The 288,358-nt window shown below is 39.2% G+C and overlaps 1 protein-coding gene across 3 annotated transcripts; it reads right to left on the bottom strand.

Annotated features, from left to right (window-relative positions):
* Positions 1-24,761: 24,761 nt before the first annotated feature.
* Positions 24,762-207,784, bottom strand: Ptchd4 (patched domain containing 4). 3 transcript variants are annotated; one of them, XM_013115140.3, is made up of 4 exons: positions 207,581-207,784; positions 206,648-207,233; positions 144,527-145,007; positions 24,762-33,455 (listed from the first exon to the last, which is right to left on the bottom strand). In XM_013115140.3, the coding sequence occupies exons 1-4, from the start codon at positions 207,583-207,585 to the stop codon at positions 31,822-31,824; spliced, it is 2,706 nt and encodes a 901-aa protein (XP_012970594.1). In that variant the 5' UTR covers positions 207,586-207,784; the 3' UTR covers positions 24,762-31,821. The 3 variants fall into 3 exon arrangements, with proteins under 3 accessions (XP_012970594.1, XP_005072352.1, XP_005072351.1); XM_005072295.4 differs by lacking the exon at positions 207,581-207,784 and having other exon boundaries at positions 206,822-207,257; XM_005072294.4 differs by lacking the exon at positions 207,581-207,784 and having other exon boundaries at positions 206,648-207,257.
* Positions 207,785-288,358: the final 80,574 nt, after the last annotated feature.

The raw sequence follows: 288,358 nt of genomic DNA on the forward strand, positions 1-288,358 counted from the left end.
TTAAACTTTGAAACTTTGCTATTTAAAGTGGAATTGTCATGTGTTATAAATACAGCAACAAACTATGCCAATATGTTAATTAGAAACACATACACACACAGCGGGGTGTAGATATTTAGTGACCAGAGAGAAGTCTTTCGTTTTTCAAGGGCTGAATTAATTGGATCTGGGAAGTGGACCTGAGACAATATGGGGGTGATATCATTTCCAGATACTCAGAGGAAGGAGCCATTTACACAGAGCCTGAGGCTCAGCATTTTCCTTCGATACACAGTGCACACATTGGAATAAGGAGGACTTGATGGTAAGTAGCTCACATAAACATATAATTAAAAATAAAATAAAGTTTTAGAAGTAAATTGTATATTTCATGTACAGTGAACTGTCTCTATCTGTGTATATATACGTATATATTATATATACTATATAAACACATACACACATATATAATACTTTGTAAAAGGAGTTCTTAATTGGTATAGATAATAAGAAACTGGAGTCAGATATAGAGGGAAATGCTGAGAGATCAGCAAGAAGGAGCAAGTCACAGCACACCTTACCTCCTAAGCACCTCAGCAGAGAAGAGTGTCATTTCCTGTTTCTCCCTGCTTATATCCTGTTTCTGTCTAGCTATGCCACTTCCTGTCTGTTTGTATAATCCTCCAGACCTCTATGGTTAATGGCAAGCTCCATTTGCTGACCCCCAGAGAGGCTTTATTTGCGTAAGAAAGGTATCACCACAATATGTTTATACATAATATATAACATACATACATAATATATAACACACATACATAACTACATATATACAATTCATACAGACATACATATAGGGTATTCATAAAGATGAAATGAAATGATTACATATGGAAAGGGGAACAAGAAAGAAAGAAAGAGAGGGAGAGGGAGAGAGGAAGGGAATGAGCAAGTGAGGGAGTTTCTTTTCTCCTGTTTTTTCCTAGACAGGGTCTCACTATATAGCCCTAGCTTTCATGGAACTTACTCTGTAGACCAGGCTGGCCTTGAACTCACAGAGATGTGCTTGCTTCTGCTTCTCTAGTGCTGGGATTAAAAGTGTGCTCCACTATGGCCGGCTGGCATTTTTTTATTTTTATTTTTGTACTCTATTCCTTCCTTTTTCTCCACTAATTACCCTAGTCTGATCAATGGACATTTCTTATAAACTTCAGTCTCTTGCATGATTCCAACCTTTCCTTCTTATTGGATTTTCATGTCTTCACAAACTCAATAATCTCTGGTAATATTTTCCGCTTTATCTACTTGAGGAAACTTACCTTTAAAATTTACACTCCCTACTCAGCAAGTTCCTTCATGGTCCTTTTCCCATTACTGACCTTGAGAGATGCCTCCTCCTTTTCTATCCACTGAATGCCTCTTTCTAATCCTCAAATTCTGGCCTATAGAACATCGATTTCCTTCAGTGGTCATATCAACATGCATATTTCCGATGATAACCCCCAGCTGGCAATTTCTATACATAAGATAATTTACAAATAACTCACAAAGGGGAGTCACAATGATCTGGAAAGGTCACATGTCCATGCTTTTCTGTCATAGTCACCGATAGCGCAATGAGATTGTAACAACAAAGGATCCTGGATTAAGTAGGTTTCAAATGACACTTACTTACAACGAAACTCATTGCTAAATAGTCTCTTCTCTCTGCTAAGAAGACGTGGAGAGTACATGCAGCAAAAAGTACATCACACCCCTGCAGTGTCTTCTTGAATCCCGTCATGGAATAGATGGCCTGGTTTTGTCCCTAGATTCGTAAACACTTAGTTACAAATTGTCACATACGGCATGGACTGCTAGAGGTCGTGGCCTTGGCTATTTGTGGCCAGTAGTTAATTCTCTGTGTCCCTTGGGCCTGATATCCAGATATCATTAAGCCATGACTTTATGCTTGTTCAATGTCAATCCTTCACATTCTCAAGGCTCAGGAGTGTCCGACTTCAGGAGAAATGAATGAATGAATGCTGAGGTGAAAGAGAAATGAAGTGAATGCTGGTTGATTTCCACTGTGGTGCTAAGAGGTCCACAGTGAGCTTCTCTTTCCAGGGAGTCTTTTCTTTAAGGTAGAACACAGGAAAAGTTTAGTTTAGTTTAGTTCCTTCCCACATCCCCAGTCATGTCAAGTACTTTCCTAACTAGGGTAAACCGGAACATTCATGTCTATTGCCCTGCCTTAAGGGTGAAAAATAACTGACTGAAAACTTTGTGAAGATAAAAAGCCCTCCAATCTTTCTAATTTTACCGTAATGTAATATGGATGATTATGGCTGAATAAATTATAACTGTGGAGCTATAGTTAAAATTAATATTTCAAGAATATTCCATTTGGTAACTATTTATCTAGAATAAAAATAATTTTGATTTAAAATTGAACTTATTTATTTGTTTATTATTTTGTGTGTGTATGCAAGTGCATTTTGTACATGTTCTGTGTTTGTGGTGGCCAGAGGACAATTTGGAGGAATTAGTTCCTATCTTCACATATGTGAGTTCTGGGGATCAAATTTAAGTCTTCAGGCTCAGTGCTAAGCCATCTTGATAGCTTTTTGATTCTTTTGGCAGACAAACTATTTCAAATGGGTGAAAATTATTCTAGAAAAATAGAGGGCTTACAGAAATAGAGACAGCCCAATACAAGTGCATGTATACTGGAGAAAACAGTTCTATGCCTACCCATTTGATCAGAAACAATTTATTTTTTGAGAATAATACTAAAATTTGAGAAAAGCAAAAGATTTTCCTTGCTAGACTTCTGTGCTGGGCTCTACCTTTTGTGAATACCCCTGTTGCCTAACAACCACTCTAGGACTTAGTGGTATAAAACAATGTTTGTCTCATGAGTCTCCTGTCTGAGCTTCGGTCCATAACAAAAGCTGTTCTTGTTAACACCATTTAGATGGGTATGTGCTCATGGAAGCATAAAGTTGAAGAAAAGGAAATGAAAACAAAAATTCTGGAATTGTTTCACTCATTACTCAGCATATAAGAACTGAATCTTTAAAGAAATTAAAGAAGATACCAGAAAATGGAAAGATCTCCCATGCTCTTGCATAGGTAGGATCAACATAGAAAAAAATGGCAATCTTGGTGAAAGCAATCTATAGATTCAATACAATCCCCATCAAAATTCCAACACCAATTCTTCACAGACCTTGAAAGAACAATACTCAACTTTATATGAAAAACAAAAGACCCAGGATAGTCAAAACAATCCTGTACAATAAAGGAACTTCTGGAGTCATCACCATCCCTGACTTCAAGCTCTACTATAGAGCTATAGTAATGAAAGCAGCTTGGTATTGGCACAAAACTAGACAGGTAGACCAATGGAATCGAATTGAAGATCCAGCTGATTTTTGACAAAGAAGCTAAAGTTACAAAATGGAAAAAAGAAAGCATCTTTAACAAATGGTTCTGGCACAACTGGATGCAGACATGTAGAAGACTGCAGATAGATCCATATCTATTGGCATGCTCAAAACTTAAGTCCAAAAGAATCAAAGACCTCAACATAAATCCAACCACACTGAAGCTCTTAGAAGAGAAAGTAGGTGGTACCCTTGAACGAATTGGTACAGGAGACTTCTTCCTGAACATAACACCAGTAGCACAGACACTGAAATCGACAATTAATAAATGGGACCTTCTTAAACTGAGAAGCTTCTGTAAGGCAAAGGACACCGTCAACAAGACAAAATGACAGCCCACAGAATGGGAAATGATCTTCACCAACCCCACATCTGATAGAGATCTGATTTCCAAAATATACAAAGAACTCAAGAAGCTAGCCACCAAAAACACCAAACAATCCAATTAAAAAGTAGGACACAGAACTTCCTAGAGAAATCTCAATAGTGGAGTCTAAAATGGCTGAAAGACATTTAAGAAAGGGTTCAACATCTTTACCTATCAGGGAAATGCAACTCAAAACAACTCTGAGATAGCATCTTATACTATCCAGAATGTCCAAAATCAAAACCACCAATGATAGTCTATGCTGGAGGGGATGAGGAGAAAGGGAACCACTCCTCCATTGCTGGTGGGAGTACAAACTTGCCCGTCAACTTTGGAAATCAGTATGGAGGTTTCTCAGGAAATGGGAAACAGTTTACCTCATGATCCAGCAATTCCACTCTTGGGCATATACCCAAATAATGAACATTCATACAACAAGGACATCTGTCCTACTAAGTTCATAGTAGCATTGTTTATAATAGCCAGAACCTGGAAGCAACCTAGGTGCCCCTCAACTGAAGAATGGATGGAGAAAATGTGGTACATTTACATGATGGAGTATTACACAACAAAAAAAAGATGAAATCTTGAAATTCACAGGCAAATGGATGGAACCGGAAGAAACCATTCTGAGTAAGGTAACTCTGTCACAGAAAGACAAGTACGGAGTGTACTCACTGGTGTGTATGGATATTAGACACAGAGCAAAGGACTACCAGCCCACAAACGACTCCCACCAGAGAAACTAGGAAAGAAGGAAGACCCTAAAGAGAGAAATGCATGGTCCCCTAAAGAAGGAGAAAGGGACAAGAACTCCTGGGCAAATTTAGAGCATGGGGGGAGAGGAGAGGGAGGGAGGAAAATGAGAAGGGGAGAAGAAGAGGAGGGAGGAGAACAAGAGGGATCAGGAAGACTGAGACAGGGGAAGAATAGAGGAGAGCAACAAAATAGATACCTTAATAGAGGGAGCCAGTATAGGTTTAAAGAGAAATCTAGCACTAGGGAAATGTCCAGAGATCCACTAGGATGACCCCCAACCAAGAATCTAGGCAGTAGTGGAGAGGCTGCCTTTGATGCCCTTCCCCTATAATGAGATTGATGACTGCCTTAATAGCCATCCTAGAGCTTTCATCTAGTATTTGATGAAAGCAGAAACAAGCACCCACAGCTAAGAACTGAGCCGTAATCCTGGAATTCAGTTGTAGAGAGGTGGGATGAACAAAGGAGCCAAGACCGTGCTGGAGAAACCCACCGAAACAGTTGACCTGACCTAGTGAGAGCACTGGGACCCCGGTTATAAAGCTGGGAAACTAGCATTGGACTGAACCAAGTTCTCTGAATGTGGGTGCCAGGTGGGAGGCCTGGGCAGTCTATGGGACCTCTCACAGTGGAGCCAGTGTTTATCCCTAGAGCACAAATGGACTTCGGGAGCAAATTCCCTGTGGAGGGATACTGTTGTAGCCCAGATATGGGAAAGAGGACCTGGGCCCTCCCCCAACTGATTTGACAGACTTTGATGATCTCCTGTGGAAGGCTTCACTATCCTTGGGGAGTGGGTGGGGGGTGGGTTGGGGGTTCAGTAGGTGGTGTGGGAGAATGGGAGGGCAAAGAACTGGAGGGATTGATATGTAAAATAAGATTGTTTCTAAAAATATTTAAATGAAGAAAAAGAACTGATAAAATATTTCACCATTGATGATATATAATAAAATAACTTAGTTTGTAACTCAGTCACTACCAAAATGTCTACCTTTTTCATCTCCACAAGACAATAAGTACAGGTATTTGGTTTATACCTTCCAGGGACTGAAGAAAGATTGTTCCATACAACTAATGAGCTGCTGAAACTAGGTGTAGTTCCTTATCCCGTAACTGTGGAAATATGAGACAGGACAACAGGTTCAGTAGTTAATATGTGAAGTATTTCTGATTTTCTCAGTAACAAAGCTGGGGTGCACTGAACGGAAAGCAGTGGGCAAATATGAATTTAGGCTAACATGAATTTAGAAATCAGCGTGACTGTGTAGTCTCCATAGTGAACATTTCCTTTATCTAGAATGGAAGGCATAATAGCAGTCATAGTACATATTACATAAGTGTGGGACAAATCTCTAAGAACTTTGCATTGATCATTTTGTGCAAACATCTGAGTATACCATGAGAACATGAACTAAGTCTTTGATGAATGAGTCAATGATGAAGCACAAAGGTAATTGTCTCTCAATGCATATCTGCTGCCTCTAAGCCTTCATACATTTAAGGGCTAAGAAAGCCTAAGCATTGAAGAGAAGTAACTCTCTGAGTCTCAGATTCAATGAATGGTAGATTGGAGATTAAAAAAAACTAAATATTTCAAATCTCAAACACCACATGGTTAATTCTCAAGGCTACATCAGAGCATCAGTATAGATATGTAAAATTTGAAATATAGCAATGAGAAATGAGTAAAAACAGTTTTTTTTAAAATGTGAAGTTTCATTGTAACTTGGTACAAAATAAATAGGTATTTCATATTAATGTTAGTTATGACCTCTGATTCCCTTCTAAAGTGGTTGGGATCTTAGAAAAAGGAGTTACAATGTTCTTTTTCAGGTCTGTGCTTGAGAGAGAACAGGGGCATTCTATAGGGTTTGGGGGCAGTCATGGATACAGCACTGTTCTCCATGAAAAAGCTCTGAAGGAGACCAGAATTGACACGGGGCCCCCCTGGCTAATGGCCTGACAGGAAGCTTAAGACATAACCAGAATGTGTCTTGGTCTTCAGTCTCCTCCAGAAGCAAACCCCAGCATCCATCTCGGTCCTTGTGTTCTTAAACAGAAGTGAGGTGGGTGCGAAGCAAGCAGTGGAGTGCTTGTTTCATCAGGGCAAGCAAGGAACCCAGAATTCACTCTCGGGCAAAGAGAAAGCGTGGGCTGAACAGCCGAAGCAGCCCCAGAGCTGCCAGACACCGGGCACGCAATATCTCTTCTCCCTGTTATTGAGCCCTTGTGGATCCCCAGGGTGGCACGTCCAGGTGAGAAATGTGTTTGCTCAGAATTCTTTTTACCCAGAACCCATATTGCTGTAAGGAGATGTACTGGGTACAGGCATATGTATTGAGGGTTAAGCTCTCTGAGCATGCTCCCTTGGTGGGTAAGTCCTTGAAGTTGGTTTGATCAGATTTAGCTAGATTGACCTCTTCCACCTCCAACTCTACCTCTTCCTCCTCTTCCTCCTCCTCCTCCCCTCCCTCTCCTCCTCCTCTTCCGCCGCCTCTGCCGCCGCCACCATAGCCACCTCCACCATCTCTTCAACCACCTCCCCATACCACCACCACCACCACCACCACCACCACCACCACCACCACCACCACCACCACCACCACCACCACCACCACATATGACCACAACCTACTGTCCTTGCATCCTGCTTTCTGGCCTGTAAGCTGACTCACCTAGACAAGTCATCATCCACTGTATCTCTGTCCTCTCTGGTGGACCCTGAGCTGACTGACCCAGCTGGAGGAGCTACCATCACTTATTCTATGTTCTGTTTGTGGTTCAGGCTCTCTGAGAGCTAGATTCCTTCCTAACATTCTCATCTCCCTTTTTAAACATAACCCAGTCCTACCCTCACTAATTTTTTAATGTAAGTAATTTAAAAAGTTTCTCTGAAGACTATATGTATGTGCTTAGCTTTCCTTCAAAGTAGGCATGAATGAGAACAAGGTGTACAGATATGTAGAAACTAGTTTCCTGTCTTTTGAGTGACAGATGATGGCCTACCAGATTCTATTATAGCCAGAAGAAATTATCCTTATGACCACACAATATTGTCACATTTGAATCGGCACTCACCATGAAAGAGGTTGCTCCTGAGATAACCAGCTCAAGCAAGCAGGCAGTACTCAGTGGATAGCAACATTCAGGCTGGAATCAATGTCAGGGACGGTAGAAGTCTGTCCTGACCAACCCAGACTGGAGTGTATTTCCCAGACCTTCCCTGTAGGAAGAGTCACAGTTTTTGGCCTCTGGGTAAAGAGAACTTCTCCTTTGAACTCTGGAACTGTAGAAAAATTGAATACCTCAATCTCCCCCAGGAACTGAACATTTGACTGACCCTCTGTCAGGCTCCATGAAGGACAATAGCAAACAGGGCAGGCAGGTCTCTCTCCTCACAAGCCTATGAACCCTTTGTATGACATTTTTCTTATTCCTACATCGCTTCTCCACTCACAGAAATGCTCTTTCAACTTTGTATGGACTTCAAATAAATAACCTACTATTTTATTTGTCACCTTTAAAATTATGTCAGTCTTTCTTACCAAAATGCAAAGGACTTTCTACAGAAAATTCACACCTCACTACTTACCACAGAGTCTACCCTACACTACTTGTTAAATTAAAGACTGCCAAACATGGACACCTGAGTGAGAAGACTGAAGTATATTTTGGTGTGCTGGTACCATAAATGGACTTCGAAAAGAATGGAGAGTCTTATAAATGGGCACAGCATTTCTCAACATCCCATAGCCACCTGAAGCTGGGAGAGACTGTAGATGAGCCTCGAGGGAGTTGAAGGACCCTGAGGCCATGTGGAATGTAATGATGACATCTTCATGTCACCAGGTTGGTTACCCTTTGGGAAAAAAATTTCATGTAACACAGGGAAAAGATAAACTTGCATTGGGCTCTAACTTCATAATTTATAATAGCTACTGAATATGCTTTTACTCATGAGGACAGGAAACATCTATATGATATCAGGCAACTTGCCAAATGTCCACAGCTTGCAACAAAATAACGTTATGATGGGGGGTCACCCCAGCATGAAGAACCGTACTAGGAGTCACAGCGTTGGGAAGATTGAGAAGCTCCTCATCTTAGAGGCATGGTTAAAGGATTCTCTCTGCCCTTGAATTCCCCAATGACCTTCCAAACTTCCCAGAGAGTGTGGGGCTTTGGAAACAAAGGCAGAAGAATGGCAGGCTTCTGCATGCAGAGGTGTGGTTCTCATTTGCTCTAGGCATTCAATTTCTGCCTTTGAAGAGAGGGTTCTACAGTGACAAATTCAGAATCCCCGCTTAGCATGCTTCTGCAGTCTTCATGGTAGTGGGATAACGACATGGACTCTCTGGCCCCAGGAATGCCATCAGCTGCCTCTTCAATCACCCATCAGCATGAGAACCGGACAGAGAATGAACAAGTGGTGGATATTTGGTATTTGCTGGCTCAGATCTATTAAGTTCCTCCCCAGTTGCACAGCTACTGTGTCTCAGTTCCGGTTTCCCTAGCTTTGTCTGTTTCTCTGTGTGTATTAATCTAGCCACATCCAATCTTTTCTGATACTGTGTAGTCTTACCGTTTGTCCCAAACTCTTTTGGCACCGGAAGTGGTCAATCTCCTTCATTTCAGTGGCATATAGAAACTATTTTCATCTCTCAGACTGATGCTGTAAGTAACCCCAAATAGCACTGACCTATTTATTTCTTATTAGTATTACAAATGCACTCTCAGCTTGCTCTCTCCTGACTTTGTCTAGTTTTGCTAATCAACGCCTTCTCTGTAGTGCTTCTCCTAAGTGCCCCTCTACACCCAGGTTTCTGGTCACATTCCCTGTTTAATTTCTCAGCCCACTTTATTTGAGTTCTTCCATGCTTGTCTCTTTATGCCTGTTCTTTACATTTTTTTCCTCTCTGAGGCTTAGGAGCGTTACCTGCTTTAGGATAAGTTGTAGATTTCATTTTCCAGTGGTTCAGAACTGACAATGGAGATGTAAAACAGTATTTGACTCTAGGGGGTATGGGTGACACTTCTCTGTAGCAAGATTCATTTCTGTTCATTTACTGATGTTGTCAGTGTTCCAGCTGTCGGAATATATAGAACCTGAGGAATTTGCAGGCCAGGTTTCAGGAACATTATCTAAAATGCTTTTTGAAATCTTGCCGCATGAACACATTCTTTATATATTCATTTCCTGTTCTGTACTGGATGATTTTTTTATTAAAGTGTGATCCTCACAGATCCTTCTGCGATGGGTTCGATACCCACGGATTTTTTTCCCCTTTACTATTTTTATTGTGTGTATGTACATGTTCATGTTCGTGTGTGTGTGTGTGTGTGTGTGTGTGTGTGTGTGTGTGTGTGTGTGTGTGTAGGCCAGAGGTTAATATTAGATGCCCTTTCTTAATCATGCTCAACCATAGCTTTTTGAGACAGGGTTTCTCATCATCTGCTTAGGTAGGCTGGTTGATCAGTTAGATCCGAGACTATCCCTGTCTCATTCTACCTGCAGTAGCGTGGTTCCCGAAGTGAGGCACTGTACCCACTTTTCACTCGCACATATGGGTCTTTACCGATTAAGCCATCTCTCTGGCCCTTCTGTACGACTGCATTCGTTTTCACCATATTAGTGGTAACCTTAAGGATCAGTACTTACTGAGGTCTTCATTGCTCATTGTGCCACCTGCATTCCCCTTTCCTGTGCTGTCTCCCAAGAAGAACATCACACTCGGGCTGAAGCATTAGGACGCAAAATTCCCAGTGTAGTCTGCACAGCAGTCACATCTGGACCACCAGTGTTGTGAGGTGTGAACTGGGAAGCATGAACTAGGGATTCTCTACACATCCAGGGTTTATAATGGCCAACGTTAAAAGCAGAGATAGGAAGCTTAGTTTTTCATCATTACGAGTAATAGCACATACTAACTTGTCCAGTTTTCTTCTATTGTTAGAATGTCTCCCAGCTTGGCATGACACCTGTAATACCTGCAGAAGAATGCTGAGCTTGAGCTAGCTTGTGTTATAAAGTGATACTACTGACAAGTTACACACCAACCCTCCCATCGAGTGTAACACTTCTTTGAAGCCTGTTGTGATATCTAATCTTTTAGCAATGTGAGTTGTGGGACACGTGGATTTTCTAATGCAAATACTTACAACTGACTGACTTTACAAACTATGTTTTTGGAAGTAGCAGATTTTGGAGGAGGTGAAACTTATTTCAAGCTTTATTCTAGTTAGAGGAATAATGCCTTTCTCCTCAGAGGGGGGAAAAAGAAACAAATTTATACTTTTTTGCTGAGTTCTACTAAAGTGGTAATGAATAAGTGGACTCTCATCACTATCAACTTAGAGTATTTGTCTCATTTTCCAGAAGCCTGGTGAGTGGGTTATGTTTGTCAACTTGATGCAAACTAGAGTCACCTGGGAGGGGGAGCCTCAGTTGAGGAAATCCTTCCATCACACTGGACTGTAGGAAAGTTTGTGGTGCAATTTCTTAGGTGATGGTTGATGTGGAAGGGTCTAGCTTAAAGTGGGTGGTGCCAGCCCTTGGCAGTGTGTATAAGAAAGCAGGCTGTGTAAGCCCTGGGGAGCAAGCCAGTAAGCAGCATTCTTCCATGGTCTCTGCTTTAGTCCCAAATGTCCTGGTTTCTTCCTTGAACTTCAGCCCTGGTTTGTCTAGATAATGGTCTATAACCTTTAAATCAGCCTGTCTTTCTTCCCCAAGTTGCTTTGGGTCCTCCTGTTTATAACAGTAACAAAGACCTAACTAGAACACTTGTGGTAGGAGGCTAGTAGGGAACAGGTAAGTCTTCAAGATCAAGGGAGTGAAACTACAAAGATACGTGACCTTAATCTTCGTGTTTTGGAGGATTCTCTGTGTTTTTCTTGTCAGTCTTCTCATTTTTATCAAACAGCTTGTTCCTAGCACACTGACAAGGCAGACTCTTTGGAGAAGAAAACTCTGCTCACATTTTCATTACTAATTAATGATTGCATAAGGGACTCGGCAGTGGCCGTGTTAATGCGCATTACCCAGTTCATACCTTTTTTCATTATTCTTATTCCTTATTCATATATTCTAGGTGTGATGGTTGATAATGACTGCCGATTTGATAGGATTTGAAATTACCATGTAAACACTGGGCACTTCTGGGATGGGATTTCTAGACTGAGTTTCTAGATTGAGTTAATGGAGGTGGCAAGATGTCCTCTAAATATATCAGCATTTCTTGTATTAGGATCCCGGACTGAAGTAAAAAAGGAAGAGAGCTAAGCAGAGTTCACAGATCCCTGCTTCTTAGCACAAGGACACAACGTGACCAGATGTCTCAAGTTCCTCCTATCATGTTTTGTAGCCATGATGGCCTGTGCTTTCCAACTGCGAGGCAAAATAAACATTTCCTTCCTCAAGTTGCTTTCATCAGAGACTTTGCCTCAGTAAGACGGCAAGTAATTAATATACTAAGACACGTAGGTGCTGAAGTATGGGCATTTTTTCTTTTAGGATGTGGAATGGAATAACAAAGGTTTGCTAGATGTGGAGATTTCCCAGAGTTTGGAGGAAGCTTGGTAATGTTTGGGACTTGATGTTAACATTTTGCCCACTTAGAGAGTAGATAAGAAGAGTAACTTTTACATAAACATGATAATGTCGCTCTTTTTTTTTTTTATAATGTCGTTATTCTAATCAGCCTTTAGTTACATGGAAGCTCAGGTTTTAGTGTGTTGCAATAGTAATGAGAAGTGTTTTCATTGTTTCTACAGTAGTGGGGATTTTTAATTTAAAAAATTTTTTTAGAAACACTCTTATTTACATATCAGTCCCCCCATTCCCTTACCCTCCCATCCTCCCATGTTTCCCACCGACCCCCCCAACCCACCCACTCCCCGCTCCTTATGGATAGTGAGATCTTCCACAGGGGATCATCCAAGTCCATTACATCATTTGGGGGAGTGCCCAGGCCCTCCTCTCCGTATTTGGGCTGTAATAGTATCCTCCATCGAGAATGGGCTCCTCAAGTCCATTTGTGGCCTAGGAATAAACCCTGGCTCCACTGTTAGAGGTTTCATAGACTGTCTTGGCCTCCTAGCTGGTACCCATATTCAGAGGGCTTGATTTGGTCCAATTCTGGTTCCCCCATTTTACAATTAGGGTCTGTGTGCTCTCATTAGGTCAGGTCAACTGTTTCTGCGGGTATCTCCAGTGGGGATTTAACAAGCTCTCAATCCAGATATGCTGCCTGTATGCAGTTTTATCTGCAAACCACAGGCAGGAGAGGAGAAAACTTGGACTTAACTTTTGTCACTTTAATAACATGCTTCTTGAGAGAAAGAACCACACGATTCATTTTCTTTGACAAAACTTTAATTAGAAAACCAGACTCCTCTGCTTATAAAAATTATACAAGCTGATAAATTCTGGTAAGTTATAGAGGATATTTGTATGAACATTTTATACCTAATAAAAAAGTTAAAATAATTGACAGCATTCATCAGATTGATTTTCTCTTCACATGGTTTTTCTAGTATAAAAAAGCATTATAGTCATCAACCTTTATATAAACATGTATATACTTATAATAGCTTTCATATCAGGAATATTCATGTTTAAATAGTGCTACCACTGGTGGTAATGAATCCAAGCTGCCACAGCTGAAGCGAAGTTTATGATCAAGGCTGCGTACAGAAACTTTTGAGTCTTTTAGGTCTGGCCAAAATTTTCTTTTAGAGAAAACCTAGCTATAACTCACATAGTGGTGCTCCACCTTAAAAAACATTGCTTATTGCCACTGCTGTTTTACAAGATTCTAGAAGGATCACATTTTCTTCCCTTTCATCACTTTTGTACCAGAAGGATGGTGTGTGCTGTACTGCCTTTGAAAATAGTCTTGGTCCAGCAGAAGAAAAGGAAATTTTATTTTATTTTTCTCTTTAGACTAGTAAGAATAGATAGGCATTCACTATTCAGAATTTTAGTGCTATCTAACACATCACAGTACCATTTAAAAATAACTTGCCTCTTAAAACTTCTGTCCTGGATGGTGTTGGCATCACACTGCCTGACCATGACAAGATGCAAAAATAGCTTGTATATCCAATTAATAAACAAGGATCCAGTATGAAGTAGTCACCTGTAATATCTACTTTTCTGTATTGCATTCTAATTTTTTCAGTATTGCCTTGCAAGGTTGGCCTAGTTTCATACCACCTTAACCCACAGTGCTTCCTAGAGTTACACGTGCTGATTGAGTTCATGGTCCCTTATTTTTATCTGGGAGGCAGCAATGACAAAGCTGTAAAGCGAATAACACAACAACAATGGCTCTACACTGAACAAACAGAAATTAAGCACACTAATAGATGCCATTAAGTGTTCTTTGCAAGCCACTAAAGTTTATTTCATTTATAATAGCTTTTTGATAAGCCTGTGGTTATGTGCATTCGGTATTAGTACCTTGAGGGATGAGGGCAGCACACTGAAGGACACAGTCTCATGTCTTAGACCCAAATCCACCAGAAACCACCCTCAAAGCATTTCAGTTGGTTTTGCTTGTAAGCAGGAGGGTTTTGGGATCAGCTCATTTCCAGATAGATTTAATTGGGTATCATCCACCTAGTTTCCTCTATGTTCCCTAGAAGCTTTGCCTGTAATGATTACAAAGGAGAGAATAGAGGAAGACCCCATGTTTAAAAAAGAGAAAAGGTTTTCAGGTAGAAACATACTTTCTTGGATAGCAGACATCTCCAGTTTTAGATGCAGGGGCAGATGCAAGAAGAAAATGATTGTGGCCTGTCATATTCACCCCCCTCTACAAGCCAATTCCTTATGTAGGACACAAAATGTGTATGTCAGAAATAGCTGATGAATTCAGATCACTTTGCCTTCAAAGTTCAAGCAGGTAAAAATGTAAGTAGCAATTTCAGCAGACGGCAAGGCAGAAATGAAAACAGTAGAAATAAAAGTTATCATGTATCCCAAAACAGTGCTACTTGTAATCATTGATTCACAGGACTTTCCACATGCTGAAAACTGTATATAATTGATAATTCATTTTAAAACAAATAATGCAATGCTGTTTCCTTAACATTAACACTTGTTATTTTGGAGAGACCCTAGCAACTAAGGCATAGAACAAAGAAGCTACAAGAATCTGAGTGGCAACACAGCTATGCTCTACTAGCAGTCTGAGTCAGAATTCCTCCTGATGGAAATTTAACAACAAACTTGGGAATGTTGGGAAAAATGAAGCAGGTTTCATATGAGAGAAAACTTACAAGGAGAGAAGTTTCTCTGTGAGAGAATCAAACAACCAGTACAGTTTGTATGGAAAACATCTGCTCATCCTTACACCCTAGGACTTAAACCAACCACTTTCCCCTTAATTCTTCCAGCCATTAGAAGACTAGTTAACGATCTTATAGACCTGTGTTTTAGTTATGAGCATATGTTTTTAAGACTAACAAATAAACCATTACGTGCACTTGGAAACAGTAGGTACAACCAATACATCATTCATAGGCAGAGGAAGGCAATGCTGTAAGCACTGGATGATGTATTTTACTCGTGCATATGCCAGGCTGGATTCGTGTGCTTGTGTGCATATTCCAAAAATTCCAGAAGGAAATGGCTTACGGTGGGAACTTTTACTTCCTTGTGAAGGAGAATAGCTCTCACCCATGTTTTACTATTGTGGATGCGTGCTAACTTTATCCTGCTTCAGATATATTTATTTTTCTTCCCATTGACGAGCTAGAATGTGAACACAATCCCTATGCGGCCAAGAGACTAAGGTTTTTGTTAATACTTAAGCTATTGAGAAGTATTTAAGGGATGCTTGGCTATAAGCTAATATTACTGGGAAGGAATTCACAGGCAAGGGAACTTTCAAATTCGCTGTGAGGTTGCCCATGCCTGTGCTTGCATCACTCTGGAAGCAGAGCCTCTCTAAGGCATATTTGTTTATCTGTCATTTATGAGAAAACAAAATGAAGTGAGACAGGAAATGAGAAGGTAAGAGGCAGACTGACTGATGTCTCTTCTCCTTCATGAGTCTTTCACTCAGAGTTAAGGTCTGTAGAGTGCTGGGTAGATCCAACACCTTCTTCAAGGTACCTGAAGTGCACTTCCTTTGCAAAATGACGATCAAGGCTCATAGTTCTCAAGCATACAAATTATCATGGATCACCTTTTGTGTTTCATTGCTTATGACCAGTTCCCCTGTGAGCATCTTCCAATAGGTCACAAGCAACTTAATGGTAGATACCACACCCTAGAGTACTCTTCACCCTCTCCAAAACTTACAAGTTCAACGTAGTCATATAATACAAATGCATAAACTCATCTATTAAGAAAAGTAAATAACTCAACTTAAAAATAATTGAGCAATTTAGACATGAAAACATACGTCAACCTGGAAATCAATAGGCAAGACATTCTTTTCTGATAATATTTCATGATTTGTGTCATTGTTTATGCTAATTTAGAGATTATAGGCATGTTTGCATACTTCTTCATCTTTCCTGCAGAATTCTTTCTTTTATTAGGACTTCTACCCAGTCTCTCAATATTTCCCTAATTTCTGATCTTTTTTCTCTAAACTCATTTTTAAATTTCTCATAATATTGGTTACTTCACATGTCAGGGGCTATTAGTGAAGCACAGGTTATAAATACACCCAAACAGACAAATGACAGAGTTAGACATCTACTAGTTGGTTCAAACCATTTGCTTGAGGTCCATCCAAGTGGGTAATTATATTACAGATAAGCCGTGGCGATTAAAATGTGTTCACAAAATTTATTTTTTTATTGTGACAAAATCTTAAGGTTATTGGACTCAAATTGGCTTTATTTACGTCTTCATCAGTTCTTTGGCAAAGCATAGTCTAACAAAACACAAGCTGGTGTTCTTCATGGAGAAACTGGAATGAAGAAGAAAGGGATCTACTTGGTGCCTCTCCACTCCTCATTTCCGTGGGCACCCATGAGCCTCTGCCTATAGAGATCTCATAATCCCCGCAGTGGTAAATTCCAAATTAGAAAAACACCAGTGTATAAAGACACCAGGCCATTTCCTCTATCCCTGTATGAATCCTGCTTTCCCAAAGCAGTTACATTGTTTCATTTCTTGAAGCCACCCTCCCCCAGTCACTGCCATGCTAAGCAGAAGTAACATCAGGTGAGATGGTGACCCCATTTCACATTCTTTGTAGGTTTGCTGTCACACCATAGTAAGGGTCTCATTTTTTCTGGACTATTCTATTTGCTAGTATTTCTTCTTTTGATATAAATTGCCATTTTAGGAACTTTTTGTATCCATATTAACCGACGTATGTATGTATGTATGTATATGTATAGTAATGTCAAGCACATGGATTTATGCCTTACCTATTTTGCATTGTTGATACACTAATTAGTTGGTAGGGTACCCTTGCCTTTAACCTCATCATCTTGTTCAATTACATCCAGCCCTCATTGATACTTGCTTCCAACAAACAGAAAAGCTAGTAATTTCTATTTACTATGGCAAACAAATATTAGCTGGGAATTTTGTGCGAGTTTTAAGTTAGGCTAAACACAGTCATTTGATAGCTCTGGTTTTGGGAAATATTTCATTTAGCTAAAGCAAATAGTTTGCTGTTGCATCATCTTCTAAGTCCTCTGAACAATTGAATACTGCTTTGTCTACAGCACAGAGTTGGGATATTTTAGTACATTCCAGATACTTAACAACCTCATCTTAGGTGGGTTCCCACATTTTCAACTGATGAACAAACAGTTTCTTCCAGTTAATGGTTTTTCTGTTTCTTAAACTTTGACTGTGACCTCATGGTTAAAAAAAACAACCAACAGTTGTATTTTGTTATAATACCTCAATAGCAAATGGACAAAATACTACTGGAACATTTTCAGGGCATCTCTGAAATAACCTGATACAAAATTTACAATTATTTATTGTTTTGGCATGTCCACATTGAAATTTGATGACCTAAGAACAAAATTTCCAAGCATTGCTTTAGTTAGAAGGTTGAAAAAAATGCTCATTTCCTGGTCACAACCACCTTCAGCACACACAATTATTTCTTGTGGGCAATTCTCTCTTTCTCTTTGCTTAAGTTCTCAAAGGAATAATTGACTCCAAGTGTGTTAAAACAAAGATTTCCCAACCATATTATAATTCTATAGCACCTTCCAGAACATGAAAATATCCATTCATATAGTTGGACACCTAGTAATCTTTCATTCATGCCTCCTTTGGTCTGGTCCAACTTGATTTCTATTTAGTTACATTCTTCATCCTGAACGAAAGGGGAAGTCATTCCAGTTACTTAAACTGATGGGCTATTTTGCCTCAAGTAGTCTATTCTGCTGGTTGTATCTACAAAGCATCAGTGCTATTTAGGAAATAACTGGTTTCCACCCTGACCTGGGAATACCTTCTCCCTTGGCTTTCTAATATATACTTATTAATACTCTGGCAACAAGGACAAGCTTTTCTAAGAAGACATGGCCCAGTGGTTGCTAAATGCATGGACACTAGTCTATTAAGATGCTCCATGGTCAAATATATTTGAGAAAGGGATGTTTGTGGTGTGGTGCCAGAGTGCTTCAGGGGAAGCCACTCTTTGCCAGTGTCTAGGACATTTAGGTTTCTGGTAGCAGTTCTTGATGAAGCAGGAGGAGAAAGATTTTCAAATCCTCTGCAGTTTATTGTACTTAACATTTCCTCCTTAGGTTTCTCAATACTTGTGGGTTTTATCTTATATTTAATATTCTACATACAGGCGAAGATTGAATTTTTTGAAGCCTGGGGTGTATGCCTGGAAACTGTGATGGTTAATATTGGCTGTCTGCTGGAATGAATTGGGAGATGGTTTCTTTGCATAAAAAGAATACAATAATATTTGACCTTTGGAACTTCATATAACATTGTTATGGGTACTTCAGCACCTCGGGAAGATTTATGCAAACAAAAAACCTTTACATTGAAGCTACTGTGTGTTCAATCTCCTCCATCCCACATGAAAAATAATATTTTGTCTACTTAGACTAATAGTATTCCTTCTTCATTGTTTCTGGTTCTACTGTCCACCGGACACAGCTTCAGCAAATTAATTAAAATATAAGATACATTGTTAAGCATGAATTTCACATAAGCAAAAAACAGTATTGCATGAGATCTACTGTATCAAGAGTATCCATTGTTATCTAATTTCAGGCTTAAGTCAATTACTGCATATTATCTGACATACCTTATACATTCTGGTTAAACCCTTTATACTAGAACTTCTCTAAAATCATCATGCTTCATACTATAGGCTTTCATTCAAAGTAATGTAAGTTTGATTCCTAATAGAAGACTTGTTGGCAGATTTGTTACAAACACAGCTTCCTTAGTCTCATCCCCAGAGGTATTAACACAGCTCCCCAGATGAGTCTTATCATCATTTCGATGCGACAAGCATTGTCTCAAGTGAGGTGGGCTCCCCTCTGCAGCTTAGACTACCTTCCATCAAGCACTTAGGCCCCATTGTCTTTCAGGTTTATCAACAACATGCCTCACTAAGCTACCACTCTTTTCAAGATTCTACGTCTGTGACATAAAAGCGAATGTAGGTACCACAGGTCAGTCACATCAGCATCAGCTGGGAGTTTTTAGACATGAAAAGTTTCAGGCCTTATTCCAGACCTACCTGAAACCTGAAGGGGAGGTCAAGCACTGAGGTCTGAGTAGTTATCCAGGTGGTCTGGAGCATGGACTGCTTGGAAGCTTCCCTGTTTTAATGGTAAGACTAATGTACTGTCACTGGATTTACCTCTACTAGAATTAACTCTACCTTTGGGTATGCCCTCTGGGATTTAAATTTCTGACTTATAATAATGGATACTACTGATTATTTTGTTGTGTTATTTTTTTGTCACAGGGTCTAGCTATGCCATCAAGAATTTGTGGCATAGCTAGAAATTTGTAATAATCCTGCCTCAGAGCCCTAACTGGTGGAATTGTAGGAATGTATCATCTTCCTTGATTTGTGACTTTGGAAAAGATGTCTTTGTTTAGTGTAATCACTTTGTAATTGTTCATTGGATTGACTTTTTTGACTTGTGGTTTGAGTCACTAGTTTTGAAATTCAGCTGCATATTGGATCACTAGGGACTTGCAAAACACTGACTCTCCGCTGGAGCTACTTACTGCACTGTCTGATATCCAGTCAGGGCACGAAGGACTGAAAAATTTCTCTAGGTCATACTGATCAGCACAAGACTTTGGAAATCACTGGTTTGTATTAATTCAGACATTATTCAAATCATTCATTTGAGTACATGTGTTCACTTCCATCTCCTCTGGCCACTTGGTTGGTGCCTTTAGTGTTTATCCCAATACTGTGAACAAAGGACCTTTTCAAACATTCTGAAGATTGCCTCTCAATGCCAGTTGCAGCCTTCTCTATAACTTTAACTGATATCATTGATAACACTTATTTAAAATTTAAAGGTTAAAATGTCCTCCTCATAACTTCCTTTATTACAGTAACAAAAAATCAATGATGTTGCTGTTTTATTTGGAATACCAGTTACTATGACTAACACTCTAACTATACAAAGGAAGTTGTTAATATTCAAAGGATTTATCTCCATACTTAAAAGTTATGTGCATATATAATATTTCACCGTGCTTTTGAAAAACAGTAAGAGTGAATCTTATGCAAATGATTTAAATAAATGATTGAGGGCTGGAGAGGGCTCAGCTGACAAAGGCGCTTGTAACCAAACCTGATGACCTGTGTTCAGTTCTCTGACCTCTGCACATATGTGGTGACACGAGTATGTGCTTACATACAAAATAAAAAAAATAAATGTGATAAAATTACAAACATGATTGAGAGCATTTTAACCAATTCACTGTCTTAAGTTTTACATGTGGAAGGGGGATGTGGAGGTGAAGGGGTAAACTGTGCAGTTATTTCTCATGATGTCATCTGAATTTGAGCTTCTTTGTACAAACAACTGTTATACAGGTATGCAAGAAAAAATGAGTCTTTGTAGCCTAGCAATGCAGTGCTGGTTACAATGTACTCTTTCTTGAAAAACAATCTGTAGAGTAGGGATAATAATCTCTATTAGGTGATTAATTTGAGTGCATTGTTTGAGCTGTTGTTTCTGGATGATTTGGGATCCAGTTTACTCAGGTCCATGTTTCTGGGCTGCACTTTGAAGGCCACCTGTTACATATGATATGACCAAGTATCTGCTGGCATATAAATGAGCTCTTGGCATAAATCGACTCTTGCCACCACTGCGTACTATGTAACAGAAATGTTAACTTGCTGAGGTTTTGAGTACCGGACTTTAATAGCAAATACAGAAATAAAGAAATGAAGACTGTCATGTTTAAATTGTGGAGGAACATAACTTCAAGTCTAGAAACATCTCTCAGAAAGATGTTTTTCTCTATGAATACATTTATCATTCCAAATGACCCTCTTAAATCCTGATAATCATTTATAGAGTCTTCACAATAGATTCCCACTTTCCATTTCACCTGCACCCACTATGGGAGGTGATGCAACATGTTTCCAGTCCCCACCACTGGACTCTCTGTTCTCCCTCTTCTGGTTCCACACATTGGACTCTTCCTTACTCAGTGCAGATGCTCATGATTCTTTCTTCCGTTTCCTTAAATATCACATATAGAAATTTCCTCTAGCCACCCGATTGGGAGATCCAATCTTGGTATTTTTCTGAGTCATTTTTCAGATGTCAGTTCAGGTATCCCTAATATTAGGTGAGTAAATGGACAAGGTCCAAGCCAGGAGGCCAGTAAGTAAATAAGATCCAGGTCACAAGGAACGGGAAGGAGCTTGCAATCTCTTAAAGATTCATGTATGTCAAGATTTTTCTGATCACTTCTAATTTTTCTTTTTCCAAAAATGACAAAGCAAACTAATAAGCAGATGCCAAACCAAATCTCTTTTCAGATATTTGAAAACTTTTGCATTTGTTTTAATTTTTGTACTGATATTTTTAAAATTATATTTAACTGTCACACTGTGTAAAGTTCTAGGAGGCAGCATTTCAACTTATCAGGAGTGATAATGTGAACTAAAGTTGTTCCTTATTCCTGTGTAACTGGCTATAAGAGAGAATATTCTCAGAAAATAAGAAAAGAGCATAAAATCTAGGTATAGTTCTTCACAGGTTAATTTGACTAAAAAAACACTTTTCATATAGGTCACAAGTGAGAAGCTGCAGGATTCTTTATTTTTAATTTTACCATTGAATATATAATTACTGAAATCCTCTAAGAAGAATGTCCTATGTTGTGACAGCTTCCAAGACTAAAACATGTGGGGAATTTCTGCTTGATGCACACAGAGTATCAGTGAGTAGTCTTTCTGAGAACAGTGTGCTTGCAAACATGCTTACATATCCATCTTCTATTTTGCTAAATTCTGACTTCTCTTCCTGCTAGACATGCTCATTCTTAACCAAAGGAAATGCATTTTAGTTGTTAGAAGGAAAAATAATTTTACTCTAAGAGAAAAAGAAAGTAAATTACAAATGAAAATATTAAATCCCAGATGGTAAAACAGCTAATGAATAAATTAAAAACATTTCCATCAGAGCAACAAGAGCATCCTTGTTTTTGTAAAAAAACTGAGAAATGTCCCAAAATGAGACATTCCAAGGCACATGGCTCTAATTATGAAAATGCTGTTATCGAAGACGAATGCTCAGCAGTGATAGCCTTTGATGTTGGCTGTGTGCTCTAATTTATTTCAGTATTACTTTGTGATTGGTACACTTAAATCTTGTGGATGTGGGCTAGCTATATACTCCTCATGTCATGGACTAGGTATGTACTCCTCCTCATAATGTCATGGGCTAGCTATGTACTCCTTATAATGTCACGGCCACATGAATTAGCAGAACCCAATAGACCAGGAAACTCAGAAATTCAAATTGTTGATTCAAATGACTTAGGAATGAATGCTGACAGCCATGGTTTCATCCAGGTGTGAAGTGTAAGAGATCTCCTTTTCTAACCTGCATGCTGCCTGGGGGCCACTGTCTTATTTATTGTTGGTGTTCTCAAGTGGTGAGAAAAATTGTGAGTTAACGCGTTTTTTTAGACCTTTTGTCACCATAGGAATTCACTACAATGCCAAAAATTTCAGAGAGAATTGGCTCAGATAAGGTAATAAATTTTGGGTAAAATTTATTGGAGCCAACTACACATTGCTTCAGATTTTAAATTAGTGCAATAATTGAGGTTATTTTGGTAATAGATTCCTACTTTACATATTATAGAGATATTTATGGACTTAGGGTTTCACAAAAGTGGCTTGTAAGACTGCCAAGACATGTTAATTTGCTTTGGATAGTGAATTATCTTTATGTAGGGCTAGCTTATGTATACCATAGCATCATTTTAATAAATGATATTCTTTCTTTTTTCTTTTAATTTATTTTGATTTTTACATTCATTGGTGTTTTGCCTGCATATATGTCTGTGTGAGGGTTATGGATCTCCTGAAACTGAAATTACAGACAGTTATGAGTTGCCCTATGGATGCAGGGAATTGAACCCTTGTCATTTGGTAGAGCAGTCAGCGCTCTTAACTACTGAGCCGTATCTCCAGATTCAATAAATAATATTTGTAAACACTTAAAGAATAAAAATATTTAAGAGTGGTGATAAAACCTGTAATCCCAGAATCTGAGAGGTCTGTAAGAGGGGGATTATGAGTTCTAGGCCAGGCCTAGGATATGCACTGAGATACAGGTCATGTGGGGCTACATAGAAAGACCCCATCTCTAATTATAAAACAAGCAAGCAAAAATAACAATAAAAAGAAATCTCCAACAGGGATAAAACCCCTGGCTGTGTATGGTAGCCCATGCTTTTAATCTCAGTACTCTGGAGACAGAGGTAGGGCATCTCTTTTAGTACAATGAGAGTCAGCATCATGAAACAAAACAAAATAAAACAAAACGACAAAAACAAAGCCACACATATATGCATATATATATATATGAATCATTTAAAACGCATTGTTTATGCTATGCTACACTTTGAAGTCAAGAAGGGTTATGTTTGGGAAATTTAACACCCACCTATGAGAACCTTTCCCTAAAAGACAGCAAGCTGAAAGGACTTCCTGAGGCTGGATGCGTAAATTGGGTATTATGTCATTTAGTATCAGCAATAAGACTGAAGGAGAATGAAATCAAGCTAGAAATGATTTGACTTTTATAGTATTTGGTGTGATAAAAAATCTGCAAGAACAATTAACTCTAGGAATTTCATAGTAATGGTATCTTGTATAATTTATGTATTTAAAATACACTAACTGCTCTTGCTACACTATATGGAAGTAGACTTTTGTTGTTGAAGTCAAGGGTGAAGATGGTTAGTAAGTCTGTAATTCTTTGCCTAGTGGTCCTGCAGTTAAAGTAAGTGTGATACATTTGCACAAGTAGTAAACACTTTATTATTATTTTCCTTAAGACTTTTATTTTTAGGCCTCAGACACAGGTTTCTTAAGCCATGTGATCCTGAGAAATTCCACTAAAGTGATTAAATAGATGGACATCCAAAATTTGAAAATATTAAAATGAGTATTTAGAATATAGTTTCTAGTCATTGAGGAATGGGATTCATTTAGTTATTGGATGCATATGTACATATGCAAATCCTGAGAGAATCCTGTTTATTTATTCCTATGATAGTTACAAAACTCTCAGTTTAAAATTATTTGATTTTGCTTACCCAGAATGGAAATGCACATAATTTTTGACCATTGACCAAATTTGGGCAAACTGAAAACACTGGATGACCTGTTAAAGTCATCTTAGTAAGATCTAAGATATGTTTTTGAGCAGTCTGGTATGTTGGAGAAGGTATTGATCCTGAACTACAAATCAGGTCACACATTTTGGTATCAAATTTGTTTCCTTCAAGCTTCTGTAAATAATGTAGCTCTAGGGGTGGAACCCAATTGCAGAATATGGGAACAGAGGTCTTTAATCCATTCATTGGAACTTGGGAGTGATACGTGAAGCTAATTTTCACAAAAAGAATGCAAAGAGCCTATATGTAAAAAGAACATCATATTAGGTCGGGCGGTGGTGGCGCATGCCTTTAATCCCAGCACTCAGGAGGCAGAGGCAGGCAGATCTCTGTGAGTTCGAGGCCGGGCTGGACCAATAGCCTCCAAAACAATACAGAGAAACCTTGTCTCGTAAAACCAAAAAAAAAAAAAAAAGAACATCATATTAAAAAATCCATTCTTATGGTCAACTGGCAGTGGTATTTTGCCATGGTTTGTATTGTTAAGATGTTGGAGCCTTACAGTTTCATGTATGTTATCATTCTACTTTGTTTTGTTGTGAAGACTAACATATCACTGAGCCAGGATGGGAACCAGTGGGTACGTCTTCTGGGAAAGGAAAGCAAATAAAACACTGAGTTTCTACCTTCATGCCTGTGGTTTGTGTAAGTCTGAGGGTTCAGTGGTCCTTTCTAGCAGTTTTCTCCTCACTGATATCATCAGCCAGTGTTTCAGAATCCTACCTGAGGTGAAATAGTGGTTTTCCACTGAGGACAAAACTTAGGATGTAAATGTATCATTTCATTTGTTTCAAATTTGCTTAACATTATTAAAGACATGAATGGCTACTTTTTCCTGTCCACCGAGGAAGGTCACATGGGTTGTTCACTGAAGTTAGCCACAGATATTTGATGACACAGCTGGCTGACCTGATGAGCTGCTATCTCAAAGTTAACCCCAAGCAATAATCATTCTAAATGAATACTCTTTCCAAAGTAATTTTCCTTGTCTGGAATGTCCATGAAGAGATAACTGAACAACTTTCCCAAGTGATGTCATATTGGTGAATACCTACAATAAACGGTACCGACAGGTGAAAGCTACACATAGGGGTGCTCGTTTTGCAGCTAGCTTGGTACAAGTTTACAAAGTAAAAGGGCAATAAATATATTCTATTACCATTTAGTCAAAGGTTGTATGCCATTTTATCTTTAAGTATCCCTGTGAGGTAGCTTAGTGAGATCTCTGCCCTTTTCAAACAGTGATAGATTTCCTACTTAAGAGCAAGGAAGTCTATTGCTGAAGGGATATGCATAATTAATGGGAACATAAGATAAGCCTGCTGCATAAGCTCTGTGCACACCTTTCACAGAACGAAAGGTCGGATTTTTCAGTAACAGACTTTTATGTCAGAGGAGAAAAGAAGCTGGGATATCCTAAATCCATACAGACACAGACGCTATAGATTGTATCAGACTCTTAAAACTACAGCTGCCTATTCTTTTCTTTTTCAAGGTCTCTCACAATGACTGCTAATACTCAGAAATCTACTGACTCTGATGTTGGAAGTGATTTCAATGTCCAGCGGGAGATCATATTCCCTTCTCACAGTTATGTTTCTCAGTGTGCTGTGGACAACCGTTACCAAGAATCCAGGCTAAATCTATTAAGGACTGGAAAGTGACATATTTGTAATCATCTCCACTTATCTTTTACCCATGGTGCTCACTCCTAATATTGTCCAGGATCTCTTCAATGAAATCTTCCAAAAAATTAAAACTCTTATTTCTCCACTGGTTTGAGAGAGCCCTGGAGACAATGAAGTCGCTTTAGTGACTGAGTAACTGTATTAAACAAAGGGAAGGCAAGCATACCAGGTATGCTATAAGCTACACAGCAAACAGGAACATGTAAAAACGAAGGGAAGGAAAGCATATCAGGTATAGGGAAGGAAAGCATATCAGGTATGCCAGTTACGAACGGCTAAAACCAGCCCTAACTTGGATGAACAGTAGTTCAAAACATGGAGCAAGAATCACCAAATGCCTGTGAATAATTCCTACTCCTATATCCTCAACTCTTCTTTTGATTTTTAGAATTTCATAAATAGTTTGACCTATGATAGCTTTCTTAGGAAAAGTCAATTGGGCAAAATAGTAGAGACTACATTCCAATAGTTTATAAAAGTGCAAAATTATCAATGAACTTATTTATAAATATTTTTATTGTAATAAAAATAGCTATCTGGCAAAGGCTCCCAGTGTAGTCCAAGCTCCTATTACCTTGGCAACCTCTTTAAGGATGTAGAAAAGCTAAGATACAGTCAATACAATCTACAGACACTGCAAATACTGGTTCCACATATTTCTTTCTTTGAATTACTTTTCATTTCACAAGAAAAGCGAACAACTTCTTTATTAGCAATAGAGAGGGACTATCATTAAATGCATAAAAATTGGTCAAAATCATTATATGTATTAAAGCATCCTGAAGATGATACTTTTCTCAATGTTTATTTGAAGCCTCTTTCCAGAGTCCTTCAACTTCTTGCTCTCATGTACAAGAGTCTACATATCTGGTCATGCTTAGAAATCCAGAAGCAGGCTCAGTGTCTGAATCTTACAAACAAGAGCACAATCTTCCAGTGGGATATAGTTGCACATAGCTAGGTTTGCTAGCAGTTAAGAACTGGTAGAGTTGAGGCACCATCTGATCCTCTGTGCTATTTTCTAACCTATAAAGTCTAGTGTGTAAGGACTTTAGTGATGCCACTCTTCTCTATCTCAGTTTCTTAGATGTAGCCTTGTCCATCTTTCAGTATCTTCCAGTCTCACCCAGATGTCATCTACCCAAATTCCAAAACATTTGGACACCGAGCACTACCTCTAGATGAACATTGGTCATCTGACACAGAAACGGAAGTATGGCAGCAATCATGTGCAGCACTTGCGTGCTGAACATCAAGCAAAGACCTTTCATTTTGGTCACCATTGCTGCAGTCATTTTTTTAAAGGAAGGCTATAAAAGAAAATGCAATCATTTTTCTGTGAAGGGTACCTGAAGATCATTGCTGAAAAAATGCTAGCATAAGGGCCTGCACCACAGAGATGGTGTGGAGTTTTGTGTTTGGATTTGAGACAGGGAGACTTCAAGGGCATACTAATTCAACCATAGATGTTTTGACTTGATGCCGTAAAACTTTGTCATAACTCTTTGTTGTTGGTTTGTGTTTTTTTTTTTTGTAACAGGAAGGGCAAGAGTTTTGTTGTTTTTAAAAAGAGAATGAAAGTGATCTCTAAATTCTCTTGAAGTAAATGAGAGCTTTTAGTGTCACCTTTCAAAGAATTATCGAAACACTGTGCAAACAGCAGGAAAACTGGTTGAACATAGACTTCCCTCAGGGAAGAGTGAATAACTCACAGAATGCTGCAGTCCCAGGAGACAATGTCACAATGCCATTCTTAAGGTGCCATAGCTTCTGGTTTAGTATGACCTTAGCAAACTCAGAGCATGTAAGCATGTTTAATTATTGGCTAATGCAGTCTGCCTGATCCTTTACGAAACATATCAGACTTAGCCCCTGGGGTTCTCCAGTGATCATCTTAGTACAGGTGGTTGCTGCTGACATTATGAGTAGGGAATTTCCTGATTGCTTCCCTTAGTATGAAGTTTTCTGTGGACTTTAGGTCTTTTGCAACCAAAGTCCTATGAGACATTTATGATAGGGGATATAAGAAGTTTAATAAAATGTGTAACAACCCTGAAAATAGTGTCTTTAATAATCTACATACTATTAGTAACCATGCATGCATTGTGCCATGCATTTGTAACTATTTGGTCATAAAAATATCTGACTGTAATGACAATATTTATAGTCAATGTATAAAAATACACAGAAATTCTGAATAGCAATAGTTAATCCCCAGCTATAGTTGTAAGTCTAGAAGGATTAGCTTGTTATGGTGAAGTGCAATGAATAATTACAATATGGACATAGTTCTTACACTCAAGTTCAACATACAAGAATGGCTATTATAGCATCATAGGAGCTTTGTGTGTCACAATTCTTCCTTTCACATCACAAGATAAAACATGTGAATTTATTTCTGTGTAAATTAAATGGAGACCAATTGGGATAAAGACATTCATGTAATATAGACTTAGATGAGAATAGCTCTCTCATAGTCTATTCACGCACAGCCTCTAAAGAGGTTACTGCAAGAACTCACAGGACAATGTATAAGTAAGTGCACATTCCTTCAACAGACTTACACATGGTGTAGGTTAGCCAATGGAACAGTTAGACAAATCTTGTCTGATATTTTAGGTGAGTACCTCTATGAAGAAAGTGGAACACATATGACACTTTCTGTTTCACATTCTGATGGGGACACAGTCCAGTTTGAACAAGAAAAGGTGTGGGGTTCACAAGCTTTTAAAATCTCCCTTTTTAAGGAAAAATGCATTACAATAAAATGAAATATTCCACAAACCTAAAAGATTTCTTACTGATTTCTTCTAGGATTTGACTTGTCCTTGGTTTGCTAGTAGTTAAATTCCTAACTTGAATGCCGTCAATACTTCACAAATGAACAAAATGAGCATAAACTTGGAAAAATTGAGGGAGGAGCATGCAAGCTACCAGACATGGTTGAAGATGGAGGGTTACCTGCAAGTCATAGTCTCACATTTTATGGTGCATCTTCGTACTCAGGGAAGGAATTTTTGGAAATATTTGCCTCACAGTGAGGTTGGAAAGTTAGAATGATGCTTGGTGAGATCCTTCTGGGCTGGCATTATTTCCTAAGACCAAGTCAAAGCATTTTGGGTGCTCTATTAACTCTTCCAGAACATGTGGCTTCACTGCAGTAAATTATTGCTACAATTTCTTAGAGAGAATCATGTGTTCTGGAGAAGATAACATCTCTTCTAAAATGCCACCACTCTAGACAGTTGGACAATGAAAAGTTCCAATTTGTCATACACATTTAATCCTTGAAGATATTACCTAACATACAGACAAGTCTTTTTCCATGCAAGTGAAGTGGGAGAGATTAAAATTGTTGGTTTGGCAGAATATGTGGCTGTACTCCCATAAATTTGGCAATTGGCAAGATTGCTAATTAGTTTGGCAATCTTTTTGTTTGTTTTTGCATCTGAAGTGGCCTGTCATAATTTTAAAACTCAAACAAGTTAACTTTAAATACATAATAAGTGAAAGAATGAAGTATCTCTGAATATGGCCTGAAATGGAGGGACATGGAACCCTTAGCTTCTAAGTGGTCATTTTTACAAATAGGTGTGAATGAAAACAATCTTCATAAAAGATGAGTAACTGCAAAAGAGGAATTCTGTTCCCCAACTCCATAGACTTCTCAGAAAATTCAACTCCAAATATAAGATCATGGCCCAGAGGTTAACTGTCTGAAAGCCAGTTCTCCCTAGCACAGAAGTTCATGAGATGGAAGACTGGCCTTAACTGTGACATGATTTTATAGATAAATCAAGGAAATCATCAAGCTACAGGCAGTTATGTCTCCTACTTACTTCTATAGTTATTGCACCCACAGTGAGACACTGAAGCACAGTGGCCTTAAGGTAGAATAGAACAAATGCCGTTCAGTGAACTGAAATTCTATTTAAATGGTGTCCATTTTAAAATCTGCATGGTTTACACAGCAGAGCTCTCGCTTGACTAATCTAGCAATATCATTTCCAAACACTGTAGAAGGAATGGAATTTTCTGTGTGTTATAGTCATGTTTTGCCTTTTAAGGCTACTAATATTATTAATGCAGTTAAATTATACAACACAAGCTGGTGGAGAATACCAACTTTCTTCAGGAAAAAGCTTGTTAGCAGATTGTGTAATAATTGGGCTTTTGTTTTATTCTACCTGGAAGTAAATCGCTTCTTAGGTCCCTACTTGGCATGGGAAAGCAATTTTCTAGTAACTTTCTCCAACATGAATAACAATCTTAGTTCATATAAGTACCCAGCAGGCTGGGGCATAGACTTAAACACTAACTCAATGGAAACATTCACCTCATTACTTTTTTTTAATATAAAGACTCCAGTGGCAATTACACATGGTTAGTATGGTCCCTGCAGACAGCTATGCTTGCTGTAGGAGCTTACTTTCTAGGTAACAAGACAAGGACAACTGCAAAAAACTGCATAACGATGCTGCAGCAGCTATGATGACTGCCTTCATAATGATCATGGCCTGGATTAATGCTCCAAAGTTATTCCAAGGAACACACTGTAGTTTATAGAGTTGGCAAGTTCTTCTTATGCTAAGGACTGTTTGACACTGGAATGATGAATGGTTCTGGCCCATTTTACTCTCCAAGTTTCCTGTGTCTCTTCTTTCTCCTGTGTTAATTGATATATATGTGGAATGTTATCTCATTCTCTTTCTCTCTCACACATACACTGTATACCCTTACATATGTATGCAAGTACACTATGCTTTAAGTGCTCATTTGCAGGCGGGAGAGATATCCAAAAGCAGCCATGCTGGCCTTCCAAAACCACAGAAATGTTAAGGGCAATGATAAGCCATCTCAACTAATTTAGGTTTTAAACATTTCTCCACATGCTGGTTAGCTCAAATATCTTTTGATTGTGTGTGTGTGTGTGTGTGTGTGTGTGTGTGTGTGAAGTCATCCCAAAGTTAGAATCTCAGTGACCGACAACATGACATGTAGAATTTAATGGATTCAAATTTCTATTTATTTTATTAATCACACAGTTGAAAATGCTCTTGCTGTCTAGACAGTTGAGTTGATTTTAAGTGACCATTTATATGTTTTGCATCACCTCTAATGAGCTTATATATTTGACTAAAGGTGATTTGACTTTCTAGAGAAAGGCCAGCCTATCTGCAAATGGACACCTCCCTTCACCCAAACACCAATATACTCTAAAGACAAATATAAGTATCTGTATACTTATAAGTACACACAAAATGGGTTGGGTGATCCTTTGGTTTAGACAGGATTATATATATATATACTTCCCATGTGCACATGTTTCCTTTGACTGACCTGTTCAAAAAAACAAGCATGAAAAGTGACAGGCCAATTTAGACATTTTCTATGTCATTCTGCCTATCTGGAGACCACCTACTCTCTCTTTTTCATTTATTCTAAGTATTTCTTTTGGATCTTTAGGTCTTCCAGCCTTCTGCCTTAACCCATTCCTTGGCAAAGCTCTAAGATCAACGTCTGGGAATTTATCTCTCATGGAGAACAAGGTTGCCAAGAATTTTCCCTCTTTTTATTCCCTCCCCGCCAACACAGGAAGCGGACCCTTGGATGTGTTGTGAATAATGCACTCTTGATCTGACTTGCCTTGTTACCACTGGCCAGCCCAAGCAGCTGAGGTCTGAGCTTTACTTGCCCTGCATCATTGTGCAACACTGGAAAAGAAAAAAAAAGTCTCCACCCTCAAACTGTGGTGACGTGATCAGGGTTCTCTTGAATTTCTATGCATTCAATTTCCTCTCTCTCCTTTCGTTTGGCACGTTTCTTTTTCTTGTGGTGCTTTTTGGAAGGAGGGAAAAAGGTTAGGAACACAGGTAAGATAACAAAACAGTGCAGAAGCGTGCAACACCCGCTCAGCAGCAAGCATTTGAACAGTGTGAAGGTCAGGTTTGAAGGCACAAATAGGAGGGGGACCAACCCAATAAGAAAAGAAGTAATGTTTTGCAAAATGGCTGTCCCATGCTCTTGCAGGGAGCGCTTTATACATTGTGTCCTGGTGTGCTCAGTTGCTAATACAAACGTGTAAAGCAGTGGCGCACAGTGGTCAATGGCAAAATTCAAAGTGTAGATAAGGCACAAGATAGAAATGCAATCCATGTCGACATTCCACAGGGTCATTAAGCCCAGAACGCCCAGTTCGATTGAGGTGACACTAAGAATGAGCCAGAAGTTTCCCAGAGGGTGGATCACTAGGATGAAAGTCAGGATCAACACCAGGAGGACCCCAAAGCCTGCGATCAGGACAGGCACAGTGACTGACAAACTGTAATGGTCTGTGAAAACAAAAGAAGGGTTAAACACGATGAACCGGATGCTCTTTGAGAGAGACAGGGGCCTCAGCTTATCCAGAATTTCTATGACCTCCTTCTGGTTGTCCCTGCTAGTCCTAGCCACCAGATACAAGCGAGAAGCGATGATGTTGTTTTCATCCCCCGCCTTAGAGAAAATGATATCATTCCGAAAATGTTGGAATTCTGGCTTTTTTAAAAACGAGCTTTGTAGGACACTGATGAAGTCAGTCTTGTTATTGGCACTGATGTTGCTGACTTTCAGAAACTGATAGTACTGTTCCACCCAGGACACCGTAGTGAACCCACTACAGAGCCTCTGCAGATCCTCCTGGACACTGCTGTTCCAGTACTCAAGGGGTTCATAGACATAGAATCCTATGACGGGACTATAGTTGCTGAAATACTTTTGCTGAACCATGGCATAGGAAACACTTGGGGAGTCGCTGGCTAGTAGGTTGATGATGCTAGCTCCATCACTGATCTGCAAGCACCCCATGAAGGAGAAGGAAGCATAAATGAGATACAGGATGACCACAAATGGCTTCACATAGATATTGGTAATCCATTCATTGTAATGTTCTCGGAGGAAGTGCTGAATGAAATGGTGCTGGTAGGGGTTTGTCTCATGATGTGATGTCTGTTGGTGCCCGTCACTCATTACTGTCTGGAACCACACGGGTTTGCGGTCCAGGTACTCGGCAGAAGGAATCTTACAGCAAAAGATGCTGTGGTATCGATTTTGCTCTAGTTGTCCAGCAAAGACCAGGCAAGAGCCAAAGAAAGAGAAAATATAGAAGTAGTTCAATAGAATAGAGACACACATATTCTGACAGAAGATCTTCACTGCCTCTATGTTTGTGAAGGGGCTGGCACCCATACCAAACGTGATGAAGTACAGGGAGCTGGTCATGGTGTAGGTGACCATCACATCAGAATAGGCATCTGCTACCCTGTCTTTGAAGGGTAAATTCTCTTTGGTTCTCCGCCATCCAGATAGAAGCTCAAATACTCCTTTAGTTCCATGACCTAATGTTAAAAGAAAGAAAAAGAATAGTTGCTTTTATTTCTACCCATAGTTCAAGTGGATTGCCACATAAATTATTGATACTAAATGTACATACTCTATTCTTCGAAGTAGGGTTTTTTCCCTTACTAGCAACTCAGAGGATACATTTGGTCCCTGTTTACACTCGAGTAAAGACTGAGTTTATTGCTATTCTGGGCAAAACATATTCATTATCTATTTTGTTTACCTGAAAAGTTGTAGATGTAATGCTGTATCCATATGATATTTTCTCCCTGCATGCTCAGTCTTCCTACATTGTCAAGAGCAGAAGCTGTTACCTGAATTTTTAATATCAATGTACGAGCTTGGCTAACTCACCGCAGTCCTTTGAAATGGATTCATGTGCTGTTTTATTGAATTGAAAGATGGTATCAAACACTTAAATGGCTACCTTTAAAAATAGTTGTGATAATATGCTCATTATATTCATATTGGTTTTTTCTGCTATTTTTTCTTTCTTATGGGTGCAAGGGTGTTTACACATGCGTGCTGATACACGTGCATATGTGAATTCAAATGATTTCAGGAATGCTTTTGATAGTTCTCCAACCTTATTCTTTTGAGGTAGAATCTCTCAATCAGACCCAGAGCTCACCAATGAGGCATGTCTCACTTGCCAGCTTGTCTTAGGGATCCCATGTCTCCTCGTTCCAATGCTAGACTGCAGGTGGGTCACCATGTTCACCTAGCATATAAGTAGGCCCCAAGAACCTGCACCAAACTCTGGTTCTCTTGCTTGAGCATCAGGCACTTCAACCACTGAGTCATCTTCCCAGATCCCTTCTATGAATTTCAATGTAAATCAAATAAAAATTCATTTTGTGTGCATGTGCATTTGTGGTGAACGTTGGCACAAGATGCCCTGGAACTGGAGTAACAGGTGGTCGTGAGGTATATCATGTGGGCTCTGGGAATCAAACCCAGGTCTTCTGCAAAACTGTGATGTGTTCTTAACTGCAGAGCCATCTCTCCAGCTGCAGGTTTTTTATTCATTAATACTGGATGCACCTGGAAAAGTTTCCTAGGTCAGATAAAAGACCCTGGGCCCAGAGATCTCCACGAATGCTTCTGAGATCCTTAGAAGCTTTTATTTCCATGGTGACTGAACAAACACCTTTCTTTCATGACTGTGGTTGAGGAATACTTCTTTCTAACAAATTTCTGGTCACCCTCTGATATATATGGTATATAAGAATGAACAGGCAAAGGATTTAGTCAACATATATTACCTAGAAATCTGCTCTCTGTTCTTGGCTCTGTCTGGTTACTTACAAGAAAATGAGAGGTTTCAAGAAGAAATTACTTTCTTACTAGCAAAAGAAGAAAGCTGCTATAAAAGCAAGTATATTAGACTGTAATTGTAATTTCCCCTTTTTCCTCCACTTCCTTGAATCTCACCTGTCTATCATCACCAAGAGTATATGCAGTGGTAACTTTCTGCCTGGGTAGAAATCTTCATAGATTATCCTTTCCATTGTAGGCGGAGCAATCCCAAACACAAAGCAGCCATGTGAACTGTCAGAAGCTGTGCTTGGGTTGTTCTCCAAGAAGTGTATTAGACAATGATGACATTGAAGAATACAGAATGACCTAGTTCACAAAAATCTGGATAGTGACCCTTGTGTGTTACCTAGATACTGGAGTTAAGTAAGATCTCCACCCACGATTCAGTTAGCAGTGCTTTAGCGGAAGACACTGCAATTGCTACAGGCTTAGCACAAGTGCTCTGGGCTCATATTGGTGGAAGATTTTGTGACTTGATTCCCAGCATTCATTTCCTTCCTTCCTTTATTTCAGACTTATTTTCTAGAGTGTTTTCAACTATGGTGCTCATATGACACTGTGCTATACAATTTAGTGTAACTGGGACTCATCTAAGGAATCAATTGTAAAACCCAAAGTTGTTTTATCCTAAACAGCACCATAGAGTCACTTGGAAGAGCCACAGGCTTCCTCTGGAATACCTCATGTGATTTTGTTAGATGTGGTTGAGTCTCTTCCTAGAACAGTAATGCATTGCAGGAGAGTGAGCATTTATAACCTCTTTAATGGATAGCCAATGAGTCATGTTTCATAAATTTATTTGATGATAGTGTGTATAAATTTAAGTATGTATGAGGTTATGTATGATTTTCAAAGCATATCAGCTCTCTTTCTGGAGCTGTTAGTAATTAATTATTAATAACTTCTAAAGGGAATTAAGCAGTAGAGTTCTTACCTCAATTATAAAGCCTTTGGTGTCTTTTCTGGGTCTCCTGTCTGGAAAGATGTTATCCTATCAAGTAGAAAGGATTACGAAACTGCAGATGGGCAAAAGGTAGGATTAAAAATATTTTTGGAGGCATCCATCTTTTACTTCCCTAGTACGATCATAAGCTGAACACTGGTGTTGAAAAAATATTGATAAAACAAACAATGATTGTTCATTTGTTTCTTCTGTAAGACTCATTGACTAAGAGGAATTCTTTCTCTCTTACTCTTTGTCAGCGAAATCTGTTATGATAGTGGTTAGAGTCATTGAAATAAAACTTTAATTATAGCACCTTTCTTTAGAAATGAGGGCATTAGTTTTCTTTGTAGTCACTAAGGATGGAAACGCCACACAGTGCTGAGACTAAATTTGGCTTGCCTTTGTTAATGGTCATTTTAATGGAGCACTGAACAACCTATGTAGGGCAGGTTTTTGTTTTTTGTTTTTGTAGTACAAAAGTCTCTATGTGTGGCTCAGTGATGATGGCTGTGTTAGGTTTACCTATTCATTCAGAATAAAAATGTGATCTTTGGACATGGCATGTAGGTAATGGTGTAGGTATTTTATAAGGTTTTCCCGTGACACTTACTCTTCTGACTCTTCTGGTTGTCACACAGTTTGGTCACTTAGCAGTTCAAACTCATTGGCTGCCCCAGAAATGGCTGTTGGTTTATGGTTTCATGAATATGGCTGTGACCAGTCTTACCATCTCAGTTTTGTTCATCTGATTGTCTGTGTCTCTCATTGCTTCCTGTGCTCATTAGTCTGTTTAAGGTCAGCTCAGTCCTCTTTGACAGAAAACCATATCAGACGGTCCCAGTTATACTGACATTTTTATATTTCCTAAAATCTTATCTGAATAATTATTCACTTATTTATGTCTTTAGCCACAAGCCAACTTGCTATGGAACAAAAATTTCTCAGGATAAATTTTATTCTGGTTAGGGTGTATATTCAAAATTAGGAAATGAATTGCATGTCACTTTGTTCTGGAAAGTATTATTTTTGTGCAGAATATACAAGACCATTAAAGACATCTAGAACATATCCATTAACATCTTTTGTTTTTGAGATAGGGTCTCATATAGCAAAAGCTGGCCAGAACTTTCTATATAGCCAAGAACTACTGTGAACTCCAAGCCTCTTTTTCCACCTCTCTAGAGCTCTAACTCACTGCATGAACCTCTAATTAGTGCTGAAGATCAAGCCCAGCTCTTTGTGCATGTTAGGCAAGCATTCTACTCACCAACTTCCATCTCCAGCCCATTTACCTCTGACTATAGATAACCTTCAAACATATTTTATCACAAATTAATTATCATAAATTGTATGTATATATTATATTATGCCAGTATCAATTCTATCCAGAAGAGCTGTGTACTGTTTAATGTTATACAAACAAAATACATCTACCTAGGGCTTTTAAATAAGCCAACACATAAGATGTAAAGGCAAAGAAGAAAATCTTTCTTGACATGTCATTCATCTCAGGCCATTTTGATTCACATGATACTTAGAGAAAGAGATCTCGTGGTCTAATATACCTGCTTTAAAAGTAGGAATATATTCATGCAAAAATAGTGTCACTATGATGAAACCATTAATATTTCTGGAAAAATAATGATGCAGGGACATTCGAGATAAGAATAGGTAAAAGTGATTTGGGGGTAGATACTATTTATACCACCAATCCTTGAGAAAATATTGTCAGTGGAAACAGCCTGAAAAAATTGAGTCCTTGAATATATATCTTAAATACATATATTATATGTTATCATAAAGGCATATGAGTGTATGTACGAGTGTATTACCTCTATGATAATTCAAGAACTCATTCAATTTTTTATGTTTAAACATAAATATTAAAGGTGGTGGTGGTGGTGCATTCCTTTAATCCCAGCACTTGGGAGGCAAGACAGGTGGGTCTTTGTGAGTTCTAGGACAATCTGGTCTACAGCATGAGTTCCAGGACAGGTTCCAAAGTGTCAGAGAAACCCTGTCTCAAAAACAAAAACAAAATACAAACAAAGCAATTAAATTGTTTAAACCAACAGACAGATACTCACTGATGTAAAATACCTATGCAAGCCTAAGCTACACCAAATCCCAGAATAGGGAGGGGAGCTGGGCATGCATTTCTGTCCCTATAGGAGGAGCTATTGACAAATGTTGGGTGCTAGGAGAGGAAAGGTCAGCCTTCCCTGAGAGTATAGCCCTTGGTGACTTGGCTGTGCTCCAGAGGAGGACCACACGGTAACACACACTGATCATGATGAGAGAGAAAACAGGGCACAAAGTTGGGTGGTAAGAAAAGGGGGTGTGAATATGGGAATAGTTGCAAGAGTTAGTATGAACAAAACACATTTTATTAAATTCTCAAAGAAATATTAAGTAATGTAAGTATTACATGGAGAAATGAGTGCTTGGTGAATATTTTGTTTAATGTCAGGATTTATCAATCTTGAAACTACTATAACCTTTGTCTGTATAATTCTTTGCTTTTGGGGCTGTCACATACACTGTAGGAAGTCTAGCTTTATTCCTGTTCTCTACCCATCCGAACTCAACAGCACACCCACGGTCATGGCAATAAAATATTCCTTCAGACATTGATATATATTCCCTAGGAATTAAAGTACCCTTAATTGAGAATTACTGATTTAATTGAAAGAAAAAAAATTACTTACACACATACCTGCTTAATTAATCACCGTTTCCAGATCACAAAATAGGATACATTTCCAGTGAAAAATTGTAAAATATTTGTTTATAATGTATTTTATATCCTACAACACAGAAAACTTCTCTTAACAATTTCGAACATTTATTTTAGTATCATAGTCTGTTTTTACATAAATATACCCATTCACAGAGAACTGGGGTCTTAAAAAAGTTAAATGAGGACTTGAGATTATTTACTCTTGCTGACCTGTTAATCTGTCTAGTGACTTTGTCAACCATAGACAGCCTGTTCTTTTCTGTTTGTTTGTTTATTTTCTTGCTTTTTAAAAACCCTGTGTTTTTTTAAAATTTCAATTAGTCCCTACTCTTGTGCTACATTTCTTAATCATCTGCATACTTAAAAGAAGTTGCAACCTTTGCTTCTGTTTATATAATTGTGTCTTGTTTCTTAATGTTCTACTTACTCTGAAAGTCTTTGGATTTTAAATGTTACCCAAGACAGAGACAGAGACAGAAAGAGTTGTCAACTTGATATGATCTTTGCCTGGTAAGAAACTCTTAAGGAGGAATTATCTAGGCCAGGTGGCCTGTGAGGGATTGCCTTCATTATGCTAATTGATGTAGGAGAACCCACCCACTGTGGATGACAGTGTTCCCTGGGGTTGGGATCCTCTGTTGTAGGAGAGGAGAAAGAGAGGTAAGCACAAGCAAATGCAATTATTCTTTCTCCACTTTTGACTGTGACTAGAATGTGACTAATGTCTTCAAGCTTCTGTCTTGACTTCACCACAATAATGAACTGTGACTTGGAATTTTAGACCAAGAGTCTTTCCTGTTATTAAAGTTACTTTTGCCAGGGTGATTATCACAGAAGCAGGAAACAAAAACTAAGATAATATGTGTTCATGTATGAATGCATGTGTGCATAAAATTGTGTTTATTTTTCTCTCACCAGAGATCGGTTTGTTCATATAGCAAATTATTAATAAGGTAGTGTCAAAATACATTTTATTTAATGCTGGAAAACTTTGATCATGATTTTCTTGAATTATTTTAGTACAAATTTGAAAAACATATTAGGATGAAATAATAAGTAACACACTTGGGCCAACATTGAACAATTGACATTTCCTTTGACAACATTTCATGGAAGAAGAAATGGGGACTCTTATAGTTGAGTGGAAGAGGAACTGGGAGAATCATTTGAGGAGAGAGATGAATGGAAATAACATATTTGTGTTTGCATATTGTGGACACTTGTTTCTAAGTGAAAGCAAAGCAGCACACAGTAATAAAAACTTACTTGTCTGCCAGCACAGATGACTGACCACAAGTTAATATGTTCTTTTATTTGCAGTGGAATGCATGAAAAATTGATCATTTGAATTCTGTTTTTGGTTATATTAGTGAAAGAGTGCTAAAGCAAATATTTCATTTTTTTAAAAAATAGCTGCTTGTGTTGTAATGTAGAATATTCTCCCAAGGTTCATGCATTTGAACACTTCGCCTCTAGCTTGTAGTTGGTGCTTTGGAAGGGCATAGAACCATAACACAGCTTTGCTGGAGGAAGTGAGTCACTGGAGATAGGTCTTTATGTTTGGAAGACTGGTTCTATTTCCTTCTGGTTTTTTGCTACTTGAGTGCAGATGTGATATGACTGGATGCCTCATGGTCCGGTCACCTTACCTTTTCTACCATAATGTACTCTGTTTCATTTTAATCTGTAAGACTCAATGAATCTTTTCTTTGTTAAATTGCTTCTTGCTAGATAGTAACAGCAATGAGAAAAGCAACAAAGACAGCATACAAAGCTGACCTCCATCTTCAATGAGATCAGGAGAAGAACAAGGACTATATGATCCCACCCAAGTCTCAAGTAAACACTCCCCAACGTATCCATGTAGTAAAACATAAAGTGGTTTTGTTCAAATCAATGTTATTCTTTTGTCAATCTAAGACACGTTTTACAGATGCCATTTTTAAAAAATGTTATTTTTATTTTATGTGTGTGAGTGTTCTGCCTGCATGTGCACTCTGTGTGTGCTTGCTGTACAATTGGGCAAGCAGAGGCTGTCAGAGTCCCTGGAACTGGAGCAACAGATGGTTGTGAGCTGTCATGGGGGTGCTGGGAACTGAATCTGGGTCTTCTTCCATAGCAGTCAGTGCTTTTAAACACAGAGCAATATCTCCAGCTATAACATTTGACAATTTTTATCCCAAGATAATCTCTCCAGACACGAGAGTGAAAATAACTTTAGTAGAATTCACTTCAACTTGATACATTCTAGCAAGCACTTCTGTATGTTTATAGATATTCTAATCACCTGTGGAGCTAGAATTCTCTGCATTTGCCTTGGAAAGATCCCCTATGTTGATCTCCCTTCTTTCTTGAACATGTTTGACTCTCAGCAGAGTATGACAACTTTGCACTTAAATGAGAGACACAGAAACTGAGGCTAAAAAACAATGCAACTTACAATGGTATTCTTTAGGAAGACCTTAGCAGTCACTTCTGAGTTGGTTAGCTACTGTACTGGTTTTTGTCGATTTGACTCAAGCCTATTCCTAAATGGGAATATGAGTAACATCTTCAATGGCAAGAGGGAATCTCAGTTGAGAAAATTCTTCTACAGATTGGCCTGTGCTCAAGTACTATCCTGATGAATAATGCTTGATGTGGGAGGGTCTGGTTCACAGGGGAGAGGCGACGCCCTTCGTCCCTTGGTCCTGGATGATAAAAGAAAGCAGGCAAAGCAAGTCATGGGAGCTAGACAGTCAGCTGGGCTCCTTCATGGCTTCTGCTTCAGTTCCTGCCTTCAGTTCTGTCCTGCCTTCCCTCAGTGATGGAGTATGATCTGATAGTTGTAAGATAAAGCCTTTCCTCTCTACTTGCTTTGGTCATGGTATTTTATCAGAGCAGTAGAAAAAATCTAACTATGACAGCTACTTTTTCAATAACTGAGCTTGTAGAAAATCACCTCTAAGCATACATAGAAAATATTATTTTTGTTTTGTATTGAGGTTAGAACTGTAACATCCTGATTTCAAATAAATCAGTGAATGATGAATGAAAGGATAAAATTTCAATTAAAACAGCTAAGCAGCTGAGAAAATGTGGATGGTCCGTTACCATTTTGAGTTATGTGCCACTTGCTATATATTACATGTGACCACATTTACTATTTCTTTTCTTTAGTTGGTGATTTTATTTCAGTTCTTTTAGAGACAGTATCTCTGTATGTGTCCTGCTGGCCTGGAGCTAGCTATGTAGATCAGGATGGCCTCGAACTCATAGAGAACCCCTTGCCTTTGCATCCTGTGTGCAATTCTTAATGTTGTGTTCAGCAGAATCATAATAGCTAAATCTGGTCTAATTTCTAGCTCACTTATCTCTACTGGGCCTTCTACAAGCCTATCCTCTGTTACAAAGTGTGCCAGCCTTTCCAGCACACTCAACTGCAAGTGTCCATTACTGAGCCTGTCTCGTGATTTTGGACAAGAACTTGTCCTTTTCATTTTTGTGTCCAAACTACTTGGAATAGAATAGGCATTTGCTAAACGTCTATGAAACTAAACTGACCAGGTTTAACATCTATTTTGACATATCCTCATTGAAAATAATTACATTATTATAAATTAATATAAATTAAAATCTATTTCAGTTAATATAAAACTGGTTTAGTTATATTTTACTTACATAATTATTTATATACTTTTTAAATTCATGAAATATAGGTTTAATAATACTATATATGATTACCTTAATAATTAGTAGTATTTATTATTGGCTCTTTCATTAATAGCCAACAGTCCTATATTCAGTGCAGTATTTCATGGATAGAAGTGATTTGCCTGAATTTACTTAGCAGGACACCTGCTGGCTGTTGCCTAATAATTTGTGGTAGAGGTGGAGATTGATGACAATGAGGCCCAATTGGAAAATTAACATATATTTCATGAATCTGGCTGACTCAGTAGGATGACAGGAAATGGAATCTGACATGAGGAAACTTCTATGTTGCTTTCTGTTTACTTAAAAGTACAATTGGAAAGCCTCAGGCATAATGTGTCACACTTACATTCCTGACATTTGGGAAGCTGAGGCAGGAGGATCACTATGAGTTTGCCACCATTCTGGGCTCCATAGTGAGTTCTTGGGCTACAGACTGTGACCTTATCTAAAAAACAAAAACAAAAGCAAAACAAAACAACAACAACCCAAACCATTCTAGACTAAGCCAAACAAAAGGGAAATGGGACTATACTCCACTTTAATCTAAGTGGTAGTATTTTAGGTGTTTTGTCACCCCCATGGTATCTAACCTCACCATGGTGATCAATACATATTTATATTTTTATTTATATTTTTCATTAGCTGCCATCTAGAATAAGTAAGTTATCATCAAGTCTCACAAGGTGACTCAGCTCACAAAAGTTGTACAAGGCATTTAAGCTCTTGGTGGTTATATAAACTCAGAAGAAATAGGGTAGAAAGCAGTTTGGCAGACATTCTTTAAGTTGCCATAGCCAGGGACACATGCTGGCTTTAGTTTTGATTGAAGGTCTCTTTTGACATTGTTTTTAAGCAGTAGAAGCAGATTTCTCTTGAAATACCACCACCCTAGCATGAATGATACATGGTGAAATTTGCATGACAATACTAAGAGTAGAGGGAATCAGCACGAATCTGAACAATACTCATTCCATCCACATAAAAGGAGTTAATGGATTTTGTTAACTTCTTAATAAAAAGAAGGAACTTGACAGTATGTGGTCTTCAGAACTATTGAGTATATTCTATATATCTAATGCTTTATATGTATCTTAATATATAGTAGAAAAACAGTCTTATTCTACAGTTCTCATTTAACCATTTTGGACTATTTGTAGTTTTTTTTTGTATAAGCACTGATTAAATACAGAATGTATATATGTATTTTTCATATATGTGTGTGTGTATGTATGTATGTGCATATGTATAGTATATATGTATGTATTATTAATAGTCAAAAGCCCTTTCATACTTAAACTGGTAAAATTATGTAAGTAACATTATTGATGTAGTAATTAGTTGCATAGTCTCCATAGCAGACTAATGAATTTGTCCCAGATCTCCCACTTCCTAGCTTTATGACCTTGTTAATTTTTTTTTTTTGCTTTTTGTTTTAGTTCTCTCATTTGTAAGATGGGATGGCAATAAAGCTTTCCTTGGAGGGCCTTTGTGCACATGTGCTTGGATCCTATTAAACACTTTGCTTCATCCATCGTGCTGCTCTTGATGATAGGCATTAGGAAAGCTCCAAATCCTTGGAGCCGGGATGCAAGGTTGGTTTTTTTTATGTGTTAGTTGTGGGAAGCTGTACTGCCACAGCTGAGCTGGCTGGGAGCCCTGGAACTCAGCTTTCCTCTCCTTGGGTCCTTTATGCTCCCATGGTCTAAAGTTCCTGTAGAAACAGCATCCGTGAAGACTTTGTTCTCTCTGCTAAGGAAGCATGTCATGGAAATTTTCATTTCTTCTCAGTACCTCTATACTTTTCAAGTTATACAAAATAAAAATATATTGATTTTTTTTAGTGCAAAATAGAAGACCTGACAGCTAGGTACTGACAAGCAGGCTTTGGTCTTCCCATAAGCTGGCCTTATGTTCATAGTTGGGCTTAGTGTTGTTCTGTTGACTATAATCTGACAAAACAGCACCAGGCCTGGCTACTCTGGGACTTGATAGATGGAGACCAAATAAATCCCCTCTGTAATCATAAGTGAATACAAACATGACAGTAGTTTTGAAGTACAAAATGGTTCAAAAGCCCCCTAGGAAGAAGGATGAGAGCGGCAGCTGACTCTTTTCTAACTGCAGTTTTAGCTGTGTTCTGTCATTATCCATTCCTAGGTATAAAAACTGTCAAGATATCTGAGTGGGGATTTCCCCTTCTTCTCCTCAGTAACAAACTATGCCCTTTGAGCCCTCTTTCAAATCTTATAATGCTTGCAAAAATAATGAAAGGAGTTCATTCAAACACCTTCTTTCTCAAATGCTCTTGCACCTCAGTGATGCCTGTTTTTCTTGATGCCAGTACCTGAATTTATAAAATTTTCCTGGTATATTTGGTGGTCATTGGCTTGAGTGCATTGATACTTTGTGATGAATCTTATTTTGAGGAAATAAGATATATTAAAGAGGCTTGAGGTAACAGTGGGTTCTGCTCAGAGCCCCAACTCCTTACATTCCCCTCCTTGGATCTTCCTAGGCCTGCTCTGCACCTAGAGTGGACCTGCCCCACCAGCAAGGACCACCCTGAGTCTGCCCACACCTCAGTCTTGCCTCCATCCTCCAGTCTTAACTTCCTCTCCGCCCTCCACCCTCTGCTTGAGGTGAGTGTGGGCTCTGTTTGGGGCCCCAACTCCCTACATTCCCCTCCTTGGATATTCCTGGGCCTGTCCCTCGCCTAGTGTGTTTCAGACCCACCTGCACCCATTGTGAGACCCATTGGAGCACTGGACCTGCATGAATATACTGGAGGAGAACTTTAGACCTGTACTCAGCAGGAGAGAAAGAGACCCTACGTGCACCCACTGGAAGAAGGGATGGGAAGATGACAATATAAAAACACATTCAACAACAGAAAAACCAATATGACACCACCAGATTCTAGGGACTACACCAGCAAGACATGAACATCCCAATGCAGATGAAACAGAAGAGAATGACCTTAAAAACAACCTCATGAAAATGATAGAGTCCCTCAAAGAGGATTTGAGAAAAACCCTTAAAGAAATGGAAGAAAAAACAAACTAGAAAATTCAAGAAATCAGCAAATCTCTTAAAGAAAGCAAGGAAAGCCAAGAAAAAACAATCAAACATATGAAGGAAACAATTCAAACTGTTCAAGACCTGAAATCTTAAATAGAGACAATAAAGAAAACACAGATTGAGGGAAAGCTGGAAACAGAAAATCTGGGTAAACAGTCAGGAACTACAGATGTAAGCATAACCAATAGAATACAAAAGATGTAAGACAGAATCTCAGATACTGAATATAAATTAGATGAAATAGATTCCTTCAGCAAAGAAAATCTTAAATACAAACAAATCCTTAGCACAAAATATCCAGGAAATATGGGACACCATGAAAACACCAAACCTAAGAATAATAGGTATAGAAGATGGTGAAGAAGCCCAGCTCAAAGATGCAGAAAACATATTCAACAAAATCATAGAAGAAAACTTTCCCAACCTAAAGAAAGACATGCCAATGAAGGTACAAGAAGCTTACTGAACACCAAATAGACTGGACCATAAAAAAGTCCCCTCGCTACATAATAACCAAAACAGCAAACATACAGAATAAAGAACAAATATTAAGAGCAGCAAAGGAAAAAGGCTAAGTAACATATAAAGGAAAACCTATCAGAATTATACCTGACTACTCCATGGAAACTCTGAAAGCCAGAAGGTCCTGGATAGATATTCTACAAACACTAAGAGACCACAGATTCTAGCCCAGACTAATATACCCAGCAAAAATCTCAATCAGTATATATGGAGAAAACAAGATATTCCACAACAAAACCAAATTTACACAATACATATCCACAAACCCAGCCCTACACAAAGTTCTGGAAGGTAAACTCCAACCCAAGGAAATTAACTAAACTCACAAAAACATAGGCAATAGATAGTATCACTTTACCAAAAGCCAGAAATAGGTGGAAAACTCACAACAATACCACCACCAAAAAGAATCCAAAACAAACAAGAATCAACAATCAATGGTCTTTAATATCCCTCAATATCAATGGCATTAACTCACCTATAAAAAGACACAGGTTAGCAGAATGGATATGAAGACAGAATCCATCCTTCTGTTGCATACAAGAAACACACCTTACCTTCAAAGACAGATGCTACCTCAGTGTTAAGGGTTGGGAAAAGATTTTCCAATCAAACGGACCTAAGAATCAAGTAGGTGTAGCTATCCTAATATCTAACAAATTGTACTTCAACTAAAATTAATCAAAAGAGACAAAGAAGGTCATTTCATATTCATCATAGGAAAAAATAATCAGGATTAAGTCTCAGTTCTGAACATCTATGCCCCAAATATAAAGGTACCCACATTTGGAAAAGAAGTATTACTAAATCTGAATAACACAAACCTCACACACTTGTAGTGGGAGACTTCAACACCCCACTCTCACCACTAGACAGGACTACCAGACAGAAACTTAACAAAGAAAGGAATTAACAGAAGCTATGACTCAATTGGGTTTAACAGACATCTATAGAACATTCTTTCCAAATACAAAAGAATACACCTTCTTCTCAGTGCCACATGGAACCTTCTCTAAAATTGAACACATACTTGGCAATAAAGCAAACCTCAACAGATACAAAAAAATTGGAATGACCCCCTGTGTCTTTTCGGACCACCAAGGCTTAAAATTAGAAGTCAACAGCAACACAAACTGCAGAAACCCCACAAACTCATGGAAATTGAGCAATGCTCAATTGCATCACTCCTGGGTAAAGCAAATAAAGAAATCAAAGACTTCCTAGAATTCAATGAAAATGAAGGCATAAAATATCCAAACCTATGAGACAGTCTGAAAGCATTTCCAAGAGGAAAGTTCATAGCACTAAGTGCCCACATGAAGAAACTGGAGAATAGTCACACTAGAGAATTAACAGCACAACTGAAAGCGTTAGAATGAAAAGAAGCAAACTCACCCAGGAGGAGTAGATGCCAGAAAACAATCAAATTGAGAGCTGAAATCAATAAAGTAGAAACAAAGAAAACAATACAAAGAATCAATGAAACAGAGAGTTGGTTCTTTGAGAAAATCAGCAATATAGACAAAACTTTATCCATCCCAACCATAAGGCAGAGGAATAATGCAAATTAACAAAATCAGAAACAAAAAGGGGGACATAAACAACAGACACTGGGGAAATTCACATAATCATCATATCATACTTTGAAAACCTGTACTCCACAAAATTGGAAAATTTAAAGGAAATGGACAATTTTCTGGATAGATATCACTTACCAAAATTAAATCAAGAACAGATAAACAATTTAAATTAATCTATAACCCCTAATGAAATAAAAACTCTCATCAAAAGTCTTCCAACCAAGAAAAATCCAGGGTCAGATGGTTTCAGCCCAGAATCCTACAAGAAATTCAAAGAAGAGCTAATACCAATAGTCTTCAAATTGTTCCACACAATAGAAGCAGAATGATCATTGCTAAACTCTTTTTACAAGGCTACAATTACTTTAGTAGCCAAACCACACAAAGACACAAGTAAGATAGGGAACCACAGACCAATATCCCTCATGAACATTGATGAAAAAATACTCAATTAAATACCAGCAAATTGAATCCAAGAACACATTAGAAAACTCATCAACCATGATCAAGTAGGCTTCATCCCAGGGATGCAGGGATGGTACAACATACGAAAATCCATCAATGTAATCCAACATATAAACAATCTGAAAAAGAAAAGCCATATGATCATTTCACTAGATGCGTAAAAAGTTTTTGACAGAATCTAACATCCTTTCATGATAAAAGGTCTTGGAGAGATCAGGGATAGCAAGAACATAGATAAACATAATAAAGACAATATAGAGCAAACCGACAGCCAACATCAAACTAAATGAAGAGAAACCCAAGGCGATTCCCCTAAAATCAGGAACAAGGCAAGATTGTCCACTATCTCCATATCTCTTCAATATTGTACTTGAAGCTTTTGCTAGAGCAATCAGAGAACAAAAGGAGATCAAGGGGATACATACTGGAAAGGAAGAAGTCAAACTTTCCCTATTTGCAGATGATATGATAGTCTACATAAGTGACCTGAAGAATTCCACCAGGGAACTCCTACAGTTAATAAACACCTTCAGGAAAGTGGCAGGTTACAAGATTAACTAAAGATATATGGACAATAAATGTGCTGAGAAAGAAATCATAGAAACATCACCCTTTATAATTGCCACAAACAACATAAAATATCTTGGAGTAACTCTAACCAAACAAGTGAAAGACCTGCATGACAAGAACTTTGAGTCATTAAAAAAAGAAATTAAAGAAGATACCAGAAAATGGAAAGATCTCCCATGCATGCTCTTCGGCAATCTTACCAAAAGCAATCTACAGATTCAATGCCATCCCTATCAAAATCCCAGTACAATTCTTTACAGACCTTGAAAGCCAAATTTTCAACCTTATATGGATAAACAAAAGACCCAGGATAGCCAAAATAACCCTGTACAATAAAGGAACTTCAGAAGGCATCACCATTCCTGACTTCAAACTCTACTATAGAGCTATAGTAATGAAAACAGCTTGGTATTGGCATAAAAATAGAAGGTAGACCATTGGAATTGAATTGAATACCTTTGATATTAACACACACACACCTATGAACAGGTGATCATTGACAAAGAAGCTAAAATTATACAATGTAAAAAAGAAAGCATCTTCACTAAATGGTGCTGGCATAACTGGATGCTAGCATGTAGAAGAATGCAGATAGATCCTTGTCTATTGCCATGCAGTAAACTTAAGACCAAATGAATCAAAGACCTCTACATAAATCCAGCCACACTGAACCTCTTAGAAGATAAAGTGGGAGGTACGCTTGAATGAATTGGTACAGGAGACAGCTTCCTGAACATACCACCAGTAGCACAGACATTGAGATTGACAATTAATAAATACGACCTCCTGAAACTGAGAAGCTTCTGTAAGGCAAAGGACTCAGTCAACAAGACAAAATGACAGCCCACAGAATGGGAAAAGGTATTCACCAAACCCACATCTGACAGAGGGCTTATCTCAAAAACTTACAAAGAACTCAAGAAGTTAGTCTCTAAAACACCAAAAATCCAATTAAAAATGGGGTACATAACTAAATATAGAATTCTCAATAGAGGAGTCTAAAGTGGCTAAGAGACGCTTAAGAAACTGTTCAGCATCCTTAGCCATTAGGGAAATGCAAAACAGAACAACTCTGAGATACCATTTCACGCTTGTCAGAGTGGCTAAAATTAAAAAAAAAACACCAATGATAATTTATGCTGTTGAGGATGTCCACTGCTGGTGGGAATGTCGACTAGTACAGCCCCTTTAAAAATCAGTGTGGAGATTCCTCAGGAAAATGGTAATCAGTCTACCACAAGATCCAGCAATTCTACTCTTATGTATATACCCAAAAGGTGCACATTCATACAATAAAGATGTCTGTTCAACTATGTTCATAGCAGCATTATTTGTAATAGAAAGAACCTGGGAAGCAACCTCGATGCCCCTCAACTGAAAACTGGCTAGAGAAAATGGGGTACATTTACACAATGAAGTACTACTCAGAGGAAAAATACAATGGAATCTTGAAATTTGCAGGCAAATGGATGGCACTAGAAGAAAGCATCCTGCGTGAGGTAACCCAGTCACAAAAATACAAACATGGTACGTACTCACTCATAAATAGATTTTAGATATGGAGCAGGGGATTTCCAGCTTACAATCCCACTGCCAGAGATTCTGGGAAACGGGGAGGATCCTAAAAGAGATATACATTGCACCCAGGAGAAGGGCAATGAGACAGGATCCACTGAGCAGATTGGGAGCATGGAGGGAGGGGAGAGGGAGCTGGGAGAAAGAGAGGGGGAGACAAGGAGGGAAGAGAAGGACATGGGGGAGCAGGAATTTGAGTGCGGGGAAGAACAGAGGAGAGCAGGATGAGAGACACCATAAGAGAGGGAGCCTAGGTTTGAAGAGAGATCTGGCACTAATGAGATTTCCAGAGATCTATAGGGATGGCATCAAGTGGCAATCTAAGCAATAGGGAGAAGCTACCTTAAAAGCCCATCCCCAGTAATGAGATTGATGACTACCTTATATGCCACCCTAGAGCCTTCATCCAGTGGCTGATGGAAGCAGAGGCAGACATCCACAGCTAAACACTGATCTGAACTCCTGGAACCCAGCAACAGAAAGGGAGGAGTGGTGAGCAAAGGGGTTATGACCAGGTGGGTGAAACCCCAAGAGACAGCTGACTTGAATAAGGTGGAGCTCAAGGACCACAGACTGATGGCTGAGATCCCAGCATGGGACCAATCCAGACTTCCTGAATGTGGGTGTCAGTGAGGGTAGTAGATCAGTATTTATCCCTGGCATAGGAATGGCTTGGGGAGCCCATTTCACTTGCAGGGATGCTCTCTCAGCCTGGACACATGGGGGATTGCCTAGGCCCTGTCCTGGATGATATGACAGACTTTGAATATCCCCCATGTAGAGACTCACCCTCCATGAGGAGCAGAGTGGGAATTTGGGGGGGGGGCTGGGGCGGTTGGTGGGAGCGGGGGGGGGAGGGTAGGTAGAGTAAGCTGTAATTGACATGTGAACCAAGCTTGTCTCTAATTTAAATTTAAAAAGAAATATATTACAGATTTATTACTGTTGGTTTATAAGCTGGTTTCTTTGAGTGTAGGCATTGTAATCGGGAACAGTTGGTGAGAGGAAAGCCCGGGATGATTGACATATCCAAATCATACCAAAAGTAAGAGACAGGGCTTGCCCAGGAAGTAATGTTTAAGTTTGATCTCACTGAAAAGAGAATGCAAACTGGGCCTGTGGGGAAGGGGACGGTTTGAGGAGAGCATGAATATCACCTGGACATTATTATGGGAGGACACTGGGTTTCAACTGAACCAAAGACTCAGTGCTTTAGGGAGATAGTGGATGGAGGAGTGTAAAATTATGTAGAAAACCCAAAATCATACAGAGGTTGAGAGGGACAGACTGGTTTTGTGCAAGCTAAACACAGATATACATTTAAAAAAGCCAAGACTCAGGATAAAGGGTTGTTTTCTGTAGGAAATAAGAAAGAACTTAGAGGAATGAAAAATTAAAATAACATTAGCATTTATTGAGTTAATGACTTAATGACTTTTAACGTACAGGAATTGAATAGAAATTTTAAGTTATTCATTCAAAGGTTATTTCCTGAGTTCCTCCCACCACAAAGACACAGGAAAATGCCATTACTTTGAAGTTTAATAACTGTTGTTTGTCCCATCTGAAAATCATATCACATCCATATGTCTGAATTTAACAGTTCATTAATTGCCAGCTTTGGGGATTTTTTTCATTCTATAAAGGGTAAAATGGATGATGACTTAGGATTCCTGGAACACCAAAAGCTACAGAGTGCTTAAGAAATATCTGATCTAATTATTAGAAAATGTATTTGAAATGAAATCTTACTTGGCAAATTTAAATTAGGCACTACCTCAGTTTCTATCACATTTTATTCAAGAGAAAAAATTTTCAGAGTTGCTCATGGGTGCTTGGTAAAAGCATGATGCTTCAGAAGACAATTGTATGTGTGGGAATTCCAGAGTGGGCTTTTTTAAATATTTCCCCTCTTGAAAAATGAGTGTATGGTTGTAATGACCTCTGAATAGCATGGCCTGTTGCCCATCGAAACTCATTTATCCAGGAAGCTCATTCCTGACATAACTCCAGTCATTTGAGTAGCCATTACATTAGTGAACCAGAACTTCCTTTTTGATTTTCCTTTTATGGATGAATTAACTTTATTGGAGAAGGTCTTTGTAAAGTACATTAGAACTATATCCCCTCCTTTGCATGCATCCCTACAAAACACAAAAAAAGGAAAGTAATCCACAGAGGAGTGACACTTCTTCATGCACCAGCAATCAGGATGTAATAGAATCTGGGGACTTACTTCAGGGTTTTGTCCATTTAAGTGCCCTCACTATGATCTACCAGATGTGTGGCTATGGGCAAATGGGTTATTTTGGGTTCTAGAGAAAGCGAAGAGCACTAACTTTTGAAAGGTTGGTGCATTAAGGGGAATATACACATGACTTAGTATAGATTTACCTGGCATATAGCTAGTGCTCATTAAAATATTAGCTGTTGCTGATAAAGGTGTGGCATTGTGTGAGCCACTATGTGCATCTCAGCCAAGGGTGGGCTTCCCTTTCACTACAAAGGCTCTCAGTTTGCTTCTTAGCTACACTTTACTGCGAAGTCAGTTCATAAATAGATGTGTCAGAGAATACTTGGATGCTGGGGGTGGATAGAGGGGCAGGATACTGAAAGAGAAGACTAGAAAGAGGGGCTGGTAGAAACCTGATGCCAGGGAAACTCCCACGAATCTATAAGGATGACCTCAACCAAGGCTCCTAGTAATAGCGGATGTATAGCCTGAACTGGCCATCTCCTGTGACCAGATTGGTGTCTACACCAATTGTCATCAGAGAAGCTTCAACCAGCAACTGATGGAAACAGATGCTAAGACCCACAGCCAAACAGCAGGCTGAGCTCAGGGAATCCTGCTGAAGAGAGGGAGGAAGGATTATAGAAAACAGAGGGGTCAAGAACATCACAACAAAACCTACAGAAACAACTATCTTGCCTCATAGGAACTCACAGAGACTGAACCATCAACCAGGAAGCCTGAATGGGACTGACCTAGGCCCTCTACATATATGAGACAATTGTGTATCTTGGTTTATTTGTGGGACTCCTAACAATGGGACATGGGGATGTTCCTAATGTTTTGGATAGCACTTGGGAACCTATTTCTCATACTGGGTTGCCTTGGCCAGCCTAAATAAAAGGGGGAGGCTTCTAGTCTTACCTCAATTTGATATTCCATGTTTTGTCGATACCCATGGGAATTGGGCCCCTTTCTGAACAGAAACAGAGGAGGAGTGGATTGAAGAGGGGTGGATGGATGGAAAGTGGGGAGGGGGGATAGGAGGAGAGAAGGGAGGGGAAACTGTGGTTGGGCTGTAAAATAATAAATGAATTAAACAGTAAAAGAAAAGAAAGAAGACGCTTTGTGTTAATTTCCAAAGGCAGAAGGTTGAATTTGAACCAGGCCTAAGGAAGGTTTAGATTTTTTTTTCTCAGTTTTGAGTTTTCTTTTTGTCTTTAGAAGTTAGTTGTGGGGATAAACACTGGTTTTTAGTTGGCTGCATTCAACTACTGAGGTATTTTCATGCGTGCTGCTACTCAGAATATGCCCACAGAGCTGTTCTCTGGCAGCAGACAAGCAGCAAGAGAACTTTCCAGACTAACTATTCTTTGACTCACAGAGCAAATGGGGATGACTCCTAGAATGCAGCCTGTGGGTTCAGCAGGTCCTTTAAGAAATTATGGAGTATTGGCATCTGGATGTCCCTCTGCCAACCACAGGTTTCCTTGACAGTTGAAAAGTCCCCTTCTCGGAGGGTCTGGGCCCTGCCCTGGATGACAAGACAGACTTTGGATCTCCCCCCATGGAGGGCCTCACCCTTCCTGGGGAGCAGAGTGGGCATTGGGTGGGGGGGTTGGAGGGCTGGTGGAGGTCGGGGGAGGAGGGGAAGGAGAGGGTGTTGGGACTGACATGTGAAGCAAACTTGTTTCTAATTTAAATAAAAAGAAAAAAAAAAAGAAAAGGCCCCTTCTCAACACAAGTTTTCTGAAGTCCACCAATTGACTTGGCCTTATTGCAATGGAAGTTCATAGGCAGAAGATGTTCGAGAAAATATTTGATGTTAATATTTAAAGATAGAGAATGAAAATAAGGGAGTGGGGCAGGAAGCAGAGTGGAAAGGAGCATCAAGTTCAAATTAGAGTATGCTCTAATTAATTTTTAATCTTTTTTTGTCAAAGTCAATTGACTATAAATGTAAGGACTTACTACTTAAACCTTCATTCCAGAAAATGTATCTGTCTTTGTGTCAGTATCATCATGTTTCAAATAACCACAATTTACAGCATTCTTTTTCAAATGTTTAGTTAACTTTGTAATTATGTGTACATGTAGAATTGTGATGACTCATCGTCGTTATCAACTTGATACTTCTGCAAGGAGGGAACCTCAACTAAGGAATTTCTTCCATCAGATTGGTCTGAGGGCATGATTTTGAGTTATTTTATTGATTGCTATTTGATGTAGGAGGGCCCAGGACGGTGGGTCTGGGCTGTATTATAAAGGGAGCTGAATATGACCCTGAGGGCAAGTCAAGCCAGTAAGCAGCAGTCCTCTGTGATTTCTGCTTTAGGCTTCTGCCCTGAATTCCAGCCTTGGCATCTCTCTATGAGGAAGTGAAAACTGAAAGATGAAATAAACCCTTTCTTCCGTAAGTTTGTCTTGGTTGGTGTTGCATCATAGCAACAGAGAAGAAAACTAGGACAAGGGGTATGCATATGTGAGTACATGTGACAGAGGCGGCCAGAAGAGGGTATCGGTCCTCTGAAGCTGTAGTCATAGGTGGTTGAGACCACGTAACTAGCGTGCTAGGATTCATCAAAGACTCTAACTACTTAGCTATCTCTCCAGCTCCTATCACCTTATTTTATAGTCAGATTTGAAATCTGAAAGCACAATTTCTCTATCTTTCTTCTTTTACTCAACATTGTTTCGGACAGCTGGAGACACTTGCCTTTTTGTATGGAATTTAAGAGTACTTTGTCAGTTCCTCAGCAAAGCCACTGTAGATTCTGGTGAGGACAGCACTGAATTTAGAGACCAAATTCCATACTAACAGTCTTGTTTTCTGGTCTGTAAACACGAAGCATCCTTTCTACTTATTTGTATTTTAATTTCATTCAGCAGAGTTTTTTTCTTTTGGTTTTGGTTTTGACTTTACTTTTTAGAGAGGAAGTAATACATTTCTTTTTGTGAATCTATCCTGGCAAATTTTCTTCTCTTGAATGTCACAATATGTACAAGTATTTTCTTAACCTCTTTTTGGCATTATTTGTTACCTTATGAAATACATTTTAGTGTACTGATACTGTATCCTGAAAACAATGCACTTTTCTATTAGTTTCTAATGTTTTTTCAGAATACTCTTTAAAAAGTTCTGCAAAAATCATGTCACAGTCACATAAAAATAGTTTAAATTCACCATTTTGATTTGGATATAGTTTAGTTTAGTTTCTTGCCTAATGATCCTGGCTAGACCCTGATGGACCCCCATAAGGTAAAAGTAAAATGTTTCTGAACATGCAAGAATGAAAAGATAATACAACACTAAGGACAATAAAATCTGTAAAAATAAACTTGCTAACAGAGGTGCAGCGGATTGAGGTGATTGCAGCATGGTTTCCCCAGATTGCCTCACAGGGATTCACCACAGTCTCAGTTGTGAGCACAATACTGGAAATATGCTTGTGTTTGTGGTGACATGGCTGCAGGCAATGCCAATAAATGTTGCCTAAGACAAGTCAACAGTAGATATTTGGAGTGCTAGTGCTTGTATTTATAGTCTTATGGAAAAATACTAATTTAACCATAGCAAGGCAGAACTTTGAGCAAAGTCCTACATTACTCCTTAGCATATAAATATCAAAGGAGTAACCATGGATCTTATTGTGTTAAAATGTTTGATTTGCATATATATAGGTTTCCAGGACTGGCCATTTTGTTCTGGACAACCAATTGGTGTGCTTTTGCCTGGAAAAGGCCCTAAAAGCACACATACAAGTAACATTTATGGACTAAGCAGGGCACATTTAGGAACATATATGTGCCTACATATACATATGTGCATGCAATAGCAATTATTGAAAAAGGAGGCCATGTATTTAGAGGAGATGGGGGAGGGGTAGATAGGAGGGTTTGGACATAGGAAAGGGAAGGATGAAATGAAATTAAATTATAATCTCAAAAAATTTTAAAGGTAATGTTTGATTTTTAAAATTACTGTTTGAGTTGTCAATTTGACAACTTGATTTCCATATAAAGATGCTAAATGAATTTTGGATTAGGATTAAAACAGAATTTCTGAAATGACCCTAAATATAAATTTTCCATTTTTTACTATGCATTTATAAAAACTGACATTTTCAAAATAGGAGATTATAAAACTAAAACTTGGTCAAATCTGAAAAATATTGACAAGACATTGTATCTTTTAGTATAAAAAAACCCGAATGTTCAAATTTAATTGTTAAAAAAATCACATCCACCTCACTAGCTGTACATTTGCTTTGTCTTTAATAGGTAATAAAATCTATATACCAGCAAATTATTTTAGAATAAATTTGTTTATGATGTTCTTGTTAATAGATGTTTGATTTGCAAGCTTATTGCATATCCCTCTGTATTTAGTATTACCAGAAAGTTCTGTGGGTAATTGATGTGCAGAAAAAAATTAAGAAGCCTGTGGTTGGAAGCAGTGAACATGCCAATTGGTGCTTTGGTCCTGACCTTCAGGGAGCCACAGTGAGGTCTTTTATCAGTAAGTGTGTCTGGATTTCATGCTTTTCCTTATAGATGCCTTTCATCAAATTACAGAAGCTCTCTGCAAACGTTTTATTACATTTATTTACTTACATGATTTTCCATTCACTCATTTGTATAGAGTGTGTGTGTGTGTGTTTGTCTGTGCATGCGCGCATGTGAGCACTTTGCTTGCTATGGCACTCGTGGAGAAGAGAGAACCATTTGTGGGAGTTGGTTTTCTCCTTCTACAATGTGGAATGTGACAGTTTCGTGCTGAGACATCTCACTGGTATAGAAGTCCCCTTCTGTTACTGGTTTGTAGCCTCTTTGTTTTGTTTCCTTTTTAAATCATAAATGGTGGCTGAAATTGCCAAATGCCTTTTGTTTGTGTGAGAGAGTCATGAGCGTTTGGCCTTTATTCTACTGATTATGGTGTATTAATTAATTTAGATGTTAGCATAATCCATGCTAGATACTCTTATGTGTAAAGCCCCCTTGTCACAATATGTAGTACTGTCATATGTTACTTGTTTTCTTTGGCTGGTACTTTGCTGAGGTTTTCAGTTTTTGCATAAATGACATTGGTCTGCAATTTTCTTTCCTGTTGTGCCTTGTCTGGTTTTGGTATCCTGCTAACATTGGTTTCATAGAATGGTTTAAAAGCCTCCTTGGGACAGAGAGAAACCTACGTGGTTAAGAGTAATGGCTGCTGTTTCAGAGGACCTTGGTTGTATTACCAGCATCCACAAGGCAGCGGCTCACACCATCTGTAATTCCAGTTCCAATAGATCTGGAGCCCTCTTCTGGCCTGTGTGGGCACCAGGTATGCATGCGCTACACACACACACACACACACACACACACACACACACACACACACACACATACACACATACACACCAGCAAAACCTACCATACACATAGAGTGAAATAAGAATAAAAAATTTAAATTCTTCCCCTTCATTTCAAAGATCTTAAACAGAGAAACGCTTGAGTTCCAGATAACCTCCTTCATTTTGTTTATAAATTACAGCACATCCAAACTTCCTCATCAGTCGGCACTTAGCAAAGTACCTATGTGATTTGAACCAATTTATTCTCATCGCTAAACAGTATTTATAATACTCCCACATGATTTAAACCAATTTAGCTTTCCCACGAGAGGAGTCAGGTGGGAAAAGGAGAGAGGCTGTGTGGCAGATGTGCAGCAGTAAACGTAGGGACAGAGGCCTGAAGGACACTGGGCATAATGGTCTTTCACAGATGTGATGACCATGCCATACCCCACTTCCTCCTTTTTTATTTTTGGACACTTGCAAAGTGGCCTTCAGATCTGAATTTTCAAACTTTGTCTTCTTTCTCCTCAGCCTACCACTGTCGTTCTTATCTCTCTATGTCCTTTCAAAACTGAACTGAGATAAACGAGCTGAGGTATGAAAATCAATGAGGAAGGTGGTGAGATGACTCAGGATAAAGGGGAGAACTAACTCCAGGAAGTTCTCCTCTGACGCCCACACATTCACTATGTCACAAGTGCTCACTTGTGCACACATGCAATCATTAATAATAATAACAACAGGAATAAATAACAATAAGGCAATTTTAATAAGGAGGAACTGAAGTTAGAGTAGGTGTTGTTTTCTTATCCTGACTATCATTGGCCACTTAGAGCAGTGCTAACACATGGGATTTAGTGATCTTAGACCAAGAACAGCAGGATAACGGTCCTCACAGTCCTCATCAAGCCACGCTGCACGGAAGTTCTCATTTCCATGTTTGATGAGCACAAATTTAAAAAAAGTATCAAGTTGAACAGGCATTTACTTAGCATGATTCACGTTCTGAAAGCCTAGAGAAAAGGGGGTTCTGGTTCTGCTTTGAGAGATAACAGGCTGGGTAGCAGAACATAGCTACTTAAGAAAGCAACAGGCATCTACAACATTTTAAAGCCACATTAATCCACAGGACACAGGCCTTGGCTGTTAATGAACAAGGCACTGTGGGTCGAGTACAGGTGAGATGAAAGCTCACACGGGAAAGGTGGCCTGAAAGAAATAACTGAAACTCGCAGGTGAAGCTGCAGGTTGAGAAAGCTGTGGCCAGGGCTGGGGAGAGGGCTCAGTGGTTCTTAGCTCTTTCTGCTCATGCTGAGGAACAGAGTTTTAGTGTTTTCAGCACTTAGCTCAGTCGGTTCACACAACCTCTAAGTGCAGCTCCAGGAGATCTGACGCCATCTTCTGACTTCGATGAGCAACTACACACACACACACACACACACACACACACACACACACACACACACGCACACACACACACACACAGGCAGCCCTACTTATACACAAATAAACAATAAAATAAATCTTTAAAAACCAGACATGATTGATATTAATGATGAGTTCAGTCTGAAAATTGATTTATCAGCCAGCGTTTTCCTTCTTTTTCAAAGCAGCCAATTTAAAAGCTGCTAATTAATTGTCCTTTGAGTCTACAGAAGTAAATCATATTCTAGTCTTTCTCTTTGTTCCTTTTTCTCTTATGGGACATCGTAGATGTGTCTTGAGCCAATTCCCTTTGCTCATAGGTAAGTGACCTCTGCACACTTGAGAGTACTAAAAAGCAGTTGTTTTCCTTTGTTCCAAATTGCTAAGGAAGAAACATATTCATTCCCTACACTCCAATTAACTTTACAAAATGAACGGCTACCCTCGGGATTCACTAAAAAGAATTTTCCTGGCATTCTTGTAGCTCGGGGTGAGAGGTCTTGTCAGTGCATTTACAAATACCCATAACATTTAAGCACAATGTCCCCACACACAATTTCTGTGCATACCCCAGTTACTCTTATTGGAGCAAGCATTGGGAAAACAGCCAGTCATTACTAGCTCTAGCTTCACATTCCCATCTTCACCCTCTAGCTGATGCCTGTTTGGTGTGAGGCATGGTTTGAAGTTTGGTTCTTTTCAGTCTTGCAGTTTGATTTTTCCTCTCTCTTGGTTTATCCTGCCAGTAGAATAGTTCAAGAGGGAGGATACATTCCAAAACGCAACCCTTAAGTATTTTGTTTCTGCAGTGCAAAAACTAGTACTCAATGTCCTTAGCCACCAGGGAAATGCAAATCAAAACAACTCTGAGATACCATCTTACTTCTGTCAGAATGACTAAAATCAAAAAACATCAATGACAGTTCATGCTGGAGAGGCATAGAGCAAAGGACTACCAGCTTACAATCCACACCACCAGAGAATCTAGGAAACAAGGAGGATCCTAAGAGAGACATACAAGATCTCCTGAGCTAATTGGGAACATGTGGGGAGGGGAGAGGGAATTAGAAGAAAAAGAAGGGGAGAAGAGGAGGGTAGAGGAGAACATGAGAGAGCAGGAAGATCAGGTCAGGGGAAGAATAGAGGAGAGCAAGAAAAGAGATACCATAATAGAAGGAGCCATTATAGGTTTACAGAGATATCTGGCACTAGGGAAATGTCCAGAGATTTGCAAGTTTGACTTCAACTAATAATCTAAGCAATAGTCAAGAGTCTACCTTAAATGTTCTTCTCCAATAATGCAATTGATGACTACCTTAAATGCCATCCTAGATCCTTCATCCAGGAGCTGATGGAAGAAGAAGCAAACATCCACAGCTAAACACTAAGCTGAATTCCTGGAATCCAGTTGCAGAGTGGGAGGCGTGATGAGCAAAGGGGTCAAGGCCAGACTGGAGAAACCCTCAGAATCAGCTGACCTAAACAAGGGGGAGCTCATGGACCCCAGACTGATAGCTGGGAAACCAGCAGAGGACTGGCCTAGATCTCCTGAATGAAGATGTCAGTTTGGAGGTCTCTTTAATCTATGGGGCTTCTGGTAGTGGATCAGTGTTTATCCCTAGTACACAAATGGACTTTGGGAGCCAACTTCACATAGAGGAATAGTCTCTCAGCCTAGACACACAGGGGAGAGCCTAGGTCCTGCTCCAAATGATATGACAGACTTGAAGATCCCCAATGGAAGGCCTCATCGTCCCTGTGGAGCAGAAAGGGAATAAGATAGGGGTACAGTGGGAGTGGGCAGGGGAGGGGGGAGGGAGAGTGAACTGGGATTGACATGTAAAACAAGCTTGTTTCTAATTTAAATAAAAAAGGAAAAAATTGGGTCATTTTCCACCAGGGTGTAATCTCCAAACTTACTAGTCATTCTCAAGGTAAAATTACTCTCCCACTGCTTCCATATTAGCTGCCATTGGATTCAGCATGAATAACGACTTCCTTGTCAATTCTCACTTTGTCTTTGTCTACTTCTAGGTTGTATAGCTCCAGCAGACTGACTCCTACATCACCTCAATAGGCTGAGTGCTTGTCATTTGTCTTTGTTCTCAGTCTCCTTGCCTCTGTACCTGACTGTGTATTGTCTGAAGTTGACAGTCTTGAAACTCTGTTTTCCATGCTCCCATGCAGCTGGTTCAAGGCTGTGTTCTACGGGAGAAGGTTTATAACAGTGCAACTATGGAGAACAGTAAATGGGGAGGAAGTGACTTTCTTCCTTGATGATTTGGGTGGAATTTTGCACCACACCAGTGGCTACGCCCTAGATAGTTGTACGAACATTAACATGGTATCATCGCTAATCATGGTAGCAAATCCAGGACTAGCTGTGACAGTGTGTCCAAAGCTCTTGTAGCAGGTACATACAACTTCATGGCTCCTGATTAGCAGGGACATCAGTCTCATCTCTGGGTACCAACTTTCCCATTTTGAGTTTCTCCAGACTTTCTTCTGCCATTTATCTCCTAGCTCTTACTATATATTTGTACTTAATTCTCTTCAATAATTCAGTGTTGAGATATTAATATTGATCATGTTAGAGATGATATGTATGGGAAGTGTCTCAGACACAGTTATATGTTTCTGCCATTAGGGATATACCAAGAATTTTAGAGCACAACCTCTGGCTGTACTTAAAGTTTCATTGGCATAAGTTTGGAAACTTCTGTCCTGTGAAATTTCAATAAAAGGGAAATATTTTTGTCCAGCAGTGAGTTAAATTTCAGACTCAGCAAGCACAATCTGATAAAAATAATTGTTTCACCAATACATAATAATTAAGTCGGTTCTTCTATGAGACTGTAGGTTTCTTCTCTCCCACTTAGAACAAGTACACTTTTCATTAATGGAGGACCCTGGTGGCACATGTTCCTTGAATTTCTTTCTTGAAACTTCCTACTGGGGTACTGTTTCTTGTCTCTTCTCTACCAAGAAAATAGCTACTCATTCCTTTCACAGAAAGAAGTTCTTCACAGTGCTCAGCTTGCTGCAGTCTGGGTGCCAAGCAGTCTCTTTTCATTTCTCCAAATGGAAGCAATGGTCTGTTCTCTTATGTCAACCCCTTTATACTCTACTGAGAGGTCAAAGACTAGCACACGGTATACCCGGAGGAGGCTTTGCACTCTCGTGATGAGCTGGTACTTAAGTAACTGACTCTCTTGGGGGAAGAGTGTAAATCTGGACCAGATTGGCATTGAAAGAGCAGAAGAAGTATCCCTGGAAAGCTTGTTGTGACGAGCAGTGTGCCCAATGTGGGGAAGCAACAGAGCCTAAATTCTTTACTTACCACTAACCTTCTTTTTTTGGCAAATAGGTTTTCTCTGTGTAGCCCTGGCTATTCTGTGGCTTACCTGTAGACCAGGCTGACCTTGAATTTAGAGATTCGCTTGTCTCTGCCTCCTAAGTACTGGGATTAAAGACATGTACCACCACTGTCCAGGTAACCATTTTTATATTCAAAATTTGATAAATTTTTCCCTTTGAGTTCTTTCTTCAGCCCATTAGCTGCTTTCATTCTTAAAATAATTTTGTAATTTTACATATTTGAGGACTTCGTATGTAAGAACATTAAATCTCATCACTTCTATCTTTCACACATTCTCTCTAACTTCTTCCATGTCCTTCCAAATTTATAATCTTCTTTAATTATTATAATTGCAGGCACACACACTGTATATATACCATCTCCTGACTCCATGTGATTGCGATTAGACAATTTCTGTGGGAGCTTGTTCTTAGGGGAATTTGACTCTCATTTCCTCAGCAGCCATTGGCCATCTGTAGTGCTTCATCTAAAGGTGAGACAATGTGGATTTTTATCTGTCCATATTGACACGTCAACTGGTATTGTCACTATGCTGGTCTTGTTCAGGCAGCCACATCATTGAGAGTCCTGGCCCTCTGGCTCACACAATCTTTTTGCCCCCCTCTTCTGCAATTTCCCCCTGGCAAATAATAGTTCTTTATTCTTTGAAAGTTTTTTTTGGAGCATTTAAACAACGAGCATTCATCATATCCACCCACCATTTCCTCCTTCCAACTCCTCGAGTTCTCTTCATGATTTCCTACTGCCAACTTCATGTCCTTTAAAAACTGCTATTAGTAACTCCCTGAGTCCGATTGCTCATGAGTGCATAGCCATCCATGGTCCCAAAGGACAGTAGCTTAGCCTCCACTAGCTGTCAATCACTCATTTTGATGCCAAAGTCCTTTCAGACTATTGTATAGGAAAGATTATTAGCAGAGATTTTAAAATGTTGGTGTGCTTGAAGAGGATGGGAGCCACAGAGTCTGCTCATTCTAACTTCTCACACTTGCATTTTTATATAGTGCCCAGGAAATTCTGATGCCAGCTGTGTCCTGACTACATATTTTTTTTCTCAAGGCATGGTTTCTCTGTGACTTTGGAGGCTGTCCTGGAACTAACTCTTGTAGACCAGGCTGGTCTCAAACTCAAAGAGATCTGCCTGCCTCTGCCTCCTGAGTGCTGGGATTAAAGGCATGGGCCACCACCACCTGGCCTGACTACATATTGAAACACCCTTTATCTACATTGCTGCTCTGACTGTTTCTGAATATTCCTTATTCACAAGTGCCTGCATGACACTGATTCTCCATCAGTCACCATAACATACTGATACATGTATTCCTATCTACTGTTCTGTCCATGCCGTATCAAAAATATGCCTAATAATGGAGACATTTAATCAATACGATAAATACATTCCAATTTCTGAATGCTGAATATTATACTCATAGAATAGCTTCTGGAAGATAGATTTATTTTTTCTTATTCTCAACACTGTATTCTGTTTCATTCAGTTGACATGTAAAATCTTTTCTTAGCATCTTGCTATAGATAATTTTGTATATCAACTTAACCAGGTCACAGAGTACATAGATACTTGTTAGAATTTTATTTGAATTTTACAAAATCCGAGTAAATCATCAGACTGAGTATACTGTCTTCAGCATAGTTAGGTCTGGTTCAATTTGGTTGAAGCCTAAATAGGAAAAGCTCATAATAAGGAAGAATTTGCCGTCTGTGTAACTGTCAAGGCAGGACTACACTCAGGTTGCTTTCCTGGATCTACAGTTTGTGGAAGACATATTAAAGACGTCTCAACTCTGCAACCATATGTGAGAATTCCTTACAATAAAATACCTATTTCAGGAGCTGGGGAGATGGCTCAGAGGTTAAGAGTACTGGCTGCTCATCCAGAGGTCTTGAGTTTCATTCCCAGCAACCACATGGTGGCTCACAGCCATCTATAGTGGGATCTGATGCCCCCTTCTGGCATAAAGGTGTACATGCAGATAGATCACTCCTATACATAAAATAAATAAAAACTTTAAAAAAACACTTATCTTTCATACAGTTATCCTAATCTATATGTTTAATTGTATACAGTGAATGCAAGCAACAATTTCCACATTCTTTTGGCTCTGTTTCTTTGGGGACTCCTCTGAAGGTAACAAAATAGAAAAAGGAAATGAAGAGGTCTAGGAAGACCATGCACAACGTGCTTGCAATGTCAGCCTGACACTCTGAGTCCAGAGCCCCAGCACCTGCATGCAGTCAGGTGTAATGTGCGTGCCCGTAATTCCAGTGTGGAGGAGGGAGAAAGAGAAGGCTTTCTGTGTTGGGGAAGTCCTGTTATTTGCCTGTGCATTTGTCAATAAAGTACTGTCTGGCCACTAGAAAACCTAGATAGGAGGGACTAGGAGTCGAGGAGGATTCTGGGAAGGGGAAACAAGAGAGTTCGACATGTGACGCCATGGGGGTAGGAAGCCGGGAACTATTCTCCGGTAAGAAACATACTTAGATTAACAATTATGGGGTAAATACTTAAGTCAGAGCTAGCCAGTAAGAAACAAGCAAGGCCAACAGTTTCATAATTATTACAGCCTCCTGTGTGTTTATTTGGGACTGATGCGGCACTAGAACCAGGCTGGCATGGCAGAGCCCAGGCGGCTGGCGGGGGATAAACCAAAGTGGCTAGCAAAGAAAAAGCTTCTCTTAACATTCCTGGAGCTTGCTAACTAGCCACCTTGGTGATATCCAGGTTCAGGGTGAGACCCTGTATCAAAAGCCAAGGTGAATAATGATGAAGTAAGATGCACACTATCTCTGGCCTCCATACACATGCACACACACATACCATAGATCCACATAAACACATACACAGCACACAACAAAAAGAAGAAAGGCAAACTCCCTTAAAAACCATCAGCAGTGGGGCAATGGTGGCGCATGCCTTTAATCCAAGCCCTTGGGAGGCAGAGGCAGGTGGATGTCTGTGAGTTTGAGGCCAGAGTGAGTTCCAGGACAGGCTTTAAAGCTACACAGAGAAACCATGTCTGGGGGAAAAATTCAGCAGAGGGCATGGGTATGATACATTAGTTATCATGAGTTTCTTTTCTCTCTTTAACTTCATCAACTTTATAAATGTTCCTAAAGATACTGCCTGGGTTCTTATTAAAATTCATTTCGTATATGGGACAATAAATATATATCTGCCTCAGGTGATGATTAGCCACATTGAAAGGTCTACAATGGCAATTCCACAGAAAAGAAACATAGTTGAAGGTCATGGATGCTTTTCTGCTTCTCTGTTTAAGCCAGAAAAGGGTTGTCCCAGGCTCCAGATCGCTTGTCAATATGGATTTCAAAGGCTGATGGTAAATCTTTAAGTACTTATGGAAGAAATTGATATATTTTAGCCTGTCGGCACTTTTTACATTATTATATATGTTGATTTATGATGATGTGTAAATTATTAGAGGTACCTTATTGAAGTATAGTCAGAATTTAAGTATATGACCAAGTAGAAAAAAATTCTTCATGGAAATCAACTGACTGTGGGTGGAGAAAGATGAGCTGGCTTTGAAAGTTCTAATCAGCTTTCATGGAAGAGTGAAGGTTACATCAGTTCTGGAGTAAAAGTATGGGCACTTACCAAGCTTCGCAGTTGATAGAAGAGACTGGTACCCAAATCAGAAGATGTTATCTTGCATATTAGAAAATTGCATCCAACAACAAAAGAGTGAGGATACAATCGTAATGTTATTTGTAAATAACTTGTCAGTCAGTTACAGGCTTGGCAATTACCTTGTTGACTAAAACACCAACTGGGCTTTTCCTATTGCCTTTGATTTGTCCTTTATCCACACAAAGAAGGACAAAATGCCAGGGGAGTAGCTGACTGAAAAAGATTAGTAACAGCCTGAAAGAAACCATTGAGTGTGCCACCATGGGAAGGGAGGGAGAGATTTGGAAGCTGGGTGCCTGACGATGTTCTGAAATCCTTCTCTATGAACCTGTAAGGTTTCTGAGCTACATAAGCTGAGGGTTATTCTGGTGCATGTTGAGTGTGAAATTGTGTGATGTGTGTATACGATAGTGTGAATGTTAGTAAAGAGACTGTGTTAGCTTTGGGTCTTCAAGCTGTGGGCATCTATAGCCTATGGCAGGAGTACATTCACAAGGGACTGAAGTCTAGTAGAAGTGGAAGCATCCTCCTCTGTTTTCCTGTGTATGCTATCTAGTTTCATGTCAACCTGACACAAGCTGATGTCATTTGGAAAGAAGAAACCTCAGTTAAGAAAATCTCCCCACCAAATTTGCCTGTGGCCGAGTCTCTAGAGAATTTTCTTGATCAGCGATTGATGTGGGAGGGTCCAGCTCATTTAGTGTGGCACCATCCCTAGGATGGTGGCCCTGGGTGCTAAAAGAAAGCTTGTTTAGTGAGTCCTGAGGAACAAGCCAGTAGGTAACACTCATCCCTGGCCTCTGCCTCATTTATTACCTCTAGATTTTTTTCTTTTACATTCCTGGGTGATGAACTGTGATGTGCAACCATAAGCTAATATAAGCCCTCTCCCCTTTAAGTTGCGTATTGACAATGGTGTCTTATCACAGCTGTAAAAACTTAGGTATAACACTGGGCTCCCCAAGTAGTTAGAAGAGGAGACTAGCGTGTTATGCAGTTCTTCTGGAAGAACCAGGAGGTTAATGGGAAGAGGAGACACAGACTGCAAATGCAAAAACAAACCAGATGAGGTTACACTCCACTTAAAAAAGCATATGTACAAGGGACTTGCACCTCAGGTAATCACAGTGTCTGACAGAAACAACGTAAGGTAAGAAGACCTTTAATTCTTTATATTTAAATTTTTATAAGTATGTGCGCATGCATGCATGTGTGTATGTGTTTGAGCATGGTTTTGTGTGGTTTGTGTGCGTTTATATGTGTGTGTGTGTCGTGTGTGGTATGTGGTGTGTGTGTATGTGTGTGTGCGCACGCGCATCCATAGGTGCCCTTGGAGGTCAGGAGAGGACACTGAGACTTTAGTTCCTTAGGAGGGGACAGCATGACCAGGCTCATGGTTTGGGAGCACATGGCAGAAGATCCCATGTGGTGGTAGAGCAGAGTGTGAGGCTGAAACTAGGGATGGGCCTCATCTGAAAATGACCTACTTTTGACAGCTGGGTCCTCCCTCCTAAAGGTTCCACAGCATCTCAAAATAGTGCTGCCAGCTGGAACACACATTCAAAACATGAGTCTGTCAGGAGCACCTCAGATTCAAACGGTAGCACCATATGCTGGTGAAGTTGGAGGGATAGACAGTTGACCCGCTTTGTAGGAATCCTCACAAACCACCCTTGTCTTCCATGTGGACTTGTCTTCCACATGGACACTGTGGATGCCTCTAGCTGTAGGTGGGTCTATTTTGAGTCAGAGCAAGAAAAAGGCTTCCTCTCCACCACCCACAGGTGACATTTAAGGAGCTATATCTCTCCTAATTGTTCTTTTCCTTTACCTATTATAGAGGAACAGAAATAGGCACTCCTCAATAAAACCTTCCACTCACCTTTATGCACACACACACACATACACACATACCATGCACACACATACATACCCCACACAACACACACACACACACACACACACACACACACACATATACACACACACACACCCCCCCACTCCAGAAGTCAGAAGCACAAAAGCATATTGCTTCCTTGTTCAAGTCTAGTTGATGTTGGCTAATGGGATAGAAGATTGAAGATTTGTAGTGAAAATGACTGTTAGAATGCCTGAAACTTATCTGAAATGAAAAAATTTGTTCTAATAATAATACATTGAAGTAAATAATTAGAAATATAATAAAATCACTTTGTATTACATTGCCCTTGATTGGAACTCCACAATTATTTTAGAGAAAAAAAAACTTCAGAAGATTAAAAAACAAATTCCTACTTTAAATAAAGTCTGGTTGTCTTCTTTTTATCTGGCAGAGATTCCTTCTATGAACAAAGCCACATATAAAGTAAGGTTTGCTGCACAAAAATACATTTTCAATAACTCATTTAATACTAATATTGTCTGTGGTGCCAATTTTAAAGAATATCATGCTATCCAAGACTAAAAGATTTAGCTGTATCTACCCAAATTCTTGTGACATAGAGAAATTAAGTAAATTTCTCAAAGTCATGTTTTGCCTCTAATTTGGAATCTAATGTGTTATCAAAAACCGTACACAGTTCAGGTAGCAAAAGTCAGATAGATGGAGAAATCTCAAGTGAGACAGATAGTGACTCTTACAAACATGGATCATGCATGTACTAAGCAGGCAGGTACAAGATAGCAGAGAAAGCCATAAGTTGCATCAGGCTAGTCCTGAAGTCTTTTCATCCACCTTCTGTATATATGCTGTAGTTCTTTTAGACCATCAAACATCTGGACTCTACTCTCCATATCTTGTTATCAGTTTTCTTAAATAAAGTGAGGCATTTGCTGGAGAAAGGGGATTCAAAGACCTACGTATTTTAAAGTGGGTGCATAGAATGGAATCTTTGTATATATGGAATCTTGGAAGTCTGAAGGAGAATTCTATTTTAGTTTCTTGGAGATGGGTAGGCCTGGAGTCATATCTGGGAAGATAAAAATCTCAATTGAAGATTAGATTAGATTAGTCTGTAGGTAAGCCTGTGGAACATTTTTTTAAAATTAATGATTTGTGTAGGAGAGATTACTCTACTATTGCTGGTGGAATTCCTGGGCAGGTGGTTCTGGTTTCTATAGAAAAACAGCCTGAGAAACTCATGAGGAGCAAGTCATTAAGCAACTTCCTTCATGGTCTCGGCTTCATGTCCTTCCTCTAGGTTCCTGCCTTGAGTCTCTGCTCTGGCTTCCATTGATGATGAACTGTAACTTAAATTATGAAGCAAACATTTTCCTACCAAAGTTGCTTTTATAAGCTATTTCTCTCCCAGTCAATTAACCAATATTGTCAGATATTTAACTCATTATTTAGACCTCATCTCAATTGCTACTTCCTCATACTCTGTGATCACATCATTATAAGAAGTCTCCCCATTCACCAGAAGCTCTGTCTCTATTGTATTCCAGTGTTTTTACTTTGTTTATAGTATTGATAATCATGAAATGTTACCTTATTTATTACTTATTTTTGTCTGAACCATTTTGGTACCAGTGGTCAGGGTTTGGCCTGAGTATTTCCAAGTTCTTGGAACAATTGAAAAAATATTTTCAATTTGTAACTTTCAAGAGTTTCAGATGTTTCAGAGTTAATCCACATTTGCAAAACCAAACTCCCAAAGTGTAAATAACTAAACGTCCAAGTGCCTGAGATCCACTCACAATCTTCTGGGCTCCTCTAAGGGGTTTGGGTCACTCCTCCAGCTCTGCCCTCTGCATCACACACTGCTTGCCTTCTAGGATCCAGCTGGCTCTACTCCACCGCTGCTGCTGTTCGTGGTGGTCCTTCCGTGGCACTGCCATCTCCCAAAATGTTGGTGACCCCTTGCTGCAACAGGGCTGCACTTTCACCAGTAACCTCTCCTGAACCCTCTTCAGGGATTTCAGAGCTGCCACACAGTGCCTCGACTGCTCCTGTGATCCCTTCACACCTTCAAAACCATAACCATCTGGGTAACTCACCACTACGTTTGGCTGCCAGCACCAGGTGCAGCCTTGGACAAGTCTAGAACACAGCTTCTGTGTGTTGACTCTCAAGAAACACTTTCCAGAAGATTATACCTCAACAATGCTGGTTGCTTCTTAATCATTGCTAATTTCTCAGCTTTAGCTGACCAGCACCAACTATCCCAGCAGAGCAAAGGATTCACTTTAGTAGTTCCGGTAATTTGTTAATCGCAGCTTATTCTTCAGTCCTAGCTAACTAGAACCACAAGTACTTAAGAGAAAACACAGGGACTGGTAAAGTCTTGACTTCCCTTTGAAATGTCATAAGCCAGGCTTCCATCATCTGCACTGCTCTTAACATTATCTTCCAAGACAACAGAATAGCTCACCGAGATCTCATCACTCAATGACTCTTTTAGCTCAAAGCTTCAAAGCCCTTCCAAAATCCTCCCCCAAACAACATAGTCAGGTCTGTCCCAACCATACCTCACTCCTGTTACCAACTTGTTTTAGTTAGGGTTACTATCGCTGTGGTGAAACACCATGGCCAAAAGCAACTTGCTCTGAGCAAAGGGTTTATTTCACTCACAGCTCCATATGACAATTCACCATCAAAAACAGTGAGGGAGGGAACTCAAGCAGGACGGGAACCTGGAGGCAGGAGATGATGCAGAGGCTATGGCTTGATGACTAATCAAGAAAATGCTTTATAGCCACATCTTATGGAGGCATTGTCTCCATTGAGGCTCCCTCCTCTCTGATGACTCTAACTTGTGTCAAGTTGATAGAAAACCAGCTAGTGTATGGGAGAGATGACTCAGTGGTTAAGAGCATTTGCTAATTTGCTACACAATCATGAGGACCAGAGTTCAGATCCTGGTACCCATGTAACATATAGCATATCCTTTTTGTTACCAAAGCTCTGATAGTCCAGAAACAAGAAAAATTTCAGGGTTTTCTAGCTTCCAAACTAGGAGAGAAGACATGAGCCTCAGGTATATGGAGAGATTATGTCTCAAAGAAATGGACAAAGTGTGATAGAAGAAGATAGCCCCCCCCACACAGAGAGAGAGAGAGAGAGAGACAGAGACCGAGAGACAGAGAGATATGCACACACACAGACACAGGCACAGGCACAGGCACAGGCACAAATAAATATAAATAAATTAATAAACAAATAAAATTTTCAAAAAGCTTTGCCCACAGAATATATTGTGTATAACCTTAGCACTTTCTTAGTTTGGGACATATCGCCTGTGAAGACCCCCACTGGAATCATATTAGAGAGAATCATTAGAAACACACAAGCCCAGTCAGGCAAGTTAGCCAGGGTGAAGAATTAGCCCACAGATCGAGACACTGACTTTTAGTTAAAATTGGATGCCTTACAGCATGATGGCTACCACCCAAGTGTCAAAGAAAAAGAGAGACAAGAAGACAGGGACCTCCTAAGTACAGCTAAATAGTTTCAACTGATTGTTCCTGAGATTATAGGAAGAGACAGGGAGAATAGATGATCACTGAAGGGTGATTCCATTTACCACACTGTTGGCTTTGGTTGCTGAGACAAGGATGGAAAGTGTCTGCTGGAAAAGCTGATTGGAGACAGTGGTAAAAAAGAACCAGCCAAACTAAATATCATATAACATTTAAAGAAATACTATTGTTAACTCATAACAGACATGTCCTTGATTTAAAACATGCTACTTTGAGACCATACTCTTGTCTTGCTGCCCCCAAGATAAAATTGGCATTATGTTATTATACAAATTAGCATTTTCTTTGTGGGAGGAGTTAGTATGATAAGACAAAATTAAATCTATCTATTTAATTTATATTTATTCTGTTATCCCCGATCAATTTTCCCAGTTTTAGGACGCCCAATTTTTATCTATATTTAAGGCCATATGGACTATGGAAACATTTCCAAGTGTTCTTCATAGCAAGGAGGGATTCTGCTATTATTTGCTGCAACATTAGATGAAAACTTGTTCAACAGATTTTGATAATTTTCTTTCATTGGCTTTGACATGGGCCCTCTCTACCTCCCTGCTTAAAACATGGGTGTGATGGCTATTCATCTGAGCCATTAGGAAAAGGATACCCTTAGTAGTTGTTTATAAACACACTGCTTTCCAGATGTCAGAGGCCATCCCATTTCCATATCTAAACCTTGACATGAGGGAGGAATAGAGTTTTGATTTCAATGAAGTTGCCCAATCTTAACATACAAGTTACAGCTTGATTTTCAGTTACTCTCCCAAAGCTTGTGCGTTTAAAAGCTTGATCCCCCCCCAAAAAAAAGCTTGATCCCTAGGACAGTGGTGTTCAAAAGTGTGTGTGTGTGTGTGTGTGTATGGGGTCTCTAGAGGTGAATGGATCACGAGAGTGCTAACCTTTCTGATGAATTCATTGATGGACCCTTAATGGCTATTGGGGGAACCTAGTTCAAGGAGGCAATTCAGTGTGGATATACATTTCTAGAGGGCATATTTGATCCTGGATGGTCTGTCTGTCTGTCTGTTTTTCCTCCTGTTACTGAATCCATGAGATTAAGTAGTCTCATAATCCCCATTCTATTATTGACATGATGTTTGACTTCCACACAGACATAAGAGTCATTGGGATGACTATGTGCTGACATCTTGGAAAACAGGAGTCAAAATGAACATTTTAATCTTTAATATGATTTTGTTCAGGTGTTTTCTATCAAGGATGGAAAGCAGAATTAACACAATCATTGCTGAGTTCATTTTTTTAAAAAATTTCAAATGGATGTCTGTTTTGAGGTATTCCAGACAGTTATCAGAAGGCACTAGGAAACTTATTTGAAACAAAAACAAAGCAACTTCCTTAATATCTTGCTCGAGCTTGCTTGATTCTCCGACGCCCCCATTCCATTTCTTTTCTGTCTCGTCCCATTTCTCTCCTCACTTCCTTCCATTCAAAATGTCAGTCTTTGCTTTCCCTCCACCGAGACTGCTACCAGCACAGTCAGCTCCCTAGGAGGAGTGAGGACGAGAAAACCCTCAAGGTGGAGGCAGCTGCATTGGTTCATGACTTGGCAAGAGGTTGACTGACTCAGCAAAGCACACTTTCTCTGGTGGATCCAGCCCCTCACAGAACACACGGTTTAGCAGGCAGGGTCTGGGCTGAGTTTCAGTTCCCACTCATCCCCTTGGCCGTGTACCCTGTACAACAAACCCTATGCACATCTTTTCAGCAGGCCAGTCCTTTACCTGCAGGCTTGGCTCATCGACAACAGGGCTGATGCAAGGAAGCAGATGAAGGTGCCCTTGCTCAAGAAACAGACATTTGGACTCATAGCAAGTGTCAGTCTTCTTACTGGCTTCCACGATTAAATATTGACTCTCTTTGTTTCTCTTCGTCTCAAATACATCTCGGAATATCATGGCCCCTTTGTTGATACATATACCACCATTGCTGACATGCTTTTGCTAGTTTCCACTACCCAAGCTAGTCCATTTAGATATTTATTTTACATTGTTGAGCCCTTGTGTGTATTTGATGCTTATTGTATAAAGTTTGTAATCTCCCTAAATCCCAAATATTATGGGTTGGTGCTGAACAGAGACATAGGGATGAGCAGATGCCATGTATAATACGTTGAAAATTAATCAAATTCACAGCCAATCATTAAATATGTTCATTATAGAAAGAACCTTTAAATCAATCTTTCATATTTAAATTTTAAATAAGAAAATATTTGAGAAAGTTCCTCGTATGCTTTAAGGAATCTAGTTTATTTTAATTTTTATATTTGTTTTTAGTTAATGTGTATAGGTATTTTGTTTGTTTGTAGGTATGTACATGCACCATGTATGTGTAGAATAGAGACCATGGTGTCTCTCTAACAAACATGTACAGGCTGTAAGCAATAAGGTGAGTGTCTTAAGTGGCACAGTGCCTGGACCATAATATGAATCTCACTGAGAGAAGATGGTTCCTGGGGATTAATTGTGGGAGCTTCCCACACTAACGAGCACTCCATTGTGCAGTGACTGCAGCCTTACCTGGGTGCTGGTGGAAAAGGTTGCCAGGAATCATGCATTGGAAGCTCCCATTGCTTTTCCCCACCTGTCAGGCCTAATGAACACAAAAGACCACTGCCTTTGAAGGTATTGGAGCTTAACTCACCCTTGTTTTCAAAGGGCAATGTTTTCAAAGACATTTTGACCTTAATATTACAAATACAACTGTGAAGAATCTTCCATAGGATGTTATATGTATAACAAACACACATACACACAAACACACACATATACTCTCTGGTCTTAAACTTTATTTTTTATATCATCACCCTTTATTTGTAATTTATATAGAGAATTCTTGAAACACTCCCTTCTCACTCAACGTTTATTTTGTGAGATGTGTCAAGCATCGCCCAGTGAGTTTCCTCTTGGTGACCCTTGGGACTGCAGTAACCTCCTTGAGCAGAAACCACTCTCACCTCATCTTCTAGGTTCAGGGAAACTCATTTCCAGGGACTTTGATAAAGAGGTAAGATCAGCTACTCACATCCAGAGCTCGCTGTAATTATGCAGTCTCTCTCTTATACAGTATGCTTGCCCTATTGCAATGGGAGAGCCATTGGGGGAAGAATATTTAAGTGGCTCTTCCCTTTCTGTTAGTTTTTTACTCAAGGCAAATGTGAGTGACGAAGGGATAACATGTTGTCACATAGGGTAGCTCCTATGACCTATGAGAAAGACACTGAAAGGACAAAGCACATATTATTTTGTCGACTGTGTTTATCACAAGTTCTAGCTTGCTCCATATGACACTGTCTACATTGGCCGGAGTCCCTTCCCAAAAATTTTATTTGATAGCAAAAGGAAAGTCAATGTTTAAAAAAATCACTTGTATGTAGAAATGGTAGATTCTGAGGTTTGTTTGAAATTTTAATAGTTTTTTTTAAATCTTGGTGCTATAAATAAAATCTCAAAGCTGCTTTATTTCCCTTTCCTCATACAAATAACTGTAGCTGTTGTGAGGTTAGGAAGGATCCCCCTGCCCAGTGATTCTGGTCTTTCTTTCTCTCTTTCTGTATGTCTGTCTGTCTTTCTTCTTCTCTTCCTTCCTTTCATTCTTTCTTTCTCTCTTTGTTTTTCAAGACAAGTTTCCTCTGTGTATCTCTGGCCCTCCTGGAACTCATTATGTAAACAAGCCTGGCCAGGAACTCTGCCTGCCTCTGCCTCTGCCTCTTAAGTGCTGGGGTCAAGGGCCTACACCACCACCACCTGGCCTCGACTCTGGTTTTCTAAATATCGAGTTTTCCAAGCACCCACATCTTGAAAGATTCCCAGTGGTTGAGTTTTAAAGAAAGGATCTCATGCCAGTAAAGAAAGCTCATCTGAGAAACTTTGAAAGGGGTATCCTGTGTCAGAGATGAATGAAAATATCCTCACCAACTTTCGGAAGGAATAGTTTGTGTGGTTGGCACCAACAACTATTTCTCTAAATAGGAGTGTTAGTGAGAGAAGTGAAAAGAATAAAGTTCTTTCTAAACTGCGTGGGAAAGAAAATGCCGGGAGTTGCTTTTAGCATTTTCTTTAGTGTTTGGTGTTTGTGTTAAATCAGATCATTGGGAGCTCAGTATGGTGGCACAAGGCTACCACTCCCAAACTGGGAGGCTGGGGCACAAGCATGAGTACCAGGCCGTCCTGGGTTATGCACTGAGCTCCGGGGCAGCCTGGGTGGGGGCACTTAAAGAAACCCTCTGAAAGATGAGAGCAGTCTGCCTGTATCACTTTCTCATATACTTATACTCTGACAACGTCTCTTTTCCTCTTTGCTTTAGTTCTGCATATAGCTGCATACTATTGAATTATACATAATTTGATAACAAAAGGAAATTCAATGTTTAAAAAAATCACTTGTATATAGAAATGGTAGATTACGAGGCTTGTTCAAAAATTTAATAGATTTTGATTACACATACACATCACATACACGTACACATCACTGCATGTAGCCTAATTTGCTGTAATTCTCCTTTATCGTGTTTCTTCCTTCCCTACCTGGTTGTGAGTTCCATTAGTCATCTTCATCCTATCACATGGCTGACATGGGACTTGGTGTGGGTGATAATTAGTCAAAATGTTGCTGATGCTGGATGAGCGAACTGATGAAGGGTTTGGTCCAGGCAAGCTACATATAGGTACATATGGGACAGTGATGCTACATAGGTGAGTATCATAAGTCATCACAGGTTCATCACATGATGGTGGAAATTTCTAAGATAAAACACGATTTGAGCTGAAGCTAGTTTTTTTATGCTTGGGGTGTGTGAAACATTTTTAAATAGCAGTGCTCTAAATGGGGCTGCATTTAGAATGAAGTATTATTATTAAAGTCACGAGTTTGTACCTAATACTTAATTTTAAGAACTAGATAATTTTAATCGAGATTGCTTTATGTAAGTAACCAATTATGGAATTTTTTTCTTAAAAACAGTAAAAAATGAAAAATTTGGTAGGTAAAGTAATCTACACAGAAATGGAAATTCACATTATACAATGAAAATATTCTTTTGAATGTAGAATTTAAATTCCAGAAGATTTAGCAAAAAAGTAAAGATCTTCTTATAAAAAATTAAAATGGATTACCAAATGTCAAAATCCTTCCTACACTCAGGTGGAAAGTTATTATTTTTAATTTTATACAGTCATAGTTAATAATATCAGAAGAGGGAAGTATGAGACCCAAAAGGATGCTTCTGTGGCAGTACGTGATACTTCTTGTGTCTGAACCTTGCAAATATGTTGAATCCTCTCATTTTTTAAAGAGAAAATAACTCAGGCCCTTTCATCTTTCAGTAGGTAAAAACAGAAACTGAAAAAAAACCTCTGCATTTTAGTTTCTGACACTGTAGTGTCATATATGCCCATGAAAGTGAATTTCCGGAGAGGAACTCCAGGCTTCCATGAGGGCTTTGAATTGTTGCCTGGAAATGGAGTCTGCCATACCCTGATGCTATTGTATGGATGTTCTGTGGATACAGGCTCAGCATGTCTGACTGTGTGTCAGTGTAAGTCACTGTGACAATTCTTTTCTTTGTCAGGTATTTGTTTGCGGTTTATGTCACACACCCCCAGTTTCTGTTTGCTCTTCATTTGACGGTGGGATGCTCTCCTCACTGCCTAGGCAGCTGAGGCTGTGTTGGCAGAAGTAGTGACCCAGAGGCTAGGTCCTCAGATCACCTGCAGCTCTTAGCCTCATTTGTGTGAAGCAGAGCACATCCAGGGAAGTAAGAAACATGCTAGGAGGTTTTCCTCCTAAACGTCTTTTGACTAATCCTTCAAACGCCGTGACCTGTGTTTAACCTGGGTCAATGGCCTTTAATCAGCTGTCAGAAATTAATAAGAGTTTTCTGCAGGAAGAAAAGAAGGAGAAATGGATGGGAGGAGAAGCAGCACATTAGGGTAAAGCATGGAGGGTTTTGGAAAGGCAAAAGAGAGCAGATGATCAAAATGTATTTCTCTGCAACACGGAAATTCATAACAAATCTTAGGCAACTGTGTATATAAGGCATCACGTTTCTGGGCATCCTAAGCACATATCCCCATGGTTTAATACATTAAAGCAGGTACTTTAATGTTTTTGAACATCAATGAAGTATTCCTGAGAGTAATGTATGTTTTGATAGTACACAGCCATTCACTGAAATTTGTATTCCAGATGCTGAATTGGTATTACCTTAACATCTGAGCATTCACATATTCACATCACTAGGGAAAGTCCTATGAATGCCTTTTTTTTATACTTAGAATATCAGTAGCATACAGAAGCTAATGCAGTCAATGAAGTATGTATTAGACATTCTAACGTTTCTTTCAGCTCTTTGTTAGGAAATACATAACATACAACTACACTGAGATTTTATCGTGAATTTCTGTACTGGATTTTTTGGCTTCAATACTTAAAAATATGTAAATGTTTAGGAAAACTGAGCAGCAATTACTTGAGTAGCTCAGGCTGTATTCTATACTGGATCACACCAGTTAAGGGACTCAAGCAAAAGCAAATGAGATTTGATTTCTCCCCTGAATGTAATGATGCCCATTTCCTCCTCTTGGTTCAGTGAAGCATATCTGCAGAGATAACCAGCAATATTTTTTATTAATAGCATCATGTAGGGGCTCAGTAGCTGTCCTAAAACTGTAAATTCCTTACAGAAAGGAATTCCAACCTTTTCCCTTGTCTAATCCCACACAGATCTAGACAGAAATTCTTCATAAATATATCAAAGTTGGTGTTATTATAGGGCTTCCATTGGATACGAAAGTGCTCTTTATAGGAACACTCTTATTTACTTCCTTTTAGTGGGCATATAGGAAATATTTATGTCATGAATAGTATTTCCTACTTCCAGAGAAAAGGATTTCACTCTAAAATATGCAATTAGCAACGTGTTAAATATTCGAACCTTAATGTGCTCATATCCATGATATAGAATGCTGAGAGTCAGAAGCCAGAGATGAGAATTGGGTTAGATGTGAGAGAGAAGGGGTCCTGGGAGGGGTCATGACACAGAATCATGGGTAAGGCAGTGTCTGATTGCAAAAGAGTTGGTGGCATCAGAAGGTGAATTGAAATAATGGAAAACACCACATTATAGACCTTGATCTAGAAGCTACCTACTGGTGTCTCAGGTAACCTCCTAGGCAAGTTTTTTTTTTGGTATTTCAATGGGTCTTCTCTGACTATGCCAAGACATCTACTATCTGTTCTTACCAGGGAAAAATGAACTTGAAGGTACAAAATGTGTGTGTGTGTGTGTGTGTGTGTGTGTGTGTGTGTGTGTGTGTGTACCTGGATACAAGGATAGAGGATTTACACTGGTCTAAGATAGCCCTTAGTTGTGAAATGATTTTAGTCACAATTTAACTGTGTCTGTCACTCTGTAAAGATGTGGTTACCAGATTTTTCTATGTGCATGCTGGAAAGGTTTGGGGAAGGTACAAGACACTACATGCTCATTAAGGAGTAAGTGATGAAGGACTGGACATAGGAGCTGGGGATAAGAAGGATGTGATCATGCTCCAAGTAGCCAAGGTGTTTGCTCTGGAGAGTTCTTGTTACCTGAGCAGGACAGAGAGCTGATGTGCAATATGGAATATTTACCAGGTTATTGGAAATGGCAGCATTCTTACGTCACATGATTTATGAATAGTACTTTCATATATTTGATATAATATAGTGACATTTTCACAGAGTTTGTTAATCAACTATCTCCCCTGAGTGTTCTGCCTTGCAGTCTCTGTTCATCACAAACAAAGAGGGGTTACATCCATGCCCTGAAATCCTTACCAGTCTTGCTTCAATCAGCATACTGTTCCTGGAATTTATTTTAATTATTATTACAGTACATGCAAAAGCCCTTAGAGTTCAGTGAGACCTAAACATGCATTTGACAATTTTGTTTTGACAACTTTCAAGAATTTCTACTTGAAAAAAACATTGTGTTAAGAATTAACAGAGAAGCCAGACATCTTGAATGGTAGTTGAAAGACTAAGAACAAAACACACGAATAAAAGCACACTTGTGGTGGTGATTTCAGGTGGAGAACCTGGCAATTATACAGTCATTACTGTTGGAGAAGCTAGGAATTACTTCCTTTACTTGATTTTAATATGCTTCGTGATTTTAAAACATTTTAAATGTGTGAACAAGCTTAACAATGAAGAAACAATAGGTTCTGTGATGCTATTCTTGGTTGTCAACTTGAGTATATCTGGAATGAACTATAATTTAGAAATGGAGGGCTCACCTGTGAGAGATTTTATGCTTGATTTGAAGTGGGTTAATGCACTTCTAGTCCTGGCCTTTGAGATAGGATGATACAAACCTTTAATCTGGATCTTGGGGTAGGAAGGCATACCTTTAATACATGCCATACCTTCTGCTGGAAGTCTTTGTAAGGAAATAGAAGATAAAAGCTTTTGCTCTATCTGCTTGCCCTTGCCTTGGTAGCTCATCCATTCCTTCATTGGTACTGGAGCCCACTTCTTTGGGATTACAGCATATACAGAAGACAAGCTGAGGCATCCAGCCATGTGGACTGGTTCTTGGGCTTTTTGCTTACAGCTAGCAAATGTTGGATTAGCTGAACTGCAACCTGTAAACCGTTCCAATCAATACCACATCTATAAGTTCCTATCTCTATGTATGTATCTATGTATCTATGTGTCTATGTATCTATGTATCTATGTATCTATCTATGTATCTATGTATCTATCTATTTATCTATCCGTCATCTATCTATCATCTATGACAGAGAGTCATTCCATAAGTTCTGTGACTCTAGAGAACCCTGACTAATACAGATTACTATGCTCATTTATGCCGTGTGTTCTTTGAATAAATTTATATATCCTTCCGTCAGCATTAACTTCTACTAGCATAATGCTGGAGCAACAACAGAAGCTTAATAATAGCCCTCATCTTTTAGGGGAGATAAAAGTTTTCCAATTGGTATGTCATGAATCCTCTCAAATGTTTTCTAAAGGAGACGAAAAAAAGATTCTCATGTACATACTGGACAGTCCAGAACTCCACGTAAGGACATCTGACATATAGACTTCCATTTTCACATAGCATAGAAACTACACCTTGCTGTAATGATTAATACAATTTTATGTACGTCTCTCTCATATTATGTCACAATAAAATTAAAGTGATATCACACCCACACACATCCACACATCCATTACACATCTGTCATAGACTTCCATTACTCTTCTTTCTCAGTTTCCTTTCTCTCTTAAACAATCAATCTTAGTTGAATTTTTTAATGTTTTATCTATATTTCCTATTCTAGAGCTTTGTTCTAGGTTCCTTTTCTTCCTTTTTAGTGAATATTCTCTTACTTTAAGATACTTTCTTTCAGTAGCAATTGTGTGTGTGTGTGTGTGTGCACGATAATTTAGGTTTTTGAGTTTGCCCATATTTGGAAGAGTGTCATACTTGGCTCTGTGTTCATGTGGAGACTCTGCAGAGGCCTATGTCTTCCTCTCTTGCTCTATTTTGTTTTGGAGACAGGGACTCATACTGAACCTAAGCTCACTGATTTGCTAGACTGGCTGGTTTGACAGTCCCCAGAATCTGAGTATCCCTGTGCTTTCAGGAATGAGGATGTTTGTCACCATGTCTGATGATCTGATCTTAGATCTCCATGATCAATTTCAAGTACTTTTCCCACTGAACCATCTTTCCAGTTCGTGATTGCAAATCTTAAACTGAACATTTAAAGGTTAAATTTCAGATTTTCTTTGGAGTTTCCCATTCATATGACCCAAAGACCATCAAAGTCTCTTTGCCAATTGCTATAAGGTACCAGAAGTCCAACATGTCATAATGGGGTTTAATATCTTTCCATCTGATTCTACTTTTCCTGTAACACAGCCATTCACTCTCATGTTCCCTTGGGAAACTTCAAGGATAAAAACCCTTCTTTGTTCCTCTCATTTCTGCACCTCCTCTCCAGATCCTGGTTCCTCATCAAGGTTCTACAAAGGTCAGTGGAACAGGTTAGTAATATGATGACAAGATGCCTCCCTTGTTTCTCATAGGGATATTTTCTTGTTATCCCAAATACATGTCTAATACTGGTATGCTGGAGCTGGGTTAAGCATTTCAGAGACATTTCTCACAAACTATAAAATTCAGTTGTCTGCAGTAGGGCCTGTGTTTGGTGATTTGTTTTAGGACTACCTCATTTGATATACGTTGTTAGTTGGAGACGATATTGTCATCCAGTTCTTCTCTCTTCCACAGCCTCTTTCTATTCTGCAGTCATATAAATGTTTGGGTTTCTATCTAGTGGCTGTGACATCAGGAGTGGAACATGCTAAAGTGAGTGGTTACTAACAATGTCTTAGTTCAGAACACTGATGGACCACAAATACAATAGTATTTAATATCTGCACAATTTTCCTACATTAAACAGTCACTTTGGGATTACTGACTCAGATATAATCAAATAAATAACTTTTCAAACTTTGTGGGATTTATTAGCAATAATAATAATAATAATTTGTTTGATGCATACTTTTGAAACTTTTTTCAGGAGAACGTTTCATGCCCAGATGAAAGAAAAGAATTGGAATTTAAAAATATTCTAAGAGGAAAGATTTATTTGTTTTATGGTGTCAGGGATGTTATGCTGTAGTCATCTCACTTAACTGTTTTAGTCCCATGGCAAGGCAGAAAAACCATCGTAGAAACAGAGAAAGTGGTGTACTGCATGGCATCACAAAGAGGAGAGAGATAAACAGCCAGAGGCACCTGATGAATGTTAGACCCTTCAAAGTCAAAGTGTATCACCTCCTTCAAATAGATATTATTGTTTAAAAAATATGCATACTTTCTGAAGCATTGTCTTTTCCCTAATAGAAATTATGCCTGCATATAACATAAAGTATAACAAAGATCCTTCAAGAAGCCCTAGGCTAGTGTGATCTTGGGAAATAAGCTTTTCCCTGTATATTTGATCTTAGTAAAAGACAAATTTAGGTGACTATAAGCTTATGTCATACTTCAGTTTCTACTAAGGGTTGCTGCTCTTTCCTAGCCCGGAACAGTATTAAACAGTATTTGGGAAAATTATTTGTAGCTACTGTCCATGTGATACTTAAAACTCCATTCCCCTGGTAGCTCATGTGTTTTAAATGAGCTTTTTATTGATTCTCTGAGAATTTCATATCATGCACGACAATCCCACATATCTCCCCATTTCTCTTTATCAGCCCTCTACCCTGCAACCTCTCCTCTAAAGGAAAACAAAAACAAATGATAAAAATAAAAACACAAACAAATAAACAAAAAACAAATCTCACCATAGAAGCTACAGTGTTTCATGGTGTGTCACCCAGGCTGACCCTTTGCCCAAACAGATTTACTTGCAAATGTTCATTGCAATGAGTCACTGGTCTTGTTCAAGGCCTCTGGGATCTGTTACACTGTTGATTCTGGGCCCTTGCTGGGCCTTCTTTTAGATATCCCATTATTGCCCTGTGCCATGGAGAATCCTGAAGTGTTGGTTCTCCAGCTCCAGTCACTTTATGTGCTCCCACAGATCATACATGGGGTAGATGTTGGGGTCGGCCAGCTCAAAGCTCTGGATCTGAGCCTGAGTGGTAGCTGAGTTGGTCAGCCTGGCCACTCTTTAATGCTTGTGTCAGCAGGGCCAGCAGTCCTGCTTTGTCCAGGTGAGGGACAGGACTAGCTCTCCTGCCTGTGGTAGCTAACTAGGAGCACGAGAAGCTTTCCTGTCCTCATGCCTTCGGGCCAGCTCTCCTATGCCATTGCCACCAGGGCCTCCTCTATTGTACTGCCCAGGAGAGGTTCAGGGCCTGCTCTCCCAGAGTGCTGTAGCTGGTGTGAGGTGGGGCCATCTCTTCTGCTTTTGGGGCCAACATTCCCAGGTGCCTTAGGCAGCTAGCGGTGCAGGGTGCTGTGTGTCTTTCCTGTGCCCATGCCATTACAAGGGGCAGGTAGAGCCTAACTTCTAATAGTCCCCCCCAGCTACACTCATTAGTAAATTAATCTGCTGATGTGGTCAGCATCTTCATCACCCAGTCGACGTAGAATAACACAACTTCGGAGAAACACTTCAGAGCATAATAGTGAAACACAATAAAAAAATGTAGAAAACCAAGGATGAATTGTAGTAAAATCACTGAAAAAGAAATACTAAGCTAATGTATGAGAGAAGAATTTTAAAAGTAAAGGAAGAAGGAGATGTTAAATGAAAGTTAAAAGAGAAATACTAAGCACATATTAAAGGAAAAATAATTCGATGACACTTGTTAAATATGTTCAGGGTGAGGACAATTTTGACAGGGCCTTAGGGTATGGGGAGAGCACTGAGACTCTACTACAGACATGAGGAAAATGGGGTGGTTATTGCAAATGAAAAAATAGATGGATGGAAAAATGACAAGAGAGAATCACAAGAATAAAGTACGTTCTGTTCAAGTTGACTCGACAGGAATGTGCTAAAGCTTGATCAGAGTGGTCTCCCAGGTAGGCTATAAGGAAATTTGACAGATATTGAGGGTATAGTATTTTCAGTAAATGAACACAATATAAGTCTTGCTTAGACAGGGCTATGGGAGACAAGAATAGAACTCAAGATTGAGCCTCGTTAAAAGGAGAGCTATAGGGAGGCTGACTCAAGTTTGATCCAAGAACAGGGACTTTTTTCAAGGACACAGGTACAGAATGGAGGTGTGACAAAAATAAGTGAGTTAATCTGTGGCTGAAATAAAAGATGAATAGCAATGAAATTAATGCATTTATGATAAACAAAAACCTGTGCTTGTTTCTGGCCTCTGAGTGTCGTTTATTTTCCTGAGGAGTTTGTGCTAGGATGCACTGGATTAAGTTCAAACCAATACTTCTCAGAAGATCTCATAATGCTGCTTCCTAGAATGGCCTCAGTCATGACAGATGGCTTCATGCAAAGGAAAAGCTGAAGTAAGGTAGTTTTGAGGGGCTCACCTGGGAAGGTGTCAGTGCAGGGCTTGCTGTATTTGGTACAGCTAGGGTTAAGAACATGGGCTTGGTGGACAACTGCTTGATTTGGAACCTAACCCATTTCCTGGATGTGTGTCATTTAACATTTTACCTCATCTCCTTGGCTTTATGTATAAAGCAGGAGCAATATCATCATCCAACATGTAGATTCATTGGGAAGATTAAAATGATGTATATGAAGTTGTAGAATATAGTGGAACAAACTTTTTATGAGTAATAAAAGGAGGTGTAGTGCATCCATAATACACTCTCTACACAGGTTCCAGGCCACATGTACAGAAAAGACTTCTCCATTCCATACTTCATTATTTCATTATGGCCAACGAAGCAGAAGTCTGAGATTATCCTTCCTAATAAGAACCTCACCTGCAGAAATTCTCTGTGACTAAGCAAAGGAGAAGGCATATATTGTGATAATAAGCCAGGTGTGGCAGCTTGAATGTAACTGGCCCCCATAAGCTCATACACAGGGAGTGGCACTATTAGGAGGTGTGGCTTTATTGGAGCCAGTATGGTCTTGTTGGAGGAAACTTGCCACTGGTTTCTATGCTCAAGATGCTCCCAAGCATCACAGATACTTCCTGTTGCCTTCTGATGGTGACAAACATAGCTAACACCATGTCTTCCTACACGCCAGCATGCTCCGTGCCATTATGATAACGAGCTGAACCTCTGAAACTGTAAGTGTGCCACCATATTCAAATGATTTCTTTTATAAAAGTTGCTGTCATTGTGGTATCTCTTCACAGCAACAGAGACAGACGTTGGTACCGTGCACTTGGGTTTTGCTGTGATAGGCCTGGCCATGTTTTTGTTTGGAGGAATTTGGGCTTTGGTACTTTTCGTTTAGGAAAGCAGTGGGATTCTTTAAACACTGCTTAATGGGCAGTAGGAAAAAGGAAGACAGTGGTGCTGAGTGATTTGAACTGTCAGGGGGCTGGCTCAAGAGGTTTCAGAGCAGAAAATTTTAGTATGCTGCCTAGAGAGCATTCTTATGACATTTTGGCAAAGAATGTGACTGCTTTTTGCAGTTGTCTAGAGTCTGCCTGTGGCTAAAGTGAAGATTTTTGGATTAATTCATTTGACAGAGGAAATCTCAAAGCAGTTTAGTATAAGAGCTGATGTGTGGTCATTATTGGTAACTCTAATGAAGATTTATAATGAAAAGGAGCAAGTTGAGCAAATAAAACACAAAACATACAGATCGAGAAAGGGGGCATCAGGAAGTAGAATGGAGCTAAGTGCTGTGTTCAAGTACATGAACAGATTAAGAAATGGAATAAAAGGGGGTGGTCACCTCAGGGCAAGATCCCACCCAGCTAGGTTCCCAACTTGTGGAAAGGAATTAAAGGAAAGCTTAGAGCCAGGTGTGGTGGTTCATGTCTTTAATCCCAGCACTTGGAAGTCAGAGACTGGCAGATCTCTGAGCTTGAGGCCAGCCTGGTCTAGAGATCCAGCTTCAGGACACCCAAGATTAGGCAATGAAAGACAGAAATCTGGTAAAGATGTAATTGAATGAGGTGGGCCGTCTTCCAGCCCCAGCAAGCAGTAGAACTTGGAAGCTTTGGCCAATTGGTGCTGAAGTTAAGGCTAGAAGGAACTTCTGTAGCCCCTAAGATTAAAGAAAGCTGCTGAGGCCAGTCATGAGTCGTTGGGTATCCCAGAATGGAGGCCTAGAGAGGCCATTTCATGAAGCTGTGAAGTTGAAGCCTAGGCTTCTTTAGAAAACCCAAGATGCTAGAGATGCCAGAGCTTTGGGATATCTGCCTAGGAGAGCTGGTAACAGAGAATGGAATCAGCCCAGAAGAAAGAAGTATGTTGTGGTCAACAAAACTGAAGGCAATTGGAGATCCAAAAATCATTTTGACATCAGACATGGAGATGCAGAGTTTGGAGTTTGGCCAGCTGGTTTTTGGTTTTGCTTTGACCCAGTATTTCCTCACTAATCTCCACTTCCCTACATTTTGGCATGATAATGTATATTCTATGTTGTTGTATGTGATCTGCCTTTTGATTTTGATTTTACAGGGGATTACAGTTAAGAGATTGCATGAATCTCAGAACATACTTTGAATTTTGGAATTTTAACCATTGTTGAGACTGTGATAGACTATGGGGACTTCGGAAGTTGGACTAAATATATTTTGCATTATGATATTGTTAATAGCTTATTGAGGGCCAGGGAGTAGAATGTGGTTGTTGGTTTGTAATTGGTCCCCATAAGATCATAGGGTGTGGCACTATTAGGAGGTGTGGCTTTGTTGAAATAGGTATATCCTTGTTGGAGGAAGTGTGTCACTGTTTCCTATGCTCAGGATATTGCCCAGAGAGTCTGTTGGCTTCCTGTTGTCTTCAAGTCAAGTTGTAGTCAACACCATACCTGCCTGCACACAACATGCCCCTGCCATGATAATGGACTGAACTTCTGAAACTTTAATAGAGCCACCACAATTACTTTATGAGTTGCTGTGGCCATGGTGTCTCTTCACAGCAATAGAAACCCTAACTAAGACATGAGGCGAGGTTGATGTCTACAGCAAAATTTTAGGAGTTCAACTAAACACACAATAAATGAAGGCATTTCTCTGCAATGAGCTCTATAGATGTTGTGAATAAGTTCAGATGCATTTTTAAGAATAAGCATAGTAATACAAAATACATCATACATATTCTTAGATTTTTTATTGTCCTCTGGTGTGTAATTAAACATTTCTGCAAGAGAGTTTTGGGATTCACTAAGGCTTTTAAGGGCTGGAATTGTATGAAACAGAGAGGTTGGCTTAGATAATTTTAACCTGGGTTGTTTTTGAACTGAGAATTATGTACTGAACATACTCCATCCTGATCCTGAATCTTAATAAGGAATCAACCAGAAAAATGTGATGCGAAACAAATAGCTTATAGATCCTTTAGTCAGATTAAATTCTTTAAACCTTTGTGTAGTTGAGCATGGCCTGCTAGACAGTCAGGGAAAACAAGAGATGATCAGATACTGTCCTGATAAATCATGGTTTATTGTTAGTATAGTTTTGAAAAACTGGCTGCTGCCAATCATCAATGATGCAAAAGACACTTTATCTAAAATGACAAATATAGTGTTACCTTCTTTCTTTTCAGTTTTTAAAAACAAATTATTACATCACTTTTCTAAATTGTTAGCCATTTATTTTGGTTGCCAGGCACCACAAAACAAACTGCTTATTTGTGACATGTGCCAACTGGTTAACTAGTCATGTTTCAGCTGAGTATTGTCTGCAAACACATAGGATGCTATCTTTACATGCTCTTTGTAGAGCAATAAGGTCATTTGCTCACTTAAAACATTGATGTACATATTATGAACATATACACCCATGTTATCAAACTCCTCCTAAAGGCACTACATTCTATTGCTGTCAACTTTTTGGTTATTAAATCTAGAATGTTATCCTTGATTTTCAGCACATACACTACAAATCTAAATCTAGTGACTTTATGTAGGTGCGCACACACATACTTACATCAGCACATATATACATGACTAAGCATATGAGGAGTTAAGCTTGACTAGCTTGCCCCTTGGTTCTTTTTTCAAAATTCTTCTTAAATGTCTTTCACAAACTCCCTTCATAAAGTGTTTGGGATTGAATTGAAGTGCTGTGGCAGAGCTTCAGAAAGCCTCTCCCTGCAGGATTCTAAATTTATACCTTCATTCACTTCCTCACCCACTCTGATTCTATTATCTTCAGCCCCTGGTGAGGGATATTATTCATATTTGACTGTAAATCCTAATGTCAATTTTGAAGAGAGAGTGTAAATGAAATTTCAAACTTTAGGAGTTTATAAAGCCCTTACTATTATTGGATATGTATTAAATTATTAAATTGTTGAATGTTTCATTCCACTGATGTATAAAGTTAAATAAAATTGTCTTCACAATAGCAAAGTAAATTCAATTGAAAATATGTCATTTGTTTATTCGGTTTTTTCCTTTTTTTGGATTGTGTATTTCATTTCCAGTAAGTTGTTTAGTCACAGATCAAGAAATCAGGTGTCTAAAAAAAGAATTACATCAGAAAAATAAACTGTTATTCCTTTCTGTGTTTCCATATACAAAACATACGTAATTCCATTCTTAGGTTAAAGAAATGAAACTATCAAATCAGTTGGGAATGATATTGTCTGTGCACTGCTTTTCTGCAGCTTTAAGTTGTATGTGGAGAGCTTTCATGGTGAGCATAACTCAGAGAAGGAATTAATACGTTGAGTCTTTTGAAATGAGAGTTATGCCATGAGGCACTGCATTGTCCAGATGCCTGCGTGGACTCTAGAGGGGCATCATCTCTTGGCTCACATTGTGCTTCCTGTCAGCTCTGGTTTAGATCTGTGGCTAACTTACTCATTCTCTTCAGTACACACTGAACTGCATTACGGAAGAGCTCAGACACTGGAACAGCATCACCAGGATTTTACCAGAATCCACAGGCTTGCAAAACTTAGCTCGGTGGCTACTGCTTTAAGCCAGTTCACTGGTGTCTGATCATCAGCTCTTCTAATTCATTCATGTATTCAACAAATGTTTTGACTGGTAATTAGGTGCCAGGCATTGTTTGACACAACAGCGGGGAAGGGGGGAAGGAAGCGTTCTTGCTCTAATCGTTGTTGTTTACTGTTAAGGAATGAGGCAGATGATTAATGAATATAGACAAAGAGTATAATGTTGGGTGTGATAAGAGCAAGGAAAGGAAGAAAGCCAGTGAAGCAGATGAGGATGGTGAAGTGCGTGGGAAGGGGAAACCGCTACTATGACATAATGTGACAGGTGACCTTTAAACAGGGAGGCTAGGGACATTGAGACATGCAAATATGAAAGGGGAAAAATCGTACTAGAAGAATCAGTAAGTAAAAAATCCCCAAGTTAAGAACATGTTTCGGGGAAGCACAGAAACAGCTAGAAATGTTGGCACAGCAGGCACTGAGTTGTCTGCTGCACTACAAAGCTGAGGTCTTGCCTTGAGTGAGAGAAAAGTCCCTAAGTAGTTTGTGCATGGAACTGACCTGATTAGATTTATATAAGGTCATGAAAGGTGAGCTGGAGAGTGTGTAGGGGACAATAAAAGACAAGATAGGAGGCTGCTGCATGACTAAATGAAGGAAGAAAATGACTTAAAAGACAGTTCTGGAGGCAGAAGTGAAGAGAATTAGAAGATTCTGAGTTGGATTTTGGAGATATAGTTCATAATACTTGGCACATATAAAAAGACTGTCTTGGCTGTTGTTTGATACCCTTGTTATTAAAATATCTGAGACTTTATCTGGTTTTTACATTTTATCTCTCTGCCTGCCTGCCTGCCTTTCTGTCTGTTTACCTACCTACCTGAGACTCTTTTTTAGACAAGGCCTTACTATGTAAGCATAGAATGGCCTGAAACTCAGGGTGCTTCTCTCACCTTAACATCCTAAGAGCTGGGATTACAGATGGTCCACTATTCCTAACTGAGACACCTTTGCTTGATATTAAAGTGTTAGGGTTGAGCATGGTGACACACACTGTTAATCTCAGCACTTTGAAGCCAGAAGCAGGTGAATCTCTAGGAGTTTGAGGCCAGCATGGTTTACATAGTGAGTTTCAATGCAGCCAGAGTTATATAATAGAGGGACTGTCTCCAAAAACCAACCAACAAACCACACACACACACACACACACACACACACACCAAAAGAAAACAATCAACTATTCAGTTTATGATAGATAATGTGGTGCTAAGATTATAAACTTGTGAACTTTCAATAATTCCCTCAAACACTGAGAATATACTTTGTAAAGAGAACATGATTATCCCTTGTGAGACAAAGAATATGCCAAAAGTAAGCTTTATGTCTGCCCATAATCATAGATAGAAAAGGCAAATTGAGAATTTGAAAACAAGCCTTTTGGCTTTTCACCTGATATTGTTTTTCATAAGCCCAGTCAAGTTTTCTAAGTAGAAACAAGTATTCCATAATTTCATTCAATCACTCATCATTTCATTAAAAAATTAGTGTATGCACCTTGCACTGTGCTAAGTGTCTGAGACATATTAATTAGCCACAGATCCTGATTACTTTGTATACTACATTAAAGATAAAAAGGTGATAACCAATATAAAGAATGAGTATGACAACATGAGTCTGTGTGGTGGTTTGAATGTAAGTGACCCCATAATCTTAGATGGAGTGGCACTATTAGGAGGTGTGGCTTTGTTGGGCTGGGTATGACCTTGTTGGAGGAAGTGTGTCACCATGGGGGAGGGCTTTGAGGTTTCTTATGCTCAGGATTCTGCCCCATGTATCAGTTGACTTCCTGTTTCCTACAAGATGTGGGATTTTCAACTACAGTACCACATCTGCCTGCACACCACTGAGCTTCCTATCATGATGATAGTAGACTGAACCTCTGAAACCGGAAGCTGTGTCCTCAATGAAATGTTTTCCTTATAAGAGTTGTTGTGGTCATGATGTCTCTTAAGAGCAATGAAATCCCAAACTATGATAGTGTATATTAACATGATGATGGCAGTGGAAATTAAAAACAGATGAAAACAAGTGAAAGCAGAGTAGAATGAAGAGCAATAGCCTAAATAGGTTGTAAGGTTAACTTCCACTTTTAACACAGAGATGGTCCAAACAGGTTTATCGAGATGACTGAATCAAACAGCAGAGCAACTTAGGCAGAGGGAATAGTGTGAAAATTTCTAAGTCTGATGTGCTAAAAAGTTCAAGCAATCCCATGTGGTTTGGTGGTTAAGAGCACATAGTGCTCTTGCCAAGTTGGATTCCTAGCACCTATGTCTGATGACTCGCAACTGCCTGTAACATCATGTGCCCTGGAGGTGGAAACGGCGACTACAAATGTTTTCTGTGAAGGGCTCTCATTACATGGTGGAAATCAATTGCACCATAGATTTTATGTTGCCCTTTCATCTTAGATTCATACATGACCATGGAGAAAATACTAAACAATACCGCAGGAGGAATAAATCGAGCCATTTCCACTGCATCTTGAATGTCATTGCAATTTCACTGACCGTGTAGTGATAGCAACTGACCTGAATATTGAATGTAAATTACTCAGCTGCTCCCAGCATTTTGTTCTATACTTTAGGAAGAAGCATTCGCTCCAGCCAGCTTGGGTTGTATATTACTCATGTATTTCCCCCTCGTGGATGACTTTCTAAAAAAGTTTTCATGAAGAAAGAGAGAAGCAATTTCACAAATGATTTTCCTTTAATTTACAAAGGGTGTTCCCCAGAGTTGTTCAGCTGGATATTTTTCAGGCATTATATTACAAAGCATTAGCCTTTCTAGGTCACTGCGCTGCATCTCAGCCTAAAATTAAAACCATAAATACTTAAAGCCTTTACTTCTACAGCCATTAAAAGCAAGCTATATCGACAGTTCCCTTGGCTACTTTATTGTGCTCATTTGTTTGAGAAACAGCATTTTGAAAAATACAGCTTTGAAGCAGAGACACTGGGAGGATAAGGCAACAGTGTACATGCTGCTGTTTTTCTTTCCTACTTACTCCTTAGTTTCAGGACTGTCCTCATCCTGCGTCTATTCCTGAGGGGGAAGGAACAGGCCACCCCACACTTAGAGGCAAATCAATACTGCACCATGGGAGAGGTTGCAAGGCTGAATCTCCCATAGCACCTTTCCCAGCGCTGCTCCATATCGGATCACTAATAAATATTGACTGCCTGACACTGACTCTAGCATATATTCTCCTGTGGCTGCTGACACAGCCACAAAGCAGACAGTCTTGGAGCAAAGTCTCCCTGGCTTCTTAGCGTACCCCACTGCCAGCCATTTAACACCACTGCCCTTTTATGTGTCCTCTCTTGCAGGAAGTGGCTATCCACAGGAACCACATTTCCCAGAGCCCTTCCTTGCTAGCAGGTCTGTTGATTCCCTATTCCAGTGACAGCTACTTTTGAGAGTTAGAGAGGGAGAAGAAAGAAAGGAAAACCCGTTTGTTCTCTTCCAGAAAGAGGTGGCTGCATATGCACTATGACAGGAGAGATATTTGGAGTGGGGTGGTTGTGTCTTCTTTACTATTGAAGCCTATGGAGACCATTCTAGTTTTCCTAATGGTTGTAAGCCCCTAATTCCTTATTATGGAATTAAGCTCATCCCCCCCCCCAACATAGCCATTCTACTTGTCAGAAACCGTGGCCATGCTAAGATTGGGTAGACAGAAATATCTTGGGTGTCAGAAGGGAGCTATCAGAACCTATCTTGTAATAGGCTGGCCTATAAAAGTCATAAAGTGGCAAAAAACCCTCACATGCCAACACTAAGTGCTTGGGAAAGTGAACTGAGTGGAAGGAAACTTAAGATAGCCTAGTGAACCAGGGTGTTTGACTTTGGAGACTCTCTGACCTTGGAAAAGTCATACGAGTGCACTCTGATCATCTGTAAAGGGAAGTTAAAAACAGAACCTACCTCATAGGAATAGTGTGCTATTTAAGGAACTAATATTTATATATAAAGTATATAGTAAAAGGACTGGGATAGGGTAGTGCTATATGATTTTTAAGTGTTGGTTAATGTATATATATTCATATGTTGGGGACAAGAGACAGAAGTGTCATAGATGACCATTAAATATAAAAAAGGAATAAAGAAATTGTGACACACCAATGTGATAAAATACTGCTTTTCCACTTGAAAAGAATGAAATCCTATCACCCACAATAACATGGGGCTGGAGATTATAATGTTAAGTGAAATAAGCAGGTCACAGAAAGGCAGGCATTCATTCATATGTCAACTCTGCAAAGCCGATCTCATAAGCATTAAGAGCAGAATGATTGTTTCTAAGGGCTGGGAAGAAGGAGAAAGGAATGAGTATGGGGAATCAGTCAATGCACTAACTTACAGTTGGATTTAAATAATAACTTCCAGTATTCTAGACTATTCATGGACAATAATTTATTGTGTGTTTAGGAAACCATAAAAAGAGTTTTGAATGCTTTGTACTGTAGAGGAATGATAAATGTCTGAGGAGATGGTTATCTGGACCCTGACTTAATCATTAGATAATGATTGCATGTATTAAAACATTACACGGAACCCAGTAAATATGTATGTTAAGTATGTTATGTCAGACAATGTAAAATTTGAAAAATAAATAAAATAAAGCGTAGGATAAAACACATACATTGATTGTTCCATTGGTGTTCTTGGACAACTAGACACTAATTGCTATGCTTCACATCCATGAATTGCAGATGATTGACAATCATGTTGATGGTCCACCTAGCAATCATATCAGGAAAACAAAAGTTTCAGGCCTTGAGTTTCTTTTTATCAGGGAAGGCAGCTTCCAAATCCAGGTTCTCTATTTTAGCCCACCTCAAATGAGAGTGACACACTGTTATGCAACTTCTCCACTCTCCTAGTTCATGGGCTTTGACTCTGGGTGACTCACTGCTGCTCATATAAATCCAGGAACACTTTCAAAGGATGAAGCATTTCTACCCTCAAAGATGTTCAAAATAGCATAGTTGAGAATGCAAAGGGATTCCAACCGAGGAGCTGCCGGCACATCCCAGACAATGGCGCCATCCCTGGCACACATTGGTGGCCTCAGAATAACTACCTTGAAAAGGACAGCACCGTTTGGTTGATGCACTTAGAAGGACAAAATTGACAAAACATATTGTCTGAGAATTTCATACATGTGTATATTGTGTTTTAATTAAGCAAATCACTCATTCTCTCCCCTTCAATTAGTCTCCATTCCTCCCAGTACCTTCCCATCCGAACTCCTTGTTATCCTTTAAAAACTTAGTAGCCCACTTGGTGCTGCCTGTGTATGTGTGGGAATCATCTTCTGGAACACAGGTAGCTAGTCTGGGACTGCATTCCTAAAGAAAATTGACTATGTCTCCCCCAGCATCCATCAATTGCCCAAAGGTTATCAGCCTAGGGTGGGGCTTAGTGAATCTCTCCTACAAAATACTTTTCTAGGTTATAATAACTTTTATGTATGTGTAATTGTCCTTTATAATCTCAAGGATTTCAAGTTAAATAACAAAAGTAAACACAATAAGCACACACACACACAGACAGACAGACAGACAGACACACACACACACACACACACACACACACACACACACACACACACTGTTGTGTACCAGCCCAACTTCTAAGGACCGAAATTTCCAGCAGCTGGTCTCTCTGTATTGCTCTTGTCACACTTGCGAAGATTTTAAAGGCATCCCCAAAGTTAGGGACACTCTTAGGTCTCAAACTTCAGGTCTACAAAAATTGGACATTAGAAAGTAGGACTCCTAACTTCTTGGCAAACTAGAGACAGATGTTATCCATTTTTCCTCTCAGACACTGCTCAGTTTTGCAAAAGGAGGAACACTTTTTGCTAATGGACCATGCCATCCAGGAGAAAAGAAAGGGAAAATTATAGATTTGTCTCTTTTTTTCATCTTACATGCAACAGTATTTTCTCTGACTGTTAAGAGTTTCAAAATGCTTTTGAGAAAGTCAGGATGAAAGTCAGGTGATTTGAAAAATGCACTTACAGACTTTTATGTGAACGCACAGCAAAAGCATACACCAGAACACTGACCTTTCTGACAGACAAAGGCCTTTTGTCAGGGTGTGGGAACCCTCATCTTCACTAACAAAGTTTTCTAAGTGGATGTCTTCTGCCCTCCCCATATCAGTATAGTACTACCTAACTTATCTTATTTTTTTATTTTAATTCATTTGGCCTTACTTCTACTGTTTTCTTCTAATGACCCCCAGTAACTAAAAATTATACACAAATATCTATTAAGGACTATTGTCATTAAAATGTATGAAATTTATCAATAACTTACTTTCCCCCCAGTTAAAGAATATTTTATCTTGATGACATTTCACATTTGTATGTCAAAATATCCTAGGCTTTTAGTCAATCTTGGTATTATGAGTGCTGAAGCAAATTTTGTTATTGTTTTATATATCCAGTGCCTATTATTTATCAATAAGTTCATGCAGTTTTCACACCCATATTTTTCTTAATCAGTTAATGTGATGCATTTGAGATTATTCTGTTTTTCAAATTATTATTCATCAGCTATTTTTTGTATTATTTTTATTAAACATTTTTAGTCTGAAAAATGCCATTATTTTATCCACATATGAGAGACTCTTGTTGGCTGTTTAATTCCATGTTGGCAGTTCATTAACTATAATTCTATTCTACTGTCTGTTGTTCAAACATCAATTTAAATCTTGTCACACTTCATGTCTTCTTTGTCCCTACTTGATTTCAGGATGTTCCCTCTGTCTTTCGTGCTTTGTAATTTCAAATATGCTCATAAGTGCTGGGATGCAGACGTCTTTTTATTTATACCACTCAGGAGCTTTTGGAATCCCTCATTCTCTCACCAGTTGTGTCTTTGCCCAGGTTTCTGCTTGGACTGACTGGTCTCTTATCTATACTCTCGCTTCTCTCTGATTACAGGATCTCTGACCCTTCAGTCATCTCCCATCATAATGCATTCATATGGCCTTGTCCCCTTTCAGTGGTTTCATAGAAAGTTAACAGTGTTCCTGCATTCCTGAAAATTCAATTCACATTTAAGAAAATGGAAAACAAGTGAGTTGTCAAAGCAGTGCAGGTGAATAGACCAACAACTTTCTGTTTCTGAGATCATGAAAAGGGGAACTCATGATGAAGTCAGAAGCTGAGGACAGTAGAGTGACTGTGGTTGGCCTCTGTCTCCTCTTGTATATAAGTTGCAGAAGACGCAGTGAAAAAGAGATTGGAATGATAGGGAGGAGATTCAGGTTGCAAGCAGAGAGAAGTATGAGTAGAATGTAGACCTTAGAGTTATCTTTAGGATTTGATAAATGCCTGGCAAGTCTCTGTGGCCCAGTCACAGTAAGGGAAGGCTTGTAACAGACCAAATAGAGAAGATGTTTCTTTCCCATCTCCATCAGTGGCCTCTAAACTCTCAGTGTGCCCTCCAGCTGCCTCCACCTTCTCTCGGCCCAGATCCATTGGTGTGACTGAATCCACAGGTACCTTGGCAGGAAATCAGAGCCACAGGCGGTAAGTCTGTGGGAAGGAGAAGGTGGCTGGGAAATCACTGCACTGATTCTGCTTGAGGAGTCACTATGGATGACTGTGTCCTCTACTCATGGTCACAACTCCGGACAGGCAGCTCTTAGCAGGCAACTTTTATTTTCTTCTCTATGATTCCCAGATCCCTCTTTTGACCCCTCAGAACCAACAGTGCTATAGTATGCCCTGTTTGTGAATCAGTTGTGAGTTCCCACATTCTTCTCATGCTTCCTTAAAATCTACCTCAAAGCCTAGAGATCCTAAGTGATGCCATAAATAACTTACAGTGGTGATAATGATTCTGACAAGCCTCTGAAGGGTTTGAAGGTGGTATGCTGCATGGCATCAATCACAGCATTAAAATCACTGGCTCTTCTGTGGAGACCAGAAGCTGGGTGGGAGGACAACCCAGGAGATTCATTTGGATCTCATGAATCTAGGCTTTCAGGTGAGTAATGACAGAAATATCATTAGTGTGGAGCAATGTAGATGAGAAGTGGGTGACACTGTATTTTGATGAATGGATAGATAGGATGGTCTATATATGTTTAGGAATGAAACTAAGAAATTCAGTTCTAGATGTGGGAGACTCCACAATATACATGGAATATAAAAGACTAGATGAAGCTTAGGGACTCAGGAGGCAGGGGAAGGGCTGTTTTTTTGTGAGTCTAAGTGAATTTTATTGTCAGAAAGTTTTTTTAAATTTTTTATTTTATTTTATTTTCCAGTTTAAATTTAGATGAGAAACAAGGTTGCTTCACAAGTCAGTTCCAGGTCCCTCTCCCTTTCCCTCCCCTCCTCCCGTGCCCTCCCCCCAACCCCCCCCTTATCCCCTCATTCCCCCATGGAGGGTGAGGCCCTCCATGGGGGTGTCCATAGTCTGTCATTTCATATAGGGCAGGGCCTAGACCCTTCCCCAAGAGTTCAGGGTGAGAGTGCACCTCACATTGTTCTATGGGAGTCCAAAGTCCATGTGTATACTTGGGATGGGTACTGATCTGCTGCCCAAGGCTCAATAGATTACCTAGGCCTCCTCACTGACACCCAGATTCAGGGGGTCTTGATCAGTCCCATGCTGGATTCCCAGGCTGATGCCTGGGATTCAAGAGTTAACCTTTGTCTGTTCAGCTGTTTCTGGGGGTTAAACCAGCCCAGTCTTAATCCCTTTGATCATCAGTCCCCCCTCTCTGTTACTGGCTTTCTTGAGTTCAGCTCAGTACTTAACCAAGGGAGTCTGCCTCTTCTTCGATCAGCCACTAACTGAAGTTTCTGTTTCCCAGACTCTCTGGCCATAGGATTGTAGGCTGGCACTCCCCAGATCTATGTCTAAAATCCATATATGAGAGAGTACATGCCATGTTTCTCTTTTTGTGACTGGGTTACCTCACTCAGGATGGTTTCTTCTAGTGTCATCCATTTGCCTGCGAATCTCATGATTCCATTATTTTTTTCTTCTGAATAGTACTCCAATGTGTAGATGTACCACATTTTCTCTATCCACTCTTCGGTTGAGGGACATCTAGGTTGCTTCCAAGTTCTGGCTATTACAAATAAAGCTGCTATGAACATAGTGGAACAGACATCTTAAGTTGGCAAGGTAAAGAAAACAGTAAGAAGAGAATGAGAAGTAGCAGACTGAGTTGAATGAAATAGAAAAGTCAGGAGACTCTGGGTCCCAAATGGGTAAATAAATAAAACAATGCTCAACATGTTAATTGATTGGATCAGGCAAGTTTAGGCTCATTATTGACCTTGTCAATATTGTTGGTGGAATGATGAGAGCAAACCCCCAATCAAAGTAAGTTGAAAAGAGAAAATTGCAAGAAGTTTTGATAAAAACGGGAGTGAACTAAAACAGTGTGGTATTGTAGATGGATGGTGTCAGGCATAATACCCATTTTCAAGTAAGAGCTAAAAGTGGATGGAGTGCAGGGAAATCAAAGTGCATTACTCCAGTGCCTGGTTTGTGTTGACCTGTCTCCTTAGACTTAAAGGGCAGTTGATAAGAAGTAGTCCTGGATGCGGGGTGCCATTTTCCATCACTGTGATGACTTTATAGAACTTGTGTGTTTATCAGTCATAGAGCTACATTACACACTCTTTCAGTTAGCATGACAGTGCTGGGCAGTGTATAGGTTCCATGTCAGTATTAGTTTCACCATCAGAGGACAGAAATATGTTGATGCAGCCATGTGTGTACAAGACCTTCCTCCCGTTCCCCTTCTTCAACTTACTTAATATTTTTTTCTGTGTTGTTTTCACTTTTCTCCTGAACAATTTTTAATATAAGTTTCCTGGGTTAGGGGCATAGAGGAGAAAGTTATTGAGGAAAGCCACTCTAGATAGACTTTTATTAGAAGGACCAAGAAATAATATCTTTCCAGGGGAAATATCCCAAAGGTATGGAAAGAAGAGAACAAATAGTCATTAAAAATAAGTTTGAGATGCTGTTTTAAGAGATTCTGGGATTTTATTTATTCTGAGATTTTGGGGGGGGGAGGATGAGCAGTAAAACAGGTGGATTGAAGAGATCTCATACCGTTTCAAATACTAAAATCAAAGCAAAACGAATTTTTTAGTGTTTTTCCACCATTCTCCTTTGGCACTTTGGTGAAAAATTTTTCAGATGGCAGAGTAATATCTGCATTGATTGGGATGATGGGAAGTCTGGATTTGATATCTCTAAATTATTATGGATGCAATTGCCTTCCATTTCTCTCAGCCACATGATGTCTTCCCAATGTGACTGGTATTCTCAACACTCACCCACGACTAACTAGCACAGAGTACGTATGCAACGTCAGTGCCTCATACATGTGGAGCTGCCCAGGTTTCTATTATTAGAAGAGGTCCCACATATTTTGCTGATGGAAAAGTTTTTCAAGTTTTGATCATGGAGCTTCCAGTCCCTCTGACTTATATTTGGGAATAAATTATATGAATTATGATAGAGTTTTTCCACTCAGGAATTACTCATTGTGTAACTAAAATTGCCTTACCCCAAGCAGGGAAGGGTGAATATTTTTCCTTTTTGATTCTAATCTGGATCTTCTTTATCTCTTTAGATATTCTTATTTTTTTCCTGGTCTAATATTTGATTAGTATTTATTTGCCAGGGAACAAGAATAGAAGAGTCATGTGACAAAGAATGCCAAAGACAATGGATGATGAACCTGAATATTATAATAATCTTGGAAAGTTGCCTAAGAGCAAAAAAATGAAAATGAATTTGAAATATCACATAGCACATAAAAACAATACCAAAGGTTATAGTTACTAGAAAGTTCTGAACTAGAACAGCACTGAATGTCAAAGGAAGATGTTTAGAATAGGATCAAATGGTATGTACTCACTCATATATGGATTTTAGACACGGATCAGTGGAGTGCCAGCCTACAATCTCACTGCCAAACCTTCATCCAGTGACTGGTGGAAGCAGAGGCAGCTAAACACTGAATTGAACTCCTGGAATCCAGTGACAGAAAGGGAGGAGTGGTGAACAAAGGGGTCAAGACCATACTGGTGAAACCCATAGAGACAGCTGACCTGGCAAGGGGGAGTTCTCGGACCCCAGATGGATGGCTATGAGGCCAGTATGGGACTGATCCAGATCCCCTGAATGTTGTGTCAGTGAGGAGGTCTCGGCAATCTTTGGGGCCTTGGGTAGTAGATCAATATTTACCACGGTGTACGAATGAACTTTGGGAGCCCATTCCACATGGAGGGATGCTCTCTGTCTGGACACATGTGGAAGGGCCTAGACCCTGCCCTGGATTAAATGACAGACTCCAGAGATCCCCCCTGTAGGGCCTCACCCTCCCTGGGGAATGGTGTGGGGGTTGGGTGGAGGGATGGGGGAGCTGATGGAGGGGCAAGGGAGGAGGGGAGAGAGAGGGATCTGGGATTGACATGTGAAGCAAGCATGTTTCTAGTTTAAATAAAAATTATATTAAAAAAGACTAGGAATGAAGTAAGATGTCTGAATATGCCATAATCTCACTAGTCAAGAGTGAGGTACAGTAGATCTAACAGGCTAATCATGAGCATGGATTTGAAGAAAGATTAGCATGGACCATACAGAAAATCTTGTAAGAAGGGATTGATGAAATTGAGTGGTTATGGTGGCAAGGTAATTTATATATTTACATTTATTTCCTTGGCAAAACAATTGTGTGTGCACATTTGTGGAGGCCAGAATTTAACCTAGGGTATCTTTCTTCAGTAGCTGTTCCACCTTGACTTCAGCAGCTGTCTATATTTGCTGGGTTTGTTTGTTTGTTTGTTTTTTGAGAAACGATTTCAAATTAGCTTGGAAGTCAACAGCTTGGCTATGCTGGCTGGCATCTCCCTCTCCCTCCGTAGTGCTAGAAGTACAAGGACAGACCATTGCACTGACGTTTTAACAGGAGTTCCGGAGATCAAACACGGATTCTCATGTTTGAAGAAAGCACTTTGCTGGATGAGCTGCCAGCCTCTAACCACATTTCTAAGGACATGTGTGTGGGTGCAAGCTTTCATAGCAGAGTTCCAACAAAGCATAATCAATTGTCTCCCGGCCTGTGATTCTGCAACAGCACCTTGTTTATCTCTCCTGGCTTAGAGACCCAATCTCTTTGTAATTATCTGTGGTTATTCCATTAACATGAAAGATGAACTTCTACAGGAGATTCTCATTCCTTTTCTTCTCAGGGTCTATCAGAGTACCTGGCATTAAGAGATACTCAGAAATAGTATGCACACAGTAACATTGTACAGACTGACAAGATTGTATCTACACACACATACAAACACACACACACACACACTCACACACACACACACACACACATACACACCCTCACACAGATACATGCAAACAAACACCAATGAAAATAAAAAAAGAAAGAAAAAGAAAAAAAGTTTGTAGAAAATGGTTATTCTGAGAGTTTGTAGCAACTTTAGTGCCCTGAGAGAAAAAACAACAACAAAAAAACAAAAACAAAAAAACCCCTGCCAAACTGGAATTAAATAACAGCATCAACAACAAAGTTGTCTTTCATATATGGATAAAATGATGGCATTTCCAGACTAAATAAGTTTAATAAAAATAAATTAATACTAAAACATATCTGATGAATAATTAAAAAAGAAAATGATCTCAAATCTATTATATTAACGGATTAAAACAAACACGGTTCTGAAAGCTGCATGAACTTCTTGATACATACTAAACATTGCATATATAAAACAAAACAAAATTTATTTCACATCTCAAAATATCAAGATTGAGCTAAAAGTCTAGGGAATTTTGACAACCAGCAGTTCATAAGGTCAGGGTATTTGCCGAAAGCTAAATTTCTACATTTCAGAAGAAACTTTATTGAAAGAGCTGTGTACACCTAAGTGCTGGGTCTGTCTTTTGCTGGATCTTCTTTTGAAACTGAATGAACTTTTAGCTAGGAAGCATCCATTTGCACTTCATAGTTTAAAACTTTTATCCTGGTTAGGGTAAAATGAAGCTAACTCTTCATTAGGCATCCCAGAAAGGGTTTACTATTGCACAAAATACTCAAGATATTCTTAAAGGAAAGATTCTTGCATGAACGGAAAGATGGTATTATATTGATTTAGATTAAAATTAGTGCCATCACTGAGAAATTAGAACGAAAGTGTTCAAAACAGAGGACATAAAAGGGATTGTTGAAAATAAGCAAGGCCATGATTATCTTATCTGAAGTGATTTGTATATATTTCATTAAAAAGCAAGTAGTATTGGGTGATACCCTGATGTGATGAATGATTGAAATAATTTCCCAGGCAAACATTGTCTGCTTAGCTTACTAGTTACATAAAATGTTATCTGTCCCAAGCTAGAACCTTCATTTAATTTTGAATGTTGTCTGACAAAATGAAATGCGAGAGCAGATAATCCAGGAAGCTGAATGAGCTTTTGCATATTTCCCCCATCATTTTGTGTACAAATTTAATTTACATCCTAATCAAAATTTAAGAAAAGCTACAGTCTAACTCCATGCTTTTGATTTTTACATAATCTATTCCATTTTATGATGGAGAAATACTTAGTACTTAGAAGTTTACTAATGAGTTGGAATCAGTTGAGAAAAACATGTACAGCTTTTTGTTTATCTGTTTTCCATTGGAATGGTTCCAACTTTTTATTCATGCAACCGATATGTTGGCATGTTCGGTGCACAGTGCAACTTATTGCTAAGGATTTGAAACCAAGTGAATGACTAAGGTACAAATGATGCTTTCAGAGAATCTTTGTTTAGTGAAAGAGTTGGACACGGATACCAAAAGGGCACTAACTAGCTTTAGACTTCCTCATAGTAGTGTAGCATTTGTATGGTAACTTCAACTTTAATGCTTGTTATTTCCAGGTATCTGATAGTACTGTCAGTATTAGCAGTTTTAGTGTGCTACATTGCACTTCCAAAAATTGTTACAGTGGCAGTGTCCTCATACTTGTTTCTAGAACTTTGCTACTCCTTTCTCCAACACGTAGATTGTTTCTTCTCTTCTTGACATTGGATGGGCTGTTATGATGACTTAAAATACAATGCAGAGCTGGGTGTAGTGATGCATGCCTTTAATCTCAGCACTTGAGAGTTAGAGGCAGGAGGATGTCAGACTTTGAGGTCATTCTGGTCTACAGAGTGAGTTCCAGGGCAGTTAGGACTACACAGAGAAACCCTGAACCAGAAAACCCAAACCTAAACCAAAATAAATCATAACAACAGCTGCAATAAAGCCCCAAACGAATAAAGAAAAACCATAAGGGAAGCAACAGTGTGCAATGCCTTATGCCAGATTATTAGAAAATGTAATATAGATTCCATCTGGCTTTCTTTCTCTTGGGTTACACGTGGACCAGCTGTCATGCTGTGAAGAAAAACCCCAGCTCCATGGAAAGGGGAGGTATTTTGGCTGCTTGCCCTGGACATCGTCTTGGCAACAATTGTCCAACATGTGAGTGAGAATGTCTTCACTTGATTTTCATGCTCAGTCTTTGAGCAAGACAGTAGGTCCGATGGCAATTTGATTTTACTAGTTTCTTAGGTTCAGCCTATTGGGAGCTGAAAAAGACCAATTCCACACTGATGTTCAAAATCATATCATGTAAAACAATTGATATTTCAGATAATCTTCTCTAAATTTTAATAGGAAAATCTATCTTTTGTAACAAATTGAGACGTTATAGATCATAATTTTTTTCCTAAGGTAGGTGTAGCAAGTATGTATTAATCAGGCCAGAGTGGCTTATACTGTGGTGACAGGTAAATATAAAAATTGCTGTGATTAGGACTTCTACTTCTGGCAAAGCTATAGTAACAAGGACCAGGTTTCCCATTCTCCTCTTCCTGTGAAGCAGAACCCACCGTGAAAAAAACTCACACGGGAAAACTGTGCAGAAAAATGGTTTTCAGTGTCTAGACACCAGAAAATTTAAGACATTGGTTCTTGGGAAATGGAGAGCAAAAGGTGTGATTCCTATCTTTGTAGCACACTACCCTGAGAGAAATTCCAGACCATATACAGAGGGGAAACTCCAGGGAGAGCCTTGAATATTCTTTGAGGGGTTGCTAAGAGCATGTGAGTATCATGCTGGCTAGCATTTGCAAAATAGAATATTGGAGAATATATAGCTATGTAGAATGGATTCTCAGAATCTATAAAGTATTAATGAGTGGATGTAAGAACATTACCTTTAATTGGGGGGGATTCAAAAGAAATAGAGGAAACTGAGCATTGTTAGGTTCATGAGTAGTGTCTGGTGGTTCTGTAGTTGATGGGTTGTAGTTTAAAGGTGGAGAATGGAGAGCTCTATTAGGGTTGTCCTATTTTTTCAGATTTTGACAGTATGTAAGTGACCAGTGTGTTAGGCAACATTTATAGTTATCTTGGAATGCATGTGGCCTACAGCCACCATGCCAGGGTTCACCTAACAATACTAATGCAAAATCCAAAGAATGAAAGAATTCTGATAAATAAGTGTTCTCTGCCATAATTATAGTAATGAAAAGATAATCTTTGGCATTTAATAAAATATTACATTTGCCATGAGCATAAAATTTAATTACTTGAAACTAAACCCTGCTGAGAATGATGGTGTATTTCTGTAATCTCAACTTTTGGGGGACTGAGGCAGAAGAACTCAAAGTCAACCTGCACTATACAAGGAGACACTTGGCCAGCTTCAATACAAGAGAAGGAGCTTAGTCCTACCTCAACTTGATATGCCATGCTTTGTTGACACCCATGGAAGGCCTGCTCCTTTCTGAACAGAAACAGAGGAGGAGTGGATTTGGGGGAGCAAAGAGGGAGAAGTAGGTAGGAGTAGGGAATTGGAGGAGAGGAAAGGGGGAAAACTGCTGTTGGGATGTAAAAATGAGTACATTTAATTAATTAAAAAACTCAAAATAAAAAGAAAACTTCATAATAGAACTTTCCTGTGATTCAACCGTCTCATTTCAACACTAACAGAAAAGGAAATTAGTATTCAAGAAATGACTGTGCTTCCCTGTTCAAAGCAGCTTTATTCGTAAGTGCCAAGTGGGGAAAGAAATCTAATTGTCTGTGGACAGATGAATAAGGAAAACTTGGTATGCACAGGCAATTGGATATTATTCAGCCTTAAAATATTTGACATGCTTACACATTTGACTGCATGGACAAACATGGAGGACGTCCTTTAAGTCAAACCAGCCATTCACCAAAGGAAATAGTGCATGGCTCCTCTAAAAGCCATTATTTCTAATAGCCAAACTTACAGCTGCTAAGATGAGTGCAGTGGTGAACGAGTAGGCTGTTGCCCCTTGACAGAGATAGAGTTTCATTTATGAGAGAAAGTTGAGAGAATAGGTTCTAGATATTTGTTGTACAATATCATGCCATTGGGTAACAATATCATATACAAACTTACAAACTTATTCTTCAGAGTAGACACACAAGGTCTATCCTCTAGTGTGTCTTATCTGAAGAATAAAGAAACAGAAGAAGCTGCTTTGAGATACGGAGGACCCCGTGTCTGCTGTAGCACAGTAAGTGCAGGCGTTACACATGGTCTTCCATAGCCTCTCATAAGCAGAATATACATCAGTCTTGCCTAAGTGCATTGGTCAGGTTGAATCACATGGATTTGATTGACTATGACAATTAAAGGACTGAGAATGCATGGTAGGCATGTAAGTGTTTGCCACAGATTGGAAATGGTATTCCATGGGTTTTTATTTGTTTCCTTTGGGGAAGAAATATTGATAGACAGTTCTAAATATCTCAAGGACACAGCAATCATCTAACTTTCAGTACCCAGACTAGCACTTTTATACAAAGTAGTTTTATGGTGGAAATGAGTGGTTTAATCATGTCTCAGTTATATCAACACCATAAGCTCTGCATTCTGTGAAATGGTTTATTTGATTGCTTGAGAGCAGCAGTAACTTTTCAATGATTAGCAGAACATACTCTACTCCAAGTTCAATCGGAATCACTTTTTATTTCCCATGCAGTATGTTAATGCTGTGGTTGGGTAGCCTTGTGAAGAATTAACAGCAGCAAATTCAAATATCTCTTGTTGTTTAAATGAAATACCTTCTGGAGGATTGATAACAGCGATTAAATGTTTCTGTTTATAAAAGCATTCCTGTCAGTCAGTAGCTAAGAAAACAATTTTCTTTCGTTACTATTCAGGTTTATCTAATGGAGCACTAATGGGTAAAGTTTTTAAATGAAAATTTGTGCTTTAGAGCAATGTCTATCAATATGCATGTCTTGTAAGCAACTGTCAGTGTTCTGAACATGTGTTAAATTAAGGTGATTTTTAATTGAAACATGTGAGAGCACATCTGAATATAGATTTCATTTCCCATGAAAATTATTTACAAGGCAAAAACACCTTTTGTAGCTGTGCAGGCTTAAACTTGTTGCTTATATGTAGATATTCATACATAAAAGACAACTGTTTCCCTTTGAAGAGATGGGAAAATAAGCACTTTATGCCATTTTTAAAAGACTTATTTCTATTCTTTTTAGTTAGTGGGTGTGGGCATGTGTATGTGGGTGCAGGCACTCATGGAGGTCAGAGTGTGTGGTTCAGTTTTGTTAACTTGATACAAACTTGGGTGAGTTAGAAAGAGGGAACACAACTGTGAAAATGTCTCCATAATGCTTGTCTATAGGGGACATTTTATTGATTAATGATTCCACTAAAGATTTGATTACAGTATTATGGCTATGGTTAGCAACGTAGTATGGCACATAGTAGAGTCACATTGCAGTTTTACTTGAAGGATAATGAATGTAGCTAGTTTGAAGCACAAAAGATTGCACATCTGCTGTAGCACAGCAAGAACAGGTATCACATGTGGGCTTTCATAACCTTACTTATGGCACTGTGGGTGGTGCTTAGCCCACTGTGGGTGGGCCTTAGCCCATTGTGGGTGGTGCTTACCCCATTGTGCTTGGTGCTGTGCCTGGGCAGGTGATCCTAGGCGGTATAAGAAAGGTAGCTAAGGGGCTAGAAAGTTGATTCAGGGGTCAAGAATACTTGTTACTCTTCAGAGGTCTGGGATTCAGTTCTCATCACCCACATGGTGGCTCACAACCATCTGTAACTCCAGTTCCAGGGGCTTTAATGCCTCTGAGCACATATTTCCCACACATCTACGGAAATACACAATACTCATGCCTGCAAAAAATGAATGTAAGTCTGGAGATCAAGCCAGTAATCAGCATTCTTCCACAGTCTCTGTTCCTGCTTCCAGATTTCTGTCCTGCTTGGTTCCTGCTTTGGCTTTCCTTAATAATGGACTTTGATCTGGAAGTATATGCTAAATAAACCCTTTCCTCCCAAGTTATTTTTTGGTTATAGCTTTTGTTTATTTGTTTTGTTTTTAAATCATAGCAACAAAAAGCGAACCAATACAGAGAGGCATTAGGTCTCATATGAAATTGCAGTTGTAGGTGGCTGTTGAGTTGTCTAGCTTGGGGGATGGGAACTGAGCTCGAGTCCTCTGAAAGACCAGTATGTCCTCTTGACCAGGGAGCTGTGTACCTAGCCCCTCATATAAATCTTAAAACAACAAATAGCTTGTTTCTAATGTTAATTTAATGGTTTTAAATATTGATCAAGGATACATGCATATACTTAATAAGAGTCAAGAAATGCTCATTTCTCATTATCTGAATTATACATCAAACTGATAGAAAGGTTTTATACTACTTCATTGGATCATGAGGAAAACAGCATAGACAGGGTCTATGAATGAAATGTAGGCAAACAAGACAAAATCACCTAATATACCCAGCTTCTAAATGTCAAGATTTCAATGGGTATAGAGGGGCTTGGGCTTTGTTTTCATGTGGGAGTGATCTGCTTATAATGATGCATATAAAAGTAGTCTCTGTCTCCTAGAGTATATGTAACTTGAGAGAGTTCAGTTTTAAATTTAATGGTTTGGATATCTAATGTTTATAGGCATCTACCAGAAAATCTGCAAACAAAATTCTTAAATGATTAGTGACCTATCTTGAGGAGTTTTGCTTTCTTTCCTTTTACATTAGATTGAGCCAGGTATGATAGGTCATACAACTAAAGCAGGTGCTGGTATAGCTGAATCTCTGAGTTGGAGGCCAGCTTGAGCAGTGAAGCAAATTCTAGGCCAGTCTGAGCTACAGAGTGAGATCATTGCCTCAAAACAAACAGACAAACAAACAAGATAGTTCCAGCTTGTCATAGATGTATCTGTATGTAAACAAAAAATTCCATTTAAATTCAGTTATTAGCAAAATTAAGGATAGGGACATTTCACAAGGTCTACTCCTAAGTGAAGAGCTATAGGCATCAGTGGTGTCTGAGAGATGGAGAATCAGATTTTTCCCAGGGATTTGCTTCGTGATAGGTTATCTGGTCCCAATCAGCCCTGGCTCATGAGCAATGCTAAATGGATTCAGAAGTGTAGATTTGATTCTATATGTAGACAAACACATATGTAACTATAATAATTAAGGAAGAAGTCATTAATCTGAGAGACACTCCCATATTCTACCATGGGAGGAAAAATGAAGTGAATTTCATGCAAGAAGAATTAAGAATGAAATTCTCAAAAAATTAAATTTAAAAAGTTACTAGACTTGAATACTAAGGTAATTACATTAAAATATATATTGAATGTCACTAGCATGAAAATGGAAAAAGGAACAGAAAAATCATCAAAAGCAGAAAAAGAAATTAAACAGAATTATATAGGTATTAGGAGATTTCATTTTCAAAGAGCCTGAGGAATTTCCAAATGGGTAATTATCATTTTACTTCAAGCCAGTATAAATAAAAATTCAGTAAACTTAAAATCCTCAGGAAGGGAATCGCCAATTGAAGTCGGCACAATGCAATTTCCTACTCTAATCCTCTTTGAAATTACCGATATTAAGAACAAATTAAATGACAAAGAACTTATCCTCAGTGGAATAGGAACAATTTCACAAACCAAACAGTACACTAGGAATGAAATGCTGTCAAGTTGAGACCAAAGCAAATGAAGGTGAGAAAATCGACCCAAACCTCTTTCCAAAACCTGCAGTAGCTCACACTGGTCCCTCAAGAGAAGAACACGGTCTCAACTTGGGGGTGAAGTGCAGGAAGAAGGACAAGCTCCCTTGTGCCCACAGAAATGTCCCCTGCCTGTGAGTTGCTTTTCCTCTGGTTGAAGAAAACCAGTGGAAGGCGGGGAAAAGTAAGAACGAGGGTGATTTCAAAGAGAGCAGATTGGGCCCATATTATGTGTCTTGTTCTCCCACTGGAGTCTCAGGGAAAGAAGAGATTATTTTATTATATAAAATCTATAAACAAAGAAATTGGAGAGCCACTACTGGCAATTGTCATCGAACAGGAATATGTAAAGCTGGGGGATAGGGGTGGTAATGACTGAGTAAATGGAAGGGAGTTTTCAAGAGAAGTGGCTCTTAACCAATGCCTCAGTACCTGCCGCACAAGCGTCACATAAAAACTGAACAGCTCCATGTAAAGATTTTAATTTTTGTTATTTTAATTGCATGTCTCTATATATGTCTCTGTGTAGGTATTTGCTTGTGAGTACAGATGCTTGAAGAGGCAAGAGCTATTGGAATGCCCTGGAGTTGGAGTTCAGGTTGTTGTGAGTTGCCTTTTGTGGGTGCTAGGAACCAAACTTGGGTCTTCTGCAAGAGAAGTTCTTGATCTTGATCTCTGAGCCATCTCTCCAGCCCTGAGGAAAAAAATGTTTTGCCTATTGTTCAGCCAAGTCACCCAAAGAACAGAAATTTTAAAATTTACAGATATGTGGGATCTCACTTACATACAAGTCACTCTCTTTTACTCAGAAATACGAATTAAACAGGAATATCTTTTTAAAAAACATAGTCTGAAGGAAGGCTGGAATTAGAGAGGGCAAGTAAATGATCAGGAACTAGAGAAGCAAGGATAAATCAGAATACAAGAGTTGGAAGAGAGAATCTCAGGCGTTGAAGATTCACTAGGAGAAATAGATTCATCAACCAAAGAAAATCTTTTTTTTAATTTTTATTTTTAAATTTAAATTAGAAACAAGGTTGCTTCACATGTCAATCCCAGGTCCCTCTTCCTTTCCCTCCCCTCCTCCCATGCTCTCCCACCAAGCCCCCTAATATTCCCTCATTTCCCCAGGGAGGGTGAGGCCCTCCATGGGGGTGTTCATAGTCTGTCATTTTATCCAGGGCAGGGCCTAGACCCTCCCCCAAGATTTCAGGGTGAGAGTGCATCTCTCATTGTGGGATGGACACCCAAAGTCCATTTGTATGCCAGGGATAAATACTGATCTACTACCCAAGGCCCAATAGATTGCGTAGGCCTCCTCACTGACACCCACATTCAGGGGGTCTTGATCAGTCCCATGCTGGATTCCCAGCCATCAGTCTGGGATTCAAGAGCTACACCTTGTCAAGTCAGCAAACAGGAATATCTTGCTTCTTACGTAAGAAATGTCTTCTAAACAAGTAGACATGGATCTGGGCCACCGTTACAGCACTGAGAAGAGGGACCTCAGGATATTACCTGAAGGATACTGCTAGAGAGGGAGGAGAGTTCTGAACATTTAGGGTAACCAGTGGAGGGCTCTGAAGAGCAGGAGGTACCAGAAACAATGCCACAGAGGGCAAAAGGGACTCTGCACGGGAAAGAATAGTGATAATGACATAAAAGGAAAGTCAATTACTAAGCCGAGAGGAACACATAAAACAAGGGGGAACTCTAATTACGGTTTAGCCTTTGAAAAAACACATGGACGTGGTAGCATGAACACGAAACACTGATTTTAAAAGATGCAATAAGACAAGAGTAGAGAAACTTGTGTCGTAGAAATGCTGTGAGTATGCTAAGTTGTCACAGAACAGTAGCACAATAGAGGAAGCCATCAATTAACATTATTAAATAGGTCACAAACTGAGAAGAACAGTGTATGGATTCAGTGATGGAATAATGGTGGGCTTGTAAAGGTTTGTAAAAAGGCATACGATAGCAAGTTTCAGGAGCTGGTAAAAGCCACTATAAGAGAGAGAGTAACGTGCTAGTTCAAAAATGTTTTCCAGTGGAGAAGAATTAAGGATGACCTTGAAGAGGAAACAGATTTTCAAAGTCTCTATTTTCTTAATATTTTGCCCAGTCTTTTTCTTTTGTCCATAAAAATTCTAGAAATAATTTTCCCTAACTGTTTTGGGCTTTAGAGCAGAATATTTTTGTTTCAAACATTTTAACTTTTAAAATATGCATTAGAGAAAATATGTCCAAATATCTGAAATATTTCAGTTTTCAATCTACCAAATTTCTCATCTAAGTATCCATCCATCCATCTATGATGTCTGCATAAATAATAAGTGAGAAACACTCAGATTAAGATTCATTAAATGTTAGCAATAATTATTCTAAGAGGCAAGACTTGGAGTTATTTTCAACTCTTTTTGTGTCTGTGAGTTTTGTAATACAATGGTCTCAGTTCTAAAGCATCTGTGGAGACTTGAAATGAGAAGACTATCTTTTAGCAGATTTTGTCGCTGCTTGTTGAATGTTGCTATCTTCGCATCATTCTCTGTGATGATTTCATTACGTGCTTTTAGCACAGCTGTAATCATGCCACTTGTTTCATGATGATAATTTCCTCACTTACTATTTTTCTCCATGTATATCTCATTATATTTTTTATCCTTATGAGTTGTATTTAACACATACAGTTATTTCTATAATTTTATTTGTAATGTGCATTTGAAATGGACACCAATAGGGTGGCCATATTTTTCAATAGTTACTTTACTGTAATGAATTTTCCTCAGGTAGTTGAATCTGTATTTATGATTAAATAACTCATAAGCCTTTAGTAAGTATTGTTGTGGAGGCTAAATTTTGGAGTTATATTTGGGATTTCCTGCATCTCTTGAAACACCCAAACAAATACAGAATTATCAAGGAGAATCTCTCAGTCACGCTTACTTATTGGACTCCGTTTCCACTAACAGTGATGACAATAAGTACAGGTGGAAATAGTGGTGGATGGAGATGTAACTGAAACTCTATGAGAACTGTTAAACATGCAGAGGTAAGGAAGGTGGACACTAATGGGTCCAGGCACTAACACTATGGTGGGCAATTTAGGGATTTGGAATAGGGTCTACAATAGGACTAGGATTTCAAGGATAATTGTACATATAGAACAGCAGTAATGCCTCTATTAGTGTGGAAATGTCTTAGGAGTTCATTGTTATGCTTCCACAGGTTTAGCCAGCCCTAAAGCTAATGGTGAAGCCCAATCCTGGTTACAGTACCTGTAACGTTTAAACAAGGAGACATGGGATGTGCACACCGGGCCTGTTACAGGAGTTAGATACCAACCCAATCTTAAAGTACAGACCAAACTAAAGGAACACTTTGGCCCCTGTTTAAGATTTGAGCACCATTCCTCAGTTTCTTTGAGTCAAATAAGCATCTTCATTTTTGTTTCTTTAAATGAACATAGGTATGCATCAATAACAGTAAAGCCATGATAGGCTATGGACGCTTTCTCTGGACTTTCTTTTCTCAAATGGTTATTGTGAATAAGGCCTGGCAATTTTGAAAAATTGGGAGGATATAGAAGAAAATATAATTAATGGGGGCTCTAATGGATGAGCTGACAACTCAAGAAGTGAAGACAACAGTGGAGAAAAGGAGCATCAGTAATAAGAGACTGCATGGGAGAAATTCCAAGGACAACCATTTCATGTTTGCTAATTTTTCCCAGGAACTAATCTGGAAGGAAAACAAAGGATACATTGGCTTAACATTTCCTCTGGTTCCAGTGGCAGGCAAATGTGAAATGGTTGTCTCTCGTAACAGTCTTTCTGCTCCCTATTCCACAGTGAAGTCAGTAAAAGCAAAATGTACTTGTTGTCTAAAGAGAAAGTATATCTGCTGAGGTGAAATGGCAATTGTACGTGTGGACTCAAAGAAGCAGGGACTGCAGGCAGAAGACCTGTACAATATCGAACCTGCCAAAATCCTAGCATGTATAGAGTAGAGGGTCATGACGCAGCCATCATGTGTAGCTATTGGGTAAGTGATGGCCTGTGAAGGTGGGAGTCAATTTTCTTCAAGAATGTGGCCCCTGAGAGGCTAACAACGCTCCTGTCTGTGATGCTACATCCATCCACATACAGTCACACTAGATGGACTCAGTGGGTTTATAAAAAAGAGTACTTGAAGTGGGAGGGGAAAGTAGTGGGGAGGAATTAGAGCAGAGATAATGGGGACAGATTTGATAAAAAGACATTATATGTTCCTTTTCAAATTCTCAAACAACAAAAAAGTTTCAAAAAGTCAGTTCATCATTATACACACACATGCAAGCTCACACACACACACACACACACACACATGCTCAAGTGCACATGTACATACCCACACCCGAAGCTCTGCACACTCACACACACACGTGCTCAAGTGCACACGTACAACCCACACCCGCAACTCTACATGCACACACACAATGCTCAAGTGCACTCGTACATACCCACATCTGAAACTCTGTTCTTATTACACCATGGTCTTTGTTCTCTACTCGGTTTGTTTCTAGAAATTACAGGGTATTTCTTGTTTCCATCATGTAACCACTAGAAGCACATTTTGTCCCATATTATGGGATAATTGTATAGTTACTGAATAAGTACGTGAATGACTAATCCACTTGGGAAATGTTTTCCATTAAGTCTTCTAACACTAGTGCTTTATCCTGATGTAGGCAGGTGTTTATACAAATGCTAACGTTTTCCTTCCTGGTTTCTTAATCTTTGTATTTATAGCATTTTCCTTTTTTTGCTGCATGGATTTGTCATTTCCTGGCAGTTTCCTAGGTATTTCTGCTACCTAGCTTTGGATCTGTCACTTTTGTCCATTGAATTCACCACCATGAATTCTTCACCACCACGAGTGCTTCATCGTCATAAATTCTGTCTCCTCGCACACACCCAGTAAGCATTACTGTTGCATCGGTATGCCCCCTTTCCTAATTATGTTACTACTTTCACTCTAGTTAAACCAGCAGACTTCCTTGAGCCTTTCTAGTGAGCTGTTCTTAGCTCAGGGATGCCTTTTCCTTTGAAAATTTATAGTGTGTCCCATGCTCCTACTTTTCCCGCACAACTCAGGCTATTTGCACACAAGGCAAATGTCAGGAGAGAGGAGTGTCTTACCGAGACAGGTCCTAAAGGATGTCTTCTGGCTCTCTTCTTTGCTTGCTGCTTTTAGGGCTTCACCTGCCCTGGTCTTCTGGTTGGCAATGCCATTTAAAGAATGTTACGGACCACATCACTCTAAAATCCCTTCGAGTCTTTCCTTTGGTGAAATGCTTCCAGAGGGTACAAATCTTTTCTATGTTATTTGCTCAGTTTCTGAATGGAGATTCTAAGCTCCTGGGAAACCTTCCTTAAGCATAGGTCAGCTAGGAAACATGTTTACTTCGATTTTTCTCTCTTGAGTAAGGCCAAAGGCCCAATTCTATTTTCCCTGAAGATAAGCGTGAGTTCTTTATAGCCTTCACTGCTCTCAACTCCCATATGGGCAGTGAATTCTCCCATGTGGCTAGCCGTCTCTTAAAATATCACTGCATCAATATATTCAGAGATGTTTAGCTTATGTAAACAGATTATTACACATTCACAATTTAAAGAATATATCCCACTTAAATAGGAGAGAATATGAATGAGTAACTTACAAAAGAAAAACAAGTTTGTATTTCTATTAAGAATTTAAAAGCTGTTATATAAATCCCAATAAGACAATAACATTTCTTGTTAAAGCAAAATTCTCAAAAATGTTTATATACCCAAACATGTAAAAGAGAAACTATTCTATTTTATACACAGGAATATTAAGCTTGAAAGGTAAATGCTTCTATTTTTATATACAGGAATATTAAACAAGAAAGAAAGATTCCCCAGGGTCCTTACATTGAACGAAGCTAAACCTATGACTTTTAGTCTTTAAGCATTTGTACACAACTGCACACACACACACACACACACACACACACACACACACACACACATGTAATGGGAAGCTTTTTCCTTGAGAGAAGCCTTCCTGCCAGCCTGGCTCCAGAGCCGCATCAGTCCCAAATAAACACACAGGAGGCTATATTAATTATGAGGCTGTTGGCCTTGCTTGTTTCTTACTGGCTAGCTCTGACTTAAGTAATTACCCCATAATTGTTAATCTAAGTATGTCTCTTACCGGAGAATAGTTTAGTGTTGAATATCCTCATTACACACACACACACACACACACACACACATACACACACACACACACATACACACACACACATACACACACACACACACATACACACACACACACACACACACACACCAAACCAAACGGAATTATGGTTTGTTAGCATGTCAGCATGCCACAGAATTCTTCTACATGATTCATCGTATTGTGACAATGACACTGCATGTTGCTATCTAGAGGTCAATGCATCACTTCTGCTTCAACTGTTTTTAGTTTTATTCTCCCACCTTTAGCCATCTTTTCTCAACAGCTGCTCATCTTGCTTAAAGTCCCAACGCTATTTGCTCATAAAGGGATTCTCCCCAGGAAAATGAATTTGGTAACTGCACTTTTCCAAATCATGTTTGCTTACACTTGTCTCCTGTCAATGCTGATAACTAAATTCCTTTGATAATAGTGGAATATTGTCATGTTCTTTAAATAAAGTTGCTCAAACTAAGTGTAATATTCACATATAATTCTATTTATAATGATAAAATTTCTAAGTGAAAATCCAAAGTAAAAATGACAAGTTTATAAAAAATCGAAAGAACAGAATTTTAACTTCAGATTGGATGCCAATTAGCATCTACCTGTTCTTTCCCATAGCAGAACGAAAGGAATGTAGGTGTCACTACCTCTTCCTCCTCCTTAATTTTGTTAATTGTGAGTATATGTGCATATGTTTGTGTATGCTTTGATATATATGTATGCACACATATGTGTGAATGATGTGCATGCACACCCACAGGCACACACACATGCATATACACTCAGACTCACACATTTAGACAGAGTCACACACACACACACACACACACACACACACACACACACTCCTTTAACAGTCATAATAATAGCATCCAGTTCTGTAGCTCAGCATTGGTGGATTTAGTTTTGTGCTTGAGGCAGTTTTATCATAGCTCCTCATCTGAGCATTATTTTGATTCTTCTTTCTATAGCTGCACTTAAAAAGAAAGTGTTTCCCATTTAGGAGGCAGTCACGTGTCCTCCATTCTGAGATGTCACAGGCACATCCTTAATGCCTGTAAAACAATGGGGGGTGGCACTTCCATTTCCTATTTTCATACTTTTTTTCAGAACTACATTTTGTTATTGTGCTAATGTCTTTGTCTCCAGTTGCTTTCCTATTTTGTCTTTCTTGTGTCATTTTCTCATCAGTCTTTCCATGTTTAAGTGTATCTCCACTCAAGTTTATATCATATGTTGTTGCTTCCAAAGTAGCTCATTTTTCTAATAATTTTTTCTTCTAGTTTTTTGTGTGCTCTGACAGCTTTCCTCTTGCTGTCTCTTCAGTTTTCCTGGTTTCCTTGGTGTCTCTCCTCTTTCTATTTATGTGACCTTGAGGTCATGGTGTTGGTACCCTTTCTAAAGTAGGCTTAGAAGTTTTTTGCTTCCTGGGACGGACGGCTCACTTGCATGTTACTTGTGTTATTTGCTTGTTTTTGTGTGCTACTGTTTCTTTGCTTATCACACGAATGTAGTTTGGTCTCCAGTGACTTGGCGAACATCAAGGGGTAAAGATGGGATTGTCCTTAGTTTAAATTCTGTCTGGCTCACTTAAAACCTCCTGCAGTGGATCTGCGGGCGTCCCTGCTGATTCTGCATCTCCTCACACACAACCGTTGATGGTAGGGGAGTCATTATGACTTCAGGAGGCCGCCCTTAAGTGCTGTGCTCCTCAGATTAGGAGGCAACCCATATTGCCATGCTTCTGATTCTCATTCAGGTTCATCTTTGTTAGTGGAGACTACTTCACTTTCTCTCCAAGTTCTCAAATATTTTACACGTTGTTATGTCATCCCTCCCAAGGTGTGCCTTGGCTCCTCCATTTCATGCCTCTATTAATAAAATGGCTTGTCATAATCATAACATTTACCTAGGAGGAAATCACCAGCCTGACATAAATCCAAGGAGATGGACAAACGTTGATTTCTTTCATTCTCATTCATTTTAATCCAGCATAGTAGATAGTCTTCTTAATTATACTATGGATGTGGCTTTTGGGTTCCTTCATTGGTGAATTAAGAAAGGGCTATTTAAACAGGCTGAGGTAATGTCTCTAGGGAGAAGCATGGCTATTGGTCAAGCTGATATCAAGACCCTGTAAATCATAACCCGACTCATACTATTTCTGGCCTTTTTGTGGTACTAAATATAGTTTCCTAAATCAGCTTATACCCTAATCACTCATAGTTTTCATAGGTGTGAAAGATAAGGGTTTTTTCATCCAGGAAAAACAAGTCATTTTCTTTCTTTTCTCTACCTAGCATAGTATCTAACAAGTGTCCAGCTAGAATTTTTAACAAAAGTATGAACTAACTCATGGTGTAATGTATACTGACCTCTAAAGAAGCATATGTCATCTTGCAGGGCCTCTGATATATGAAGATAAGGAATTTTAATTTCTTTAAAACATCCATGAAGTTATATGTGTTGTATGCATGATAAGTAGGAATTGAATGAGCTCCTGGTGTCTGGGTAACAGGACTGAATTCAGGCAATAGATGCAGAGGAACTTTGTAAGACTGACTACATAGATTTTATTTTTATGGGTGTTTGCAGACACCCATAAAATGGCAAAGCAGACATCAAAACAGAACAAATGAAAGCTGACTAAAGTCAAGGGCATTGTGCTAGTGCTGAGATGGAGGATGGAAAGAATCTTACTGTATTCTAAAGCATGAGAGGGTTTTGTTTGTTTGTCTAGAACAGATGTGAACTTTCATTATATTAAATGAATGTGATTGAAGAAAATTTTTATTATTTCTTTAGAAAGTGAATGCAAAGCTTATGTATGACTCAAAGTGTGCCGCCAAATTTCAGAAGAGAAAGGCTTGGTTTTGAGTAGCTTAAATATTTAATTTTCTTCCTGTTCAGGCAGAGGAGCAATTTAATTTAAAGTAAAAATTTAAAATTTAAAATCAAGGCAATAAAATGTTTTTTTAAGAGTTTTGTTTTTCTGTTAAGGAAGGCATTGGTGCTATTTCAAGAATCAAGAATTGGGGGTAAATAACTAAGATTTTCATGTGAGCACATTTCATGTAAGCACAACTTTAGTAATTTTCTGACTTTAGTTTAATCAGTCAGGCAATCTGAAATAATTGTGCTTATGATCTGAAATAACAATCATATGTTCTGCAATTTTGGATGTAGAAATTCCAAAAGTGGTGAAAACAAATTTATGAGTGAAAATTTTATTTTAATTCTAAAGGTGAATTTCATGCCACATATTTTGTCAAGATTTTCTGAATGACTTTAATATGAACATAAGGTTTCTTCAGTGCTCTGCAACGACAGGCATGCTATGGGATTTTCAAATATATTTGGTCATGATAATAAATTTTCATTGAGTAGTTGTTGTAGTGATGATGATGGTGTGTGTGTGTGTGTGTGTGTATGTGATGTGCATGTGTGTGCGTGTGTGTGCATGCGTGTGTGCATGTGTGCTAGTATAAATGAAGGTATAGGTACATAATATAAGTGTGAAGTCAGAGGTCAACCTTGAGTATCTTCTTAAGTCACTATTCACATTGTTTTATTAAGTAGGTCTCAATGGTCTAGGACTCACTGACTTGGCTAGATTGACTGCCCATCAAGTTGAAGGGATCTGTCTATCTTTGCCACTATTGGAATGGGATTCGAGGTGTGTGTATTGCCCTAAGAGTGCTGGGGATTGAACTCAAATCTTCATGCTGGCCTGACAAGTGTTTCACCGAGTCTCCCCAACATTCGTTTATTTCAAGAAATGACTTTTGCTCACCAATCACATTGTATCTCTTCCCGTGAATCCTCGGAATTATTCTGAGAAGCTAATTTGCTAGGGTCAGACCCTTGCCCTCTACATGCTTAGCTCCCCTCCATACTTCTCCTTTTACCTGTTGTAACTGAAAGCTTTACTATGCCAAGGACTGGTTTTCTATGCCATGAATAAATGCTGGAAATGGGACCACAGCACTGAAGAATATGCTAAAATCTATAAATGATGCGAAGACAAATGTTAAGACACAGATGGAAATTTACATAGTAACGAGCTAGGATCGTCCAGTATTTCAGGCTGGCAATAAAATCGTTTGCAGTAGATACAAGCATATGCATAGATACAAGCCACTGTCTGGAAGCCACTTATTTAATCTTAAAACATTTTAACATTGTTAGTTAAAAATAATAAAAGGAAAAATTCATAATGTAAATATCCATATTCAGTTTTCTCAGAATAAATCATCTGATGGAAGGTGAAGAAACGCATTTTAATTAAATGAAGTTCATGCTGATATAACTATTTATATTGTGTATCCATGCTCAGATGAATTTCTGTTGCTGTAATTTAAGGAAACAAAGGCTGTCATTTTAGTGGGAAGATTTTCATTTATAAGATGTCACTTTTGTAGATGCTGTATCCATAAAGTGTACATTGTGAGGGAAACTTGTGGTGATGTCATCTCATGCAGAGGAGTTTCTTTTTTTCATTTTTAGCTTGTTAGATTTTCAGCATTTACATTATTTCCTTTTTGTATTTTCTATTTTATTTCTGTGTGTATGAGTGTTTTGCCTGTATGAACATATGTGCAGCCTGTGTGTGTGGTACCCTGGAGGCCAGAAGTGTGATTGGATTCCTTGGAGCTGGAATTACAGGAGGTTGTAAGTGCTTGGCATAGATTATGAGAACTGAACCCATGTCTTTCCCTGAACAGCAACAAGTGTTCTTAATTGCTAAAGCATGTCTCCAGCCCCTAAGTTATTTCTTAAAAGAGACAAAAGCCAACTGATGTCATGGTACATTTCAGTTTCTACTGAACTGAGCAAGTGTATGCATATTGGTGTAATAGTTTGGTTTATTATTAGCACTTAATAATGTTAATACAATAGTTTATGTTATCTATACCTATCATAAACTAAGAACCATATATGAGGCTTGGAAGTACGTGGCAGATGGCATGAATTGTGTTTATTATTGAACTTTAATTATTCTATATAATTATCTAGTTTTAATGGTGAGAAGAGACAATGTGCTGGGGACAGATAGTGTAGATGGGACCAGACCTGTGGAATTTGAGACCAGATGCATTTGTTACATCTCTCTGTAGTGATTAAAATTGTCTTGATGATTTAGAACAATTTCCATATATTTTGTGAGAAATAATTTGATTAACACATGCAAAGTATGCATCCTTGGTACCTTGTAAGTGCTCTGATTCTGGAACCATAAAATCTGGCTTGCAGATGTGTCCAATATAGGTGTAGTGTTTATAAAAAAAGTATGACTGCTTTCTTCCAGAGAGTGTATATCTTCTTCAGCAAACAGATCCCCGCTAGCCCCTACTGTCCTGTGAGAGCATGTTGTGCATGTCGATTAGCAGCCGTGAGTCTAAGACACTGGAATTCAGAGCCCTTTGAATAGATTAGTATATCACTGCCCATATCTGTCTGGATCTGCTTTACAAGATGCTGTATGTCTTACTCTCCTGAAGTCACTGGGATTGTTTCCCCTAGTGGGACTAAATGTGGTTTTGTAGATATGGGCTCATCAGACTCTAGCACAGATTAAATCAAATAATTATGATCTTGAAATGAAAGAAGTTAATATGGGGAGAAAAAGGGAGAGAAGAGGGATAAACAACACTAAGGATGATTGAAAAAGTCATAGGGAATCATTTTATTAATCAAATTATATGTATGTGCACATATATGTATATATATATATGCATATATATACATATGGTAAAGTTATGACACTTGGAGTGATAATTCCCCTCCAAGGAGCCATAGACTACCTCACAACAACAAAATAACAACAATCCACTATTCCAGGCATGGTATCCTTTTGAGTTGCTTGTTGTTCAGGAGAGTGTAAGAGATCCCCCAAACAATATAGGGTACAGCATAGCCCTTGGTTGCCTCTCGGAAATCAATGATAAGACTCTATTCCTGAAGATACTATACACTTAAGAAAGGGTACTCAGAGGGATCAAGCTTGAACTGACCTAGAAGTCTCTTCCCTTGAGGATTATCTCTCATAGTATCAGAAGAACCTATGTAAGTTGCAAAGAGAGAAAAATAATGAATATTAAAATGTGCTAATTTAATTCAAAATGTGGACAAAGAATGAGAGGTAACACCAACACTAACATATATGTGTGTGAGAGAAAATGTAAGAAATGCTGCATCAAAACTCATTACATGCTAATTAAAACATTAATAGGAAAATGATAAATAACACATGGAAAATATAAATTAATTATTGTCAAAATTATCTTTTAGCTACTAAGGGAGTTGTCGTCTCTCCTAACTCCCCGGAAAACATTCTCCACATTTAGCTGTGACAATTAACAAGAGAGATAGGGAAATCCTAAGAGCCCAATCTTAGTGGAATGGGAAGTGTATATGTAATATTTATGAAGAAAAGAATCTCAGGAACTAGATTAATGTTAAATCTGGTATGAAAGACATGAATCATTTCTAGATATGAAGGCATTTTAAATGGATAACACAGCCCATTCTCCATGAAGACAGTAAACACAAGGCGTTCATGTAGAGTAGATAGTGAAGGTATGGAGAAGTGCTGAAGGTGACCATTGTAAAAGCCAAGACACCACTGATCACAAGGAGAAGGTTGTGCATAGAATGGCCCTCAGGAGGCTGTTGCAACACTCATAATATTCTATTTCCACTGAGCAGGAGTCTCACATGCAATAAAATATTAACGTTAGCAAAGATATGGTGGATAAGGATTTTATGAATTTCTACCTGGGTAAAAAGTCTTAACTTAGTACTAAATGGAAAAGGAGCTAGAAAATAGGACGTATAAAGAATCACTTCATTTTTGTTTTATATTTCTCTATACTTGCACATTTATCTAAGCATCAATTGACAGACAAAGGCTATATTAATTGACTGTTGGCTCATGTGGTGGTTTTATACTGCTTCTTTGTCTTCTGTATTAGGAATAATAAAAACCCAGAGACAGATATTGGGGTTCAAGATAAACAGCTAGCCACTAGAGAGTTCTCACCTCTACCAATGCTCAGACCGAAGGGGTGATATGCTGAACCTCAGATTGCATCTCCAGACCCACAAAGCCTCAGAATCCTAGACTGCAATATTCTCCATCAAAAACCTCAGACTACTAGAATGCTCTCTGAGACTGCACTGAGCTCCTTATATACTCTCTGGTGCTGGAATTAAAGGTGTGAGCTCTTTTAGGGTGGTCTGGGACTCACAAAGATCCATCTGCCTCTGTCTCTTGAGTGCTGCAATTAAAATTGGGACACCACTGCCCAGCTTCTATATCTAACTAGTGTGGTTGGCTTTGCATTCTGATCTCTAGTGGCTTTAGTAGATCATTAACAATAGTCTTCCTATAACAAATGTGAATTATGTTTTCAGGAAGGCAAAATTGATTTTAAAAACCCTACCATACTGATCCATAACATTATACAGACTGAGAAGGATGTACTTATGTATTTAGTAATATGTGTGTGTGTGTGTGTGTGTGTGTGTAACAGCAGTCAATGCAAAAAGAGGCCATAACTTTGAAAGAGAGCAAGGAGCAAGGAGGAGGATATGGGAGTTTTTTGGATGTAGGAAAGGGAAGGAGGAAATGATGTAATTATAGTATAATCTCAAAAAATAAATAATTAAACAACAACAACAAAAAAGAAACTGTACTGTCTAGAAACAGAAAGTAGTGCTCCTGGCAAACAGAGCTTCATGGAGGGATATATGTCAACCTGGAAAATGGAGACTGGATGGCTTTGTGTAGAGTGAGACACAGACACTCAGTGAGAAGGAAAAGCCTGGAAAGCAATGGCACTAAGAGGCCTTCAGGATGAGGGTGGACAACAAATTAAGAGAAGCCTCTGGTGTCATGTGCCAGGAGTGAGTGCCAGGGCTATTTTTATCTGTGGAAGCACAGGAATCATGGCACAAAACAAGGACAGGCAGCTTCTTTTATATATATATATATATATATATATATATATATATATATATATATATATATATATATATACATCTGGAAACTCTGACTTTAAAGGCAACGTTTTTATATCCAACTACTTTTAGCTTGAACTAAGTATATGGAAGAAAATAGCCACCATTATCTAAAAGTGACCCCTGGGACACAGCGTTCTTCAAGGGATCATCCCCCATTCTTACTTCTTAGAGAGGATGGTTGCTATTAATGACCATCTCAACTTTCACCAAGACTGACGATAAACACCTGAAGTTTCTCAAAGAGCAGATTCATCACAATAGCGGAAACATTTAAGAAATGAAAAAAATAGTCTGCACAGAAGGTTTAGCCTGGAAACTTCAGCTTACTAGGGGAAGTATATACCAGGAATTCTGAAAGGGGATGAATGAATTGTGACTCCAGTCTGGTCCCTCGAAGGAGATACATTGTGCAATGAATTAAAGGTGTTGTGAACTTGAGAAGGTCAGATGACCTGTGTCCATGTGCAGGCCAATGCGTGTAGTCAGGTAGATAATGCAGTCTTCTGTTAGCCCTGCTGATGGTCAGGGTCTCATTTGGTAGTGAGTGGCATCGATTGCCCTTGAAATTTGCTTGACAACACCTAGCATAAGTGAATGGGCTTCTGGGAAATACTTCAAATCCAACAGGCTGCTCAGGTGTTTTTTTCAAAGGCAGGCAATTTTTAAGAGGTTTGGTAGGACATAGACTTCCCTTAGGTGGTATCATTATGCAATTATATATTAAGGGGCTATTTTTTGTATATATAGTCAGAGCCAATGGAAGAACAAAAGAAACGAAGGATGTTGGTAATAGGTTTTCTGTACCCCGATAATAGGTTTCTCCGCTGAGGCAGCAAGCCAAATCAAGCCGAATTAAAAAGTAAAAGACCAGGTTCATTCTGAGCAAAGCAATTCCCGGGTGAGTCCTCCAGCAGCCAGAGATGAGGCAGAGAAAGGGCAGGAGTAAATCACATGACCTAGCTAAAGAAAGGTGCTTATTGTACTCTGTAGTCTTAAGGGTGATGATGTCTCTGCCACAAGCTAGATTTGTCCCCAGTTGTAACACTTTAGGTGGGACTGGGCCACTGGCAGTCTGGGAATTCAAGGCTGAGGCCAGGGTACACTGTGGGTCAAATGGCAGAGCAGCTCTCCATTCCCCCATTACAAAACAACTTCAGAGTATCACACACACCATGTGGCCCTGTTCTACTCACCGAGGATACAAAAATAGTCTCAATCTCTTAATGTGGCCTTTGAAACTCAGCAGGGAAGGTGGAAGCAATCATGTAAACAAGCCTACCAAGAAAGCAGAAAGGGAAGCCAACCAGCCATTCCTGAGTTTGGAGGCTATTTCTTTTTCCAGCCATTAAAAAAAGGAGCTCTGACAACTAGAATAAATTAAGGACCCTGGGAATATCTAGGAAGAAAAAGAAAGCATGTCATGAGACAGGAAATAGCCTTGTGTTTGTGGATATAAAAGTTTAATTTGATCAGAGCAATGAATGCAAAGGTGATTGAACTTAGAAGCTATGCAGAGGCCAACAAAGCTCATTAGCCTCCTTGGATGAACCAGTCCCTGGGCCAGACAGCTCTGAGAGCACAGCAGTGCTGAGCTGGGTAATCACAGCTCCCGGTAACACTGTTGAGATAGGATTGGAGGGATGCAGCAAGATTCTGACTGTGTGCTACGAGCTTGGGTCTTCATTTTTCAGAAGAGCAGTCGAAATTAGAGCGACCAACACAATAAACTGAAATAACACAACCCAGAGAAAACCAGCGTTGGGAGATTATGGGCAGAAGCAATGGGGAAGAACCATAGACATTCTGAAATGGGAAAAAGATCAAACACATTTCATTGGTATGGGAACAACAGAGACAGACTCTCTCCCAGTTTAGTTTCATAGGAAGCCATCCTCATCCATTTAGAGACTGCTTAGCAACATAAAAGAGAGGTTGCCATAGACTGGTCCAGTTCAGCGAGATGGGCAGCTCCCCAGCATGTAGAGAGATTTCCCAGGAAGAGTAAGGATGAATCTGGGAGACAAAGAGGAAGGGATTTTGACAGTATTCTTTGAGACCTTAGATATTTATAAGATGGCCCTGAAGGGACTCTGGCCACTCTGGGCCTGGCAAATGTGGCTCTGGCAGACCTTGGCCTTCTCCCCCATTTCCTCTGGTTTGCTAAAAACCATTCGATTAAATCACTGAAGCTAGCCACCAAGGTCTATTCCCTTATTTGGCCACTTCCTCCTCCTGAGGCTGATTACCAAGGTCCAGTTATCAAAGTGTTGAAGTTCAGCAATCAAAAGCCCCCCTTTGGCTCATATAATTAATAGGCCCAATCAAAACTAAATTCCTAACATGGGCTTTCCCTTTTTACCTTTATAAACTGCCATTTTCCTATGGGCCACATCTGTTTCCTCTTTATCCATTCTTTGTCCTCTTGGCAAATATTCCCATCTCCTTTCCCTTGTTCCCTTCCCCCTTTCCCTCGTCTTCTATCTCCTGTCTTCATCTCTTATTTCCTGTCCTCTGTCCCTCTGGGGCAAATAAATCTCCTTTGTGTTGAGAACTTGGAGTTGGGGTACCCTGAGCTGGTACTGATCAGTTTTAGTTCCCTTGCTGTAGTTTAGGGCCCTGACAAAGCCTACTTAGTAATAAACAATATTTTACACACTGAGCCTTGATGTGAGGTGTATTTCCCACAAGGCGAGGAAAGCCTTGTTGGGTGTTCCATGTAACCAACTGTTTGGAAAGATTACCGGAACACAAGTTCTGGATAGCATTTTTGTCTATTGTCAATTTGGTTAGTGGAGTTATAACACTGACAGTTCTCCACTGTGTCATTATCCTGATCTACAGGCCAGACCCTGGGAAACAGTGAACTAAAGATCATATCATAATCGAGTCTGTTGGCATGCTCTCACTCCATTCTTCTTGGCAATCATGAGCCCTTGTCTCCTGCAAACCTTCAAATGAGGTCCGTTTGAGAGAAGTTTGAGGTATGGAATAAATACCACACCTGTAGAAACACGGCAAAGAAGACAACAGGGAAGGATGTCATCTGGAGCACAGCCATTCAGGCCAGGAGCACATTCAGTCTGGGTCTACATTCCATTATATTATGAAGAACGCAGCATAGAATGGGAAAGAACAACAATGCTCGTGTATGTGTGTGTGTGTGTGTGTGTGTGTGTGTGTGTGTTTATAGTTTCTCCCTTTCTTCTCCCCTCCCTCCCCTTTCCCCTTTTCTTTCCAACTCTCTGTCCTTTTCTTCCCCCTTCTTCCTCCTTTTGGGATACAGGTGATCTGTTTTAAACAAAAGTGAACCCGCAGTCACTTTCCCTTAAACGAATGCAGAAATTGGACAATGTAAAGAACCATTGGAAGCAGGAGGATGTGACTGGGAGTCCTGCTACCTTAGCTCTTGTCAGAGCCTGAGAAGCCTCCAGGGCTCTTCTGAGAGCAGCTGCAGACTGAGAAGGGCTGGAGAAGAGTAGAGAGATACAGGCTCTGATCCTTCGCCCACAAGAGAGCAGAGAGAGGTTTTGAGGGCTTTCCCTCATTATTGAACAGGCATGCCAGGCCTTACTTACACCTAGGCAAATAAGGAGCCGATTTGCATGACAAAACAGCCAGCAGAACACTGTTCTGTACCAAAAGAAGCACCAAAGAAAAGAAAATCCCTAAACCAAACTTTCGTATTTGGAACCTAGAGTTGCCTTAATGCTTTCAAATGAAAGATGAAATGAAAAATTTTGAACGATTTGAACTTTCATTCTCAGAGTTTCATCCCCACCTAGAGAAGCACATATCTGTGAACTAGTGGTACTGATGAAACATCTATCCTAGGTGCAATTTTTCAGAGGTAACCAACAGCCATCTGCTTGGATTTAAGGCCCACTCATCCCTGGTAGTAGGGACCTCTGCTCTCTGTGGTTGGTGCAGTTATGGGCCCTAGAGGAGAACCGACAATTTTCCTAAATTAGTGTCATTCCGGACTGCATCCTAAACACACAGGTAAGTGTAGATATCAGCTATTGTGGACTGTTACTTTAGTTATGTAAAGGTGCGTTACATTTGTTTATGCTATGTTTGTTCTATTATATAAAGATGTGTTGCTTTGCCTACCTAAGGCAGGAGATTAGTAAGTAGCTGAATGACCAGTAGGTCAGTAAAAAGCTGGATTACCAATTTCTAGGTGGTAGAGGGAAAAGCATGGCTGATGGATAGAGAGAATAAGTAGGAGGAGGAATCTAGGCTAGAGAAAGGAGAAAAAGACAGGGAGATGCCAGGGTCCAGCCATCCATCCACAGAGTAGGACATACAGAACGGAAGTTTAAAAGCCCCGAGGCAAAATGTAGATGAAGAGAAACAGGTTAATTCAAGTTATAAGAGTCAGTGGGAGAAGCATTAGATAAGGCCAAGAATTCATAATTAAGAATAAGTCTCCATATCATGATTTGGTTGGTGGCCCAAGAGAAAGCCTATTACAAGCCCTTATGAAGAATGTGATGAAGATCATACAGAAATACACAACTGAAAAAAATCATCAGAGAAAATCTGATTATGGGGTGCCTAGTCCCAACTGATGGACCTATAATACAAACTCTACACCTCTAAGGGAAGAGCACAGAAGAGGGAGTGGTCAGTGTGTAGGAGGCAGATGATCAGTACTTCTATAAATGACAAAGTGTTAAAACCATAAAATCTTAACAAAATGGTTACTTAAACAAGACCTACATAATGACAGTTTTACATGGCAACTTGGATGGGGAAAATCTCACAAGCTCTCCCCCTCCCTCCTGGTGTAGCTGCAGACAACTGATAGCTGCTCTCAAGAAGGAGGGTTAGTCTTCCCCAGGGATGGGGCTCCTCATTGGCTATCCAATAGCAACTGGCCAACTGCACACACTAAATGAACTCAGCAGGTTTTATTTATACATTCATATATATATTACAATAATAAAGCAGAAATCATGTAGGTGGGAGAGAGAGGAGGGGGATGAAAAATGTTGGAGGGGAGAGAAAGTCAGTGGAAATGATGTAAGTAAAGCACTCATGTATGAAATTTTCAAAAATAAACATTAAAACAGAAGTTAACTGTTAAGGACACCAATTATAATCCAAGAATTGTAACGGCATTAGAGTAAATAAACTCAGGATATTCTTTGAGTCGAGAGAGTAAAGGAGGGGAGACGTGATAGAATTTTAGAGGGTGCATTCATCAATTCAGCCAATGTGTTAAAATGAGTCTTCACTACACTTACCATCACAGTTTCTAAATCCTACAAGGGCTGAGCACTTCTGTACTCTCTGTCTCCCAGTTTTGTAATCTTATCTACTTTTATCCAATGAACTGGGTCATTTGTCTTGTTTCTTTCATACCCTGTCCCTTTTGTTATTAAAAATAGCTTTATCTACTAACAGACAGGTCATCCAGACAAAAACTAAACAGAGAAATAATGAATCTAACATAAGAAAAATAGTCAATGTAATCTACCCTATAAACAAACTGAATGAAAAATATCACATGATCATTTCATTAGACACCAAAAAGCCTTTGACAAAAATCCATCACCCCTTTATGATAAAGTTTTGGAGACAATAGGGATACAAAGGGCGTAGCTAAACATAATAAAGGCAACTCACAGCAACCCCATAACCAACATCAAATTAAATGGAGAGAAACTCAAAATAATTCCACTAAAATCAGGAACAAGACACAGCTGTTCACTCTCTTCACATCTATTCAATATATTACTATATATTACTTGAAGGTCTATCTAGGGCAATATTGCAACTAAAAGAGATCAAGGGGATACAAATTGAAAGTGAAAAAGTCAAAGTATTTTTATTCACAGATGGTGAATACATAAACAACCCACCTAAATTCTTCAAGGGAACTCCTACAGTTAGAAAATATCTTCAATGGAGTGACTAGACACAGAATTAACTAAAATAAACCAAAAAACTGTATCCCTCCTATATACAAATGTGAATGGACTGAAAAAGAAATTGGGGAAACAACACCCTTCACAATAGCCAGAAACAATATAAACTATTTTAATGCAACCATAATCAAGCAAGTGAAAGACTCATATGACAAAAACCTCAGGTGTTTGAAGAAAGAAATTGAAGATACCAGAAGATAAAATATATTCCCCATGCTCATGGATTGGTAAGGCCAACATACTAAAAATGGCCATCCTGCCAAAAGCAATCTACAGATTCAGCACAATCCCCATCAAAATTCCAACACAATTTGTTATTGACCTTGAAAGGACAATACCTAACTTCATTTGGAAAAACAAGAATCTCAGGAGAGCAAAAGCAACCCTGTACAATAAAGAACTTCTGGAGGTATCACTATCCCTGAGTTCAAGCTCTACTACAGAGCTATAGTAATAAAAACTACATTCTGTTAGCATAAAAACAGACACATTAATCAACAGAATTGAATCAAAGACCCAGACATAAATTCACATAGCTTTGGACACTTGAATTTTTAGAAAGAAGCCAGAAATATACAATGGAAAAAAGCATCTTCAACAAATGGTGCTGGTCTAACTGGATGTCTGCCTATAGAAAAATCATAACAGAGCCAAATTTATCACACTGTGCTAAACTCAAGTTCAACTGCATCAAAGACCTCAACATAAAACCAGACACACTGAACCTTATAGACAAGAAAGTAGGGAATAACCTTGAACACATTGTTACAGGAGACAACTTCCTACATAGAACACTGATAGCACAGATACTAAGAATAACAATCAATAAATGGGATCTCATGAAACTGAAAAGCTGCTGTAAGGTAAAGGACACTGTTAATAGGACAAAATGACAGCCTACAGAATGGGAAAAGATCTTCACCATCCATATCTGATAGAGGAACAATATTCAAAATATATAAATATATAAAGAACTCAAGAAACCAGGTATCAACAAACCAAATACTCCTACTAAAACTGGGGTATCGCTCTAAGCAGATAATTTTCAATAGAGGGATCTCACATGACTGAAAAACATTTAAATGCTCAACATCATTAGCCTTCAGGGAAGTGCAAATCAAAACAATTCTGGGACTCCATCTTATACCTGTCAAAATGACTAAGATAAAAAACACATGTGACAGTTTATGCTGGTGAGGATGTGGAGCAAGGAGAATGCTCCTCCATTTCTGGTGGAGTGTAAACTTGTACAGTCACAATGTAAGTAAATATGGTGGTTCATCAGAACATTGGGAGTTGATCTACTTCAAGACTCAGCCATAACACTCTTGGGCATAGACTCAAAAGACCCTCCATCCTACCACAAGTTCATTTGCTAAACTGTAGTCATAATGGCTTTGTTCATAATAGCCAGAAACTGGAAACAACCTAGATGTTCCTCAACTGAAGAATGAATTTAGAAAATGTGGTATATTTACACAATGGAATATTAATCAGTTGTTTTAAAAATAATGACATTATGAACTTTTCAGGCAGATGAATGGAACTAAAAGAAATTCATCCTGAGCAAAGCAACCCAGACCAAGAAAGAGAAACATGATGTGTACTCATCTATAAGTGGATTTTAGCTATAAAGTATAATCATGATATGATTCACAGACCCAGAGAGGCTAAATAAAAGAAAGGCATTAAGGAGAATGAATGGATCTCCCCTGGAAGGGGAAATTCAATAGATTATGCTGGTGGACCTGGTTGGATGAAAATGGGAATAGAAGGGATCAGGGAGAGAGACAACTGGAACTGAGGGGTATTTGTGGGATGATTGGAAACCTAGTGCAGTACAAACTTCCTGGAACCTATGAGGGTGATCCTAGAGTAGACACCTAGTAATGAAGAATACAGAGCCTGAACTGGCCATCTTCTGTAACCAGCCAAGGCATCCAGTGGTGAGACTGAGACCCCAACCTAGCTACAAAACCTTCTACATACAACTTGCCCAGCCTGCAAGATGAGCTGGGGCATTGGTGGCTCAGAGCTTGTTGGAATGGCCAACCAATCACTGGTCTAGCTTGAGACCCATGCCACTAGGGAAAGCTCATGCCTGACACCATCTGTAAGACCAGCAACTGGAAGCTGATGACCCAGAGATCTAGGGTAGAACCAAGCATGATTGATCAAAAGAAAAAAAGTCAATGAAATTAATCCCAACGATATGAAATTCTGCTATACTTATAGGCAGGTGCCTAACCCAATTCTTATCAGAGAGGTTTCCTCTGGTAACTGATTGGAGGAGATAGCTAGATCCACAGCTAAACATTAAGCAGGACTTGAAAAATACTGAAGAAGAGCAAGAGGGAGGATTGTAAGAGCCAGAGGGGTTGAAAATACCAGGAGAGCAGGGCCCACTAAATCAACTAAGCAGGACTTACAGGGGCTCACAAAGACTGAAGCAGCAGTCATGGAACATGCATGCATGTTATGATTATATTGCTTTGGGTTTCTGTGGGACTCCTAACAGTGGGAGTGGTGGGTGTCTCTGACTCTTTTGCCTTGCTCTTAGAACCCTTTTCCTCCTTCTGGATTGCCTTGTCCAACTTTGATATGAGGATTTGTGCCTAGTGTTATTGCATCTTGTTACAGTGTGTTCAGTTGATATCCCTGGAAGGCCTATTCTTTTCCAAAGGAAAATGGAGGATGAGCGGAAGGGTTGCTTGAAGGAGAAGATGGAGGAGAAGATGTGGTTGGGATGTATTGTACAAAAGAGGAATAAAAAGAAAGAACAAATTAACTTTTAACCACACAGCTAAACACTGAGCTGAACTCAAGAAATCCAGTGACAGAGAGGGATGACTGATGAACATAGGGGTCAAGACTGGGCTTGTTTAACCCACAGAAACAGCTGACCTGAACAAGGGGGAGCTCTTGGACCCCAGACTGATGGCTGGGAATCCAGCTTGGGACCAACCCAGACACCCTGAATGGGTGTCAGTGAGGAGGCCTAGGCAAACTATGGGGCCTTGGGTAGTAGAGCAGTATTTATCCCTGGCATACAAATGGACTTTGGGTGCCCATCCCACAATGAGGGATGCTCTCTCAGCTTGGACTCTTGGGGGAGGGCCTAGGTCCTGCCCTGGATGAAATGACAGACTATTGATACCCTGCCATGGAGGGCCTCACCCTTCCTGGGGAAAGGAGTGGATATTGGAGGAGGGAGGATGGGGGATTGGTGGGAGGACTTGGGAGGAGGAGAGGCAGAGGGATAGGGAGCTTGAATTGATATGTAAAACAACCTTGTTTCTAATTTAAATTTAAAAATAAAATAATTGCAAAAAAAGTTTGTTTCTTTGTGGAAAAAAGGAGCTCAATTTAATAGTATAATCTGTTACTTCTGGTAAAAGTTTCTTTCAGCAATTTTTGTCATTCACTAATATCCTTTACTTCTGTCTTTCATTGTGTCATCTCAAAGAACAATATAGGATATTGAACTAATATGACACAAATTTTAATTTTATGCTGATTTGTATTGTTAACTATGATATCCTTTAGAATTTTCACTTTAAGTGGGAACAATCCCTGGACTAATCACTCACCTGTACCTATTCTTACTCCCATTTAGGCCACAGCAATCATGGCAAAAACAAATAGCAACATCTCCTTCATAGAAAATTTAAACTCAGAGGTGCACTCAGCTCTATCCTCTGACGGTGACATTTAATAAGCCATGTCTATAGCCAAGGCTTGAATATTAGAGTTTTGTCTTGGTCTAGATGAAAAAAAAAGCTGAATCATAAAAAAGAAATTGCCAGAGAATAAAGAATAGGATAAGAGATAGGAGGAAAGTGAGCAGCATGGAAGGGCATATGCTCAGTGAACAACATGTTTTTGTATTAAAATGTCCTCATTCAGCACAGTGCCGTGCATACTGGGTATACAATGAAGAAGGCTGTTAAGCAGAAAGGGATGGAGATACGGCTCAGTCATAGCAAAAATGCTTGCTATGTAAGTGAAAGTCCTGAGTTTGAATGTCTGTAACCCACTTAAAAGCACAGTGTGGCAGTCTATTGTCCTTTTGCTCCTGTGGAGGGATGCGAGGCAGGAGCAGTAGAATCTCTGGAAGCTGGCAGTACACTTAGCTTGGCATATATAGTGGGCAAAGAAAGGACAACATCAAAACCCGAAGGACAGAGACCCTATTTCAAACAAAGGGAAAGACAAGGAAGACTTAAGAACATATTGGTATACATGTACCACATCCACATAAAAAAATGTGTGTACACAATCACACACAGAGACATAGACATGTGCACATACACACTGAAACAGAGAGAGAGAGAGAGAGAGAGAGAGAGAGAGAGAGAGAGAGAGAGAGAGAGAGAGAGAGAGAGAATAAAGGTAAAAAGCAACCAGCAATTTGGATACACATGTATTTGACACATGTAGGAGTCAAAATGTTTCAGAAAATCAGGTAGACTCATTTCTTAGAGGTACCTCAGCTCTTAGGAGGCAGTCCTCTAGGTCCCCCAAATAAACATAAGATGCACTTTTTTTTGATCTGGACCCCCCAAATGTGAGTGTCAGTGAGAAGGCCTGGGCAACCTATGGGGCCCTGAGCTGTGGATCAGTGTCTATCCCTGGTATACAAACTGTCTTCATGTGCCTATAGCACAAAGAGAGATGCTTTCTCAGCCTGGACTCTTAGGGGAGTGCCTTGACCCTACCAAGAGTAAAATGACAGACTCTAGATATCCCCTATGTGGAAGGATTTGGCAATAGGGTGGGAGGGAGGGGGGAAGGGGAGTGCGGGAAGAGGGGAGGGAGAGGGAACTGGGATTGACATGTAAAACAAGCTATTTAAAATTAAAATAAAAAAATGATAAAAAAGATGCACTTTTTTCTATGCCAATATTCTCTTGTATTAGGGGAAAGGGTATGAAAAACTTAAAAAAATTAATTTTATGTGGGAAATAAACTTTCACTTTTAGAGTGAACTTTACCTGCTAAGGTCTTTATCCCCGCACCCTCCCCCACTGGAGATGAAACAGCAATGACATAAGCCTTACTGTGTTCTCAGCTTGCGGCTTCCAGAGTGTGAATGGCAGTGTGTGCTTTGAAACAGCTCCACAGAAAATCATGTTCTGCTTGGCAGTTATAGCTGCCCATGTCGAAAATGTTTTTCTCGGCATGTCTGACTTGACAGCCAAGTCAACTGTACTTAACAGAGATTGTTGAGGCTGTTTTTGATGGATATGTATTTGAGGACAACCTGGATGTCCAAGTTGGGAGACTTGAAGCACTGTGGCACGTCCATCATTCCACCATGTAGTGAATAAATTGCAGCTCCACTCACTTCCCTGTCTGCGTAATATCCAATCCTGATTTACCAACTGATCCAAGAACTAAAAATAGGAGCACCACAAACTGGACAGTGTGAGGCACGTTTACACATATTTGCAGAATATTTACACAAATTGAATCTTTGAGAACTGGTTCACAGGCTTCTCACTCCGAGTAAAATTGAGTTATTTAAGCAGTATTCTTCATTCCCGTATGTTAACAAATAGTTAGGCAAAAAATAAGGACGAATTCCACAGAGTAGTGGTTCTCAACCTGTGGCTTGTGACCCTTTGGGGGGTGTCAAATGACCCTTTTACAAGTGTTATATATCAGATATCCTGCAAATCAGATATTTACATTATGATTCAAACTGTAACAGAATAACAGTTACGAAGTAGCAACAAAAATAATTTTATGGTTGGGGGTCACCACAACACAAGGGACTATATTAAAGGGTTGTAGCATTAGGAAAGTTGAGAACCACTCCCACAGAGTACGTAAAACCTTAAAGAATCAGGAGCTGACCTATAATTTTAACCGATTTTGTATAACATAAAAGTAATGGGTGTCAGCGAGGAGGCCTAGATAATCTATGGGGCCTTGGGCAGTATTTATCCCTGCCGTACAAATAGACCTTGAGTGCCCTTGACACAATATGGGAGGCTCTCTCAGCCTGGACTCTTGGGGGAGGCCCTAGGCCCTGCCATGGATGAAATGACAGTAACTGGAGATCCACCATGGAGGGCCTCACTCTCCTTGGGGATCGGACTGGAGATTGGGTGGGGGACTGGGGGACCTGGTGGGAAGGGCAGGGGAGAAGGGGAGGGAGAGGAAGCTGGGAATGATATGTGAAACAAGATTGTTTCTAACTTAAATAAAAGAAAAAAGAAATCAAAGATTAAAGTTGTGCACCACCAAAAAAAAAAAAAGTAAGAGTACAACCTATTCAGTGCTGCTTCCCTTATTTGACGCAACCTTCAATGTATTGCTATGCTAGGATCTTCCCTGTCTCCCTTCAAAAAATCTATCAAAACAAGTAATGTTGTAGTTAGCATTAATTGTCAACCTGACATAGTCACCTAGGAAGAACATCTCAATGAGGGACTGTCTACAGTGGTTTGGCTTTTGGCATGCCTGTGAGAAATTGTCTTTATTGTGTTAACATGAGTGACACCAATCTCCAGGTGTGAGTGATTTCTGACAGGCCGTTTGATCATTAATTCTATGTCTGTTTATTACATCTGTTCTTTATCAGATGCTATTTATCATCATGAGAAATAACTGAAAGGGACTAGGTGACTGCATATTTTAGAGGGATTTGCATTCTGGTGAGCAAAAGTAGATAACAACTTTAAAAGCATATACTTATACAATAATGAATTTCAAGAAGAATGCTGAGGCAAGAGGAGAAGGGAAATATTCATGATTTTGATTTTGCATAGAGTAGCAAGAAAGACACTAACTACAAATGTTGTATATGGAGGATGATCTATAGGATGGATATAGGAAAGAGGAAGACCAACAATTGAAGAAGAGGAAACACGAGAATGGGGGTGATGAAATGGAGGAAGAGGAGACAGTAGAAGGAAAAAAGAGGGGGAGGAAAACTCTTAATTGAGAGTAGAGAAGTTGAACTGGCTATAAGCAAAATAAGCAGGTGTGCACTCATCTCTTTCTGTTATTTAATGGGGATGCATCATGGCTAGTGGCCTTAAGCTCCTACTGCTGCGACTTCCTCTTCGTAATGGATTGTAACCTGGAATTGTGAACTAAAATAACTAAGTTGGTTTCTGTCAGAGTATCTCATTATAGCAAATAGGAAAGAACCTACAACAGCGAGGCAATGTCATTACTTATTACAATGGACTCATGCCAAAGCTAGAGAAGAGCAGAGGACAATGTAAGAAAATTAAAATTAAGCAGTATCATATATGGCACATTAATATGTCTAATTCAAAAACAAACATAATTTTAGATAGTTTATTCAGAGAAATCTAAGAGTTAGAAAAAGCACCCATAAGTCAGGGCTCACAAATGCCCACTCTGGGTACTTTAGACAATGGTGATGATGTCACGCTGCATTCCCCAATGAGAAGAATTCATAGGAAAGATGCCATGTAGCACATGACACAAGCATGATAAACAAAGGTAACACTCCTTTCCTAACTCTACTCCCAAAACGGTCAGTTGCTATTTGTAGCTCTGATGACTGCTTCTAGCTGCCTCCTTCAACAAAATTACCCACCTTTGCACCATATTGTGTTTAAAACATTCATCCAAAGAAATTTCTAGACACTGTCTTAAGACAACATTGACAACAGTCCATATTGGGAAATTTATTTTATATAATGATCTTTTGTATACATACAAATGAAAATGAAGAAAGACATCACAGAAGCGCTGCATGTAGCAGTTTCTTGTATTTCCGCTCCCTCTTTTCTTTTCAATGAAATATAAATGATGTCCTTGAGTCATTGCATTGGTTTAATGATCCTCTAATATGTCCTAACCTATTTGAAAAACTTTACAGGCCATTTGATCAATAATTCTATGTACATTTCTTAAGTCTATTCTATGCCAGATGATGTTTATTACCATGGAAAGTAACTGAAATGAACAAGGTGAATGTAAATTTTAGAGGGATTTGCATTCTGGTGAGGGAAAGCAGATAAGTTAAAAAGTATATGCTCAGACACTGATGAATCCCAAGAAGATTGCTGATAGGAAATACTCATGATCTTGCATAGAATAGCAAGGAAGACCCAACCTATGAACATTATGTATGGCTTATAGGACATAGGAAGCAGGAAGACAGAGAAGGGAGGAAGATCAGATGGAGGAAGAGGAGGAGGCAGAAGGAAAAAGGAGGAAAAGGAGTAGAATGAGAAGGAGGAAGAGGAAAGGATGAGACTGGGGAAAGAGAAAGGTGAAGAGAAGGAGGAAGTGGAGGGAGAGATGAGAAGGAAGAAGAGGGACAAAAACAGGAGAAGGAAGAGGAACAGATTGCTGGAACTGGGAGGTCTTTTTGATTAGATGGGAAGCTTTGGGGTGGGGGCAGATTACCATTATTGCTGTACATCTCTCCTAATGGAATACTAAATATGGTGCAAGAGACTCAATTCCCTATTGGGGGCTCATATTCTCATACAGTTCTATACATTATCTGTTCTGACCATTTCCTCATTCCTCCCGAGTTCTTAAAAGACAAACTTCCATTACCAAGATTCCCTACACTCCAAGTCTCTTTTTCAGATATTGCAAGAGCTGTGGTTCTCAACCTGTGGGTCACAACCCTTCTGTGGATCTATCCACCTATTCACAGGTGTTACATAGCAGACATCCTGAATATCCAATATTTACATTATGATTTATAACAGCAGCAAAATTATAGTTATGAAGTATCCATGAATCAATTTTATGGTTGGGGGTCACCACAGCATGAGAAACTGTATTAAAGATTCATAACATGAGAAAGGTTGAGAACCACTGATATAGAGTCTTGCTTTCCTGAAAACTGGCTGCTCCTTGTGTATGCACAGTGCCTCTGAGAATTCCTTTCTGAAGAAGGTTCTAATCTTTGTCCTTGTGCCACTGGGACTGAAGGTCTTCCAGGTACCATTCTTTACCCTCAGGGGTGGTCACAGATTCCATTTTTTAAATTCTGTCTGAAAATCCCACACTTCTGAAGGACAAATTACATATTGTCCAAATTATGCCAAGTGTATTTTGAACTTATTTACAGTATTTTGGTTTTGTTAATGGTTTGTTAGTAACTCAGTGTACCTGTGGCCACTGCAACTGCTCTCAAAGATTTTTGTGATCTTATTTTCCTTGGGATAAAATGCATTGTATGCCAAGACCATTTGTTTCCATGAAGTCTCAATGTTCTAAGTTCCCATACTAAAAGGAGCAGAATGTAGCTATTTTCATTAGAATAATCTCTCCTGAAAAGTGTTAGCATTGGGTACCTCTAGATTCTACTTTATCTTTCTCACATGATTCCAAAAGGATCACATTTTCCAAAGACTGCCAGAATAGTAGCTTGTGTTCCACACCCTCTTCTGAAATGTTTTCCTGCCAAGGATCTCCTCAGGATGTGGAGTTCTACTGTCCCATTCTTGAATCCTGCCTGGCCCTAACTATTGGTGTGCAGCCAAGAGAATATGACGGTTTTAATGTGATGCAAGTTGTGTATGTAGGCCAGATTTACATCTTCTTCACAGCTTTCTTGAAATACATTTTCTAGGATCTGTTTGATCCCATACAAAAAAATCTAACTATTCACAGAACATCATGGTAGTAAGAACACATTTTGCATACTCAGTTCAACAGTCCAAGATGAAGTTATCTTTCAGAGATCCAAGATTCAGTGTCAGTCACATGAACAAGATCAATTTTGCTCTAGCTCAACTCTGTTAATTATAGCCACATACTATGTGGCCCACAAAAAAATTGTGAACATTGAGCTTTTTTATGCTATGAGTGTGGCCCACACAAAATTGTGAACATTGAGATTTTTTATGTAGTGTGTGTGTGTGTGTGTGTGTGTGTATGTGGATATGTAATTCAACTGTGTTTTCTCAAGCATGACTTTGCAGATGACAGCATCATGCCACAATATCACAAGATTTTTATGCTTAATTTTTTTCTGATTAAATTAAACTTCTTTGCCCAGCTACTTGTGGTTGAGACTTAAAATATTCTTGCTCATTCATCAGTTTATTAAAAATCATAAACAACAATGTCAATTGAAGCCTCAGAAGAAAACTTCCATGTGCAGACTCCCATTTTGTCAGCTAATCATCTTTATCTAGTCTTGTTTCTTTTCCTTTTCTGTGGACTGGCTATGGCCTTATATGAAGTGACTTGCCTGGCTCTAGAGACAGAACTTTCTCTGTTCAATGACATCCTTTTTATGATTTCCTTTTTTCTGTTTTACCATGGAATTTTCCCTCTTTTGACCATTTCCTACTATACATAAATTTCCTTACTTTCCATTTAAAACAAATAAGACAAAAATAGTTTGCATTGTTCTTATTCAATGTCTTTACTTTCATTTTCCCACCTCATGGAACATTTTTAATTGAGCCTTTCACCCTCACCATTCCCCAAAGCAGTTCTTGTTAAAGCTGTCTATCCCTGGCCTTCAAATGATGAATCAATGGCCACTTCTCAGCTGTCACTGGACATAAGGCATGAGAAGCTCTTGTATTATTGGTGTCTTTCTCCTTCATGAACATCTTCTTTTCTTACAGCGTACTATTCTTTTTGGAATGCAGGATTTTTCCATTTAATTGCTCATTTTTTTCAGTCTACAAGTATTGGAGTGCTCTAGACTTGAACCAGATAATTTGTTTTGGTCTATAATCATCTTTCTAGTTGACAGCAGATTTTCACACTATCTAATATTATTAATGCCATGAGAAGTCACAAATACCTCCAGCTTCAACTTAAAGACACTATTGTTGAACATGTTTTCCACACAATCTTGTAAACTTAGCCCAAACCACATTTATAAAATAGGATGCCTCATGAATATCTCTAGATTAGCAGATACAAAAGTAAACTTTTGATTATTTTCCCCTCAACATGTCAATTATTTCTCCCAAGACCTTCTTAGCACAGTCAATGGCAACTGCAGCCTATTAATCATGCACTCTGCAAACACTTGACGCCTATTTCTCCTATAGGGCATATCTAGTCTTTCAGGAAACTCTGTCTATTTGACCTTTGGGTACACATTCTAAGATGAATCCATTTTTACCACTGTTATGCTATCATCGCATCCCAGGGACAGCTTCATGATCACTTTTTGCCTTATTCTTGCAAACTGATCTACATAGCATAAATAAACATTCTTTTAAAAATGTGTCAGACTACATATTGTCTCACAATGCTTCAGATAGTGTTCTGTCTCACCTGGATTGAACTCTGAAGAATTATCTGCTCAGTGCCCCAGAGAATCTCTGTGCCCTTCCTAGCCTTCTCTTTAGTCGGCTGCTCATCCTTCCTCCTTCTTCCACTCCTGTCCTCAGTTCCTCTTCTCATTCCCAGAAGCACTTTCATCAATTTCTGGGTGGCTCTTTCTTTTATTTCACTTAGCTTTCTGCTTTAATTTTAGTTTTTTTCTCCCTGACTACCTATGCATTTATCCCACATGCCATTTAATTTCTATATTTTGCATTATTCTCAACACTACGGCAAGGTTTACATTTCTTTATTTTGTTGTCCCATCTGTCTCTTCTCTTGGACCTATGTGTAAAATCCACGAGGGTAAGTTCATGCTTTACTCTATCCAAAGCCTTTGAGTCTATAATCCTAAATACCTTGAGTATAACAGTATTCAATGAATAGCAACTGCTAAGTAAGTGAAGGGAGGCTTTGAGACACATGGAAGCTTGTGCTTATAATCCTTGATCCTAATTGCAAAAGCCAAGCTTCCTGTGTGTGACCTATGTGTGAAGATGACCAACTTGAATCTCAGACTGTGCAGAAAAGTAATAGTGAACCAAGACTACATATCCTCTGGTAACTATCTACGAAAGTCAGAGCATGACACTGTTTTGCGGCATTATCTTAAATTCCCCCTTCTATAGACAGTGTAGGCATGGTAAGCAAATGAAAAGCATTTAAAAATGTAAACAGTGAGTTGAAATTTAACTTGTGGAATCCTCAGTGTTTTATTACTGAATAGAGAAAGGATATCAAGCTTGGATCATTTCAGGAGTTTAAAAATTCCAGTTCTGGATTTGCTGAGTGTTGAGAGACTGTGTACCTACAGCCATCTCTCATAAGCCCAAATATGGAACATGTGACTTGACAAATAAAAGTCTGCTTAAGGTAACATCAAGAAGAAGTATAAAATTGGGAATTGGCTTTAAATAGGAAGGATATTTAGATACATTCTGTGTGCCTCTGAAATGACACATCAAATGGATCAAAAATAAATATTAATGATAAAAGGAAGTCACAAGATTAAAGGTACATCAGATATGCCCTTCTTTGTTTATAAAACAGGCACCAGAATTGGCATAACCAGCTTTGGGAATCAGCTTTGAGGAGGGTGAAAAATTTTGAATTATAGCACACAAATCCTTACAGGAAGATAGAAGACACTGTCATAGATTTTGTAGCATGTTTTCTTTTTTGTCAACTTGACACAAACTTGGGTCATCTTGGAAGAGGAACCTCAGCTGAAAACATTCCTCCATGATTGAGGTGTAGACAAGTCTGTGGGAGCATTTTTAAATTAATTATTAATGTAGGAGGGCCCAGTCAACCCCTGAGCACTACCCTTAGGCAGCTGGTCCTAGGAAGTGTAAGTATGGAAATGGATAAGTGACTTTGTTCTGTGATCTCTGCTTCAGTTCCTCCCTCCAGGATACTGCCTTGACTTCTCTGCATGGTGGAATGTGATGTGAAATTATAAACCAAATAAGCTCTTTCCTCCATAAGTTACGTTTGGCCATGCTTTATCACAGTAGCAGAAAGTAAACTAGGACAGAAATAGTGTTTTACAAACGGTGGTATGCTTCTACCCACACACAGCCTATTTTAGACTGTGTATCTTGGACATTTCATAAACACAATTCACTAAAGCATTTGCATCAACAAACGTTGTGCATGCCACTGACAAATAAGTATTTGACAGATGAAATTTATTTATATTTGCCATCTCATTCTTTTTCAGCACCTTCACAGCCGTGTGTTTTCTGTGACTCACAGCTTTTGCTTATATGATGCGCTGCATGGCTGTGATATTTCCTACAAGTAAGTTAGTCTCTTGTCTCTGTCTCTGTCTCAGTATCTCTCTCTCTCCCTCCCTCCCTCCCTCCCTCCCTCCCTCCCTCCCTCTCTCTCTCTCTCTCTCTCTCTCTCTCTCTCTCTCTCTCTCTCTGTGTGTGTGTGTGTGTGTGTTGGGTTAGAGGCTAGAGGTTAATATAAATCCTGAAACTTGAAAAAGAATACCAAATTCTACCTTCAGTGAATGAGAAAATTAATAATTGTGTAGCATTTTCAAATTGAATACTGAGTAGCCACAACTCTTCATTTTCTATGTATAGAACCAGAACAAACTGATATTACTGAGTGTCCATGTAACACACAGCATAAGCAGAAAGCAGGGAAGGAAACAGAATATTGATCCTGATGGAGCCGAATTCTAAACATGTGCTTGTGGGTCTTTCATTTTCATGCCTTCATAACACAGTGGACACATTCCTCTAAGAACTGGAGCAGCACGGTGAATACACACTGTCTTCTTACAGTCCTTGCCCGCAGTTTCCGGAGTTGGCTTGTGGTTCTAAAGGTCAGCGAACAGGCACAAAGTGTGCGCTATACATCTGAACTTCAGTAGTCTATCCCTACTCTTTTTAATGTTCCTGCTATTAAGAATGAAACACCACTTTGCCCTTGTATAGGCAGTTTTTCACCCTCTTTGTATAGAATGTATAATTCTATCATTTTCTGAAAATTATCTTTCTATTCCATGATTAGGATGCCACTGATTTTGACAAGGCATGAGCAAGCCATGTCTTACTTGTGAGTCTTACTGTATGGTTCTTACAAATCTTATATCATTTTTCAAGTCAATAAGAGACTGGAGTATTTAGAAAAAATTAGATGTAAAAAATTCAGTCTTAGATTCATGTTTATCTCTAGCAGAAAAATATTTTACACAGTATTTTGGAAAAAAGGATATTTTTATTAGCTAATGAATAAGCATTTGTGTTGATACGCAAAATCCTGATGACTCAGTTGCATGAAGCCAAGGACTGTTTCTTTATCATTAAGGAATTCACTGCTCTTTCATACAATGTTACCCACTAACACTTATAGTTATCTGTTGTGTGTTGACTTTTGGCTAGTATCTTTCATTATAGTCTCTTACATTATTTACACATGGTTTTAAGCTAGTGCATCAAAAGTCGTTCTATAGCTTAAGAATTTCTTGACACCTAGGTTTACCAGGTTACCACCCAGGGTTCAATTTCTGAATTTTTACACACACCCTTACACCAATTAGAGCAGAAATTTTGAACACCACAAATAGCACTGCCATCTCCCCTTTATTAATAAGTCATATCCACCCTGTCACTGAGTCCTCATTCATGTCCATTCCCAGAAAATATCCATACACATACACCATATGCATGCATGCACACAAGTGTCATTTTTATACTTAGGACAGCATTTATGTTTCGCTGGGAGAAAATTCATAATCTTAATTAAGGATGATTACTAATTATTTTCTCCAGAGATAAACACATAAAGTAGATGATATATTGGGGTGGCATTAGACAGGGATTTTTTCCAACTAAAAAAATTTACACAGGTAAAGTAATAGAGTATGTTCTGTGCAGAACTAGCAGAGTTTGAGTTTCCTTTAGAAGATCTTTGAGATTAAACCACCTCAGTTGTTCTTAGACTTTTCATTTGTCATCCCTATTAACTATTATGTCACTATTATTGGGGGCACAAAATTCAGTTTGAAATAAGCATTGAGTCTCCTCAGTTTTATATCAGATACTCCCAATCTATTAGCGATGAAGAAACTGAGTGGAGAACTCCTATATTGTATAATTTAAAGACTTCTGATGTCATTAGATTAAAGGGAAGGATGATTTGATTTATTTTTGTATACTGTCCTTTGAAGGCCTCAAAAAGGGTAGACAGACACAAACTCCAAGGAATACTTCCACAATCACACAGACACATGAAAGCAAAACTAAAATGGATTTCCACCGAGATGTCAAGGAAGTACTACCTTGCCCCAAACCATCAAGAATCCGATTATCACAAAGATGGATAGTTACCCATGGCGAAGAAAGGGATTCCCAGCAGGGTGGAGTTGTACTTTCCATCAGTGATGAAGATGATCCCAGCTGCAGTGGCGATGGAAATGCACACGGTGAGCACCCCCAGGAGGCCCAGGAAGGGCTTACTGCGCAAGCAGTCCTTCATGGAGCTGGATAGGGTGGCCGTGGTCAGGATCAGGACGAGGCTCACCAGGACCTTGCTTCTGGCCAGGATGCTGGTCTTATGAAAGTCTCTCCAGAGGCTAAAAGATGCCAGAAAGTACAGTTGGAGGTCTTGGTGCTCATCCTGGAGCTTCCTCATAAGCTTACAGAACTCATTCTCCCACTTCTCCCCTATGAGGTCTTGAGTGGCAGAACCATAGGTCTGGAGGTAGTAGGTGATTTGAATGGCTCTGGCTGACTTGACCCGCTGGTCTTTGCTGTTTGGCACTTCCACTACCCCGCCCAGCTGGTGTCCAATAAAACTGTTCCTCCCATCCTTGAAAATAGAAAGAGGGGAGACTTCAGTTACCAGAAGGATGCACATTCCAAGGAACTATTTCTTATTCTAAGTGAAGAAGCACATGGAAGGCAAAGAGAGGTGCTTGTGATTATGGAATTGATGTGGGTGGAGAGGAGAGTCAGGATCTTATTCTTAACCTTTTGGAACTATGTGGGAAACCCTGCAGGCAAACAGGAATAAAGACGATGGGGAGAGTGTCACAAAGCTACACCAGACTTGCTTCATGCACTGGGGAAAAGGCTCATACATTTGGATTTCCCAAATGCTTCCACTCCTTACATTTTTCTTCTATAGCAATCTGGTCAAATCCTTTAAGAGCAGGTTCAGTTTATGATAGCTGTAAGCAGAGCATGGCACGAGGCTCACCCTAGACCATATGAAAGAGACGGAGTAAATTTTCCTTCAAGTAGATAGTATACCTTCCATCCCCAGAACTCGTGGCCTTAGCCCTGTCCTCGTGAGCCTCCACGGGGTTTCCTGTGCTGTGGGTCAGAAAGGCGTTGCTATGTCCTTGTCCCCTTTTCTGCCCCTTTCTTTCAGATGATGACCAGAATCTGAAAGCTGTTTTTCACCCCTCTAATACTTTGGGCATCCTTACTTTCTCTAAAGCCTCCTTCCCTGCCATATATCTGAGCTATGTGCTAACTTCAACGTCTTGTTTTTTTCTTCTTCCTTCTATCTTCTTGTGTCCTGCTCTACCTGTTTCCGATATTTAGTTTGCCCTGGGTGTTTTCCTTTTAAATTCTAAGAAAATTGTCTTTGAGCTTCAAAAGTTAAAATATAATCATCCTGTATATAAATATGCTAAGTTTTCCAGAATCAATATATGTGCCAACCTATAGACAAGAACATCCTTATTTCCTTACATTCGTGCAATTAAATGAGTGGTTCAGAATAGGATGAGCACCTTTCTAAAAGCTAGTGTGGTACTGAAACACTTCCTGCAGGTGATACCAGCACTTTCTGGGTCAGCACAATCACCCTCCCCACCGCTCACCCGAATCTGTCTTAGACTTATCTCCTTCTATAGATAAATTTGCAAAGGAGGCTGTTAAGATTTTCAGGTAGTATCACCAAATGGTGTCCCAGCTTCAATGCTGGGCTTGAGGAAACATGTACAAGATCATTGATCTAGGAATTGGACAAACACAGCAGTAATTCCTCCTTAAAGCACACTTAGATGACACAGACTTGCCAGTTATTCTCATTCAATGAGGGGGCTCCCTGACAGCCATCACAAAATTTTAATTTATTTGGAAATTTTATTTCTGTCACAGTTGTCTCCACACTTTAGTGGTAATGGTTGATAGAATGTTGAGCCCAAAAGCAGGCTTCAGGATGATTTATAGAGCTGAAAATACATTGTTGGTATTGGGTGAGATGTAGGCATAAAAAGAAAGTTTATGCTACAACTAGTTTGTATGTGAATGGAGTCAGGAAAGATGTGCTCACAAGGTATAAAAGAAACTCCTGAGCAGATTGGGAGCATGGGGAGGTGGGAGGGAGTGGAAAGAGAGCCAAAAACAGAGAGGGGGAGAAGAGGAGGGGAGAGGAGGGCATGGGGGAGAAGGAAGGTTGAGTTGGGGGAAGAATAGAGGAGAGCTGGGTCAGAGATACCATAATAGAGGGAGTCATCCTAGGTTTGAGGGGAGATCTGGCACTAGTGAGATCTCCAGAAATCTATAAGGATGTCACCAACTGGCAAACTAAGCAATAGTGGAAAGACTACTTTAAATGCCCCTCCCTGATAATGATTTTGACGACTATCTTACATACCATTCTAGAACCTCCATCCAGTGGCAGACAGAAACAGAGGCAGACATCCACAGCTAAACACTGAACTGAACTCCTGGAACCCAGTGACAGAGAGGGAGGAGTGATGAGCAAAGGGGTCAAGACTGGGCTAGTGAAACCCAGGAAAACAGCTGACCCTTACAAGAGGGAGATATTGGACTCCAGGCTGAGGGCTGAGAACCCAGCATGGGACTGATCCAGACCCCCTTGATGGGAGATGCCATTCTGTAAATCTGTCTCTTATTGGGTGTTGGGTAAAGCACTGTGGGACTAGGAGTCAAGGAGGATTCTGGGAAAGAGAGGCAGAGGCAGAGACAATGTAGCCTGCCAGAGGAATAAGAGGTCCGGACCCTTTTCTCCAGTAACAGAAATACCTTGATTAACAATTATCGGTTAAATACTTGATTCAGAGCTAGCCAGTAAGAAACCAAGCAAGTGGCCAACAGCTTAATAATTAATATAGCCTCCTGTGTGTTCATTTGGGACTGATGCGGCTCTGGAACCAGGCTGGTGGGAAGACAACACTCTACACTCCCTGAATGTGGGTGTCAGTGAGGAGACCTAGGTAATCCATGGGGCTTTGGGTAGTAGATGAGTATTTATCCCTGGAACACAAATGGACTTTGGGTACCCATCCCATAATGAGGGATGCTCTCTCAATTTGGATACTTGGGGGAGGGCCTGGGCCCTCCTGGAATGAAATGACAAGCTCTAGACGTCTCCCATGGGGAATGGAGTGGGGATTGGGTGGGGGTGGGGGGACTGGTGGAAGGGGTGGGCGTGGAGGGGAGAAAGGGGAGCTGGGACTGACATGGGAAGCAAGCTTGTTTCTAATTTAAATATATAATAAGAAGTGTTTAAAAAAAGAATTGATTCTTAGCAAAGAACAGTTAGTTCTCTCTAGAGAGCAGAACACAGACCACTGTACTGACCATAGGTGTTTGTTTATATGGAACTACCAAGCATCTAGCCAGCACCTGAGATAGTTATCTTGGATTTGTTTAGTCCAGACACCTAGGCATGAGGCACTTATTTGCATTTTGCTTTTAACATGAACAAAAGAAACTCTGATGTTTTAGCATGTATTGCAAACAAGAAAAGTTGGAGATATTCAGAGAATGAAAATTCAACTTTGAGAATGATCAAACATTAAAAGAAAACACTATCAAGTCACTCTGTGTACCTGTTCCTACATGTTAAATAGTTACAACCACATTAAGAAAACAAGGCGCTGGACAGTGGTGGTACATGCCTTTAATCCCAGCTCTCAGGCCGCAGAGGCAGGGGAATCTCTATGAATTGCAGGCCAGCCTGTTCAGCAGAGTTAGTTCCAGAAAAGCCAGGTCTACAAAGAGAAACTCTGTCTTGAAAAAACTAAGAGAAAGAAAGGAAGGAAGGAAGGAAGGAAGGAAGGAAGCCAAACTTGACCAAACCCAATGAACAACTCATTTCTTAACAACAATTTGATTTGTGGGTTCTCCCTTGGTGTATCTACAGCTGCCATGTGATTTTGTAATCTAACTATTTCTTTTGTTTATAAAAACTAAACTTGTGATGGAGAGATGGCTCAGTGGCTATAGAGCCCGGCTACTCTCCCAGAGGAACCTGGTTCAATTCCCAGAACCCAGAAGGTAGCATATGATCATCTGTAATTCCAGTTCCAGGAGATCTGACTCCTCTTTTCACCATCATAGGCACATGACACTCACTTTGTGCACAGAACTACATGTAGCCAAAACACCCATATGAATACAATTTTTTTAAAAAGTAAAAAAATTCAACCTAAAAGCTTAGCTGTATGTTCCCTTTTTAAAATCCACTGAGTCTTGCAAAGGAGGTTGGCAAGCTTTGGGGATAGCAATGTGAATCATGCCTCAGGACTAAGTAATTGCCAACTATAACCAAATTGCTCATTTATTTGGTGCATTTTTATCTAAAAACTGACATAATGTTTTGGTTCAATTTTTCTTTCTGTGGCTTTGAAATTCTATTTAAACGTGTGTGTCTGATCATCTGAGAGAGCCATATCCCCATATCCCCAAAGCTCTGTTTCTTTTTAGGAATGTGCTACTCTGTCTTAGCTCCTTACTGTCATTAAAAGGACCTCTGGGGAACTTTAGCAGCAGTGCAGAGAGTTATGTGTCCCTCAGGTCTCACTTGGAGATTATAGTGGACAAGGGAGGCACTGATTGTATGTCTGGACCAAAGTCAAAATTTTAAAGATGTATAGATTTTTTAAAATAGTTAAACTGTATTGAGTTTGACTAGCTGCTAGCCTTCATTTTGAAGCTGCTTAATTTTCATAAAAATAGCTTATAAGAGATACACCTTCAGTGTATCTTCCCCTGTTATATTTAAGTAAGTAAGAAATAATTACTGGTCCATGTTTAAATCCATTCACCTGTACAATATAAATGAAGTGTTTGGATATTGTGGATCAGAACTCCATTGGATGGTTGCAACATGCACATGCAGTTGGCTCAGCCAACCTATCCACTACAGCCTTTAGAAACCCAATCATGCACATTATGGGAATGAGAACATTCTACTTGAGATAAGAATAGCAAAGAATTTTTTCTTCTTGAATTAAGCAATCATTAGATGCTTCTATATAGAAGGAACTGAGAATGAATGCAGCAAATATTCTGTCTTGTGGAGAACTTTCTGGGAGCCATAGTACACTTGGGTTAATGCAATGAATTTCTCAGACGATCATGCGACTTGAGTTGTACCATGTAACTCATTATAATTGGGGAAAACGTCTATGTAGTTTATTGCCTATGTCATCTTCAGTTTTATTAACAGGAGGAGAAATGAGTATATGAAGTGATGATTATAGGATATAGAAGTCAATTTTTGGCTCTCTTGCTCTATGAAAAGACTACCTACCCAAAGAGTTTGAAGAGACCTTAATGTCAGAAATGCTGTCCTTACAACAATAAGTACAATGTATTGACGTTTTCAGCACTAGGTTAACATGCAAGTAGTCATTTTATTTGCTAGGTAAGAGAACCTAGACATGTAGAAAAGGCATACCTGTTAGTTCCTACTCAAATCTCCTGATGTCAACCCCAGTCCTTTCTAGGACTTACAGCAGAGAAACTAATTTGACTCTTGTATCAAAACTTTATTTTACCTGTGCCCCCCTTCCAACTTTTTCCTCTCCATCTAAGGCAGCCTGTCAGGTAAAGTATTGCCTGTAATTCAACTCAGTCTCTTCATTTCTCATAGCAACTTCTCACACAATTCATGAAATTTCTGTGAGTATATAAATCACTCTTATGTTAACCATAAAGGTATGCATTAATTTTTTAATGGCAGCATGGTGGCATGCTGACTTCAGCGTAGCTCTGTTTCAGCAGTGGGCTGAACTCAGTCATCATGTCAGCAATGCGAGATGACTTCAGGCCTCTGGTTCTATCATAGTCTGATTCTGCTGTTCCCAATGTACTCTCCATGTTACAGGTAGAGCCTACTCAGACAACTGCAAAGGAGACCATATCATCTCTATACCAGAACCCTCTACCAGTTTGTATTTGTACTTGATCTGACCTGCATAGCAATGCATGGCCACAGCTAGATATCTTTTGACCCTGCCTACTGTTCTGTCTCTTCTGGAGCCTTAAACAAAGCATTCTCTGCAGGACATTTGCTAACCCAGTGAACTCACCTTTAGGTGTAAGTTACATTGTATTAGAGAGACTGTTTTGGGTAGCTTGAAACACTGTCCTCTTTCCAATCTCTTTAATTTCTTCTATCATTTCCCCAGCATATATTACTATTCCTCTTTCACTGTGCATCCAGCACATGCAAGATAACAAGTCACTACTAGTGACAGCAGACAGGGAGCCTCAGTGAGTACAAGACAGCCAGAGAAGAAGTATTAGCATGCATTAGGGCTTGTAGGCAAAGGAGGCAGGTTGCTCAAAGAACTAAAGGGAGTGGTGAGATGTGAGGTTAGAGAGGAAAGAGTACTCCATCAGCACTACCTTATTAAGGGGAAAGTTTGGTAGTTCAGTATGAAAACATGGGTGAGTTTATTCAGGAGAAAGACTTACTTGATGTACTTTTTTGAATTCTTGCACTCACGCACTATGGATAAAGATTTCTGGGGTCAGGATGACTCTGAAGCAAAACACTCACTTAGGAAATCCTGCAGGATTTCAGGTTCTGGATGCAGCATGAGAAAAATGCCAGGCAAGGCAGTTTCCAGCAGGTAAATTGTTGTAAGGTGAATCAATAAAATGGCAGGTCACAATGCTGTCTCACAGCCATAAAGCATTGCATCATGGTTTTTGTTTAATAAGAGTGATGCAGAAAAAATATTCCTGGATTATTTAGCTTGTATTGAAAGCTCCTACACTGTAGCCTTAAAATTACAGCCAGTCCACACCTCTACAGTGGAGGGAGAGCTAAACTCAGAGTATAGATCAGAGAAGGTGTCCTCACAGAGATAAGAGAATGTGGTGATATGCATGCTGTAGACAACTGTGCAGAGAAAAAACTACTCAGTGGTGCTGTGACATGATAAGGAAGCAAGCCGAGTATTTGCTTCATTGGATGCTGGGTTAACACCCAGATACTTCTATGACTGTGGAATAATTTGTCAGTGCAGTTCCTGGCCAATGCAATTGTAATACAGATTTTCAATGAGGTAGATGCTGCAAGGATATTATAAACGTTTAGATGGTCAACTGCCTTTTATTACTGAAAAGTAAATTTTCCTGCATACCAAGGAGCTATAATAGTTTAAACAGAATGATGAGGTTTTTGTTTCTTCCTTTGAATAATACTTCCATTGTATTTGTTTCCTAACATTTTCCTTTGTTTCATTCCCCTTATAAAATGTAAATACAAAATAAGATTAAATGAAATCATCACTTATCTTGATTTTCCATCACAGGGTTTCATTTTTGGAATGAATAAGCAAGTAATGAGAAAACAACTTCCTACAAGGTATTTGATTAAAAATAATAAAAAAGTCATTTTCTAGATGAGGACTTTAAAGCATTAAAATATCCCTAAGAGAGAATAAATGTAATTCCTTTTGTCATATCTTAAGCTCAGAAAGTGTGGTATTTCATATTGTTTTTCATAGAGGAAGGTTAAAAAAATAAACACAAGGTTTCTGTGCTGCTTAAATAGAACAAAAACGTTAGCCTAATAGAATATAAAATGATCTTAACCAAGCATGCCATCATATCAGTGGACCACACTTAGTTAGAATGACTTAATCCAAGAAACAACTCAAAGATTTAGGATCTTGCTTGGGGTTTTCCTAGGCAGCTGCTCCATTATTCTATATGGAAAGGTTATAGTGAAGTAGCCTCAAAGCATCAATGAGGCCAAAGGAGAATAAGCAAGCAAAACTAAGGCTACAGCTGTGGTAGCACTGGTGATGGCTTTATTCCTGTTTCTGGCTCCACTGCTACCATTATTGACACAATCGTGCACACTTTGGGCAATCTGTAAATGTGCTTGAGGGAGAGGATGTACAAAATAGTGGCTATGTGAACCAACTTGAGAGGCCGCTTATGATGCTTAGGATCCTGGACAGGGAGTAAGGGTGTCTTAAGCTCATTGGGCTCAACAAGATTTAGTATTGCTTAAGACAACAACTGAAGGCTCTACTTTTAGAGTTCATTTCTATAGTTCATAAAATAAGAATTTTAAGGTCTTGTGAAGGTCAGATATGTTAATACAAGGTATGATTAGTGATCAGATAGGGCTGGGTCTTTTTCTTATTAATATGCAACTCATGGGATATTTATATAATACTGTTTATTAACTTAGTTATTTAAAGTTGCTGTCCACTTCCCAGCAGGTGTCTGAAATGTGCTGTCAAGAATACAGGCACAGGACCAAGTCATAGGAATTTAACGTCTACTGCTGCTACAACAAGCAGGTGACAGGGGCTGTTCCTTCTCCCAGGGAGGCCAAAAAGTTTGGCTTATATTATCTCTGAAGTTCTGATGTAGTCTTCATTAGATGATGTCCTACTTTTTGTTTGTTTAGTTTTTTGTTGTTGTTTTCAACTTGACAGAGCTAGTGTTATTTGGGAAGATGAACCTCAGTTGAGAAAAATGCCACCATCAGATTAGGCTTGGAAGGAAATCGGTAGGACATTTTCTTGATATTGATTAATGTGGGAGGATGCAGCTGAATGAGAGATAATGCCACTGCCAGAAGAAGGCAGACTGAACTAGCCAGTAAGCAGCATCCTCCATGGCCTCTGCATCAGCTCCTGCCTCCAGGTTCCTGCCTGGAGCTCCGTCCTGATCTCATGATGGGCTTCAACTGAGACCGAAATAAACTTCTTCCCAAGTTGCTCTTGGTCATGGTGTTTATCACAGCAATAGAAACCAAATGGTTCCTCACTGGTGAAGACATCAGATGCTACACGGCACGCTAGATCAGTCTGCCTTATTGTGATAAAATGGAAATAAGAACAGGAAAACAACATAACCTGTGCTCATTTCCATAGCAACAGGAGGTGTTATCACTTTCTAAATCTGGACAAAGTCACTTCTTTCCCCTTAAGTAATCTCCAGAGTGAGGCCTTAAATAACAAAAACAAACTTGTCCCCTTTCTCTAAGGTGTATGTAGTCAGTAGTCCACATATAACTGATCAATTTCTTAGATTGTGCAAATCATTTGTTCTTCAAGTCCCTACCAATTCAGCTGTACCAAATATATTTACTTAATACACAATAGCTTGCACAAGCTAAAAATTTTCTGTTATGATAAATGTTCCCATAAACTTATAAACTGAATACAAATAGTTATCACCTGTATTGAATGTGAATTATATTGTTGAGGACAAGAGACAGATACAAGGAGGATAAGGACTCCTTCCTCACAACGGCAATCTCATTTTTGTCCTGGGCCAAACACTAAAGATGTTCTCAGTCCTATCTTGGCGGGAGAGTAGAAGTATCAGAAGAGAGCTCAGGGTGTGTGTGTGTGTGTGTGTGTGTGTGTGTGTGTGTGTGTGTGTGTGTACTTGTGTGTACTAATGATTGGACTTATGGTAAAAAATATACTAAGGAAGTGCACAACTACTGAGTTATAGTAACAGTCCTACTTCTGATATATTATTATTCTTTTCCTCAATAGCACTGCCTATGTGGAGCCATAAGACAGTGTATGGCTAAAATTCTAGTCAAGTTGCCCATCCCTTCTGAGGAACAGCTGTGGTATTTTCACGGTGGAAGTAGGTGATGGCCTGTTTTCTAATTTCAACCCATCTCTTAAGTGATCTTAAGGACTCAACCCTTGAGGAACAAATGCTACAGTAGCCTTGAGGGCATCTGATGGTGGATGTCTGGGATTTGTTGAGCCCCATCGAGGAAAAACTAGTCTTTATTCTTTTGAAATAAAAAATGTATCATGTTCTGGATGGAGACATGCTGCAGAGATTAAAACATTACATAACAGTGTCTCCTGTCTTAACAGTTATTCCAACTAGGCCTGTCAATTAGCTGGCCTTGCAAGACATCACCCCTTGGAAAGGCCAATTCACCTAAAGCCATGCAAAGAAGATGGGAAGTATAATTATCCCCTTGATGAGATAATGTGCTTATCCTTCCCAGAACACCCTCTTAACCTGGTGCAGTCACTTGCAGAACTTCCATCATTAGTTCTATGGTCTGCCAGCTTTTCTGTGTTATTCAGAAAAGCATAAGTTTTTCTTCTGGATTCTGGCAAAGGCCAAAGCATAGTCTTGAGACACTCTGGGCTTTCACATTCCCTTTTCTCTAGAGGCTCCCTTTCCTTCTGCCATTCAAAACTGGCCTAGCTTGTTTGCTGTTCTATTATTAAATCTTCCTGCTTTCTCTCTCCCCCTCTCTATCTCCACATCCCTCCTCATGGTAAATTGCCATATTTACATCTTCCCAGTCCTATTTTTTCATAGTCTAAACATTTTCCAAATCCATTTCTAAAATTTTTATTAATAAGTCTAGGAACCATAGGAAAAATCTCTGCTTTTCCCATAATGATATGAAAATTAATATTTTGTTTCTCTGTAGCTCATATTAGTGGCCTTATTACCCACATCTCCATTAAAAGCATTGTTATTACTTTTAGGTGGGTTATTCACAAAGGAATCATTATAGATGAGTATTTTATATCAAACAGTACATAGTTGTGGCCCTGACCTGTTTTAAGGAAGCTCACTGTCACCTAAATGAGCACTTTCCTGCAATTCCCTGTTCCTAGTGATGCCCCTCCCCTTTGGTAAAAGTTTTGAAAGTCTCACCATTATAATTATTTTTTAATTAAAATATTTCCCCTTAAAATGTTCTGTTTATAACTACAGGCCTTATAAAGAATATTGTGCTTAGGCTATCAGTAGCACATGGTTGAAAAACAGGTCATGCTTGCAACCTACAGGGGAAACCTCAGAACAGAGTTAAAACATTCTTTAAGTAGGGTGAAGATAGGCTCATGTTGTTGAAAACACTATTCACCTTGGATGCATGATCTGAACTGCACCTTCTCTAAAAGCCTGCTAAGCACTAACTTGTACATTTCCAGAACTTTCCATACAAGCTGAAAGAAGAGGGAAGCAGTCAATAGTCCTACCTAGCCTCTGAATCACAATAATGATGAGCCTGGCAAGATATGCCTTATTGTTCAATAGTAGCACTAATATTTTGGTGGTAGCCAACAGCTGTCTAATTGGATTTTAGATCTCCTTAACAGGAAAGAAATCACTCCTGGTACTAGAAACCTAGGCAAATACCTTGGGCTAGTGAGTTCATGGGTTTTAGAGGAGAACTTATAGTCTACTTACTAGACTGGCATAATTCCTAACTGTATTCTAACTACTTACTCTTAAACCCACAGAGAAGTATAGGTTCCACTCCTCATCGAAGAAGCTTCTCATTGCAAACATCAGAGACCAGTCAAAACTCAGAGAGTGGTCAAAACTCAGAGAACAATTGATCATGGGGTGGGGTGCCCAACCCCAATAGATAAATCGACAATACAACCCCTGCACCCAAGGTTTTGGGAACATCACAGAAGAAGGATAGCAAAAAGTGATAAGAGCCAGATGACCAGAAAGTCAGCTGTGAGATTGTGTCTATCAGAAATGACAGGCAATATTCACCTATGATACCTCAACAATATGGTTGCCTGAACAAGACATGAAAAAGGACAACACCAAAAGACATGGTAACAGGAAAGGGGCAATCTTATGAGGCCCTAATTCTCAAACAAAGGCTTACAGGCAATTAATGAGTTCTGAGTTGGGTAGAAGTGGTCTTCCCTGGAGATAAGTCCCCTAATTGGTTATCCAATACCAAGTGGTCAGCATTGACAATATACACATACAAAGCAACAAACTAAAATGGGCTTAATATCAAGTATGTGTATGTATGTATGTATGAATTAAAGAAAAATAGACCGTAAATTTTGAAAGGAAGTAAGGGAGCACATGGGAAGGGCTTGAGGAAGGAAAGGGAATGGGGACAGTGTTGTATTTGTATTTTCATAAGAGTTGTTCAGATGAAAAGCATCATCTAAACAATGGGAAAGTTCAGAAATCAGAAACACTTGAGCATTGCAATATTTGCAATAGACTGGAGTGTAGTAAGCACATTTAGGTATCTATATGCTACACATAGGTGGAAACAAATAAGAAGGCAGACTCATTCATTTGTTCAAATACTCAGTGGGCCCAGGATAAAGTGCTGAATTGAACAGTACAGTTATTTACTTCAGAGACTTTGCGGCTAATAGCTACATAGGGAGAGTGAGACAGGAGTGATAAATAGGTAGAGTATCCATCTATCTATCATCCATCTATCTATCTATCTATCAATCGGTCATCTATCTATCAATCATCCATCACCATCATCTGTCATCTATCTTTCATCTATTTATTATCTATCTTCTATCTATCCATCATCTGTCTGTCTGTCTGTCTGTCTGTCTATAATCTCTCTATTATTTAGATACATACCTGTCTGACATCAGTTAACAAAAAGGGCTAAAAGAACATTCAGAAGGAATCATCTGACATAGGAGGCACTAAGAAGGCTTTTCAGAGGAGTAACAATGAGACTTTTTTCCTGGTCTGTGCACATAGAAAACAAGAGTCTAAGTACATTGTATTTCTGGAACACCCAGAATGTCTGGAATCTGCAATGTGTGGGCTGGGGTAACAATGAGACTGGGACAGATAGTGAGTAGGACAGCCCTCCCCGAAAGCTTTCTTTGACTGCAATATAAAGAGCTGAATTTCTGGAGTACATCATTCATGGGACTGTGTACTGGAGAGGGAGATGACGAAGTGCCATATATATGTACATATGCATATGTCGTCTTCCTCACAGCTTCCTCTAAAGCATCTTACCTAACATTGTGTGAGCTTGAAAAAGATATTTTTAAACATCTTCTGGAATACACACTATTCTGAAAATAAATGTCTCCACACCTGTGTTTTTCCCCCCAAGAACTACCTCTTGTGGAGTGTTAAAGGCATTTTAGAAAACTTTTGCTGCTTAGAAGTGTAGGACTTGTTGGAAATTATAGAGATTTCCCATCATTCCAACACATAAAAATATCTTTATTGTTTCTGGGGAGGTAGATTGCTGGGTAGGAAAAACCAGATAAAGAAGGAAAAATGCATTTTCTCCCTTAGAAGAGTTTATGCTTTTGTTACAGGAATAAAGCACATACATTCGATGACAAAAGAATAAAACATGAGGAACACTGCAGGACTGAAAATCATTAAAGAGTCTAGGTAGGTGCTGGCCCTGCAAAATCACAAACGTGCAGGATTACTCACTGAAAGTGTGAGCACACATATCAGCACTCAAAGAAAAGCCCTGGCTTGTATTTGGTACACATTACAGGTCATTTTTGCTTCTATCTGTAGTGTATTTTATATTATTTTAACAAGTAACCCTTCTTGAACCATCTACAAAAGTAACAGGGAAATGTGTCATTGGGACAGAGCAAAGAGATGAGAGAGATAAATTAGGTGTGACACTTCATCAAGTTTCACATAGAACAGAATGGCAGTGGAGGAGATAGGAGGACCTAGAATCAGCAGTCTCTCGTTCCTAGGATCAAGTTCTAAGCAATGCGCTCATCTGGATCTTCATGACTGATTGTGGATTTGCCCATTGAGGTACAATGAGTACTGCATTCCATTTGAAGTTATGGGCAAGTGTCAGTACCATAGTGAAGGGTAGGGTAAAATTCTAATATGCCTAACCTCTGAGCTGATCTGACCTTGCACTTGAGTAAATAGTGTTTTCTCAGCAGTGAAAATCTCATGAATTTTGTGGCTCAATGTCACCTTTGTATTGACTGAGTTCTGAACACATTCTCATATGACTCTGTTTACCTTTCTTCTTACTCATTTGATTCAATGACAATTTTTTTTGTCAGCAGTTACTATGCTTAAAACATCCTGAAAATGAGTATGACTTGTATATTTTATTGAGTTATCTAAATAGATTTAATTATAAGGGTCTAGAATTATGAAATTAGATTAAACTACTAGGAAATATGACATTGGCTTATGCAATTTAGAAGTAATGTTAGCATTTAGAAAATGCAGTTTTCTAATTTTTATTTTCAATATGCATTCAAAGAGAACTTTTGGGATACTATATATATATATACATATATATATATATATATATACACATACACAAAACTTCTGAATTTAATGGAGATAAGGAATACAGATTGTACCTTTCCTTAGGTAAAAAAAGAAGTAGACACTGTTAGAGAGGATATGGAGTCAAGAATATAGCCTTTATCTGCAGCTGTGACTTAGTTTAGCTGTGCCTTATACCTCTGATAAAACAAAAGTGTCACTCTTGGGTTTTTACCTGGTCAATTCAGACCTCTGTACTTCTCATCTCTTCCTTGGCTCGTCACTGATTTCTCCTTTCTCCTTCCCACCTCTCTCTTTGCCCTCTCTTTAACTATCTCAGAACTTTCCTCCTCATGTTCTTACATTTCCTTTTTTAATCGGTCCTTCTGCTATCTGAAAGTCAAGCAAGGCAAAATTATTGAACTAACTCTGTCACCAAAAATGCTGGATAACGGATGCAACACTTGCTTAAGTCCAATTTATCACCCTTGAATTACCTTTTTCTTGGTAATTCCCCAGAGGACAGGAATAATTTGAAATTACAGTCTGTGATATATGTCCTAATGATATCCCTACAATTGATCATTACTATGACCAATATATTCTGCTTCAATTATGAAAATAATTGAATGCCATTTGATAAAACCAAGGAGGTAAGTATTCTCTTATCTGGCAGCTCCATGTGGGAGTTAAATATTATTTTTCTCAGCATGGGGAATGAGAGTGTAATGACTTAGCTTCACCACTGTATTTTCCTGGGCTGGTGATGTATATTTTAGAAAACAGTCTTAAATGTTATCTGGAAGAAGAATACCTCGACACCTCAGGAAAGTAAACATTACAAAGAAAACATCTAGACATTTGAATTAAAAATACCACTCAAGAGCAAAGCACATGTGGGTTTTTAAATTATATTTTGCTTCATTGCAAAAGATTAACCAGAACTCATTAAAATTTTAAGAAATAATTACTCTTTTTTATCTCTTCAGAGATAAAATAAATCTCTTTCTCTTTTTTTAACGTTAACACTAAAATTAATTTGTATTCCACCTCTAGTCACTTGTCTGAAGTAGCAGAGAAGTGGGTAAATCAAAATAAGTGTGTGGTAAACTGGGGGCTAGGTCAGAAATGCATTAAATTATGCATGATTTCAGTGTACTAACTTTAGTGAAGGTAAAATTTCATGTGATTTTATCGTTTAAAGAAGAATAGTTCACAGAAAAATTCCCTACTTTTTAAACACTTTATATCCTTGTGAGGATTTTCAGCTGGTAATATTCACAGATTACATTTGTCTTTCGATCACACATCCACATATTTACTTAGAAAATATGGTGGCCTTGAAAAATCCAAGTGGTGTTAAGAGAAGTATGAGTAGTGGATAACCCCCAGGTTTTAATACTGTATTCAGCTAGACTTCTATGAGGTAGGAGGAAATATTAAGCTGAACGGTTGCATCAATCTGTGTGAAAGCAGTTCTTGTGAAAATAATAATCAAAACGAGTCCAATTTTTAGCAGACCAAGATGCACTGTGGCCCTGAGAGTTTATTGCCTTCGCTGCATACACTTAGACTGCTTTTCTTCCTAGTAGCACAAAAGTACCCCATCACACCCCCAGACGTGTCGTCCAGATGAAGCCCATCCTAGTTCCCAGAGTTTCGAGCCTACTCTGGGCTCCACATAGCTTCTCTCCATTTGCGTTTTAGTTTTAGCGGCTTAATTTCTTGTAATCCAACAATCAATACTTCTCTTCAGTAAATCACTGTTGTTCTTTTTAAAGGGTAAAAGAATTCTTCTGAAGCCTCTTTTATAAAATTTTAGGAAATGCACTGAGCTCTCTTCCCCATCCTTTAGGAGGAAGACCCATTGTACACATAGAGGTTCTACGACCTGGTTCCAGTGGTGAAGGCAGACCCCTTTGCCCCGCAGGCAATGTTACTGGGAATAGTGGAATGGTTTTAAATTCAAGACTTTTGGGCTGCAATGCTCATTTGGTCATGTGAGGCTACTTGTGCTTCTCTGACTTCACTCACACGCTCTGGTCCTTCTTCAGCTATAAATTGGGATTGTAGGACTCATATGCTTCATCATCAGAGTCAAGTTTGATATCTGAAGAGGGCTGGCATCCTGTATGCTATTTTGTGAAAGCTGTACCAACTGTTACTATCTAATTAGAAAAAGGTGGTTGAGTAATTTACTAATCTTAATAGAATAAATTAAAACAGGCTATGGCTCTTGACCCCCAAAACCACCCATCAGCCTCAGCTTATAATACAAACCAAGAATTTTTTCAGGATTCTTTAAGTAAGGTATATTCAGCTTAAGTGAAGAAAGAAAGATCCAGACCAGGCCTGATGCAAGCCTGGAGATATACAGGACAGTTTTTTAAGGGAAATCTAAAGAAGATAGCTCCAATGTCTCTGTAAGTTACCTCAGGTGATAACCTGGCCAAGAGTTTTCACAATTATGAATGACAATTCATTATCAGAGCAAATCCAACAATGATGATACAACTGAGCTCAGAGCTAGGCCATTTCCCCTCCTTTATGGCAGGCATCCCAGGATCCCTTGGGATTTAGCATCCGAGCTGCCTGTCAGCATCTCCATCTGTTTTATTCCAGGTGCTCAGCAGATGGGCCTTCAAGGTGTGACAGGTTCCATATAGAAGCAGGGTCTGCAGTCTGTGGAATGCTCTGGAAGCCAGAGAGCAAGATGGAAAATCCAAATCTCACTCCACAGTTGTAAGAGGAGAGAGAGGAAACTGTGGTCAGGATACAAAATAAGTAAGTAAATTTAATAAAAATGTATTTATTTAAAAAGAAAAGAAAGAAAGTCCTTCCTACTGGAGGGTTACTGAACTAAGAGCATTAGCCAAGGCATAAAGGAGCCTCCCACGGTTTCCTTCTTTAAGAAAAAAATAACTATATTTCCAGGTGTGGTGGCACACACCTTTAACCCCAGCATTGGGGTGAGGGGAGGTTGGGCAGAGGATTACCGTGGGGTTAAGGCCAACCTGGTATACACAGTGAGTTCCAGGACAGCCAGGACTATGTAGAGAGATCTCGTCTCAAAAAGATAATTATCTTTAATTTCATATATAAGATGGATTATGTTAAAGTCAGAGGAACTGATCAGTTTCTCCTTATGTCTGGAGTGTTGTAATTTGAACACCACTGGATTACTCAGAGAAACACATTTCATCAAGCAAACTTTGATTTTAATGTTTGTTTCCATACAATATTTCACTGTTCTATATAATATGTATATATGTGCCATATATATTGTAAAGTTATGCTTAAGAAGTTAAATAGATAGAGTTTGGTAACTAATTGAATTTGTGAAGAAGAATAAAGCTTGAAGAATAAAACAGGACTGAAAGTGTAGCTCAGTAGCAGAGTCCTGGCTTTGCTTGTGTGAAGCCCTATCTTCAATCCACAGTACACTACAAGAAAAGGAAGAACTTGGAAAGGTCCCATTTTTACTGCTCAGAAAACTGGTAACCACTCAGTGAATGGAAATTTGATATGTTCTGATAACATCTTATGGCTAATAATTCCAGCTATTATTTCAAACATTGCATACCACATAAATAAATAAATGTCTCATTCATATGATCTTTATTTTTGACCTTTCTAAGTCTCTAGCTACTCTGAGATAGCGTTTTGTTGTTGTTTGTTTGTTTCTCCTCTGGATGACCTGGCAAGAACTCTGAGCCGGTTGCTCTGTCTTTAAAGAGACTCTTGGAAAACACCCTGACATGTAACCTGAACAGCAAGCCTCTCATAACTTTGAAAACAAGTGGACTAGTGAGAATTTCCAGACATACAAGAATAACTGAAAGGTTCATGAAAATGTAAGCTGAGATTCAAGTAAAACAATTAGCTCTGTGGGATTTTTACCATTTCTTGGTATTTAAACCAGGTCCTCACATATGTCCTTGAGTTACATCCCAAGCCCAACATTTTTATTTAAATCCCTGAGACAAGTCTCACTATGCAGTACCTATGGCCTCAAACTCATGTTCTTCCTTCATCCGCCTCCAGAGTCCTGGGATTACTGCTATGCATCTGTGTAACTGACTCTAGTGATTATTTGTTAAGAAAAAAACCAAGATATGAGCCTCCGAGGGCATTTTTTTCAGGGATAGTAGCTACTGTGAGAAGACACTACTCATAGTAGTAAGGAGCATAACACTGAGAAAATTCATAATGAAATAATATTGCAACTTGGCATTGTCTCATAGAGAGTCCTCATTCATGAACTATTTAATCTTATAAACAAAGAAGAAATGGAGATGGGTGCCAGCCTGTTGGCTGACATATCCTGCACTATCTCAGAGTAATTTTTTCTTGGCTCTGGGCTGGAAATGCACTTGCATTTTCTAATTTATTAAAAGAAACTTGGATCCTACATTGTTTCTAATTGTTTCTTAACAGGGAATTTTCACCAGGTAGGTTTACATTGTATCGGGTACAGCCTTTTGAGGAGAAGGATTTGCCTTTTAATGAGAAATTTGAATCTCATTATAAGGATGCCCCTCTGTTCTTGAGAGGGCTACTCTTTGCAGAACGAAGGTCCCCCTAGGATCCTGTGCTCAGTGTATAGTAATGACACAGTCAGAAAAAGTCATCTTAGATATTTAAAAAATGTTAGAAGAAAAAGAATATTCAAAGTAGAACACACATTCCTCTGGGTACAATATAAAGAAAAATGTTGGATGTGACTGCACAGATTTCAAGTTTCATGGTCTGGCATCTGAAAAGATGGAGCTATTGATTAACAAATGGTGTTAGATTAGATGTGGTATATGTAAGAATTACTTGTAAATGGGTAGCTTGATTATTTGGGGCCACTTTTTATCTATGGTAGATTTTAAGCAGGAAATGTCTCTCTCTCTCTCTCTCTCGTGTGTGTGTGTGTGTACATATGTGTATGTTTGTTTGTGCTGGGAGGGAATACTCCCAAAATTTGAACTTTTTGACATGCAGACAATTTGAATAGACACAAGCAAAATTAAGCTATGAGAAATTAACAAAAATGAGCTCATGTTTATGCAACAATAGCATATTGTGTGGAGCACAATTTGACAACTTAATACATTTGCTGGAGAGAATAAACTAGATTTTCAAATTGAATCGATATGAGCACTAAAGCTCCAGCATTTCTGAGAAACACAATGATCTAAGTCAGTTTTTTTTTCTCTTTTTGCCTGAGAATTTCTTGTATGGGATAGCAATAAATAACCAATATATTTTAATAAACGTAAGCTGAAACAAATCTATTTCCTTTGGTCTTAGGCTATTTTCTGTATCACCCCTATGACATTTCTAATTATTACATGATAGTTTAAAGATTTTTCTTTCTGTATTTACTGGAAACTCCCTGAAGTCAGAATAAAGGAGTGATGGTTTTGTTTTATAATTGCCTATCATAAAGTATCTTCCCAAGTGCTATTTACTAAACAAAGAGACATGTGTGTCTTATTAGCTGAAAGTATTTCTTTTGCATGGTATATGCTTTTCTAAACAGAAAAGGTAGGTTATGAGCACACATGGAATTTCCAAGTCTGAAAGCTGCTGGCAGTCGTCACTACAAAGCATGTCTCGGAAGGTGCTTTGCAAAACCTCCCTCATCATTATGCAAGTCCCATCGATCTGAGCTTGTGGGTCTGGAATACTGTCATCTGTCACCTTCAGGGAGATCTCAGGAACCTGGAGAAGCACCAGGGCCTTGGAAAAACATGTGACATTTTGCCTTCTATCCATCCTGTGTCACCATCTTGGCAGCCCAGTGCTATCTTCTATGCTCCACTTTTAAGATAAACTATGTGAATGTCTGCTTCCATTCAACAGCAACAACACATATCTCCACAAGCACTGCGTTGGCTGTGCCTCTTCATCAAGTGGTACAGGTCTCTATCTTTTTCTTTGGACTTACAATGGGTTTTGCACACTCTGATTGCAAACCAAACTCTTGCTCCCAGACCTGGACTTCTTCAGTGTGTGTCAGTGAGGGCAGGTGTTAAGACAGAAGAACTTACTGAAAAGTCTACATACTGGCACGTGGAAACTTACAATGCCATGAGACACTAACAAATAAGGGAAAAAGCATGGAGGTTTCCAGCATAAGGGGTCCAGGTAATTAATTTTTATATAAAACTGGTAATTGGAATGATGTCAGGCATATTTGCATGGTTTCTACCTTCTCTCAAAAATCCCTTTGCACAGTATTGTAATTACCTCTCATTTGTCCCTGAAACTTGTGTGGCTAGGTGCTGCTCTCCTTTAAGTAGACTCATTAGGAAACAACATTCCCCAAGAGATCACTGTTAAGAGTATCACTGGACAGGCACACCCAGCTTGGATGCTGCATCTTTCTTTCCCTTGAGCAAGATTGCTCACAGGAGATTCTGTTACTTTGGAAATGGCTACCCACTAAATAGATTTTGAAAAGTCAAACATGATATATCAAGCATCATGGGCACTGAACTTTTAAGGAAACCCTAAAATCCAAAGGAAGTTTGAGTATATTGTAGAGTTCTGGTTTAAATATTCTGGTTTAAATATTCTGGTTTAAATATTCAGGATATTTGCCATTTCAATTATGTGATATATATATTTATACATATATACATGTATTTATAATTCACATATATTTATTATATTATTTATTTATTTCATGCAGATAGATGCATTTGCCTTACCAAGGAAGGCTTTACATATGTCCGTTTATACTTCAATAACGGCATGTGTACATAAAGAGAGATGTCTAAGGACAGCTATGACCAGGTAACTACATATGGTTGACAAAGCTGGTAGATATCATCATGATAGATCAGAATGAGAGGGCATATTTAAAGAATAATGACTGATCATTACTGAGTGCTTCTCCTTTCTTTGGAAAAGCAAAGGTTATATGGGAACAGTTTGGCTAATACTTCTATGAAATGGAGCTAATTGGTGAGAAAATATTAAAAATAAGTTTTGTATTTTAGAATCTTGTAGATTTAGAGTGTTCATATTTAAACTGAACTTGGGAATCTTTTTTTAAATTTATTTTTCAGTTTAAATTTAGGTAAGAAACAAGGTTGCATCACAAGTCAGTTCCAGGTCCCTCTCCCTTTCCCTCCCCTACACCCGTGCCCTCCCCCCAGCCCCCCATTATCCCCTCATTTCCCCAGGGAGGGTGAGGCCCTCCATGGGGGTGTCCATAGTCTGTCATTTCATACATGGCAGGTCCTAGACCCTCCCCCAAGAATTCAGGGTGAGAGTGCACCTCACATTGTTGGATGGGAGTCCAAAGTCTGTGTGTATAATCAGAATGAGTACTGATCTGCTGTCCAAGGCTCAATAGATTACCTAGGCCTCCTCACTGACACCCACATTCAGGGGGTCTTGATCAGTCCCATGCTGGCTTCCCAGGCTGATGCCTAGGATTCAAGAGTGAACCTTTGTCAGGTCAGCTGTTTCTGGGGGTTAAACCAGCCCAGTCTTAATCCCTTTGGTCATCAGTCCTCCCTCTCTATTACTGGCTTTCTTGAGTTCAGCTCAGTACTTAACCGGGGGGGAGTCTGCCTCTTCGTCCATCAGCCACTGAATGAAGTTTTTGCTTCCCAGACTCTCTGGCCATGGGATTGTAGACTGGCACTCCCCAGGTCTATGTCTAAAATCCATGTATGAGAGAGTACATGCCATGTTTCTCCTTTTGTGACTGCGTTACCTCACTCAGGATGGTCACTTCTAGTGTCATCCATTTGCCTGCAAATCTCAAGATTCCATTGTTTTTTTTTTCTGCTGAATAGTACTCCATTGTGTAAATGTACCACATTTTCTCTATCCACTATTCGGTTGAGGGACATCTAGGTTGCTTCCAAGTTCTGGCTATTACAAATAATGCTGCTATGAACATAGTGGACCAGACATCTTTGTTGTATGAATGGGCATCTTTTGGATATATGCCTAAGAGTGGAGTTGCTGGGTCTTGTGGTATGTTTATTCACATTTTTCTGAGGAATCTCCATACTGATTTCCAAAGTGGCTGAACCAGTTGGCACTCCCACCAGCAATGGAGGAGTGTCCCCCCTTTCACCACATCCTCTCCAGCATAAATAGTCATTGGTGTCTTTGATTTTAGCCATTCTGACAGGAGTGAGATGGTATCTCAGAGTTGTTTTGATTTGCATTTCCCGGATGGCTAAGGATGTTGAGCACTTTCTCAAGTGCCTCTCAGCCATTTTAGACTCCTCTATTGAAAATTCTCTATTTAGTTCTGCAGCCCACTTTTTAATTGGGTCCTTTGGCGTTTTGGAGACTTGCTTCTTGAGTTCTTTGTAAATTTTGGAGATCAACCCTCTGTCAGATGTGGGATTAGTGAATACTTTTTCCCATTCTGTGGGCTGCCTTTTTGTCTTGCTGACTGTGTCCTTTGCCTTACAGAAGCTTCTCAGTTTCAGGAGGTCCCATTTATTAATTGTTGATTTCACTGTCTGTGCTAGTGGTGTTATGTTCAGGAAGCTGTCTCCTGTACCAATTCGTTCAAGGGTACCACCCACTTTCTCTTCTAAGAGGTTCAGTGTAGATGGATTTATGTTGAGGTCTTTGATCCATTTGGACTTAAGTTTTGTGCCTGGCGATAAACATGGATTAATCCGCATTCTTCTACATGCCAGCCTCCAGTTATGCCAGCACCATTTGTTGAAGATGGTGTCTTTATTCCATTGTATATTTTTAGCTTCTTTGTCAAAGATCAGATGTTCATACATGTGTGGGTTAATATCCGGGTTTTCAGTTCGATTCCATTGGTTTACCTGTCTATTTTTGTGCCAATACCAAGCTATTTTCAGGACTATAGCTCTGTAATAGAGCTTGAGGTCAGGGATGGTGATGCCTCCGGATGTTGCCTTGTTGAACCGGGTTGTTTTGGCTATCCTGGGTCTTTTGTTTCTCCATACAAAATTGATTATTGTTCTTTCAAGGTCTGTGAAGAATTGTGCTGGGATTTTAATGGGGATTGCATTGAATCTGTAGATTGCTTTTGGCAGGATTGCCATTTTTACTACATTGATCCTACCTATCCAAGAGCATGGGAGATCTTTCCATTTTCTGGGGGCTTCTTTAATTTCTTTCTTTAAAGATTCAAAGTTCTTACGATACAGGTCTTTCACTTGTTTGGTTAGCATTACCCCAAGGTATTTTATGTTGTTTGTGGCAATTGTAAAGGGTGATGTTTCTCTGATTTCTTTCTTAGCCCTTTTATCATCTGTATATAGTAGGGCTACTGATTTTCTTGAGTTGATCTTGTAGCCTGCCACTTTGCTGAAGGTGTTAATCAGCTGTAAGAGTTCCCTGGTAGAGTTCTGTGGGTCATTGATGTAAACTATCATATCATTTGCAAACAGTGAAAGTTTGACCTCTTCCTTCCCAATTTGTATCCTCTTGATCCCCATTTGTTGTTGTGTGGCAATGGCTAGAACTTCAAGTACCATGTTGAAAAGGTATGGAGAAAGTGGACAGCCTTGTTTTGTTACACAGAACCATTTCAGAACTGCAGCCCAGAAAGTGCTGAGGTGGGAGAAAGTGTGTTTCTCTGAGTTATGGCCTTTCTGTTTAGGTGCAGTTGTGTTCATTTACACCTGAACCACACTGGAACTTTTCTTCATCTGTCAGGAGCTCCATTACCTCAGACCTGACTGCCAGAGGCAGCATCCCTTATCAGAACAGATTCTCCTTGTCGTCAATGAAAATGTTTCACTTACTACTTAACCATGACACTCTTCAAATGATGATTAAGAGATGAACTGTCTTGAACAGTGAATAATAATAAAATTCTAGTCAATGGTATCTGAGAATGAGCTTCCTTAACATGGATCGCAGAGAACTGTTCCCTCTAGAGCCCTTAGCCCTTACAAGGAATCTGAATTTATAAACCACTCCAAAAGAAAAAGGAGAGGAATTTCTCATGAAATTCTAACTCCACCATCACAATGCTCTGTGATTCTTACACATTAAAATACATTTCAAGTACAAAATGTATATTATTTTACTTGTCTTCCTTATTTCATATTCTTTTCCTACATTGTCTCTGTAGGATCATCATATTGCAGAAAAATGTATTCAGGCATCATGACTCATACATATAGGGCTTAAATGATAGGACATGAATGCATACCAACAGTTCAAACTCTTTCATCTATGACAGAAAATTGTGAAGAAGAGGTGGGTCACTGTGAATTGGGAAGTTAGTATGTTGCAGAATGTACATATTTCTAATATAGTGGTCTTCAGAAAGTGCCTGTAAGGGACAGAATACAACTCAGTGGCAGAAGGCTTCCCTAACATGATCAAAATCCTGAATTTTATCCACTGCATAACAAAGCATGTTTTCTGGACTGTCAGCCTTAATATAAACTGGGAACCTAATATGATATTAAATTCACTAACTTTCAGGTCTCTGAATCAGAAATTCAGGGGATGAGACATAGTGAAAATTAGTTTATTAAGCTGTCAGATGAGTTTGAGGTAACAAAGATCCTGTCCTTGACAAAACCGTATTTAAACTTCTAAACAATTTTTAAAGTAGGCCCTTCTCTTTGGTCTTCTATGTTAATGCATACATTTGTAGGAATTTTACAAATATCCTGCATATAAGTTTTGAATAATGCTTCAAAGTCAGTTGGTTCAGAATGCCCCATCCTCAACATATGATCATCTAGATACCTGGCTGGGTTCCTCATTCTCTACCATCTCTCAAGGTAATGTCTGATTGATATGAAACTTACTTACCAGGTAGGTTTAATTAGTTCCCCTGATAGTTCTTCTTTGTGATTTTTACCCAGAAATTCTTTCTTTTGTTTCTTGGCTTGTGAATCCCTACTTTACTGTGTGATACTTAGAACTGACTTCAGTCTTTCTTATCTTACTAATCACCACTATGCTGTGGTCTCTATAATGTTCATGACATGGGTGAAACAGTCTGCCCCATCATCCTTAGGCATTGTCATTGAATAATTGTGTCTTTAGCAGATATCCACTCAAGTCTGCTCTAGGATATCTTTCTCCAGTCCTTGCAATGTCAGCTTAGTGTTATTGAGTAAAAGTTGATATGGACAACATGACAAATAATTGGCTTTGATTCCTGAGACATTAAAAACACATGTGTGAGTAGAGAGATGGCAAGGGAAGGTAATTAAAGAAACACAGTGTATAGGAGGAAGAGATTATTCAAATACTTCAGACTGATGGTTATGGAAGTATGATAGACATTTTAATTGTAAACTGGTCTCAGTGTGGAACTGTCAACTTGGATTGACAATATGGAAAGAGCATTTTATGGGAAAGGGCCTAGATCAGTTGGCCTGCAGTCTTGTGTAAAGGGGATTGTCTTCACTGCCTTAACTGAAGTGAGAAGATCCAGCCCAACATAGATAATATGTGGGATTGGGCCCAGCACTACAGAAGAGTAGAAAAAGTGAACTGATTGTTAGGCATGAGTGGATTAATTTCTCTCTCTGCTCTTGACTGTAGACGTTACTAGCTGGCTCAAGTTCTTACCTTGTCCTCCGTGCAGCTAGACTGTACCCTGGATTTGTGAGCCAAAATAACCCCACACTCTTCTAAACCACTTTAGTCAGGGCATTTGACAGTACAACAGGAAGTGAAAGTAGGGCATGCAGGTAGGTGAAAATATGTAGTTAATGAAGTTGGGGACCAGTTGAATTTTGAGCAAGACTTCAGGACCCAGGGGTCCTTTTAGTCATAAAGGACACATGTACATAGATGCCTGTCTTCACCTCTTTTTAAAAAATCTCATTTTGATCAAGCTTGGGCTTAGTCAGAAATGGCATTGTGACCTTTAGAATGGGAAATTTAGGAATCTGAAAAAGAAAATGTTGTCGTGAAACTGTGTAACAGAAAATGGAAGGCCAAAGGTTGGTAATGTCTTGAAAACATTGTTCACATTGTGCAAACACAAGCAGTTCCACCGAGGGAGAAGGAGAGAAAGTAGGACAACCTCTTGAACCTATTGACCCATGGAGTCTCCAGTGAACTTAACTCTTAACAAGGAGTCCAAAGAACAGACAGACACACATTTAAATAACACTGTAAGTCTATAAGAACAGTGTCCAAAGGCTAAGCTTAAGACAAGTAGTCACTTCCTAAAAATATAAAAAAGTTGCTCATTGTTGTTCAGGCTTATTTTGTGTTGTTTTTCCTTGCTTGGTACAAGAGTACAGATGACAAAAATCTCAGGGATTTAACTAGGAATACAATTCCTGGTGGCTGAGCAAATACAAAACTAAAGATGAAAACCATGTTTTAAGTTTTCTATTCTTTGTCTTTCAATAACACTAGATGTGAGACTGGAGAGTATTTCAGTTGGTAAGCTTTTTACCATTCATTCATGAAGACCTTCATTCAACTCCCACACCACATGTAAAAAATCCCAGAGCTGAGGAAGTAGAGGTACACAGATCCTAGGGGCTCATGGCCCAGCCATCCCAGTCTACTTGGCAAGCTCTAGGATAAAGAGAAATCCTGCTTCAAAAAACAAGGTGAATAGTTCTTTAGTAATGATACCTGAGGTTGACCTCTGGTCTCCACATGCATGTTCACACACGTGTAAGTACATTCATGCAACCCTTATACACATGAGCACACAAAAAATATGAGGGGTGAAAAATAAATGCTATTGAAACTGAGAATAAGTCAGAAGATGATAGAAGCGTTGGGTAAAGCATGGCTTTAAGTTATAGACATCTTCTAACCTGGGTTAATTGCCCACCTACTATTCTAAGACTCTGAGAAAACACTGAGTTATTCATTCACAGCAATGCTAATGAAGCAACAGAGGACAAACAGTATACCAGGAGCTAAGAGACAACCAGGTTTAACTTCAGATTTATAAAAGAAGGAAATGAATTTCTTGCATCTGTCTGTAAAGATTGATTTTGTTGTGACTTTGAAATACCAGGGAAGGGTTGTCGATAACTTAAAATGAGAAGTAAGCATAAATGAAAATATTGCTTGATCTGTGGTTTTTACTTTGCTTTGTTTTAAATAGGATCAAAGGTTGATATGCCATAGAATTATGAAGGATCCAGCATATCTGGGCTTCTTTAAGCCACATCTGAAAATGGCTTTTATGGAAAGTGACAGGACTGTTCTCCCATGCATGAGAACATAACCTGGTAGAGCAAATGTCCTAGTTGGTTTTTATTATCAACTTGATAAATATGGAGCCACCAGGGAAGAAGGAACCTCCTTTTAAGAAATGTCCAGATCAGATGTGCCTACAGGTATGTTGGGGGCACAGTCATGGCTGCTAATTGATGTATAATGGCCTAGGTTACTGTCAGTAATACTGTTCTCAGTCCTGGATTACATAATGTAAGAAAATTTGCTAGAAGAGATAGAGACAGACATACACACATGCATGCACACCACACACACACACACACACACGAGAGAGAGAGAGAGAGAGAGCGAGCGAGCGAGCGAGCGAGACAGAGAGAGAGAGAGAGAGAGAGAGAGAGAGAGAGAGAGAGAGCCAAAAAGCAAGGAACATAAAGGCTCATAAACATTAGAAAAATAGGTTTTGAGATTATAAGTCAATGAAAAAAATCACCAGCGCAAAGCAGAAAGATTAGTTAAAGCTAAACAAGTCAATACGGATAAAGAACACAAAGTTGATTCAGTGACATATCATAGAATCCCACTCACACAATTGATCGAGGATGCACGGGTGCAGTCACAGCAATCACATTATTTAGAAATGTATGATTAGTAAGGAAAAGCCATAGAGGAAAAAAAGAGAAAGTTATCATGGAAGGTGTATGCTATTATTGTGTCTAGGGAGGAGGAAATGGGGTACGGCATGGCAAACACAGGAGGGATGCTGAGCTCCTAGCAGAGGCTTGGCGTTTTCATGAGTGATTTTGCCTTTTCATCTGTAAAGTATTTTGAAGAAGAATTTCACAATTATATTTCCCACACAAGGGAGCACAGTATTTGGGACATTTTTTTCCTGCCCTTCTGACCACTTGTCATTTTCCACATCCTTGGGGTTAGTTGCCCCTCCCCCACATGTAAAGCCCTTTCCTCATTATGCTCATTTCTCCATCCCTGTCCCTTGTGTTTCACTATCCCTTTCCCTTAGCATGCTTCTTCCCCAATGATTCCTTTCCAATTTCCTACATTTTACAAGTATTCCATGTAAACACACAAGTCTAAAGAATTGTTGCTAAGATCCATGTATGGTTGAGAACCTGAGACAGTTGTCTTTCTGGGTCTGGGTTTCCTCAGTAGGCATAATATTTTCCTGTTCCATCCATTTACCTGCAAGTTCCATATTTCATTTTTCTTTACAGCTGAATAAAATTACATTGTACACAGGTACCATATTTTCATTATCTGTCTACCAGTTAATGGGCATCTAGGCTATTTGCAAGTTCTAGCTCTTGTGAACAGAATAGTTGGGAACAAGAATGAGCTGTGTCTCTGTAGTAGAGTCCTTGGGACTATGTCCAGGAGTGGTAGAGCTGAGTAATATAGTAGATCTTTTCCTAGTATCTGAGGAACCTCCACATTGATTTCCATAATGTCTGCACCAGTTATCTCTCCTACCTACAGTGCACAAGGGTGCTCCATTCCCCACATCCTTGCCATCATGTATTCTTTGTTTCCTCAATCTTACACACTTTGACTGGGGTAGGATGAAATCTGAAGGTAGTTTTACTTTACATTTTCTTTTTTCTTTTTTGGTTTTACGAGACAGGGTTTCTCTGTATTGTTTTGGAGGCTGTTGGTCCAGCCTGGCCTCGAACTCACAGAGATCCACCTGTCTCTGCCTCCCGAGTGCTGGGATTGAAGGCGTGCGCCACCACCACCCGGCTAGTTTTACTTTACATTTTCTTTCTTTCTTTTTTTTTTGATGGCTAATGATGGTGAACTCTTTTTTAAAACATTCGTTAGAAACTTGTATTTTTTTTGAGAATCCTCACTTTAGTTGCTCAGCCCACTTTTTAATTTGGGTGTTTGTTTCCTTAGTGTTTAGATTTGGAATCTTTATATACTCCAGACAATAATCCTCTGTCAGATGTATGATTGGTGGAGAGTTTTTCCCATTCTGTAGGCTGCCTCTTCAGTCCTTTAACAATTTCTTCTGTAGTACAGAAGTTTTGTGATTTTCATGAAGTCCAACTTCTTTATCGTATATTTCCTGAGCAACTAGAGTCCTATTCAGAAAGCCTTTATTCCGTTTATGTCCTCACATGTACTCCCTACTCTTCCTCCATCAATTTAGGAGCTTTGATCTATTTTAAGTTGATTTGTGTGTAGAGTGAGAATGAAGAACCAAGTTTTATTTTCCTATATTTGGATATCTAGGCTATCTGGGGTCTTTTGTGTTTCTATATGGATTTTCAAATAGTCTTTTTTTTCAGTTGGAATTATGATGAGTATTGCAGTGAATCTGCAAATTGTCTTTTTACTCTACTAACTTACCAACCTCATATGTACAGGGGATCTCTCCATCTTCTGGTGTCTTATTTAGCTTTATTTTTGCCAGTGTTTTACAGTATTCATTGCATACATCTTTAGCTTCTTTGTTGAGTTTATTCCACGGTATTGCATTTATTTGGAGGCTAATGTTCTCTCTTCTTCTTCTCATTCTATCTTTGGTGTATAGGTAGGCTACTGACTCTGATATGTTAAATTTGTAACCTGCCATTTGGCAGAAGTGTTTATCAACTCTAGGAGTTTCCTTGTAAAGTCATTAGGATCTCTCGTGTAGAGGATTGTATCATCTGCAAACACGGATGTTTTGATTTCTTGCTTTTCTATCTGAATGCTTTTTATTTCCTTCTCTTATTGCTCTAGCTAGGATTCCACTACTATACTGAGTAGGAATGGTGAAAGTTGACAAACTTGTCTTGTCCTCAATCATAGCAGGAATGCTGCAAATTTTTGTTCATTTAACAACTTAGTGGCTATTGGTTTGTCACAGATATCCAAGTATCCTTTAAGCTGCACATATCTTTTAATACATTCTTATGTATATATTGTATTACACAATTAAAATATAAGAGTGAACATTTCATGATATGCAAATATGAAGAAAAAGCACTGGGAATGAAAAACTTGGGTTTCTGTACAATGTGCTTGTTTATGCCATGACATAAGATTAGGTATGTTTTTTTTCCAGAGGCATTTTCAACAGTTCTCTCCTCAAAATTACTGAATACTCTAATGAGTATTTCATCATTTTTGTCACATGAAAGTATGGCATATATTGACATGTATATCAGCTCTGAAGCCAATAAGAAAATGAAATGGGTTTGGGCTTGACTAGAACCTCAGACTGTCTTCAAATCCACTACTTATCTGGGCTGGACTTGAACTCCTGATCCTTTTCTATTTTCTGTACATTCTAAGTGCTAGGATTCACAGATGTAAGCATCCACATGTGGCCTGCTTCTCAAATTTGTCCATACAGAAGAATAATCTAAGTCCTGCAGAACTTCAGATTCTGGTTTTTGCTGAGTTTTGGATATGGCTTAGTTATGTGTTTCTACTACACTACAGGTGATTCTGAAGCTATGGGCATCACTTTTCCTCCTCCACCCTTCTCTGTGTGTTTGAGTGAGAGAGTGTGTGTGTTTGTGTGTGTGCAAGAGTGTGTGTGTACACAAGAATATGAATATGCATGTGCAATATCTGTGTGTGTGTGTGTGTGTGTGTATGAAACACCCATATATATGTGGGTAAGAGTAGGACATCACTTGTCCTATTCTGTCATTTTCTACCTTATTTCCCAGACAGGTAATAAGCTAACAATTCTCCATTATCCTCTTCTCTCTGCTACTTATATTGCTGTTTTGCAGGAATGTTCACAGCCATGTTTAGTTTCTGTTTTCCATGGGTTCTGAGATCTGAACTCAAATTCTCATGCTTGCACAGCAATTACCCACTAAGTCATCTCTTCAGACTCAGTGGATGTCACATTAAGTAATACAATATAGATGATGGTTAAGGCCCTGTATGATCTAAAAACTTAATGATGATATGATTCTAATTCTTATTTCAGGGACATAGTGTATCAGTTTCATAATTTCGAAGCCATGCCATGCTTCCACCCAGTTCCATAAGGAACATTTGTCAATCTTCTTCATTTACATTCATATTTACTTTTTTTTACTTACATTCCTTTGACCTTAACAGTGAATGTAGTCCTGTGATAATGGGTCATTTTTTTTTGTTTTTTTTTTGTTTTTTATGAGACAGGGTTTCTCTGTATTGTTTTGGAGGCTATCGGTCCAGCCCAGCCTCGAACTCACAGAGATCCGCCTGCCTCTGCCTCCCAAGTGCTGGGATTAAAGGCGTGCGCCACCACCGCCTGGCTTAATGGGTCCTGTTAAGTACCCATCTTGAAGTTTTTTCTTTTATAAGTAAAGTAGCAAAAAGCATATTCTGGCATCCCATTTTTGTTGAGGCAGTTTCCTGTTCCCTTCAGTGATACTCAGCGGCAAGGCTGATTTATATCAGAGAAATCAAGGGAAGAAAAAAATGGTTGCGTTTTGGTGACTCCTGAGTGAAGGTAACAGGTAGTTAAGGGAACTCAGAAATGTCTTTAAAACCGTGTATTTAGGGATTAGTTATAGCTGAGTGCTAGAGTGCAATCCCTAACACCACCACAAAACATCAAAATTACCTCCTTGTTGCATATAAAAGTGTATGATATCAATTGTAAATATTAGCTTTTACTAGAATCCACACGTGTAATGTTTATGTTCTGGCTAGTTTTATGTCAACTTGGCACAAGTCAGAGTCATTTGGGAAGAGGGAAAATATCAACTAGGAAAATGTCCCTCCTGGATTGCGTAGGAAGCAATTTTTCTATTGATAATTGATGTTGAAGGGTTAAACTCATTGTCAGCTGTGCTACTCCTGGGCTGGTGGTCCTGTGTACTATAAGAGAGTAGTCTGAGCAAGCCATGAGGAGAAAGTCTTGAGAAGCAAGCTAGCAAGGAATTATCTTCCATGGCCTTTGCATCAGTTCCTGCTACCAGGTTCCGTTCTTGATGTTGTTTTTATGAATGAGGGGCTGTGAGACTGAGTAAGCTCTTCCCTGACAAGTTGTTTTTGTTTGTGGTGTCTTTTTTCATAGCAACAGAAACACTAAAGAAGGTAACTTATTTACTTATAAATCACCAACTTGTATGGATTATAGTGAGATAAGTTTTATTTTAAAAGTAATTCCTATGAAACAGCAGTAACAGTTCAACTTGGTGAAAAAGAAAACTGGTTCATAGGATGGGATATATAAAGGAACTGGTGTCCAAACAGGATATACCTAATTAGACTCAAAGTCTAATTTTTCATGATGGTATGTCAACTTTGTTATTGCCTGCTCTGTTTTATTCCCCCCCCCCCACATTTATCTCCCATGATGTGAGGGTTAATTTTCATGTCAACTTGGTTAGAGTTAAAATCACCATGGCAACCAACTTGTGTTTTTGTGAGGGTGTTTTCAGAAACCTTTTGCACAGCAGAGAGTATTCACTCTGAATGCGAGCATCACCATTCCGTGAGCAGGGGTCCCAGAATGAGTAAAAAGAAAAAGACAAGCTGAGCATCATCCTTCATGTTTCCCAGCTTCCTGATTATATATGCAACTGCCTCACCTATCGTTGCCATGCATTATTTACTCTCATGGAGTGTACTCTCAAACTATGAGTGACACTAAACTATTCCTCCTCCCGAAGTGGCTGTGTGTCAGATATTTTGTCACAACCACAAGAAAAGATACTGATGTCTTCCAAAGTGTCAGTTAAATAAAGTAATCGTGGTAAGGAGATGCTGCACACTCAACTATGGGATATGCTAACGTCTCTCTCCAGCACCAGTTTAAATACAAGACACCTACACAAATATCCATATCACAACACTCCCTATTAAATGGATTAACTGATACCCTCTCTGTCTTTATCATAGATTATTGACAGTCAAAGCTGCATATAATTTACCTCTCTGCTTCCAAAAATGTCCCTGGTGTTTTGAATCATCATATCAGCTGTCTATGATTGAATGATGGGGGAAAATCCATTTCTAATGAAGAGGTTATGCTGTTTCTGAGTCTTATATAATATCCAGAAAAGATATCTGAATTTTAAGTTCAAATCCAAACCCTGATCTATTTGTAGTGGATTTCTACATGCGAGTAAAATTGACTCCATTACACCTCCACCAGGCAGTGTGCATAAAGGAGAAATTCACAGGCATGGAGTCAGTTTTGTGTTTTAACCTCTCCTTCCTAGATTTGTGCCCTTTAAGAACCCCCTGAAACCGTTGTTATTCGATCTATAAAGTGGTAATTCTGCAATATAATGCAGTGTGACAGAGCAGGGAATAGAGTGCACTTCCATGTAAAATGATGTAAAGTTCCCTCTTACTGGAGAAAGACATCCCCTAACCCTGCAGTTCTCTTTTAAAATGATTCCTTTAGAAAGACTGAAAGATACTGCAGAATATCAGTTCAGCACTCTGGACAGAGAGAGGGACTGGACTGTTCACAAAGGCCCTTCCCAACCAACTCTCTGACCCAATTTGTTTTTCTTGAGGTTGTTTGCGGAACTGATCTTTGAGACAGCCTGTCCGGAAACTGCATTGCAGTTTCTTCCTTCTACCCTGCAAATGTATTCTGTGTTTTCCAGGTCTCGCTTAATTCAAAACATTAGGTAGACATCTGACACCGAGGGATCTTAATAAATGTATCAATCAACAAAGTGCCTAATTAGAAACAACTGACAAGGAAATGCAACACTTCCATCAGATACCTGACATTTCTGACTGGCTTAATTTTTACCATAAATAGTAGCTAGTACGAAATAGACCCACACAGAAGATTAGAATGACACATGCCAGTGGTCATGTGTCTAGCTCCTCACCAGACATGCCGAACACATACGTTGATTTTCTACCACTTACAGGACAGAAAGTAATAGTAGCTGTGCAGACTAGTTTTATGCCAACTTGACACAAGCTAGAATCAGTTCAAGAGATGGAAGCTTGACTGAGAGAATGACTCCACCAGCTTGGCAAGCCTGTAGGCAAGCCTGTGGTAGATTTTCTCAATTGGTGACTTATATGGGAGGTCCCAGATCACTGTGTGTGTGTGTGTGTGTGTGTGTGTGGTGTCACCCTGGTCTAGTTGTCCTAGTGTTATAAGAAAGCAGACTGAGCAATCCAAGAAGGAGCAAGTCAGTAAGCAGCATCCCTTCTGGCTTCTTCTTTAGTTCCTGCCTCCTGGTTTCTGTCTTGGATTCCTGCTTTCACTTTCCGAGATTATGGGCTACAAGCTGTAGGATGAAACGAACTCTCCCTTCTCCAGGTCACATGTTTTATCATATCTCTATAAACCCTAAGAAAGTGACTAAGTTGATATTACAGGAAAACAAATACAAGGGTGATGCTAGAGAAACAAAGTCTCATTAGAAAAGACCCAGAGATAAGCGTATTAGAGGCATTCATGGCTAGGAAGGTATGAATGGAGCTTCAACACAGGAACACACAAAGGCCCAGAAATACTTCTCTACATTCATTCTATAATTTTCCATAGGATTTGTGACCAAATTCATACTTCCTGGTGTGAACTGTTCTTTTTTTTTTTTTACAGCCACAGTATTAACAGTGTCTTAATGTCAACTGAGAGACAAACTCATATGATAAACACCATTCATTCTTCACAAGAGTATTTAATTATTCATTTTATGATGAGAAGTGGCATTTCTTAAATATTTTCATAACTTGGAACAATTTTCATTGACTTGGACCATTAAGACTCTACTTTCCCATTTATTTCATTTCATTCTCTAATGACCCCTCATGCGCACAGAGGTAGAAACACCCTTGATCCAAAATCTACAGTAAAACTAAGTCCAACATCTGAGATGCATGAAGCAAAGCTTCAGAGGTTTATGGAAGGAAGTGCAGGAGAAGGGAATAGAGTGGGGTACTTGTTTTCTTAACCAGGTCTTACAGGGCCCAGCAGAAGTCTTGTTGTAGAGACCATTCCCCTTGGTAGCTGAATGCTAATATTCTATGTAGTTTCATTAATATTTTAATTTCTGTGCTTATATCTCTAGGCAATTTCAAGATAGGAACATTTATTTGTATATAAAGAAGAAAAAATTGACATTTTTCTACCCAAACATTTCAACACATCACCATGAGATTACTTTCATATCATTCTGTTGTGTTCTTCTTCATACTCATCCTTTTATGGTTAACAAATGACTTCTTAACTGTAAACAAGAATGGAATAATAGCCTACATTTGTCAAATAGTTTTCATAGAATAGGGTTTTTCTCTTAAAACTGCTTTTCTCTTTGCATTTTAAAATAAAATATAATTACATTACCTTCTTTCCTCCCTCCAATGCCTCCAGTCCTCTCCTCTGCCCTTTGCCATTTTCAAATTGATAGCCTCTTTTTACTTTAATAAATATTATTACATACATGACTGGTATGGGAGAATTAGTCTCTACCAGGGATAAGCCCCATGGCTGACTAGTCAACACAAAGTAGTCAGTCTTATGCAGATTTTTTTGTGGTTTTTGTTGTTAAGTTAGTTATAGAATGCGCATTTTAAAGAGAGAAAGAAAACCCAGACAGACACAGAAACCAGATTTGTGACTGGCAATACACAACACCTAATAGACATAATTCAGAGTTACTCATAAGAATACAAATATTATGTTTCTTAAAAAGGGGATATTCGACATTTTGAAACCAACACTTATTTTTTCTTTTAAAAATATAAAGCAAGTTCAGCAAAGAATAGTCTATATATAAAATCAGTCCCTCCCTCCCCTTAAAATAAGTCTTAATGTGAGAAAGCCATATGTTTTGCCTAGCTGAGAGATGATTGATAGCATTAAAAAACTGAAACCTGTGTGTCTCAGTTTTATCAACCCCTATATTCATTGTGCTTAAAAATGTCTTCTACTGAAATGAATAACATACACAATACTCAGGTTCAAGTCTCCAGATGTGCTTTTTATGCATTCCAAATGATACCTAAAAATCCTCTCAGAACAAGTCATATTAGCTAAAGTGGCATTAGACGTCAGTGCAACAGTATTGCAAAAATTAGAAGTTGTGGTTTTTAAGCAATGCTTTTGAACAAAATTGCTGTCTTCATGTTCCTACATCATACCTTTAAAAGACTACACAACACCCCACAGTACAGTATATACGGCATTCCTTATAGATATACAGCTGAGTTTCCCTTGACCTGTTATTATACCCTTCCAATCTCTGCTACAGTGTTTTACTATAAGTTGTCAACTCTGAATACCATCCCTGCATCCATCATATGGGAAAAGGAGGATGTACAGATTCCACCCCCTGGCTCCAGTCAGCCCTGCATCCAAATCATGCAGAGGAGACAGCTGCATGTCATATTTCTAGAAATATCTTTTGGGGGGTGATAAATTTCACTAACAACCTCAGGAGCTAGAAATTTTCTTTATGCCTGATTTCTTATCACAGTACAAGTTTACTCCCTCCTCTAGCTCAAAAGAAATGATCCCATGTAAAATGTTTAGGCTGTAAAGATTCTAAAACATCAAGTTTTCATTAGTAGGTCACTGGAGATAGACCCTTGAAGGATGTATCTAGTTTCCAGGTCTTGTATCCACCACCACAAGCTCAGAATGCAATCCTTGGTCTGTGTGTCTCCACGGATGAGGATTTTGTCCATTAATTAGTGAAGCTTAAAGAGTACTGTTTGCCTTGTACAGCCACTTTGGAAATCAGTATGGAGATTCCTTAGGAAAATGGGACTCAGTCTACCACAAGACCCAGCAATTCTACTCTTAGGCATATACCCACAGGATCTCTATTCACACAACAAGGATGTCTGTTCCACTGTGTTCATAGCAGCATTATATGTAACAGCAACCTAGATGCCCCACAACTGAAGAGTGGATAGAGAAAATGTGGTACATTTACACAATGGTGTACTACTCATTGGGAAAAAAACCAATGGAATCTTGAAATTTGCAGGCAAAAGGATGGCACTAGAAGAAACCATCCTGAGTGAGATAACCCAGTCACAAAAAAGACAAACATAGTATGTACTCACTCATATATGGATTTTAGATATGGATCAGGGGAGTGTCAGCCTACAATCCCATGGCGAGTGAGTCTGGGAAACAGGGAGGTTCCCAAGAGAGATGCATGATACCCCAGAGAAGTGGAATGAGCCAAGATCTCCTGAGCAGATTGGAAACATTGGGAGAGGGGAGAGGGAACCAGGAAAAAGAGAGGGGGATAAGAGGAGGGGAGAAGAAGGCATGGGGGAGCATGAAAGTTGAGTCGAGGTAAGAATAGAGGAGAGCAGGATGAGAGATACCATAATAGATAGTCATTATAGGCTTGATGAGAGAGCAGATACTAGTGAGATCTCCACTAAGCAATAGTGGAGAGACTACATTAATAGTCTTGATGCTAAGGTTGATGACTACCTTATATGCCATCCTGGAACCTTCATCCAGTGACTGATGGAAGCAGAGACAGATACCCATAGCGAAACAGTTAACTGAACTCCTGGAACCCAGTGAAAGAGATGGAGGAGTGATGAGCAAAGGGGTCAAAACCATGCTGGTGAAACCCACAAAACAGCTGACTGGATAAGGGGGAGTTCTTGAACCCCAGACTGATGGCTGAGAGGTCAACAGGGAACTGATCCAGACTCCATGAGTGTAGCATCAGGGAGGAGGCCACAGAAATCACTGGGGCCTTGGGTAGTAAATCAGTGTTTAACGTGTGTATGAATGAACTTTTGTAGCTCATTCCAAATAGAGGGATCCTCTCTCAGCCTGGACACATGAGGAAGGGCCTAGGTCCTGCCCTGGATGAAATGACAGACTCTGGAGATCCCTCCAAGGAGGGCCTCACCTCCCTGGGGAATGATATGGGGATTGGGTAGGGGGCTGGGTGAGGGAATGGTGGAGGGACAAGGGAGGAGGGGTGGGAGAGGGAGCTGGGATTGACATGTGAAGCATTCATGTTTCTAATTTAAATAAAAACATATATTGAGGAAAAAAGTAGTGTTTGTATCAAATACATCTTCCTTTCCTTCATAGTTTGTGTTGGTTTGATTTTTGTTAACTTAATATGAGTTAGTGTCATCTGGAAAGAAGGAGCCTCACTGAAGAGAATACACTCACCAGATTGCTTCTAGGAGAGTCCGTGATGGTGTTCATTTGATTAGCAATGCTATGGGAGGGTCCAGCACACTGTGGGTAGTGCTGTCTCTGAGCTTGTGCTGCTGTAATGAATAGGAAAGTTGGCTGAGCAAGCCATGGAGTTCAAGACAGTAATCAGCATTCTTGCATGGTCTCCACTCTGGCTTCTGACTCCAGGTTTCTCCCTTGAGTTCCTGCCCTGATTTCCCTTCATGATACACTAGAGATTCTACAAGAAAATAATTTTTTTGTTCCCCAAGTTAATTTTGGCCATGGGATTTATCATAGCATTTTGAAATCTCATTGAGACAGGGTATGTAATCGGTAACGTTAAAAGGGAGATTATCACTACAATGTATACTGAATGAAAATCTATATTTATCATGCTTAAAGTGTGGGACCACTTTGTTCTCTCCTATCCTGAGTGAATGCCAGACAATCCAGGACTACATAGCAGGACCTTGCTTTTTAAAAAGAAAAGCAAGAAAGCTACATACTTATTGGTTGACAGGTTCTGGTTGACATGACTAAGGAATCCTCATGAACTCACAATTTGTTTGAATAAGACATTTTAAAAAACATTGAAAATACAAACTTGAAGAGTTAAGTAGTCAATTTCCCAAATAAAATGATTTCAGGAAATAAACATGTTATCAGAAAGCATAAATCAGAACATAATCCTAAAAACTGACCTTTTGTGAACTATCTTAATTTAGAATGTCTTAAATATCTGCTCTTTCTGATTAACCATTTTTCATTTTGTATTCTGAGGTCACTGACTCCCAAATATTTACCTGGCCTAAAATCCCAATTCCTCATTCATTTCTTTGTGAGATGATTCTTTATAGAATGATGTGAAATTTTTAAAAAGTATTATTTTATGTATGGGAGTGTTTGGCCTATATGCAGACCTGTGCATCCTGTGTGTACAGTGTTCATGGAGGCCAGAAGAGGGTGTTGAACACCCTATAACTGGACTTACAGACAGTTATGAGCCTCCCTATGGGTGCTGGGAACTGAACCAGGGTCTTTTGGACGAAGAGCTAGTTCTGTAAGTCTCTGAGCCATCTCTCCAGCCCTTCCTTATAGAATAAATTAACTCGAGGTGTGAAGAGCTTTGATTGAAACCCTCTTTGCTTCCAGGTCCCTTAGAATTCTGACAGATTAAACTGCTAAACTGTGTCCCCTGCTCTTGAATTCATTTTAAATCAAACATATATGTAATTAATAAGATGTACTGATCCTTTTAACCTTTTATTATTAGCCTTCATGAGAAGTATTGCCAGATGTTTCACTGTACTGACTACATTTTAAACTCTAGGGACATTTGTTTCAGTCTTCTCCAGAAATTTCTAATTGTATTCCATGTGTATTTCTAAATTTATCTCTCCCATATATTTCTCATTTGTTCTGACATTTGAGGGGTCTATAGCTTATTTGTTACGCAAGATAGTATCTGGTTTATGATAAAACCTGTTAACTTTCAAATGAGATAAAATTCAAATATATTCACAATAAGATGGAACAGCATTCAGATTAAATGCCCTTCTTCGGGGTGCACTAAAAGCAGCCTTGTATTTAAGAGTTTTCACTTTTTCAGGTTACCTCTAACTTCTAAAGGAGAGAACAGTGTGCGTATGTCTTAAAGGCCCCTGAGCATCCACTACCACATACTGAATATTGCTTGATGTACTGGAGATTTCCTATCAGGGCCTGAATGGCAAGCTTCATGACTCATGGGTCTCATGACCAGAATGCTTTTCCTTCTTTGTTCTTCTAATTGAAGAACGAGTTTAACAATTGAACGGAATGGAAGAGTTTGTGTGTTGAACTGCTCCCTCTTCCTTCTGACTGGCTGTAAGGACAGCAGTGTTATTTACTTGTTTATTTATTTATTCATTCATTTATTTCTGATAGACAGTAGTTGTACAAACTACACCTGTACAGTTTTCAGTTGAGAATTTTAAGTTTTTATAGATGTATCCATATAGATGTTCTGGGGCAGGGGTATCTCCCTAGAGACAATAAAACTTATTGTCACCTGGAAGTTTGAATTGCCTCCATCGCATATTACTTTGACTATGTGTAGAACTTTGCTACCTTTTGTTTTTCTCCGCATTTACTCTCAGGAGAACTAACCACAAAAACAAAAAGCCTGGCCAAAGAAATGTTTGCTTTGATTTTTCTATCACATGGTGTCACCATTCAAATAGGTTAGGTTAAAAAATGCAGGTTTCTTAAGTTTATTTATGAAAAATTCTCATTTGCAGCACAGGTCAATGACCCTAGCTAAAACCGAGTGACAGCTGACTGAATGTTTTGATCTCGCTGAAAGAGTATATTGAAATTCTAATATTTATGTATATTTGTGGAGATAGGGTCCTTGGGAGGTGATTAGGTCACGGGGGGGGGATTCTCACCCCATCCACTGTGTGAGGACACACAGAGAGAAAGACCAGTTCACAGACCAAGAAGTAGACTATCATGGGATGGGAATCTGTGTACACTGACCTTGGACTTTTCAATGTCCAGAACTGTGAGAGACAAATGCTTCTTGTTTAAACCACTTTCTCTACTGATGACTTCGTTAAAGCAGCCTAAAGAGATGAAGACTGGAGCAAACACATATGTTAACACACAGACAGACCTTGTCATGTGTAGATGTGTCTCATTATTATGGAAAATGGGTCTTCTGGTGAGAGCAGAACCTCTTTTCAAAGGGGAAAAAATAAAAGTTTTAAGACAATTCATTACCTAAAAGCCTGATAATGAACATCCAAAACAGACTGTCAGAGAAGCCGAGCAATTTCTAGAGTAACATGAAACCCAAGACAAGCTTAAAACAGATAGAAAGATAATTTGGACTGAAACAGATTATGCAATAAAAGCCAAATGTGAAAACAGAAACTCCAAGGAGAAACATCTATTGCCAAGCAGCCAATCAACTGCCGTGTTTCCGACAGACTACACTGGGACAGATGGTTCCGGCTTCCAGCATCACCTTCTGGTTCCCTAGGAAAATATTTTTTAGAGAGGTCAAAATATTTCCTTTGAAAAATGAACTTCATGCAAGAGTGGCACAGTGTGATAACATCTAAAACACGTATGAAGGGTGACTGCTGTTTAGCTGGGTTTTGGGAGTCTCTCCCAGGATAGCCTATGCTACCCATGTTGGCAAATTGGCAAAAATTAACTTAGTAAGTAGCATTTTTTATGGCTTCTAAGTCTGTGGAGGAAAGCCTCTGTGATTTAGTACAGCCTTCCCTGTTTGCTGCTGGTGACTAGGTTTGCAATATTACCTTGAGGATTTAGCATCTCTACTAGCTGTTTCCAATTCTCAGACTCTCCAGTGTAAGGAAGAGGAATCATTTACCATCCAGGAAGCACCAGCTGTGTCATCTTCCCAGCGCTCAGCTTCCCCCACTAGTAGGATTTACAATTGAAATCAGCTTTCACTCTACACAGGAGTACAACGTTGACAAGTGAACTAGCCTAGAGAGTCTTTCTTCAGGAGGAAAAGACACATCTCTGACTATTTCTCAGTGGCTTTCGCTGGAAATCCCAGAAATTCTGCAGAGATTGGTGTCTGGCCTCTTGCCAAGTAGACTAAATCCTCCTTTTATGGTCGGTATATACCCTCCAAGATGATGCAGGCGAAATGCGAGATTTAGGTTAGGGACCAGAACCTCTTTCCTGATGGCCTGTGTTATGGAAGGATGGAGTCCAAGTGAATGAAGTCCCTGGGGGTTCACTAGATGAGAATAGAGGGGCTCCGTGGGGGGCTATTTCATACCTCGGAGAACATTGGCAACATCTTCAGATTTGTTTTTGCCTGTCCTGCATGGGGGCAGAAAGGAAACCCTGTCAGTATCTGATGGGAGGAGGCAGAGGCCCTGCTGGATCTCCCTCAGAGGAAGACCATTTCCAATCATCATACAGGCTAAGAAGCCCTGGCCAGAATAAAGAGCTCACACAATTTAGAGTTCACTTAAATAAAGGCGTGCTTAATGTTCTTAATGCAAACAACTATTTGAAGACTTTCTGTGGCTCCTTCTTTCACCTAACAAAGCCTCACAAAGTAAAACTACCCTCCTCTGTTTGTCTATGGAGGATAAAAGGGCTGCTTTACCAGCCAGCTAAGGATGCTATAAAAATTGCTTCTCCAAAATGCTTTCCTTGTGTTTTTCTCAATTCCAATGTTTGTTTTTGGAAGCAGTTCAAATCCCCCTTCATCCTAAAAGCCTTAGTGAATAGTAACGATCCCCTTTCCTCTAAACTCTCCATTAGTAGGACAGCAGTGTCTACATCCGTTAGCTGGCATTTATTGCACTGTAGACTCGATTTATCATGTGGCAGGTCATTTAACCTGTAAAGTTCTTGTTGGTTAGGTTACTACTTCATATTGGTTTGGAAACACACATGCCATCCTTGTCTTATACAAAGGAAGGGGTCCATATCTGTCTGTCTACAATATCTTCAAATATGATAGATACCTGCAGGTTAGAGAACTTTAGTTGTCAATTTTTCTGAGTGTCAGAAAGATGTGCTTGCAAAGCCACTTCCAGTATATTCTTGTTTACAATGGCTTATATACTACAAAGCCACAGTAGACTCTGATTTCTGGCCTTCATAAAATGAGAAATCAGCATGACTTATGAGAGTAAGCAGTATTATTTGAGGTCATTCTATATCATTAATGGAAAAAGGAACAATAAAATATCGTAATAAAGAGAAATAGTTTTATAATAGTGAAGGGCCATGTTATTAGTCAGGTTTATGAGTTCTGTAGATGAGTACTCCAAGGAAGGTGGCAGAAATTCTATCAATTAGATGGGGTGCACATAAATTTCACTTAATAAAACTGACTAAATTACTTTTGGAAAAAGGGCTATAGGGAACATAGTTTTATTAGTTCTTGGGGTGAGAGGATTTGATGATCTGGTAAATACTTTTCAGCTTCTTATTGGAGTTTCCTATGAAAACCATTAGGAATAGCTAGAAATAGTTATGAATAGTCCAAAGAAAACCTGAGAGACTGAGGTGGTAGCCCAGTCAGTAATGACAAAAGTAAGTAGGATCACTGGCTCCATCCACTTTAAATGAACTTGGATAAATTATTTAACTCTCTGTATCTCAGTTTCTCATTGTTAGAAATGAGACTATAATGGTGACAGAGAGCTATGTTGGTTCCTTTGTGTTTATCTAGAGCAGGACCTGAAACAAATGGCAAGGAGTACTTGGCTCATATGAGCACCCACTGGCCTTGCATAGTAAATCTAATTCCATGGGTATTCATCATGCATGACTTGCTGGATACGTCTGCTTTTAAAACATTTAATGAAAGACATTTCACTATCTATAGTTTTATTGTGTTTGCATTAAAGAAAACAGAGTATTGAGTTGCTGAGACATGTTAAAAAAAGAATTGAATCATATGATTGTCAGGTAAAGAATGTCTGTTTCCCCACTTGTGATGATTGACTATTTACTCGCAACACTGTATACAAAGAATCCATGTGCCAACCTGACTACACCTACAGTTTATTTCTTAACACACAGGTTCAGAGACATGATTTGTAAATATTAAATATCTGAAAAATACATCACAAAATCTTGCAGTTAATAAAATGTGTTATTTTGTGTAGAAAATTTTTACCCATTCTGTTCTAAATAGATGTTGATGTGACCTTTTATTAAAAGTGTAAAAATGATTCATTTTTTGAGTGGGAATAAAATGATGATTTACCATTCAAGTGGACATTAAAAATGTTTTTGAAACCAGATATTGCATAAAACAAGCTAGAAATTAACTTGTTATGGTCTGTCTTTTTACCAAAATGCATAAACTTAAAGCTTCATCATTTCTCCATCTTCACCATGAATGCGTCACAATTTATAAAAGACATCTTATATACATGCTTAAGTTTTGGTAATTAAATAATGCCATGGTTATTTTAGCAGTCATTAAATACTCTGGGGGAAAGCCAGAGACTGGATGATTTGTGTGTGTGTGGGGGGGTGCTCATGGAAAGTTCCACTCTGAAACAATCTTCTAGCCAGGCCCTGTGGATGATTAATATCCTTTGGGTTTTTTTACCTTCATAATACTTTGTGCATACCCATAACAATGTTCTGGTTGTACTCATTTTCCTATCTATAAAATTATTGGGATTTTTTATGCTGACTTCATAACCTTCAGAGAAACTGATCACAGCAAAATATCTCCCTGCTTACAGGGAACAGCTTTCCACTGGCCTCAATTTTAATTAATGCATTTTGAAAGAAAAACATTCATCACCAATGGAAATAAGCCTCTCTGGAAGACATTTCCTAACAGCAATACCCTTTTACAAAGACCAATTTGATTATAAAGCTCTTGAGGAAGCTGAAGCTGCATCAGCTTTGTGTTCCTCAGAGTTCTGGGTCATTCTGGATTAACCTCTAATGCAGGAGCACCTGGACTGAGTTTCTAAACTCCCACTAGATATTGTATACCAGGCAAAAGCCTGTAACTTTTGACTATAACCAGACACTAGCACCTAATGCAGAATATCTAATATCTAACAGTGTAAGTATAGAATGCACATTTTGTCAGAAAAGCTATTCATTGAAATAAATGCAGTAATGAGAATATTCAGAGCAGGGAAACTCCTTGGATCTCTATAAAGACAACATACCACATGCCTTAGCAGACTTATCATGCCCCACTTAAAGGCTTCCTCCGTAAACATCAAAAATAAGGGTGAGTAAGAGGCCAAGACTCAGTCCATGTGTAATACACTGTCTAGGTAGTGAAGGGAATGATGAGAAAATATGATTACATTTTCAGCATCACAAGTAGAGAATGGTCCAACAAAGAAATGCATTGTTTACAGGAAATAGATTGCTCCAGCAATCATTATGTCACATGTCGGAAGCCAAACTCACAAAGACAAGCCTCATGTTATCCCTCAAATGGGGAGTTTAGAAAAAAAGAAATGAAAGCAAGAAGTATTTATTAACGATATGGAGGTGGCAACATGGGGGTGGGGGTTGTAGAATGAGAGAGGGTATTATGGGGGTGAATATCACCAAATCATGTGACATGCATAAAACCTCTATTAATATAGATTTCTAGGGGAAAAACCCATGCCTATGACCAGGGTTCTTCTTTACCAGAGAAAGAATAACTAGATACACCTTGTTTTAAATAAATGAGAAATTAGTTCCTTCTAGAGGGATACTGCCTAGTGAGACAACAATGGGAGACTTTTATATATTCCAGGGCTTACAGATAAAGCATGGTGAATCTATATTTAATGCAATGTTGTAGTTGTTGTTTCTTCAGAGTAATCAAAGCTACTTAACATTTTGAGAGAGCAGTCTACAGAAGAGAAATTAATTCTAATTTTTATATGGTTCTGAAAAATATAATATGGATAAAGATACAAGTACTTATCATGAAGGCAGCAGTTATAAGCAGTTGAGGTGAACACTACATCACTCATCCCTTGACTCCATGTATCAGACAATTTAAAACTGTTATTTAAAAATAATAGGAGAGTAAGGATATGATTTGTGAGTTTAAAAGTGATTGGAAAGTCTTCCTTGTGACCCAAGGAAAGCTATTAGATTGTATGGCTCCTATGTAGCTGAACTATCTTAAATATTCATTACATTTAAATGAACTTTGTTTTCTTTAGTTAGATGTCCTGTGAATGCTGTCTTAAGATGGGTTGACCTGCCACTATGAGCCTCCTGATGAAGCCAGGGCACCTCTAATGCATGGAGAAAAGAATTGTGTAATTACTTTCACAGGTGAAGAGGGAAAAAGAAAAGATGTACAAGATCCAGGCTAGCTGAGACTACATGAGATCTTGTTTCATAACTAGGATGACCTAACCTTCTGCTCTTCTTGCCCTCACCTCCCAAGTGCTAGGGTTACACATGCTTATTCATGGGGTGCTGGGATTGCACCCAAGGCTTAGTGTATACTAGGCAAGGTTGTCACCAACTGAGCTCTGCCCTAGTCTCATTTAAATTCTTAATATGAATTTAAATGGCCTGTCCTTGAGGTTCTGACAGGATATGCCCTCAGCTTTAGCCACTAAGAGGAGTTCCTGTGTACATTCACTTTTAAAAGGGCCCTGTTCACCTCCCCCCCTCTCTTTGATTCTCTGCCTGTCTTTCTGTCTCTCCTTCTCTCTCCCTCCCCCTCTATCTACCTCTCTCTTCTTTTCTGTCACTCCTGTTCCCATAGGCTGATTTCTCTTCTCCCCTCCCCCTTTTCCCACTCACTTTACCCCAGAAAAAACCCCCTCCATCCAAGGTCTGTTGCATGGTGTTTTTCTCTTGCGTGCCACTTTTTAAAAATCACAACACCATACTCAAAGTGGCAATTAAAACTGCCAAGAGTTAATCCATGCAACCTTTCACTGGAGAAACATTTCTTTATCACCTATTAAGTGTCTAGTTAAAGCATAGGTTAACAATGGGTAGTATTTATGAATTCATTTCCAAATGACAGACACCTGCCACCTTAGGTTGTGTATGATGTTGATTATCTTCATGTGAGTTGGGGAGCTAGTAGTAATTAAATAAAAATCAAAGGTCTGCTTCAAGTTCTAATATTACTCTTGTAAACTCTTAAGAGCTTGAGCAGTGGATCAGTGTCTATCCCTGGAATACAAACAGTCATTGTGTGCCCATAGCACAAAGAGGGATGCTCTCTCAGCCTGGACTCTTAGGGGAATGCCTGGACCCTACCTGAAGTGAAATGACAGACTTTAGATATCCCCTATGTGGAAGGAATTGGCAATAGGTTGGGAGGCTGGGGGGGGAAGGGGAGTGCGGGAGGAGGGGAGGGAGAGGGAACTGGGATAGACATGTAAAACAAGCTATTTAAAATTAAAATAAAAAATGATAAAAAGAAAAAAAAAGAGTTATCACATCTATGTATAACACCATGACAGTAAGTATTTACCATACAATTACAGTTTAATCTACTTATACAAATCAATTAAGTAAGTGTGTCTTTCAATGTGCAGATGATGCATTTTCCCAGTGATGAGCAATTCAGGACATCTTTGGTGCATAACAAATTGATTAAGATGTTCTATTTTGTTCAGTAAGTTTCAGATTAGGTAAGTACAGAAGAGCGCAGAGTAGCTTCCATTAGCCACACAGATGCCATGCAGGCAGCTTACCTAGGAGGGGAGAGGTATCACTAAGGTTTGGACATTCATTCCCCTATTTGAAACTCCAAGATGGACATAAAGCTTAGTTTCTGTAGGAGAATCATGGGCTCTCACTAATTCTTCTTAGCCTTTCATTTTGCCTGCTAACAAGCTGAGCGAATGTCACCCCTTTTTAGGTCTAAGTTTCCCACTCTGATTGTGACCTGAAATCATTTAAGTGTGTGAAGACACCAGTTCTCGGCTCCTCTCCCCTGAATTTCCACTTAATGGAGCTGAGGAGAGGCCATGGGCCTCAGTTACCTGGAAAGCTTCACAAGGATTTCTGTGGAGAATCATTGACTTTCACCAACTGAAAGGTAGTGAAAACTAGTTCTTGGTGTGATAAGCTGTAAGGTATTCTTAGAGGCTTAATCTTCTATGTAGTCCTTAAAAATGTTACAGAATTTCAAGCTGGTCCACTTAATATCTGTCCAAGGTATCTCCTGGGATAATGCTACTCAGGAGTCTATCGTCCTATATTTATATTTTATGTGCCCAAATTGTTACATTTACAAAAGCAGCTTTCTAAATTCTATAAAAAAGGTACTCTATCTAAAGCTCCTATCAATGAGCCAGGAGATTTTGCTTCCTTCCTCATGCCTATTAAAGAATTTTTAAAAACCCTAGAAGTGTTCTTTGGTGAGGTAGTAGCATGACCAGCTGAACTTTTGTGTAATCAAGAAAATGATTTGAATATGTTTACAAAATAAAATGGGCCAAACATAGGTATCTACCCTATGATAACCACTATGTATTTTATTGCTAAAAGTAGAGTTTTAAAAATTAGCATGAACCCAAGAAGTTAGCCACCAAAAACACCAAAAAATCAAATTAAAAAGTTGGATACAGAACTAAATAGAGAAGTCTCAATAGAGGAATCTAAAATGGCTGAAAGACACGCAAGGAAGTGCTCAACACTCTTAGCTATCAGGGAAATGCAATCAAAACAACTCTGAGATACCATCTTACACCAGCCAGAATGGCTAAAATCAAAAAAGGTCATTGACAGTCTATTCTGGAGAGGATGTGGAGAAAGAGGAACACTCCTCCATTGCTAGTGGGAGTGCAAACTTGTGTAGCCATTTTGGAAATCAGTATGACAGTTTCTCAGGAAAATGGGAATCAGTCTACCTCAAGATCCAGCAATTCTTTTCTTGGGCATATACCAAAAGAATGCACATTCATATAACAAGGACATATGTTCACAGCAGCAGTGTTGTTTGCAATAGCAAGAACCTGGAAGCAACCTAGATGCCCCTCAACCAAAGAACAGATGGAGAAAATGTGGTACATTTACACAATGGAGTATTACTCAGAGGAAAAAACAATGGAATCTTGAAATTTACAGGCAAATGGAACTGGAAGAAAACATCCTGAGTGAAGCAACCCAATCACAGAAAGATAAACAGGGTATGTACTCACTCATATATGGATATTAGACATAGAGCAAAGGATTACCAGTCTACAATCCACACCACTAGAGAAACTAGGAGACAAGGAGGACCCCAAGAGAAGAATGCATGATTCCCCAAAGAAGGGGAGGATGACAAGAATTGCTAGGTAAATTGGGAGCACAGGGCAAAGGGGAAGGGGTAGGAAGGTGGGAAGAGGAGAGGGGGAGAAGGGGGAAAGAGAACAGGAGGACTGAGACAGGGGAGGATTAGGGGAGGGCAAGAAAGAGATGCATTGATAGAGGGAGCCAGTATAGGTTTGGAGAGAGGTCTGTTACAGGGGAAATGTTAGGGGATTCACAGGGATGACCCCAACTGAGAATCTAGGCAGTGGTGGAGAGGCTGCCTTTGATGCCCTTCCCCTATAATGAGATTGATGATCACCTTGGTTGCCATTCCTAGAGCCTTCATCCAGTAGCTAATCTAAGCAGAAGTAGGCAGCCATAGCTAATCCCTGAGCCATACTCCTGGAATCCAGCTGCAGAGAGGGAGGAGGGAAGAACAAAGGAGCCAAGACAGTGCTGGAGAAATCTGTAGAAGCAGTTAACCTGACCTAGTGAGAGCACAGAGACCCCGGTCATAAAGCTAGGGAACTAGCATTGGACTGAACCAACCCCTCTGAATGTGGGTGTCAGCTAGGAAGCCAGGGCAGTCTATGGACCTTTAACAGTGGAGTCAGTGTTTATCCTTAGAGCACAAATGGGCTTTGGGATCCCATTCCCTACGGAGGGATACTATTGCACCCCAGTTAAGGGAAGGAGGACCTGGGCCCACCCCAAATGATGTGAAGGACTTTGATGGGGAGTGTTTGTGGGTGGGTCAGGGGTTGGTGGGAGAACATGGGAAGATGGGAGGGCGAGGGAATGGGGGGTTGATATGTAAATATGATTGTTTCTAAAGTAAAAATATATTTTAAAAGATTAGCTTGGTGAGTGGGGATGGTGAATGACTTTTCATTTGACCCCTTGATATTCCTGTGATATTAATTCATATTAATAAAAACATTAAAGATGACAAAGAAACTAGTAGGTGCTAGAAATTAGAATGCAAGTTGGGCATCAGTATAGAATTCATTTTTTTTTACACAGAAAAGCTTAAGGATAAAGAAGTTAAGTAATGCACACAAAATCACAAAATTTAAAAGTGGAATTGAACATGAATTTGTTCAATTCTTATTTATTTCCTTCATTATTTTAAAAACTATACTGGGTGTCTGGTTATGGTGGTGCATGCCCATGATTTCTATAAACATGGAGATAGGAGGATCAGAAGTTCAAGGTCATCCTTCATTCCATTATGAGTTCAAGGATAGTCTGGACTATGAGACCCCAACTCAAACAAACAAAAAAAATTAAGAGAAAGGGTCGAGTAATAATTGTTATTATAACAATTATGATTAGTTATTACTTACTATTTCAATCTCTGAAGACAAAGGATACACCTTAATAAAGCAGTGGCTACTCTGGAGTACGTTGTCAGATTGCTAAGGAATTCCAACAACCTTAAGGCCAGGTTACTGAGCCTAAGGAAAGTTAGGAAGTGAATAGCACTTAATATTGTAGCTATTAAGTACGAAAATATTCTACCATGGGATTGCCTGAGTAACATGCCATCATTGTATAATGAAAACTAACTCTGAGCGTATAAAACTTAAACATATTTAGGGAAAGATACTCAGAGAAGACTTTTTTAAATGTATGTTTCTATTTTCACAGCCTAGAAGAAATCCACTTCTTTAGAAACAATCCCCAAGATTAAAAAAAAAGGTTGAAAAGAGTGAATTGAAAACAAGTTACTAATACTGGCTTTGTGTGCTATTCCCTGAGAGAGGGTGTCCTATCTGTGAAAGGGGGTCACTGAACTAGTTCAGACCCTGAGCTTCTCTTGGGTGCCAGGGAGCTCTAACAAGGTGTCTGTCCCCAGGAGCACATCCTCTGCCCTCACAACCCTCTCCTTGTGGCTTGTTATGCAGGCTATGCCTCATCTACCCAAGTCTGTGTGCTAGAAGAACACTCTATACATCTAATTTGTATGAGAAGCTGAGTGATGGGAAGAGAGAAATGACAAGCTGGGCTTTTGCCATGTGGAATGGGTACCAGAAGAGAGCTGCACATGGAATGTTAGGATGGTATTGGAAAAGAATGGTCAAGACTATCAGGCAACCCAAATCAGCACTCAACAAGAGTCCTAGTTAAAAAATACACATGTATTGACTTCATTTTATGAAATATTTTTATATATGTAAGACCGTCTTCATTATTATGGAGCAGCTACAAATATGAGTAAGATAAAGCTACTAACTTTAAGACACTTATAGTTCTGAGGAAAGGAAGACATATTTTAAAGTATATATATATATATATATACATGTATATATATGTGCGCGCGCGCGTGTGTGTGTGTGTGTGTGTATGTGTATGACTATTGTTGCAAAGATGTTCAGAGCCTGTATCATCTTTGTTTTTAAGTAAAAGAAGTCATTCATAGACTGGGGACCCAGCCTCTTACAGAGGTTTGTGTTTAGTGAGTATTGCCCATCTAAAAATTTCATGTATATATACGTATCATATATTTTGCATTACTCAAACTTTCTTTTAAATCATTTTCATCTTCTCATAATAAAAATATACAATAAAAGGTATTTGACTAAGTGGAATCTTCACTTGGTAGAGTCCCTCAGAATTAGTAGACCAATAAATGGAATGATTTTCCTGAGGCCAGAAAATGTAAATGAGATACTTTGAATTACTTAAGTTTCACTTGCTCACTTCCCCACCTGAATAAAACTCTAGTACTTTCAGAGGTTTATATGTGCATTTCTGGACATTTTTAGAATATCTTTTATGCATTTTTCAGCTAGACTTTCCTTGGCTTCCTTTCTAGTACCCTAGACAGTTGGTGATCACCAAGCATTGGAATTGGGGCTAGGAAAATTTCAGTTCCTTGGCTTAGACTCAGCTCTACCATTAGAACTAATGGGAAGCCCCAGATTGTTCTACTCCCTTGCAAGAGATAAACCAAGCAGGTCCTGTTCCTGTTCTCATGGCACAGCCTTCAAACCATTTCATGGGGAAGAAAGTGTTGGTGCTGGAAACCCAGTACCTAGTTTTCAAAGGTGTTTCTAAGAATTCAGATGATATGGCACTTACTGCCTATACCTACTATCTTTTCGTATAAAGTTTAATCAGTTGTCTTGTATTTTTGTTTGCTAAACTTGGCAATTCTATCTAATGTTCTATACATGCAATTCTCTCTATAGCCTCTCCTTAGCTGAAGCCATATACAAAGCAAAGTCTCTCTCTCTCTCTCTCTCTCTCTCTCTCTCTCTCTCTCTCTCTCTCTCTCTCTCTCTCTCTCTCCTCTCTCTCTCTCGTTATGGCAGTCCTTCCTTCTCCAAATCTAAAATTACGTTGTTTATTTTTGTGTGTCTTGCAATCATCCAGCAATGTCATTTTTAATGTGTTTCAGGTGGTACCTCTCCTCAGAGCTTACCTATAGCTGCAGGATATTATCTTGACCTGAGTGAGGTTTTCCCTATTTTATTATAACCTTCCCGGAGGGCTTATCTTAGCAACTTCCATTTTGTTGGCTAGATCCTTCCAGGCAAATTGATTTATATAAAGAGGTCTCCTAACCCTATTAGTTCACTAGGCACATACAGAGTCACTTTAAACTCATAATGCAAATTAGACAGAGATGAGAATTCCCTAAAGTACATAAAAGTGCTTTATGTATCTAAATATCTTAGCAATGTTCCAAGGGGGGGGAATGGCTTGGGGGCTTAGCATTTCAGAGACATGTCATTTTGATACTGTAAAAGATGGTCCAAACAAAAGAAATCATTTGAGTAAAGTAAAAAAACAGAAATACTTGCTGGGTTTTCTTTCTTGCTGTGTATGATTTGATATGATCTGATACTACAAGTGAGGTTGGAGGCTTCACTAAGAGTTCTCAGTAGTCATGGCTGGGAGTTGATGGCTTCTTCCATAGCAGAAGCTGTATTTAATGTTGCTTAAGGGAAAATACATTTGGGAGAGGCATCTAGCCCTGTTGCATAGGCTAGTTTGTCTGAGAAGTTATTAATGCAAAAGCAGAGACAGAAGTACAGTAGGCAAAAGGGAATGAAGGCCAAAGGTGGAAGCAACGATTATGAAAATGAAAAGAAGCAGGAGAAGGAGACATTGGTCCCCAACCTTGGTGTTCTATTATAGACACTAGAGGGGATTTTTAAGATCACAATGCCCTGACCACTGTCAGATGATTAGCTCATTATCTCAAGAGATGAAGCCCATACATAGAATTTTAAAAGCTGTTTCAACATCCCCTATACTCAAACAAGATTCCAAGTTCTAGAACTGTGGTTCGGACACTTGGGACTTGCTGTCCTCTACCGCTAGAGTTTCACCAAAATCAGAACAAGATCTGCAAGTCTGGATTTGTAGCAAGTTCCCAAGTGATGTTAATGCTGTTGGCTCATGGTATGTGCTTTGAAATCAGATAATCGGTTATAAATAAATAGGTGGGAGGCAAGCAGGAGAGTTAATCACGCAAGGCTGGGTCCCTGAGTTTGGGTACATGGCAGATTTGAGAACACCATGATAAGGGGCACGCATAGGAAAATACAGCAGCTCTTTGGGTGGATGAGATTCTGAGAGAATAGAGAATGAAAAAGACTTGTTTGATGAATGAAAGTCATATATATGAAAAACAGAAAGGAAAGTGAACCATGAGGGTGCAGAGTGCCATAGTATCACAGCAGACAGGAATAGATGAGGGCAGGGGGAGGTTAAGTTTGGCTCTATTGAGACAGTCATAAAAATAAAAACCCAAGGTCCTTTCTGACCTAGGTGCATAGAGTCCTAGGTATCCCTTTTTATCTTTTTATATTTCTTATCCTCATTCAAAGGTCACATTCGGGTGATGAGCTTATGGGCAGCTCTGGAATGGCTGTGTGTAAAACACAAGAGTTCTATTATACCTCATTTACTTCGTAGGCAACAGTGAGGACCACTGTAAGGGAGAGATGCTGTGAACTTCTAGAGATGAAATCAAGAGGGCTGTTTCTTTTGATAATTGCTTCTCAAGAAAGCCACTTAGCAAATTCAACAGGCCTTCATGACAAGACAGTGCTTGTCAGGAATTTACACTGGACCCAGCACTGTCCTCAGGAAGTAGCTATGCCCTTTCTTCTCTGAGTATGCTTCTTAGAAGAAAAATATTTAGCATCTTTTGTGAGCTTGCTAAACATGTGATATTAACTCACACTGGATTTCTGAAGCAGAAGATGCATCTTTACCAATATTCCCAAGTGATAACTGTAATATATGAAGCACTTATAAAGGTATACCAAAAGGCCTATGCTATTATGAGGAAACTGAATTATAAATAAACTAAAAATAAACTCCAAGTGAAAGAGTTAATGAAGGTAGAGAGAAGACAAACGTACCTAGATAAGCTGGTCCACAGAACTTGATCTCAAGAAATTATTATTATGTCCCTAATGCCTTCGTGGCAGGTATAACCTCCAACCATAGTGCCTTTTGTTTAGTGCTTCTAAAGTATCATGATCTCCTAATCCAAAGTTCGTCTCTACCATCCAAGTCACCCTCTTCTTATAAACTCTTTCCCTCTTTATAGTTCAGCTCACGACCATTTCTTCAGAAAGTAGGTTTTAACATCACAAGACTTGATACCTACTCTTACAATGTCATGTATTTTTCACCCATGGGAATCTGCAATTATGAATTATATGCATATTTTTTGTCTCTCTCAGGCAGCCAGTGCTACATCTGATTTACTCCCCTCTGAACTCACAGTGGGCAACGCAGTGCCTGACACTGTGACACAATATTTTACCTGAGTGAATGTGTATTTGAATGACTTTGAATTTTATCTGCATGATGTAATGTGTAGCTCACGACTTCAGTATGATCAATACCAACAGCCAGAACTGAGCTGGTCATTTAAAGATCCTGCCACTCAAAGGGTGGTATAAACTTTGATGCTAAACTCTGAACATTCAGTGAGCCCTGCATCTGTCACAGATACCCAGACCTGCATCAAGGGCTTTCTGAAGCTCTGAGAATGCTTGAAACACATTTCTGGCTCTCCAGGACTCAGAGCCTACAGTCTTCACTTAGAATCTATGAAAGATAAATCCAGGATCCCTGGTCAGCACCAAAATCTATGATGCTTATTTCCTTGTATAAAATGGCACTCTGTGTTTACAGAGTGTACACGCAACTTCCTGTGCATTTTCTTATTCTTCTTTTTTATTTCTATGCTTTAAACAATCTCTAGAATGCTTACAGCAGCTAACACACTGTAAGTGCCATATAAATAGTTAACGCACATGAGCTATTTAGGGAATAATAAAAAGAAAAAATGTGTATAGGTATGCAATGAGTTACTATCTAAGGTTTTCCATTGGTGGTTGGTAAAATCTCCAGCTTCTGAGCTCAGAGACCTCATGCTGCCTGCAGCTTTTGTGACAGCAGGGGTGAGTTAGATGATCATAGGTAGATGGGTCCTCTCTCTTTTAGGATAAAGCCTGAGCGGAAACACTGGCTGCTCCCTTCCATAGCATTCATGTAAACACAAACTTTTTCTTTTTTTGAGTACAGCTTGTTAGGTACAGCTCAGCACGACAATGAGTCTTGATTTCATTGAGGAACTCTGAAAACTCACAGATTGCCATGCCACATTAAAGGGCACATTCCCCAGATTGCTATGTTTCACCTCCCTCGGGTATTCTCGATGCAAGTGTGGTACCTATGTGTTGTGTTCTTTGATGCTGTGAACGTACTTAGGACACAAGAGTTCAATGTTGAGGCAGCTATTCAGTACCCATAAAACAGCTTGAGAAAAATGCTACTTTTTAAAAGGGCTCAATATAATTTCAATATTTTCAGGGTTTGCTGAATGCCCATAATTAGTTTTAAGCTTCACCATGTGACTGAGCCACCCATACATGATTGGGGACAGAACTTTTCAATGTAGAAGAGTTACCTGATAATTTGCCACATGTTTCCTTGATGTTCCCCTTCAAAAACCTATTTTCTGCTAATATTTCTGCTTTAAAACGAATACATGATGGTCTAAGCTCAAGTCATGGCTTAAAATATTGAGGCCCACCTTAGAGCTAAGATAGGGGCATCTCAAACTCTGGAGTGCATTTAGAGAAGACACTGAAGTGTGATTCATGAACTTTTTTAGGGGGGACAATCTAGTAGTTTCAGACGTCACTTCAAAAATGTTTATGTTGAGCACATCCAAGTACATCTGAACATAGCTGAAATAGGTCTGCACACAAGCTGATCATTTAGTTCTAAAACTCATTTAAAATCAGTGTAGCCCAATCATGTTGCAACAGCCAGTGGATGAAGAATTCCAAATGCTACCAAACGCATTGGAAGGAATTGCTGTATTAAAGTTGAAATGATGAAAGAAAACTCATTACAGTGTATCATGCCTTCAAGCAGGTGAAGAGGCAAAGGAGTGCTTTTAAGGGGGCATCTGAAGGCATTAGGCCCTTCATGCACATCTAGTACATCACTCTGACTTCCATCCCTGCCTCTATTCCCAGCCGCTGGTGTCCTGCAGCCTCAAGGAACTCCTCAGATCAGCAAAGAGTAGAAAAATGAGAAGAAGAGTGTGGGAAATTAATCTTCTATCCCTCGCTGCCCTTCTATCTATTCATTCATTTATTAAGCGCTTCGTTTAAAATGTCATATTAAGCAAGGTGACCCAGACTTAGAAATACAAGAATTACAATGTCTTTCACAAGCAGATATTTTTAAGAGTGTGTGAGTATGTTTCAGACTATAAAACTAGATTGGAGACTGTGAGAGGGAAGAGGGCTATGGGGAGGCAGCAACAAACACATGTGACAGAGTAGAAAGGAATCTACTGGAGGTGTTAAGAGCCCAGGAAGGCAGATGGAGTGCAGAGGAGCAAAAGCAACAGAAGAATCAACATAAATAGACTTCTCTTGAAGTGCATCGATAAAATCTAGTACTTTGCATGCTTATTAAAATATTTGTGAAAATGTGCAGTATGTTAAAACTGCAATGGGCATAAGTGCATATGAATATTTAATTTGGTTTAAGGCAGTTTTTTGCTGCAGTCAGCGAGCAGGAGGTAGGCCCATACTGAGAATGTTTGACCACAATCTGTGTATTCACAGATTACTGAATAAATAAATTCCTGGTAGATAGGAGTCAGGTAGTTAGGAATAGGTGATCAGTGTTTTTCAATACCATCATTCAAATCTACTGCAAACCCATATTATAAGACATAATATGTGTAGGAATGTTGGCTAACACAAATAAGAGAACTTTGCTAGGTGACAAGAATTCCTGTGATTTCTTGGCTTAGCTCTGTCAATTTCCCATACACACACACACACACAAAATCTGACACCAGAATAGATGAGATCAATAAGTCACTAACATGTGTTCAAAGAATTAACACTAGAATCAAGGTCTCCTGAATATTTCTCTTTAAAGTGCATTGAATTAGCTCGTGTTATCTCATCAACACCCCCCACCTCCTTGGTGCTAGAGCAAGCCAGAAAAGCATTCTTGACACATGAGCCCCTAGCTCAAAACCTTGGGTAACTTTCCGAATTCTCACATTTAGCAGATCCTAGAGCCAAATACCTCTTTGTTCTTAGCTGAGGGGAGATGATACAAAAGGTGAAATCATGTGCCAATGAGTAATTTGCTAAATTTGTAGCAGCTGCCATGTTAGGTACATTGCTGGAGTTTGCCCTGACTGGAGTGTCACCCTGCCATCTTTCTATAAGCCGATCACTGCCAGCAAGCAAGGGGAGTGACCTGAAAATAACTGGGGAAGTATGGCTGCGCTCCTTCCTTCCTTCCTTCCTTCCTTCCTTCCTTCCTTCCTTCCTTCCTTCCTTCCTTCCTTCCTTCCTTCCCCCTTCCTCTTTCCTTTGTCAGAAAGTCTGTTGTTCATTGTTAAAGAGAACAGTGCAGAGAACAATAAGACCCATAGTGTGTTGTAATTAGGCTTTGGAGCTACACAGGCTTGGGCTTAAGTCTAATATGTGCATTAGCTTGGAGATCACAAGGAAATCAGTGAAGCACCTTGGTTTTTCCCTATAAAATGGGAGTACAATTTATATAAATTTAACGGTACACTGTGAAGATAACATCAGGAAACCTTTAGGACACAAAGAGAATATTTAATATGGCTGGAACTTTTCTCCCTTATTGGGAGGCAGAATTAGAAAGGTAGCTTAAATAACAGTATCTGAAAGTGATCTATTTTAGCATGATTCTGTTTTAGAATGAATTAAGGGTAGAAGCAAAGATGCTGACCATAGCTTTTCAAGTTGGCTCAAGTCCCCCTTCCATTGAAGACCTTCCAAAAAATGGATAATGGGCTTAACAAGCACTGTCTTTTATTGACAATCAGGAATGTGTATCTTTGCTCCTATTTATAAGTGTGGCATATTGATGTATAAATGGATTTTAAAATGTGTCCATATGGGTGGAAGTTAGTGTAATTTAATGAGAGGGACAGGCTGTAGAGAAAGCCAATGTGAACTTACTCTTTTTGAGTAGCTGGGAAGTTCCTGAGATTTAGAACCCCCTGTATCTGCTTTATCTGGACTACCTCTACTTTTACTGTAAGTAACTGGGCCGGCATGAGAATTGCCACTTCCACTGTAGAAAAGTGAGATTATGATGACTTGTCTAAGAAACAGGGAAACATTATCTGTAACCTCCCAAGTTGTGTAAATGATGATGAAAACATTTATTACACTCTAGAACAGCTCATAAATACATATCCTTGGTATCCATTTGATCTTTAAAAAACAGAATTGTTAAACAGTATTCAAGAATTTTACTTAAAAATTCAGTCTAGCCACATTGTATTGCTTTACCTAATGTCTATATTTGACTGCTCTATATGTGCATGTATTGAAGGTAAGAGTCTTTCACTTATGAGGTTAAAACACTTTAGAGACATTTGTAAAAAAAAGTAATATTTGAAAATGGAAGCATGTCACAAAGGTTGATAATAATTTTGTGACATCGAATGAATGAATTGATTACTAAACTAGTCAATAAGCATTCACTGTAAATGTAGTCTATAGATGTAGTTAAGGTTGGGGAGGAGAGAAGGATTGCTCAAAGGAAATAATACATGACCCTTGTGCTCATCTGAGCCTACACCATAGAGATCAGAATAAAATAAAGATTAAAGAATTCATATTACATAGTGTGTTTCTGATTTTACAGACTTTTATGTGTTTTCAAAGCCTGGATCAATTTGATTACCCCTGTAGTATTCTAGGCCAAGTGCTGCTTTTTTCATGTTGGGTATCTCCCAGGTGGATTTTTCCATTTTGGCCAATTTATGTGACCCCATTTGTCTGAATCTCGTTCTTAGGATTCTTATGTCCACCAGATCTAAACCTTTCTGAGTTCAGGCCAAGCCGGCCATTTTAAAACTTTGATCATCACAACTCAGGTTTTGACGACTTCTCTCTGTCAGTCACTGTTTACCTAGTTCTATTCCATCTTGAGCCCTCACCGATTTCCCCTTTGAAGCCAAGTGATTGACAGTTCCTATTCACACTGTCCAGCTGCTACTGTTTATCTTGACATTTCCCTAAACTTGTGATTCCTTCCTACTGTTGGATTTTCCCAGCACAGAAGTTTTTAATGTTGGACAGGAGTAGGAATATTGATGAAAGGCAGCAAAACAGAATGAAATAAGGAGATGTTTACGTGGGAAATTTCTTCTCTCGTCTTTAAAGACAATAGTGATTGGGCTTTTGAGTACCAGCATCATGGAGATACACCTTGAGACACATTGCCATGAGGGAACTAAAATATTTGAAAACAATACAGAATCAAGAAGAAGGTCATCTCACTTTGCTCTCTGCCAGAGAGTTCTGCTCCTGTGCTCCCATGGAGGCTCTTGTGGCAAAATTCTAGGCTTCTGTGCTCCTTACAGAACAGGGGTTTATACTGTGTGAGTACCTGTGAGATTATTTCTAGCCTTGAGAGGGTTTGTTGTTCTTAGAATACCCCAAAAGTCTCATTTACTCCAAGATAGCTTAAAGACATACCCCCCATGGCCCATTGAAGCCATAAACACTGACTCAAACCAGGACAGTTGAGGATACAGCTAAATGAGAACACCAGTCCATATGTGACAGTTCTGTCCCTTCTATGAGTAATAGACTAATCCCATTACTCAATAAACTTGTAATGAGTTACTCTTTTTCTTTATGACTACTCATAGAGTCCTGCCTATATGTCCATCAACCATCCATTCAGTCAGTCAGCAGTCAATCATAAAGTGTAGAGGTAGGTGTTGGCGCAGGAGTGCACACAATTGCAGAGTCTATGCTTGCAAGTTACTTTTGTCTTGGTGAACAAAAATGCTGACATCCACTTCCTTGAAACTCACTGGAAGTAAGACCATTTGTCTTGCCATCGTTACATCTCATGTGTCTAAAAGACTGCACAGCAAGTCACGCGGGCTCAACTAAAAAGTATTAGATGAATAAAAAGAATACCACCGAGATTGGTATTGCAAATATCAAGGTGATATTGCCACACAAACAAAATGTCCACAGCTGCTAACTGGATGAAACTTTTCCACTTGGAGAGTATTGTTGAATAAAGCAATTGAGATGCAACTAATTAGACATATTAATGACCTGCAAACTTGACTCGATAGGGAAAACAAACTGAAGTGTGACTATGATGCAGCTCAAATCTTTCTTTACATATTGGCACCAGAAGGAACTGGGTTAGGACAATAGGTGAGAAAGTCTACCTCTCCACCACATCCTTTCCTTGGCAAGCAGTGATGGTGATGGCAAGGAGTGGTGAAATGAAAAGCATGCTGCCCAACCAGTCTCCATCACGCACCATCGTTAGCACAAAGCAGGCAATCCCTTCACCTAGTGTAAGCTAATGACTCATCTTTCTGCTGTCCTTAGACCTCAGGGGCTGCTCAGCTTGGTAAAGCTGAGACAAGGTAAGCCTCTGGATCCCTGCAAACAAAGTACCATGCTCAAAGGAGGCCAGGCAAGGTGTTCCTACCTGTACTGAATTGTTGCTTAACTCAGAGACAAGCATTTTCTCTTAAAAGTCCTGAGGAAGTTATATGCAGTTTTTATACTGGTGACTCTATCAAATAAATAAATGGGCATTGTGATATTCTGTAGTGGTCTTTCCGGTTCCATTACTTCCATAGATACACACATACAGCCCCACATACATCATTTTCTTCTTGGGAAACACCTGTCTTGGGAGTTCTTGGAGACATAGCTCCTGAGCACCAATAGGGTCAAGCACACCAATGGTGCAGTGAGTCTTTTGGAAGTCACATTTGTCCCCGACTCTTCAGTTACCTGCAGACTGCATGCCTCATTGGCTGCAGCATCTCAGTCCGAACAGTGTAGAATGAATTTAGGAATCTCATTGAGTGTCAAAATTTGACTTGACAGTCCAAACAGTATGGTAATTTAATGTTGAAATGCCTTGTACTTTCTGCTGATTGTGAACTTTCTACTTTACTTTTGTTAAGTGGCAGCTATAATGAATCTTCTTTGGGTCTGGGATACTTGATGGGATAGGAATGACATACTAAGCAAATTGATGCATCAGTTAAGCACACATCCCTGCTCTGATTCATAGAAAACCCCTACTTCTTTTGATATGCAGACGCACACGCACGCACACACACACACATACACATACACAGAGACACACACAATTCCTGGAATCCCTGCCACATTCATAACCCACAGACATAACCACAGGGCAGCAAAATTCCATGACCACCCCTGTAAAAAAAATCAAGCCAGGCTGAAGATGCGAAAAGGTGAATATGATGCCAGGTGAATGTGTAATCAGTAATAAGAAATACATTGAGCCCCATTATGAAAAGAAATCCCCCAATTGTTCAGGACACTCCCTCCCCCTTCCATCCACGGATTTATTAACCCTGAACAAAGATGTAACTGCAGGGTCTCAAAAAACTTTTTTCTTTGTCTTTTCTTTTTCTTTTTTTCTTTTTTTAGTGTTTGATTTGGCTTTGAATTTCTTATCTAGTTGTACGGTTCATCGCACATTTTCTTTGCTCAGTCGCCCATCATTTCCCCTCCACCCCTCCAGAAATGAAAGAAGCCATCGCTTCTGAACGTTAAGGATGAGACCTCTGCATTTTCTTTGCTTGTTTAGGGCAAGAAATGAAGTGCCGCCTCTTTAAGTGGCAGAAGCATGCAGGAGGAGCATACCTTTAATTTAGTGTTGGGATACCTTACTTGCACCCTGGCTGTTGTCTTATTGGAGACGGCAGCCTGCCTGAGATCCTCTAGCACTGAAATAATATCATCCAGCACGCATTTCTTATCCTGATTTCTCAATACACACAGATGGGAAAAAGTATAATTATAGCCCTTGTGGTTCACCTTCATTTCCAGCACGGCTCGGTGGGTCTGCAGGATCCCCTCAGCCTGGAGCAAAATATTGTCCCCGGGTGAGGAGAGGAGGATCACCCTGCCATACCTCCCAGGGGTGTGTAAGTCCGAATAGAGCTGGCTTTTGGACTGGTCCAGGGGGAAAAGGCTGCTGGCTAGGCTGCGCTCGATCTTGGCCAGGCTGTGGCTGGGAGCAACCAGGCGCTCCAGGTCGCCCTCGATCTGGAAGCGGTTGAGCGCGCTGAGGCCGAAGGTGATGGTCAGGACTGCCGGCACGGTGAGGAAAAAGACCGGGTGCCGGCTCACGCACAAGCCCAGCCTGTGGCAGAATGACTGGAGCCCTCTGCGAAGCACCTGCCGCAGCATCCTCCTCCCGATCCAGCTCGCAGGCGCTCCCGGCCGTCTTAAAAAGCACATGTGACATGTGTAAGCGCTGGGGCTACCTCCTCTCTCCCCCATCCCATTTCCCCCAGGGATCAGCCCCCTCCCCCGCCCGCCACCGCCTCCTCCCCGCCCCCTCCCCGCGCACACCCCGCAACCGCTCCGCCCGGTCTTCCCCCGGCCCCACCTCCATGCGCTCTTACTACTCTTTCAAACACTGCAGCAAGTTGCAGCAAGGCCGGGCAAGTCTCAAGTCTCGGGAGCGCGCGTGGGGGACCGGACGGCGGGAGCTGCGGGGGCTGGCAGGGCCCACCCGGGGTCCCCGGCCTCCCCGCGCCCTGGCCGGCGCGCGCTCGCGCTGCCTCTCACCGCATGAGCCGCGTCCCCTCGTTCTAGCCCTTCTTCATGTCGCTGCTGCAGTCCCCCCGGCCTCCCTCGTTGGAGGTGGCGGTTCTGCGCGGAGCGTCCCACAGATGTGGATTTCCTTTCTGTCCCGATGGGGTTCGGTGTCTAACTGGGACCATGTGCCTCGCGGTGTTGTAAGAAGCAGACATGTGCCCCGTGGCGCGGAGGGAGGGCGGGAGTAGAAGAGGGGGGTGGTGGTGGCAGCAGGGAAGCTTTTCTGTTTTTAAGATGCTGACAGTTATTTTTAGAGTTTTGTTTTCCTTCTCTTCTCGGCTGGAGTGAATGGAAGTGGTAAAGGGTGAAGGCACTGCTGGCCCGTGGAAGCAGGGGCCATCAGAATCATGGGGGTGGGGGGAGGTGGAGTTCCACGCCTCCTCCAGAGGGCAGATTGCAAGCTCCTCTTAGAGCCCTGTGCCCTCGAATTCTGTCTTTTGTTCAAAGAAAAGGGAACAGAGAGGATGATGCTGCATTTTTAACATTCCACAAAACATGCAAGGGCTTTCCTCGCAACACTTTCCAGGCTGCCTTGCAGAGGCCTGCCAGAGACCCCATCCATGCCAGTGCTCTGGGCTCTAGACATCTTCATCATCGCTATGTAGGTTGGGGAAGAGGCATTTACCAATGGAAGTGTGTGTGTGTGGGGGGCTTCTCCCTAAGTATTACACCAAAGTTCTGTAAGTGTGAGGGTTCAGGACCTAAAGTTCTTAGTGCTGATCTTTTCCCCAAGTCCTCTTTGCCTCATTACAGCCACTTCAGAACTTTTAGTTTAGGATAATTTTCTTCTATCAGCCTAATTTCAGAAGCAGAACTTTCAGAGACTCAGGGGGCAGTTTCGCCTGAAGAAAGAGAGCTAGGTGGGCAGGGGCAACAGACTGCAGATCTTGCAGAAAACACTAAGTCTCCATCATAGAGAAAGGAAGCTTGCCCGATGCTGTCCTCAGTGTTCCTAAGTGTGAAGACCAGGAACTCACACCAGCAGACCAGATCAATTTCAAATTTGGAATTTTAAACCTGCTGGGGTATTCATAAGTTCCTCTTGTGGGGGAAAAACAAAACAAAACAAACAAGCAAGATGGAAAAATCCTGAGAACAAGTTGTGCAGCTTGATTGTGAGCTGATTTTCCCAGTTTGGAATGACTTCCTTAGTAAAGAGAGTATCTCAATGGATCCCTTTTGCTCACTCTCTTAGTAACAACCAGAGACCCATTTTCCATTAGCCGCTTAGAGGGGCACACATCTCAGCACACAAACAAGCTGATGTGCTCATTTTCCAAAGAGATATTTTATATATTCAGTTTTCTTTATTAGAAGTGATCCCTCAGCTAAGGCAGCAAATAAAACGGCCTGGTCTAGGAGAAAGGATAAATAGGACTGTGTAAATAAGATCGTAGAAAAATTCCAGACTTACAAAACTGAACGTGATCCTGATGATTTGTTAGGGAAATAGTTTCTGTAATCATCTTGGTGTTTCACCAGCCAGCCCAAGCTACAAGCTTCTTCACATCTAAGGCCTTCGCAATTTTCCTGGAAGGTCATTCTACTGTTAGACTGCCACACTTTGTGTGGAGCTGAATTCAGTGCCTTTGCACTCTCCCTAAAAAGGAAGACTTTTTTTTTGTTTCCAACCATCAGATTTTAATACCAATTATAATGTGTACCATTAGTGTTACATGATCTGAAACTTTTGGGTATTCAGCAAAAACAAAAGGTATTTGTATCAGGGTTGGAGAGAAGGCTCATCAATTAAGAGCACATATTATGGCAAAGGACATGGGTTTGATTCTTAGAGCTCACCTGGTGGCTCACAACCATCAGTAACTCCAGGTCCAGGGAACCAGTGTCCTCTTCTGACCTCCACAGCAATAGGCATGCATGTGGCAGGAAAAACACTCATATACACATAAAATAAATGAATCTTTAATGATTTTCTTCTCTCTCTTTATTATATTAAAGATACTTAGTCATATTCTTTGCATGCAATTTTCTAAGAAACTGTCTTGAAAAAAACACAACAATAAGATTTGGGAATGTACTCTGTTGAATAAGTTACCTATTCTATCTTGTGAACAAGGACCTTAGACAGTCAGGAGATCAGTGGTTTTCCAGGCGACACCCAGAGTTGTTACTGAAGTTGGAACTGATATCTGGGTATTTTCTTCCTCAGTGCATCATGTTCCCCCTGGTACCAACAGTAGACATCCACCCCACTTCTCATAATATACAATACATAGTTATTCTGTCCTAGATTTCTCTTTGCACTTACTTCATTTCCTTGCCTAATAGATTCATTATAATTTTGGTGGAAAGTATTACAGTATGTAATTGACTAAAAATTAAGTATAATAGCTTGCTAAAATGAATGACTGTTATAAATACATATCATGTGGAATACATGGAAGTATATTAATTCACTGTTAAATGAAAACTATATACAGTATGAAGTCACCTGAAAAGATAAAGGCATATATGCGCAAATGAAAGATAAAGGTGGCATTAAAATGTCTCTATTTATAATTTGATGATGAGACCGATGGTGACAATAAATATGGCTTGAACTTAGACACTTTAGATTGTAGAAAATTTTACAAAGTATATGAAGTCAACTTTAACTATCATCCAATTTTTCCATTATTAAAATGTTAGTATAGTATAGTCAATATAGTTATTACTTTAATTTCTAAATCATCTTTTTTTTCTGTCCCAGGATTTCCATCAGCAAATCCACATAATATTTAGTGATTGTGTTTCCTTTCATTTCTTTTAGTTGGGAGAGTGTCTCAGATAGTCCTTGCTTTTGATTGATCTACTTGAAACTTTTGAGGAGAATTCATGTGGTCCTTTTAGATTTTTTTCCCTGATGGGAGCTATGGGATATTTCTCTCATGAAAGATGCAGTTTAATGAAGGACAAACACAGTGGTAAAGTGATGCTTTTGTATCACATCAAGGTTGTGTTCTATAAATATGACTCTTAATGTGAGCTCAAATGCTTGCCTGGGATCCTGTTTACTAGCTTTCTTCATTGTGAAATTAACCATAGTCCAATATTTTTGAGAGGAAATTGTTACCTGCAGCTACTGTAGAGTAGTGTGGAGAGCTAGCACTACCTTTTTCCTCCTCAGAGTTGGATATGCAAATCATTTGAAATTCTTCTATGCAGGATGCTGATATATATATATATATACACATATATATCTTTATAATTATAGACTGTTTGATTACTAAAATTATTCTGAATTTAGCATTTGACACTTTCAGGACACACCCTCCAATGTCCTTTTGACATACCCTATTGTTATAGGATGCCATTTTTCTCTCTTAAAAAAGCATTCACTAAAAAAAAAGCATTCATTCCTTTATAATCTTACAGGATGCTCCAGGCTCATCTTGTGTCTTCCATGACTGGTTCTAGAATTAGCCACGTTTTCTAGAAGTCTTGAGTGTTTTTATTTGGATTGTGTTGTATTGAGAATTACATTGGAAACACATATTTGGCTGTTTGCTTGCTGACTGGCACTCTTTTTACCCCCTCTCATAGACAGAGATGGATATATGTATATACATAGTCTACATACATGTTCTTTGTTACTATGTTAAACTAATACAGTTTGTGTTCACACAAAAACATTTACATTGATGCCCCTGCCATAGAATAGTGCTACACAGACTGCTGCAGTCCATCTCTCTTGCTAACGTGTAACCTGAGTTCCACAATGAAAAACCTGGCTTTTGAGGTGACTTTCAAGTTTGTCTATGAAAAAAATGTATCAATTTTTGTTAGAAATAAAAACAGCTAAAATGAAGAAGGAAGAGCATAGTTTCTGCTACTTTTGATACTTGTGAGAACCTACTGTTAAATATTACCAGAGATTCATTAGAAGAGACAAATTATATGCTAAGAAAGAAAGAAATTAGAAATAATCACTCTTCACCAAAATATCAGTGGATATCAACCACATGATAATTCTAATGGGAGGTTCTTTGTTTCTGCAGGGTCCTGCCAACTAGAAAGCTGCAAATAAACACACAGACACCATATTAATTATGAATCTGTTGGCCAGTGACTTGGGCTTCTTATTGGGTAGGTCTGTCTTAATTATTAGCCCATATCTACTAACCTATGTATTTCTACATGGTCTTCTGTTACTGGAGAATGCCTGACTCGGGTCCTGTCTTCCGAGGCTCACATGACGACTCCTTTCTGCCTACACTTCCCAAAATTCTCCTAGTCTGATAGCCCTACCTATCCTTCCTGCCTGACCAATAGCCAAACAGTGCTTCATTCATTAACCAATAAGAGAAACATATGCACAGTATACATCCCCATCATAGAATTCTTTCAAACATGGCTTTAAAAAGCTTAACAGAAAGCTAAGTGCAGCTGTATTTAGGGATGTATAGGTAACAGCACAATAATAATGTTTAATTCACATAGCCTTCATTTCTTAGTGTGTTGGTCAAAATCAGTTTTCATGGCTTTGAACCAATTAGAATTTATCTGGTGGTTCTTTTGTAGAAAGGGCCTCAGGAGGATAAGGAGTGTATCCACAGTTAACTAAGGAGATGTTGAGTGAGACAGACCGTCTACTCTCAGACCCTCACTCTCCTTATTTGTAAACCTGGAATGCGTTAACACACGCAGTCAGGGTTGACCCTCATTGGAACTCTGCGAGTCTGACGAGCCGATTGCAACTACAGTAGCAACTATAACAAGGCTCCAAATCCCATCAGATACAAAAAAAATCTATACGGTGCTCAAAGTTAATATTTATAGTGGATATTCCTGGTTGGCAGGGGAAGGGAGAAGGCAGGGTTTGGTTCTGGGTTCATTAACTTTCAACCAGTGACATTCAAGGTCATTCCTGAGGTTGTTTCTTAGCCAAGTGAGTGAAAGGGAAAAAAGCACATCAGAGAGGTGTGATGGCTTGGGCAGAGAGTGGCAGTCATCTTCTTTTGGTACTTAATCATTGGTGGGATGCTTAAGATGCAGTGTAGCAGTGGGGTCTCAAAAGGGGCAATGAAGGCAAGGACCAAGCAACACATTCTCCCACCACATTCCTACATTCTCTGGCCTTGTCCACCCCGACTCCCTGCTGTGTGCTCAGCACAACATGTGACTCCCTTCTGACCTTTCACCCAGGACTTACTTATCCAGTGCCCTGTGAGCGAGGCTAGGCATGCGTTTCATGAAGCCATTTTCTAGCCTTCAGTGGTGATTTCAAGGAGTGTTCATTCCCAAGGTTAGCAGTACCTATTATTTGGGCTTGTTATATCCCAGAGATCTTCACCAGACATATATGTACTTTAGAGTCAATTCCAATCTTCAGGATTTTGGATTGTTTCCTGCTGCAGCTGGCTAAATTAACAAGGATATTCAACATCTCCTGAACATAGGAAGGTAGTGCAAAGAACGACAGCTGCAGAACTAGTTGATTCAGAGATTCAAAGGCAGTATAAGCAACCCAGGTCCTCTCCCTCATCGGGGTTGGCATTTTGCACTGGTATTGCACAAAGGCAAGACATGCAGACAAAACAAGATTCAGTGGAAGAAGAAACTGCTTCAGCCTTCAAAGAGTAAAGAGGCCTTTCCCAGAAAACTCCCGGTGGAGTTCTTAGTAAGCCTTATTTCCCACGCCTATGTATGAATGAATCACTAGCGATAGGAATGATAACAGTGTAATTGGCTTAGGCCAACCTGGACTCTTACTGGGCTGGGAATGGGGCCAGCTCCATCACTGAGCTTGTTGTCATGTGTGAATTTTATCTTAGATGTGTTTTGTTTGACAGCAACTTTTCTCTATGAAGAAGCATGGTATGGTGCAGATGTTTGGATATTTGGCAGGTAAGAGTAACCTCTGAGTAGATTTTTCTGCACGAAGCAGGTTTGTATAAGAGATCCTGCTTTCTGAACTGAAAGTATATTAAAGGAAGAAGTGATCTCTTATTTTAGTTTTCCCCTTGTCAGTTTTGCAAAGTTTTATAATTGGATAGAAAGAAAATCTATATAAATAACAAGCAAACATATTATTCTCTTAGAAAACGCAACTCTCATAATCACTTGAGATAGAACTTACTGATATACAGAGCCTCACAAATGTCTTTGTTATAAGTTTGGATAGGATTTGAAGCTGGGAGGAGGCTCAGGGCAGGGGGAGTGGAGGGGGGTGTAAGAGCACTCGCTGTAGACCTGAATTCAAATCTACATAACATGTGGATATGGTAACAAATGTCTGTAAGCCCAGAGGGGGCTGGAGAAGGGCAGATCCTGATAGCTCATGCTATGTGTTTAAAATGTGAACTAAACACCATTTTCATTCTAATAGCAAATATTCAGCTAGATACTATTAAATGAGGAAAGACCATACTGACCCATGAGTTACAAGTGCCAAAACAAGCTCTTTATGTCATGACCTGTATTTTCATCTCCTAAACTAGTACTTTTTAAAGGTAGAAAATGGATAGTGTTATGGAAAAATAACAATCAAGATGCATTTTCTCCTTATGATCACCATCCAGTCCTGCTTTAACACCATATCACCTTGGCCAAACCCTTTCATGCAGATAAATTTACGATTTGTGTCTGTATATAAAGCAGTGGGCTTGAGTTAGATGCTTATTAACATTCCTTCAGCTTTGACTTCATGACAGTCTTGAGTTTGACTTCTTACATCTATTTATTGGATTTCCAGTATGCTAACAAACAGTTACTGCTGGTTCCTGCTTGAATCTCAGCCTACCTTTTTATTTCTTGGTGACGTGCGCATTTGTATCATAACAAAGGATTGAGAGTGGCCCAGAATGAAAAAATACAAACTTTGGTGTTTCTCTGCAAATGATAAAGGCTGGGAAACTACTTGAAATATAGCCACAAGAAGAATAGCTAGGCTGAAGATTAAATTCGGCTGCCTAATCATATCACAGTGTGGAATCCTCTTGGATCAACTCATAAAGGCTACCTGCGTCTGTGCTCACTGTAGGCTTTCAGCTACTTAAATAGACACCGTCAAATTTGGAAAGAAGAAAACACATCTTAAAAAGTGTCTTGAATTTATTTTTGTGTTTTCTTTTTAAATCCAAATGAAATACAAATCAATCAATTTGGGACTCAAAATAGCTTATTTTCTATATTTTTTCTTCCTTCCTTCTTTATGACAGGAATTCACTTTTCTTTCCTGGAGATCTGCTTAACACAACTTCATTTAAATTGCTCTAAAATATATTTCATTCTTCTGGATGAACTCATGAGTTTTGCATGTTTTCTTCATAAACTTGAGCTAATATTCAGACCATGCTATACTGGGTGATGAACTAGATTTTCAGTGGTACTCAACATGCCCAGAGATGCTTGCTCCCTCGAGTTGCCCTTGAATGTGCCATCCTGACCACGAAAAATAGCATTTTCCAGTTGAAAAGTCTGTTCGCCACTTGAACCCTGAAAAGTAAAGTTGGCAAAGCCATTGCTTATATTGAAGTAAGCATAGGATTCCTATTAAACAGGTATGCTGTTACTATAGACATGTTGTTTTTTAAACAAAGTTCCATATTGTTATTGCCTTATGAACTATCAACATTTATGTTCATATTTCTGTAAACAGAGCACTTAAGTAGGAGAGCTATGGTTGTATACAACCTTGTTTATTATGGAGAAAGAGTCAATGTAAACAGTGAGAGGGGGACTTGAAGAGAGGAGGTGGAATAGATGGAGGGGTCTGACCCAGTGGGGAAGAACATTTGAACACTTACATTGTTTGAGATAAAAGCATGTGACTAATATTAAGACATCCTGGATTTTTCAACATTTCTTTATTTATTTTATTTACCACAAATCGTACTATTATTACTTAACACTTGTGGGGAGTGTTCCTGCTGTTCAACCCTCCCCTTACTTGGAATATCACTGATTACCTTTCCACTTGACACTGCTACATATTGTTAAAAAGGTGAAATTCACTGTTAATCTTAAAGTGTCAGATGAAAGAACTATTTGTCCTATCATGATTTTTAATGAATTTAAAATTGTATATGCATTTAATGCAAGACATCTGAGAATATATAATTATATAATTTGCCCCCTCCCTTTTCCCCTTCCAACTCTCGCATTTTGTAGTGTGTGTGTGTGTGTGTGTGTGTGTGTGTGTGTTTACCTGTGTGTAGTCTGCTGTGTGTGCAAGAAGTGGGCATCAGATTCCCTGGAGGAGGAGTTACTCTGGTTATGAGCTGCCCTACAAGAGGAGTCAAACTTGGGTTCTTTAGGAAGAGCAGCAAGCCATGTTAAATATAACCATCTCTCCAGTATCTTATCTGTAATGTTTACCTTGCCCTTTCTGATGGTTTTATCCCTCTAAAATGTGTAAATAGAGAAGAAAAGGAAGACCTTGATTACTGATTCAAGTGAACCTCTACAAAATCTGTGGCTTTGCTTCAAATAGAGTTTTCTTACTGGGAAAAACAGATTTCTTCAGAAATAGTAGATGCTAAATGACATCAGACAGCAAACAAATTCAGACTCAGTTTGGCATTCAAACATTTGGCTTTCAGCCTGTCAAACAAACAGAAGAATTATAAAATGACCTTTGGGAGATATCTAGCCTTTTAGTTAGGAAAAACAACGCAAGCAACCTCAACTCATATTCAAGTGGAAACATTTTTTAAAATGAACATCACACAATTGTTTGTATGTAAGTATAGAATACTTCTCCAGAAAACATGGGCTAAGACTCTGGATATTTAGTCATCTTGTTGACATGGGTAAAATCAATAGTTGCATGCAAAAAATTGTAGTGGAATTTCTTTCTGTCCAGCTCATCTTTAGCAAAAGGATTTTCCTTTACCAAACTGATTTAAAATTTATTGTGGTTTTTATTGTACTTCAGTAATCTATGCCTACGTAGCCAGGAAAGGGAAAGGATTGTGACTTATAAAACACATTTGCACTCCAAATTGTAAAAAGAAATCTGCAATACACCTACCCAAATAGGTAGGAGAGCCTCTGAGGTGATAGGCAGCAAGAGACTTAGTAACACTGGCTTAGGCTTAATGGAGTCCAGGCTGAGAGTGCATCTCTCATTGTTGGATGGGCACCTACAGTCCATTTGTATGCCAGGGATAATACTGATCTACTACCCAAGGCCCAATAGACTGCCTAGGCCTCCTCACTGACACCCACATTCAGGGGGTCTTAATCAGTCCCATGCTTTCCACACAGCCATCAGTCTGGGATTCAAGAGCTAACCTTGAGCAGGTCAGCTGTTTCTGCGGGTTAAACCAGCCCAGTCTTAACCCCTTTGCTCATCAGTCCTCCCTCTCTGTTACTGGGTTCCTCGAGTTCAGCTCAGTGTTTAGCTGTGGGAGTCTGCCTTTGCTTCCATCAGCCATTGGATGAAGCTTCTGTTCCCCAGACTCTCTGGCCATGGGATTGTAGGCTGGCACTCCCTAGATCTATGTCTAAAATCCATATATGAGAGAGTACATGCCATGTTTCTCTTTTTGTGACTGGGTTACCTCACTCAGGATGGTTTCTTCTAGTGCCATCCATTGGCCTGCAAATTTCAGGATTCCAGTGTTTTTTTTTCTGCTGAATAGTACTCCATTGTGTAAATGTACCACATTTTCGCTTGCTGTCCCCACAAAATGCCATCAATTTTTTAGAACTAATTTTAATTACATGTCTCTTTTCAATATAACATATGTGCACTGTGAAATCATCAAAGTGCACGTAACCATATCCAATAATGCTAAAAATAGCTATCACAGTTTTTCATAATTTTATGCAGAATGGAGTTCTTTCCTTCATTCAACCATGCCCTTATTATATATATATATATGCATATATATATATATTCGGCTTAGTTCCAAATTTCTACTGCTGTTGATGTTGCAGATTAGACAAACACTGTTAAGAAGTGTAAGCCTACATTTAGTTTCCTAGGAGGGATAGAAACAATATATTTGGGTTACATTTTGATGTTTTATTTTTGTTTTTCAGCTTTTGAAACATGCTGTTAATTTTTGTTTCAGAATATCTCATGAAGATATTTTTCTTGCAGAAAAAAAGTTGTATTTTTGTTTTAAAGCACAGGTAGTATAGATACTGGGTAAATTTGGGGATATTATATGTTTTTGTATAATGAGACAAAGCAAAAAATTTCCATGCACTGCTTTATTATGTAAAATAATGGGTCTCATTATGCCATTTTAATAATATAGTAGGCCTCTATCTTTTACTACATAGAGGGTTCTTCTTGGTCTTCTTTTCCTACTCCTCTACAGTATTCCCCTTCTCAGCTCTAACGATTTTCCTTCCTCCTCTCAGTAGCCTCTTTTCTGCTTTTATGCCACATGGATCATGTTATCTGTCCCCCATGGACTCTTTTCATGTCATAGTCTCCTTTCATAAACTTTCAATTATTAAACTTTTATATATATATACATATATATATATTTGGATGGCATGTTATAATCACACAATCTCTACAAAGAAGGCAACACTATGAAACAATTAAGTTTGTGGAAATTTGCTACAGTGATGCTTAAAAACACATTTGGGGGTTCAGATTTAGTGTTCTGCTTTACCCAGTTGATAGCTAATGTTCATCTGTTTCTCTTGAGTTAGGTTTTGTCTAGGAAATATCCTTTGACACATTGTTTAAGTCCAATGTGCAAAGCCTGAGTTTCTTCAGTACATTGACATCAGAAGACATTGACATAGTCTATTTGATACCTGTGCTGATATTTGACTTGTAACATGAGATTACATACTTCCAATTGGAGGTTATGTGGAAGTTTTTTAGTTGCATGGTTAACTGGATTATGAAACACAAAAATCTCTAGACACTTTACCCACGGCCAGGAAATTCCCACTGAAGCTGCGTTTTAGCTCAGAACAGTAGTTTAAGCCATTGTCAACTTGTGTAAGAATGAAGGTTACATAATTGTTTTCACTTTCACTAGCACAAGTAGTGTACAGCATTTACCACTATATGATTCAAACAAGAATTATTTTTGTGGGGGTGATTACTAAAATGTATTATAAAGTAAGTATTAGTCTTTCTTGGTTCGCATGAAGGAGCATAGCCAAGTCCATAGGGAAAATGACTCACACCTAGTATCAAACTCTTTTAGTCTTTGATTATAGTGGTTGAGAATAATTCTTCACAGAACATCTATCCTGGGGACTGAGCTCAAGCTTACCCAATGGTTGAGCCCTTAGAACTTTTGCTATTGACATTACTGACTCAATAAAAGCAAACATTCATAGACTTTTCTACCTAGTAACTGCTGATGTCTAAAAAGGTGAGTAATTCAGGTTTTAAACATCTCAAAGTTCTGTAAACTTTGTAAACTCATAAACAGAAAAGCCTTTGACATTTCACATATATTCTTACTACCATTACTTAGAACACATTTCATTGGATTCCATTTCAGGCAGCATGGAATTAGTGTTTTCTCAGCTCACTTTTGGTTTACACAGATGTTGGCAAGAGTCAATGGTTCAGTCATGCCAAGCTCCCCACCGACCTCTCCAACAATAAATAATTGGCATATGCAGGTAACATCTTACTTCACAAGAGCCTAGGAAAACCACTATGATCGTTTGCCTCATTCTTAAACTGACGACTGAGATTACTTCCAGTCTTTTCAACTCTGAGAAATTGATCTTGCCAAGAAATTGAGAATAATTGGTGTGCTCTTTACTGGGGCAGGTTATTTCTCTCGCTCTCAGCATTTCTTAATTGCCTATAGATCTTTGCGTAGGGTTGAGGCTTCATAGTCTTTCTGCCTGTTTGCATATCTGTGGATGTTGTCCTTGTTAGTCTCATGTTTAGGTAGTCATATTGAAGAGACTACATATGTAGTGTCAGCCATTTCTAGGAGACAAAATCTCAAGACAAACTCCCTAATCCTCTGGGTCTTAAAATTGGTTTTCCAGTACTAAATGATCAGCCATGAAAATGCACACGAAACTGGCATTATATAGACCGAACAGGTTGCATTCAGGAGTGTGTGTAAACAACAATTAAAGAAAAAATAGACAATGAATTTGAAAGAGAAAAGGTGATATACATGGAACAGTTTGGTTGGAAGAAAGAAAAATGAGAAATGATACAATTATAATTTCAAAAAATAGCAGAAATAATTTTGAAAGTTGATAATCTTGCCAGACAGTGGTGGCACACACCTTTAATCCCAGTACTAGGGAGTCAGAGGCAGGTGAATCTCTGTGAGTTAGAGGCCAGCCTGGTCTACAAAGAGAGTTCCAGGACAGTCTCCAAAACTCTACAGAGAAACCCTGTCTCAAATAACCAAAAAAAAAAAAAAAAAAAAAAGAAAGAAAGGAAAGAAAGGAAGAAAGCTGATATTTTCCCCTTTGATTGTATTTTTCAGCTGCCACAATCATATGACTCACAAGTCCACACAGGGAAACAGATTACCTAGTGGCTGCAGTGAACTTCTGAGGAATTTAGCTGTGGTCTCATTTCTGCCTCTTATTTTATGAAGAGAGTCTTTTGAGAAGAGATAGTAAACTGAAAATTCTTGCTTGCCCTGATCATTGTTTTGCAGGGATGTGATGAGAGCTTAATTTGGAATTGTCCATATTTTATTCCTTTACCACTTTGGTATATTGATTTAAAAAGGTACTTTGCAATCTAAGTTGACAGTGAATGAATCCACACTTTGTTGCACCGTACCACTACAAAATGTAGAGTCTACTGTTTTCTCTCTGTTTGTCGTGACCTAAAACAATAGAAAATATGATGGAGTGTTATTCATGGCAATAAGGATGCTGTGGAACTACAGCAGTGTTCAGCTGTGATATAAGCAGCAGTGCCAAGCAGCCAGAGTGCCAAGGAAGGACTGTGTCACAACTGTTCAATGATGTTGTGACACTGAATAGCTATGGGTAGTGTGCAAAATACTAGTATGGTTGTACTCCAATGCATCCTTAATTATGAATGTCTACAGCTGAATTTCATGCCAATTTTCACATGGCATACTTTAAAATTTTCCCTTTATCAATTTACAAAATTTTAGCTCATAATTTATATAAAACTAGCATGCTGAATGTAGTCTGTCAGTTCTGTGTTGAAGGTCTATTTCTAAATTAGGTAAAAATGAACGTACTCCTTTTTTTGTTAGGGATTATTTTTCATTTGGTGTTTTTTCCTTATACTCTTCAGTGGGAAATGGCATGGCAGAATTGATATTTGGGTTTGAAAAGGAAAAGGCTTTGGTGTGTTTCCACACCAACACAAATGAACTAAGAATTCTGTGTCTGCTATGAGCAGAGATCAGCAAAATCATATAAATGAAAAGTGACATTTGTATTTTTGCCATTGGTTTTTCTTATTTTAATCTTAAGTGAGTTTCAGATTAATAAAATGAGAGAATGTCTGTGGAGAAAAAAATAACACCTGTCAAAAGGAATAAATTGTTTCCACCATATGTTCTTCTTTTTTAAAGGCCCAAAACAATTTTAAATTTATTAATTTATATCTTAATATCCTTTACATCATGATTTATAGCCTAATATTTGACTTTTATAGCAAATAATATATAAAATTATTTTGAATCATTGATCATGAATCACTAGACAATTGAGAAAAAATGATATAATGTTTTTAATTAAATTATTTATTTTATATCCAGACCATAGATTCCCCTTCCTCCTCTCCTCCAATTCCCTTCCCACCTTCCCTCTGCACTCCACCAACAATCCAATCTTCCTCTGTTTCTTGTTTCTGTACAGAAAGGGCTAGGCCTTCCATGGGCGTCAACAAAACCTAGCACATCAAGTTGCAGTAAGACTACACGCCTCCCCTTGTATTTAGATTGCACAAGGTAACCCAGTATGAGGAATAGATTTGCAAAAGCCAGTGACAGAGACAGACACATCTCCTGCCTACACTGTTAGGAGTTTCATAAGTTGGCCAAACTATACAATTGTCACATATATGCAGAGGGCCTAGGTAGGTACCATGTAGACTCTTGGTTGTCAGTTCAGACTCTGCGAGCTCCGAAGAGCCCAGGTTAGTTGTTTCTGTGGGTTTTCTTGTGATGTCATTCACACCTCTGACTCCTACGATCCTTCCCTCTCTTTAGCAGGATGCCCCCAGCTTGACCTAATGTTTGGCTGTGGGTCTTTGCAACTGTTTCCATCAGTTACTGGATGAAGGCTGTGTGATGACAATAGGGCTACGCAACAATCTATGAATATAGCAGAATATTGTTAGGCATCGTCACACTGACTTTTTTTTGCTATTTATTTAATGTTTGGTTCTATCCTAGGTCTCTGGGCCATCCAGTCTCTGGGTCGTAGCACCCTAGCACTCCAGGCAGTATCAGGGTGGGCTTCCTCTCCTGGCATGGTTCTCAAGCTGGAGCAGTCATTGATTATCTACTTCCACCATCTCTGAGCAACAAGAACATTCCAAAGGCAGGACAAACGATAGGTCAAAGGTTCAAAGGTTGTGTGGCTGGTTGATGTTTCAGTCTCTCCACTGAAATCTTGCCTGGTTGGTCACAGGAGATGACTGGGTCAGGTTATATATCCAGTGTTGTTAAGAGTCTTGGCTGGGGTCATCCTTGTAGATTTTTGTGAGTTTCCCTTGCACTAGGTTTCTCTCTGACTCCCAAATGCACCCCTATTCCAGTCATCTCTCAGTATTTTCTCCCTCTATTCACCCTGAACCTGACTCAGGAGCAAATGGGGATGGAAACACTCACTATGCAATCTTTATGGCTGTTTTTTTATTCAGTGTTCTTTTTAATGGTCTATATTCATTGTACATTGTATTAGGTCTCACAGGGACACTTTGGTATTAATATGCATAAATAATGTACTTTGAGCAGACTCCATCCATGTATTCCTTTCTCCATTTTCTTCTATGTAATATATACAAACTTGATTTTATGTTTCTATATACAATCCAGGATTTTTTGCTGTCTCACAAATGTTAAAATTTTATTTATAATTTTGTTGTTCTGTCCATTGTATTATTTTGTTTTTCTGTGAGGCAGGGCCTCCTTCTATTGGCTATGCTGGCCTTGACCTGGACACATAGGATCCTCCGCTGAAGCCTCCCAACCGACTGAAACAAGTCCATGCTGCTACATCTACTTGAAATGTTATTTTCTAAAAGGCAAAAATAAAAAGTTTCCCCGTTGCATTATAAATCTTCAGCTATTACACTGTTGAAATTAAATATTACTGCAGCATTTGTTCAAAACAGACTTAAAACTGAGGTAGCACAGTGCGCCATTTGAAACACTGAAATGGCAAACATGATAGATCTGCCAATTCTCCCATTAAACACCCACGACTCCCATCCTTCCTGTACCTGAGTGTTGTGGAATATTTGTTTAACTATGCAAAGATGTGTTGCATTTGTTTATGTTGCAGAATATTTGTTTAACTATTCAAGGATGTGTTGCATTTGTTTAATTATATTAAGAGGTGTTGCTGTTTTACCTTACCTGCCTATGGCACCTGATTGATCTAATAAGAAGCTGATTGGCCAATAGTGAGGGAGGAGGTATGGGTGGAACGTCCAGGTAGGGAAAGTAAGGACGAGGAAGAATTTAGAATCAGGGAATAAAGAAAAAGAGATGTTGGGGATACCAAGACACAGAGGAAGCAGAAAAGTAGGACATACAGAATGAAAGAAAGGTAAAAAGCCCCCAGACAAAATGTAGATGAATAGAAGCAAGTTAAATTAAGTTTAAAAAGTCAGTGGAACATGCCTAAGTTAAAGCCCAGCTTTCATAATTAATAAGTCTTTGTGTGTTTATTTGGGAGCTGGTTGATGGCCCAAAGAAAATGCCAAGTATATTCACCTCTTTCTATCATTATGTCATACAGTACTGGTTGAGGACAGGGCTAAGCTGAAACCAGGATAACTCCAAGATGGAATTTAATGTCAGACTCTTGTGACCTTCTCTTATTATTTATTCCATGAGTCTATTCAACACAAACGCCAAGAATGTAATGTTTTGTGTTTCCTACTTTTTTACAGTCTAACACAAGAAATACAGTTCAAATCAGTAACTGTGTTTCTTAGTAATTAAAAAATAAATTTGATAAACCAAGTTGTCTATTAGTAAAACAATAACAGTGTTAATGGTGTTGGTCACAGTAATGACTGCTTATGGGAACCTTCTTAAGTGTTAAGAACTTTGTATACACTATGCCATTTAATTAATAGTTACAGAATTCCTAGGTGCCAATATTACTAATTAATACTAATTTATTAGGTGAATGATTTGAGGCTCCAAGATGATAAATGACTCTCTTAAGGTCTTATAGCCACTAGGTGGCAGAGTCTGGATCCAAATCCAGATGTATTTTATTCCCAAAACCACAATGCTGATGGGACAAATGAAAAATCCATAACTATCTAAAAAGAATTAGCTTGCTATGATTAGTAACTACAGTTGATTTCATAACCCAGGTATTATGAGCTGGTCAATCAAGACAAGGTGCCCCAAATGGAAGCACAAATGAAAGGTACTGGGTCAATTACAAGAAGACCTGCCCAGCACACAGGAAGGGAGGCATTTCTGTGGTGATATTTTTGTTTCTACCCATTAGGAAAGTCTTACATTTAATTAATGAATAATTTATTTATAATGAACTGCATCCATTTTAAAGTGAAAAAAAGACAAGGTCAATGATAACATATATGCATCCACATTCTCAGTGGAATGGTTCTATGGTGAATCTGGGCAGTTAAATTTCAGATTAGGGATACAATAAATACATCATATTGACATATTAAACAAACACCTTCTTAGTAGTACTATGAACTTTGTTTTATAGTATACAATTACCTACCTAAATTGAAAAACTAACCAACAATTCCTTTTTTATTCTGAAGTCAAATTTTGGAGTGGACATGTCACATTATAGGACCATCAGCAAGGGAAATATTGGTAGATCTGATAAAACACAAAAGAAAACTTTCAGTTTTTTAAGGTCACATTTCATGTGTTCTTTTAGGAAAGAGGTTCCTTAACCAGTATTATTTTTCATCCCTGAGCAATTTAGTTGTTCAAAACATATGTTAATTTCAGATAAATGCATTTTATGAAAATCCCCAACTCTGAAATAAGTGTGACTTACAGTTTGTGGTGCTTCTTTTTTCATAAAAAGTTGGCATGTTGTTATTTGTTTAATGGGTATTAATCAATGGCTAAACCTGGCTGTGGGATAGATGAAGCACAATCAGCATATGAGATGAATGCTCTTATGTTTGAGTGGCTTTAGAAACGTGAATATGCAGTTATTGAAGGTGAGTTGTCATTTACAAGCTATGCTTTGAAAAAAACTGTAAAATCCAGTAAATCCTCCAAGAATACCACTTAATGTTGGACGGACTAAAAGATTGTGCTTTCAGCTCAAGAGGGAATCTCACAAAGATGAAATTACCTCTTTTCTCTCAATGCAGAAGCTTTGCCCAGATCTCTGGATCAGAGAAATATGAGTGATTAGCACAGTGATGGGTGAAACAAGCTCATTTTTGTTGAGGACAGAAGGATGTCATGTCACAGTGCATTGAGTAAAAGCAACACCACCAGAAATCCCCAAACATGATCAATAATTCAATACCATGACAGCAGAATCATTTACAGCAACTTTTATTCCAATGCAGACATGGTTTTAAGGACACAATGAATATTGCTGGTTTCATGATTTGCATGATTTGCACGATTTGCTCTCAAGGTCTCAGGAGTATAGTCACAGAACTCAAAACTTGAACTTACTAACACCTGAAGTCGATCCAGACTCAACATGGTTCTTCTACCATCAATACATAGCATGTAAGAGGGAGCTGGAACACAGTGCAACAGTGAAGAGTGCTTCTTTTCCAAAAGACCTGAGTTCCACACCCAACACTCATGCCAGGCTGCTCATGAGAATTGCAATTCCAGCTCCAGGGAATATGGTGCCCTCTACTGGCCTCCTTCTGCACTGCATGCACATACCCATTATTAAACACAGACACACACAAAGCAAAAAAAAAAATTATTGAAAAACCATGGTGTTGTGCAATTCATACCTGCAGTATTATTGCAAAAATTCTTATCACTTACTAGATTATGGCCTTAATTTGACATTTTAGACTAAAACAATGAGTCCTTTTGTCTAATAAGCTGCTGTATAGCTCTCCAGGATCTCCTGGACTGGAAACTGCAGCATACTCGCCTCACCACCCCTGGAGGACGGAGCTACTAGGAACCTGCTGAGAGAGCCCGCCTATGCCCTCCCCCACTCAGGGCAGAAGGCAGAGTGCAGAGTTCAAAGGGCAGAGCTCCCATCCACCGGTAGAGGGAATGTGTGAGACACATCTGCACCCACCGTGAGACCCCCCTCAGTGAATTGGACCTGCTTGCACCCATCAGAAGAGAACGTTGGACACATATGCACCAGGAAAGGAAGAGACCCCCCCACCTGTACCCACTGAAAGAAGGAATAGGAAGATGACAATTCAAGAACAAATTCAACAACAGAAGAAACAATATGATGCCACCAGAGTCTAGGGACTCTACACCAGCAAGATCTGAACATCACAACACAGATGAAACAGAAGAGAATGGCCAAAAAACAATTTCATGAAGATGATAGAGACCCTAAAACAAGAAATGAGAAAATCTTTTAAAGAAATGGACGAAAAGACAAACAAAAACTACAAGAAACAATTCAAACAGTACAAGGTTTGAAAGTCCCCTCACTGCATAATAATCAAGACCTCAAATATACAGAATAAAGAAAGAATATTAAGAGCAGCTAAGGAAAAAGGTCAAGTAACATATAAAGGCAAACCTATAAGAATCATACCTGACTTCTCCATGGACACTCTGGAAGCCAGAAGGTCCTATATAGATATTCTACCAACACTAAGAGACCACAGATGCCATCCTAGACTACTATACCCACCAAAGCTTTCAATCATTATAGATGCAGACAGCAAGATATTCCACGACAAACCCAGATTTAAACAATACATATCCACAAATCCAGCCCTACAGAAAATACTGGAAGGAAAACTTCCATCTAAGGAAGGTAACTATGCTCACAAAAACATACACAATAGATAATCCAACTTTACCAAAAGACAAAAGAAAAAGGGGGTAAAGCCACAAACAATTACACCAACAACAACAAATCAAAAACAAACAAGAACTAACACTTAATGGTCCTTAATTTCCCTCAATATAAATGGTCTTAATTTGCCTATACAAAGACACAAGCTAACAGAATGGATACGAAGAAAGAATCCATCCTTCAGCTGCATGCAAGAAACACACCTCAACTTACTTCAGAGACAAACATTACCTCAGAGTAAAGGGTTGGGATAAGATTTCCCAATAAAATGGTCCCAAGAAAAAAGCAGGGGTAGCTATCCTAATATCTAACAAATTAGATTTTAAAATAAAATCAATCAGAAGAAATGAAGGAGGGCACTTCATACTCATCACAGGAGAAATCCACCAAGAAGAAGTTTCAATTTTGAACATCTATGCCCCAAATACAAAGGCACCCACGTTCATAAAACATTCCATCCAAACAGAAAAGAATATACTTTCTTCTCAGCGCCACATGGGACCTTCTCTAAAGTCAACCACATACTTGTCAACATAGCAAATCTCAACAGGTACAAAAAAATTGGAATAACCCCAGTATCTTATCAGACCACCATGCTTTAAAGTTAGAATTCAACAACAACACAAATTGAAGAAAACCTACAAACTCATGGAAATTGAACAATGTGCAATTGCACCATTCCTAGGTCATGAAAGAAATAAAGAAAGAAATTAAAGACTTCCTAGAATTCAATGAAAATGAAGACACAACATATCCAAACTTATGGGACACTTTGACAGCAGTACTAAGAGGAAAGTTGATAGTACTAAGTGCACATATGAAAAAACTGGAGAATAGTCACACTGGAGAATTAACAGCACAACTGAAAGCCCTAGAAAAAAAAGAAGCAAACTTACCCAGGAGTAGACACCAGGAAGTAATCAAATTTAGGGCTGAAATCAATAACGTGGAAACAAAGAAAACAATTCAAAGAATCAATGTAACAAAAAGTTGGTTCTTTGAGAAAATCAACAAGATAGACAAACCTCTGTCCAAACTAACTAAAAGGCAGAGAGAGAACATGCAAATTAACAAAATCAGGAATGAAAAGGGGGACATAAGAAGGGACACTGAAGAAATACAGAGAATCTTCAGTACATATTTGAAAAACTGTACTTCACAAAAATTCAAAAATTTAAAGAAATGGATAATTTTCTGGATAGATATCACTTACCAAAATTCAATCAAGAGCAGATAAGCAATCTAAACAGACCTATAACCCCCAATTAAATAGAAAGAGTCATCAAAAGTCTCCCAACCAAAAAAAGCTCAGATCCAGATGGCTTCAGTGCAGAATTCTACCAGAAAATTAAAGAAGAGCTAATTCCAATACTCCTCAAAGTCTTCCACACAATAGAAGCAGGAGGTTCTTGCCAAACTCTTTTTACAAAGCTACAATTACCTAGATACCCAAGCCACACGAAGACACAACTAAGAAAGAGAACTACAGACTAATGTTCCTCGTGAACATTGATGGAAAAATACTCAATAAAATACTGGCAAATCAAATCCAAGAAGACATCAGAAAAATCATCCACCATGATCAAGTAGACTTCATCACAGGGATGCATGGATGGTTCAACATATGAAAATCTATCAATGTAATTGGAAAGGAAGAAGTCAAACTTTCACTATTTGCAGATGATATGATAGTTTACATAAGTGACCCTAAAAACTCTACAAGGGAACTCCTACAGCTGATAAACACCTTCAGCAATGTGGCAGGATACAAGGCTAACTCAAAATAATCAGTAGCCTTATTATATACAGATGATAAATGGGCTGAGAAAGAAATCAGAGAAACATCACCCTTTACAATATCCCCAACATAACATAAAATATTTGGGGATAATGCTAACCAAATAAGGGAAAGACTTGTACAGCACGAACATTGAGTCTTTAAAGAAAGAAATTAAAGAAGATACCAGAAAATGGAAAGATCTCCCATGCTTTTGAATTGGTAGGATTAACATAGTAAAAATGGCAATCTTGCCAATACCAATCTACAGATTCAAGGCAATCCCCATCAAACTACTGGCATAATTCTTCACATACTTTGAAAGAATAATACTCAACTTTATATGGGAAAACAAAAGACCCAGAATAGCCGAAACAACTTTGTTCAACAAAGAAACTTCCGGAGGCATCACCATTCCTGACTTCAAGCTCTATTACAGAACTATTGTCCTGAAAACAGCTTAGTATTGGCACAAAAATAGACAGGTAAACCAAATGAAATCTAACTGAAAACCCTGGTACTAACCCACATACCTAGGAACACTTGATTTTTGATAAAGAAGCTAAAATTATACATTGTAAAAAAGACAGCATCTTCAACAAATTGTGCTGGCATAACTGGATGCTGGCATATAGAAGACTGCAGATAGTTCCATGTCTATCATCATGCACAAAACTTAGGTCCAAATGGATCAAAGACATCAACATAAATCTAGCCACACTGAAACTCTTAGAAGAGAAAGTGGGAGGTATCTTTGAAAAATTGATACAGGAAACCCATTCCTGAACATAATACCAGTAGCACAGACATTGAGATCAACAATTGATAAATGGAACCTCCTGAAACTTAGAAGCTTCTTTAAGGCAAATGGCACAGTCAACAAGACAAAACGGCAGCCCACAGAATGGGAAAAGATATTCATTAATCCCACATCTGACATATGGCTGATTTCCAAAATTTACAAAGAACTCAAGAAGCAAGTCTCCAAAACACCAAAGGATCCAATTAAAAAGTGGGCTGCACTACAATCCCATGGCCGGAGATTCAGGGAAACAGAACCTTCATTCAGTGGCTGATGGAGGCAGAGGCAGACTCCCATGGCTAAGCACTGAGCTGAACTCAAGAAAGCCAGTAACAGAGAGGGAGGACTGATGACCAAAGGGATTAAGACTGGGCTGGTTTAACCCCCAGAAACAGCTGACCTGACAAGGGTTAACTCTTGAATCCCAGGCATCAGCCTGGGAATCTAGCATGGGGCTGATCAAGACCCCCTGAATGGGGGTGTTAGTGAGGAGGCCTAGGCAATCTACTGGGCCTTTGGTAGTTAACCAGTATTTATTCCTGGCATACAAATGGACATTGGGTGCCCATCCTACAATGAGAGATGCACTCTCACCCTGGACTCTTGGGGGAGGTTCTAGACCCTGTCCTGGATGAAATGACAGACTATGGACACCCCCATGGAAAAACTCACCCTCCCTGGGGAAAGGAGGGGGTATTGAGTGGGTGGTGGGAGGGGGTGGGAGGAGGGGAGGGAAAGGGAGAGGGACGTGAGATTGACATGGGAAGAAACCTCGTTTCTAATTTGAATTTAAATTTAAAAATAAAAATTTTTAACATAAAAAGTGGGCTACAAAACTAAATTGAGAATTCTCAATAGAGGTGTTTAAAATGGCTGAGAGACACTTGAGAAAGTGCTCAACATCCTTAGCAATCAGTGAAAGCAAATCAAAAGAACTCTGAGATACCATCTCACTCCTGTCAGAATGGCTAAAATAAAAAACACCAATGACAATTTATGCTGGAGAGGACATGGAGAGAGGAGAACACTCATCCACTGCTCATGGGAGTGCCAACTCGTACAGCTACTTTGGAAATCAGTATAGGGATTTCTCAGAAAAATTGGTACCAGTCTACCACAAGATCCAGCAACTCCACTCTTAGACATATACCCAAAATATGCACATTCATACAACAAGGACATCTGTTCCACTATGTTCATAGCAGCATTATTTATAATAGTCTGAACCTGGAAGCAACCTAGATGTCCATCAACTAAAGAGTAGATAGAGTAAATGTGGTACAGTTACACAACTGAGTGGAAAAAAATAATGGAATCTTGAAATTTGTAGGCAAATGGATGGCACTAGAAGAAACCATCCTGAGTGAAGAAACCCAGTCACAAAAAGACAAGCATGGTATGTACTCACTCATATATAGACTATAGTCCTGAAACAGAGGAATGTCAGCCAGAAAGTATGGGAAACAGGGATGATCCTAAGAGAGGTATGCATGGTAACCCAGAGAAGGGGAACAGGACAGAATCTTCTGAGGGGATTGGAAGCAGGGGGTGGGGTGGGGGGTGAAGAAGCTGAGATAAAGAGAGGGGGTGAAGAGGAGGGGAGAGGAGGACATGGAGGAGCAGCAAAGTTAAGTAGGGGGAAAAGGAGAGAAGAATGAGAGATACCATAATAGAAGGAGCCATTATAGGTTTGAAGAGAGGTCTGGTACTAGTGAGATGTCCAGAGGCCTACAAGGATGACACCAACTGGCAATCTAACAAATAGTGGAGAGGCTACCTTAAATATAATGTGATTGACGACTTCCTTGTGTGCCATCCTAGAGCCTTCATCCAGTGGCTAAAGGAAGCAGAGGCAGACACTCACAGCTAAACACTGAACTGAACTCCTGGAACCCAGTTGCAGAGAGGGAGGAGTGATGAGCAAAGGGGTCAAGACTGGGCTGGTTTAACCCACAGAAACAGCTGACCTGAACAAGGGGGTGCTCATGGATCCCAGACTGATAGCTGAGAGGCCAGCATGGGACTGATCTAGACCCCCTGAATGTGAGGCGGCCTCAGCATCCTTTGGGGCCTCAGGCAATAAATCACCATTTAGCCCTGTCATCCAGATGGACTTTGGGAGCCCATTCCACGTGGAGGGATGCTGTCTCCACCTGGACACATGGGGGAGAGCATAAGTCCTGCCCCAGATCATATGACAGACTTTAGAGATCCCCCATGAAGTGCCTCACCCTCCTTGGAGAATGGAGTAGGGATTCGGGGAGGGGTTGGGGGAGGGTTGAAGCAGGCGGGATAGGAGGGGAGGGAGAGGGAGCTAGGATTGACATGTGAAGCAAACTTGTTTCTAATTTAAATTAAATTTAAAAATAGCATAAAAATCAGCTATATAATTCATTATACTCAGAAAATAATGAGGGGCAATGGCATAAAAAATAAAATTAAAATAATGAACTGTGGTTAAAGAACCACTGGCTATGAGTCACAGACCTGGTACTCAGTCATGTATAATTATGCATTGATTGTGATTTTTTTGATTGTCTAATAGCTGATGTAAAATTAGATTAATAATGCATTAAGTAGCCTTGGGATAAAAATTAGTGGTTGGGCAATCCCTTTAGCTAAATAAAATGGCTAAAATTGGAGCATCAAACAGGTGTGCTTGGCTGAGGCTGACAGCTATACCAGGAGGTTAGAACTGCATGAGGCTATACTCCTATGGAAGTTTTACAAGGAGGTAAGAACAATAGGGACTATTAGGGACTCCTCTACCCTGGTGGTTGACGGGGCTTTAATAATGCCACCAGGGTAAGTTTGCATATGCATGTTGTTGCCTTTGGGTTTGAATTTCAAGAATGCTTTTGCTCTCCACTCTCTCCAGTTTCTGGTGTCCTGGTGGAATTGTTGTTCCTCTTTCTGTTTTGGGAGCTGGGTTGGACACAGGAGAAGCCGGGGATGCCACTGACAGCAGCTGTCCCTGGGCACAACAGATTTCCCTGGCATGCTTCATTTAATGAAAATAGTTTTTTGGCACTAGCATAAAACCTTTCATTCTTGTGTCTTAAATTATTTCAAAAACATTAATTCTTGCAGAATTCCTGCAAGGCACATATTATAGACTCACAGATTCGTAGAGGCTTGGAGAGAAAAGAAACGAAAGATATCATCTGCCTCAAACCCCTTCATTCTTCAGATGAAAAATCTAAATCTCAAAGGAGAAGTGACTTGTCCTTTTCAAAGAGTACAAGTTGAGTCAGTTAGATTAATCATCCCAAGCCACACAGTTATATTTTAATTACTATAAGTTTCATTTCTTAGCTTGGATTCATATAATTTCCTTCCTTCCTTAATGAGTGGGAGGGCATAGAATGGTAGTTGTTGACTCTCTCTCTCTCTCTCTCTCTCTCTCTCTCTCTGTCTCTGTCTCTCTCTCCCTTCCTCCCTCCCTCTCTTTCTCTCTCTCTGGAACTCTGGAACTATAAATCATTGCTTTCTTAAGTTGCCTTTGGTCATAGTAATATCAGAGCAAGAGAGAAGTACCTTGTGTAGATACTATCAAGCTGATAAAGCAATTGTATGGTTATTTAGTTTCAAGGATGGAAAAATAAAGAAATGAACTGTTCCTTCCATTTAAAATATTAAACCCAGTCTCATCACATACCCTCTCACCCCTTTCCATCTGTCTGTTTTAAGGATACTTAGGAGGAAGATGAAAGCTCATCCGTCACAAGGAGAATAACAATACCTGAGTCTGTATGATGGCGATTTCACCAAGGGAGCTTTCCATCCATTTAGAAGAGGAAGAGAGAATGGCACTTATGCTGATGAAATGCATCTTACTGACCATCTCGTCAGTTAGAGGCATTTCCAAATACTTGAGTTCTTATAAGCCACAAGCAAGTGTTTTGTGCCCACATCACTTTACCACAAAATTAGTGTAATAATAAACATTATTGTATTGCATATGATATATGCAATATCTATTGTATAATGAATTCATAATAATATATAATGGTAGGGCAAACAGGAGTTGATATGAGAGCACATCAAAAAAGATATTCACTCGAAGTTGAAAGCTGGGGAAGGTGAGGAAACTAATTCAAATTGAGCCTATGAAAAACATAATTGTTTACAAAAATAGATAGAAAGGGAAAGAACATTCCAGAGTAAAATTTGTTTTAGCTGAAGCATCATATCCTTTGTAGGATTATGGGTCCTATAAAAGCCTAAAACAAGGAAATGAAGGTATGAGTCATTGCTAGTGACAATGGGAAGAGTCTGCTTGAGGGCACTTATTTAGAAGACTGTAGAAATCTTCTATTGGTTTGATGGATGGAATAAGAAAAATAGGGGGAAGTAGCATTACATCACAGACAAAATGAGCAGATATTGAGATCAATTTGAAGACAGGAAGGTTGATGAAGTCTTCACTGTGCACTATGTAATGTAATCAAATAAGAACAGCAAGGGCAGAACTCTAGAAGACATTGGGAACTACATGAATCAAAAATTGGCTTTCTTTCTCTACATATTGCAGATTGTCTTTTCAAATCTTTCCTTCTAAGAGATATAACTAAATCTAGAAGTTTAGCTCTCAAAAAAAATCCCAGTGAAAGAATTATGCTTTATAGTCTGTGGAGCTGTTAGGGTAATAACACAAATGTGAATAGGGGATCATATCAACAACATTTTAATTAGAAAGGTAAATATTGCTTCTCCTATACATCATAGTAAGTTGTAGTAAAAACTGACTTTAGAGGTTTCTATTGATATATATAATATCACAGGTGTATCTCCAAACAATTATATTGAGTGTGTGAAGCCAAAAGCCCCCAAATGCAAAAGAAAGCATAGCTACTATTCCACATGCATATGCAACCATGGAAAAGCAAACTAAGGAATCTGCATTGGTCATTGATTCGAGATTGGGACAGGATAGGGACTATTAAGAACTAAGAATCACAAGGAACTTTTTCATGGACATGCTCATTACCTTAACACAGGGGCTTATGCTTGCTAGACAAGCTAAATCTTGATGTGTTTATAATTTCAGAAGGGTATACATATCAAAAGTTATCAAATCACATACACACACACACACACACACACCCTGAAACACACAACTAAAAAAGAAAGCAATATGGATGGTAGAAAATTTATTGTGCCTAGAATGTTTAGTAGTTTTGGAAGTGCACCTTTGGATACCAGCTAAGGATGTCTGACTCTCCAGCACAGATCTCTCTTCTTCATTCTGAACAGAAAGATTACCTAGTAATGATGGCTAGAGAAGATCACAACTGTTCCATCTCAGTAAAGCACAGAGTTCTGGAATGCAATGATAGAACATCAAAGGCTATGCAATTGCTAGTGTTAATTGCCTGATTGTTGAAGTAGACCATATAGCCCCACAAAAGGGGAATGAAAATACGGTACATTTCACACACTAGAAAAAAATGAAGTTATATGTTGTACAAGATTTTAGGGATTCAAAGATAAATAGGATGTGGTATCTTCTCCCTAGAAACTTGAGACAGAGCAATTTGACTGATACATATGTAGGAAGATAGACAAATCAGTAATAGATATCTGAAATCTCACGAGAGTGTTATGGTAAGAATAAGGTAGAGTGCAAAGAGGAAAGGAACTCATCTACCACCCGAAGAGAAGGCCTTAAAGAAGAAATATTTCAGCAGTGACAGGAGTGTAGAGGTTGACTATTAAAGAATTGTGCATGAGACAGCCATATAAAAGAACACAGTGTACCTGATGATGTCATGAAATTAATTTTGCCCAGTGGCAAGGGCAAGCATGGGAAAATAAATCGAAGTCAGTTTGGATCATCTATTGCTATGTTAAAAGGAACTGATGAAAAAGCCACTTGGGGAGGACAAGGTTTATTCCTGTTTGTAACTTTCAGGCTACACTCCATAACTGTAGGAAGTCAGGGCAGGGACTCAAAGCAAGAATTTGGAGGAGGGAACTGAAGCAAAGGCCATGGAAATTTGCTGCTTACTGACTGGCTTGCTTTTATGGCTTTCTTGGCCTGCTTTTTTGTAGCTTCTATGACACCAGCTCAGCAGTGGTGGCACCACTGACATTGTGCTGGACCCTCCCACATCAATAATTTATTAAGAAAATGAATTATAGTCTTTCCTATAGGCTAATTATGTAGGGATAGTTTTTCAATTGAGTGTACATCTTCTAAATGACTATAGCTCTGTAAACTTGACATAAAACTTACCTGCACATCCATACTGGGAATGCCTTGGAGAACCTAAACATAACAAAAGCATAAGGACTTTTACTTATTCAAGTGTATAATAAATTATGAAACTAGCATTAATATATATTGTACCAGATTAGTAGAAGCTAATTAATACATTACATAATCAATACAAAAAGAGGTCTATTAAATAGTTGACATTTTAAAAGTTGTTTTTAATTTTTTATTGACAATAACTGAATACATTTATTAGATATGGTATATTTTGATATATGAATAGTTACTAATAATCAGATTACAATTATTGACCTATCCATCATGTCAGATATTTATACTTTCAGAGGACCTTGTATCTGAGCAACCAAGACTACCATCCAGTTTCACAATTGAAAGCTTCCATTACAAGAACCAAATATTTGAGAAAACTAGAAAAATTATTCATGAATGTAACTGTTAAGATGGAAAAATACATTTTCATTGTTGATATGAGAATAATTCCTGTCATATATGACAAATACAGTTAATAATTTTATGTGATCTTACTCTAACTGTTATGGATATCTTCTTTGAAAATCAATATTATTTCACCTTACAAACAAGGAATTTGAAACTACAGATATTTCATTCACAGAGGCATAAGTAGTAGATTTGGAAAACAGTAATGAATTCAACCAAAACGAACATATTAGGCTCATTTCTCTACAATGAGTAAATAGTTAGTGAAAAGAGTAGCAATAGAATAGAAATATTCTAAGGTGCTGTTGTGTGGCAAGAATTTTCCTTGAGAGATGAGACACATATCTTCTCACCCGAGATAGGCAGCTCACTATAGACCACAGTATGGATACTGTTAGGGTCCATGAGAAGTTCATAAAAGACCACCTGTCATGCCTGCAATAAACATGAACATTTATTAATAAAAACTGCCAACAAGTTGGGGTGGCACTTGGCGACAGCCTAAGAGGCTGACAGGGCCCCCTTTTAAGCTGGGTTGGGGGAATTCCAGAGAGGAGGGATTAGTCTGGGGGCTGACTGGTGGGAGATTAGTCTTGGAGATGATTGGTTGGTGGCTATAGCGATTAGGGACTTTCCAGCTTAGGGAGAAAACTATCTTTAGCTGTCAGGAGACTGTGGTCATCTGTTGAGCCAAAAGATGGTAAAGCAAGGGGGTGCCTGTTGACTTGTTGCCCCCGAGTTGTGGTTTTACCTGAGAGCTGAAACAGTTCTGCTCCAGCCATAGGCAGTAAACCAAAACTAAGACCTGGGACCCGGTAGGGGCTATTAGAAATCTGTCATGGCTCTGGTCTGCCTCCCTGGCCCTTTCAGATACCACCAAAGTCTAACTTTGATGAACCAATGAGTTTTATTGGGGTTACTTACAGGCATGTGGGTGAGGGTTACTTAGAGGAGAAGAAATGACTCAGAGGCAGTCATCAAAGCTCCTCCCACCCCTGTCTGCCCCAACTCCATCCAGCATGGGTGACAGTTCTTAAAAGTTCTGAAACCCAGAGCACTTTGTACAGCCTGTCTCAGATGAACAGGTTGGAGAATGTCCTTTCTGAGTGACTCCATTGGCCTAAGCTCCTTCTAGGCATAGATAGCATCTGGCGTCAGCATTTACCTTGCAGCTTGGCTTATCTGGGAGCCCTTTTTGCTGCTTGTCTTGCCTGAGAGTGATTCTCCACAGTCTTTATTGTTCATTTTTGGAAGGGAAAGGGTATAATGGATCTGGTCAGTTTCAGGAACTTCCTCAAGCTATTTTGAGTTGTTTACCTTCTGTTTTAATGAGTTCCTGGCAACACCAGGGTGGAATGTTCAATCTCAGAGAAAACTGTTATACAACAGATACAACCCAATCTGCATCTGTAAAGTCTACCTTTGGATTGCTTCATTTAAGCAAGTTCCACTGACTGTCTCCTCTTTGTCTAGTATCTTGGCAATAAATAGGACATATCCCTGTCCTCTAGGAAATCTTAAAAGCGCTGTTATGAACAGAGGGACTTGATATAGTTGAGTTGTGATGGGGGAAAATAAGAGAGGTTTTAAATTATACGAGTTAAGTTCTTCCATCTGTGAACACTAATAGGTCACCTTTCTGGATATCTAAGGAATCACATAGACAAGCCACAAAGCAGGGAGAGGGTAATGTGTGCTTCAGAAGAAGATATTAGAGAACTAAGACTAGCTTAGTTACTTTAGTCATTGAGTTCCTGTACAGAATCCAGCAGGTCTTATAGCATCAGTAAGGATGATCCATACTCCCCCTTTGTGACAGTTATGATCACCTAAGCTGATATTCTCAGACATGGGAAAACCTCTGAAGATACGTTAGGTAGCACCAACTTCACATTTCACAATACCAAGTACTAATGTGGTGCTGGAAACACAGCAGCTAATCAAGGTGTCACATTAGCTTCATTGACAACAAAGGCAGCTAAATGGATGGAGGGAAGTACTTGGGTTACGTGACTGTGAAATTATTATTTCCAGTGTAGTAATTGAGCTATGGTGGCCCTAAGTACTGCTAGCTAGTTCTAGTAGAAGGTGTTCTTTCCAACATGATTCCTTTCTGATTCTTGTTAACTCTGGAAGTTCTTGGCCTTATTGGAGTGAAAAACAAAACTGCTCAGTAAAAAAAACAGTGTTGGGCCTTGTGCTGTTTTTGAAGATTTAAATAGATGAGCAGAGTCCTTACAACTATCAAACTCAGAACAAGGAAATTTCAAGCTCCCCTGTAATTTTCTTGTTAAAGTGAATCTGTATTTTTCCTCATATGGAGCTGGTATGACAGAGAATCTCATTTCTCTTCCTTTTGTTTGAGAAGCTTCTTCCTTCCTGGTAGTAATGAGGTTGGCATCACTAACACAAACCTGATCCAGATTTCCAGTATGCCTTTGGAGAGGGCTCAGAGCCACGGGGTCTCCACTAGTGGCTGCCAGCACACAGTCTCCCCGTCCTTAAAGAGATCCCTGCTTCCTGTGAGATTAGTTGTTAGCTTAGCTGGACATGTGGTATGGGACCTCTGTATGAAGCAGACCTGAAAACTTCCAAAATCTCTAATTTTCTGGAGGTTGGTAAAATCAGTATTTCTTGCATCATAGGGGTAACACAAAGCTGCTTGTTGCTTCTGTAGTGGACGCCCTGTGTGCAGGCTATCAATACCACAGAAACACTGGGCTTCGTTTCTACTGGGTAAGTATAGCATGAAGTCTAAATGCTCTGTGTGCAGGCTATCGATACCACAGAAACATTGGGCTTCATTTCTACAGGGTAAGTATAGCATGAAGTTGTACGAGAAGCAGGCTAACTGAGAAGGAAAGCCACTGGGTGGACATGTAGAAATAAATCGTCAACCTCTCCTACCCATCTCAGAACCCCTACAATAACTCATGTTTAGCATGCTTTCTGTTGTGTAATAAAACAATGAACTTACAGGTTCACAGAAAAGGGAAATAATGCTGATGCTAGGCTTAGGACAGAGTATCTGTAGCTAAGGTTTATCATTATCTCACCGCACGTCTGAGACAAACCCTCTGCCTCTCTGAGTTCCTAAGCCTGAGCTCTCAATCTTCCCAAGGCTGTGACCACTTGATACAGTTCCTCCTCCTATGGTGACCCCCAAGCATAAAATTATTTCATTGGTACTTCATAGCTGTAATTTTGCTACTGTTATGAATCATAGTGTATATCTGATATGCAGGACATCTAATATGTAATCCCTAAGTGGTTGTGCCTCCAGGTTGAGAAGCACTGTTCTAGGCCACACTGAATTAGGTACTCACATGCACAACTTAAACTGTAGTTTATTATGGACAGATTTAATATATCCCAGATTATTTATGGACATGCTTTGTCCTGCTATTAACCTCATTAGAACCCACTACAAGCAATGTCTGTCCTTAGTTAATGATGCTCAACAGTGTGGGATGGGTAGGTGCATTTCAATAGCAAGTTAAATCCAGATAAAACTTCTGTTATTGGGAATAAACATAACCAAGATGAAATATAACTAAAGCCAATACTGTTAGATGCAATCACAAACAAGCTACAACTTCTACCCTGAGGTGACAACGTGGAGGAGGGGAAAACTAAGACAGATGAGACTGCTGGTGTTTTTGGAATCAGATACAGTTGCTTGGAGACCCCTAGCTATGAGTAAAAAGATGCCAATGTGTAGATATTATAAAGTGCCTAATCTATAAAGGAAAATCGACCTAACCACAAATGAGTGAGGAATGGAAGCCACACAAGAGCTTTGCTTCTTTCTCTGTCAAAAGGATCTCTTTCTAATAGGTGTTATCCACCTTCCAAGGAACAAGCACTGCTCCAAGATAATCAAAATTATAGACATCTAAATTATTCTGTGCCATGTTGTCATACCACGAGAGAGACGAAAGGGTCTATTTGGTTCACCTCAAAATTGAGAGTCAAAAGACTATGACCCTAAATCCATCATTAAACAAAGTTTGCAACAGCCAGAAGAAATAATGCCACAGAGAATAAGCTTGGTGACAGAAGGCAGAGTTTCCCTGCCATTGGATAAGTCCTGACTTTCAGCCAACACTAAAGCCATGTGTGCCTCTCTCCTTATTCTGTTTCCTGGCAGCTGACTAGTTACCAACGTGTGCACATGCTTTTCCTAATATTGTGAATTGTGACTATCTCACTTGAAAATTGATAGGCCTGATTTAAAGTTCAAGAGCAGAATGACCTCACTGTCAAGAGGAAATGATATTTCATCTACCTAAAATGATTTAGCATACTATTTCATTAGATTAAAATAATTACAACGGTAAAATAAATAATCAAAATATTTTGATAGTAATGAAAATAATTATAATGGAGTAAATGTTCCTCTAAGTGATAGAGAACATTACTTTGGGTAAAAGAATCAAAAGAGAGAAAGCAAGAACAAAAGCAAATAAACTGAATATTATATAAGTGATGTTTTTAAGAGGCATAGACCTTGTAGATAGTTACTAACTTTAAAATACAGATGGGAGCCTTCAGGATGATTCAGTGGGTGAGCATACTTACCTCTGAGTCTCATGACTTTAAATAAGCCAGTCACATGATGGAAGGAGAGTGTTGACTCCTGCAGGTTCCTTATGACCTCCACACACATGCTATGGAGCAACGCATCCAAATACGCAAGTAAGTCAGTAAGCAGGTAAGTAAATAAATAGACAGAATTTTAAAAATGCACAATGGAAAGTGATAGGCAAAACTTATTTTTAAAGGAAGCGCTCATTGGTGTAATTAATATATGCCAATTAAAAAGAAAAAAATGTCAAGGCAGCATTAATAAAACAGGGTTTGACATAAAAGTTATTTATTCGATAAAGAGGACTATTTTATTGTGGCACAAACACAAAGCCCATTTTACGACAGACAGCAGTCAGGAGCTATTATTCTCCTGGTGGCATGAGTTTACAGGATCCAAAGCAAACGTGGTGAACCACAAGGGGACGGGCAGATGAAGACATCAGGTGACAGAAGACGCCAGCACATCCTCCCAGGAGCTTTCAGATCAAGTGCATCTAGCAGCTGCACAAACAACCCGGGTTCACACAGGAGGCCTTTTGTCATCCTTCACAAGTGTTCAGTGGAACTATTGCTTCTCTCTTTTTTCTCTGCTCAGATAAATCTTGGGTTTGCCACAAATGGACAATTCCTGTTCATATTACTTTACCAAGCAGCCAATGCAACCAACACAGTGTCCAATCACCATCAAATTCCCGTCTGATTTCGGGGATATTCTTTCTCTCATAGGAAATGCTGTGGGCAGACTAGGAAAGGGACAGCTACCTCTCTCTTTTGTCTCCATGTTCCTTTACTTCTTTGCCCCTTTTGTAGAGTTGGGTCCTGCTCTACAACACTAATCTTCAAAGAATTATGATTTAAGTTCCTTTGGATACGTACCTAATAGGAAATTGTTGGATCAGGTGGCAGTCATTTTGTTTTAAATTTCTGAGAAACCTGTATAGTGTTTACAATTACGCTGTTCCAATTCATGTTGCTTACAGTAGAGATTTATATTGTCCACTTTCTTGTCTGAGTTCTCTCTCTCTCTCTCTCTCTCTCTCTCTCTCTCTCTCTCTCTCTCTCTCTCTCTCTCTTTCTCTGTCATTAACTGGTCAGTCCAAGTCTGCTTCTGCACTGGCATGATCTTTAGAACTTCATCCACTAGGGATGTGCCCAGGGGAAAAAAACAGTCATCTTGGATTCCTTAATGGGCAGTGAGAACAGGTAGATCTCCTCCAGGCACTTAATCTTCATGTCCTTAATCTGGCTGCCCAACTTGGTGATGGGGATTCACTCCTTGTCTTCACCTTTACCTCTTCCAGTCCAGCAGTCCCAACCAAGAACTAGACCATTGCTGAATCCTCCGTGGAAGCAACCATATTGCCTCATAATCCTTCCTTCTACTGTCCCTGGGTCATCCTCCATTTGGTGTTTTCCTGAGGGAGGTGGAGAGGAGGAGGAGGAGGGAAAAAGAAAGGAGAAGGAGGAGGTAGAGGAGGAGGAGGAAGAAGAGGAGGAAGAAAAAAAGGAGGAGGGGGAAAAGAAGAAGCAGCATAAAGTAGAAATTTTATTTGTTAATAAATGTAAAGGAACCACTTGATCTCATGGATAATTTTTAAAAAGCTACTTCCTGCTTTGGTAATTGGAGAAAAATGAAACTGAGATTATGAATAACTTGTGAGTCCAGTTCACAAAACTACCTTCCAGGTCAGAGGCTACAGCTCAATGATGGGAACTTAGAAAAATTCTCTTCTGAAGGGTAATGGAATAACTCACATGTGTGCTGCTGTCATGCTCTTTATTCTTCTGGTGGCTCTAATTCTACCTCTGTAGTTTCTAGCTCTCCTTTATTTCAGTTCTGTGTTTCAATTTTCTCTGCTTCTCTGTTCCCCCAGCCTAAATACATTTTTTAGAGGAGGCTTGAAGCAATAATTTAAAAAATTATAAGAGTTACATCTCATTGGTCAAAAGCACAATCCTTTGGGTGAGCAATAAGGTCAGAGCCCTTTTACCATGGCAATACACAGTTTCAAGGTTTATGGTGCAAGACTGTGACCAGAGGCCTGGGGCAGAGTCCAATGAGACAAGCTGTGACACATAGTTCTATTACCAGCTAGACTTGGCAAGTGAGGAATTGGCATGATATTTTGGTTGCTTTATGTGACTAACCTTGGTTAGACATCTGTGGCTCTGACCTTGTGCATGAAAGTAAAGTTTTAAACTTACGATCCATTTGCAAAAAACCTTAGGTCTAGTTTAAACTTGCCCTGAGGTGAAAATGAGCTAGTTGTGTGAGTTTTGTCTTAGACTGAGGATGAACTGCTATTTTCTTGTGTTAGTTTGAATGAAAATAACAGGGCAGGATTTAGTGTCTTATAGTCTCATGGAACAATAAATCTAGTTATGAAGCATGTCCTAGTATATTTTTTATATATCAAAATTATCCAGTTAATGAGGTGTCACCTTCCTAATCATCCACAGGCATATGTGTATCCAGTAGATAGAATATTTTCATGAGACAAACACACAAGCAGTGGGGAAAACACCCAAAGCCATTCTTAGGGAAAAATGAAGTGACGTGAGAGAAATTACAGAAGAGACAAACTGTTACCTACATCCAGTGGGTCCACGGCTGTACCAAGTGGGGATTCCTATCAGAGAATCACTCATCTGATAGGCCGGCCTGTTGAACACTAGCTGTCACCTGCTGTATATTCCCATGGCCTCCAACATGAGATTAGTTATTGTTACAGGGGAAACTGAAACTCTCATTGGAAACTATGATGTTGTGTTGTTTTCTGGAGACTGGAATCTGTTAGGGTCAAAGCAATGCTTTCTTGTTGACTCAGTTGTTTCATGTCTGCAAAGGCTTATTTCTTTGCACAAAGGATGCCCAATAATATCTATTTTGATATTGTTGGAAGCATCCAAAAATGGGGCAAAATTAACTTTATGCTGCTAGGGAAATTTGGGGTTCCCATTTGAGTTCTTAATCTCATCAATGTAAAATTTAGGAATGGACTAAATAGGAGCAATATCATTAGAGTTCGAGAAGAAAACAACAGGGTAGATATCATAGAATGAGGGGGATGGGGAGAAGAACATGTGGAAACCATGAGAAATCCAAGAGTGTTGAGAAGTCATGCTTAGGCTTTTGACTAATTTCTGAAAAAGACAAAGTTAAAGAAAAGTGCCAGTCCATGGACCTGAGTTCAGAGTATAGGCTTCTAAATTTTCTTGTCTCAGAACATAATGGGACAACAAGAACACATTGTTAAGAAATAGAAATAGGGACAGTTTACTGAGAGATGGAAAGCACTTCTGAGAATAGCAGTGGGCTAGTGAACTGAAGGGACAGAGCCCCAAAAGCTGTGGGCCATGAAGACATGATCCTTTATAGGACGTTTTCACAGAACTTTTTACATTTGTACATCACAGGGCTTTTTTCACACCTGTTCCTGATACCAGGGAAGCTGGGCTCCTCTCTTGGGGTTCATAGTCTCATCAATAAAAGAATTTAAGAATGGACTCAAGGGAAATCCAAGAATACATTTTTTTATTTAGAAGAAACACCCCAGGGCAGGTAATCTGATAATTTCTACAGCTTCCCAGGAGGAGAAAAGGAAGCACCATGCCATTTGAGTTGAGGTAAAATGGTGGGCAACCACGTGATGGCAGTCAGCCCCATGTTGGGGAGGTGAGATTTAGAGAAATAGTGGAGAAAATCCCAGATGATAGGATAAAGGATTCATAGCCTCTGAGCAGCATCTGGCAGGGGACCGAGAGAGGAAAAAGAAAAGGTAGTACGTGTTGAGGACTCAAAATTTGGGCAGACCCAAAGGGTTCTCATAGTGACTTGTAGTGACTGTGCTAGAGTCTGGGAATTCTGGAGAGGAAAAATGCAATACCTCTTTAAGGTTAGTTATTCCTCATACCTCTTTACCCTTCGCTTAAAGTGAAACTTGCCTTTCTCAGCAGCATCATTGCTACTCAGAGTTACATTTCATTCTTTTGGCTAAGAGGCAATCACTTTTTCCTAATAGGCCTTAGGTGGTATGCCACTTTGTTCATCAGAGGAAGCTCAACTGAAGAAATTCTGATCTTCCTCTGTGAACTGGCCTTTTACAGATTGGTCTTGATGCTGAAGTCTGCAGTCCCTTGCTCCTGCCCCAGTCCCATTGTTCATGAGTGTTTAAAATCCAGAGCAGTCAAAGACACCAGGAGAATACTGTCCACAGAATCAACTAAACAAGACTCATATGGGCTCACAGAGACCCGAAGAGGCAATCATGGATCCTGCGTGGGTCAGCACTAGGTCCTCTGCTCACCTGTAGTTTTTTATTTTATTACTTTAATTTTAAATAGCTTGCCTCACATGTCAATCACAGTTCCCTCTCCCTCCCTCCTCCTGCACCATCCCCCCCCCCAGCCTCCCACCCTATCGCCACTTCCTTCCACATAGGGGATATCTAGAGTCTGTTGTTTTACTCAAGGCAGGGTCCAGGCATTCCTCTAAGTGTCCAGGCTGAGAGAGCATCCCTTTTTGTATTATGGACACACAAAGTCCATTTGTATGCCAGGGATAAACACTGATCTACTGCCCAGGGCCCCATAGTTTGCCCATACTCTCACACTCAGAGGGTCTGGATCACTCCCATGCTGGCCTCCCAGCTGTCGGTCTGGGATCCAAGAGCTCCCCCTTGTTCAGATCAGCTGTCTCTGCTGGTTTTGCCATCCCATTCTTTGTTTACTGTGGGTGTTTCCCTCTGCTTCCATCAGTTACTGGATGAAGGTTCTAGGATGGCTATATACATTCGAGGTGGTCTCTCCATTATTGCTTAGCTTGCCAGTTGGTGTCATCTCTTTAGATCACTAGAGGTCTCACTGGTGCCAGATCTGTTTTCTAACCTATGACTTCGTAGGGTTTGTATGGAACTCATAAGAATGTGAGGGGTGTGTCTCAACTATTTTGTCCACTATCAGGATCCGTTACCTCCTACTGGGTTGCCTCATCCAGCCTTGATATAAGGGCTTGTGCCTAGTCTTATCATACCTTGTTATGCCATGCTGGTTAATATCACTGTAGTGCTGTTGTTTTCTGAAGGGAAATAGAAGAGAAGTGGATCTGGCAAAGATGGTACATGAAAGGGAGGCTGTGGACAGAATTTATTGTTTAAAAGAAGAATAAATAAAAAGAAAAGAAAGGACTGCCTTGCCCCTCTACCCTCTGGTAGCGCAGTGAGTGCCAGGGGGCTCTTCCAGCCAACCTCTCCCTCTTTGAGTCCCCTGACATGCAGAGGCTGCCAGAACCCTATGGCCAGTGAATCCTGCAGAGGGATCTGGAGGCAGCCCAAAGCAGCCAGCATGAGCTGCCTTACTGCCTTGCCCCTCCACCCTCTGGTAGAGCAGGCAAGCAAGCAAGTGTGCATAGAGCAAGCACATCTAGGAGAGAGGAAAGGATAGACCACTGAACCCACACCTGTACCCACTGGAAGAAGAGATGGGAAGATGAAAGTATAAGGACACATCGAAAGTCTTATATGACACCACCAGAGTCTAGAGACTCTGACACCACTAAGACCTGAACATCCCAATGCAGAGGAAACAGAAGAGAATGAATGATCTTAAAAATGACTTTATGAGACCAATGGAATCGAATTGAAAAGCCAGATATTAACCCACACAGGTATGAGCATCTGATCTTTGACAAAGAAGCTAAAAATATACAATGGAATAAAAAAAGCATCTTCAACAAATGGTGCTAGCATAACTGGAGGCTGACATGTAGAAGAATGTGGATCGATCCATGTTTATCGCCATGCACAAAACTTAAGTCCAAATGGATCAAAGACCTCAACATAAATCCAGCCACACTGAACCTCTTAGAAGAGAAAGTGGGTGGTACCCTTGAACAAATTGGTACAGGAGACAGCTTCCTGAACATAACACCAGTAGCACAGACAGTGAGATCAACAATTAATAAATGGGACCTACTGAAACTGAGAAGCTTCTGTAAGGCAAAGGACACAGTCAGCAAGACAAAAAGGCAGCCCACAGAATGGGAAAAAATATTCACTAATCCCACATCTGACAGAGGGTTGATCTCCAAAATTTACAAAGAACTCAAGAAGGAAGTTTCCAAAACATCAAAGGACCCAATTAAAAAGTGGGCTGCAGAACTAAATAGAGAATTTTCAATAGAGGAGTCTAAAATTGCTGAGAGCCACTTGAGAAAGTGCTCAACATCCTTAGCCATCCGGGAAATGCAAATCAAAACAACTCTGAGATACCATCTCACTCCTGTCAAAATGGCTAAAATCAAAAATACCAAAGACAATTTATGCTGGAGAGGATATGGTGAAAGGGGAACAGTCCTCCATTGCTGGGGGGGAGTGCCAACTGGTTCAGGCACTTTGGAAATCAGTATGGAGATTCCTCAGAAAAATGGGAATAAACCTACCACAAGACCCAGCAACTCCACTCTTAGGCATATATCCAAAAGATGCCCATTCATACAACAAAGATGTTCATAGCAGCATTATTTGTAATAGCCAGAACCTGGAAGCAACCTAGATGTCCCTCAACCGAAGAGTGGGTAGAGAAAATGTGGTACATTTACACAATGGAGTACAATTCAGCAGAAAAAAAAACAGTGGAATCCTGAGATTCGCAGGCAAATGGATGACACTAGAAGAAACCATCCTGAGTGAGGTAACCCAGTCACAAAAAGAGAAACATGGCATGTACTCTCTCATATATGGATTTTAGACATAGATCTGGGGAGTGCCAGCCTACAATCCCATGGCCAGAGAGTCTGGGAAACAGAAACTTCATTCAATGGCTGATGGAAGAAGAGGCAGACTCCCTCGGTTAAGTATTGAGCTGAACTCAAGAAAGCCAGTAACAGAGAGGGAGGACTGATGACCAAAAGGATTAAGACTGGGCTGGTTTAACCCCAAGAAACAGCTGACCAGACAAAGGTTAACTCTTGAATCCTAGGCATCAGCCTGGGAAGCCAGCATGGGACTGATCAAGACCCCCTGAATGTGGGTGTCAGTGAGGAGGCCTAGGTAATCTATTGAGCCTTGGGCAGCAGATCAGTACCCATCCCGAGTATACACACGGACTTTGGACTCCTATCCAACAATGTGAGGTGCACTCTCACCCTGAACTCTTGGGGAAGGTCTGCCCTATATGAAATGACAGACTATGGACAACCCCATGGAGGGCCTCACTCTCCCTGGGGAAATGAGGGGATAATGGGGGGGTTGGGGGGAGAGCACGGGAGGAGGGGAGGGAAAGGGAGAGGGACCTGGAACTGACTTGTGAAGCAACCTTGTTTCTTATCTAAATTTAAACTGAAAAAATGACTTTATGAAAATGATAGAGGCCCTCAGAGAGGATATGAGAAAGTCCCTTAAAGAAATGGAAGAAAAAAATAAACCAAACATACAAGAAATCAACAAATATCTTAAAGAAAGCCAGGAAAAAAATCAAACTGATGGAGGAAATAATTCAAATAGTTCAAGACCTGAAAACTGAAATAGACACAATAAAGAAAGCACAACCTGAGGTAATGCTGGAAATAGAAAAGCTGGGTAAATTATCAGGAACTACAGATGCAAGCACAACCAACAGAATATGAGAGATTGACGACAGAATCTTAGGCACTGAAGATAAACGAGAGGAAAGAGATTTATCAACCAAAGAAAATATTAAATCCAACAAACTCTTAACACAAAACATCCAGGAAATATGGGACACCATGAAAAGACCAAATTGATGACTACCTTATATGTCAACCTAGAGCTTTCATCCAGTAGCTGATGGGAAGCAGAAGCAAACACCCACAGCTAAACACTGAGCTGAACTCTGGAATCCAGTTGCAGAGAGGGAGGAGTGATGAGCAAATGGGTCAAGACCAGGCTGGAGAAGCCCACAGAAACAACTGACCTGAACAAGGGGTTGCTCATGGACCCCAGACTGAGCTGGGAACCAGCATATGACTGCTCTAGACCCCTTGTATGAGGATGTCAGTTCAGAGGTTGGGTTAATCTATGGGGCCTTTGGTAGTGAATCAGTATTTATCCCTAGTACAGAAATTAATTTTGGGAGACCCTTCCACATAGAGGGATACTTTCTCAGCCTAGGCACACTGGGTAGGGTCTAGGCCCTGCTCCAAATAATATGAAAGACTTTGAAGATCCCCCATGGAAGGCCTCACTCTTCCTGGGGAGCAGAAATGGCATGGGATAGGGGACCAGTGGGGGGCGGGGGAGGAACGGAGGGAGAGGGAACTGGAATTGACACGTAAAATAAGTTTGTTTATAATTTAAATTAAAAGTGGAAAAAAAGAATAATAGGTAGAGAAGAAGTCAAAGAAGCCCAGCTCAAAGGTGCAGAAAACATACTCAACAAAATCATAGAAGAAAACTTTCCCAACCTGAAGAAGGACATGGCCATTAAAGTGCAAGAAACTTACCAAACACCAAATAGATTGGACCAAAAAAAAATGTCCCCTCACCACATAATTATCAAAACACCAAACATACGGAATAAAGAAAGAATATTGAGAGCAGTGAAGGAAAAAGGCAAATGTAGCAGAATTTCACCCTACTTCTTCATGGAAAGCCTGAAAGCCAGAAGGTCCTTGGCAGATGATCTACAAACACTAAGAGACCACTGATGTCGGCCCAGATTATGATACCCAGCAAAACTCTCAAACACTGTAGATGGAGAACACAAGATATTCCATGACAAAACCATATTCACAAATCCAGCCATACAGAAAGTCCTAGAAGGAAAACCCCAACCCAAGGAAGTCAACTATAGTCAGAAAAACATAGGCAATAGATAATCTCACTTTACCAAAAGCCAGAAATAGGCAAAAACTCACACACAATAACACCACCAAAAACAAATCCAATACAATAATAATCAACAAGCAATGGTCATTAATATCCCTCAGTATCAATCGTCTTAACTCACTTATAAAAAGACAAAGGCTAACAGAATGGATACAAAGACAGAATCCATCCTGCTGCTGCATACAAGAAACCCACCTCAGCTTCAAAAACAGACATTACCTCAGAGACAAGGATTGGGAAAAGATTTTACAATCAAATGACCCTAAGAAGCAAACTGGTGTAGCTATCCTAATATCTAACACATTAGACTTCCAAACTAAATTAATCAAAAGAGATGGAGGATGTCATTTCATATTCATCACAGGAAAAATCAATTAATATTAAGTCTCAGTTCTGAACATCTATGCACCAAACACAAAGGCACCCACATTCATAAAGGAAATATAACTAAAACTTAAATCACACATTGAAAACCACACACTTATAGTGAGAGATTTCAACATCCCACTCTCACCACTAGAAAGGACCACCAGACAGAAACTTAGCAAAGTAAGAAAAGAACTAATAGAGGTTATAACCCAATTGGGATTAATAGATGTCTATTACAGAACATTCCTTCCAAACACAAAAGAATATACCTTCTCAGCACCACATGGAACCTTCTCTAAAATTGAGCACGTACTTGGCAACATAACAAACCTCAAAAGATAAAAAAAATTTGTAATAACACCCAGTATCCTACCAAATCACCATGGTTTAATGTTAGAATTCAACAACGACACAAACTACAGAAACCCCACAAATTCATGGGAATTGAACAATGTGTAATTGCACCATTTTGGGGTCAAGGAAGAAATAAAAAAAGAAGTTAAAGACTTCCTAGAATTCAATGATAACAAAGACACAACATACCCAAACTTATGGTACACTTTGAAAGCAATGCTAAGAGGAAAGTTTATAGAACTAAGTGTCCACATGAAGAAACCGGAGAAAGGTCACACTAGAGAATTAACAGTGTAATTCAAAGTTCTAGAACAAAAAGAAGCGAACTCACCCTGAAGGATAGACGCCAGGAAATAATCAAATTGAGGGCTAAAATCAATAAAGTATAAACTAGGAAAACAATACAAAGAATCAATGTAACGAAGAGTTGATTCTTTGAGAAAATCAACAAGATAGACAAGCATTTATCCAAACTAACAAAAGGCAGAGAGAGAGCATGCTAATTAACAAAATCAGAAATGAAAATGGGGACTTAACAACACACACTGAGGAAACATAGAGAATCATCAGGTCATACTAAGAACACCTGTACTGGAAAAAATTTGAACTTTTAAAGGAAATGGATAATTTCTTGGATAGATATCACTTACCAAATTAAATCAAGAACAGCTAAACAATTTAAATAAACCTATAATCCCTAATGAAATAGAAGTAGTCATCAAAATTTCCCTAACCAAAAACAAAACAAAACAAAAAACCAGGGCCAGATGGTTTCACTGCAGCATTCTACCAGAAATTCAAAGAAGAGCTAATACCAGTACTCCTCAAAGTGTTCCATACAATAGAAGCAGAAAGGTCATTGCCAAACTCTTTTTATGAGGCTACAATTTCCTTGGTTCCAAAAATGACACAAAGACACAACTAAGATAGAGAGCTATAGACCAATCTCCCTCATAAATATTGATTCAAAAATATTCAATAATATACTGGCAAATGGAATCTAAGAACACATTAGAAAAATCATACACCATAATCAAGTAGGCTTCATCCCAGGGATGCAGGGATTGTTCAACATACGAAAATCCATCAATGTAATACACCATGGAAACAATCTAAAAAAGAAAATCCACATGATCATCTCACTAGATGCTGAAAAAGCCTTTGACAAACTCCAACACACCTTCATGATAAAGGTCCTGGAGAGATCAGAGATAACAAGAGCATACCAAAGCATAATAATAGCAATATACAGCAAACTGACAGTCAACATCAAACTAAATGGAGAGAAACTCAATGAGATTCCTCTAAAATCAGGAACAAGACAAGGTTGTGTACTCCTTCGATATCTCTTCAAAATTGTACTTGAAGTTCTAGCTAGAGCAATAAAACAACAAAAGGAGATCAAGGGAATACAAATTGGAAACGAAGAAGTCAAACTTTCACTATTTGAAGATGATATGATAGTTTACATATGTGACCTAAAAACTCTACCAGGGGAACTCCTACAGCTGATAAATACCTTCATCAAAGTAGCAGGATACAAAATTAAGTAAAAAAAATCAATAGCTCTACTATATACAGATGATAAATGGGCTGAGAAAGATATCAGAGAACATTACCCTTTACAATAGCCACAAAGAACATAAAATATCTCAGATTAATACTAACCAAACAAGTGAAAGACCTGTATAGAAAGAACTTTTGTCTTTAAAGAAAGAAATTTAAAAAGATACCAGAAAATGGAAAGGTCTTCCATGCTGTTGGATAGGTAGGGCTAACATAGTATAAATGGCACTCTTGCCAAAAGCAATCTGATTCAGTGCAATCCCCATCACAATTCCAGCACAATTCTTCACAGACCTTGAAAGATCAATTTTCAACTTTATATGGGAAAAAAAAGACCTAGGATAGCCAAAAAAACCCCGTACAATAAAGAAATTTCCAGAGGCCTCACCATCCCTGACTTCAAGAAGACACTCACAGCTAAACACTGAACTGAACTCCTGGAACCCAGTGCAGAAAAGGAGGAGTGATCAGCAAAGGGATCAAGATCAGACTGGTGAAACCCACAGAGAGAGCTGACTTGAACAAGAGGGAGCTTTTGGACCCCAGACTCATGGCTGAAAGGCCAACATGGCACTGATCCAGATCCCCTAAATTTGGGTGTAAGCAAGGAGGCCTTGGCAATCTATGGTGCCTTGGGTAGTAGATCAGTATTTATCCCTGGCATACAAATGGACTTTGGGAGCCCATTCCACATCAAGGGATGCTTTCTCGGCCTCAACACATGGGGGAGGGTCTAAGGCCTTGCCCTGGATGAAATGATTGACCCTGGAGATCCCCCATGGAAGGTCTTACCCTCCCTGGGGAGTGGAGTAGGGATTGGGTGGGGGATTGGGGGGCTTGGTTGGGAGTGGGGGAGGAAGGGAGGGAGAGGGAGCTGGGATTGAAAACAGTTCATTTATTTATAATAATGAATATTTGTCATGTTTTATTTTGCTTTTACTTTTCACATTAATTTATGTAGACATATAGTACATGATAACGTTCTTAGACATCTCAGTGACCTAAAATGGGATTTAACTATCAAAACACAAAACCTCAAAAATCCTAGACAACCTCTGCCAACCCAAGAGCACTGTGACATCAGTCCTTTATTATGTGAATCAGTCTCTGGCAACAGCTCACAGAGAAATGGGTCTTAAGGTTTCTACTGTCCTGAAGAGACAACATGGTCACAGCAACTCTTATAAAGGAAAATCATTTCATTATTCTGACTTGTATTTTCAGAGGCTTAGTCCATTATCATCATGGTGGGACATGGTGTCATAAGGCAGACATAGTGCTGGAGAAATAGCCAAGTTTCCTACATCTTGACTTGTAGGTAATGGGAAGAGGATTGTCTCATAGGGTGCTGCTTGATCAGGAGACCTCAAAGCCTGCCTCCACAATGACACACTTCCTCCAGCAAGGCCACACCTACTCCAACAAAGCCACACCTCCTAATAGTGCCACTACCTTTAGGGACCATTTTCTTTCAAACCACTACACATGACAACACCGTCTGGCCAGTTGCAACACCATCATCAAGCATTATGCCCTACATATAGCTCAAAATATTGTGAAAGTAAGTCCTTCAGTTGCTATTACACACTCTCTTACAAATTGATGATCAAAGTAGATGACATGGTGTTGAAAGTGTTAAGGGAATGCAGTCCTGGTTTGTAGACACATAACTAAGACATCTGCCATTTTCAAATACCTAGAAAGTTATATTGAAAAGTTATGACAGAGTATCTACTGCTATGGGCGATGACAAAGACACATTTATCTTTTAATTTTGTAAATTTCTATATTATTAAAATTAATTACTGTGACTCTACTCATATTTTCTTACTAGATGATCTAATTCAAATAAAATATTATTTGCAAATAATAAGATTACCAGAAGTAGGAATCTGACATTTTGTTTTGATAACTGCATAGGAGAGAAAAAGGAATAAAAGGTAATTTATTACGTACCTAGTTCTCTGAGACTTGTCTTTTAATGAGACAAAACGTAAAAGGGAAAATTTGCACAAGGGCATTACTGGGACTGCTGAACTGATAATGTGGAAAGATGGCTGAAAGCAGGCCTCCAGGTCTAAAGTCATACAGCCTGCAAAGTCCTACTCTAAATTGCATAGGGACCTGTGCTGCCATCACAAGACTGCAAAAATAGAACAAAACAAAACAAAACACCCTATATTTGGACTCTGGAGAGATGGGTCAACCATTGACAGCACTTGCTTGTCTTCAAGGGGAACTGGGTTTGGTTTATTGAACTCATATGACTCACAACTGCCTGTAAGTCTAGCTACAGAGTATCTGATACCTTATTCAGCCACTGGTGATACACAGAAACTCTCTCTGTGTCTCTATATATGTCTGTCTGTCTGTCTGTCTGTCTCTCTCTCTCTCTCTCACATCTCTCACACACACACACACACACACACTAAAAATTTACTAAAGAGAAACTTTTTTGCTAAGACAAAAATAGAAAGCTGCTTAAGAATCTTACTTACGTTCTCCTTCACCTCACAGACACAACACAAAGCTCCTTTTCATCTTCTCTTTCATAGGGGGATGTAAAGAAGGAGAAATAGAAAGTTGAAGTAACTCCAATTATCAAGGTAGCACCTAGACCCTTTAAATAAAATTCAATTTTAAGTTACTGAAAGATAGCAATCTAGTTATAAAGATTTTTTTTGGCTGTCACCATTCAAGATGTCTCAGCAGGCAAAGGAACTTGTTACCAAGACTGACAGCTTGTCCCTAGGGCCCACAGAGTTGAAGGAGAGAACCAAATCTGGCCAACTCTCCTCTGACATTCACATGCTTGCACCATAGCAGGAATACACCCACACACACATACACTAAATAAATGAATGTTTACAAAATTGCACGAATAACTGGTCTTTAGAAACAGAAATAAATGTTCCAGTGTTTTAAAATAAGACATTGGTTCACAGATTCATTTTGCTTCACACTGAGTTAATAAGAGCACAATGGAGTACTATTCAGCAGAAAAAAATGGAATCCTGAAATTTGCAGGTAAATGGATGGCACTAGAAGAAGCCATCCTGAGCGAGGTAACCCAGTCACAAAAAGAGAAACATGGCATGTACTCTCTCATATATGGATTTTAGACATAGATCTGGGGAGTGCCAGCCTACAATTCCATGGCCAGAGAGTCTGGGAAACAGAACCTTCATTCAATGGCTGATGGAAGAAGAGGCAGACTCCCATGGCTAAGCACTGAACTGAACTCATGGAATCCAGTGACAGAGAGGGAGAACTGATGAGCAAAGGGGTTAAGACTGGGCTGGTTTAACCCCCAGAAACAGCTGACCTGACAAGGGTTAGCTCTTGAATCCCAGACTAAAGGCTGGAAATCAAGCATGGGACTGATCAAGACCCCTGAATGTGGGTAATCTATTGAGCCTTGGGTAGTAGATCAATATTTATCCCAGGTATATGAACGGACTTTGGGCTCCCATCCAACATTGAGAGATGGACTCTCACCCTGGACTCCCAGGAGAGGGTCTAGGCCCTGCCCTGGATGAAATGACAGACTATGGACACCCCCATGGAGGGCCTCACCCTCCCTAGGGAAATGAGGGGATATTGGGGGGGTTGCTGGGAGGGCACGGGAGGAGGAGAGGGAAAGGGAGAGGGACCTGGAATTGACATGTGAAGCAACCTTGTTTCTAATTTAAATTTAAAAATAAAAAAGATCGCATTATTGTTTATGTGAGCACCTAGCTTCATCAATACTGCTAGTGTCTCTGTATTTAACTAACATTTAACTAGTAAGGTGCATGAGACTGTAAACTCCTTAAGTGGTAACATGGTGATGTGTTGGTAGTTCAATCGTATTCATTTCCACATACTTTCATGAAAGTGATTATTAAGTGTCTGCCGAAGAGTGAAGAAAGAAAGTGTGAATGAATGGATATTCTATGTTGTAATATTCATCCCACCTGTAGGAGCATTCTAACTCACTGTACAGCATCATGTGTGAATGCACATGCTGAAGAGAGGCTAGGAAAGGGAATCCTGGAATCCCTTTCTTTGGGCCTTTCAGTTACAGAGGGAGGGGTCACGAGGGGGACAGGGCAACTGTTGTGACACCCCTTCACTCCCCAGTAGATGGTATTTCCTTTTCTCAGTAACATGGTGTCAACTCTGCTCTCAGCAGCCTGGCTTCTCCCCAGTAACTAATATTAGGAAAGCAAAAAAAGGCTGACTCAGTGAAGTCCCCAATCTTACTCATAAGAACCATATCAAAAGTGAACTGAATTTTTTTTATTTCATAAGGTGCCAGTCATGGTTTGTTGGCCCCTTGTCCTGAGGGGATGGCATCCTATTGAGAAGGTGCTTGCCCATACTTACATCTTGACATGTTTCTCACACCCTCTTATCTAACAGTGAAGGTTTAATCTCATCTAATCTGAGTTGAAATCTTACAGTATGATCTTTAATACATTTATAGTTAAAAAACTACAAATACTAAAAAGAACTCAAACAAGCTAAGCAATAAATGGACTAATAGTTCTCAAGAGACAAAACACAAGCAGCCAATAAAATATGAAAAATGTGCTCAGCTTCACTAGCTACCAGAGAAATGTCAATCAAAACTACACTGGGGGTCTGCATTATCCTATTCAGAAGGCAGTCATCAAGAAAACAGCGAAGTGCGGGTAGGACACAGACAGAAGAGAACTCTGACACACTGTGGGTGGGATGTAAACTGGTGTAACTAATGTGGGCATTAACATTGAAGTTTCTAAGAAAATACGTGTTTCAATATGACACCTAGGTGTCTATTGAAATGATTGCAACTCAACACATCACAGAGATACTCTAATCTCAGTGATTAATGACTTATTATTCATAACAGCTACATTGGGGAAGTCACCTGGGTGTCTCCCAACAGAGGAATGGAGAATGTCATATATTTATACAGTGGAAAATTTTCAGACATAAAAAATAACAAAATCATACTGTTTAAAAGAGAACTGAATAATCACACCAAGAGAGTTAAGCCAGTCTCAGAAAGACACAAAACTTATGTTTTCTTGCATTTCTGATGCTTTGATTTTATTTAGATATACATGTATGTAACATTGTAAAATATTAAAACTGTCTAAAGGGACCATGGGAATTATTGAGAGTGGGAAGATGGGCAGAGGTAATGTAGGGGAGTATGGAAAGAATATGTTCATCATATACATGTTTGAAATAAAAAACCTGAATTTAAAAGAAAAAGCAGAAACCTAACCCATCTCAGTAAAAGGCACCCCTACAACTGTTGAGGAAACTGGTTCAGTATAATGCAAGTTCTGTCTGTCCCTGACTTTTATTTTTAAAATATCCTTTGAAAATTGCACACAAGGTACAATATAGCTTTAATATATCCATCCTACCTCTGTCCCTCCAACTCTGCTGGGCACCCCCAGTACATCAGGCCTTTGGCCTGATGAGAAGCCCTTTAAGTTATATTTAGATGACAACCAAAATAAATCTAAAAACCTTGAATTTGTGACTGTAGAGCATGTAGTCATTGCTCTATTAACTTATCAGAACTTTATTAAATGAGCTATTAAGCTGGCTACAGCTTAACCATCAATACTACCAGAGATCTGAGAAGAATAAATTTTATACAGTTTCTGAATCTATTAAAAATGACAGGGTCCAGTCCATATACAGCTAGCCATACCCAAGTCTCTGTTAACAGGCAGAAATATCAAAGAACAGCATCAATCACCTCCTTATCCCCCTTCCATTTTTCTGCTCTACCAAGTATATTAACTTCCCTAAGAAAACATAAAAATTGCCACTTGATCAGATACTTGTCTTGTGGCCTTTTTTCATGTCTCTTGTCCTCATCCCCAGTCCTTAGGTCTCTTGCTCCAGGTTGACTTCCTATGGGTTGGCACAGTTCCTTCCATCCTCTGCTCTCATCCCCCTCACATCTGCCCCCATGATGGTTCCTTCACTGTGAAGCAGAAGAGATTGATACAGATGCCAATTTATAGCTGAGCACGTACAGCTCTCAGTCTTGGAACATTGACGAATTATGAGTGTATTAACTACTGCCCACTTCAAAAACCAAAACCAAAACAACAGCAACAAAAAGAGGCTTCTCTCTGACAAGATTGAAAGCAGCAAGCTTTAGGGATAAAAATCTGAATGGTTAAGTGGTAGTTTTATATATAACATGATCACTTAGCAAAACAGCTATAGTAGGGCTCCCTCCAAGGGTCTGTAACCTCCCCAGATTAGAACTCACATAATAATTTCCTCCTGTGAAGCAAATTAAATTATAAAGTGATTGGCTACTCATGTAACAGTCATACCATTGTTGCAGAAGAAGGAATATGGTGTCAGGTATGCCAGTATTGTCTTGTGCAGTATCCAGTGTTTGGTAAGACAGTGTCTTTTCTCCCTCAGTGGCCTGCATAGGAAAGATAAGCAATAAGGAAAGAACTTCCTGGTCAATTAGAGACCAAAAAGAATAAGGTCTTCAGCAATAGTTTCTATCAATTAAATATGGTAGACATCCAGTAGCAATGGTAACAGAATACATAGTACCTCGCTGATCTTCCTGATAAACACTTAGAGAGGTAACTGTCACACCATCCTAAGTGGTCTCAGAGGCTAAGGATGTCAGGGGATAAGCAAGGCTGAGCTGGTTAGTCCTGAATGGGGAAAGATCCCTTTGTGCTTAGTAAGTCTCTGGTTTCCGCCAACACATTTGACTTAGGGTATGCCTCTATTATCATGGAAACTGATTTTCCAGGGGTAATTGGCCTGTCTTGATCCTGTGACTCTCTGTAGCCATTCAAACAGTGTAAATAGGCTTCTGCCAAGGGTCCTGATTGCTTCTTGGTTCTTTCCAGGCCTGACCCTGTAAATTATAAAGAAATAACCATTGTCATAGTTCTGGACATGCTTGGGAACTGGCTGGAAGAATAGATGGTCCTGTTCCTATCTCAACATGGTACTAGAAAAGTTTTACCTCCAAATTCAGAAGTGCTGGGCTGCCTTTTGGTTAAGAGATGCCTTAGGGAGCTAAGCATAAATTATTCCCTTTTGAGAAGTCCATTTATAGATTCAAGATCTTCAGTTCTAAATTGATTTTTAAGAGAGGTGTCTGTAGAAATGTTTTTCCTAACTTGTCACTTTCATCAACTATATGAAATGTTCTCATTTCACTGCATAGGTTAGAGGGAAAGAAAGGGAGTCACAACCGTAATTCCAGTTGATCAGTACAATTTCTAAGGTTAGATTTAGAGATGCCACTGCATCCTTAGGCACACATTAGAGGGTAACCTCTTCATCATTGCTACTAGGAATGATCAAACAAATAAACATTTTAAAAATTCATATTTTATATGAAATTCAAGTAGTTTTGTTATTAAAGTAAAATTAAACATAAATCCAACTGTGCCAATGTAGCACTCAAGTGAAATTGACAAAAAAGGAATACTATTGAATTTATCTATAGAAGAAGCTCACCGCTGCTTTAAAATACTTTTTTATTTTAGAAGCACTCTTATGTACATATCAATCCCTCCATACCCTTGTCCTCCCATGCTCCCCACCGACACCCCCAGCCCACCCTCTACCCACTCCCCAAGGATAGTGAGGCTCTCCTCCGGGACCATCAAAATCCTTCAGATCATTTGGGGAGGGCCTAGGCCCTCTTTTGTGTATCTGGTTTGCAACAGTATCCATCCATAAGGAATTTGCTTCCGAAGTCCATTTGTGCTCTAGGGATAAACACTGGCTCCACTGTTAGAGGTCCTATAGACTGCCCTGACCTCCCAGCTGGCACCCACAGTCAGAGGACTTGGCTCAGTCCAATGCTGGTTCCCCAGCTTTACGACTGGGGTCCCTGTGCTCTCACTAGTTCAGGTCAACTGTTTCTCCGGGTTTCTCCAGCACAGTCTTGGTCCTTGCTCCTCCCTTCTCCCTTTCCACAACTAGATTCCAGGAGTATGGCTCAGTGTTTAGCTGTGTGTGCCTGTTTCAGATATATATATATATATATTGGTTTTTCGAGACAGAGTTTCTCTGTATTGTTTTGGAGGCTGTCCTGGAACTCGCTCACAGAGATCTGCTGGCCTCTGCCTCCTGAGTGCTGGGATTAAAGGCATGCACCACCAACGCCCGGCTTGCTTAAAATATTTTTAAAGTATGTTTATGACATTATCTCATTGCTTAATAGGGAAGATTGATAGGTCGTTACTAACATGTTTTTGCCTTTTTTCAGTCTTGGCACTTCTGGTTTCCTGAGTATAAGAGTAAGAAATTTGAAACCAACAACAGCAAAGAATAATTATTTTGAAAGATAGGTTTAGAAGTCAGACAGATCTAAATTTTAATGTTAGCTACTTTCCTTGCCTTTAAGTGGGAAGGATAGTAACTACTTTGTTAAAAATTGAATGGAGAAACTTTGAGATGTCTGGCTCAGTGGCTAAAGGCACATACTTCCCACCCGGAGAACCCCGGAGAACCCCCGTAGTAAATGGAGGAAATCAACTCCTTCACGTTGTCTTGTGTCCTCCACAGGAGTGCACTAGGGTGTGACAGGGTTTTTGGCTGGGTTGATGTCCCACCTCTGTAAGTCTTCCCTGGTTAGAGAAAACATGTCATCAAAATTAAATGAGCTATTACATGCCAAATTTATGCCATCAAATGTGACAAAATGCTTACTTTTATTCTCTAGTATAGATTTTTTAAAAAACAGACAAATTTCTCTTTCTGAGAGTCTGACCAGTTCAGGCTCCATATCCACCATCACGAGGAGTCTTAGCTAAATGTGACAAAATGCTTACTTTTAGTCTCTATAAGAGATTTTTTAAAAAATAGACAACATTTCTCTTCCTGAGAATCCTTACCAGATCAAACTCCATGTCTACCATTTCTAGGAGTCTTAGCTAAGGTTGCCCTTATGGATTCCTGGGGATTTTCATTTATTCTAGTTTTCTAGATAATCCTAGAGATATCCCTAGATTCCAGTTGTCTCTCCTAGCACTTTCGCTCCATCCTCGCTGATCTGATACCTCCTGTTGCTACCCCTGCAACTAGACTTTTCCCCATCCAGCCATGATGTCTATTCTATTTCCTCTTTACAGTGAGATTCATGTGTCCCTCCCTCCCTTGATTCCTCCTTGTTACTTAGCTTCTCTGGGTCTGTGGATTGCAGCATGATTATTCTTTACTTTAATTTACTTATAAGTGAGGGCTTGCCATGTTTTTCTTTCTGGGTCTGTGTTATCTCCTTACTCAGGATGATATTTTTCTAGTTCCATTCATTTGCCAGCACATTTCACTGTACCATTGTTTTTTTTAATAGCTGATTAATACTCCATTGTGTAAATGTATCACATTTTCTTTATTCTTTCTTCAGTTGAGGGGCATTTAGGTTGTTTCCAGTTCCTGGATGTTATGAATAAAGCTGCTGTGAACATAGTTGAGCAAGTGTCCTCATGGTATGTTGGAGAATCCTTGGGGTGTATGCCGAGGAATGGTATGGCTGAGTCTTGAGGTATATTGACTGCCAATTTTCTGAGAAACTACATATTAATTTCCAAAGTGGCTGTACAAGTTTGAACTCCTACCAGCAAGAGTATTCCCCTTGATCCACATCCTTATAGCCTGAGATATCACTTGTGTTTTTGGTCTTAGCTATTCTGACAGGTATAAGATAGAATCTCAGAGTCATTTTGATTTGTATTTTCCTGATGGCTAAGGATGACTAACATTTCTTTAAATGGTTCTTGGCCATTTGAGATTACTCTGTTGAGAATTCTCAGTTTACATCTGTACTCTATTTTTTAATTGGATTATTTGGTTTGATAATGTTTGGTTTCTGTAAGTTCTTTCTTACATATTTTGGATATTAACCCTTTGTCAGATGTGGAGTTAGTGAAGATCTTTTCCCATTATGTAGGCTGCCATTTTGTCCTTTTGTAAGTGTCCTTTGATTTATAGAAACTTTTCAGTTTCATGAGATCCCATTTATTAATTGTTGATCTTAGTGCCTGCCCAAATGGTGTTCTGATCATGAAGCTGTCTCCTGTGCCAATGCATTCAAGAGTTACCCTCCCATCCCTGGATCTTTCTCTTCTATTAGTCTCAGTGTATCTGATTTTATGTTGAGGTCTTTGATACACTTGGACATGAGTTTTGTGTAGGGTGATAGATATGAATCTATTTGCATTTTTCTACATGTTGACATCAATTAGACCAGCACCATTGCTGAAGATGCTGTTTTTTCCTTGTATAATTTTGGCTTCTTTGTCAAAAATCAAGTGTCCATAGGTTTGTAGTTTTACTTCTGTGTCTTTGATTTGATTCCATTGATCAATTTATTTGTTTTTATCAAAATACTATATAGTTTTTATTACTTTTGTTCTGTAGTACAGCTTGAAATCATGGATGGTGATAGCTCCAGAAGTTCATTGGTGTACAGGTTTAAGCTATCCTGAGTATTTGCTCTTCCTTGAAAGTCTGGCAGAATTTTGTGATAAACCTGTCTGGTCTAGGGCTTATTTTTGGTTGGTAGATTTTTAATGAATGATTTTATTCCCTTAGGGGCTATAGGACTATTTAAATTGTTTATCTGATCTTGATTTAACTTTGGTAAGTGGCATCAATTAAGAAAATTGTCCGTGTCCATTTCTTTTAGATTTTCCAGTTTAATGAAGTACAGGCTTTTGAAATATGACTTAATGATTGTTTGGGTTTGCTTGGTGTTCTCTTTTGTTTCTGATTTTGTTAACTTGGATATTCTCTCTGTATCTTTTAGTTAGTTTTGGTAAGGGTTTGTCTATCTTGCTGATTTTCCCAGAGAACAAACTCTTTATTTCTTGATTATTTGTATTGTTCTCTTTGTTTCTATTTTATTGATTTCACCCCTGGGTTTGAATGTCCTGCCATTTATTCCTTTGGATGTTTGCTTCTTTTTGTTATAGAGCTTTCAGATGTACTCTTAAGTTGCTAGTGTAAGATCTCTGCAATTTCTTTATGCAGGTACTTAATGCTATGAATGCTTCTCTTAAAACAACTTTCATTATGCCCCATAAGTCTAGGTGTATTGTTCATTCATTTATATTGAATTGAAAGTCTTTAATTTTTTTATTTCAGCCTTGACTCTGTGATCATTCAGGAGGGAGTTGTTCAGTTTCTGTATGTTTTTAGTATTTCTTTTTTTTCTGTTGTTGTTGATATCCAGCTTTAATCCATAGGATACAGGGATTATTTAAACTTTCTTGTATCTGTAGAGAATTGCTTTGTGACTGAGTATGTGGTCAGTCACTTTTGGAGAAAGTAACATGAGGTGCTGAAAAGAAGGCATATATGTGTGTGTGTGTGCATGTGTTTGCTTGGGACCAATGTTATGTATGTCTGTTAGGTCCATTTGATTCATAATATCTGTTAGCTTCATTATTTATCTGTTTAGTTTATTTCTGGATGACCTGTCTGCAATGTGAGGTTTTCTGACCCCGCTGATCCCACAGCCCTTCTCAGCTCCAAAGAAATATACAGACGCCCTATTAGTTACAAATCCATTGTCCAGTGACTAGTGTTTCTTATTTGGCTATCGCAGTCTTAATTATTAAGCCATCCATATTAATCTAACTATTTCCACATTGTCTTCTCTTACTAGAGAAAGGTCTGGGGATCTGTAACTCCTCTGGCATCCTATATGTCTAAACTGTTCAACATCTCTGCAGAGAAGAGAAGAGAGTGATTTCCTATTTGTCCCTGCTTATATTCTCTTTCTGCCCAGCTGTGTCACTTCCTGCCTGTCTGTACAGACCTCCAGACCTTCACAGTTAGCTAGTGGCAGTTTCTGCCCAGCTATGTCACTTCCTGGGATTTCATGATGACTCCTCTCTGCCTCTCCTTCCCAGAATACTCCTTGTCTCCTAGTGCTACCTATCATACTGCCTGGCCAATCAGTGTTTTATCAACCAATAAGACAATACACAGAAGAACATTCACCATCACCTGTTCATTGATGAGAGTAGGGCATTGAAGTTTCTCACTCTTTATGTGCGTGATTCAATGTGTGGTTTAATCTTTAGAAATGTTTGATTTACAAATGTGGGTTCCATTGCATTTGGGGTATAGTTGTTCAGAATTGAAGTGTCATTCTAGTGGATTTTTCCTTTGATGAATATGAACTATCATTCCCCATTTCTTTTGATTAATTTTGTTTGAAATCTGTTTTGCCACATATTGAAATGGTTACACTATTTAGGTCCATTTTCTTGAAATATCTTTTTCCATTCTTTTACCCTTAAGTGATGTTTATCCTTTATGTTATGTGCATGTCATTGGATATAGCAGAAGGATGGATATTCTTTTCTAATCGATTCTGTTATTCTGTGTTCTTTTAGTGGAATTGAAACTATTGATGTTCAGAGTTACCAATAGCAGTGTTTGTTGATTGCTATTATTTTGTTTTTTGTGTTGGTTTTTTTCTCTTCCCCTTACTTTTGATCTGCTGGTGTGATATTATTTATTCTTTTTGGTTTGGGGGGAGTGTCTTCATGTTAAATTTTCCTTCTAGAACCTTCCATGTGGATGCATTTGTGAATAGAAACTGATTATATTTGGTGTTTATCAAGGTATGTTTTCATTTCTTCCTTCCTTCCTTCTTCTATTTTGAGTGAAAATTCTGCTGGGTATAATAGCCTGGGATGGCATCTGTGATCTCTTAAGTTTATAGACTGTCTTCTCAGGCCTTTCTGGCTTTTAAAGTCTCCATTGAAAACTCTGGTCTTATTTTTGTTTCTCCTCTTGCTTAGATATTGTGTTCATATAACTCATTTTAAAATGTAATGTATAATTAAATGCAGATTAAATATAGTTACATATAATAGTCAAAACTTAACAGCTAGGTTAGTTAGGTTTTCTAGATATGCAGAGATATACTTGACATACATATTCTTCAAACCTTTCAAAGACCTTCAGAATATGGCATTTAAGATGGTTTAGGGTTTTTCATGACGAGCACACCTTCTCCTGACACACCAATTACATCAGAAAGGAGAATGGGCATCAAAGAAACTCAATATGTAGTTTACCTTCAACATGGCGAGTTTAGCCATTTGAGAAAGAAACTGTTCTTTCCTGGATTGCATGGTAAATTGGACATGCAAGACCCACAGGAAAGTGACTGCTGAACTTGCAAAACAAGATGGGACAGTCCTGAAGGGTTCCTGCTTCATGGAAGAGTGTGCAGATATTCTGCAGGACACAGAAAATTGGCTGGCAAACTTCCAATGCAGGCAGACAGTTTAAAATTTCCTGTTTGCTGAAAAGTCTGCCAGACACACTATAGCCTATGTGCTGAAGATGGATGCTCCAAAGTTACAGAGGAACTTCGGGTGACTGTCCAGGTAGCGAGGTGTCTCTGTCATTTCTAGAGTTAATACATTATCCTTCTGTGGTCTTTGATGGAGTTGAAGATAGACAGTCATGGTTATAGTTTTCCTTAGTTATGATAAAAGATAAGTTACATATAAGACTTTAGACTCACAAAGATAGGATTGATGATAAAATATTTTCTTTAAATCTTGCTAAGTGTTAATGAACTGAATATTGTAACTATAGTTCTTACTTGATAACAGTTTTGTTATATATTTTACTATGTTAATGTTAAAATGCTTCTTTTTATTTAGACAGAAAAGAGATGATTGGTGAAGTCCTTTGTGTATATGTTTGTCTTATTGGTTGATAAATAAAGCATTTTTGGCCAATAGGGAAGCAATATGAGTAGAACTAGGAGTTGAGGAGGATTCTGGGAAATGTAGTAAAGGGGAGCTGCCATGTGATCCCAGGAAAAGAGATGGCTTGAGTCTGGCATTCTCGGTAAGATTAGGCCTTGTAGAAATACACATATATTAGTAGTTGTGGGTTAATACTTAAGAAAGAACTAGCCAATAAGAAGGCCTAGACATTGGTCAACAGCATTCTAACTAATAGAGTCTCTAGGGACTCTGAAGTGCTACAGGACGCACCTGGAAATCCTACAACACCCCAAGTTGACACAGATGTTTCCTTTGATTATTCTCCACTGTATTCTTTGAGACAGTGTCTCTCACAGAACTTAGAGATCAACAATTGAATAAACTAGCTGGTTGGTAAGCCCCAGAGAGCCTCTCACTTCTGAAACCTTTTGGATGAAAACTGCACACTGTTTTTCCTGGTTTTTCACATGAGTGCTGGGATCTGGATTTAGAACTTCATGCTCATACCAAGCACTTTAGCACACAATTGAGCTATCTTCCCAGCCTCATGAGACTCTTTAGATTCATAGTATTTCTCCACTGGGTGCTCACTAGGGTTTCAATGTTTATGCTGTCCCCAAATTTCTGCATTGGCATCCTAACCCTTAATATAATTTTAATTGATGGTTAGGTCTTTTTAGGAGTTTCCTTTTTTGTTCTTTTGTGTCTTATTTGTTATCTTGTTCTTTATTCCCCAAGAGGCCAGAGTATTTCAGCCACGATAGCTTTTCTATACTTTCCAATTTTACATTTACATCTTAAAATTTCCATTATCCTTACAGTAGACTAAACACTATCAATTTATTTATTTATTTATTTATTTATTTATTTATTTATTTATGATTTCAGTGAAAGCATTGCAGACTGTTCCTTTGCCACTTCTGGGTCACCTTTAATCCTTGTAGTCCATGGACCTCCATGACAAATAAAGATTAAATACTTGTATGCAAAGCCTCCCAAGAGCCTAGGATATGGTTCATGCAAACCCAATCAAAAAATCAGAATTGTCATGTTTTTCTACAGTGTGAACTGTATCTCTGAGGATGTAGCTCTTTTATGTTTCAGACTTCCTTGAGCTTGTTCTAGAATCCCCAACACTATAATCCCTTAGGTTAGATTTTTGAATAATTACCCTGCTGATTAGAATGAACATTCAAATGGGTCATAATATGCAAATGTTATCCCTTCTCACTTACATTTCACCTTCCTCTCCCCCTTCTGACTGACCTAGTAATTCCTACTGTTCTGATCCGTCTATGAAGGTGCCTTTTACACTTTATCCTATGATGCTGTCAGTGTGTTAGTTCTTGGTTTTCTTGAGACATGATTAAAATGACTGCTTTGGACTATAGCTATTTTTTAGTTTATGTGTATGAATCTTTGAGCACATGCATGTGTGTGCACTATAGAATTTCTATGGATGCCAGAAGACAGCATCCCCTGTAACAGACTGTTAAGAGTTACCATGTGCATGCTAGAAACCAAACCTGGATTCTTGGAAAGAGAAACAAGTGCACTTACCTACTGAAATATGTCTCCAGCCTGAATTTTGTCTATTTTTTAAAAAATCTCTTCTAGATACTAAGAGTAAACATTTTGTCACATTTGATGGCATAAATTTGACATTAATAACTCACTAAATTTTATGATATGTCTGAGTTACTTGGTACAAATTTAAAAAATATTTTTCTTGTTCTGTTAAGAATTTCATACAAGCATGTGATGTATTTTGGTCACATTTATAACCATTTATCTTCTTAATTCCTTCCGGATAACACCCTTCATCTCTCCTAAATTTGTGTCTTCATTCTTCATTTTCCCCCTTTTTTGGTAACTAATGTCCAGTTTATGCTGCTTACATACTTATAGCTGTGTTGCAATCCAGTAGACCATGGGGACTATGTCACTGAGTAAAACTGACCCTTCCTTAGAAGCTGTCAACTGACCATAGCTGCTCAGTTAGAGGTTGGTGCTGTGAGTTCATGAGGGCTGCAGTCTGGTCACATTCAGAAGATGCAGTTTCTTTCTGGTTCTCCCTGATCTCTGGATCTTATAATCATTCTCCTTTCTCTTTTATTATGGTCCCTGAGTCTTGGTAGGAAAGGGGTGTGATATAGATGTCCCATTTGTGAGATGCAACCACTTTGCCTTCATTGTACAGAGAAGGAATATATGATTCATGGAGACTGACTTCTCCGAGACTCGTTAGAAGACCTGTTGACTCACATGGAAAAATGGCCCCATGCTTTACCTTTGTTAACATGTAATCTGCAGGAAATGTCTAGTTTCTGTGATTGTTCGGCTGTAGGAGTGAACCCCACAAAGCTATCCACCCATGAGGGCGGAGACAAGTAAATTTGCACAGGTAGATATAAAAGGAAGTGAAAGGAAAAGGACTCTTTTTTTTTCTCTTGGAAGCCAGCCATGCTTCTAACTCTTAGTTTGTGCGACTCTCTCTGGTAAATAAATATATTCTTTTCCTTATAGCATTGACTATCCTCTATATTAGGCAAACGTAAAGAAACCCATAGGGATGAGGATGATACCCACACTGGAAACAACTAAGACAGCATCAGTGCTAACTCAGCAGTGTATGAGGGAGTTTTCTCCTGTTTCTTTGAACTACTAGATTGCTGTAAATGGTTGTCAGGAGCGTGATTGAATTTCCACGCAAAATGACAAAAGATTTAAAGGAATTTTAGAAACAGAAGAACAGAGAGAAGCACAGATTTTTGGTAGCAGCATTTTCTCAGGTGGGCTCTGTTTTGCTATCAACAAGCCGAGATTCACGTGGCTAGCTTACTGGAGTCTTCCTGACTCGCCATAAAAAGAAAAAAAAAGAAAAACAGCAAGGTTGTTTTAAGAGACTCTGCTAATGATTGAAAGGTGTGTACATTCAGCTGGAAGTGGCAGCTTTTGCTGGACGTCAGCATGGACTGAGGCTGTAAGCTGGAGTCATGCTTACGCCCGCCATCTTGGAAACGTCAGTTTAAAACAGCCATGGTTTTACAGATAAGACACGTGGCCAGAAAAACATAAAGATTTACAGTAAAGTCAGACTTGGATGAACAAAACCTCTAAAGGTTTACAGTGTGCTTAAAAATATACGTGAGATTGAGAGAGAAAATGAAACGGCAAAGCGGTAAATACAAAAGCCAGCGTTGTGGTGGCACATGCCGGTAGGATTTACTCCAGAGGCAGAGGCAGGCAGATTTCCAAAGAGAAACCCTGTCTCAAAGAAAAATAAATAAAAGTAAAAGAAATAAAGTAATAATAGATAAATAAATAAGCCACGTAAAGATGGAAAATACACAGAGAGTCTGGATACTGTACACTATTGTGTTTTTCAGTTTTTTGCTTGCTCAGGAAGGAACTGCTACTAAAGTACACTTGATTATAAATGCTGCTAAATTAATCCAACTTCTATCTTTTAAAAATGCCTTAACTTCAAAATTTAAGTATAATGATATGTTGCTTGGGAAAGGAGATTTTACTTATGTTTCTACAGAAAATGAAAAGCTGAGGATTTCTTCCAGGCTTCTGTGGTTTGACGAACCAAGACCCCCGGAAGCAGTGGATCAGATGTTCCAACAATTGAAACAGCTAAGATGATGCAGTCTTACAGACCCCGAAAATATGGACTTATACAGGTTTCTGAGTTTTGTCATGATCCCCATGGTATAAACAGCGCCCCCTTCCAGCAGGAAGCAGTTTGGAATGAGCGACGTCCCAATTCCCATCTTGTTTATAAATCTTTGTTTTCATTTAAATGGGATTGTTTATAATTGGTTAATGATCACAACCAATCTCCTTTTAATGGTAAAAAGGGGAATTATGGTATGGGTATTGTTTTTCATTTATTGATACAAATTCAAGGTCAATTTTGTGATGTGTATATTTCTCCTCTTGATTAAGTATTGTGCTTATACTGATCTTTTAAAACATAATGCATAATTGAATACAGACTATAGATAGTTACTTATAATAGAATTTATAGTTAGGTAAGTTAGGTTTTCTAGATTATACAGAAATATATTTGAGATAGATAAACAGTCTTCAAACCTCTCAAAGACCTTCAGAAAATGGCATTTAAAATGGTTTAGGGATTTTCTTCACAATGAGAAATGTCTGCTCCTGGCAGCACCAATTACGTCTGAGAGGAAGATGGGCATCGAAGAAACTTGTTATGGAGTTTGCTTTCAACATGGCAAGATTAGCCATTTGGGCAAGAAACTGCTCTTGCCTAGACTGCTTGACTGTTGTTGTATAATCTGGACATGCAGGACCCACAGGAAAGTGACTGCTGAACTCAGTCTTACAGGGTTCCTGATTCATGGAAAGAGTCTACGAGACTTTATGCAGGACGCAGAAAAATGACTGACAGACTGCTGATGCAGATGGACATTTTGAAATTTCCTGCTTTGCTGAGAAATCTTCTGGACACATTGTGGCCTATGGGCTGAAGATGGATGCCCCAACATTACAGACGAACTTTGGGTGACTGTCCAGGTAGCAAGATGTCTCTGTCAATCCTAGTGTTTATATATTATCCTTCTGTGGTCTTTGATAGAGTTGAAGACAGATAGTTATAATTATAGTTTTCCTTAGTTATGATAAAAGATAAGCTACACATAGGACTTTGGACTCACAAGAATGAGATAGATGATATTTTCTTTAAATCTTGCTAAAATATTGTAACTATGTTCTTATTTGATAACTGTTCTGTTATATATAATTTGACTATGTTAAAGTTAAGACTTTCTTTTTGTTTAAACAGAAAAGAGGAGATGTTGAGGCAGTCCTGTGCATTTGTCAATAAAGCACTGTCTGGCCTATAGGGAATCTAGATAGGTGGGACTAGGAGTCCAGGAGGATTCTGGGAAGGAGAAACACAGGAGAGTCAACATGTAACACCATGGGGTCGGAAGCCCGGAACTATTCTCTGGTAAGAGAAATATGTAGATTAACAATTATGGGGTAATTACTTAAGTCGGAGCTAGCCAGTAAGAAACAAGCAAGGCCAATAGCTTCATAATTAATATAGATTCCTGTGTGTTTATTTGGGACTCATGCAGCTCTGGAACAAGGCTGGTGGGAAAGCTTCTCTCACAAGGAAAAGTTTCTCTTTACAGCTGTATTATTCTTGAACCTGTCTGCAAGTCATAATATTTCGCATTGATTCAGGACTGTTTGTATATGAGTCATACCTTTAACATAAGATAGCTCTCTAAACCCATGAAAATACCCCTGCATGAGGTCACCTCTCCCCTTGAGTGACATGGCTCTGGCTATGTCTTCATTCTGGGCAGCCAGGTCTAGTGACCTCATTGTCTCCTTCTTCGGATGTTGACATTTGATTATGACTAAGAGTTACCTTTCTGACCCTGAGAAACTTGATGATCTCACCAACATTTGTTGATGCCCTTAGGAACTCTGCATCTTGCTATTGTTTCTTTTTTTCCACTTAGTTATTGTTTGAGCTAAGATCAAATCTACACCATAGGATCTGGATGAACTAAAAGGCAGTTGTCCTGGGTCACATGACTGCTTCCTAGAAACAGTCTGAGATATGGAAGAATGTGCTTTGGAGACAAATATTGAAAGAGGAATGGAATACAGACCAAAGCAGGAAGGATTGGCATACTCCAAGATCAAAACTGATGCTTAACCATACTAGGAGATTAACTGGATTGGTCTTTGAGATTTTCCCAAATGTAGTTGTCGGTTTTAGCTTTTGTGTCTCTTCTTCCCCATGTCAGCTGAGTCATTGGGCAATCCTTGGGCAAGGGTTGTCTTTTTGGGAAGAACACACCTACAGTCAGCTGAGGACAGTTCCCATTGCAATCTATCAGCTACGATGCTCCTGACAGGTGCTGGTGAGGTTCTTATTCCTGACTTGGTCCACGTTTGACTCCAGAGTCCCCTTTGCCAATCTAAGTTCCAGAAGGAAATAAAGTAATGGGAAAGGGAGAATTTACAGAGCTGTTTGCCAGCTACCACATAAGAAGTCCCCATGTGACTCAGAATTGCATCATGACTGTCATACCTTTTTAAGAACAGGTTTTATTTTCATCTCTATGTATATTGTGTGCGTGCAGGTACCTGTGGAAGCCAGCAGGGGTGTTAGATGCCCTGTACTTGGAGTTACAGGTGCTTGGTTGTTGTGAGTCTCCTGACATGGGTCCCAGGAACTGAACTCAGGTCCTCCAGAAGAACAGGAAGTACTCTCAACTGCTGAGCATGTCTTTTGCCTGACTGCCCGTTTTTAACTCCTAATAAGCTACTGCTCCTGTGTACACTGGGACTTCCCATAATCTCCAGTTAGCACGGGTCACAGTCAGGGTACCACTTTCCTTTTCCATTGCCAAATTATTCAAAGTTTCTCATTTGTTTATAAAAATTGTGACATCAGTTTTATCAGCTAAAAAAATGGAGCATATTATTTTAACATCAAAGCAGCATTTTAAATAACTCACCAACTTAATTCTTATTGTTTCCCTTCCCATGTCTTCTTAATAAGTGGTCTGAACTTAATGCATAACTTGAAAGTTACCCAAACACAGCATTATAAAACTTTGGTGCATAGTCACATAAGTTTGAGAAGAAAAGAAAAAATAATAGTGCCTAACCTTTGCACACAATTTCAAATTGAGGGGAAAAAATCATGACAGACAGAAAGGAATGCGTATCAGATCTAGACAGACTGTCTTAAAATCCTAGGACCACCATTTGCTAGCTGTGAAACTTTGGGCAAGCTGCTAACTTAATCTGTACCCCAGTTTCTTTTTTAGAATATGAATAACCATTGAATGAGTTGATAGGTACATGCTATTTCAAATGATATCTTGCAACAAAGTAGAAGCTAAAAGTTTCAAAGGATGTTACAGGCTTTATAAATAAGACCTATTTAGACAGTATAACACATTGGTTAAAATGAATAGCATTTTCCTATCAAGTGTCATCATTTGGTTCTGAGAAAAGGCCGTGGGAGGAACCATGACTTTAGGTAGAAGCTCTGAAAGTATAAGTAGAATTGTTGTCCCCAGAAACTCAATCTCCCATTACTGGGTGTTTTTAGGAAGCTTTATTTTAGAAAAACCTGTTGCCCAGTCTTGACCCCTTTGCTCATCAGTCCTCCTTTCTGTCACTGGGTTCCAGGAGTTCAGCTCAGTGTTTAGCTGTGGGTGTATGCCTCTGCTTCCATCAGTCATTGGCTGAAGGCATGTTTTACCCATAGAAACAGCTGACCTGATCAAGGGGGAGCTCTTGAACCTGATCAAGGGGGAGTCCAGCATGGTATTGATCCAGACCCCCTGAATGTGGGTGTCAGTGAGGAGGCCTAGGCAATCTATGGGGCTTTGGGTAGTAGATCAGTATTTATCCCTGACATACAAATTAACTTTGGGTGCCCATCCCACAGTGAGAGATGCTCTCTCAGCCTGGACTCTTGGGGAAGGGCCTAGGCCCTGTGCAGAATGAAATGGCAGACTCTGGAGATGCCCCATGGAGGGCCTCACCCTTCCTGGGGAATGGAATAGGGATGGGGGGTGTTGGGGGTGTCGGTGGGAGGGTATGGGAGGAGGGGAAGGAGAGGGATCTGGGATTGACATGTGAAGTAACCTTGTTTCTAATTTAAATTTTAAAAAATGAAAATAAAAAACAAGAAACCCCTCCCCCAAAAAACAAAACAACAACAACAAAAAAGAAAAACCTGCTGCAAATCTCTCTGATAAACCTGGTGGGAAGCAGAGGCCAAACTATGTAAAGTCCCAGAAATGGAACTTACTTTATCACAGTGTGCATTGTGAATTAGGAGACAGTGAATACACGTGGTTCACTCAGTAAGTCTTTTACTGAACACAACTGTATGGGAATAGGGTGGTAGAAACTAAAATAAGTTCTTGCTTTTCCTTCCCTGCAAAAGAAACAGAAATTAAAATATATCTGAGGATAGGGCCCAGGAGTTCTTTGTGGTTTATACAATTTTTTATATTACAGAATGGCATGGAAGTTTTATTTTGGACACTGTCAGCCAAACGTCGCTGTGGTAAAGGCTTGCTTCCTGGCATGGTGCCATTGGGAAGTGATGACACATTTAAGAGGCGGGCTTAGTAGGAGGTCTTCATATCATTGAAAGTATACTGCCAAAGATAATTTGGCATCTGGCTGCTCCATTGTTTTTCCTTGACTTTCCAATGAGGTGGTGATGGGCTTTGCTCTGCAGCATGGTTCTGCCATATGTCTTAGGAACTGCAACCCCCAGCAGCATGAGCCACAGTCAACCTTCCTTCACAAAAGGTGAGTAGCTCAGATACTTGCTGTAGTGACAGAAAACCGACACATTAGATACCAAATGCAGAGTTTAAAATTTATTTATTATTTAGTGTGAGCATGTGTGTGTGTGTGTCTGTGTCTTTGTATGTCTGTGTGTACATACATGCTCGTGAGAGAGAGAGAAAGAGATAGAGACAGAGACAGAGAGACAGAGACAGAGAGACAGAGAGAAAGAGTGAGTAGGTTCTTTCCTATCATGTGGGTACCACTGGGAAAGTTAAAGTAAGTTTTAGACTAGTGATATACAGTGTTAGCAATAGGGATTTTGCGTTATGATTTTTTTCTGTAGTTTTCCAATGGATACTTTTGAAATTGTTCCTACTTTCAATCAGAATGTTCAGATACCAAGCAGACAAGTCCCTTAAAAAAGGGTGAATGTGTTATTTCTTTTGCAAAGTCAGATTGTGACACAGATAATGTTGCTAAAAGAGACTTGTGACTTCCCCTCTCTCCATGTGGAAATCAAGCTGGATCATTTACTTTGTCCTCCCTTTTCATGTGGCTTCACAGACTGATATTCTAAATGTATTTAAGCAAGGCAATTACCAAAATGTTCTTTGAGACATGCAAATTTAATGGCCTGTTTCTATCGTGCATGAAAGAAAGTTATTTGTGAAATTAAAGTATGAGGGCATTTGAAGTTATCTTAAAACAGTTACCTTCCTCTTAAGGGGACAGAGAGGGGAAGAGATAGATAGATAGATAGATAGATAGAGAGAGAGAGAGAGAGAGAGAGAGAGAGAGAGAGAGAGAGAGAGAGAGGAGAGGCATATTTGGGTAGCCAATATAAATAAAAAGTTTCTCCCTTTGTCAATGTTATAACCTATACAATCACATTTTACATTTCTTCCCTAAATCTACACTCAACAAAATCTTTGGTTTTATGCTTTCATTTAGAGACTAGAAGCTGAATTGATCTTTCTGGGGGGTTATTCAAGGACAATTAGGTAAAGGAAAAGAAATTTCATGAGCAAAGATGTTCTCTTGGCTCAGTTTAACCTAGCAGGGAGGGGTCTGAGTGACAGAGACAAAGGCTGAGGTCCTTGTTAACTTTGGACTTTTGGGGAGTCTGGGAATGGAGTATCGTTTGGGGACCCACGGGAAAACCCCAGATGACAGATGTGGAAGATGGTCTTGTTTTGGTAGGAAACCCAGGACCTGGAAACAAGCAAATCCTGGCTGGATATGACATTCCCATGACCGAAGACATGGTTAAAGTATGATTATTGTGATTTCCTTAGCAGATTTGTTCTTCAGGAGATCAATTTTCAGAGAGAACTAGACAAAGAATTTGTGGTTCATAGAACTAAGACCTTTGGTTAAATTCAAACAGTGTCTTGATCTAGGAGTTTCTTACCTCCAGGAAAGAAAAGTGCATTTATTGCAAACTCCCCAACCTGAGGTAATCTGCTACAGTCACACAGAATAGACTAACACTCAGAGGCAGAACAATTCTTTATGTCACCCATCATAGAATAATAAGCACAATTTTATAATTTGAAACCTATTTTTATCTTAGTGTGTTTATATATATATATATATAATATATATATCTCATAGAGTAAAGGGCATAGAAATACATCTCTACACTGTATATGGCAAAAGGACATCTAATTTCTGAGTTTTGATATCTCTAAATTCCTATTCATAATAAATAATTTGTACTAATACCTAGTTCAGTTCTTGGTGACCTCAACCCCTTGTTCCTTCTGCCATACAGTTAGCAGTATAGCTAGGCAACTGTGTAACATTCTTCCAGGTATCTGATGATAACATTGATACCCACTTCCTTCTTCTATCAAGTGCATTTTTCCAGTTATCTCTTGGAAATTCAACTATTTTGTTTAACTTAGAGTCCTTGTCTTTTATTATTTTAATCCTTCTTTTTATATTTTATTTAATTTATAAATGATCTTATTTATAAATATCAATCCCAGTTCCCTCTCCCTCCCATCCTCCCATGCCCCCCACTGACCCTGATCCCCCATCCCACCTCTCATCCATTCCCCAGTGAAGGTGATGCCTTTAGCCTCCTTCTATTGATTATTTTTAATATAGTGCCCATGATGATTTTCAGGGTACCCCAAATTTAGTTATTTCATCTCTTATTAAATATAATGTTTGACTCTACTTTTGAAAGTGGTAAAAAGTTACACACAAAAACAATGAATTAAGTTAATGAATAGAAAATCATTTTTTAAATCTTAGCAGCTGCCTTTTGTGGAAAAGTAGGAATAGAGCTATGTGGGAACAAAAGACCTTGGCTGGAGGCCCACTTCCCCATCAGCCTGGGAGCAGGCAGTTGTAAGACATGTTTACTAAAACATTCCAGTGCCCTAAGAAATGTTTACCAGAGCTATAAGCTCCCATTAAGGGCTCACTCACTGAAACACCCTGACTTTGATCTTTCCAATGGCTAGTCTCCTCTTCCTGCCCCCTGCTGCTGCTGCCCACTCTGTTGTTAGGGACATATAACCACCAGCCCAGAGGAGAACAAAAGTGTGTGGCAGAGCTTTTCTGGAGGGAAGTTCTCTTGAGCCTTCTTGGGGAGCATAAAGTTTTCTTTAAGCAACCGACTGGTTTCTGTGTCATCAATCCTGACACCCTTGCTACATTCTCGGATACAGGCTGTGCAGCGGGCGCAGCAGAGCTATGCATTGCAGATGTCTTTCTGACATATTATGTATATCCCACAAACCCTGTTCTGTAGATATACTATTATTGTTCTTGCTATATAGAAGAATTATTGAGGCTCAGAGGAGTTGTGTTACTTGACTGAAACACACAAGTAGAAAATGGCACAATTTGAATATTCCCCCAACATCCCTTATGTGTGTGTGCCTGTACTTCTGTATGTATGAGGCAAACAGAAATTTCCACAACTATGAGAGTTCACTAGTTGTGCTGGTTAGTTTTTGTCAACTTGACATAAGCTCGAGTGAGGGGGGATGTACTTCTGCATATGTGTTTCTCTTATTGATTGATGAATAAAACACTGTCTGGCCAATAAAGGCAGGAAGATAGGTGGGACTATGAGATAGGAGAGTTCTGGGAAAAGTAGGCAGAGAGGACCACAAAAGAGATGTCATGTAGCGGGGTAAGGAGTAACAGGTTTGGGAATTCTCCGATAAGCCAAGATCACGTGGAAATACTTATATTAATAAAAATGGTTAATAATTAAGACGGAGCTAGCCAATAAAAAGCTGTAGCCATCAGCCAACAGTTTAATAATTAACACAGCATCTGTGTGCATATTTGGGGCTGAGGAATACAGCGGGACCTGACAGGGCAAGAGAAACACCAGCAACACTAGAGTTATATGGGAAGGGGAACTTTCTTTGAGAAAATGTCCCCATTAGATTGGCTTGTAGGCAAGACTGTGGAAGTATTTGTTGATTATTGACTGACGTGGGAGAGCCCAGTCCACTGTGGGCAGTACTGTCACTGAAAATGCAGTCCTGGGGTATATAAGATAGAAAAAATGGGCAAACCATTCAGCAGCATTCTTCCAGTAGTCTCTGCTTCCCTTCCTGCTTCCAGGTTCCTGCCCTGGTTCCTGCATTGACAACCTTTCAAAATGAACCCTGTTAGGCAAATTAACCCTTTCCTTCCCAAGTTGCTTGTGATTATGGTATGTATCATAGCGATAAAAACCAAACTAGGACAGTTACGTATTACAAGACTGAAAGCAAATGAGCAGCTAGCCTTATTAGATGTATTCATATGTGTGAATGTGTGTCTGCATAAGTGTGTTTGTAAGTGAATGCATATCTGTGTGTATGTGTACATGTGTGTATATATGTGCATATACCTGTGCATGTATACTTATGTGTATGTTTGTGTGTAGATGTGTACATGTCTGTATAAGTATATGTTTGTGTGCATTGTTGTCATTTGAATCGTGCATTCTTAACCCTGCTACGACCCAAAGACAATCTAGAAATTATTTCCAAATTAATGGTTAACATTCAAATCTCATTTGGCAGTGATGATTATGGAGGTTTGAATAGAAATGGCTCCTATGGGCTCATAAATTTGAGTGCTTAGACATTAGAGAGTGACACTACATGAGACAAATGAGAAGGTATAGCCATGTTAGAATAGGTGTGACCTGGTTGGAGAAAGTTTGTCACTGTGGGTGGTCTTTGGGGTTTCAAAAGCTCATTCCAGGACCCACGTCTCTCACTTCCTGCTGCCTGTTGATCCAGATGTAAAATGTTCAGCTCTCTCTGGCACCACGTCTGCCTGTGTGTCTTCTTGCATCCCGCCATGCTGACAATGTACTATACCTCTGAAACTGTAAGTCTGCCCCCAATTAAACAGTTTTCTTTATAAGAGTTGCCAAGGTCATAATGTCTTTTCACAGAAATAGAACACTGATTAAGACAATGATTAAATTAATGATTTCTCGAAGATAAGTAACATCTGAAAGAAGACCTTGGCAAAGCATCCCAGAGCAATGTTGGCTTATCACAACAGTTCACTAGTTCATTCACAGCCTAGTAATCTTCACAAAGACAGAAGTGTGGTTACAATGTCTCAACTATTTGTCTTGTTTGTCATGAACATTTGTACTTAAGAGACAGACTGAAAGCAGATGAGCTAGAGTTGGAAGGACAAGAGGTGAACTAAATTTGGGTCTTATTTACATTTTATAAATCCAAATGATCTTTCATTAAATTGCAAATAGAGTTGCTAATGCTAGAACTTCATGAGTGAATGCTCATTTCACATCTCACTTTATTGAGCAGATTGAGACTTGTTCAAAATTTCGGTATATGAGCATGCAATATTTATAGGTTATTATAGTATTAGAGTAGCATTTTAAAAAGACTCCAAGCATGAATTGTCTCAATTATTCTTGTTAAAAAATCTTTCTAATGGCTCAAATATACATACAAATAAACAGTGGTTAACATTGTGCATGCAATGTGCATTTCTGTTTGCGTCATTGTAATTAGGAAATCTAAGGCAAAGGAGTTTAGGACTAGACTGAATATTTCTTAGTCTTTGAAGATTATCAAATACCTCTTCCATATTGCGTGACAGCAGCTGCTTCGCACAGTTCTCATCCTCTGCCCAGGAGTGAGCAACTGAATCCTTATAAATAGAAAGACTTCACATGACCCATCAGAGCCCTCATCTGTTACATAAATAAGCAGAGACTTAAAGAGGTGATATGACTTTCCCAAGATCATGCACTTAGTTCACAGCTTTAGATTGTTTTTGTGTAATCTCAGCATCACTATCTACTAGAGCCATGGATTATACAGGGGTTTTACCTACAGTATCCCAAGTATGACTGTAGCCTTCTAGTATGTTTATGTGAGCATATTACTAACATCCTTCTTATTGTACAGCATTGCTTTTTGGATAGGCAAAGAATGAACAGCTTCTCAATGATCTGGGGAATACCACTGAACAACTAGAGATCTTCCTCATTTATTAACGCAATGTTTTTACTAATTCTTAGAGAATTTCATACAATGTCTTTTGGTTATGTTCACCACTCATTGTTCCCTCTAACTCCATTCAGATCCATTCCTACCCCTACACCAAACTGTGTCCTCTTTACTGGTTTTTAAAAACCTACCTAGTCCAATTTATGCTGCCCATATGTTCATGGGTATGGAGTTCTCTACTGGATCATGGTCCCCTTGCCAGGGGTCACACCCTTAAAGAAAACTGACTGTCCTCCCTGTCCCATGACCATCAACTGTCCACAGCTCCTCAGTTAAGTATGAGGCTTCTTAGTCCCTCTGTGCTAGAATGCTGGCTGGATTGATCCAGCGAATTTCCAGTGCAGACCACCATAGATACTGTGAGTTCATGTTTTCAGTGGTTTGTCATGTCCAGAAGATATCATTTCACTCAGTTTCTCCCTGGCATCTATCTCTGAAAGCATTTCATCCCTTCTTCTGAGAAGGTCACTGATCACTGTGAGACTTGATATAGATGTTCCATTTGTGGATGACCATCCCACTGACACCTTATGCTTTGATCAGACATGATTTTCTGCATTAACTGTCACCTACTGCACAAAGAAACTTCTCTGAGAAGGTCTGCGAAATGCTCTAGCATGAGGTAGAGAGATACATGTTTAAAGAACAGTTTGATATTATATACATCTAGCAAAATCACTGTAGTGTTATTAATCTTCCTCCTTGTATAATGCCAAATTCACTGTCATCTTCACTGTCATCTCTTTCAGGGCAGAAACACTTACTGTAAATAACAAAAACACATTTTCATCTCTCTTACTTATCTTGATTTATCATATTTTGGTGTGATTTCAACAATAACATTTCACATTCTGAGGTATTTTGATAATCATTTTCCATAATTTATTTTTGAATTAAGTATTCCTTATAGAGTTGAAACCATGGAACTGCCACAAATTAGTGCATAGATGAAATATCTCCTGATTGAGTCATGTGACATTCTTTTGTCTTGGTCACCATAGAGATAACTGGTTTCTTCAGCAGTTGTGTGTTTGTACTGAGCCCACTGTGGCTAAGGACTTTACATGGGTTACCACATTGGGACTGTACAAGCACCTTAGAAAATGGGTGTTGCTCTTATCCATGCGTCACTGGTAAAGGAACTGAGCCGCAGTTTTTGACAGAACTGAGAGTTTTGTGATGGCCACTTTCTCATTGCAGATCATGACAGAGAATGTGAAGGAATGCTTTCTGTAATCTTATTGTCAATAGTTTCCTGATTTATCATACCAACCTTTTGGGGATAATTTCCCTACATATGTGTGGAAATGAATGCTCTTCACATGCAAGGAAATGGGAAGTGGTTACTAGGGCATGTGTCCTTTGCTTGTAAAATGCTGACTGCTTTATGAAACGGGCAATTACATTTACAGGAAAAAGCTGATGCTGTGTTCTTTACAAAAATAGTATTAAACTCTTAAATATAGGATATGCAGACGATGACCATAAATTATGGTGGTGTTATTTTCCCACATTGTAGCCACAGTTCCTGCATTGGATGAAGTCCAGTCCTTCTTTCACTTGAGAATAAAGCTAGACCTTAAGGCTTTGTATAGCCAAGACTTACCTGATGAACACAGAGGTTACTTATTGCCAAAATGGGTATAGACGTGACTTTCCATCCTGAAGAAACAATGGGATAAAACAAGTTTAAAGTGAGTTATTTACTACTGGGCATGATATACCAGAGCCACAAAATATGGCATATGCATTTGCACGGGAAGGGCAGAGAATCATATGATGCTCCCATCTGACCTTTCTGTCCTTTTTCATGGTGAGAGGGTAGAGATGGGCACATTCCTCCCAAGGAATGCTGGGATAAGACAGAGGTAGAGAATGCTGATGTCCCAGCTAATTACTAAGTGCCAGATATGTGTGTGAGTCCCTATGCTGTATGCTTATTCCATATACTCAATATTTTTATCTATGAATCTCAATAAAGGCATTTTCTCATTATGAGTTTCTTTGTGAGAGAGTGAGTGTAGCCTTCTAAGTGGAGCATACAGTCTGGTAAGAAATCTTGAAAAGACAGTGCAGAGGAGACTTGAAACCTATCAAACTTGTCAATTATCAACTCCAAAGCCAGCCTCAGTTGTTATAGGTTGAATTCCTTATTTATTTACTTATTTTTTGCTTTGTTGTTGTTGTTGGGCTTTAATTTTTCCTCTCCTTTGGCATTGTGCAGCCTAGCATTGATGTAGTTCCAGCTGGTTACAATTTTTAACTAAGGAGATGCAAAGAGGAAAATTTTGGCTAAATATAACTGTACTCAAAATTGGCAGACAGCTGTGCTTAAATGATAGGCTCTTTTTTTTTCAAGACCCATGACATTTTGGACCACTTTTTATAAAATATTTGAGTGTGTGTGTCTGTGTGTGTGTATCTACGTATGTGTTAGTGATGAATGTGTTGGTGCCTACTTAAGAGCAACTAGCATTGGCTAAAAAATTTATTTGAGTTGCTGATAGTTCTTTGGTCTGTGATCAATGATTTTGAGAGACTTTTACAAGGTTATTAAAAGAAAAAAATTCATTTACATTTGGATGTTTTTTTTTTGCTTTATTCTTTTCAGTTAAACATGGAAATAGGTTCTCATTATTGGCTATCCAAGAATTACATGAAAGCCCCTTATGTAATTTTTCTAGAGCATCAATGTCATTTCATCTTTCCAGTGATGTTTTCTTTCCTCTGCATTGTAAGCTGAGTGAACTTTAGTGACTAGTCTTTTTAAACGCTGTTATCTTTTTAAAAATGAGTTTATAAATGAATCCCCCAATTTACATCCCACTGTGGTTTAGAATTTGATTTAATTCTGTTCTTCCTTGTGTGGAACATCAATGATACATTATAAAACACAGGCGAAGAATTATCCTATGGGAATGGGATGCGATTTCACGCTAAAATAAGAAACCAGACTTCAAACCGCCGTTTAGTGCAAAAGTCTTTTTCCTTTGCTGCCTCTGACAATGCGCTGTGATGCTTAACCTAAGCCTGAGTATCCTCTGTGACCTTTTTAAACTTTCTTGTCTAGTCTAGTTCTCGCATTGTAATGCCTTTCAAGGATCTTCTGCCCTCTGCTTTTTTTTTCTTCTATTTTTAACCTTTCCTTCCACAGCTTTCCCTTGCCTCTTTAGATGGTGAGCAGTAGCCCTGACCTAAATTCTAGCTTTACATATGCAAATGTTGGCTAAACGCATTTTTTGTTGGATGCTGTGAAGTTAGGAAAGCCCCAAACTTAATGCTTGATGTTTTATTTTTTATGATTATATGCATCGTTAAGGAATAGAAAAGGCTCCAAGATGCTCGCTCAAATAAAGAAGCATTCTTACTAATGAACACTTGTGTCGGAAGCCGGTTCATGTGACATTTTAAGCTGAACCGAACAAATGCTGCGCTTCTAAAGCTGCAAAGTTGTAAATACATCAGTGTATTGTGGTGTTTCCGCTGAAAAAGTTTTAAAATTTATTTATCGTGTAATTGTTGTTGGAGGCAATGGGGAACAGGGCATGTGCGCGTTGCAGCACACAGGGAGGTCAGAGGAAGGACAACTTGGATAGTAGGTTCTTTCCTTTCACCATCTTGATCCTGCAGATCAAAATGAGGTCACCATGCTTGGAGACAGATCCCTTACCCACGGAGCCATCTCACAGGCCCTTCTTCCAAATGTATAACCTTTTTCCATGGTTGTGTACACACGAAACACAAATCGTCCTAGCTTTGTTTAAATGGATAATTCAATTGTGTCAATGATATATCTTCAGAACTTTCTCATCCTGCCAAACAGAAGAAGATCCATATATTCTAGACGTAACCCCACCAACCCTCATTCCTCTTTCTATTTCTAGAAGCTCAACTACTCATACATGTCTCTATATAGAAAATGAAGTCTTTTTCATTTTATATCTGTCTTATTTCATTTATTATACTGAACTCAGTGTTCCTTATTGTAGCATATTGCAGGGTTTATTTTCTTCTTTTAATGGTTTCTGTTGGCATTTGTGTGTGTGAGAACATGAGGGAGAGAGACAGAGAGAGAGGGATAGAGACAGAGAGAGAGAGAGATTTTCCTTAGCCATTCACCTGTCGATGGCCATTTAGATTGCTTCTACCTGTCTGTTAATGGATAATGTCACAAGAAACCCAGGAGTTCAGTTATCTTCTTTTGACCCTGATTTCAGTCCTCTAAAACATGTGTATAAAGCAGGATTGTTCATTTAATAAATCTTTTTTTTATTTTTGAGGAACTCTGTGATATGTTCATTTAAAGGCTGTGCTACTTTTCATCTTTGAAAGCACTGCCAACCAAGGGTTTCATGTTCTCCACATTTGTTCTGTTTTCTCTCATTTTTCCTCATTTATTTCTGCACCTGTTCTCCTTGTTCCTTCAAGACTAAAGCCAATAAAGAAAACATGATGGCTTCACTAAAGGACAAGAAACATGGAAATGGGATGGGCAAACAGAACGCAAAGATGATCTCACAAATGCATAACAGATAAGTTTGGCAAGAACTAGGATAAAAAAAAAAACAGGAACACAAGATTCATAGAGAAGAAACTTCATTGGATCTGAGGTTCCTAAACAGACTTCTATGAAAAGAAGTTGATTGATTTCAATGTCTGAAAGATGCGTGTTATGAAGAAAGCTAGGGAGGCTGATGGATGCAAAAGTATGGACCAAAGAGTTGACATACAGGGTCACATGGCTCTACAGGGCCTGTTCAAAGAAAGTGAGATATAGAAGCAGGCAGTGGTGGAAAAAGGGGTGGGGCTTCAGTATAATTACAGGAGCATCTGTTAGATTTCTTGTGGTCTCGTATAGGGAAATAAACCTTCATTTTAGTAATTTTTTTGCTTTTTAATAGCAATGAACTATTGGAGCATTAAAAAGAGAAGAAGTGGGTAGCAGAATGCTATGTCAAGCTTCCAAGAGGAATGTCTAGTACAGACAAGGCTGCCAGATGTGTTACAGATGAAGACATGGAGATGCCTTTTTAAGAATATTTTAAAAAAGAAGCAATTGACCAGCAGATGGTGGGGGGAGGGAAAGCATCTATATTCAGCTGAAACTTATATCTATACCCAGAAACAAGATAATTCTCTGGATGTGGCAGGGCAGTACCAGATGAGAAGTGGGTTTGTAGGCAAATGGTAAATTCAATCTTTTGGACTTGAATTTCCTTTAGAGCATTCTGTTTGGACAGTGGGAAGAGCTGATTGAATGTTGGCATTTGAACTCAGAAGAAAGATCTTGACTGATGGTGATGACTAGGGGTCATAGATCATTCAAGGACCTCCGTATTAGGAGCTTATGGAGATCACCAAGACAAAGACTGTAGACCTAGATATGTGCAGCTAAGGGAGATATAGAGACAGCCAAGGGCAATGAACTGAATCTATTTCTTCTCCTCCTCCTCCTCCTTCTTCTTCTCCTCCTCCTCCTCCTTCTTCTTCTCCTCCTTCTTCTTCTTTTTCTACTTTGTCTTCGTCTTCGTCGTCTTCTTCTCCTAGAGGATGTTGTTGTTATCATTTTTTAAAAACTAACTTAACTGTCCTCTGGGCCAGCTGGTGGATCTAGCCCTCCTTTAGAGACCTGGAAGTCCAGCTAATATTTGCTTTCTACTTGAGAAGAGGTTTAGGAAGTCTATTCTCTATTACCTTGTGAATTATGGGTAATGTCTCAGCTCACAAGGTTGACTAGAAAAACCATCTCTGAATCATTGATTTATAGTTCAGTTAAACATCTTTCATCTTCTATTAATGTGAAATCTTGCAGGCTTTGGAACTTTTAAAATTATTCATTTTATTTCTTGAGATTATAATATAATTACATCATTTCTCCTTTTTTTTCTTCCCTCAAAACACCCCCAATACACTCCTTCTTGCTGTCTTTCAAATCCATTGCCACTTTTTAGATGAATGGTTGTTATATAGGTATATGTACATACATATGTATTCCTAAATATATAAATACAAGCTTCTCAGCCTGTATAATGCTACTTGTGAGTACATTATTATTTTTAATCATTAATCATCTATTTTCATGTTAATGCAATGTATCTATTAGATACTTCCTGAGTATCTCATACTTAATATTTATTTTGTCTGTTTTCTTTATTACAGAAAGCAGGTTAAAGGTCAAATTCTTCATGTGGGATACAGAGTTATTAATCATATTTTTGTGTGTTAATTCCTTCCAGGGCATTTGCATTTTAATTGAAAAATAAGCATCTTTTAAGTCCAAACATGACCTTCTGTAATATGAACTATAGCAAAGGAAACCCCCCACAAAATCTTTTTTAGAATTAAACCACTAATAATCTTGAGCAATTTTCAGTTAAAAACAAAACTGTAGCATCTGTTTATTATAAAAATCTACAGATAATATGGACACTGTCATTCATATTGTCTCTTTTCTTCTTCCTGAACAAACATCTATATTTCAGTCTCTATTCTTCTACATTTGTACACCACTGCATTCTGATAAAGATGCAGTGTGGTTCAAGGACATAGCATTAGCACCATTTTATTCCACAAGGTTTTAGGACAAAGGAAATTAAAACAATTTTAAGAATAAACCCAAAATTTCCCTTGAGGCCTCATTTCTGCCCTCTGGGCCTCACCTTGACTCTCCTTGTGTCTTCTAACCTCAATTACAGTTCATTAAGACAATTGCCTATGCAACCAGCCTCCCAGGATTGTTATATCCCTCCTTGAAATGCTTTCTGTAGCTCAAGCGGATGCATTGTGTTGCTGTTTAGCTTTTGCCATCTGTGCAATCGTCTTGACATACTTTGACAGACACAGGAGAAAATTCAAGGCCACAGTGGAGCGAAGGAAGTTAATAGAAATGAACTTTCCTTCAGTGATGTGGGATGGAAGCAACGGGGACTGGGATTCTGACTTCTGTTTTTATTTTAGAGATTTCTCCAGTTGTTAATAACTATTGTCTAAAAACATTCAGTAAACCCAGAGCTACTGCTGAATACGTTTCATAGATTGAATATGAAAATTAACAACCATCTCTGAAAAATACACAGAAGTGAGTGTCAGGAGGCAGGTGCTAAAAACTCTTATTTATATCAGTGGGCATATAAGAAAAGTTTCATTTTACCACCATGACAGCTTGAATATCCAAACATCAATTTTCTTGTATTCTTTGCTTTTACTTGAATTCCTTATCATATAATCTCTATACATATTAATTATATTGGCACTGTACTCTGGGAATGAGTGCTATTTTAAACCCGTGGACAAGTTATATGTACCTGAACACTTAGGAAAGTGAAGCCAAAATAGAGTATTTGACTTGTTCCAGGCCAGTCTTCCTTACACTAAAATTCTTATTTGAAATAATAAAATCAGTTATGTAACACAGCACCCAGACTGCCCTCTTCTACAGAATGTGGCTGATTAAGAAAAGGTGATGATATTGTGAGAATTAATATAGGCTAAAAGAAGATTATATCTAAAATTTATTTCTACTTACTATTAATGGTGTTGGTACATAAAGGGATAAACCTGTCATGATCAAAAGACGATGTAGAGATGATGTAGAGATGTTGACTTTAAATTCATTTAAATTCTTTAATAAAAGTATAAACAGTAGGCAGAATTACTTGCAGTGTTGTTTGTATAACAATAAATCAAGATTCTACAGTACTTTATGAACATTAGTTATGCATAGAATTACTTGAATAAGCACAAGGTTCATTATTAAAGTTGCAGTTTGTGATGCTTAGAATAAAAGGCAAGGTGATGAGTCTGTGTCCTTACTTTACCCCAAGGAAAAGCCACTGCATGAATGCTCTTGTTAGCTCAAAGGCCAGGAAAGTCACCATGACCCATTTGTTCTGGGATGTGTACACCAGCTGGTGCATGATTTAATATGAGGTGTCACAATTTCTGAAGATCCAAAAACAGTGCTGTATGGTATCAATTCTGTAATGACCATTGAAAACACAACTAAGGACTAATTTTATTTACACATTCAAAGATTTGGGACACAGAATAATAATAATAATGATAATAATGCATTAGCTTGCAACATTGCTTAAAGGTAATTTTTATGAGAATTTAGTATGTATTTCAATACCAGTCCAATTTTCTGAGCCATGACCAGCTCTTGCACATAAGATCTAAAGTGAAAGGTTGTTTCTATGTTGGAAGGATGACAGCCTATAGAGAAGTTTTTCTTTCTATATTCAATTCTGCTAGAAACTGTCTCTTACATGTTCTCAGTGTATTTCAGATCTATCTCCTGAACTTGGAACTGGAAGATGTGACACCAACAACTTTCCTATCTAGATGTCACACAATCGTTGAGGAAGATAATTGCAGAAAGCCAAATGTTTAGTTTATAATTATTACCCAAGCAGGGATGATGAGAATGTAGGTTAGGTAGTTATGTGATTAGTGCAATCTATACAGATGGATAGCATCTTGTCAACTAGAAGTAAGCTAGTATGTGAGATGTTGAATATGATAGCTTGTTACACCACTCTTAATTTTACTGTATGTTCATTTTTTGTATGTAGATGAGTGTTGTATGTAAATATATACATGGATATTTTGAGGTGTACTCATTAATGTGGGCATGTGAAGAACTGAGATAGATATTAATTATATTTGCCTATTTCCAGTTACAGGATCTCTTAGTGAATTTGGATTTCAGCATTTTAGCTAGTTTTGTCATAGTTAGGGTTTCTATTGCTGTGAAGAAATACCACAGAAACATTTAATTAGAGGTGGTTTACAGTTTCAGAAATTTAGTCCCTTATCACTGTGATCATTATGGTGGAACATAGCGGCATGCAGGCAGACATGGTGCTGTAGAAGAAGCTAAGAGTTTTAAATTAAGATCCACAGACCTCAGGAAGTGAACTGCATTCCACACTGGGCACAGCTTAGTATATGGGATCTCAAAGCCTACCCACAAAGTGATACACTGCCTCCAGCAAGGGCACACCTACTCCAACAAGACCATGCCACCTAATAGTACCACTTCTCCCTGTAGGCAGGTATTCAAGCACATGAGTCTAT

This window comes from Mesocricetus auratus, unplaced genomic scaffold, assembly GCF_017639785.1.
Source record: "Mesocricetus auratus isolate SY011 unplaced genomic scaffold, BCM_Maur_2.0 Super-Scaffold_100021, whole genome shotgun sequence".
NCBI classification, from domain to species: Eukaryota; Metazoa; Chordata; class Mammalia; order Rodentia; family Cricetidae; genus Mesocricetus; species Mesocricetus auratus.

Coding starts and splice junctions, on each gene's coding strand:
- Ptchd4 (XM_005072294.4), bottom strand. CDS start 207,247: ATGTGCTTTTTAAGACGGCCGGGAGCGCCTGCGAGCTGGATCGGGAGG. Junction 145,008..206,647: donor ATCCCAACACTAAATTAAAG/GTATGCTCCTCC, acceptor TCTATTTTCAAG/GATGGGAGGAACAGTTTTAT. Junction 33,456..144,526: donor AATCCCTTTCTTCGCCATGG/GTAACTATCCAT, acceptor TTTTAACATTAG/GTCATGGAACTAAAGGAGTA.